The following is a 245350-nucleotide window of genomic DNA, read 5'->3' as shown; positions in this document are numbered from 1 at the left end:
TAACAATACTGGCTATGTTTATGCAACTGGCCCCAGCATGTACTGGTTAAAACAAGTCCTCGGTGAAAATGCCACCTACTAGTTGTTGCCTGTAGTTCTGTCATCGGCCAAAAGATGTCAGCACAAGACTTGAGGAAAGGTAACAAGCACAAAATTGAACACTTAAGCAAATATTGTATGACAGTGTGTTTCTACAAGACAACATAAAACCACACAGATACAAAACGAATTTTAATGACTAAACCTATATATTTTTTTTAATGTTGACAGATACATCAATGTTATGACCCATTTCAGGGCTGGTCAAAATGTCATTTTAAAATCAGTGTGATAGCTATAGAAGTGGGTTACACTTCATTTCAATGATCCACTTTAGTAACTTTGCAATTTCATGTCAACTCTCATTAGAGCAGGGGTGTCAAATCCTGCTCCTTGGAGGGCAACTGTCCTGCAGAGTTGAGCTCCAACCCTAATTAAACACACCTGAACCAGCTAATCAAGGTCTTACTATAGGCTAGAAACATACAAGCAGGTGTGTTGAGGCAAGCTGGAGCTAAACTCTGCAGGACAGTGGCTCTCCAGGCCCAAGTTTGGACACCCCTGCATTAGAGTATTAGTAGACTGTTAGGGTTAGTAATAGTAGAATATACCGATCAGGCATAACATTATAACCATCTTCCTAATATTGTGTTGGTCAACCCTTTTGCTGCCAAAACAGCCCTGACCCATCGAGGCATGGACTCCACTAGACCCCTGAAGGTGTGCTGTGGTATCTGACACCAAGATGTTAGCAGCAGATCCTTTAAGTCCTGTAAGTTGTGAGGTGGAGCCTCCATGGATCGGACTTATTTGTTCAGCACATCCCACAGATGCTCGATTGGATTGAGATCTTGGGATTTGGAGGCCAAGTCAACACCTCAAACTCGTTGTTGTGCTCCTCAAACCATTCCTGAACCATTTTTGTTTTGTGGCAGGGCAAATTATCCTGCTGAAAGAGGCCACAGCCTCCAGGGAATACCGTTTCCATGAAAGGGTGTACATGGTCTGCAACAATGCTTAGGTAGGTGGTACGTGTCAAAGTAACATCCACATGGATGGCAGGACCCAAGGTTTCCCAGCAGAACATTGCCCAAAGCATCACACTGCCTTCGCCGGCTTGCCTTCTTCACATAGTGCATCCTGGTGCCGTGTGTTCCTCAGGTAAGCGACGCACACGCACCCGACCATCCACGTGATGTAAAAGAAAACGTGATTCATCAGACCAGACCACCTTCCTCCATTGCTCCGTGGTCCAGTTCTGATGATCACGTTCCCACTGTTGGCGCTTTCGGCGGTGGACAGGGGTCAGCATGGGCACCCTGACTGGTCTGTGTCTATGCAGCCCCATACGCAACAAACTGCGATGCACTGTGTATTCTGACACCTTTCTATCAGAACCAGCATTAACTTCTTGAGCAATTTGAGCTACAGTAGCTCATCTGTTGGATCGGACCACACGGGCCAGCCTTCGCTCCCCACGTGCATCAGTGAGCCTTGGCCTTCCATGACCCTGTCTCCGGTTCACCACTGTTCCTTCCTTGGACCACTTTTGATAGATACTGACCACTGCAGACCGGGAACACCCCACAAGAGCTGCAGTTTTGGAGATGCTCTGACCCAGTCGTCTAGCCATCACAATTTGGCCCTTGTCAAACTCGCTCAAATCCTTACGCTTGCCCATTTTTCCTGCTTCTAACACATCAACTTTGAGGACAAAATGTTCACTTGCTGCCTAATATATCCCACCCACTAACAGGTGCCGTGATGAAGAGAGAATCAGTGTTATTCACCTGTCAGTGCTCATAATGTTATACCTGATCGGTGTAAGTTGACATGTACTTGCAAAGTTACTTATAGTTGAATGTCTAAATGTGTAACTAAATGACCATTTACCAATGAATTAATATCTGACAGCGATGCCTAATGTGTGTCTGTCTCTCTTCATACAGTCATAAACTGCTAATTCGGCAATACTGATATGTCTTTATTCATTATAAATGTTGAAATTTTATAATTGTCTTTAATTAATGTAAAATACATTGTTTACATGACGAAGTAGAAGTTTAATATCATTAAAAACTGGTAGTAATAGGATCAGGATCATAAACTGAAAAAAAAAAAAAAAAAAAGATTATGACCACATTAATGATCATTTCTTTATGGTAAAGAAACTCTGATTTCACACAAATGCACAAAAACAAAGAAATATATAGCGTTTTAATATAGATATAATCAGTGTTGTGTAGTGTAATGATTTACTAATTAATTTCTGTAATTTAATTACTTTTCACTTGAAAAAGTAAGGGATTAAAAAAGTAATTACAGTTACTTCTGATGTAATTGCATTAAATACTGTATAGAACAATTCTATAAACAATACTGGATTTAACATCAATACATCATGTTTTTAATGTAACCTTTCTCCCTTTAAATACTTTGGTCAGTTCATGCAATTTTATAATATTTATTTGAAAGAATTAAAAGAGCAGTTTCATGTCTCCTTGTATTGTTCAACTGGTTGAAGTTTATATGAGATTTAGAAAATAGTAATGCAGATATAGTAATTAATACAGAAAGTAGCTAGTCATTAATTACTTTTGAGTAACTTACCCAACACTGAATATAAGTTTCAACTATATAGCCTAATGAAGGGAGATTTTGTTCAACACCCCTAGAAATAATATGTTTAATAAATGAACATTTATTAATAAGTTGAATAAATAATAATTAAATAAACATTTATTAAATTGCTTATTAATAAATGTTCACCTTTTGTTTATTATTGTTTCCTCTAGTAATCGTGTCTGATTTTTAATTTCCAGCCTATTTTGGGTTCATTTTAATTTCCAATATATTTTGGGTTCATTTAACCCAACTGCTAGGTTAAAACAACCCAATTGCTGGGTTTGTCCATTTTCAATCCCACTTGGGTTGTTTTTAACCCAGCATTTTTTAGTGTATGATGGTATCAGATGGTAATATAGTACATATAGCTTGATACTGCAATTCATGTACTTCCTTGATATTTACATGGTACTCTGGTTCATGTCCAAAACACCATGGTAATATTATGGTACTTTTTTGGTACTTTGTTGTATGTAACATGTATAATGTGAAGTCTATTTTTGGGAATAGAGTAATAAAAAATGTTGGTTACGATCTAGGGTGCCATCTGCTGTCCACCTTCACAGGGTCCTCTGGGGGGTCCCCAACGCTAAACCACGCAGTACTAATCTAAACTAAATATATGGCCCCTAAAACCAGAGGGTGTGCACATGAAACCACCAGCACTCATGAACAGACGCTGTGTATTTATAACCAATTCCAGTTATGCCACATTGACAAGTGTTCTGAATACTCATGACATCAGGAGCTCTAAGACCCGAGTGATCTGTGATTCACTAAATGAATCATTTAGGTTTGACAGATTCATTCAAAAGATTCATCAAAAGATTCATTCACAAACTTTATATCGCTATGACAGATTTTTTTGTATCTGAGTAAAAATAAATTTGAAAATGTAGAAGTAAAAAGTAAAAGTCATCAAAAATATTTATGCTCAATAAGTAGAAATTTCCCAAAACAAGAATTTGTAAATGTTTCATTGCAAACATTTGGAAAAATCCTATATATTTCAGTCTTATAATCTCAGTTTCTTATAAACTAATGTTTTATGCTTCTTTGATCGGATGTTTCTTTACTTTGAAAGAAGTTAATATTAAAGTCGGCATGAAATGTAGGGCGGGACTTGATTTTGTCCATCAGGAATTGATTGGATGGTTGTGGTTTGCTATTGGTGGATCTCATGTGAGTGACAGGTTGCCCCGCCCTCACACCAGTAAACACATCATGAGGGAGGGGAAGTTATTTTGATTAAAGATCATGAGGGCACACGAATGGGAAAAAAAAAAAAAAAAATCAAAAATCATTTATAGTAAGTAATGCAGTATTCCATAAAAAGACAAAAATTGTCCAGGACAATATTTGAAAGCCCTCTTATCTAAGCTGATATTTAGCTCTGATACTTTTGTTGTAATAAAAATAAATACAAAAAATGTTGTCAGTTTAATGTTGTACATCTCTATTTTTAGTTTTTTTTTAGCATTTTAATTAATATTATGTTAATATAGCCTAAATTGTAAGACATCTTTTTTATACATATGATGATTTATGCTTCTTTGATCGGATGAATTTTGTCTAATATAATTTTGCCATAAATTGAGAAAATGTGAATGTTGCCATATGGCAACCCTGTACGGCAGTAACACATTATTTTTAAGCACACTCCACACAGAAAGGCCTCCAGGCTCAGCAGGGACTCAAACCAAAGTCCTTCTTGCTGTGAGGCGACAGCGCTACCCACTGAGCTACCGTACCTCGCTAATTATTTTTAATGAACATTAAATAACTTCATTTTAAAAATGTGACTGATTTCCCATTCATTCAGGTGTAAAAATGACTTCTTCTCTGACCTTGCACTCCAACACCTACTGGGGGCGCTCTAACATCAGGCACAGATCTGCTGTGCACAATGAAAAAGACTCTTACTGTCCCTCCCTGAAATATGTCAGGGTCGGTCAGGCGGCCATGGGATCCCGTCAGATGAAGAGATGAAGGAATAAATGTGTGTGGACACAGAGGCGGGGCTGCGAGAGAAAGAAACATACAGAACAGAGACAACAAGTTCCCATTTGAATTCTGGTGCTCCAGCTGGGAGTTCTTGGGCCGTCGAAGTGAGGCAATCAAGTTTGCCATTGTTGCCAACCTTGCGGGCTCAGGCTTCCTGGTAACCCTAAAGTGAATTAGCTGAGCTTTTCTACAAGCCTAGAACAGCTCCTCTGTTCCTCAACAAAAAGCCCATTGAGATGAAGGGAGCGCTGGCCTCCCCAGGCTCTTGGAAAGCCAACCCCGGGCCGATGAATGGAAGCTCCAGCTCCCATTAAGACACTGGCCACTGTGGGAAATGCTGGTGATGTCATTATCAATGCATTTCTTACTGTTTTTGTTGCTTTTTCACAGCTTCGGCCCGCAGTCCCCCCCTTCTCCGCTAGTGTTCCCTTCCTGTTCCCTTTAGACCCCTATTATGAGATGCCTCCCTGTGCAAAACAAAAAAGGGGCCGAAAACAGAGCGAAGCTCGGTTGCTGTGGAAACGTGGAAACAGAACAGCGAATGGGAGGGGAGGGGGTGTTCCTCTTTGAAATCGGTCAGTATGAGAGGGAGTGACAGCACAGAGAGAGAGAGAGAGAGAGAGAGACGCAAGAATTACAACACCTCAGAAACAAGTCTGCAATTCTTCATGGTCCAGCCGCTCACCCAGACAAAGAGTCTAAACGTTCAATTGAGTTTTGTGATCTCAGTGTCCTGAATCCAGAATCCCAAGACTGCATTGACTGAACTTTATAATCCATGTGCTGAATGAAGTCAAAATGATAAAGAGTAGAGAAGAAGCCATTCATGAGTAATTTCTTTATTTATTTCAGTATGGGTCCTAGTGAAATCTGTAGGGTATTTCGATTCAAAATCAAAAGAAAAGAAAATAACATTAAATGAAACAAAACTAAAATAATTTGGAAATCCCTGCCTTAAAAAGTGACCGACCAATCATACATTAGCAACTGTGGCTTTGTGACAGACAAGGGCTGCGTCCGAAATCACATACTCTCTTGAGTATGTACTTATTTCGAATAAGTAATTCATGGCCACTAAAAAGTACATAAAAAAGTTTATATAGTATGAATGTAATCTGGATATTCGCCGTGTTGTCATTATCATGTGACCTACCAACATCAGTTGTGTCGCTTCACTGCCATTCACAAATCCTCTCCCGTGGCCTCATGGGATAGTAAAGTGTTCATCATATGCACACTTCAGAATCTCGCCGGAAGTAGTTGGTCATCCGGATACTTTTTGCCGACTCTTTTATGAGTACTCTGAATTCAGAAATACTCACATACTGTTTTTCGCCTACTATATAGTAGGGAATATGCGATATCGGAATCGCAACCTTGTACAATTGTTATTTTGCTGCATTATGGGATTGAATGAGTGCACTCGATAGCGTCCACTATGGTTTCGGACACCACTACAAATGGCTGTCCCCTCAAAGAGTGCCCTATTTAAGGGCATAGGGGGTGATTTCGGACACAGCCCAGGAAAACAAAAGGTGTGTTAGTGTATGACATCAAAGTATCGCAAGAGTCGAACACACCTAAAAACTTAAACTAGACTGATCGTTTCATTATCAAGAAGGATTTTGTGAGCATATTACGTGTTTGTGCTTGGAGTCAGTTGTTTTCTTTGTCATAACGCAATGAAACATGGCAAATTGTGAGGACATAATTTTTGGCCGGGCTGTCATACAAAGAAATTATGAACACTAGAGAGAAACAACAAATGTTAATAACTGATTGTTATATTCAATGCATGTTTTTTTTTTTTTTTTTTGTGAGCTTTTTGTTGTTCTATTCATCTTTTTTTTTTTTTTTTGTATAGTAAAAGAATATTTGTAGCTGCAGTTTGCTTTTTTTGCCAAATAATTTTGTCAGATAAATATCTTAATTTAGTTTTTCCCCCTCATACATTATATTTGTTGTTAAAATGAATCTTCAGAAGCGCATATACTGGTGACATGATTCTTCTTCACCCCTGAAGCGTCAAGGAATAACAGAAAACATGAAAAACAACCCCAAATGCTCAGAGGAGAAGGAGATTACATCTTTTAAATATCAGATTTAGTTTTCACCATCACTCTGCAATGTGAAAAATGACAAGAAAGCTGCATTTGACAAGCAGTAGAAGTACAGAATGTTTTTAATACATTTAGATTCATTTATTTAGCACACGCCTTTCAAGGTGACTTAGAAATGAGGAAAAATTCAAACACAAGTGATAAATCATATGGAGTCAGCAGCAGCAGCAGTCCTTGTGGTAAGTCTTTAAAATGCCAGACATTTGGAATGACAAAAAGAAAGAAAGTAGTTTTCAAATGCATGTAAATATTGATTAGTATAAACAGATATGCCTTTTGAAAAAGTCAAACTAAACACTTTTGGAAGAAAAGTATTAGTTTACTTAGGCCCCCTGATTGGTGCAGAAGATCTGGTGTGTGCTAACACAAGTCAATACACTCTCAAAAATGCTGGGTTAAAAACAACTCAAGTTGGGTTGAAAATGGACAAACCCAGCGATTGTGTTGTTTTAACCCCGCAGTTGGGTTAAATGTTTGACCAGCCTGCTGGGTAGTTTTATTTAACCCAACTATTGTTTAAAAATTACTATATGGCTGGATTAAAATGAACCCGAAATAGGTTGGAAATTAAAAATCAGACACATAATTACTAGAGGCAACAATCATAATCAAAAGGTGAACATTTATTAATAAGCAATTTAATAAATGTTTATTGTTTAATTATTATTGATTAAACTAATTAATAAATGTTGATATATTAAACATATTAATACATCTTTATTTTCAACACACTTTGGGTTCATTTTAAACGAGCAATATAGTAATTTTTAAACAATAGTTGGGTTAAATAAAACTACCCAGCAGGTTTGGCAAACATTTAATCCAACCGCTGGGTTAAAACAACCCAATCACTGGGTTAAAACAACCCAATCACTGGGTTAAAACAACCAATAGCTGGGTTAAAACAACCCATTCTCTGGGTTAAAACAACTCAATTACTGGGTTAAAACAACCCATTCGCTGGGTTAAAACAACTCAATTGCTGGGTTAAAACAACCAATTTGCTGGGTTAAAACAACTCAGTTGCTGGGTTAAAACAACCCATTCGCTGGGTTAAAACAACTCAATTGCTGGGTTAAAACAACCCATTCGCTGGGTTAAAACAACCCAATTGCTGGGTTAAAACAACCCATTCGCTGGGTTAAAACAACTCAAATGTTGGGTTAAAACAACCCAATTGCTGGGTTAAAACAACCTATTCACTGGGTTAAAACAACCCAAGCGCTGGGTTAAACAACCCATTTGCTGGGTCAAAACAACTCAATCGCTGGGTTAAAATAATCCAATTGCTAGGTTAAAACAACCCAATTGCTGGGTTTGTCCATTTTCAACCCAACTTGGGTTGTTTTTAACCCAGCATTTTTTAGAATATAAGTTTAGTCAAATAAGCAAATTATGAAAATAATTTTTGTGACAAACTTATGTTCTTTTGCTTCGAAATGTGAAATCTCAGTAGATATTTTTGAAGATAACATCAAGAAAAATCTACATTTGCTCCAAGCAAATGTAAATGAATATAAATGAATATTGATAATGTTAAATCATTTTCATATTGATTCATGTAAAGCCGTTAGTAACAGTAACAGCAGCACAGTTCAAGTACTGTTGAGTTTTTAATCATGCAACTGCATAATTTAACAATTTCGGTAACACTTTATTTTAGGGTCTTTTAACTAGTTGCTTATTAGCATGCATATTGCTAGAATATTGGCTGTTTATTAGTACTTATTAAGCACATATTAATGCCTTATTCTGCATGACCATATTCTACATTCTTAATCCTACCCAATACCTAAACTTAACAACTACCTTACTAACTATTAATACGCTGTAAATTAGGAGTTTATTGAGGGACAAGTTGAAGTTAATAGTTTATGTGTTCCCTATACTAAAGTGTTACCACAATTTCTTTTTTTTATTAGGCTACTAATGTTATAGGTAGTGCTCAGAGTATAAATGTATTGACATTAAATAAAAAGAAAGAAAATCTGAAGCTAAAAGGAATGTATAGGCCTACAAAGGGGCGGAGCTTGGCGAAGGGTCAGCTGGGGGCGGTGCTTTATTGTCATGTAAGTAATGTCATAATGCAAAAAAAATTTTTTTTTTTTTGCAAAATACATTGTTGTTTCTTTCTTTTGGAATTGTGACCCTGCCATGTTTTCGTGAGATTCACTCATTAGCAGAGTAAATCAGTTTCACAAAAAAATCTCTTTCTTTGGAACAAACTCATCTCCAATGAGCGGAAACATGCTTAAGTCTTTGAGGGGGTAAAAACTATTGTGAGCTCGGAGAAGTTCTCACGATGCTTTGTAAAGACTCTTCTCCGGCTTGTTTGGCTACCTGCCTGGGTCACTTCAGGCTAACTTTCCGTGTCACCATGGGGCTTTTTTGTTGGATGCTAAATGGTGAAAATAAGCATTTAGGACCCAACTCATTCACTGTGTTCTCACAGGGAGAATTAGCATATGAAATAAACACAGACTCGGAAACATTCTTTCCCGGGAAAAGAGCGAGGGAATAAATGTCTTCATTTTCAGGTCCCTGCTGCAGTACACCCACTGAGTGATTTAGCGGTGAAGTGTTTGAGCGGTGTCTCTGCAGCATACAGTGGAAGTGATTTGTAGTGGGAGCCATTTGCATAAATCGGAACTGAATGAGGACGCATTCCGACTCGAAATTCCTTTCACACGATCCCTGATTTCATCGCAATTACTTGCGAATCAGAAAACCTCTATGTTATCTCCTGAGAACCAAAAGCGAGTGTGACATCCACTTAAACGTCTCTCATTATTGTTTGACATTGACTTCGGGCAAATGGAGAATTATTATCACATCTAGAATGAAATCTACGGCGTGCTATTCAACACCGGTCGTGTATGGATTCGTCTTCCCGAGGCTTTACAGAAAGCAAAAGCTCCTTTTCAGCAGCCTTTGATTTCAAAAAGCAAAAAAGAAGCTTCTTTTATTTGTTGTGGTTGATTTTAATGTATTTATTTATTTGATTTTTCTTCTCTAATCCGTCCCTCTGGCCTCTCTGCATCATGAGGTCTTGTCGATTGGGGAGAGTGCAGAAACATTACACCGATGTGTGTTTCAAAACTCGTCAGAAATGGGCATTACACTATGTCAGCTGCTGATAAGGCTGCGGTTTAATGGGGGTGAAATTCAACTAGTGCCAAAGGGCAGAATAAGCAGATAAGCAGAAGCTAATTACTCCACTCTTACAATAGAGCGGAGCTGCTGTTCATTTGGTGATGTTTATAATGCACAAACCTCGCCTCGGGCCGACTAACTGAAACGAGAAGTGCCAACAAATACTGCGGCGGAACGTGCGAAACTTTGCAGTACCACCACCACGCTGTTTCATGATAACACTGCTCATTATAGTGTTGACTATTTACAAAATACTCATTATAGAAACATCAGGTGAAAACAATGTGAGGCGCCTGTGAGGTCAGAGGAAAAACACTGCTGATACTTTTTTTTCTTGTAAAATATAACCAAAAGCTGATGGCATATACTGGCCTTAACAGTTTGCAAAACATTTTGTTTCTGTAATTGGACATTTTTACAAGTGAAGGTTATTAAATAAGAGAAAAATGTAGGATGGGACTTGATTTTATCTACTGGGAATTGATTTGATTGTAAAATGTGGTTGTTACAATTCCAGAATAGTATAAAATTATAAGCTTCACATTTCTGCTTTTAAATACTCCAAAAATTGGCCCCATTCACTTCCATTGTGAGTGCTTCACCGTACACACTAAAAAATGCTGGGTTAAAAACAACCAAGTTGGGTTGAAAATGGAAAACCCAGCGATTGGGTTGTTTTAGCCCAGTGGTTGGGTTAAATGTTTGCCAAACCTGCTGGGTAGTTTTATTTAACCCAACTATCGTTTAAAAATTATTATACAGTATGTCTGTCTTAAAATGAACCCAAAATAGGTTGGAAATTAAAAATCAGACACATAATTACTAGAGGCAACAATAATAATCAAAAGGTGAACATTTATTAATAATATTAATATTCATTAAACTTATTAATAAATGTTCATTTATTAAACATATTAATAAATGTTAATTTTCAACATACTTTGGGTTCATTTTAAGTAAGCAATGCAGTAATTTTTAAACAATAGTTGAGTTAAAACTGCCCAGCACATTGGGCAAACATTTAACCCAACCACTGGGTTAAAACAACCCAACTTGGGTTGTTTTTAACCCAACATTTTTTAGAGTGTAACCTTGATTTTTATATTTAATAAAAAAAGTGAGAGACATTATGTCACAAATGATGTCAATGCAGTTTGAACTCATATTGAACCCAGAATTTAATAAATACAACTGTATGTACAGTAGTTTGTGTTGTGTTGTCTTCTTGTATCATATGCATAAATATGCATGTGTGTTACTGTTACATGTATGTTGCATATAATAAAATTGATGTGTTTTAAAATCAATAAAAAGTTAATCAGAAAAAGCACTTGATAAAGCACATGAATTATATTCTGTTAAAACGTGTGCATTATTTTATTTTAACTGCAGTATTCTGGTCATTTTCACAGTCTTAGGCATTGCATTGTCAAGTCGGGTCAAGTCAAAATTAACTAGATTAATCACGTTTTTCTGTGATTAATCATGATTAAAAACACTTAATATGTTTTTAATATATTTTATAATGTAGGCTAATCATTTCACAGTTAATCTCCAAATTAATGTAGAAACATAAAGAGAGTATATTTTAAATACTTTAACGGCATCTTTTTATGAATGAAGGCCAGTATCACTGATACTAATTCAGTTGTTAAGTCTGACGTCACGCGGCAGCGCTTCCGGGTCCAAACGCTTTGTCTCATACCACAAGAAAACAACAAATGGTGCTAATATACACACACGATGTGGTGTAATACTTCCAAAAAATTATAATCATAACCTTTATCTCCATACCAAAATCCCAGATGGCCAGACAGTGATTCATCTTTTATAAATCATTAAAATATTAATGTCTGTGACGCTGTGAGCACGGAGACTGTTGTGAAGACTGTAAGTATTTTAAATGTTTAACTTTAAAATGTTAAATGTTTAATATGAATAAATAGCGCTCATAAACGGCCGTGGAGATGCCATTCTCAAGTGAAACGAGTCGAGGCTTGGACCCAGAAACGGCGTTCCTTACGTCACGACTTAACAAGCGGATACAGCTACTGATGTCTCTATGATTTCCCTAATTTTAAACATGAATTATAGCCATTCAGCATTACAGTCTAATTGAAAGCTATCATTTTTTTTTTTTTTTAAACTTTTTTAGGCTTCAAAAAATATACAACTTTTAATTTAAGAGAACTTAAAACAATCCTCACATAAACCCATAATAAATGTCATATTTACCTGTGGCCTTCCTACCTGTCTAATAGATAGGGAATATACAGAAATTGAATAAAGTTATCAAACAGTCCGCACTGCATCACCCAATAGTAATTAGGCTGCTGTCACTTTAAGAGCTGCCGCTGCCAAACATGATGTGGATTTCACTAGCGTCTCATTTTCTCACAACTCTTTACGGTCAGTTAAGACTTTATTTAACTCATTTAAGACTGCTCTTATGAGGATGCTCGATAAAACGGGCATTTTTGGCATTATTTTGAGTGTTTATTGTTCGTTGAAGCTTGAAAGAGAACTCAATACTGGCGCGCGTCTTTCTGTGCGTCGTGTGTGTGACAGGACCATAGACTGTAACAAAAGACAGGACATTTACAGACAGGCTTTCTCTTTTTCTCTTTTGGCGTGCTTGAATGGTTTAAAAGCATTTTCACGAATAAGAGCATGGTCATATATTGTAAAGCTAACCAAAGGATAACAGAAAAAAACGGATGCTAAGTTTATTGCTTTATTTAAAATTATTCGCATGCGTTAACAGCACTAATTTATTTATGTTGTGCTTTATACAATACAGATTGTTTCAAATCAGATTTACAGTAATAAACAGGGAATAAGTGTTAATGTCGTTTAATTTATCAATTATGAAACTAATTCAATTTCAGCTCCACTGCCATTATTCAGCAAAATTTAGTTCAGTGTTGTTTTAATTCAGTTCAATAATTGTGTAAAGTTAATCAGTTTTGAATTAAGTTCAATTCAGCTGTAAAGCAGCTCTACAGGAATAGTGTTATCATTCAGCTCAAGTTTCAAAAAGTTCACTCATTGTCACCCATCATTTTTAAAATCAGACATAGTCTAACTTTAAAAGGTTAGTATTTTTCAATAACTTTTATAGTGCCCCTATTGCTTTTTCAGATATTATCTTTAATGTAATGCATATATAATAGCTGTTTGTGAATGTAAAAGGTCTGCAAAGTTTCAAAGATCAAAATGCAGGATAATGTTATTATTGTTGTTATATTTAGTTATTGTCTCCCAAAAGAAAGAAGCGATTCTGAATTGCTTGAAATGAGTCGTCTGTAATTTTAATCTTACTTCCTGCATGAACCCACGTAGGTCTGTAACAAATTTGCATAATGCCAGCCTATGGTCTTCATTTGCTGCCCGCAAACAACGTCTACTTTGAACCTCAAACACTGTAGTTGTAACTGAGGCCTTTGGTTCGTGATGTCATGTTGAGAAGATGCTGTTTTCTGCGCTGTGAAAGCAATCCACTTTGCTGCAGAAACAAACTAAAATAGACCATGTTGCCTGGAGGCAACACCGTACTATAGAGGATTAAAAGGATGAGGATTCGCGCTGGAATTGATACGGTAAAACCAACGCCATCATTGGCATCACTGTGTATCAATTGCTGAGGAAGCTTCTGGCACTGAAATTCAGATATGGTAATAGGCATTTGGTTACTGACAAGTGCTGAAAGCAGTAGACCAATCACAACAGACTGGGCCATCTGACCAATCAGAGCAGAGGAGGCTAGTGGAAAGGAGGGGTTTAGAGAGATTGAATCCTTGACTGAACCATTTCAGACATTGTGAGAGAAGAGGTAATGCTGTATATTATGAAAAAATTAAAGTGTTTTTGACCTTGGATGCATGTAAACCTATTGTAGGAGACCTCCAAAAGAAAATTAGGAACCTTTAAAGCATAATAGCGGCAGCTGGTGTTTTGGTGATTTTTAGTGGATTCACACAGGTGTCCTAGCAGAGGTGTAGAGAATCACATTAACTATATGAACATAATTCAGTAACGTTTGACATCTGTTATCATTAAGATCTTTTCTGCTTGTAAAGTGTGCTTGTCTTTCTTTAATATGAATGCCATAGTGTTGATAATTTGTTATATAATGCAATGGCATTAACACATACTTTTCATGGCTGCTGTACCTCTGCATCCCAACTGTAGTGCACATTCGCTACCCTTCTTGTGAGCAACCATTTGGAGCGACTGGATTCAGCGCGGCCTGACCGCATGTCCTGTTCTGCAGTGAAGCACGCCTCCCTGTCACCAGAAAGCTGAGCCGGAGCGCCCTGCTTGGACATGAAGGTCAGCGGTGCTCTGCTCAGCTAAGACGATCCTTCCTGCTCCTGTTAAACACCCCCTCAGGGCTCTTTCTCTCACCCAGGACGGCTCGGCTTTCCCTCCTCTGGCCTATCCCAACGCTCTTTCAGCTCTCACTAGCACAATTACCCTCTCATTAGCCTCCACCTTCTCCCAGGCTCATTGCGTTGTGTTACACTCCACATTAGGGAGGCGTCCTGGCTCCTAAGTGTAGGGAATGAGTTTGCCGATTCAGTAGGAATGTGATACCACCCTCACATGCTAATGCAGTCAGCAAAGGGACCTTCTCTTTCTTCCTCTCTCTCTCACTCCAATTCAAATTAAGTTTCTAATTTCAGTATTTTGTGGAGTTGACTTTTAAGCATTGGTTATGAGAGTAGACTTGTGCCCTTATGCACCCTGTGTAATATTTTAAGTAACCTTTGGTTAATATCTATGGAGCTAGAAATATGACAATATGATTTGAATTTGAATAGTGTACATTTGAATTATAGACAAGTATCATTTAACAGAATTTAATATTAAGTGCCATTTTATATAGTTTTGAATTTGAATTTTTTAAACTTGAATCCTGGACATTTGATATTTAACAAAATAGATTTTTTCATGGCATAATTTTCTACATATGTATTTTCAAACAACGCACTTTTGTTCTGAATTCTTAAGGCCCGTTCACACCAAGAACGATAACTATAAAGATAACTATATTTGCGTCCACACCAATGAACGATAACGGTGTGTTTATTCTAAGCTCATGCGCTTGGTGTTTACAACATGTTTTTGCTGTTCTTGTTGCATTTACACAGCTTTAACCAGCAGATGTCCTTGAATGCTATGTTTCGAGTGAATAGCTAGTGTAATCGATTTAATCTAATGGTGATGATACACGGGGCAACTTTTTCAGCAAAGTTGCTCGGCAATGTTGCCGAGCAATGTTGCTTGGGCACTTTCCCACTGAGAATGAGCAACAAATTTATATCTGGATACGTTAGATCGGTCGTGGGCAATTTTTTGAGATCCTCCAATCAGAATGTTAGCAGCTGATCACGTGAACGGTTCGGAGATTTCAGAAAAAATTCAAACAAGATGGCGGCCTCTCAGTGGCAGTGGAGCGGAGAAAAGGAGTGTGAACTTATATCTTTTTACGCTAGTAAGTTGTCATGCGTCAAGGAATAATGCTTAAAATACCAACAACTGTCCAATGTAATGCGTGTAAGCTGTAATTAAGCCATTGAATGTTTTCAGTTAAATACTAAACAGACGGGGTCTGTTTATCGTCTGTAGTGGTGTAGGCTGTAGGGCGTATGGCACATGAATGTATCTTTTGATGCGAACAACGCGGGTTCAAATCCGCCTTTTGCTGAACTCGCTCTTCTCCCTTTTCCTATCACAAATCAGATCGGAAAAGCATTTATTTTTAATTAAAATGAAGAAAATATTTGAAAAGTTGAAATAAAGTGCCCAACAAGTGTTTATAATAAAGTATTTATTGGGTTGGCAATAGATTTGCTCCTCTCTGATTGGTTGCTGCCAACTGTCGTTGCCCTAATTAGTTGCCCTGTGTCTCATCAGGTTGCCCGTTGACGGCAACATTGCCCAGCAACATTGCTCAAAAGGTTGCCACATGTATCATCACCTTAACAGTGAATTTAGCTGACGAAGTCAATATAGTGGAATAAAAACAACGCCTATTCTTTTTCACTGCAGCTTCAAAGGAAGCAAGACAATGTTGTCGAAATTAGCGCTGGATACCTGAGGTAATTTTATTTTACACTGTTTGCTAACCTGACATATATCGTTAATACTTCTCACCATTTATTCTGAGAATATGACTGATTGTTTTCCATATATCCATTTTCTTTAAAGTATCCTTGAAAAGGGAGTTTGACTTGTCAAACAGTGGCGGCTTTTTCTGGATCTCTGCGATTACTTCTCATGTGTCACTTATCTTCTGTCCTGTGTCATTCCACTACATTGTTTACTTCCAGCGCTTCCAGGTTCTACGTCTGAACGCTGGCTCAGTATTGGCCAACACTGTTCATGTGAGCAGTACGACGCATGCGTGTGATACTGACGCAGGAGCCGGCCAATAACGAGTCGGCATTCTGACGTAGAACCTGTGAGGGTTGGAAGTAAACAACGTAGCGGAATGACACAGGACAGAAGATATTGTTGAATAAATTTGTTATTTAAGTTTTGTTTTTGCGCACAAAAAAGTATTCTTGTCGCTTCATAAAATTAAGGTTGAACCACTGTAGTCACGTCGACTGTTTTAATGATGTCTTTAGCACCTTTCTGGACCTTGAAAGTGGTTGTTAAATTGCTGTCTATTGTGGAGTCATACAGCTATCGGATTTAATCAAAAATATCCTAATTTGTGTTCCGAAGATGAACGAAAGACTTTGGAACGACATGAGGGTGAGTAATTAATGACAGAATTTTCATATTTGGGTGAACTAACCCTTTAGTCATTGTCATATTTCTAACTCCATAAATAGAGTAGAAATGCTGTTATTTAAAGGTGCAATGTGTAAATTTTAGGAGGATCTATTAACAGAAATGTAATATAATACACATAACAGGGCTCTACACTGCGACCATTTCAGTTGCATTTGCGACTAAAAATAACTGCGTGCGACTGAAAAAATATTTAGGTGCACTGGTGCGCAGACCATCTCATGCTAGAAATACTAGAATTCTAGTTTTTTTTTAACTAGAAATACTACATTTGGATTATCATAAGCAAGGTTGGAAATTAACGGGGGCTTGGGGCAAAACACCCCGTTATGAATGCCCGTGTGTATACTTTCACTTTTGAAGTAGCGGCATTTCGGAGGCGGCAATTGCTTGAATGGTGGGTGGGTTCATTATTATTCTAAATGAAAAACACAACAACAAAACAGTACAATGACAAACTCGCTTAAATATTTGCTTTTACATTTCGCTTTGCAACCAAATCTTCATCCATCGTCTTTCGTCATTCAGAAAAGTGAGGCGAAATGGGCGAAGTGAGGTGAAATCTGACTCTTGCTGATCTGTGCTGTGACACTCGTTGGGCTCGCTGAATTGAGCGTACGCGTTCCGTTTTTAACTGTATCTGTTCTCTAACTGAACTAAATGATTATTATTACTATAAAAAAATCTAAACGACATTGGGGTGGTGACCGTGGCACGGTGGGCAACTGATAAAACCAGTGTTGCGGCTGAACACCGGTAACACCGTAGGCCTATATCGCAGCAAGCCTAATATGTAAGTTAAGTAATATCACACGACTAGACTCCTGTTTTTCTGAGTATTGGCATGATTGCAAATGTGGTACTTACTTATCTGTTTGAAGTCCAATAAACAAGTTGATATTAAGTGACTTAACATTTTAACCTCAATACTGTCTGTTTTTGCTCTATTTTGTGAAAATAGTTTCAAACAAGGCCACACCAGAGCTGTTGCGCATCTCCAAGCAACGGTGATTCCTGAATGAATCTGCGTTTTGAATGACTGAATGAATGACTCGCACATTAAGATTTACCGCCACCTACTGGCGGCTTTATTTTCATATTTACATTTATTTTCATATTTACACTTTACATACTGACTGTTTTTACTTAAATATCCAGCTTTTAAAGGTTAATTTTTTACATATTTCTAAATTAAAAAAATTTACCAATGAGCTGCATGAAGCAGTTTATGTAAATGTGTCTAAATAATACCACTTCAGATGGAGCTTCTGTGCCACTTCTGCAGTGCAAAGATGGATTTTTTGATGATTTGTTTTGATTGGTAACAGTCAGATTGGGTCTTATTGTTCTAACTGAATTTATTGTTTAACATTTAAAAACAAATATCTCATACACCACGGGTCCCTACTCTATGTCAAGTCGTCATTTTGTGCCGGCATGTTTCTACAGCAGCCCTAAACGGACAAACACTCTACAGAGTGCGTTTCATCACTATGTTGTTGTTCTAAATCATCCATGTTTTTAGATGCAGCTTGCATCGTCACTATGTTGAATATGCACAAAGTAGTAGTAGTAGTAGTAGTAGTCGTCTGGTTTATTAGAAGCAGAGACCGTTCTTTGTTTAAGAAGGGACCTCATTGCTTGACTGGCTGACGTACTCTCTGCTGTCTCAGACGATGACATCTTTGACTTGTGTCGGCCAGACGGCCACCGTAGCTTCTCTATTTTGTTTTAAAAGGGAGGGGTGAGCTGCCGTTGGTTGCAGTTTGCAACCTCACTGCTAGATGCCGCTAAAATGTACACACTGCATCTTTAAAAAGAATAATTGCTAGTAAAGTCTGAGGGAAGTTTGATTCATGTCTCATGAATCAACTTTTTTTATGGTCTAAACTTTGAAACAGCTTGTTTTGTAAACTAATAATGAGAGCAAACAGTGCTTTAATTATCAGTCTGTGGGTTTATGTTGAACGCCGCGGTGTGGCAATGAAAAGTCGCCCCCTCCATCGGCTTCCTTCAATGCACCATCACTGTTTTAATTACCAGAGGAAGCAGCTCGTTTTACCCCTCATCCTCCCATCCCAGCACTGTGGGATGCAGAGCCGTCTACGCTGAACATCCTCTCCTCCAACCACGGGATAATTGACACCCCCTCTGCCTTCAAGCTGAGAGAGAAACCAGAGTGGGGGAATGAGAGCGAAGAAAAGAGTGGGAAAAGCTGGAGTCAGGGAGAGAGCGGGTGCCCCGCGGCCCAATCGTGAGATCCGGGAGCAGAGTCTCTTTCTCTCCTTGCACAAACAAACACTTTCATGCCTCAAAACCCGACGGCGACTCAAGATGCGATTTCTATGACCAAACAGCCGGCGGGGCCCCTGGCATGTCTTATCAGCTCAGAGCAGAGGGCCGCAGAAGCCCAGGCAATTTGAGCCCTGTGATAGAGATGGCAATACCACTGAACGGCCCTGGACTGGTCCGAGAAGATGGAGAAGAAGAGAATGTAGGGAAAAGACAAGGGTGAATGAGAAGAATGAAAGAGGACTGAGAGTGGGGGTGTTTATGAACTTGCTTGTTTTGAGCAATGAGAGAAATTTATGATCAAACGGAAACCCTGCGTGTTGTTGCCTGACGGGAGTGTTTTTGTTGAAGTTTTTGTTGTTCTGCTTTAAAAGTTGTTAAAGAGAGATTCAAATAAAGACATTACAAGCTGTTTATTACTAGGCTGTGAACTTATCATGGTAAATAGAAATTGTTAGGAAGCGAAGTGCTTTAACCCTCTGGCCCTTTTCGTTTAGGGGTCACACGTGGCTTCTTCACGGTCAAAAATGACCGAAGCCTTAAAATGTAATGAGACAAGGCATTTAAAATCCAATTTTTTAAAGGTAGATTAGTGACCTGGTGGGAGTAAAAAAGAAAAACTTTTGTAAGGTCATGTTGTAACCACTGAATTTCTATATAGTTCTATATAAAGTGGCTTATAAATTCTCTAGTGGTTTTTAGACATAAATACTTATTTTTATTGAGTTGTGGATTTGGATTTACTTAGACATTCTCAAAGACTACTTTTTGTCAAGGTTTAGATTTATTTTTTGTTCGAAAAGTTGATTTGAAGTGTCAGTTTTTGCATTAATTTTACTACAGTCAAACCTAAACACAGAGGACATTTTGTTACACAAAACAGCAAAATTCAATAAAAATTTGACAAAAATGAACAGGTATGTTTTTATCACAGCTTAATAAATCTGGGTCTGATCTGATTTCAACCTCTTATTTGAGTTTTGGCTCAATTTTACCATATTGTTACAGCCACACCAGTTCATTTGTGTGTATAATATTGTGTTGTGTGTGTGTGTGTGTGTGTGTGTGTGTGTGTGTGTGTATGTGTGTTTGAGTGGGTGTGTCTGTTTTGTACTCTTGATGTTTTAGAGTGTAATCTCTTCCTTGCTGTTCATTTTTTTTTAGTGCTTTGTGGCTGAGTTATTGATTTTATTTCACACTTTTGCAAAAACTTGCTCTGTCTTATAGTCGTGCTAGTTCATATATATATATATATATATATATATATATATATATAATGTGTGTGTGTTGACATTGTAGAGTGTGTCCCCTTCATTGCTGTACACTATTTTTTTCCTTTGCACATTGGCTGATTCGTATGGCGTCCATTTTTAACCACGAAGGAGCCAAGTGTGACTTTTTTTTTTTACGCCCCTTTAACATATCCGAAACATGTCCATGTGTGTTCACATAGCTAATGTGACAAAAGTCACCAAGTTTCACCCCATTCCGATGAAGCAAAAAAATAATTAAAATTTCAAAATGTAAAAGTTTTTGGTCATTTTTGACCAAAGAGGACCAGAGGGATAAGTAAGGAATAATTGACGACGGGCCGTTGAATTATTAGATAATTGACCGGAGTCAATTATTACTACACCTCAAGACACTGTTCAGATGTTGTATTTCAAGGTTTGTCAGTAAGACAAATATCTATTTGTGTGTAGGACTAATATCTTACGCATCTCATCCCAATCCTCTGTCGCTAATCTCAAAATGTCATTTTAGAGCTAACGGAGGCTTGAGCTTGATAGGAGACTAATGCAGTTATTAGAGAGAGAGATTAAGCGTGTGTGAATTACCTGAGTCTGTGCGTCTCTCAACAGAGTTCGACAGCTGCGTCTCTAATAACAAAAACGTAAGTTTATCTGCTTCAAGAACCCCACAGTTATTACCTCGCTGGTGAGAAATGTCATGCAGCTTTTAAGTTGTTAAACTATTTTACTGATAAAATCATCAGAGCAGCGGTGACAAAACGTTTCTGTGCGAGTGTGTGTCCGTACTATATGTGTGTGCGTTTGAGTGAGAGAGAGCTGGAGAGAGAATGTGCTTTCCGTACATAATAAAATGTAATTTTGTGGCAAAAACCATGACAATAATTTGTTGTTTTCATCCTATTGTTTTATTTGCTTGTTCAGTGTCATTGAGGGTTTTGGTTCTTTTGCTGTTGTAGGACCTTTGAAATAACCAAAATCATTTGGCGAAGTGATATGGAAGAGTAAAGCGGTCAAGACCTGCCTGGAACTACTTTAGCCGTGCGTTTCCCTGAAAATAATTGCACACCTTAGATGTAAGTACACAGCTACATGACATATATCACACTGTGCAAATGGTTTTTGGATATTTTATTACAAAAATCTTACAGATTGTGCCTTTAACACTTGTTATGTCACATTTTGCAATATTTGCGTTGTTATATTTTAGTAATATCGATTATTAGTTTTTTGAGGAGGCACTGCCTCCCTTGCCTCCTCAGAGGAAACGCCCCTGACAAGGGGTACTAAAATCTTACAAAATGTATTCTTAGGCATGTCAAAGTTAACTCAAACTCAATATATTCATAAAATATGTTTAAAGCAATGAGTTTTTTTTTTTTTTTTTTTTTTTTTTACATTAACCAAATTTGATCATATTACTATTTCATTCTGCTTTCTAAAGACTCATTTTAGAACTCATTATATTAATTTTATGCCTTAGTACAATGGAAACATAACAATTATTTCATTTTAGAAACTATTTAATTTTTAGCAATTATTTAATTTTAGAAACAATCATTTAATTTAATTGTCACACAGTTAAATGTGTTTTATACAACAACAATAATGATGATAATAATAAAATAAATAAATAGTGGCCTTTAGAAAGTTTAGGAAGGAGGTCGTTCACAAAGGGATCATCACATTTGGAGGGGTTTCATTTGAAAAGCCCTGCTCTGAACATGGTAACGTCACAGACACTGCAGCCTTTTAGAAAATATGATAAAACACACCAATAATCCTTGAATAATTATATTTATTTTCAGCAATAATCACAATAAACAATTCTTCCACTATCGTTCATAATTACGCGACTCTCTGAAACACTTGATTCTGATCGGACAATCGCATCAATCGAATATTTTGCTATAATGAGTGCTATTTTATGATGACTTTGAATGCAGTTAATCCATTTACAAATTAGAGGTGGGTCTAAATGTACTAAAAAGTATTACCATAATGCAATTTCTCATAGCTAAATGTTGCAGTTTCAGCATGTTTAATCAGTAAAAGTGCTCATCTGGCAATACCAAAACCAATAATGTGGTAGTGTATTGTGTTGAGGTGCTATTGATGCTGTATTGATTTCCCTGGTCAAGGTCATGAGCAAAGAGAAGCATCTCTTCTGAGTACACTTCACTGATTGATTGTCTATTAGGGAAGAGCGTTAAATAGCCCCTGCATTATGTAGCTTTGAAGCTAATGACAAAGGCAGCTTGCGCATGACTTATTAAGGCCAGGATGAAATAGAGCTCCACCAATTGTGAAAGTGCTTTCTTGGCACAGATCATAGCAGCCGAGTCTCCAGCCACAGAAACTCCACCAAGGACCTTGTTTAGTCACATCAGCAAATAACTACTGTGATAAATCGCTGCTGGCTAATGGTATGCGATATTACTTTCTTATGATAAAACACCCTGATGTGCGATTGGCTTTTAATGAGCGAAAAGCACAATTATTCAAACTGTCAGAAACAACATGAAGACCTCTTTTCATCTACTCAGGATACAGAGACAAGGCATTTAATGTTGTTTATTACATACATATAAAATAAGATAGAAAAATACATTATAAACCTGTAACAATGGCTGTTAAAACAGACATGTCTTCTCATAGGCAATACTTGGGCAGGGAACACGCACGTCTGGGACTGAAAGACCGCATGTCGTACACACAAATCCACATGTATGATAAAAGACATTCACATGATCAAACTTGATTCTTAAAGCCGAACTGTGTACTTTTGTTGATGTTAAAATACTTTTTTTTTTTTTAATCCCAGTTTCACGTGCAGAAACAAGACCTCTGAAAACATGAGTCGATATGTCGTCATTTGGCTTAACCAATGGTGAGAGTCAGGGGGCGGGGCTACCTGTTGGACTGACCAATGGCAGGTGGGGAGGGGGTTTAGGAATCATGCTTGGAAAAAAATCTTTATTTTTTGTCAGTCCTTTTGGTGTCAGAAATTACACACTTCACTGTTTAACTTAAAAACCAGGACAAATCCGAATAATATACTTTTAATTGCTATTGAGTGTGAGACATCATGCTTTATCAATTACTATATAACTCACCTCTCATCTTTCTTCATTAAGTATTTTATTATTTTTTTAAGTAATCAAATTTCTGTATTCTCCCTAACCAAAACCCCCCCCCTGCTTTTAATATAGATCATTCGCATTTCATCCTCAAACACATCAGACCTTGATATTAGTACCTGCGTTGATATAATGTTGTTATGGCACAGCAGAATCATAAGTGAAAAAGAAGGAAATGCACACACAACAGGAAGACATGTTTGATGTCACAGAGACTCCCCTCAAGACGTCACAGGCCATTGTGTTGCATAGTAAAGAAAGAGTTTCGAGGGGGACGATGACAATGACACGGTGCAGTACACACAGCTCACCCTCCGCTTTCATCCCATCACCACCTACATGCTGTTTCAAATCCACAAAATATCATTCTTTAATCAGCATTTGGGTTGTTTCCAAAAAAATATTTAAGCATATTTACTTGAGAAGCAAAAATATATAAGATTTTAAAAGCTGCTGGCAAAAAATATCTCTTGATTTAAAGTGTATTTTAAACTATTATTTATTTATTTGGTGAGATTTATGCTTAAAACAAGGAAAATAAACTATATAAATTATATATTTTCTCAAAACTCTTAATTTTACTTCTTACTAGCAGGGTTTTTATAGTTAAAAAATGATATAAAATATATATAAATAATTATATAATATTATATTATTTAATTTCAGCAAGTTGCCAAGTCAACATTTATAATTTTTATAGACATAATTGTAAAAAAAAAAAAGACAAAACACAAAAAAATGACAAAAACTTTACCTAAAATTAATTACAAATATTAATAAAAAACTATAATAGTATCTAAATGATACTATAATAATACTGCTTATTTGTTATTAGGGATATTTAGATATTTTTTACTGTAAAACAAGACTAAAATACTGATTAAAACAAAGCTTTGGGTTACACTTTATTTTAAGGTGACGTAGTTACATTGTACATACTCAAATAAGTACTGAGTAATATTAATTAACTACATACTATAGAGTTATGGGTAGGGTTTGGGGTTACACTTTATTTTACAGTACGTGTACTTACAGTGTAATTACACAAGAAAATACTGGTAATATAATATAACTACAAGGGTGAAAGGATTAGTTCACTTCAAAATTCAAATTTCCTGATAATTTACTCACTCCCATGTCATCCAAGATTTTTATGTCTTTCTTTCTTCATTCAAAAAGAAATTAAGGTTTTTGAGGAAAACATTCCAGGATTTTTCTCCATATAGTGGACTTCACTGGGGTTCAACGGGTTGAAGGTCCAAATTGCAGTTTCAGTGCAGCTTCAAAGAGCTCTACGTGATCCCAGACGAGGTTATAAGGGTCTTATCTAGTGAAAAGATCCTTCATTTTCTTAAAAAAAAAAAAAAAAAAAAAAAAAAAAAAATTATTTACTTTTTAACCACAAATGTTCATCTTGCACTGCTCTGCGATACGCCACGCATTACATAATCACGTTGGAAAGGTCACGTCACGTAGGTGGAAGTACCGCGGTAGGCCGAAAAACTCCATCTCATTTTCTCCTCCAACTTCAAAATCGTCCGACATCGTTGTTTTACCTTTTTTTTTTTAAAAGGCCGTTTGACTTAGTCTTTACACATTCGCTTTGTAAACACTTGCTCGGTACTTCCACCTACATACCGCCTGACCTTTCCAACGTGATTACGTAATGTGTGGCACATCACAGAGCAGTGCAAGATGAGCATTTGTGGTTAAAAAGTATATAAATGTTTATTTTTTTCAGAAAATTACCAATTGTTTCACTAGATAAGACCCTTATTACTCATCTGGGATTGTGTAGAGCTTTTTGAAGCTGCACTGAAACTGCAATTTGGACCTTCAACCTGTTGGTCCCTGTTGACCTCCACTATATGGAGAAAAATCATGGAACGTTTTCCTCAAAAACCTTAATTTCTTTTCCACTGAAGAAAGAAAGACATGAACATCTTGGATGACATGGGGGTGAGGAAATTATCAGGAAATTTTAATTCTTAAGTGAACTAATCCTTTAAAGCTAGGTTTAGAGATAGGTTTAGGGTTAGTACTTGGTGATTACCCAGTTATTGTAATTGCTATAATAAATACATAGTATGTCCATGCGCAACAGGACTTTAAAATAAAGTGCTACCAGGTTTGGTTTAGTGTTAGTTACTTGTAACTATGCATAATTTACTGTTATTACTATACTAAGTACATGTAGTTATGTGTAAACTATGTCACCTTAAAATAAAGTTTTTTTGCAGTGAATATAATTGTACCATACTGACATTACAATGCACTAAACTTCAACATAAAGTGCAACTTAATTCATTCAAGTACTGCGAGCAAAATACCCACAATTCTGAAGGATGTGTCAAGACTGAAGGCAACAAATACACTTCAACTCCCGAGTCTGTTTGACAGTATCGTGTAATACTGGGTTGGAGCGTTGAGCGGCCGAAACAGGAAGGCAGGTGTAGGCTGGTGATACGTCAGTTATGTGGTTCTGGAAGGGACAGCTGTGCGTACTGACCTGGGCTGTGTTTCCCAAAAGCATCGTAAGTAGATCATAGAGACCATTATGGGTCTGCAACAGTTTGAGGCTCTTACAAATCCATTTGTCCTTTGTGTCAAAGTCAGAAATAGAAGGGGGAATCAGTTTACTTTCAGGGATTTGATGTGTCGTGCCACATCCAGTGTAGACAGCATCACTGTTTATAATGGGTTCTACTGGCTTTTATCACATCGCTTCTCGCCGCTCAAGTCCGGTGTACACAATGCTGTTTGGGAAATGCAGCCCTGGTCTGATCATTCGCCACTGATGATGACATTCATATTGAACATGAACCATGAGAACTATGATAAGGCACTTGAATGATATTTCCCTATCAGCCCCATCGGTACAACGAGAGGGTTGTTTTGGTCATCCATGTCTACATCCAATTAACGAAAACTGGATTGTTTTCACTTCATAAAGGGTTCAGTATCGTTTTTTTTGTTTTGTTTTTTTTCTCTTCACAATATTCGACAGTATAAAACATTGAGTTGTAAAAATATACGTTCTCTGGAGGATAATAAAAGTGTCGTTTCTGTACATGTTTTCTTTTGTCACTCTTTGAACATTTATCTACAAATTTCATACATTTGTACAGCAGATAGGCAAGCATGGCTTATACATCCTCAGAGAGGCTTGTTCACTGAAAGTGTCGGATTGTTCCGGAAAGGAAATGGTCTTCTTCTTCCATGATTTCAGCTGTCTCACTGAAATCGCTCCTCAGACGTGGTTCACCGGGTTGTGGTGATGCGATACAGAGGTGCACGCATCATCCACACCGTCATGCGTTACATTCAGACTCATTACTGTAACTGCAGGATCACTTGAGCGACGGGGTTGGGGTGTCGGTGGAGGGCAGTCCGTTTCCTCCCCAGTGCGAACTGGGAGTCGCTGAAGGTCTGGCTTTGATTTAGAGGGTGCGGGGCAAATCATTATTGCTTATTGCTTACAAAGAGTGCAGATCTACTGCGGCAGGAGCGTCCGCCCGCATCCGTGTCCAACGAGTGGAAGCTGTACATCCACTGCCTGTGACAGCTCTTACATACATTTTTTTTTTTTTTTTTTTTTTTTTTTTTTAGTCTTTCATTCATTCAATTTAGGGCAGAGATGTGATCTGCAGGCAGGTAATGGGCAGGTCATCATTGGGTGAAGAGGTCAGAAGGTCAGGGGTTAGTTGCCAGTGGTGGCTGAGTGGGTTAGAGAGACAAACAAACAGAAAAGGGGGAGGGAAACAAGGAAAGGAGGAAGGAAACAAAAGATAGAGGAGATTAGTTTCAGCTAGTGAAAGCAGGATGACAATATGAAAAGCATTTATAAACCAATCACACGTAGGCTCTTGATTCAGTCGCCCCACAGCACAGCTTTTATATCTCGGTGCTAGACATGAAACGGTTAAATGTGTGTGGAAGCTTGTTTCCACCATGAAATAAAAAATAAAATAAAGGTAATTGTGACTTTTTATCTCACAATTGTGTGATATAAAGTCAGAATTGCGAGTTATAAGGTCAGAATTGTGAGATATAAACTTGCAATTGCATGTTATAAAGTCAAACTTGCAAGATATAAACTTGCAATTCTGAGAAAAAAAATTACTTTATAACTCGCAATTTGGACTTTATATCTCGCAATTCTGACTTTATATCTCGCAATTCTGACTTTTTATCTTGCAATTCTGACTTTATAACTCGCAATTCGGACTTTACATAATGCAATTCGGACTTTATATCCCGCAATTTGGACTTTATATCACCCAATTCTGACTTTATAACTTGCTATTCTGACTTTATATCTCGCAATTCGGACTTTATAACTCGCAATTCGGACTTTGTATCTCACAATTCGGACTTTATAACGCGATTCGGACTTTATAACTCGCAATTCGGACTTTACATAATTCAATTCGGACTTTATATCACGCAATTCTGACTTTATATCCCGCAATATGGACTTTATATCACCCAATTCTGACTTTATAACTTACTATTCTGACTTTATATCTCGCAATTCGGACTTTGTATCTCACAATTCGGACTTCATAACGCGATTCGGACTTTATAACTCGCAATTCGGACTTTGTATCTCACAATTCGGACTTTATATCTCGCAATTCGGACTTTATATCATGCAATTCGGCCTATATCATGCAATTTGGACTTCATATCACCCAATTCTGACTTTATAACTTGCAATTCTGACTTTATATCTCGCAATTTGGACTTTATAACTAACAATTCTGACTTTATATCTCGCAATTCGGACTTTATAACTCGCAATTCAGACTTTATATCTTGAGATTCTGACTTTATAACTCGTAACTGTGAGTTTAAATCTCGTAATTCTGAGAAAAAAAGTAAGAATTGTAAAATGTAAACTCATAACTGTAAGAAAAAAGTCAGAATTGTGAGATAAAAAGTCGCAATTACCTTTTTTTTTTTTTTTTATTTAGTGGTGGAAACAAGCTTCCATAAATTATTATTCAGATAGTTATGCTGAATTTAAGTGTTTTAAGTATAGTTTTATATGAAAATATTTAAATGTAATTCTATATTAAAATACTTTTTTTTTATCCCATATTAAATTTGTTAATTTATAAGTACACTAATTATAGGTTTGCACAGCTCTATATGTAGTTGAATATATATTACATCCAACTTTATCTGCATACATACAGTACACTCACGTAAAGCAATCTATACTATATAGCAAATCTCAACTGCTCGATTGCTTGTATGAAGTATATTATCGCACAGCTCTAATCTGCTAAATGCAACTATAACGCATGAAGATACTAAGATGTTATAGACATTAACATCAGGATTTTCTGTAAAGCTGCTTTGAAACAATGTGAAAAGCACTTCACAAATAAATTTGACTTGACTTTTGACTGTTTGAAGGCGGGTCCAATTGAAGATAGTGGGAGTATTCAGGAAACCTGTTTGAAAACAAACAGTTTGTGGTGCTAGTTACGAAGAAATTACTTTAATTTGCTCTGTAAGATTGTCTTCAAACTTTGTTTTGTCGTAACAGTAGTAGACTTGAAAGGGAAAGTAGCCATAGAGGAAGAGTTCGCAGCTTGTGTATTTGGAAGCTTTTAGTTCAAGTAAGTTTTGAGCCTAAATATGAACTCTCGCTGTGGGTTGACTGAATGTGAGAGCCGTGGAAGAACTGTTGGTCTTCATCTTTGTATTATAGTAAAATCATGAGTTAAAAGCATGATTTTACACACAGCATGAGGAACAGCCTATCCTGACAGGTCACATGTTAAGAAGGAAGAAATCAAGAGAGAAAACACTCGGAAAATACAAAGGAATTCAACTGTGACAAATGTGCCTAATGGTTAGTAGCAGTCAAGTGAATGAAGAGACTGAAGCGGTCACACTAGGCTTTATGCATGACAGGATATGATGTCATGCTCTTCAACTGAAGCCTTGAAATTTCATTTTTGATTTGTCCAAGAGAGATTCAATTCAGTTCAGTTCAAATGTTGCCTTTGGATCTGGAGTGCATAATCTCTGCTCTGGGGTTTTAAAAAATATTAACAAATAATAATACATTGAAAATGTTAAAATATATTACGTACTCAACTTTCACACAAATCATGGAGCTGTAAAGTTTGAAAATGCTCAAAGTTCAAATGATTTGTATTGAGCCAAGAGATCAATTCAGTGTTAGGTCCTCTTGTGCAGAAATCTTTTCGCTGTATGACTTCAAACCTGAACTTCAGTACACAGTGAAAAACAGATCTTTCGAGCATAAGCTCACGGCTGCACTCGTATGAATGGAGCGCTGTCTAGTGTGACCGCTCATGAGAGAGGAAGCTGCTAATGAAATGAGAGGAGAGATTTGAGGACAGTCAGTGAAGGTCACAGCGTCACCTGACTGCTATTAAACACTAGAGCTCTTAAGAGGTTTGAGCATTAAGACGCCGGTTATGATGAAGATGGAAGATTAATGATTTCTTGTTAAGAATTGAGGCATTGAGAAATTTAGTCAGAAATAATTTAGGGCCAAAACAACCGCAGGTGCCGTTTTTTATTCAATAAAAATTTTTATTGCCTTTTTTGTTCTATTTACAACAACATAAAAATCTTGGCCTTAATGGTACAAAGCAACACTACAAGGTATTTTCTAGCATAATAGCCATGGAAATTCAAGCTGTGGGACTTTTAGCCTTTACCCCTCAGACTATCACAGGACACATAATATAAAATGCTTTTGCATATAAACATTGAAAAAGTCCTGTCATTCATATATAAAGCCCTAACATATATCCAAAAATATAGGAAATTTTCTAACATGGTGCTATAAAGCTGCTATGATGCATATTTTTCTTTCCTACAAATAGCCCTCTATAATACCATTACTATCTCTTCCAAAATACAAGTAAAATTTGACAATTCATATACATTCCTGCTTTATATATTTTTTTTTAGATATATATTTTTTATATATATTTTAAAAGCCACAAGTAAATACTATTTTCTTTTCAACAACAAAAAATAAAAAGAAGCTTACAGTAAAACATAAAAAATGAATCAAGTGGAGTTTTTTTTTTTTTCTTAAATGCATTTCTACTCGATCACATCCGCAGAGTGGCGCTGACATTACCGTCCACTCGGCAGTGCTCAACCGTAAGACTCACTTCAGTTTCATGGTCTGAGGTGTGATGTAGCTTTCACTTTTTCAACATGTCTGCTCTCAAAGAGCAGAGGAGATGAATGTTTCTGATGTATTCAGTGCAAAATAAAAGGCTTGTGCCACATAGAAACACTTTATCAAATGAGGCAAAAATCGACAGATGGAAATAATAATAACAATAAAATAAGTAAACAGCTGAAATAAAACAAAAAGTGATTCGTGTGGTCCAGTACAAATGCACAGATTGGAAATCTGGAAGTTCTGTGCAAATGGGTTCTCAAAAGTAGATTTTCTTCAAAGCAGTAGTTCCATTATATAAAAACACGTAGAGCACAAAAAGGATATGAAAAACAAAACATTAAAAGAGAGGAAGCAATCTCAGTCTCTGATCTGCTGGATAACTGTGATCATTTTGCCAGCTTAAGCAAACAAAACTTCTGTATTGGTAACCATGTATGTACACCCACACACACTCACTCACACACACACACACACACACACACACACACACACACACACACACACAGTCTAACCTGCGCCTACTGAATTTATACAAAATTAGATGCATGTGAACAGGGAAATATCAGAGTTTACAGTTTGTGGAAATACATGATTTTGTAATTGTTTCATAGCACTTAGATGATTATTGCATCATGGAAGCTTTGTCAAATCATTATCCATCTTAATGTATGGACTAATGTAATCTTTTATGATTAATGTAATCATTTTAAACATGTGGTGGGGTCCAAATCAAAACCAAAACTATTTTATAAACAAAGATTTAGGATTTTGAGAATTTAAAATGAAAAAACATTATGAAGCACCGAAGCTTGAGATGTTCTTCTCTTCTTTCTCACTTCTCACAAACCAAATATTATGACAGTATTAAAGAATTAGTTCACTTCAGCATTATAATTTCCTGATAATTTACTCACCCCCATGTCATCCAAGATGTTCATGTCTTTCTTTCTTCAGTCGAAAAGAAATGAAGGTTTTTGAGGAAAACATTCCAGGATTTTTCTCCATATAGTGGACTTCACTGGGGTTCAACGGGTTGAAGGTCCAAATGTCAGTTTCAGTGCAGCTTCAAAGGACTCTACATGATCCCAGACAAGGAATAAGAGTCTTATCTAGCGAAACATTTGTGGTTAAAAAGTATATAAATTTTAATTTTTTTAAAAGAAAATGGCCGATCGTTTCGCTAGATAAGATCCTTATTCCTCGTCTGGGATCGTGTAGAGCCCTTTGAAGCTGCACTAAAACTGCAATTTGTACCTTCAACCCGTTGAACCCCAGTGAAGTCCACTATATGGAGAAAAATCCTGGAATGTTTTCCTCAAAAACCTTCATTTCTTTTCGACTGAAGAAAGACATAAATGTCTTGGATGACATGGGGGTGAGTAAATTATCAGGAAATTTGAATTCTGAAGTGAACTAATCCTTTAAATTAATGTTAAATTGTCAACATTAAACTCAAAATGTTACTCTGAATACATAAATTGTGTATTTTATTGGGGGTCTCAGACTTTTGGAGCTATACAGTACAAGTTTAATAATTAATAATTTAATAATTAAAAGTTTAATGATTCAAAAAAGCAACTAGCGACAAATCTTGCGACTTTTTGGAGCTGGTTTTCAGCTGGTTAACACTATATCATACTCTTTCCATTGTCTGACAGAAAATTTGTCAATGATAAGAGCTTTATTGGACATTCGGCTATATTTTGTATTAAAATCCAGTCTGTGAGCATGGATTAGAAGAGAAAAGAGACGTAAAGTGCTGACAATTGGCACACTACATCATCTAGCGACATTTTGAGCAAGCTTTAGCTACTTTGCATTGAAAATAGTTGGCAACACTGGATCAAATTTTTGATAACCGTCAATCAAATCTCACTATCAGCAGAGATTTGATTATTACATTAGTACTTAAATAGATCTTAACCAATTAACTGATAGATAATAAAAGGTCAAATTAAACAGGTTGTGCCCATATCATATATATATATATATATATATAAAAATTATTTATTACACTTGTTGATTCAGACATAGTGAAACAGATAAAGGCCATCTTTTCCTTTCTTTAAAGCGGAAGTGTGTAATTTTTGCACTGCTAACATCAGAATTACATAAAATAATGTCTGTTTTCAAACAGGTTTCTCCTCCTCCTTAAGACTATGTCATCGGTAAAGTCAATGTTGCTGCGTTGGGCTAGTCGGGACGTTCAAAGAAAAGATCAATGTTTTGAAGGAGTTGAAGGAGTCTTTGGCTCTGTCACAGTCTTTACACTTCTCAGGGGATTTAATCTATGAATGGCTTACTAATAATTGTGACCGCATATATTTTAACATCAACAAAATGACACACTTCAGCTTTAAGGTTTTCATAATGGCATTTTTCTGTTTGTTTTGAAAAGCCTATAACCTATTGATAGTGAACACGGATTTTAACACGCATTATTGCTATCGCTGCAATTTCTGTTTGTACAGCCGCATTACATGTAATTATAAACAATCGCTTTAGCTCATTTGGAAAGGACAAATTCATGATGAGATCTCCATCTATTCAAATGGCTTCCAAATGTTTCAAAAGTCGAGCCGATTTACTGTTTGCATAACTAGAGAGAACTAGAGTGTAATGGGGTGAATAAAGCCCATGTTCACATGAAAAGATCCATTATTTGTCATCAACATCATGCTGAAATCATAAGGTCATCAAAATAATGGAATGAAGTCAACCACTCCACCTGCGCAGGAAAGACCACGTATATATGTGTGTGTGTGTGTGTGGGTTCAGAACAAACACACCTTATTAAAAACACACATAATGTGCTGAATTCAAGCTGTGGATGGCATGTCTTTTAACATGCTCAAACTGCACATGTTTCACAACAGATCAGGACCAACAGTGAATTGCTACTGGTAATGAATGGAAGCACATGAACTAAACTAACCTCTGTCTGCGGTCACTACCCTTTGGTAAGGATGGACGCGCATTTCGTGCCTTCGAACTTTAGTTGTCACCGCACCTGCTTGGATTGCAATAACATCACCAGAAAACACATCAACATCAGATCAGTCAAACCTCACAGTCTCCATCAGGTTTCGTAAAATGTGTGTTGACAAAAGCAAATCATTTAAATTATACAAGTTAAGGCACAAATAATACTTTTTTCCCCATATGTAAATCTCTCAACATGTGTTTGTACAAAATTCAAACATGGTTTCATTTATCATCAGTTTGGACACAGTATGATGGACATTACTCTCGACGGGGAGCTTTACTAGTCACGTAATCTTGCGCTGGAGCGACAGTGTTTTTAAATATAATACTGATAAAGTCACTCTCTGAGATAAGGCACAGAGAGAACAACATTTAGGCACATCTGCTGGAGTATAAAAGAAATAGGAGAATAGAAATGTACGGCAATGAATTAAGTGATTAGTAAAGCAGAACAATCGATTTTTTTCTTTTTTTTTTTCTTTCCATTCCACACCAAAGCATAGCAGTCAGCGGCACAGTCCAGGGGAGACGTGTGTGAGTATGGAGGCATATGTATGGCATCACAAGTACAGTCTCTGAGGGCTCTGCGAATCGCCAGTGTAAACGAACAGGAATGTGTCTGACTGACTGCTAGGCCAGATTCATGCTTGAGAACAAACATCACTCAAAACCAACAAGGCAGCTGTGAAACGAAAGCGTGTGAATGTTAACACTCAGATGGGATGAGGGGCTCAGTGAGGATCCTGGGACATAAATGTCTTGGATGACATGGGGGTGAGTAAATTATCAGGAAATTTGAATTCTGAAGTGAACTAATCCTTTAAATTAATGTTAAATTGTCAACATTAAACTCAAAATGTTACTCTGAATACATAAATTGTGTATTTTATTGGGGGTCTCAGACTTTTGGAGCTATACAGTACAAGTTTAATAATTAATAATTTAATAATTAAAAGTTTAATGATTCAAAAAAGCAACTAGCGACAAATCTTGCGACTTTTTGGAGCTGGTTTTCAGCTGGTTAACACTATATCATACTCTTTCCATTGTCTGACAGAAAATTTGTCAATGATAAGAGCTTTATTGGACATTCGGCTATATTTTGTATTAAAATCCAGTCTGTGAGCATGGATTAGAAGAGAAAAGAGACGTAAAGTGCTGACAATTGGCACACTACATCATCTAGCGACATTTTGAGCAAGCTTTAGCTACTTTGCATTGAAAATAGTTGGCAACACTGGATCAAATTTTTGATAACCGTCAATCAAATCTCACTATCAGCAGAGATTTGATTATTACATTAGTACTTAAATAGATCTTAACCAATTAACTGATAGATAATAAAAGGTCAAATTAAACAGGTTGTGCCCATATCATATATATATATATATATATATAAAAATTATTTATTACACTTGTTGATTCAGACATAGTGAAACAGATAAAGGCCATCTTTTCCTTTCTTTAAAGCGGAAGTGTGTAATTTTTGCACTGCTAACATCAGAATTACATAAAATAATGTCTGTTTTCAAACAGGTTTCTCCTCCTCCTTAAGACTATGTCATCGGTAAAGTCAATGTTGCTGCGTTGGGCTAGTCGGGACGTTCAAAGAAAAGATCAATGTTTTGAAGGAGTTGAAGGAGTCTTTGGCTCTGTCACAGTCTTTACACTTCTCAGGGGATTTAATCTATGAATGGCTTACTAATAATTGTGACCGCATATATTTTAACATCAACAAAATGACACACTTCAGCTTTAAGGTTTTCATAATGGCATTTTTCTGTCACTACCCTTTGGTAAGGATGGACGCGCATTTCGTGCCTTCGAACTTTAGTTGTCACCGCACCTGCTTGGATTGCAATAACATCACCAGAAAACACATCAACATCAGATCAGTCAAACCTCACAGTCTCCATCAGGTTTCGTAAAATGTGTGTTGACAAAAGCAAATCATTTAAATTATACAAGTTAAGGCACAAATAATACTTTTTTCCCCATATGTAAATCTCTCAACATGTGTTTGTACAAAATTCAAACATGGTTTCATTTATCATCAGTTTGGACACAGTATGATGGACATTACTCTCGACGGGGAGCTTTACTAGTCACGTAATCTTGCGCTGGAGCGACAGTGTTTTTAAATATAATACTGATAAAGTCACTCTCTGAGATAAGGCACAGAGAGAACAACATTTAGGCACATCTGCTGGAGTATAAAAGAAATAGGAGAATAGAAATGTACGGCAATGAATTAAGTGATTAGTAAAGCAGAACAATCGATTTTTTTCTTTTTTTTTTTCTTTCCATTCCACACCAAAGCATAGCAGTCAGCGGCACAGTCCAGGGGAGACGTGTGTGAGTATGGAGGCATATGTATGGCATCACAAGTACAGTCTCTGAGGGCTCTGCGAATCGCCAGTGTAAACGAACAGGAATGTGTCTGACTGACTGCTAGGCCAGATTCATGCTTGAGAACAAACATCACTCAAAACCAACAAGGCAGCTGTGAAACGAAAGCGTGTGAATGTTAACACTCAGATGGGATGAGGGGCTCAGTGAGGATCCTGGGAAACGCATTTAGCCTTTCGTGGGGAAAGCCACACCTAAAGAATAAAGGAAGGGAACGGGAAATTAGTGGCGGGACCGACGGTCCTCGGGGAAGCAACACACAGCGCAGTCAGACGGAGCACGTTCTAGGACAGTTCATGAGACGATGGCGCTGTGAGGGTCAATCTCAGTAAAACGAAGTCATACACTACTGTTCAAAAGTTTGGGGTCAGTAAGATTTTTTTTAATGTTTTGAAAAAAGACTCTTACGGTCACCAAGGCTGCATTTATTTGATCAAATATGCCATAAAAACAGCAATATTGCGAAATATTATTGCAACTTAAATCAACTGTTTTCGATTTGAATGTATTTTAAAATGTAATTTATTCCTGTGATCAAAGCTGAATTTTCAGCATCATTACTGCAGTCTTCAGTGTCACATGATCCTTCAGAAATCATTCTAATATGATGATTTGCTGCTCAAGAAACATTTCTGATTATTATCAATGTTGAAAACATTTTTTTTTTGTATGTGTGTGGAAACTGCGATACATATTTTTTTCCACAGGATTCTTTGATGAATACAGCATTTATTTGAAAAATAAATCTTATGTTACAAATTATTTACTGTCACTTTTGATCCAATTTAATGCATTCTTGCAGCATAAAAGTATTCAATTATTTAATAATATTATTATATTATTTAGTTACTATTATTAATATTTTACAATAGTAATTTCTTTTTAAAACCAGTTTGAACAGTAGTGTATGTCTGCATCGTATTTCAACCAAAAATCAAAAGAAAAATCTGACATTATATTTTGCATAAAAGTTAAGATATTTTGCATTGTGACAAAAGACAAATAAGCACATTTCCCCATACTGTCATTACATGCTTTAGATTTTTTTTTTTATAATCCTCATAATTTTGATTCTCAAAAGACAAAAGTTATTGTAATACTGCAGTGCAACAAATTCTACAATGACATATAAATACTTTATAAATACAGCTGAAATGGTGTATTACGCTTGTGGTTTGAAACAGGCCTCACAGTGATGAGGAAACATTAGGAAAATGTGCTTGGTTGTCACAAAAATAATGTTATAATGCAAAAAAAAAATCTCAATTTCCCTTGACGCCAAACATATTTCTTATATTTTCTTTCAATTTTGTGGTTATTAACAGACTTAACAGAGTAGAAAGGTTTATAAGCTGAACATGTCCTTGATGTGTGATTTATATTGTGAATGTCACTTTATATTTTAAGCCAAAATGCTCCACCATAGTGAATTAAACTGTCTTAAAACTGCCCAGTAAACAGCCTGGCTTCCAACAGATGCCCCTTTTCCCCTCACAATTTAAGCAGCCCTCATCTGACCCCCACTGACCCCTCACCATCCTCATGTTGCCCCTCCTGATGCCCCTCACCCTGATGTGGCCCGCTCAGACTGAGGGATGGGGGTCATCCAGAAAGGCTTGTGCAGCAGTTTGGGGCTCAGTGCTTTGTCTCCCTCATCATTGTACACACAAAAAACTAAAACATCACATTACACATAAAAAACAAAAGTACAAAACCCAAAAAAAAAAAACAAAAAAACATGACAGACAGACAGAATGAAAGAGGCCGGGGAGTCCAGCCAGTCCGATAAGAGGGAGGTGGGGCAGGGTGTGTGTCTGCGGTGTGAGGGAGGGGCTTGTCAGAGGGGGCGGGGGAAAGAGGGGGCACTTTAAAAGGGAGGCCGACCGGTTGGCTCTCCGCGCTGGACTGTGATGGGAATGTGACAGGTCTGAAAGCCCAGGTAGAGGGGCAGCTCTTCGGCCTTTGAGGACGCTGTATAGGTCACACAAGAAAGAAAACAGGGTGAAAACCTTCCCTCAAAACATCCTTCCATCTATTATGGGGCGTTCACACATACAGCCATTATATCACCAGAGCTCAGCAGTACCGCCTTAATGCTTCTGGTGGGCTGTTTTTTTTTTTTTTTTTTAAAGTTGGCTTTATAATCTGACAAGGAATCAGTTTACTTGTACACTAATAATATTCTGGAGGGGAAAGTTTTTAAATATGAATTTCAGCAGTGCATGATAAAAGATGAACGATTATCAATGACTGAATCAAACACAGAACGCCAATAATTTCTGAGATGGTTTTTATAAAATAAAATATAAAATATAAAATGTTTAACAAAAAATATTTTTAAACACATTTTTTTTATGTATTTATCTAAAACTAAAATCAAAGCATAAACATTTTCATTACTTGAAACGAAATAAACATTAACTGAAAAAAAATATCAAATTTAGTATTTTTTAGTTTAAATTGAACAACTAAAATAACTAAAACTAAACGTTAATAAAACTATACAGACATATTTACTAATAAAAAAATGACAAAACAACTAAATTACTAAAACTTTAACTTTTTAAAATGAATCAATTAATTAACAATTACCGTCGCACACCTGTAGGTGCGCTGGAGAGAACACCAAAAAAGTCAAAAATCTCCTTTTTTTTTTTTTTTAATTAATCAATTAAAATTAAATCAAATAAAACAAAATTCTAATACTAACCAAAAACTTAGTTCACACTTTAGTTTAGGGTCCAATTCTCACTATTAACTAACTATAAACTACAACTTTTGCCTCAATAAACTAATTACTACTTATTAAAGGGTTAGTTCACCCTCAAGCCACCCTAGGTATATATGACCTTCTTCTTACAGTCAAACACAATCGGAGTTATATTAAAAAATAATCTGTCTCTTCCAAGCTTTATAATGGTAGTGAATGGTACCTTAGATTTTGAACCCCAAAAGAGCGCATCCATCCATCATAAACGTACTCCAAACAGCTCCAGTGGGTTGATAAAGGCCTTCTGAAGCGAAGCGATGGGTTTTTGTAAGAAAAATATCTATATTTATAACTTTATAGTCTATAATCACTAGCTTCCGGTAACATCCGTCCGCGAGTTCACGAGAGTCGAGTTCCAGCGCATGACGTAGGATGTAGGCGTAGTGTAAGTTTAGGTGAGAGTAGACGCCTCTCGCGGTTCAAACAAATAGAGCTGGAAAACAAACTCAAGCTCCTCCAACATTTCTCTTTAAAAATTTGCATTTTAGACTTCTAATTCATGACTGGTGTTTTGTTTTGCTCTATCCTCTGCACTCATCAATACGTCATGCCTCGGGTCAAAGTTCACTCTTCCGCCAGAACTAGACTTGCATACGGAAGCCAGTGATTATAGTCTATAAAAGTATATAAATATGGATATTTTTCTTACAAAAACTCATTGCCTCGCTTCAGAAGGCCTTTATTAATAGTTAGTAAGGTTGTTGTTAAGTTTAGTATACAGGATTATGGGATGTAGAATATGGTCACACAGAATAAGACATTATTATGTGCTTTAAAAGTACTAATAAACAACAGTAATGTACATGCTAATAAGAAAATACTCAATAGTGAGAATTGGACCCTAAACTAAAGTGTTTTTAAAACTCTAATAGTATATCAATGCTACATAATTCCCAAACCTCCACTTGTGTTATTTCATAGTTTTGATGACTTACTATTTTAAAATGTGAAAAAAATAATAGAAATAATAAAGTTGTAAATAGGTAACGTTTATGTCTCTCTCTTGTCGCACTGCATCACTGCTCATTTGCACTGCCACATCACTGGACACGCCCACACTGGTTACTAGAAATCACCAAATTCTCATTAAAATGACTGACTTTTGGCCGACTAGTTCCTGGAAAATCACTGTATATGTGAACGCCCGTCCTTCCCTCCACCCTAGAAACATCCACCCACAGACAGTGCAACGCTCTTACTGTCCTATAAGGACCGTGCTCTGAACCGTCCTGCATGAGACATGAAACTTGCTTATTGGACAGTAGCTAAACCCTACTTCATCTGCTCTAATTGGACACGCTGCTCTTGGCATTGGGATGGGCTATTTGTCGCTGCTCAACTTAACACCGTGCCTTTGGGAGAAGCCAGTGTTAAACTGGCAGAATGCTGTTGGTAACATGATATTCATAATCGGCTTTTCTCAAGTGCTTTAATGAAGCCATACAGCTTGTGTGGAGTGGAGAGGACAGGGCTTTTCAGAGAGAGCGCTCTCATTATTCATATAAAGCCCGTAGAGCACTTAAAAGCCAAATCATTTATGCAAACATTTCTTAAAAGGATTTCTTTCTCTTTTTTTGTGATGAGGGAGGACTTTTTATGACGCTAAATGGATTAAGTGGAAAAGACTTGATGTATTGTTGTTTTTATATGATTGCCTATTACTTCCTTCTGTGACAGCAGAGGCTGCTGGTGCTGGTGGCCTTCATGGAGGAAACCAGAGGCTTTCGCTGGTGTAGGAGGGCAGGTTTGGGTGAGTTTGTGTTGGGGCTATTTAAGAGGAAGTCATAGGGTAGGGTTGGGCGGTATGACCAAATCTTACATCACAGTACGAGACATGGTATATCATGATAATGCAATATATAATATAATATACATCCTCATGTTGATATTTTCTTTTTTGTATGGAACTTCATGAACAGATCAGGGGCCGAATTCACGAAACATTATTAAGAATAAAATTCTTTTTAACTGCTACTTTCTTCTTACACTGTAAAAAATGATTTCATTACTGGAGTATGTTTTACAAGAAATTACTATTTCAGTCTTTCTACTTCAAAATGTCATGTTTACCTCAATGTGCTACTTGCCAAATCTTTGTATTTAATTGTGAAACTTACTAGCAATTTCTGAGTGAAAAAGGGAATAGAAAATTTAACACCACATTTTTAGTGTATTTTCTAACTTAAGAATAAAAGTTATGAATAGTTTGAATCCCCCCCCAAAAAAACTCTTTAGAATGTTCTCTTTTTTTCTTAAGATTGTTCTTTGTTCTAAAGACAAAAAAAAAAAAAAATAGAAAGAATTAGAATTCCTGAAAAGAATGTTTTTAAAAATTACTGTAAAAATTATTCTAAATCTATGAAAAAATGTAGGAACAACTGAAACCACACGTACGCAAATAGCACTTTCCCTGTGCGGCCTTATAATTGTGTTAAGTAGTTATATTTCATTGTAATGATTATATTATATTATAATTATTTTTTATACAAACTTACATAATGAAATTGATAAATAATACAATTTAATTTCATCTTAAATATATTTAACCATAATAGAGTGAAAGAGTAAGAAAAGCTTGCCTTATAGCTTCAGCTGCGAGGTTTCTCTGAATAATGCAGATTTACGCATATATACAGGTCTATAATCTGGGTCTGTATAAAAGGTGTTTATTGGTTTTGAGAATGACACTTGGCATCGCTCTAAAGCCCAAAGTATACTTCACTTTTTACGCGTACGTGAGGGTCAGCGTACAGTGCCCGTGACGCAAATTTCGTTATCAGAAGAGTATGTGCATACTGTATGCACACTGCCGGTTAAATTTTTTTTTTGCAGTAATTAGTTTATCCAGAAGGTGGAAATCGTGCCCTGGAGGCATCGATTCACAAGGTAGTCTAAGAAAACCTGCATAAACAGAACAGACCAGAACACATGCAAGCTACAGCGACAATGGAGGCCTCCATACAGTAGACGAGAGATTGTGTGAAGAGGTTAGAAAGTACCTTCATTTGTACAACTCTAGCATGAAAGAATACAAATATATTTACATGGGTTGTAACTCGTGGCGAGAGACTGCTCAAAACTCAAAACACCTGTGTATGCGTACGATTCAAATGAAGTATACTTTGCAAGGCTGTGCATTCGACTGGTCGCGTACGCTTGCATACACGTAAAAAACGAAGTATACTTGGGCTTAAGGATCTGGCAAGAGCGGCATATGTTTGACGGGAGTGACCTCGTGCACATGGCCGCTCATTTAAAATACTCAAAATTCTCTTACATTAGAACAAGATTAAGAACAAATGAATGTGTGTACGGAGGCAGACATTTTTCGTGATAAGTTCTCCTGTGAATGAAACCCATTATTATAAAATGGATAGTTCAGACCCAAGAAGTCAAAGAAGTTTTTTCCTAAGTTGAGATGTTGCTTGCCAACTGTAAGCAACCAAACTTGCCTCAAATTGTGCAACTTAAGTTTTAAGTTTGGTATTTTCACATGTTTACCCCATTTTTCTCTATGGTACATGAAAATAAGGTAAAGCAAATATATTTACTGTGGAATATATCGTCATACCGCCCATCCCTAGCATACGGCCATAGTAAGCATGGGAGTCCACGGTCCATGCTGAAGGAGTCTGGTTGTGGTCAGACATTGGCAAGTGTAGCTATGCTTACCTAACACGCCGCTGGAGTCGATGGGATACTCCAGAATGGAGGTGGCGGGTGCCAGCGTGTAGGGGTACTCGTAGGGCGTCGCGTAAATCAGGCCTGATTCCGGACCGGGCTGCACTAGGGTGGCGGCTGCCGGGTGGGTCGAGCCGTTGGGCATGACGGTCTGGATCTGGCGGATGAGGGGCATGATGGTGGGCCCGGCGGGCGTGGGCGTGCGCAAGGCTGTGGGCGGCAGGACAGGTGCTGGGCCGGTGATGATCCGTGGTGCCTGGGCGCTCGCTGCAAGAGAGAATGCAAGGGCAGCTGCGGTGAGCAGAAAAATGCGAGGGCGGGGGTGGATGAAGGCGGGTGGGGTCGGGACAAAAAAGACAAAAACAGTTAGTACCATGCACAGGCAAACACTGGACACAGAGCATGACAGCGATGCTATAGCCGTTTAGCTATTCATTAGTAAACAAGGCAGAGCATTCGAACATACGCCTTAGTAACAATATCGCACTCCTGCAGTTCTACAGCGCTTCAGTACTATTTACCGAAGCAGCAAAGCGAGGAGGAGGATGTCACAACATCCAGTAAATTAAGGAAACATTGTTTTCACAGATAGCAGTGCGTGTTCTCTATTCTTTCAGTTCATTAGCTGCTATTTGGATGTATGCGCTAATTCTGGATCACAATACTGAGACATTTGTCAGAGCATTTATCAGGGAATCAGGGTTACTTGGATTATTGAGAGCTGCGCTTGCAAAGGCCTCAAACAATACTGCTTCTGTTTGCTTGCAGAGGAAGTGACGGCTTACGTGATTTGATATTGGCATCTCTGTAGGTGCCGTTAAGAATGGCCAGTTCCATCAGTTGCATCTTCTTCAGACTGTCCTCCCCTTCAGCCTGTCGGTATAAAGAAACGCAGAGAGGTCAAAACATATGCATACTGTTTGTTACTGCTACTGTTCACACTGCAGCTGGAAATCTAACAAAATCTGTGGTACAAAGTCTCACACATAAGTTTATCTCATGCTTGGCCAGCGCATTTCAAGCACGGGTTCCTGTTGTACATATTTAATATGTGTTCTTCCTCTGCTGCGGTGGTAATAAACCTCAATACTCCAGGGGGTGATAGAGTTTCCTTCAAAAGTATGTGCCGTTAAAACAGATGTGTTCAGGTAGCTAGCTATAAACGAAGTTTAAACTAATCTGCTTTGCCATGACAATAGACAACTGAAAGAGAAAACTAATCATAGAGGACAATGACCTCCATTATTTCCTGATATAAGCACTAAGAGTGCTTACTTGTTGTTACATTATGAAATGCATTCAGACATATTTTTGGAATGTAAATGTGAAATCAAGCTTGCATAGATAGAAGCGTTAGCATTTACAAACAATGCATAGCTTATGTTTCAGGCCGAACTAATTACAAATAGTGAAGATTAACTACATTGTTCACAAGTGTGAACTTGACTAAAATTGACCAACTTTAACTCTTTCCCCGCCACTGATGGAATTTTCCAGCAATCCATGTTTTCACTGTTGTACGGTAGGGGGTGCTGTTACGCATCTTCTTAAATAGTACAGAATCTTTGGATCAAAACACAAGCGAAGAAGCAGAAACAAGCAATAAAAGATTGCTTATGCACATGTAAAATAATGCAATAATCAAACATTCAACAGCATATAAATCAAAACTGCCTAACGTTACTGAATGAAATGTCAAACTCACAAAGAGGTAACGACTGTGAAGCTTTGGGGATGTTGATGGACGCGATCTACTCAGATCTATGGTTTGTTTAATCATTGTTCTGAATCTGATCTGGCCACCTTTTTTTTTTTTTTTTTTTTTTTAAATGCTGACATGAAAAAATTTGAGATTGTCTTTTTTTCCCTATATATATATATATATATATATAAGTGAAACGGCTTCTTAAACAAGAAGGGTGGGACTTGATTTTGTCCATCAAGAATTAATTGGATTGTTGTTGCTTGATACAACATTGTTTCATTGTCTCGCCCTCACACCGTTGAACACGTCAGCACGTTACATTAACTACATTAGTTAACACAAATAAAAGAAGAATTTGTTAATTTCATTATTAAAGGGGACCTATAATGCCCCTTTTCACAAGATGTAATATAAGTCTCTGGTGTATCCAGAATGTGTCTGTGAAGTTTCAGCTCAAAATACCCCACAGATCATTTATTACAGCTTGTCAAATTTGCCCCTATTTGATTGTGGGCAAAAACACACCGTTTTTGTGTGTGTCCCTTTAAATGCAAATGAGCTGCTGCTCCCGGCCCCCTTTCCAGAAGAGGGCGGAGCTTTAACAGCTCACGCTTCGGTTGCTCAACAACAACAAAGCTGAGGATAAAGCTCTCCAAAATGAGGATTGTCAGTAACGGTGTTCAGCCTTACATTGTTCAAACCGGAGTCAACACTGATGGAGAGACTCAGGAAGAAGTTACAACTTTTAGAATGAAACTGGACGTTTCTGAACTCATCGACTAGCATGTGCCGTCATGTTAATCTTTTGTGCAAATCCAGCGTTGAATTGACCCTCGTTTGTGAAGCAGTCCAACGTAAAATGACAGCATGGTAAAAACACTCTACTACAGGGATGGGCAACTGGCGGCCCGCCATGTCTTTAAATGCGGCCCGCTGGACCACTCGGATGATCAATTTTAAAACATTTGAAAAGCAAGTTATGCGTTCAGATTATGATGATACTAAATCAAACCAGGAGAGGTCGCTATTTCCAGCCTATCCCCGTATTAATTACAGCGTAGGATGTGCACGCTAATGTGAAAGTTTACTTAAAAGTAGCAAAAATAAATGAAAAATCGTGTTTTCAGTCAGGATGGTTAACGGATTATCTTTTTACCAAGTTCAAGGGGTCACCCATATGTTTGGGGTTTTTTTTGGAAACAAAATCTGTAATTAAAGGGAAAGCAAAGATAACGGTTTGACCCGATGGTGGAAAAGTGGCTAACGAGAAGTATAAAAAAGATACACGACGCCAGAGTTGCACTTGTCTTAGATTTCACAAGTAAAATGCATAGTCAACAAAACCTTTTTGCCAAATGAATCACAGAAACGTATGCATTTAATTATTTTTAAAATAATTTAAAAAAAAAATTTTTTTTTAAAAAATATTCTTGGTAATATGTGAATGTGGATTATGGTAATTTTTGATTTTTTTTTTTTTTTTTTTGAATAAGCTCGTTTTAACTGCTCTCTGAGGTTGAGTTGAAAATGTTCTGTAGGCTTGTAATCAAAAATAGGAGAACTACATTGGTTTGTTGCAATTTTACAGATACTGCAAGTGAGATGTTTACATTTGCTTGTTGGGGTAATATTGCTTGTCAACTGACAACAAAGTTTCCCATTTGTATCAGCATAACTGCACATGTTTTATAGTTAATAAAATCTTTAAAAACAAGATGCATTAATTATACACTGATTCCCTTGATAAAAAGTAAATTGAATAAGACGGTGTTAAAGGTGCGAGTGTGGATTAGTAATCTGGCCCTTGGTATGAAGGAGAAAAAATGTTGGCCCTCGTCACTATCGTCACTGTCGGTGTCACTAACCCGGGAAGAAGCTCATTGTAGTCCCTACCAGCAGTTTGTTGTAGTCCTTAAACAGTGATTTCTGTAAAAGAAAATATCTCTCTTTGCATTGAACTTTGAGCGTCGTAACTTTGCAGATGTTGTTTATGCTCGAACAGCAACATTACACACTAACTAAAGTTAAAAAAGTGAAATCATAATCAACCACCCCTTTAAAATCAAAAGTTGTATCTGCTCATACCATTTAATGGACCTACGCTAACATGAACAGATGTATTTTTCATTAACTAACATTTACAAAGATTAATTAATACTGTAACAAATGTATTGCTTATTTTAGTTAATGGGACCTTATTGTAAAGTGTTACCAAAATAAGAAGTTAGATTTTTGGAAATGACTAAAAATGTTATAGACTTAAAAATAGACTTAAAATGTTTTATGTCTCATTGATTACTCTGATTATAGCAATAAAACTCCTTAGTGAATATGTGTATCCCAATCTAAAGTGTGACCAAATTTAGCCAAAACATCTCTCCACTTAATTTATTAATTTAAATATGACAGCCAGGGCTTGACATTAACACCCGCCAACCCGCCAAATGTGGGTAGATTTCAGCTGTGGCGGGTAAGACATCCACTCCCACTAGCCACTTTGGTGGGTTGAATATAATTTCAGCCTACAGTCAAATGAAAGGTAGCCAAGCTCATCATAGCACAAAATTCATTCACAATTCTTTATCAATTAACTTGCAGTTACTGAGGCGGGATCGGCGGAATCGTGCTGAATGACACACAACAGAAGCGCTCTCTCTCTCTCTCTCTCGATCGCGCGCGATCAGTTCTCTTTGCGCCTGAATAGTCAAATACACGCACACACAGATGTCAAAATGCCTATCGTGTGGAGTGTCTCACGTCGGTTATACAGTCGGTTATGGCTTAAGTGGACGTAAACAGGTGGGTAAAAAACTGAATATGTGTCAGTATATTATGTCCATGCATTCAGCAGCCCAATTAAATATCTGTCTGTCATTAATGTTAATCAAACAACAAAAGATGTTAAATAAATGTATTCATGTTAAATAAACCTATGTATCTGAAAAAAGATTTTTAAAAATGTTACTATTTGTAATTTGCGTCTTTGTTCTTTTTATATAGCCTAACAAAAATAACTGTACATACCAGCTGATATACAATGTAGTCTTGATTTGGGTGGTCAATCTGCATTTGTAAGTTTGAAAGGATTTTAAATCTTGTAAATCAAGTAAAATGACTCAAAATCAAGTAATTTAAGCATGCCAAAGTCAACTTTAATCATATAAAATGTAATTTCCCAACAGCAAAATTGTGGCCAGTGAAACTGCTGAGTGGCTAGTAACTTCGGAAAAGCACTAGCCACAGTGGCTGGTGAGCAAAAAAGTTAGTCAAGCCCTGATGACAGCAGTAAATTCATAAATGAAACTAATTTACGAAATTTTGCTTAAGAAAAACAGTATTAGTTGTATTCTACTGTACATATCTCCTCCAAATGTAATATGTTTTTTTGTACAGTCTATTTAAAAAAACTTTTAGCTTGCTCATTTGTACTATGAAACAACACCAGAAGAAAATGGCACTGCTTTCTTGGACAGCCACGTCCCTCACATCAGTGCTGCCCAGCATTCACTCCCTCAGTCTGTGTTTGTGCCGTGTGGAGATGAGCTACGGTAAGAGAGATGTATTTACTGCCCTGCAGCGCTGCTCCTCTCAGGGCCCGGTCCCCTGCGCCCTCCCGTCACCACTGAAACACTGCCCGCTCCCTGTATATCTAAATATCAATACTTTATTAAGTCAAGAGCCCGCTGATGAATAGAGCGGGACAGAGCCGTTATAAATCACTCTCTGTCTTTATTTAATCAGCCTAATGTGCTCTGTCCTTGAGAGGCAGGCCTCTGAGAGCACATTCACTTACGAGAGCCTGAGAACGAGGTGAGAAAGTTGGGGGGGAAACTCTTTTCAGAGATGGCCTACATAGCAGAACTTATGAAAGTTATGTTATGAAGTTATGAAATATATATGTTATTTCATACTGTGTTGTTGTTTTGATCTACACTACATCGTCCTGGTGAGTAGACATGCTTTATTAGCGATGACAGATGATGGGACCGCAGGAGGCTCTTGTTTGAAAGCTTCAGGAGGGTGAAGTGAGCTTGGTCTTATGGATAAAAGAGAGTATTCAATGGCTACGTATGGAGTGGAATATTAGCACACTGCTTACTGCATACTGCATGACAGCTGAATAATTTAGAAAGGTTTTAGTCAGTTTTGTTTTAAAACGATTAGTCCAAACTATCGAGTCAAATGAATTTTTTACTGGCAAATGCAGTATTGCAGTAGGCCATGCATACTGAACATCTGTGTTCTGCACACAGTATACATACTGCATACCGCAGAAATATTCAGAATAGTATGGCTGAATCCCAAATGGCATCCTAAACCCTCACGGTCTTCCTCTGAGTCCACACTTTCATGACGTAATGCCGCTTTGACTGCCGGGTAAAGTCCTCCGCGTAGCTCGCAAACTTACGGGCTCAGCTGAAGTGCACATTGAGGGCCCATAGCGGCCGCAAAGGGGGCACTCGCAAGCACCCTTCTGAAACCTAAAATAATGAATGGGACACCCTACGGTCTCGTGGACTTAACGGACACATGCACGCGGCAGCCAAGTCCACAAGACCGAAAGTGCATAGAAATGTGCTATTTGGGATTCAGCCTATGATAGCCTGCTTTTCTGAACATAGTGTAAATTCGGAATAGCATACTACCATACTGCTCATACTACTTTATTGTATACTGTGCAAAGTAACTAACGATCAAAAGTTTGGGGTCGGTAAGATTTAAAAAAAAATCTCTTCTGCTCATCAAGGGTGCATTTATTTGATCAAAAATACAAACTGTAATATCATGAAATATTGCAATTTAAAATAACCATTTCCTATTTTAATATATAAATTTTTTTATTTCATTTTAATTTTTGGTGCTCAAGAAACATTTCTTATTATTACTGTTAAAAAGCAGTATTGAGTAAGTTACTCTAAAAAAGTAGCTACTAATTACATCTTCAACAGTGTAATTCATTTATTGTACTAATTACTCTCTAAAAAGTATTGCATTATTATTATTATTATACGTATTGCATTGTAAGTTATAATTATTAGTTATAGTTATAATCATTATAAGTATTGCATTGTTATTATTACTAATTACTTTCTAAATCCCATATCAACCTCGAGCAGTTGAACAATACAAGGATAGACATGAAACTGCTCTTTTCAAATAAATAATATAAAATTGCATAAACTATTCTTGAACTGATCAAAGTATTTAAATGGAGAAGGTTACAATAAAAACAGACATTTACATACATTAGATGTCAAATTTCATTTTATATAGAATTGTTCTATACAGTTTTAATGCAAATACATCATAAGTAACTGTAGTTAAATTACTGCAAAAATTAAGAGTAATCCCTTTATTTTTTCAAGGGAAAATTACAGTAATTACAGTAATTAATTACTTAGCAATGAGTTACACCCAACACTGTTAAAAACTGTTGTGCTGCTTAATATTTTTGTGGAAACAAAAATGATAAAAAAAATATTTTCATGATTTGTCATCATAACATTTTTTCTTTTGTAAAATCAACTTAGATAATTTATGTGGTTTAGATAACAGTTTCTGTTGATTAAACCAATCACCTTCATTGTATTAACTCACATTTTTAATTTCAATGAACTCAAAACTTCCTTTTTTAAGTTAAACCGACTTTTCTTTTGTACAGTGGATGATAATTTTTTTTTTTTTTAAGGCTTCTTTGAATGTTCAAAAGAATATTTATTTGTAACATTAATGTCTTTACTGTCAATTTTGATCTATTTAATGTGTCCTTGCCAAAAGACAAGGAGACATTAAATGCAAAAAAAACAAAAACAAACAACAAAAAAACCCCCAAACATTTGAATGATAGTAACTGTTCAGTATAAAACCTGAAGACATTTCAAGGAGTACTGAATCCCACAACGCAATGCATTCGAATTCCTGACCTTCTGTTTCTAATGTGATGAATGAACCACACAATATAACTGCGATTTTTAACATCTTTTTGTTAACTCATCTGATTGGAATGACAAAATTTAAGACATTAAACACAGTGTAGCATAATTAGCATAATTAGCATAAATGTAGCATAATTACATTTTAAAACATTTTTATTATTATTATTATTTAACAGGGACAATGCAGAATAACACTGCTACAATTTCAAGCAGCCGATGCTCTAGATCATTTGCAGCCCCAGTCCCTGGTTATATATTTTATTTTGCATCAAATCATATTTGTAGAAAACAGTATGCAGTACGCAGTGTATACTGTACAGTGTGCAGTAGGGCTACACATTCTGAACACAAGCGGTGTTCCAGGCCTGCAGTATCAGGTGTGTGCCAGTGAGAGGTGCTGTGAAGTCATCAAAGCATTCTGTGAAGGTTGAGGTTGGGATCCGTAGGGATGCTAACTTTCCCAGACAGTCATTTAAAAACCAGTTTGTATCATTACCCACACAACCTAGTCCTGTTCAGCACCACATATACAACGAGCACCATTTATTGTGAATTTTTCAGTCTGACATGCTTTGGCTGGCCTACAAATCAAAAACAGTTTTACGTCTTTGCAGGATTCAATATTGATGACATCACTCGGTTTTTCACACTTGCCGGTAATGTATTACAGCACATCTGACAATCTCTCCGTTTCTGCTCTAAGCCACAATCTTTTCCGTGACACTCCGCATTTTTCCAGGCCTCTTCTTCTCCACTGTCCTTCTTTCATCCACACGTCTCTGCCGTCATCTCTCGCTCTCCTTCTGTGACAGTGTTGCCGTGGGCCTTTCCTGCTCCCGTCGTGCACCGAGCTGCTCACTGACAGAACAAAGGGCCTCTCTCTGCACCAGAGCTGCCGTGTTAATGCGCGAGTATCTGCGTGCGAGCGCTCGAAGCCAGCGCCAGTGGTCTTGATTTCAGTTTAATATATAGAGCACTCTGGGGTGGTTAAATCAGATTCTCACCATTTGGCCATCGGGTTCTGACTAATTTCGCTTTGTTTTTTCAGTCTGATGCCTATTGTGCGTTTCGATTTCTCCTATTCACTTCTTCTTATACAGTCTCTGTTGCCTAAAACTGTTATTTTAGTCGGGCATCTGAATGACCTGATCTTCAGCGTGTGTCATGATCTGTGACTGCATGTTCATGTAAGATATTCTGTGAAGTCTTGCTGCTATTCCACATTTTTCAATTGCTGTCTTCTGAAGCCTTATGTAGCTGGTAAAACTTAAAACCTTTGTTTTGGAACAGTGATTGTATGCTGAGGTACTTGTTATCAAATCTTGTCATATGCGTTTGACTACTTCCAAACGTGGTTTGAGTTCAAAAGTTTGGGGTTGGTAAGATTTTAAAATGTTTTTAAAAGAAGTCTTTTCTGCTTGCCATAATTTATTTGACCAAATATACAGTAAAACAGTAATATTGTGAAATATTATTACTATTTAAAATAATTTGAATATATTTTAAAATAATTTATTATTTTTTAAAGCAATTAAAGTATTTTTAATTACTTTATAAGTATTTTACTAAAGTAATTTATTCCTGCAATGGCAAAGTTGAATTTTCAGCAGCCAGTCACATGATCCTTCAGAAATCATTATAAATATTTCTTATTATCATCAATGTTAGAAACAGTGTGCTGCTTCAAATTTTGGTGTAAACCCATTCTTTAATGAGAAGAAAGACCAAAAGAACAGCATTTAATATAATATTTAAACTTTATAAATGTTTTTACTGTCACTTTTGATCAATTTAGAGTACGTTTACATGACAATGATGTACTAAAAATTATGATGTACTTTTTTTACAAAAATTATGTACTTTCCTTTGTGTTTTTTGTGTACAGATGACAACGTTGTCAAAAACGATCCCCGTTCACATATGGATTAGCGAAAATGACTAAAAACGCTGTATTATTCATGCCAGGCCAGTAGATGGCGATGTCACTTTGTAAAGAAACACTATGCGCCTATAGACTGAACACATAATACGCATGTTCATAATACGTCACCATTCTCACAAACTCGTGTTTTTGTAGTTTACACAGAGACGATAACAGTATCGTTTTCAAAACTTGCACTTTGCAACCTATTTTCAAAAGCTTGCATTTTCAGGCCCCCAAACGCCATTGTCGTGTAAACGAACAACTAATATACATAACATTTTTTCCATTTTTAGTTAAAAACGGTATTGTTAATGCATCCTTGCAGAATAAGTGTATTAATAACATACTGACCCCAAACTTTTGAACGGTACTGTATATTTAGCGCTGACCATTGTGATCGGATGACCCAAGATATTAATACCATTGGTAAATAGTGCCTAAAAGTGGAGATTTTACAGAGAAGTGCTATGATACAGGCTCCAGGATCCAGGCAGAGAGACAGGTCAGGCAATGTAAAATGCTTTTAAAGTCCGCTTGCATAAAGAGGAATCACTTTGGAGCTATTCAGACTGGGATCACGATGACCTTTACAACACAATGCCTGCCAGCCTACAACTTTCCATCACGGCCTGTCAGGTCTGCACCTTCATCGCTCTCTCTCTCAAGCTCTGTTCCAAACCTGCCCTGCTTTCTACAGTCTCCATAGGCAGTTGCCTTCTGAAGGGGCGGTCACATTGACAGTGATTAAACCGCTGGAGGTCATTGCGTGTCTGCGCTCTTGGTTGCTACTCAACTGTATCAGTGTATTAACAGTATCGCAGTTCACTTGCATCAAGTTGAACACAACTTTGTTTAACTTTGTCGCATCGCCAACGGTCGTTGTCGCTCATCTCGCTGGAAATCCTGAACTCTCATTAAAAATGAATGACTGCAGGTTGCTCTGTCACCGCAAATCACTGGCAGTGTGAACGCCCCTTTAGGTGGCATCCTAACTGAAATGGATCCTCGTAAGTGACGGATTCGGAGCGTTCTACATAGGCAGCAACTCAACACAACACACAAACAGTGAAGCACACTGGAGACTCAACCTACAACTGATTAAATTATTACTCTAAAAGGCATACTAATAAATAGTACTCACAAATATTGAATAAAATAGTAAAAAAAAAATTTAAATAAACTTTGCTGCTCAAACATTTGGATTGGACTTTATGTACTTATGTGTACTTACAGTGTACTTACCTAAGAAAGTATTGGGTAATATAAGGAAACTGCATGGGTTAAGGTTAGGGGTTAGTACATAGTACGTACATGGGGAACAAGACTGTAAAATAAAGTGCTACCAACATTTCTTATTATCAGTGTTGAAAATGTTGATTACACTTTATTTTAAGATGTCCATGTTAAAGTGTAATTATACACTTAAGTACTGAGTAATAATAATTAACTACATGTACTTACTTTAGTGTTAGGGTTAGGAATAAGGGTTGGTTTAGGGTTAGTTGTCTGTAATTATGCTTAATTTATAGTTATTACTACAGTAACTACATGTAACGTGTAACAAGGACACTGTAATATAAAGTGTTACCAAAAAGTTTTATGTTCAGCTTAATGTTTCTGTGGAAATCATAATACATTTGGTAGGGTCATTGACAAATAAGGTTTTTAAAAGTGTAAAAAAAACATAATGGAGATATAATTAATTTTGAAGTTAACAATGTGTTAACAATGAGATTATGTGGTTTTTATAATCAATTAATACTGGTTTTGTCATTTTTTTACAATATGGACAAAATGTGTCACCAAAAAAGTCATTCACTTTAACCAACATTCGGTTTTACCAAATGACACTTTTGGTTAAACCGAATGACGATATTTTCAAACAATGCTAACAGGCTGATATCAAAAGGACAACCTAACATTTTATATGTACTACAAGCAGGTGTCTGAATGATGTCACATCCTGTCACATGATACTGACCACATGACTTGATCCAAAATGGTCCCTTTATATTGGTTACTCCAAATGACATCAATGAAATTAATTTTCCGGACATTTTTTTTCATAACAAAGCAACGACTTTGATGTTATGATGTTATAAAATCATGCCAGAATAAAAAATATATACATTTATTACATATTTAGATATTTTAATCACAAATGAATTTACTGTATTGGCCTTTGGACGGTTAAACCGAATGACCTTTTGACACTTCAAAATCTTTAAAATACTTTTATACAAAATATAAAATATTTTGTTACTTTTATAACAAAATATAATTAAAACCTTTTGTATTTAATAAAACAGATCTAGTTGTACTACCTTACATACTTTGGATGTCATATCTTTTTTTTTATAATTATTAAGGTCTTTGGACAAAAAAAATGACCCGTCACGTCATTGACCCGGTTACACTTTATTTTAAGGTGTTTTTGTTACACTGTAATTATACATTTAAGTACTGAGTAATATTAAGTAACTACATGTACTTACTATAGGGTTAGGGTTAGGTTTAGTTTATGGGTAGTTGCATGTAATTATGCATAATTTATAGTTATTATAGTAACTACATGTAACGTGTGTAACAATGACACTAAAATAAAGTGTTGCCCATTTTTTTCAGGATTTTTTTGATGAATAGAAACTTCAAAAGATCAGCATTTATTTGAAATATGATATTTTTTTTTTGTAACAATGTACTATAAAAGTCTTTACTGTCACTTCTGTTCAATTTAACGCATTCATGTTGAATAAAAGTATGAATTAAAAAAAACCTTACTGACCCTAAACTTTTGAATGGCAGTGTGCGTATATGTTATAAACAATTATTACACGGCTCTGTGTAATACTTGATTCTGATCTGTCAATCGCTCCATGTTATTCCCCGATAACAACCGCTGAAAACAGATAACACCGGCCCATCCGGGTTACTGAAGTCAGCAGCGCTATAGACTTGCTAGGAACGTTTTTTCTTCATCGAAGTTTTGCGTTTGGTGAGCTAATAAAATATTAAAACGTAGTCAAATCAATATTTTGTGTACAGTTATTTAATTAAGTCATCCCTTATCATGGACTCCCTCTCTCTTGTTTCATACAAACGCACCTACTGCCATTTTGCGACTGTTGTTTTGTACACTGTTGGATTATAAGATAGCAAACAGGTACGATTTTAAAACAGTTCTATCTCAGATCAATATCTCTTATCCCCATAATTATTTATGTGGCAAAATGCTGTTTAATAAGTGGTGTGACTGTACCGTATCTCTTAAATGTCCATCTAGTTTGAACTTGCCGCGCTAGCAACTGCTCTCTCCACGGAAGCTTTATGTTTAAAGAGCTAATAAAATAATTTGTGTCTAATTATTTACTTGTGTGGCATGTAGCCATGTAATAAGCGAGATAATGTACATCCAACCGGTTGTTATCTCAGAATAAACCCCTGCAGGCTGATTCAAGACCTGATCCTGATCACTCTGTCGGGGTTTGTTCTGAGATAACAACTGGCTGGATTTACATTATCCCTTACATAATATCTTTTACGTATAATCGACATTCCTCCCAACTGGTCTGCCATGCATTCTGGGATTGCATGCAATACTAAGTCAAGGCCTGACTTAAATGCTCAAGTTCTTAAAAGTGTGGTGGATTCTGATTGGCTGTCATTGTTTTTATCGTTCAACTGGGGCGAAAAGGTTTAAAAGTGATTCCAGCGATATTGTTTCTCTGTGCTGTTATCGATATAGTAGTGGTGTATCTTTATCATTATAGCTATCGTCCTTTGTGTGAATGGGGCTTTAGGATTATATTGCTTCCTACTCTTCTAAAAGAGTCTTTGTGTCAGGAAAACACATGACACCTTGAAATTTTGTCTCGTTATAACTTTTCTTACTGTGTCTCTCTCTTCCTCTACATGCGTGTTTCTCTCTGCAGCTGTTTTTCTATCTGAACTTAGATTGATGGAATTGTTATGTGTGTGTTGGATTGAGAGTAGCTCGTCTGAAGGTCATTGGGCATTTTACTTTATTTTCTTTTAGATGTTGTTCTCTCTTTTCTCATCTTTGTTGCTACTGTCATCTGCAAGGTGGACACACATCCAACTTCCCGCTCTTGTAAACCACTCAAGTGATTGCTTTCTCTCTAACAACACAAAATATGATCCAATTTTATACTTTCCAGCGCTTTATTCTATTACAAGCTTTATCTTATTAGTAGCAATTTCTCAAGGCCAAGGACAAAAACCAAACCTGTCAAATGTGATTCAGACGGTCATTGGTCGAACGGGAAGACTGAAGGACAGAGGGGTACAATAACTGGCCGAACGAGGATGGGAGGACCTGACGAGTGGAAACCGGATGCTAGTAAGAACACATCCCACTCGCGGCGCGCACAGCTGCTCTCTTACAACACACAAACACGGACGCTTGGCTTCTAGCCACACCTCATCCTCTCCACGGCCCGTCCTGTCCCTCTACGCCGCACCGGAACCCGCTGATTTATCTCACCCCCATCCCTCAGCACTACGACTCTCTTCCTAAGAGACTCTTTCCAGAGATAAACTTCACAAAAATGTGATGTCACTGAATGTACAACAAATCTGAAAACTATCAAAAGTCAGCCCTTTTAAGCATTTACATGCAAATTAATTAACCATCTACAAAACAAAATTATGAAATTCTGAAATAATCATGATCTTTGTTAAAACCTACATCAACATGTAGGTGACAGATTTCCCAAACACTCCCCCTGCCTTCCATTGGTCGGTCAAACAGATAGCCCCGCCCCAATCTCATGGCATGAGCTGCGAGTTTGAGTGTTTCGCAGCTGCACACTTGATGGACTCAGGACAACCAGAGCTGCATTTATTGAGAAATAACACATTTCCTGTTTGCTTTCACACCCTTACACACACACACTCACAGATATACACTACTTACAGTCATTGTGAAGATTAAAACTGCTTTATGAGAATAATTGCAGCTTAATCCAATATTTATGTTGAGCCTATTGCCGTACCTCTTGTAATTGGCTTGTCGAATATGAGCAGCACTTGTTAATTGAGAAGAAAATTAATTGAGAACATCATATACTGACACAAACAGATGGAAGAACATGAGACTGTCCATTCCTTTACTGTGGAGGTACTATGGTACCGAATGGTTACCATATTTATATACCATGGTATTTATATTGTTCTCCAAGGAACCCCCAGAATATCCATAGCACATATCTAAAAAATCTTTGGTACTTCCCACTTACAAAAAAGTACCAAAAAGTACCAAGTTTTTTTGGACATGGTACTATAATTGTACCACATTATTTTGAACATGTACCATATTAATTTCACGGTATATTTCAAAGTACCACCAGTACCACCAATCACTGTACTACAGTACTGCCACATTATTATTATTTTTTAAAACAAAACAATACATTATCATGGTAATACATCCAAAATTATTTTAAGTTGTAATAATATTTCACAATATTACAGTTTGACTATTTTTTGTATCAAATTAATGCGGCCTTGGTGAGCATAAAAAAAAAAAAAAAAACTTGGTAGCACTTTATTTTACAGTCCTGTTCCCTATGTACTTACTATGTTCTTATGATAGTAATTGTAATAACTGGGTAATAACTAGGTACTAACCCTGAACCTACCCTTAACCCATGTACTTACCTTATATTACCCAGTACTTTCTTGGGTAAGTATACTGTAAGTACATGTAAGTGCACGTACTGTAAAATAAAGTGCAACCAAAAACTTTTTTCAAAACCATTGTAAAAAATCTTACTGACCCAAAACTTTTGAAGTGTACACTGCTACTGAATGTACTTCCAAGAATGTCATGGTACATTTCTAGACTTTCAAAAAACTACAAAAAAGAACCATGAATACTACTGTTTTTTTTTTCAATGTACCATAGTATTATCATTTGATTGTATGGGTATTTCCACAGTTCCTTTTCATCAGAAGAAAAATATAAATAAATAATAATAAGAAAAAAAAAAAACTACAGTACTATCATGGTAAAAACACTCCAGTACTACCATGGTACATGGTCCAAAAAACAAAAACAAACACATGGTAATACTATGGTAGTTTTTTTAGTGCCTAAATCACACTGTGAATAGATCAGTTATGCTTAATTTGCATTTGCAACCTCCACTAAAACTGCAGGGTAAATTTAGCCACGTAAATGAGTGCTAAGATCACGAGCTCTATTCTTTGTCTGAAAACCTGCAGGTTAAAATTAGACTACAGGTTATTTTGGTAAGAGGCAGGGAAGTAGCCTTTCCTGGATGTGAGGGAAAGTACTCAGGGTCACAATAGCCTGAGAGAGAGAGAGAGAGAGAGGAAGAGAGACAGTCCTGTGCGTTTAGACACTTGTGCGTTTAGAGAGGCAGTATGTGAACATGCATCAATTCAGCTGCAAACCTGTGGGAGAGCGCAAAGCTTATAGTCTTAGTTTCCTGCACATGAGGTTTTATGTTAATTGGCTTTGAGAGAGGGAAGTAGTGCAAGTGTCCCTGGTGCCAAAACTCTGCTTATGTACGCATACAAATGCAGGCTCTGCCGAATAAAATCCTCATCTGTTCTGTGCCCATAAACAACAGTAACACACTAAGCAGACATGATGTATAAGGTGTATTAGAAGACAGTGTTCACACACATTCGTGCAGTCTGCTTCGATAGACTCAATTCGATAGATAAATGAAGACAAATCAGAATGTTAATTCACTTCAATCCTGTTCGCATGATTTGAAAGTGTAATAAAGGTACAAGATGACAGGTAATGTAATGCGCTCCTCAATCAAATGTAATAATAGCTCTAATATTTAAAACTCTTATTTATAATTTGTCATTTTAATCAACCAGTCTTGCCTGGAAAAACAAACATGAAAACATTTAGTCAAGCTAAACATTTCTGTCATTTACTGGACTGTGAAGGACAGCTAAAGGGCAAATTACACTTACGAGAGAACACTTGGAGAACATGATTTTCATTTTAAACAAAATGAAATAAAAGAGTTTAAAGTACTATGCAAGGATACTGTAATGTTGATAATGCAAAACTCCCGCCTAATTCCATTATAACCTCTACTGAAGCTGTAAAAATCAGATAAAAAACCATCACAGTATTGATGTCACAACCATAAGCACATTAATGCTTGTGTAATTCCCCTTTACAGTAGCAAAAACGATCGGTTTAATTCTAGAGGGTAGAACATGTCATGTAAAACTAAATTAAGAAACCTAATTAAGACTAACATATAGTAAGTAGACTTCAGGAAAAACAAAAACAAAATAACAGCCCTTTGTGAAATGCTGCTTCTTACTCATTTTAATTAATATTTCTGGGTAAAACAGGACATTCAATGCAAAAATTTATAGGGTGGGACCAGGGATGGGTATTGAGAACCGGTTCCATTTTAGAACCGGTTCCAAATTTCCAAGAACTGGTTATTCGATAAGAAACGTGCATTTTAATTCTGCTTATTAGTTCCTGTGTGTGCATTTTAATGTGATTTTAAACCAGTGTTGCTTCATTGCGTGGCTCATGAGCCTCCTGCGGCTCGCCAAGCTTTAATTTGTGGCTTGCATGGCAGTAAATAATACGATCATGCATGATCATGCAGTCAATACAGATATTTCATAAAAACATTAAAAACAAGCAAGTTCCATACTGAGATAAGAGATCCTCTGCCCAGGGGCGAGTTTGCTCTTGTCCCAGTTGACCCGAAGACCCAACCGGCTGAGGTGAGCTAACACCATGTCCCTGTATTCGCACAACTGCTCTTGTGAGCTGGCCAGAATGAGCCAGTCGTCGAGGTAGTTGAGAATGCGAACGCCCTGTTCCTTGAGCAGAAGAATGGTCGCCTCCACAACCTTCGTGAAGACGCGGGGCGACAGGGCCAGCCCGAAGGGTAGGACTTTGTACTGATATGCCCGACCGTCGAACGCAAACCGTAGGAAGGGTCTGTGTCGAGGCAGAATCGAGACATGAAAGTACGGGTCCTTCAGGTCGATCGCTGCAAACCAATCCTGGGGACGGATGCATTCGAAAATGCGCTTCTGCATAAGCATCTTGAATGGCAGCCTGTGAAGGGACCGACTCAGGACACGCAGATCCAGGATTGGCCGTAACCCACCGCCTTTCTTGGGTACAATGAAGTAGGGGCTGTAAAACCCTGACTTCATATCGGCTGGAGGGACCAGCTCGATTGCATCCTTCACCAGGAGGACAGCAATCTCCGTGCGGAGAACAGGTGCATTGTCCAGGGACACGCGAGTGTAATGGACACCCCTGAACACTGGGGGACGCCGGGCGAACTGAATCGCATAGCCTGATGGTACGAATGAGCCAGCGGGACGGGCTGGGAAGTGCTAGCCACACTCCCAGACTCCGAGCCAGTGGGACCAAAGGCACCACAGACGTACCCAATGTGGGGCAGCGAAGCAGAGTGCTGGGACCCGACTCGGACGGCATAGCGGCCCGAAGTGGGGTCGGACTCTGCGAGTGTGTATGGGAGACGGCACATGGGAGGCGGCCTCGACCAACACACTGGGACCTGCTGGCGAAGTGAGAGGGGGCTGAGAGTGGCGAGGCAGGGCCTCGCACACTGCCAACCGCGCCCTCTTGGGACCTGGAGGTTTGGGAAAAAGGGGGAGGGAGAGACGCTGGCATCCTTTCCCGAAGAGCTGAATTCCTCCCCTCCAGGTTGCCTGTCTCAGGACTGCTTCCTTGTACGCTTGCCACCTGGCTTGGCTGGGTTCTGAGCGGGCTGGGCGCCTCGTCCGCACCTGCGACTGGCTCCCTACTGTCTGGTGGGTGGAGGCTGCCGGGGCAGCACATGCTTGATTGCCTCAGCCTGCTTCTGTGCGGCCGAGAACTGCTGGCCAAAGCTCTCGACTGCGTCGCCAAATAGGCCGACCTGAGATATGGGGGAGTCCAGGAACCAATATTTATCGGTCTCCCGCATATCCACCAAGGTTAGCCACAGGTGGCGTTGCTGGACCATGAATGTGGCCATCGCCTGACCAACAGAACGCGGCGTCACCTTAGTCGCCCGAAGGGAGAGGTCAGTGGCAGCGCGCAGCTTCCCCAGAAGCTGTTGGTCAAGACCTCCCTGGGGCATGTCCATAAGCGCTTTTGCCTGATAAACCTGCAAAAGGGCCATGGCATGCAGGGCAGAGGCGGCCTGTCCACAGGCTCTGTAAGCTTTCTCATTCAAGTTGGACGAGAATTTACAGGCCCGGGATGGGAGACGTGGTTCACCACGCCAGCCAGCGGCCGTCGGACAAAACTGCATCGCAACGGACCGCTCGACAGCGTACCCCTTGGCCTCCCCGCCATCCAGGGTGGTGAGGGCGGAGGAGGGACCAGGCCTGGCACAAACGCTATAGGGCGTCCTCCAAGACTTGGTCACCTCCTCATGCACCTCCGGGAAGAAAGGTACCGGGCGGGGCACTGAGCAAGCATAGCTGTCAGCTCAGGATCAGGCTCAGGCAACGCTACGGTCCCGGAGGGAGGCAGCGCAGCCGAGTCTTCATCTCCCGAGGACTCAAGCTCACCTTCCGATGCCGCGGGGAGGGGACCCCCACCCCCTGAGAACCAAGGAACGAGAGTCTAGACCTCAACACTGAGATAGTCATGTTCCCACAACGAGAACATGCTGAATGCCCAGGCATGTGACACAGCGATTGTGACCATCAGCGGGGACCAGGGAACGACCGCATCCAGTAACGCACAGATGAAATGACATCTTGAAAAAGACACAGGGTTCGTCTGTGTAGCTCTTTTAGAAAGGGGGAATTCAGCTCTGTTCTGTGTGCTGAGGCACGCAAGGAACAGCCGTGATGTGACTGTAGGTTCACACTGGTCGCCTAACAGTATACACGCAAGGAACCAGCCCAAATCGCAAACCAGCAGGGCAACAGTGCTGTGATAACAGCAATTGAGAGCAACAGCTCAGGCTCCTCAGGAAGTCGCGGCCTCGCTGTAGTGTGCCGTAACACCAACACTCTTGACAGAAGCTCTTCTTCTTTCTCACAAAGGCTTGAGAAACACTCTCAGTCTCGACAGGAACACAAGGATGACTCCGAAGCGAAAGACAGAGTGCGTTTGCATCCGCTTCTGTATTTATACCCTCCTCACGGGGGCCGTGCGCATTATGCAAATATCACACGCCAATTCCATTGGCTTGTTTTATACACTCGAAGCTGATAGGGCTCTCTAGAGATATCCCAATTCGCCGGTCACTACTGATGTACGTCGAACGTGACCGACTGAAAGGGAACTCAAAGTGTCTGCTCTATTACAAATAATTTATATTTAAAAAATACCCAAAACAGCGGCATTACAAGATGGAATATAAACTAGAAAAGATATTTAAACTTGCTCTGCCCTTACTGTACGTCCATGACACGGATTCACTGCAGAGTTGCCAGTTTTGGCGGTCTTTCCAGCTCTTAGAATGCGAGCCTGATGTCATGAAAGTGTGTATCAATAGCACAAATTTCTGTTTATATTTGGTGTGCTATTTATACGCAGAAATAAACTTTGGTTTGCATGAGATACGTATGTGTTTGACGTGCATATTACTTTTCGCATGCATATGATATACAATTTTTAGCGTGCATATAATACACAGTTTTGGTGTGCATATGACACGCAATTTGTTGGCATACATATGATACACACTTTTGCCGTACGTATAATACGCCCCTACCCCACACCACTAATCCTACCCATTCCGTATCAAATGCATGCAAAAAGTCATTTCAGCGTATAAATAGCACACCATATACAAACATAAACTCTCAACCATGACCACTATAAAGAGGAAACAGAGAAACAGCCTCATCAATGAACATCTTGCATGCCTCACAAAGATTGCAAAAACAAGCTACAAATATACCATGAAGAAAGTCAAGGAAATGCATGCTTCCACTCATTCCACTCAATTTTATAAACATTTATATTAGTAAGGCTATTGTTTTTGCTATAGTATTTTTTAACCATAGGCAAAAGTCCCTTGTGTAAGTTTGCTCTTTAGCCTGTTGATTTTTGTTCATGGTATTCAGCTACAATGAATGTTTTGCAATAAGACTTAGAATAGATTTGAATGATATCTAAGTTTTTGTTTCACCTTATAGAGGGTATGCATTGATGTCACTTTCCCACTGGAACACACCCTGTCAGCTGGATTGAGTGGCAAAAGAGCTGCTGCATGACTGGATTTAACTGCAAAAACGCGAGTAAAACAAATGATTCCGCTAAAGTTTGGACTCGATAGTGTCCCTTACAACTTGTCAAAGAAACCTAATCCATGGATATTGGCATGCAGCCAGGAATCGTGTTTCCTGATATTTAGGTGTGCCTGATTTCGACGCCAGGGAAATGCATAAAGCAAATCTGCCTGTGAACTATTTATATAAATACAATATAGGTAGGTATAAATCCGGTGATCACTTTTATCTATGTTATATATAATCACCATTTCATCCAGCCCTAAAACTTGTATAGTTTTTGTCAGGGTTTATTTAAAATCACCCATTTATGCAGAATATAAGATGGTAAATATTTAATTGATGAGTTGTCAGTACAATATATAACAAAACAATATGTAGGGTATGATTTTACCCCCAAATCCAGCGTTTTGACACAAAATGATAACAGCAAATCCATGTTTCTCTGCCTGGAGTCCAGTTTTTTTTCTGTCAATTGCATCGATCCATTTGCTTCTTTTTTTCTGTAGCTTTCGGCTGTCTGTAAAAATATACCTCGGATTTTGTGTCAAATCTATTTGTACAGTAAATCGCAAAGCTCTTTCCCGTTTTGGATGTATTTTTTGCGGCATTCACACTGAAAACTAGAAATTAGGAATCGATAAGAATCGGAATCAATAAGCAGAATCGGAATCGTCAAAATTCAATACCCAACCCTATGTGGGACCCATCAGAAATTAATTGGATTGTGAAAAGTGGTGACTTTAGAGACGGATGGTTAGAGGGGAGGGGTTGAAAAGTAAAAGGGATTTGTCACATGAGCCGAAAATAACTTTTGATAAAAGATTCCAAAGACAAATGTTTAAATTAGAAATTATGTGTACCAATGAGTTGCACACAATAAGAACAGGAATTTGCCTAAAGGAAATAAATAGGATCAATTTAGATTTCATATTACATTAACGTCGTGGCATAGCTCAGATAATTTGGTCTTATAAGAATATGATGAGAAATATTTCAGATCATATTGAAATCGTTTTATTGCACACTTATCGGAGAAAACAAACCACTTAAGTCGCCTTAATGGCAAGCCAGATATTACCTGAGTACATTAGAGCAGATGCCTGAAACGTTATGCTGTCCTGCCAGCTGTTGTGCCTGCCAGTTTAGCACAGCAAGAGACTCTGAGATTCTAGCGCAAACAATGCAAGGCAGTGCACATGTATGCACACGTGTCTAAACACACACACGCAGTTGAAACAGACATGAAGTTTCCAGACAAGTACACCCAACTGCCGAGTAAAGCGGGCCGTGTCAGTGATTAGCTGTCAGAGCGTAGGCATCCTCCTCATTGGAATTAAAGAGGTGCAATTAGGAGGAGGAGGAAGTCTCATACATCAAACTGGCTTTGAACTGAGGAGACGGCACACAGAGACTGAGAAAGAGAGAGAGAGCTCACCAAGACTCACTTTATCGTTGTGAAACTTTGATTGTTTAGCGCACACACACACACACACACACACACACTTTCTTTCCTTCTCCAAAACACACATTCTTACCCGGTAACCCTGCAACTAGCCATCTCTCCATAACAATACAGCCCTCTTATCTCTATTCATATAAAAGGCAGCTTTGATCTCTCACAACATGCGAAAAAATGAGGACTGCAACAAAAAGGCTGGTCACAAAGTCAAAAACATGACGGGGGGAATTAAAAAAAAAGCATCAGAAAGAGAGAGCGAGTGAAAGTGCTCCTCAACATCACACAGAATTTTCTCATCCCACAGCAGAGCAGCTCCCACAGAGCATCTGCCTCTGTCCCAGACTGTCTGAAAAACAGATTTGAGTAATTTTGGCCTTTAAAAATGCATGTGTTCTTGTATTATTCATCTTCAGGCTGCATGCAAATTCTAAACATCGGCATGAGAAGGAGGATCTTCTCGTCTGAATGAAGAGCATTGTTAAGCATTAGTCAGAACTACCGACTAATGATCTGGTATTCTTCAGGAGTAATAAACCACTTGAACCACTTGATAATGCCGGGTTCTGTTACGATAGTCACTGTGTCAGATTATATGATTTTGACTCCTAAAATCTTGTGTCGTGGACAAGAAACATGTCAGACTACACGTTGCTACCCGACCATTCATCGCTTGCCGTCTTTAATGACATACGTGCTGTCATCGAGGAGGCGGGACTATCGACTGACAGGAGGAGCCGTAGCGTAAACAAACAATGGCTAGCAGCGTGTTTTGCTCTGTCTTGTCATCAGAAAATCCCAAAAGTGGACACATATCTGGATTGCATGGATATTTGGATTTCCTCCAAAGAGAACTAAGGTAACATATGTTTTATTTACCTTTTTTTTTTAAACTTTTTTTTTTTTTTTTTAACCTTTTTCACAGTAGTCCCTCGAGGAAACATCATAAACGCAGGAGTATTGTTGCCTTAGCTCCACAAACATTTCCTCCATTTTAAAATTCCTCCTAGCAGGAATGATATCACTGTCTCTCTTTCGTTTCGGCATGTTTGAAAGCATGTAGGAAGGCACTTCTGTGCTCCTATTGGCCAGTGTCACACATGTGACAGAACTCGTTGTGGATGAACAAAAAAATAAATAAATAAACATGCAAGTTTTTCTGTCGTGACGTTGTGAAGCATCGGTTGTCGTCCACTATGACACACTACACGAGCTGAAACGATCAAATCTTGCGTCCCGACGCCCACTGTCGTTTACAAATACCCACAACACCCTACGTCAATCAGATCATGGCAAAATCGGGCTAAAATCATGTAGTCTGAACCGGCATAAGAGACATGTTGAAAAAAATCACAAATGAGTTCCCTTTAACTTTTTCCCTGCCATTAATTTTCCAACTTTACGTGTTTTCACTATTACACAGTAGGGGGCACTATTATGCATCTTCTGAAAGAGGACTGAATCTCAGGATAAAAACAGAAGCAGAAACAAGCAATAGCTTATGTAAGCAGATGCATATGTAAAATAACGCGATCATCAACATTTAACAGCAAATAAATGAAATGTTGACTCAAGAAGAGGAATAGGGCTGTGAAGCTTTGGGGGTGTCATCTATGTTTTGATCATCGTTTTGAATCCAATCCAGACACAGTCTTTGACAAAAACGTGATTTTCTCAAAATGTTTTTTTAATGAAACTTACCCACAAATTATGTGTTGATAAAAAAAAGAATGCATGAAGCTAGAATAAAACATGTTTTTTTTTATTTAAAAGCACAAGCTCCGTCCTTTTTTTGATATATTGCATGTTCAGATATTCATACAACAAAATATTCTGGGGGCCATGAAACTTAAAATGTTAAAATGACCAAAAAACGCTGTTAATGTCGTATTTGGTTCTCATAGAAAGCAATAAGATTGAAAGCAATGGTTAAAAGTCTCCAGATTAGAATAGATATGACAGAAGCATTTGTTGACACAGTATAGAGCTGTAAAATAAATGTTTCACTAGGCTTAATATTTCCAAATGCTCCAAATCATATTCAAAATCTTCAACATGTCTTCATATGAATCATTTTTTTTCTTTGGTCTCTGTTGGCATTGGCCTCAAGGCATTCTTAAGAATCAAACCAGAGAATTATAAAGGCCAATCTTTCACATACCCTTTCACGATCAACAATCATATTGTATCATATTCATTCTTTTCCCTTGTAGCAGTGAAGGGAAGCCAGAGATTGAAAGGAAAAGGCTCCGGAGATGACAACACGCAAATGATTTCAGCATTTTCTCAGAAGAAAAGGCCAACCAGCGTTGGCAAAGTCAAGGAGTGCATTAAAGACTAAGTGCAGTGTTGGGGAAAGTGGCGTTTGCTGACAGAAGGTACACGTTCAGAACAGGAGCCTTTATTTCGCTCGTGACATTTCGTTTCCGTGGTGCCCGAGGGAGGCAGCTGTTCTATTGAAGCTCGGCGGAGCAGAGAAGCTGGATAGATTTCTGAACGGCCATGGAGTCTGCATCTTTACTCTATCCCTCTATTTACTCAGGGATTACTCTCTCATTCCTGGGAAGGGAGAGAGAGAGGTAGCAGAGAGAGGGACAAGGTGATTTGAGTATAAATAAGTGGGACCACACATACCCCTTTTCCACCAGAATGATTGGTGTTCTGGAGCGAGAGCCTGTTCTCGGCCAGACTTGAGGAATGAACGATGATGTAACCCTACTATGTGTCGTTCACCTGCCTATAACCAGTCTAAAAAAACATTGCGTATCCCGGTGTTTGTGCAGGCAGTGCGGCACTTCTGTTTTGCTGTTCACAGTACTGGGAGTGATTCTAGCGAACCGGCAGCTTGCATAAACAGCCGGTACTCTCATCTGTCCTTTTCAGAGATAAACTGAAACTGAAACCGTTGATTCACTCGCTCTCTTGCACAGTTTTATATATTTAGATGTAAAGGGCAATGTAGTGCAACATTATTATATTGCTCAACGAGACAGCACCAGTATTTCTCTGTCCCCCACTCCCCGGCTCCGTTCGAGATCAGCAAGTTTTTAGTGCCGGAGTTGAACTGATCTTTCCAGCCCGGAACCCCCTTTTCTGCAGCGGGAATGTATGGTTCAAGAATGGACAAAGGCCGGGAACCCGCACAGGAACCATGATGGTGGAAAAGGGGTTACAGAATCTGGGCCACAAGAACTCTGCTGCAGAATTCACAGGAACATCTGTCATTCATAAAAGAGAATGGTAATACTTTAGTATGAAGTATTAATACTTTAGTATTAAACTCCTAATTTACTGCTTATTAAAGGATTGGTACACTTCAGAATTAAAATTTCCAGGTGATTTACTCACCCCAATGTCATCCAAGATGTTCATGTCTTTCTTTCTTCAGTCGAAAAGAAATTAAGGTTTTTGAGGCAAACATACCAGGATTTTTCTCCATTTAGTGGACTTTAACGGTTACCAACGGGTTGAAGGTCCAAATGTCAGTTTCAGTGCAGCTTCAAAGGGCTCTACACGATCCCAGATGAGGAATAAGGGTCTTATCTAGCGAAACAATACTTTTTAACCATTTATGTTCATCTTGCACTGCTCTGCGATGCGCCACACATTACGTAATCACGTTGGAAAGGTCACGCGCGACGTAGGCAGAAGTACCGACCCAGTGGCAGGGTAGGACGAAAAACTCCATCTCATTTTCTCCCCCAACTTCAGAATTGTCTGATGTTTTAACTTTTTTTTGTAAAGGCCATTTGACTTAGTCTTTGCACGTTCGTTTTGTAGACACTGGATCGGTACTTCCCCTACGTCACATGTGACCTTTCCAACGTGATTATGTAATGCGTGGCGCATCACAGAGCAGTGCAAGACGAGCATTTGTGGTTAAAAAGTATATAGATTTTTATTTATTTTTTTAGAAAATGACAGATCGTTTCGCTAGATAAGACTCTTATTCCTCGTCTGGGATCATGTAGAGCCCTTTGAAGCTGCAGTGAAACTGACATTTGAAAGTGAAATCCACTATATGGAGAAAAAACCTGGAATGTTTTCCTCAAAAACCTTAATTTCTTTTTGAATGAAGAAAAAAAAAAAAAAATAATATCTTGGATGACATGGGATGAGTAAATTATCAGGAAATTTTAATTCTGAAGTGAACTAATCCTTTAATAGTTAGTAAGGTAGTTAAGTTTAGGTATTGAGAATGTAGAATATGGTCATGCAGAATAAGGCATTAATATGTGCTTAATGAGTACTAATAAACAGCCAATATTCTAGTAATATGCATGCTAATAAGCAACTAGTTAAAAGACCCAGAAATAAAGTGTTACCAATAGAACAAATATGTCTCTTGCATGTAAAGGTGAAGTGTGTAATTTCAGGGCCACTAGTGTCATCAAACAGGTTAGTACACTCCTCCCATCTGCAAATAACTGGACAAAGAGTCCCATTTAAAACTTCCACATATTTCCTCTCCAAATTTTTGCAGAAGATGTGAAAAAGTCTGCAGATTCCATCTGGTCTCATGTATGAGTGAGTTTGTTATTTAAAGTAGCTAAAAATCTGAAAGCAGGGGAGGTGGGTGGATGATTTAAGCCCCTCTGTAGTACAGTCACATGACCCGGTGCTCTCCTTTGAGGATGGGGCCTCTCAAACAGTTGCCACAGCAATGCACTCTCTGCCCCGTGAACCCCAACTAGCCTTTATTCCCTGTGCAACCGAACTGTACCAACACTAGCTCCAAAACAAAGTGTTACTCAATAACATCATGAGAGACAGAGGGAGGGACACACAGAGAGATAACAGACCAGAATGAGAGGGAGAGAAAAGATGCTGGACTGGAGGGGAAGGGGAGAGAGCCCCACTGGGAGCATTATCCAACCCTGTAGGGCCAAAGAGCTCGCTCAGGATTTCCACACTCCAATTGTAAACAAAGAGCCTTTTGATGCTCTCTCAGCCTCAAAGACATGGATGACTACTCAATCATGTGACCACAGAGCAGTCCCTGCCGTTCACACGTACACCGTAGCCACACACAGAGTTACACCCGTCGACATATACAAAGTCGCATTACTGATGGAAAGGAGACCTTTGGACAAAAGGAAGCAGTATGTGCACCTGCAGGGACAAAGATATGGAAAAATGTGCAGTCATTTCTCGAGATCCGAATGCGCATGCACACAAATGAAGAGATTTGCTGGCAATACGCACTCATTTCTGCAAAGAGAGACATGGGCTCTATTCAACCTCTCTCTCTCTTTCACCAGTGCTGAGCACTCAGAGAAACAGCGAGAGGCAGAAAAACATGTCATGCAAGAGGGAGCCTATTGTGCCATGAAGGGAACAGATGGAACCTCCCACAAACCACTGGGCCCTTCATTCTCCTGCCTTCCTAAAAAAACACCGCCACAAACAGCAACATTGGCTCTGCTCACCCATAAAGCGCCTTTGCTTCTACATCCACTCAGGAATTCTTACAAAGATGTGAAGGTGTCCATGTGCAATCTTGCAGGCAGAGATTCGTTTATGTGTGACTAACGCTCGCTGAGCACATCACGGGAATCCCCAAACAGAACTTGTGCATACCCCGCCTAGATATCGGCTCTTAAACGCTTCTCCCAGCAGTCGCTCGCAATCTATGGGGCTCACAATCCCATCGTGAGCATGTGTGCCAGCGGGTGAATTAGGCGAGAAGAGTTTGAGAATCTCAAAGCATTGGCATGTGAATATGTACGAAGGAGAAAGAACAGGCAAGGAACGAGATCCAAAAAATCTGGTGTTTGCTTGTTAAAAAAAGTTGCTGGCATGATGCAAGGATGTTGAGGGCAGTTTCTAAGGGTTAGTATCTGGTTAATTTCTAGGTTGCTTACAGGCCTTGTCAGTAGAGGAGTCCACCCTGATGTCTCTATGATATTCTGGGTTTTTTTTGTTTTTTTTAGATCAAGCGTAGCGTTAGTTCTGGCAGGTCACGTTAGTCAAGCTTGGATCAGCGACTCTCAGCTTATCCACGTCTACCTATAGGAATACGACGCCAATCACAGCATCCATATATGTAAGGTCTATTCCAAGCATGCTGCATGAGTCCTGAAAAGTGAAGCCAAAGTGTCTTGATCAGGTGGTTGGTCCCAGTATAGGTCATAAACCCCGCCCTCTCCATGTAATATAATGGGACGTGAGACACTAAACAATTAAATTACACTTCAAATATTTTTTTTCCAAAGATGGTTTCTGTCATTTTATGTAGTTTATCATCACGCTGATGTAAGTTCAAGTGTTTCTTTTTTAAAATAAGTTTGGTTTTAGTTAGTTATCTAATGCTATAAAAATGGATTTTCGTGAGGAAATTGGAGCTTTAACTTTAATTTCTATAATAGTTTCCATAACTGTTTATTTCACACAGACATAATGAGTTGTTCTACAGTAAACTGTACTAAACAATTCTGCAGGAGTGTGGGCGGGGCTTTAATAGCATGTGACTCTACTTCATGCTCACGAATCGGGTCCCGAGTTCACTACTGCGCAGACTCCGGTCCCAAATCAGCACAACATGTCAGTGCCATATTGGGACATTGGCGGCTTCACTTTTCTACAATGGAAGAAAGTGCATCATCCATATTTTTCTACAGTCTATGGTCCATTCAGTATTATCAGCAGCTTTATCGAATTACTCAGGAGCTATTTACCCTCCTCCATCCCTAGCTTCTCCTCTAGTCCAGTTAAGATTTGGCCTCTGATATACCTCTTCGAATCAGACTCATTTTCTAGAATTATGTTGTTACATTAAATTATTGTCATTAAGAACATTAATGATATTGCAATACCTTTATGTTGGTTCTGTTCTGTTTACCCTAAGGGGTTATCGTTATTCTCCCTGCTCTTATCCAAGCTAGGTTGCATGGATGGGTAGGGAGTTCTTACCCAGAACAGAACCATACTGCCAATCCAAACTGTATGCTAATTGTCAATCATCTTAGATGATAACGTTTTCTGACAGAAATATAGTTGGGAGTCCTTCCTTCAAATATAAGTCTACATGATTCTTTCACCCACTGTATCTAAGAAAAGTAATAGCACACCTCTCTTCAACAAGTCACACGACTTGAGGTATTTTTCATGGAATGGATTACAAACCAAAGTTTAATATTTAGGGATAGGGGTTTATTTAAATCTGCGACTCTTAACTAGGGGTGTCCAGTCCTGCTCCTGGACAGCCACATTCCTGTAGAGTTTAACTCTAATCAAACACAACTGAACCAGCTAATCAAAGTCTCCAGGATTACTGGAAGCTTCCAGGTTGGAGCTAAACTCTGTGGGATGGTGGCTGTCCACAAGCAGGATTGGACACCCCTAAAGCAACCACCACAAAACATACAAAAATCATACTCCCATAAAAGCTCAAAGACCAAAAACATTGGGATTCAGGTACAAGCTGGAACTACAGTATCTCAGCCCAGGAAGGAAGTCTTGATTGACAGGGTAAGCTGTGATGGGTAGAGCGGGATTGGGGTACTTCGGTCCCTGCTGGCCCTCACTGTTTACTTAACTTCCCCCACCTCTCCAACACCACAGCTGGCACAGCTGGACAACCACATGGGCTAAAAAGGGGAGGTGTATGTGTGTGTGCATTGTGTGGTAGTAGTCCTTCCACACCCAATTTCAAATTTCACTTTATCTCCAGCCCTGACAATTAGAGCTGCCTCTATCTGTCATGGCTTCAGGCTGGGAGCCACGGAGGGGCGGCTGACAGACAGGACTTTAATTAAAGTAGTCCCTTCAGCAATGACCATTTAGGCCTAGCTACCACTAACACAGGGTGGGGAAACAGAGTGAGAACGTTAAGAGCTATAACAGATAGCAGTAAGCGCTTCACCTCACCACAGGTTTAGATGCTGCCTACCGGCTTATGTTCTAAATAAAGGCCCTAAAATGCTTTCTGAAATTAGCTTTCTCCAGGGTGTGCATGTAATTTGGCGTTGAAAGTTGTGTGTCATAGTTCAGATTAGCATAGCTGAAAATACTCACAGTGAAGTGACACGAGACGTCTGCTTTTCCAGGAATATGAATTATCTGTGACATGTAGGAGGTTAAGAGCTTCAGTTTGAGTAGAATATATTTTAGGAACATGCAATTTGTACATGTTTACCTTAAAGATCACCCCCCTCTAATGCAGATTCACAGGACTTCCTTCCTGGATATAGAAGTAACAATAACCTGGCCATTTACAGCTGACCAAACAGACAGAGAGGTCTATCTCAAGAAATGTAATGTAAAATTCTCTGCTCAAGGGCACAGTGGTGACCAGTGACTGCCCCAGTGTCACTGCTCAGGACCTTGGGAACAAGTAGTGTTTTGACTATGAGCTCATATATTATTCTCCTTTCCATCTCATAGCATTAGGATAGGACAAAATTTCTGTAATTTCTGTAATTCTGTAATTTTCTCACTCTTATGTAGTTCCATGCATTTTATACTTTTTTTTTTTTGTAGGATAGGGGAGTGGAGACAGGAAAATAGATACAAGATTACTACCATTACTAAACCATTACTTTCTAGGAGAGGGTCTTGACCCAAGTCAGACTCAAACCAGGATCCCCATTAGCCAACAGCTCTGATGCGTCATTCTGCAAAAAGCACACAACACTGGAAGTTCAGCAGGATGTTGACACTGACCTTTTCAATGCAATGAAAGTGAATGGTGACCAAGGCGGTCAAGCTCCAAAAATGACAAAAAGCAGTATTAGTAATCCATACAACTTCTTGCTATGTTCCAAATCCTCTGAAGTCATACAATAGTTTCATATGGAGAAAATTTTTTTTTACTGATAATCTTCTCCTCCACAGTATCTGAGGCCCTGTTTACACCTGGTATTAAGATACATTTTGGTCGATCGGATCGGAAGTGGGCGACGCTAAATACAGGTGTAAACGGGGTGTAAAATGTTTTGAGTTTGTCCACTTTTGACCACTTCCAGAGGTAGTCGAAAACGCATTTGAATGGATTGCTTTCGTAGTGTAAACGCTCATGTGATCGAATGTGTTCGTACAGCCACAAAAGACCACCTACTCTCCACCTACTGACCTAATGTGTAAACATTATGGGAAGCGCGCTAGCCAGACGGGATTTAAACTTTGTCGGCTGAAGATCCAAGTTTGGTTTGAAGACAAAAAAATGTACCAAGTACAATGTTCTCTCACCATTCCTGATTTCTAACACAGACTCACAGCATTTGGCCTTGCAGCTATCAGAACAGAAACAAAAGCTGCTGCTCTGTGTATTTTTCCGTCATCTCCAGTCGCGTTCATATGTAAATTTTGTGAGCCCATTTCATCTATTAAGATAGAAAGATCTGAAAAAGCCCATAGATTTACCCAGCCATAGACCCTCCCCTTGAAGAAATCAGGACAGAAGTGGTTGAAAGTGGACAAAAGAGAGATTAAAACACCAGGTGTAAACAAGAATGTGTCTCCCTTGTCTACTTGTGATCCGATCGACCAAAATGCATCTTAATATCAGGAATAAACAGGGCCTCATTCACATTCACATTTAGGATATTTAAATGTGGTGTATCAAGATGTATTATGACAAGACAAGATTTTCCTCAGATAAAGCTATTGTACAGTTATGGTACTTTTTTTCCCCTTCATTTTTTCAGCTTGACAGCCCTTAGTCACCATTCACTTTCATTGTATGAAAAAGAGCCACATGTTTCCACTGGTAATATGTAAATGAGCTTTCCTTCCTGCATATGAGAGACAGAGGAGCTCAGGGGAGTCTGGTGAGACCTTGCCTCAGTCAGCACAATCAGATGCAATTGTGAAGCGAAGGCTTTTATATATTTGTCACAAAGCCATTGATGATAATTGCTTTTGACTGTGTTAGCAGTATCCTGCTGGTCATTGGCTTCCTACGTGCACCACACCAACTGCTGCCACTACTGCCAGTGCTGCTGATTATGATGATGAGAGCAATGGTGGTGATGTAGATAATGATGATGATTTAAAATAGATGACTCTGAGAAACCAAGCTGACGACTCCTGGTGTGCTGCTATAATGTGCCTCGGTTGCTTGCTTTCTCTGGAAGGTAGACCGCGAAGTCCAGAAAGTGACCCCCTGACATGCATTATAATGTGACTGCATTCACTGTGGGAATGGCCTGATATATATATATATATATATCCTGTTGAAAAAGGACGCTTCCAACAAACACCAATGTGGAGAACAGAGCGTACAGCTCAAATGCCACAAGATGCGATCAATCAGTATGCAAATTTCAGCAGGGATTATAAAGATCTTTACAGAAGTTGGAGCAGAACACTAGTGGCTGTTATCTTAGCGCAAACAGAAAGGAAAAAATCCCTCCCTCCATCTATTTGACTGAGAAGAGTCCTTGTAGGCAAACACAGAGGTGTTAATGGATTTTACCTTGGGATGTGGGAGGGTACTGTCGGACATCATACACAGGGATTGATAAGGAAGGGCGGCCTCTCTGCGGGCCGTCTGAGGGTTAGCTGCCACACAAGGGAATTACTCTTAGATGGACGATCAGGTTAAATGTTATGCCGATGTCGCAGTAGTAGCTGTATTCTGTGTCCACTCTGAGACCCAAAGAGTAGGTCCACTGATTGGGGAGGTGTGACTGTTCTCACTGAGCTTATTGAAGGTGTTGGCAGTTGCCATGACAGCCAACTGAAGCAATAACATATAATCTTTCCTCTGGTGGCCACATAATATACTCTTCTTTCTGTAAACTGACATGAAAGTCTTCAGCTAGCACTGTCAGTCGTCACATTTTAAGAACACTGTGATTGACAATATATCTGAAAACAAAAATGGCATAAAATAAAAACTCCAATCCAGTAAACCACTTTGGTGATAACTAAAGTTTTTATGAGCTTGGAATTAACAGTTGATGGAGCAAGAAGGGGAATGGGATCAGGACGTGAACCAGGGTGTAAGCCAGTAGCTTTTGTATGTCACAAGCACAAATACTAACCACTTTACCACAGCTCAGATCAAAAATACCATAATTGGTGCAGTTATAGGCCTCACAGTCTTAATACTGCAAAGGAAGCCACATCATAAGCAAAATTTATGACAAAAAAATTGTAATGTGGCATACACAGATACACACATGTACACAGGAAGCACAAGAGCAAGAAACAATCATACACCAGATGCTGGGTTAAAAACAACCCAAGTTGGGTTGAAAATGAACAAACCCAGCAGTTTTAACGAAGGGGTTGGGTTAAATGTTTGCCCAACCTGCTGGGCAGTTTCATTTAACTCAACTATTGTTTAAAAATAACTGTATTGCTTGCTTAAAATGAGCCCAAAGTATGTTGGAAAATAGCATTTACTAATATGTTTAATAAATTAATAATAATTAAAAAATAAACATTAAATTGCTTATTAATTAATGGTCACCTTTTGATTATTATTGCACCCTCTAGTAATTATGTGTGGATGATTTTAATTTCCAACCTATTTTGGGTTCATTTTAAGCCAGACATATAGTAATTTTTAAACAATAGTTGAGTTAGAACTGCCCAGCACGATGGGCAAACATTTAACCCAACCACTGGGTTAAAACAACCCAATCGCTGGGTTTGTCCATTTTCAGCGCAGTTTGGGTTGTTTTTAACCCAGCATTTTTTAAAGTGTACGCTTAAATTCATACCAGTACAACATTTGTAGACTTCCAGATTTAAATCACAGGCAAAATAAAAGAAAACCTTAGGTTAGATTATGCTAGACTGGCCATAATAACACAAGCACTAATTTTTACAAACTTTCATGCATGACATCACTTGTGAGCAAGGCCCAGTCTCATGGTTTGCGGTGAAGTCCTCCACTGATAACTATTTAATGAGGAACTATGGCTACTATGATTTTGTAACAATGCAACATGAACAGAGAAAGCAGTGAGCATCTGAATCCTGAGCAGTTGTGTTCTTCATTAAAGGCCCGTGGCTAATGAAATCACTGAGGTAGGACTCACTGGTCATGCAGTAGTTGTTAGCAGACTCGCAGAGACTTGGAATGTGTCTACAAGAGTTCATAATGTATTAACTAATGACTGTGGCTTCAATGCACTTCCTTCCTTCCTTCCTTTATCACATGACTTGACTTTTAAGGTCATGTGACATCCTAAAACACTAGTGTTAGAGAACAATACAATGAAAGTTTCTGGAATCTATACGCTCAATATTTGCTGTGTATCATCAGGTACATTAGGGCTTATATGCCATCACAGTATGCCAACTATATATGCAGATACCTAATGCAGCATCCTAAACACCAAGTGATTGACATGCAATGCTCTACATAGGCAGCATCTTTCTTTATGGTCATTCATACACATCACACAAATACTAAAGTAACACGCAAGAAAAATGGATTACATTAAAGGCACAATTTGTAGTTTTTCACCGCTAGAGGTCGCTTATTCAAAACAAAGGCGTAGCTTGATGACGCCAAGTTTGAGCGAGGAATCTTGGGACATGTGATCTTCACCTCACAGCCGGTGGAAAAGAATTGGGATGGGACTCGGGCAGAAATCATATTAATGGAAGAGATTATTAACATTACTGTTGTATGAAGCAGAGCTGGGCGAGTGTTGTGCGAGCAGAAACGAGGCCGCTGGAGCGATTGCTAATGAGAGACAAGCGCAACACACGGCTCGACAGCAGAGGAACTTTTATTATGCCGCAGACGACCGCTTCCACTTCTTCCAGTCAAGCGTATGAGGGGTAAAGCAGCGCTGTTTATCATATTAGATACATTTGACTGTGTTGAAAATGATGTTATAACGTTACTCTGTGCGTTTGCTCAGCGGCTGCTGTGAGGCACACTGCAGTAAACTAGACCAATATTAGAATATCATATTAATAAATGCTGGATGGCATGCAATTATTGTTCAAACATATTGTATGACGGATAAAATGCTGTATTACTGTTAGAAAAAATAATGCTGCATCTGATTATGCTGTTAGCCACTTGACAAAATAGTGTTGTTCTCTGAGGTATGGTAAAAACATGGTACTCTCTGAAAATCAACAAAATGAGATACAAACACTAAGACTAACAGTGTTGAGCTATATAACAATAATTAATTTACTGACTATAAATGTATCCAAACAGTTGTTCCCTTGTCTAATAAAACATATAATTTCTCTGGATTTAAACATTCTTGGAAACATCTGGGATAATGTAAGTACACAAGTCAACAAAACATATAACACTGTTCTAGTGGTTTTTGGATATTTTAATCTTACATATTGTGCCTTTAAACTTTCCATTAGCATATTGCTAAGCTAACAATTCAATACAATAATAAGTACAAAACAATAGATAACACACATAAATTGTGGGTGAAGCAGTCCAGTTGAATTAGACCAAACTCTATTTTAAGAGCTGAATTAAATACAAGTATATTTGTCATTCAAAATTTCTCTTGACTGTCATACTTCAGCTGTTTGGAACAGTTTTTGGTTGGGTGTTTGTCTATGATGCCTTAAAATGCTGCTTAGCTAGGTGGGTTAAAAACAGAGCTACAGTAGTGTGTATTCTTGGGTATTCCAGTTGCCTCACTGACATTTTCTACAATGTTGTTCTACCTTAAAATACTTTAATTTACTATGCCCATACAGGCTGACTTGACCCAGTTCTTCCAACCCTTTCATATGGAGTTAAATGACAATGATGCAACGGCTAGCTCTTAGAGAATGTTCCAAGTGACTGACTACTCAAACACACTGGCACTTCCCGTTTTTCAGGAGAGCTTTGGAAAATGTTTCACTTCCCACTCATCAAGTGACACCAAAAAGAAAGGAAACGAAAGAGGAAAATGTTTAAAGGGCTGTGTACACTCAAAGATTCACACATTCTCAATAGATGGCATTAATGTTGCTAATATAAGAACATTACTAATACACAAATGCTACTAATACAAGAACACAGATTATCTCAGATACAAGATGCAGTATCTTCATCATGGCGCACACTGCATCTTTGTGAAGCAAATGCAATGAGTAATTTGTACAATCAAAACCAGCAGACTGAAAGCAAGTCAAAGATCAATGTCAAATATTATTACTTATGCGGAGAAATGTGTATTCAAGCAGTTTGAGAGTGTATTACCTGTTACATGCCCAACCAATACAAATACTGAATGAAGTTCAAGCATATTTTCCTTTTTTTTTTCTTCACTATAAATTATAGGCATCACAAATATTAAAACAGCTTGTCTGATGGAGCGGGAAAGTGTGGATGCTTGTTGCATGATGTCACAATAATGACAATTATTATTAATTTCAAACATGAATTATGTGAATTGAAACAGCATTATCTGCTGAGTGAAGCTGCTTGGAACGTTTCTGTTTTGGTGTCCAGTAAATTGCCGCAAAGCAATCAGTGATAATTGGTTTTAAAGGGCAAGTGCTGGTGATTATATGATATTTGCACTTAGAGAGTTGAATATGATATAGTGCATGAAAAACGGCAAATTATATGAGTATTTAAACAGTGCAGTGAGACACACCATAAAGTCTCTCACGCACACACAGGTTGTAAACAGAACCTGCTGATGTTTGGAGGGGCCAAATTATTGTGTGAATATGGTTTGAAAACCTAGCATGTAACTTTAAAAGCCTACTTCCTGTCATTTTGACACATATGACATCAGAGAGCCTAAATAAGCATTATGAGTGATAGTCAAAAGAGTTTTGCAACAGGAATGAAGTGAAAGGAAGTATGTAAGCAGGAGAGCAGTGGCACTCACCGCAGGCACGAGTAGCTTGTTAACCTCCTCCACTGCACGCTTGAGCTTGATCTCAGCCCGGTTCTGGGCGTCCTCCACCGTGATGAGCACATGGAGGTCCTCATTCAGATGCTCCCAGTTGGGTTTGCCTCGGTTTTGTTCCTCCTGGACAGAGAGAGGGAAAAATTTTAAATGCATTGATACTGCATTCACAATGTTGACTGCTACAATCAAGCAGGCCTATAAGAAAGTGCAGAAAGGGTTCAAATAATTTTTTTACATAATACATTTTTGCAATATTTGCTTGTTGCTTCTGCAAAAATTTGTTTTTTTTTGCTACCTTTGAGTGGCTATTATTGGAGAAAGATGCTTTTTGCTCTTTCCCTGGTAGTGTAGTTATGGCATCTACCAGCATTGGCTAACAGGACCATGCTAACTAGACAAACCTTAGGTGTGTACCAGTTCATGAACTTACGCACTATGACATTTGTAGTATGAGTAGTGTGTTCACAATGAGAATTCCAAAATACTCGTGGGCAGCTCGCCAACATCCCGTCCCCCCGTCTCACTCACTTCGCTTCCCATCTACATACTGTCCTATCATAATAAATCACCAAAAATAAATCTTAAAAAAAAAAAAATTCAGATGATGCACTTAATTAACCGAAAAAAGGAAGTGTGGAACGATGGACACTTCGTGCACTCAACTGTTGCACATTTAATTATATAGTGGAAGGGGAGGGGCTATCAGACTCCAATGTTGGATGACAAAATTTATAAAGTTGACGGTAGAGTACATAGAGTGCACTTATACGATACGATATATGTGTGTTTGGATATGATGAAGTTCAAAGAAGGAAGCTGGGGCTTGTCTCACCTCCCACTCTTGCTGTGGGGTTTGTTACCTTAATAACACTACCGTGCAACTGCAAATCTAATAAAAACACAGTCTACAACAGAGAGGATGTGAAAGTAAAAATAAAACGGAGAAGCTGCTTCTTTGATCTACTGTGTTCTACCAAAGCAGAAGTTAGGATGCCATGTATATGTCATCCTGTGAGATGAGGGTGTATAAAAGAGACCTCGTAAAATTCATACAGTCTCAAGACAGGCAGTGACAAAAGCTTCGCAGCTGGCAGAGAGAGGCAACAATAGCATGAGCAACAAATCAAAACTAGATCACTGCTGAAGCGTCTGACTGTGAGTCAGAGCTCAAAGCTTTTTTTTTTTTTTTTTATAAATATGCTTTTAACTTAGTTTAATTTACAGAGACAACTATAAGTAAGCCATTTGTAGGTTGATTTCACTGAAAAACATAAACATTGTGGCTCTGAGGCGCTTTCAAAACATTGCTGTTTGTTTGAGAATCTAGACCAGCACACAGCAACAGCAGCTTAACCAATGGAGTGAGTTTGGGGCGTGGCTATCTGTTTTGTAAGACCAATGGCATATGAGAAGCAGTAGAAGTGTTCTGGACACCTGTTTGGAAACATTAGTGAGGGCCAGTATGGGATCACCTAGAAAGCATGTAGCAACAGCATAGCAACACCTCAGAACACCTTAGGCCTTGTCCACACTAATAAGTTTTCATTTGAAAACGCATCTTTTTCTCTCAGTTTTGGCCTTCCGTCCACACTGAGGCCCCGTTTACACTAGTGTGTTTTCATTTTAAAATGCGTAAGTTTTGCTATGGTCACGCCTGTTGTTTTCACTACTCTGGCATTTTTGAGTCTCAAAAACTGAGACTTTCGGAAACGATAGTGTGGCTGCCCACGTTCGCTCTGCATATCCTTGACAACCGTGTAAACAATAACATGGAGACTGAACTGCAATTTTTGCTGGCTTTGTTGTCATTTTTAGCAGCCGTTGTGCAGTTAAACTCTGCATTTTATAATACTGCAGCTGCCTACATGCGCAAGAGGCAACTATTTACACTTCTACTCGCATGCCCAGTGTGCATGAACGGTCACGTGACATGCGTTTTCATTCGTGTAGTGTAGATGCAGATTGTTTCTGAAATGCTGTGGAAATGCCAGTGTAGACGAAGATCGTTTTCATTTTAAAACGCTGTTTTAAAATAAAAATGCACTAGTGTAAACAGGGCCTGAGACAATGTTTTTGTCAACAAAGATTGAGCTTTTTGCTAACGCACTCCCAAGTGGATAAATTTGAAAACGGTGTTTTCAATTTGTAGTGTGGACTGTGAAAACCGAGGTATTCTAAAATGATGATGCATTTTTAGTCATGTGACGCATATTGAACCAATAGATTCTGTTTATACCGGTATTGTGCCTGTGCTATTCACTTTCACACTGACTATGTTTACATGGACAGCAGTAATCTAATTATTGACCTTATTCTGAATAAGACAATATTCTGATGTTTACATGAGTAGCTTTTAGAATATTTCTTTCATGTTCCGTTTTTACATGTTATAGAACATAGATCGATTGATGGCACGTCATTATGTCCCCATGCCACGCTGTCCGCCGTTCCCTCCAGAGTTTCACGTACCAACATAGGTTTGGGTGTTTCAATATTTAATTTTGTGCAGTTAATTATTTGTCATGCTATACATGCAAATAGACATTACGTTAATAGTGTGATTAAGGTACACACATGTCTATAATGCACTTTGATAATGAGACTAAAATAGGAATACTCCACATGTCTTAATTCAATTTGTGTTTACTTCGAGTATGACTTTAGCCGGATTAAGGTAATCAGAAATCGCTGTCTGCATGGTAGTTTCTTAATCAGAGTATTGTCTTAATTGGGTTAATATCGGAATATTGTTGTCCATGTAAACATACTGACTGTGGCTAAAGATATGTTTCTTTGTACACTCTTGAATTTGGTGCTTTCCAACGTTTTAGTGTGGATGTGAAACTTTTGGAAAACGCTAGTGTGGACGGAGAGCATTTTGAAATGAAAACGGCAATGAAATGTATCCGGATTAATGTAGACTTAGCAATAATAATACCCTGGAACCCACCCACAACACCCTAGCATTGTGGTGGCAAATTTAGACAGGCAAGTATCACTCACATTTTCTTCAGAAAATAATATGCAGTTTTGTTTGGTGCAGCTAGTGGAGCAGAAATATAGGGGCTTTAAAAACTAAATTGTATGACAAGAAACCATAAAAACTTTCGATTAAAAGGCGTGAAGATTGCTGAGGGCAAACTGCTTAATTGATAGAAACCCAGCAGACATTAAGTTGAAGGGGCTCGTTACACTTTGCCTACACCACCGCTTTTGTTTGTCTGCATTTGGCTTGTTTTGCCATTTTGCTCATTTTCCTGTAGGATTTCAGAAGGAAAAAAATCAAGATCTGATTTATGCAATAATCAGATATGCAAACAGTGCTCGTTTTTTCTCTTCATGACTGCAAATGGGAAATTGATGGCAATCAGCATCGGCGTCTGTGTTCCCGCGTTCTGCCTGCTGATTTTCATTAAGGATCCATTGTCGCCCCTTTCGGTGTGAAGTGAGGAATGGGAGAAACAGGGTTGCGTATCGCCCAACACACTCAATATGATTTATCATTCAGGACGTTGGTGCTCGGGTCTTATGAGGTCACTTCCTTTTTTTCTTATTGTTCGGCCTCTTGGTTTCACTTGGCTGATTTACTTGGCTTTCCTTAGTTGTGACAAGTGCTAAAAATTGATCTTCTGAGGCTGATTGTCACAGCGCAGCAACCCACCCACAGCCACGCTGTCAATAACACTGGGCAGAGACAGCCAGAAGGGACTGGAGCAGAAGTGGTGTGTATATGCATGTATGTGTCAGTCTATCTGAGGGTAAGATACAGCTGAGACACTTGTTTTTCCCGCGGTCCAGGCAGGTTGTCTCACATCAGGCTGTTCCTTCTGCAGCCCTGCAGGGTGGCCGGTGACAGGCTGGTAGTCAAGGTGACGCTCCTTCAACGTCCGACGCAGGAAATATGTCCAACTGCGGGGCCCTCGACTAGGCCTTTGTTTACACCTCTCTCCCCTCGTGCGCTGTCTCTGAGCTGCCCGTGCGGTAGCCGAGCAGTAGCGTAATCAATGTCCATAAATCCATTGTCCTGCTCTTTTGTAATCCTTACCGAGGCAATAATGCCGCTCTGAAGGGCCGCCGACCCCTCGGTGGAAGGCTCTGGGAACTAATATCACGACTCGGGTGGGAGAGGAACGATGGCACATACAGAGATGAGTAAAGGGGGAGTGTAATGCGATATATTTCACCACAGCGACCAATGTTACATACGAATCATCTTCCAATTAAGCTCTGTATTCTGGTTCATCCTTTAATGGGACAGTTCACCTGAAAATGTAATTTCTGTCATCATTTACTCACCCTCATGTTGTTCCAAACCTGTATGAATTTCTTTCTTCTGCTGAACACAAAAGAAGTTATTTTGAAGAATGCCAGTAACCAAACAGCTAATGGGTCCCCTTGACTTTCACTGAATTTTTTTTTTTTAACTATGGAAGTCAATGGGATCCATCAACTGTTTGGTTACCCATATTCCTCATTCATGTTTGGAACAACTTTAGGGTGAGTAAATGATGACATTTTCATTTTTGGGTGAACTATCCCTTTAAGGTTGCTCTTGCGATTTCAATTCAGTGTTAGTAGTACAATAATTTACATCACAGTAGTTCACAGTAATTTAATCAACTCATTAATTCTCATTCATGTCCTTGACAACAGCACAGAAAAATACAATGAATTGTAAAATGTAGGTCATGAGATTCTTGCAGTGCTTTCAGCCATCTGTATACTGATTTATGTTCATTTCTTTGAAGGCTGAAATGTGTAATTTAGCTGATGTTTAAATATTCTCATATTACAGATTAATGTGTAGTGACAGCTATAAGTAAACCATTTGTAAGTTGATTTCCATGAAAATTGTAACACTGTGACTCATCAAAACATTGCTTTGTCTAACATGACAATGTTTGCTCAACCAATAGCGTGAGTTCGGGGTGGGGCTATCTGTTTGTCTAACCAATTGCAGATGGGGCAGGGAAATCTGTTTGAAAAACAAACAAAGAAACAATACAAACCAAAAAGTATTTTTTCTTCTCTTTCTGTTTGGTGATGCATAACACAGTTTATCTTTATTGTTTGTAAACAGTTCCAAATATATGTTCTATAACTTTCACAAACATCTCTATCTCGTAGCATTCAGCATTACATTCGTGTTTTGAATTCAGAGTAATAGTATGACAGCTGTCATATTGGATTAATTGGATTATGGAAATCAAGTTACTGCTTACGTAACCACAATCTGAACTAATTATTTTTAAAGTTATATTTTTGGGCATTTATGCCTTTATTTAGATAAGACAGCAGGAGGACAGATAGGAAGTTACGGGGGAGGAGAGAGGGGAATTGGAGCCGAGACTCGAACTTGTTTCACCAGAAGTGCAACTGGACCATATGTTGGAGCACTTGCCCAAATGGCTATGTCTCTGACAATATGAACAAATTGTGATATTAAGCAAACATTTTATGTGCATGTAAACATGGTCAGAGAGGAGTAACACTGCATGGCTCAGAGCAGGTTCATGTTTTGATAATACAATGATTCGGGTCAACCATGTTGATGACTAAAACACTGAAAAAAGGACAGGCAGACTTAAGAAGACCTCAGATGACCAACACCTTTGAAGAGACGGCGCCAACTCCTGTGAGGACTTCAGATGACGCAATATCTGGATCAACATGAACATTCCCAAATTTTTATATATCCTAATTATTGTTAATATGTAATACGTTATTTCCAGGAGCTCATTGCTTCTACCTTCAATTAAACTGCGAACAGAGATTGTAAATTAAATTACCTAAATTATTACATTATTAGCTAACTGCATTCTCTAAATTGTAACGTTGACATGCATTCTCTGTAAAGCTGCTTTGAAACGATATGTATCGCGAAAAGTGCTATACAAATAAATGTGAATTGAATTGAATTGAACTTGGTTGTGCAGTGTCTAAATTTCAAAGCTTATGAAAAACTCCACCAAGCAGCACACAGCACAGAATACCAAACACCAGTCTCTCTCAGGACAGATTTAGGAGAACGACAGAGGGCTTTGCCCTCAAATCCAGACGATTTGGTGGTGGTGTAAAAGCATAGTTACATCAAAGCGTCTTGTTAGAGGATTTAAAGAACAAAAGAAAAAAGGTTCACAACGTGTGTCAGAGATATTTCATCGGATTTTCTGCCAGACAAACACATAGACCAACATTTCAGTTCACAGTTGTACTCTCACACTTGAGTTTCTCTTCATTTGTGCATCCTCATTTCTGAGGATTGCATAAAGCCTTGTTTATCTTTGTGTATTATCACATGTCAGAATGACGTTATCACATGCATGACCGATGTTGGATAAGGAAGTAGGGACAAAAGCAATTTGTCATTTTATGTATGAATTACATTAGTATGTGTTATTGATCAGTATACTGTATGGTAACTTGCAGACGTAATGCAACACGAAAGAAAGCTAGTTTATGTGATACCATGTGGTGAATGTGATATTTGAATGTAACTGAACAATAATTTACAATAACTTTAATAATGTATCATTACAAATACGATGAAATCTTGTGAAATTCCATCTAAAGATAATCAAGGCCTTATAGTATTCTCCTAAATGAGGTTCAAGAAACACAGAATTCTCAGGAACATGGTAAAAACATTACCAGAGTGATATTTCAGTGATGTGTGGATAAATGTCATTAGTGATATTTCCTCGAGAGTGTGTAATATAAATGAATATAGTTGAACCATGTAAACTAGCAGTTTGTCGTCTCTAGTGTCCTCATTAGTCATTTCTGTACTTCCTGCCATCTGTGTAGAGATATTAACTGAACTGAGCTTAGTGAGGTCATATTATAGTTCCCGAGGTCCACTTATAATGTTAGTAAAATGTCATCATTTATTTTTTCATGCACATTTTCCACCCTCTTTGTGACCCTTACAATTAAACAGGCTGTTTCATACTGGCTGAGCTTTAAGACTTCTACGTAAATATCCTCTTCACATATGAAATGAGAAACAGTGCTTTGCTGCTAGTTTGCTGTCAGGTCTCACAAAGTTCCGTTATAATCAATGAAGCTGCCAACAATGCACAATAAATCATCATGTCTACACATTGTTTGTTAATGAGAGTTTCGCAAGCCTGCATAACTCAGCACTGAATAAAAACTCTGACGTTTTCAGTGGTGAGTGGATTCTGACTAACTTAAACACCTCTGATTGGCCATTGCATTCAAAAGATCAACAGCTATGTCTGTGATTGGCTACATTGCTCACCACTGCAAAAAACATGTTGTAAATAGAAACTTTTGCCGTTTTCAAGAGCGATTGCCAATTCTGTTTCACCACTATATCAACTGAGGGTGCTCTTGCTTGCATTTGAGCCTTGCTATTTGAACCGGGCCTGGGTCCAATGAAGTTTCTTTTTTTAAATAGCCTTTCTGTAAATCCTGCATATTTGGAAATATGTTCAAACTGCAATGACCTGGGCTGCGTTTCCCAAACTTAAAAAAATAAACCTTTTGGACTGGGGGGGAAAGTTTTGAGTTCTAAAAGTTGTTTTCATAATGTGATAATCTTTCATCACAACAGATCAAAAGAATAAATAAATAAATTGTGATTGCTTACAATATGACCCATTTAAATTAGACATAAATCCACTGGTAACTCAAAGCACTGAACATAACAGTGATATTTCCGTAGTGACAATAGCTATGTTTCCATCCACCTATTTTTATGCAAATTTTGCGATATCGCATAAAAAAATAAATAAAAAAATAAATAAATAAAAAAGCTGGATGGAAACGGCAAGATGCGCATAAATTCTAAAAATGCACAAAAAAAAAAACTGAGTTGGATAAATTTTTTATGTGATACGAAAACATGAGCATAAACTACGATGGAAACACTTTTACTGAATAAATTTCTTGATGCGCATCAAAAAAAAGACATGTGACTTTGCGATGGGACGGCATAACTGGACCAACCAGCAAACCGTTCTTGTTGCCTAATTAACTCCCAGAAGCTCCTCACACCAGGCATCTGAATGCAAGAAAACATGACCACGTTTACTGCGTTTCACTCTGAGGCGCAAGTAATATATTATATATGAAAATTATTATATACTGTGGCTTCAGTGGATATTTAGCGCCAGTTTATCAGGAAGTGACGATTTTGTTCTCTTCGACTCACTGGATGTAAAGCAGTGCTTTATTCACAAGCGTTTTATATGACATTCCAAATTTGTGCACAAGTTAAATTCGCAACTTTGAATGGAAACATAGCTAATGTGTTTAAACTAGCCTACTACCATGGCTATGCATGAACAATCACTTTAATATGTATGCAAAATGCGAGAAGGAGACGCAGAAATAAAGTACTGTCACACACACACGCAGGTCTGTTTAGTGACGCTGTGAGAGGATGAAGCTGAAGTGATTGTGACAGCTCTAATAACAGTAATTGCCAGCGGGCCCAACACTGCAGCTGAGTCTCTCTGACAGGCCCAGTCAGAACAGAGATGACGGCAACTACATCAGCAAGACAACACGCTTCATATTAACTTTGTAGATGAGTCCAGGGTAGGAGGGGACTCTGACGCTGAAACACAGTTTATTTAGTGTACACGACTTTTACATTAAAAATTGCCATAATTTAGAAATAAAAGGCATTTTTTTACCCTAATTTTAGCGCTCTGTTTTAAGGGGCGTGTCTGCTGTGAGACTTCAGTGTAAATGCCCACTGCTGTGATTGGCTATTACTCTCAATGTGGAACTCTCTTAAAAACTTGTAGCACGTTTTTACCATTACAGTTCTCAAGGTTTACTAATCATGAAAAGTGTTGATTAGAGCATTACACTTAAATCTATGGCATTATATTTAGGCTGCATTTACACTGCAAGTCTTAATGCACTGATCCAATCTTTTGGCCATATCCATTTTTTTGGCCAGTGTGTTTACATTCACTTTAGACGTGACTGGTATCCGATATCTGTGTTTACATTAATTCCCGCCCAAAATGATTGTCATTGATAGCTTTGCATGCACATGGTAGACTCTCGGGTTTTGAATGGCTGTGCTATTAAAATTATTTATATATTTCATGTCGGGTGGTCACGATTACCTGCCAGAATGGTTAAGTTAACAGTGTGTCATGGATGTTTTGCAGTGCGAATTCTGACTGAACGAATATATAGACTGGAAAATAAAGGTAATTTGCGTTTGTTATTTTATCTACAGTCGTTAAATCTAGAATTCTGAAGGGAAATAAAGTAGCAGGTAAGATTACATTTATTTGAATGAATGATAAAGAGAGAGCGAGCGAAGGAGAAAGTGCACACGAGAGAGTAGCCTACCCAGTGAAGCTTTTGATTTATTAAAAAAAACAACAACAACAACAAAAAAAAAAACGGCGGTCTCTTTTAAATTAACCGGGCAGAGGTTGAAATTCAGCTGCTGAATGTGTGTGTGTGTGTGTGTGTGTGCGCGTGCGTGCAATTTCAAGGAAAAAATAGACATATAAAGTTTCTACCTCGATATTAAAGTGAATTTTTAGTGCGAGTGCATACAGACACGTCCGTTTCATAATACAACATTAAAGCTACATTTTAGTAAGCAAACGTGTCGCCCTCGCCTTGTGGCGGCTTGGAATTCCAATGGGAATCGGATATGCGTGTTTAGACGTAGGTCGCATGTCCAGATATCGGATATGTATCTGATTTAAAACCACATTTGGAAGTGGCTCAGATCGGATGCAAAAAATCTGATTTTTGTGATTACACGTGTGCAACTAATTCCGATCTGTGGAATCTGATTTTTTCACAGACATGTTGTTGAGCGCATGAAAGCAGTGATCTCGTCATTGCAACTCAATTTCTGCACAATAATGAATGCATCGTAACTAACAGTGCAAACGTGATGTAAATAAAAGATTCGTTGAATTAAAACAGGGGTTTTGGCGAGAGTCCAGAACTAAGTTACTGATAAACTCGTGCTGTTTGATTGACAGCTCCAGCAATTGTAAAGGGAGCGTTCTTTGATCGCTTTCTATACATAATTTAATTTGATCACCATTTAAATAACAGATTATTTTTATCCTACTAAGAGAAACAACGTGAAGTTGACCGTTTAGTCACTGGTTTGATTTACTGACACAAAGAACATCTGCCATTAGAATTAACACAGTCACTTACATGTTGCATTACTGTCAAGTCCATATTGCATAAGTCTGTTTGCAAAGCCTGCGCCGAACTGCGATTGATTTACCAAAGAATTCACAGTGAAATGTAATAAATACAAATAAATAAAGCTTAACTGAGACATTCACATTGTTGAAAATGAATAACCATATTCCTAGCATTAGGATCCTTTGAAAGGTAATGTTATTTTTAGTCCTGTATCGCTCTCTTCTCCTCCTCATCTAACTAACACAATTTTTTTTTTATATTTTATTTATATATATATTTTTATTTTGCACATTAAAATGTTGTGATGCCTGACAAGTCTATCAATTTGGGGCTTTTTAAATGGTGAATGCGTGTGTGTGTGTGTGCGCGCATGTGTGCATGTGGCTGTCAATGACTTGTTTAGTCGTCTCTGCTTTACAGTGGGAGCGTTAGTTGAAGGCGAGAGCTGAATGTTGGATGTGGATACAGTACGTCAGTATATGAGTGCTGTTTTGCCACTTGTCTCTTTCCTTTACATCAAAGTTGTGCTTTAGGAGAAGGTTAGACAGAAAAAGACTAACTAAATTATATTTAAAGGCCATCCACAATCTGACATTGTGTTTTAACAGTGGAAAATGCTCAAGGTATCTCATGAGATTAAGCTGTTGAAAGCTGCTGTTGAAACAAATGTGAGTCCATGAGCTACAGGAGCAGTTAGAGAGAAAATCTCCTCCTCACCAATAATAATGATGCTAATAGACATTAACTGCCTGTGAAATTACTGTTCAAATATATCTGTGGAATTACTGTACATATACACAGTATCTCTGCCATACCTGGAGAAAGCTATTCAATGACAAAAATGTCACAAGAATGCAGTAGCAAACCTTTCACTAGTGACTTTCCTTTTGATGTGTTCTGACGTGAAGCATGCTTTTAAGAGCTCTCTAAAAGGAATTGGGCACTGGTAAAACATGAACTATAATTTAATTAAATACTTGCAATTAATATGTTACTCAGAACAAAATTGTTTAAACAGAATTCATGGCTATATTGAATCTCAAAAGAGATGTTTGCCTTCAGAAAGGTGTAGTAACACCTCTCCTTAACCAGTTGCATTATTTGAGGTATCATATCAGAAGCGCAAACTAGTAAGACGCATTACAGGCTGAAGTTTAACACTCAGCGGATGTGTAGATGAATGACACGCGCTCTGTTTCTGGAGAAATCTGCAGCGCTCTGTGGAGGATGCAGATTCACATGGATTATTGGCTTATACATGCAATTGATTAGATTATTCCTGTCTCAGGCAAACATCCTTGTCCTTTGTGTCATGTTTCATACACACACACACACACACACACACACACACACACACACACACACACACACACAGCTTAAGTGAAGCTAACAGCAGATTCAGAGGTTTGGTCACTTTGAGATCAGTTCAGATCAGTATCAGACAAGTAGGGTCAGTCTGTAGACATTATAATTATTCTGCTAACACTTTACAATAAGGATGAATGTGTTGACATGCATTCGTTTTTGCATTAGGTATATTTTACAACAACAATTTAGCCAAGCAAGATTTTTTTTTATATTTTTGAAATATTTATGCTTACCAAGGCTGAATTTATTTGATAAAAAATAAAGTAAAAACTGTATCATTACTTCAGTCTTCAGTGTCCCATGATCTTTCAGAAATCATTCTAATATGCTGATTTGCTACTCAACAAACATTTCTAATAATTATCAATGTTGAAAGAATATTTTTGTAGAAACCGTGAAACTTTTGTGTTTCATTGATGAATAGAAAGTTCAAAAGAACAGCATTTACTTGAAATAGAAATCTTTTGTAACATTATAAATGTCTTTAATGTCACTTTTGTCTATTTAATGCATCCTTGCTAAATAAAAGTATTAGTTTCGTACTGATGAGAAAACATACTGACTACCATCATTTAAATGGTAATGTGTGTAGAAACCAACATTAACCAAAATTAATTCATGCCTTAAAGGATTAGTTAACTTCAGAATTATAATTTCCTGATAATTTACTTACCACCATGTCATCCAAGATGTTCACATCTTTCTTTCTTTCTTCAGCTGAAAAGTTGAAGTTACCAACAGGTTGAAGGTCCAAATGTCAGTTTCAGTGCAGCTTCAAAGAGCTCTACATGATACCAGAGGAGGAATAAGGGTCTTATCTAGAGAAACGATTGGTAATTTTCTTAAAAAAAACAAACAAACAAAAAAACAATTATCGGTAGATAAGACCCTTATTCCTCGTCTGGGATCGTGTAGAGCTCTTTGAAGCTGCACTGAAACTGACATTTGAACCTTCAACCCATTGGTCCCTGTTGAAGTCCACTATATGGAGAAAAATCCTGGAATGTTTTCCTCAAAAACCTTCATTTCTTTTCAACCGAAGAAAGAAAGACATGAACATCTTGGATGACATGGGGGTGAGTAAATTATCAGGAAATTTTCATTCTGAAGCGAACTAATCATTTAAAAGTACCATTTATTGTTATTTCCTTTTAGTTACTGCATTAAACAATGTTACCATACAGGATATTGATGTGAAGTGTTATATTAGACGTTCCCATTTACTTGTGATGTGTGTGAGTGACAGATGCGAGGTAGGAGGTAAAGAGATCATGAGAAACAAAGGACACAGGCACGAGATTTTCCGCTGTCTACCAAAGCAGCTTGAGACTGGAAGAGCAAAGACTGCAGAACCTTTAAACACACATGTGAATGTTTGCACAAGAGCTTCAGCTGACCCCGTCGACGTCGAGCGGGTCGTACTATCAGAAAGGGGCCATCAGCGGTCCGCGCACACACGCACACGCACACAGCTGAGATCCGATACGCGGACGACCAGCTGCGCTCTGACAGGATGCAGAGCCGATCCAGATGTGCATGAAGTGATCGAGATGACAACAGTGCTTTCACTTGTTTTATTTTCCTCTGGATCCTCCTCGCGGTCACACGGGATGTGCTCGGATAACTATCCGCTTCCAGCACTTGTCCAAATATGGGTCCTGCCCAACTAATGGAAACACAAATGTGCCTCCAGATCAGATACATATGTGAGACGGACAAGCGTGTGATCGCGCACATCTGCAGGCGTACTGTGCTTTGCTCCCAAAAATGCCAATAATCCCAATGATAATAAACTGCGTGTTTGTGTTCGAATGAACATGTGTGTTTGCTCAAGTGTTAATGATGGACAGTGAATGTGACCCCGTGCTTCCAGACCGTCCCGTGACCCCCTCCGCCCCGGCGTCGTTGGCCCAGCGTGTCGTACATTGACTGGGGTTTGACTGGGAGAGGAGCCCTGGCAGGGCCACAGGATCCAGCCCCCACTCATCTGAGGCCAAGGACAATGTTTGAACACCTGCCCAGGGCTCTCAGGAGCGAGGGGAGGGCTTGTTATTCCCTGCAAAGTATCTCAGTTGGGCAGTGCAGACTGGACCGGGCTAGTTTACTCTCGAACAAACCATGCGTATGTACGTACAACTCGTCCGATCACACGTTGTATCTGTCATCTGGACAGACGTCGAGCCACAGTTGCTGACTGAGTGAATTTTGAGTGCATGTTAAAAATGAACAATATGCTTAAGCATATGGATGTGTGAAGATTGTGCGCAAAATCAGCCAATCAGATTCCTCCATCTGGTGTGATTGCGAGTCTGTCGTGATTGTTCATGCATGCTTTATGTCTGTCTCCAGGGTCCAAAATGAACACACGCCAATTGGCAGTGTAATATTATATGGTTAAAAACATAACAATTGTAATAAGGATATAATATAATATAATATATTTTTAAAAAGTTACATTTTAATGATAAAAACTCCATGACCATTAGGAAATATTTACTGCCAGTAACAAGTTATGGAAAAAGGGTAACACTTTATAATAAGGGTACAGTAATAAAGTTCTTATAAATAATTTGCAATCTATTCGTTTATAGTTAATTTATAGTTCATAAATTGTAGTCGCTATATTAATAGGCTACGTACAAATAGTGAGTTTGTCTTTCACTGTCACTTTAACAAATTATTATTATTTAATAACATCTTCTCAGATGTCCAAATGTTTAATAAATGCTTATTTAATCTATGAATATTGATTTAATGGAATTAATCATATGATTTTATTGAATTTGTGATCAGTGAGATTAAATTTTTATATACACACATACATGGTTCATGAAAACATTTAAAAGTTATTAATTAATTAACAGTAAAGAAATGTTTATGTATAAACCAAATTGATACACATTTATGCTTAATATATTTGTAAACACTTTAGGAACACCTACACTCTAAAAATGCTGGGTTAAAAACAACCCAAGTTGGGTTGAAAATAGACAAACCCAGCGGTTGGGTTAAATGTTTGCTCAACGTGCTGGGTAATTTTATTTAACTCAATTATTGTTTAAAAATTACTGTATTGCTTACTTAAAATGAACCCAAAATACGATGGAAATTAACATTTATTAATAAGTTTAATAAATTAAATAATAAACATTTTTTAACATTTCTTATTAATAAATGTTCGACTTCTAATTATTATTGTTGCCTCTAGTAATTATGTGTCTGATTTTAATTTCCAACCTATTTTGGGTTCATTTTAAGCCAGCCATATAGTACATATAACATCTTGGGTTGTTTTTAACCCAGAATTTTTTTAGAGTGCACTATTAATGTCTAATAAAGGTAGGATTAACCATTAACAACTACTTTACTACTGGTTTAAAATACTGTAAATAAGTTAGCTATGGTTAACAAGTTGTTCTCAAAGGATAAAAATAAAACAGTTTGTAAATAATGAATGAAGAACTCACTATATGTATATAGCATATTAATGCATTAATAATGTAGAGTTTATGAATTATAAATTAACTATAAACTAATATACTGCAAATTATTAAAGTGTTTTGTTACTCTATACTTATTATTAAGTGAAAAAATGACAGTCCCTGTCTTTATGAATATGTGTGTTAGTGAATGTTTGTATATGTATATGTGCGTGTTTGTAGATCTTACCTTCTTCTTGTCCCTCATGGAGCCTTTCCCTCTCACCATGATCTTACATCCTGTCTCTGCCTCCAGCTGCTTGGCTGTGAGCCCCCGCGGGCCCAAGATCCGGCCCACAAAATTAAACTGCAACACACAAACACACACAGACCTCACTCACTGCATCTGTGTCCGGATGGAGCCATATAACATATATACTTCGGCATTTGACAAGTCACTGTTTGCATCAACAACACTACAGCGTAAAATAACAGATTATTTTGAAGCATTATGATGCGGGGAGCATGACTCATCATATTCTTCAGTTAGTAAATTGTTAATAATGTAATTCCTAACAAAGACACAAAAGAGGCAGCACATATCACTCCGGCACTGGCTCCTGGTTGCTTATCACACACAGAACAAAAATTCTAATTACCATTTTTTAATGCTTTTAATGGTCTCGCACCACAATATTTAGTTGCCCTCCAGAGACAGTTTATTAATGGTTGTTAACAGTTCTTCATTGGGTGTTCAGTCTTTTAGTGTCTCGGCCCCTAGATACTGGAAATCCCTCTCCCAGCATCTCAGTGAAATTTTAGCTCATCCACCTTTAAAATGCAATTGAAACGCATCTGTTTACTCAGGGTTATTGTGTATATTATGTATGTATACATGTTTATGCATTGTACTCGGTGTTGAGTCCATCCACACGGAGACGCGTTTAGCTGTATACGCAAAAATTTTGTATTGTATCGGCGTTTCGTCCAGACGAATCTGGCATTTTGGGAGCCTGAAACTGCTATTTTTTGAAACTGGGTCCCAGAGTGTATAAATCTGAAAACGACACCCTTACGTTTTTGTGTGTACAGCCAATCCGTATATTTTGTGAAACGATGATGTCATCACCCCACGTCTCGACCCTAGTCAGACACCGCTATGTCACGTCACATAACAGCAACAACAACAACAATTGCGGACTACATGCTTGTGTTCATGCCGCAGAAGCTTGATAATATAATGTATTGTTTATAATATAATCTTTAAGATAAGACAATAAGATAATCTTTATTTCTAAGCTTTACTGAAGTTTGTATACAGCGTGCAAGGTTTATGCACATGCTCCCAGTCATATTGTCCGTTTTTAGTGTATCTCTGTGGCAGAATTACAGCGCCACATACTGATCTGGCATGTATACTACATTGTTTTGAGTCGGTTTCAGTAGTTTCGTGTGTACGCAGATATTTCTTGAGACGAGGAAAAAAAAAAAAAGATCGGATAGGGAAAGCTCTGGCTTCATGTGGATGTGGCCTAAGTTACTCTAAAAAAGTAATTACCTACTAACTACTAATTACTTCTTCAACAGTGTAATTAGATTACTGTATTAATTACTCTATAATTATTGCATTACTTATTACTAATTACTTTTCAAATCCAATAATCAACCTTGACCAGATGAACAATACAAGTATAGACATGAAACTGCTCTTTTAATTCTTTCAAATAAATAATATATTTATTATTTATAAAAAAAAATTCTCTTTACATTGAGTGTTTTTCAAGCTGATTTTAGTGTTTTTCATCAAAAACCACTTCATTATTACTTCATTAACTCTTTCCCCACCATTGATGAGTTATCATGTCTTTTATGAGTAAGCGCTTTCCTCTCAATGACGAGATTTTACAGCTTTCCGTGTTTTCACTGTTATACACTGTTATGCGTAATAGTGTCCCCTACACTATTACGCATCTTCTGAAAGAGTAGAGAATCTCCTGATCAAAACACAGGGGAAGAAGAAGCAGAAACAAGCGATAGCATATATAAGCAGATGCATATATAAAACAGCACGATCATCAACATTAAACAGCATATAAATAAAAACTGCCTAATGTTATTGAACGAAATATCAACCCAGGACGAGCTATAGGACTGTAAAGCTTTGGGGCTGTTGATGGACTCAATCAACTCCATTTGTGTTTTGATCATCATTCTGAATCTGATCCAGGTGTATTCTTTGACAAAAACGTGATTTTCTCAGCTCAAAATGCTTTTTTGTTTGTTTGTTTAAAAGCAGAGGGTCTGTTCAACAAAACAAAAAAATATTCTGGGGGCCATGACATTTTTGTAAAAATGATCAAAAATGCTGGCGGGGAACAGCCAACTTTTTAAAAAAAAAAATGCTGGATGGGAAAGAGTTAAACATCAATCGCCTCTAAGAATTCAGATGCCTCTGTGTCTGCAGGCAGAGGCAGTAAACCCATAACCAAATATGCCTAGACTAAAATTAAATGAAATAAATATATATATATATATTTTTTTTTTTTTGCATTTTTCCCCTAAGCCCTGGTTAATTTTTGACCCTGGTTAGTCCCAAAAGTGTTCACGTACATGCGAGATGGTTTAAACACAGTTAGAAGATGGAATTCAGCAGAACTGTGTGAATGAAATTCCCTGGGAGGTACTTTATTCGAGACGGCCGCCTAAGTGTTACTTATCACAGAGCTCATCAGCCGGGACTGCAACAATGTGCAGAGAGCAGCAGCCGATAGTCTCCCATACGGCAGCGCCTCCTCTGGGCTTCACTGACAAGATAAGAGCCGTCAATTGTTCACCTAATCGATCAGGTATCAGCGCGGACCTGAAGGCTGTCGGTCAAAGGCTCTGGCCCGGTCTGTACCAAGTCATTCAAGAGAACTGGCAGGCAAATGTGGATTTTTTTTGTGCGCTACAAACAATATTAGACCTACTCCGAACACACTACCATGTGATTTTTCGGGGTAGGTTACCAGGTCTTTCCTCAACCCTCCCCATTACATTGCTTGGGACTCACACACACACATTCACACCTATGGACAATTTAGCGTCTCCAATTCATCTATACCGGAAGTGGGGGAAACCGGAAGAAACCCATGCCGGAGACCTTCTTGTGGGGAGGCGACAGTGCTACCCACTGAGCTTCAGATTATGCAACACATTACATGTAACTCATCAAAACAACACCCAATTATTTCTTCATACTTCAAATACTGTGCATGTATGAAACTGTACAGTCATATGATCACTATTTTTATCTTTATTTTTTTAGGAAGTTGCATGTTCCCATCTCTTTCTCTTCCTTAAGGGAACTCCATTCTAGTACAGTCAGTGTGACGTGCAGCAGTGGTTTGTTTTGGAGCTGAAACTCAATGCATGCAGACTTGCGTTCTGTAAAATCCCATTTTACACTACAGGCCTCCTGCTCTAATCAATAAGCCCTCGGGGTCTGCTTTATCAATGTGTTTGGTATTCCGACGCTACGCTCTTTTCACATGACTGACTCCATGCATAATCGACTACTGGTAAAACACACTCACTGAGTATGTGTTTGTGCTTTTTTTTTTGGCACCCTTCATCCCTGTCCAAGAGCCTTGCGGATATGAATGAAAAGAAGCAATTAAATTTTACTTGGAGGCACAAAGCACCAGGGCGTGCATTACATTTGTATGCGTGTGTGCTCACCCTTCGAATAAAAGTTGTGTGTGTGTGTGTGTGTGTGTGTGTGTGTTTATTTCTCCATGTACATAAAAAAAAAATCACCATCAAGCAAGATCTAATATAAGATTGCTATAAAATCCATCTTTTGCTATTAATAAACCTGTTAAAATATACATGTGGCACCTTTTACGTGTCAATAAATGTATAAATAAAATTAAAGTGTGTTTAATGTCTAGGACTTTTTTCTTTTTTTTCCACAGTAACCAAGATTTTACTCACTGCACAAATGGCAGATGAGACTGACAGGCTCCTACAATTAGAAATGGTATTCAAATGACGCAATATAATTTGTCCATCCAAAATGTGGACACAACTGGGAGAATAAATGAAATTCACCTCCATCTGCAAAATTAACCAATCATTATCAAAGGTGAACCAATCAGTATCAACAGGTGCAACAGGTGAAGAGATACTTTAGCATAAATATCAATAAAAAAATAAATAAAAAAAACTGATAAAGAGGGCCATATATAAATATGTCACAAAGGAGGATGATATTCCACTGCAAATTGTAAACTAGAAGTTAAATTGTGGGGAAAAAATAAAATAAAAAGATAAGATAAAAAGTTACACTTTTCAGACATTCTACTAACTATAAGTAACTTTGCAAATACGTGTCAAATAACTCTCATTAGAGTATTACACCGTGTCCTAACCAGAATTATGAATTACTGAATTACTGAAACAATCTTTGTCATAGAATACACTTGTCTGTTCACAGTGAGTTCACAGTTTGAACGTTCTTGTTTCCTTTCATTTATTTTTAAGAGCTGAGGTGAATTGTCCATTGTTGCTTTCAGTACGGCAATAAAAGACACACAAAATGAGATTCAAACTCACATTAGACGCTTTTACCATTAAATAAAGCACATAAACAGTTCCTGAGATCATCATTGCCATACTTTGTGTTGTTGTTCCAGCTGCGATGTCGCAGAAAAATAGAAACCATTTATAAAATAGAATAGTTGTGTGTCACCGTCGTGGCTGGTTAGGACAAAAACTCTGTTTAACATGTCGAGGTGTTGCATGTAGTTAGGACACGTGTTAGTAGACTGTTAGGGTTTGGGTTAATAGAATAAGTTGCAGTTGCAAAGTTACTTATAGTCAGTAGAATGTCTATTAGGAGCATCAAAATAAAATGTAACAGATATTAAGCAGACAGTCTACTAATACTCTAATGACTGCTAGTTGACATGTAGATTTAGTTACTTATAGTTAGTAGAATGTCTAAAGTGGACCATCGAAATAAAGTGTTACCAAAGATAAAAAATAAAAGATAATACACTCCTTATTGGTTACTCAATTTTTATATTCATATTAGCCTGCCCAGAAAACGCCCTCATGGACCGCCACAGGAAACAACAAGCCCTTTCAGAAGCCAAGCCACCGCAAAGGTCATGTGTGTTCAGAGCTGCTGTCACTGATGGAAAACTGCTCGGTATATCAAATCAAAGTCTTTTCTTCAGGCCTGCACAGGCGAATATCCAAGGTGCCCTTGGAGATTGAGTAATCAGTGCGAGAGACTCCATAAGGAACGGCTTCACTCCGAAAGCAGCAGGCGCAAATTATACATCCGCGGTCTCCCTGCTGTATTCACACATCTGCCGGGATTACACACACAGCTCTCTGTAGCGTATCACAGACGGTCGGATGACCTCCACTCTCTCCGTCTGGATTATGTGACGCTCGGGCCTGGTGAGAGCACTTGAACACAGACGCATACGGACGGACCTGAAAAAACTCGCCTTTATTCAGCTGTTGGGTTTCAGAGATGTTCCCCTGATGGGAAAAATCTGTTGCAGTGTCCTTCACATATAGTGATTTGAGCTCAGGCTAAATATTAAACTATAAAATCTATTTTAAACATTTAATAATGAATTCAATGGATTCAGTGGATAACCAGTCAATATATGATGTAAAGCTGAAGCTAATCATAAAGACGTTAAACAGTATTCGCAACATTTAATTGATGTACTGTATATTGAAAAGCAATAGTACTTGTAATTAACAACAGAAAATAAACTATTCATCACATGAAGCATTGCAAACAATGTAACTGAATAAAAAAATGAGTACTTTTATTCAACAAGGATGCTTTAAATTAATCAAAAGTTCAGTAAAGTCTATTACATTCAAACAAAGACTGTTGTTTGAAACTTTCTATTCATTATAGAATACTGAAAACTGCATCACAGTTTTCCCCATAATATGAAGCAGCCCAACTGTTTTCAGCATTGATAATAATCAGAATTTTTTCTTGAGCAGCAAATTATCATGTTAGAATGATTTCTGAAGGATCATGTGACACTGAAGACTAGAGTAATTAAAACAATAATTACAAACATCCCAGCTCATGGTAGGTATGTCAGGAAAGGTTTTTATGTTACTGGTAAAATTAATGGGTCATCCTTTCTTTTTTATTAACACTTGAATGTGGGCAAGTTTCATTTAAAAAAGCAACATTTTGAACAAAAAGCTGAGAAAAATCACGTTTTTGTCAAAGACTACATCTGGATCAGATTCAGAACGTTGTTTGAAACAGATGGAGTAAATCGAGTCCATCAACACCCCTAAAGCTTCATAGTCCTGTACTTCATCCTAGGTCGATATTTCATTTGATAATGTTGGACAGTTTTGATTTATATACTGTTTAATGTTTGATTATCGCATTATTTTACATGTGCGTAAGCAATGCTTCTATCACTTGTTTCTACTTCTTTTTGGCCTGTTCTGATCCAGAGATTCTGCACTCTTTCAGAAGATGTGTAACAGCGCCCCCTACCATATAACCTGTGTTGGGGTAACACATTACAAGTAATGTGATTGCTTTTTTCAAGTAACACATTACTTTTAAATTTACAACAAAATATTCTAGTTCTAGACTAAATGTGAGCTTACATTTACTCATTCACTTCTCCTGCGTCCTATTCTTTTTGTATTCCAGAATGGCAGCACAGCTGAAAGATTTGTTTGAGCTGCGCCCTCAACTGTACAGATCTGAATTTGCATTTCCTTCAGCCTGAGACTAATTCATTTCACTTTTGGTGTGAAAGGGCCTTTACATTTTTTTGTTATTAAAAAAAAACAATCAAGCAAGCCCAGCCCAGGTGAGAAAAAGTAACGCAAATGTAATGTAATGCATTACTTTCCATAAAAAGTAACTAAGTACTGCAATTAGTTACTTTTTTTTTTTTTTAGGGAGAAACGCAATATTGTAATGCATTACTTCTAAAAGTAACTTTCTAAAAGTAAGAGAAACTACATTTCATTATTACATCCACTGATGAATCATACTGAATAAGTTCAGGGACAGTAAGAAAGTAAATGGGGTCAATTTGGATTTCATGTCGACTGTAGGACAAAGTTTGATTCTGAAAGCCATTTGACAAACATTGCTGGTGAACAGCCAAAAAAAAGCCAAAAGTAAAAAAAAAAAAAAAAAAAAAAAAAAAAAAAAAAAAAGAAGTAGAAAGCAGCCACACACAGACTCCATGTTCTCACGCACACCGCACACCAAAAGCGTAAGTGACAGCAGCGTCTCGCCTACCTGAATGGATGCAACACTTCCCCACCTCTCAACCCACCGGCTGTCACCCCAAGCTCTCCTATCAAACGCACACAATCTCGCTCTCTTGTACCTGCGCCTTTTGTGTGGGCCTACTCCTGCTGCGCGTCACACAAAGTTCCTTTGATGCTTTGATGAATGTCTGCACGCAAGTGTGTGAAGAGGGCTGTATGCGAGTGTCTTGGTGTGTTCTTGCAGAGAGTGACGAGAAGAAAAGATGAATTAAATTTTCATCTTCCTCGCTGTCAGGTGATGTCAGGGCAATGGATGGAGGCTGATGTGCGTAACATATTAGCTTGCGTGAATAGGTTAGCGTTAGATGTGTCTGTTTGTGTGGGAAATGGGTTCCGTGAAGTACCTTTAACATCCAGGGAAACTTTCCATTGCACAAAAGGTTCTTTACAGTGGAAAAAGGTTCTGTAGATAATTAAAATGTTCTTCACGCTAAGAAAAAAAAAATGGCTATTTTAAGAACTGTTCACAGAAAGGTTCTTTGTGGAACACAAAATGGTTCTTCTATGGCATCGATGCGTACACTGTTTTTTTTTTAGATTATTAAAAATACCTAGTCCAGGCATGAAACTCTAGATGGCGCAGGCTGATAGGTCTTAACTCATTTGGTAGTGATCACATCATTATCTACATAGTGCAGCTGATTGGTTGCTGTTGCATCAGTGGCCAATGAGCTGCAGCTCAACATTCAAATACTGGTAGTGTTGCTGTTAGCAGTCTGCAGTGCGCTTTCAGAATCCCTCCACCTTCCCCAGCTTCACCTGTATAAATCTGCTACGGGGTTAATTCATGTATGTTACATGTGCAGCAGCAGCATGTCTTACATGCTCACAGCAATGTCTGTGAATGTATTGGCAGTGCAAGTCTCTGTACTTGCTCTGCAGCAGCGAAGCAGATCTATTCCACCAAGACCAAATACATTAACATTGCCATATCCATTACCATGCCAATCTCTCAGAGTTGTCATGACAGAAAGTTCTTTACGCTAAGACAAAAATGGTTCTTTTAAGAACTGTTCACCGAAAGGTTCTTTGGAAACCCAAAATGATGTTTCTATGGTAATGCTGCGAAAACCCTTTTTTGGAACCTTCAATGGCCTCCATCCATTGCCCTGACATCACCTGACAGCGAGGAAGATAAACATTTAATTCATCTTTTATTCTCATCACTCTCAAGAACACACTAAGACACTCACACAGCCCTCTTCACACACTTGCATGCAGACATTCATGTGTGTGTGTGTGTGTTTAGGGAGCATTTAACCTTTTCTGTGTGTCTGTTTAGTGATCAGATTGGCAGCTGCGTCCTCCTTTGGGTTCTCAACATTCTCTTTCTTTTTAAATCCCACGCAACCCTTCTAAGCACATGCAGGAGCACGGGACCAAAGACAGTTTGTTTGGTGACCATCTTGGCAAAACGATGATAGGGACAGTCTCTCTAGAGCAGCCTTGAATTAAAGGGATAAGTCTACCCAACTGACATTCATACTTGTATGTCTTGTGACCAATCACAATGGTTTTTACTGAATAACGGCTTAAATTTTGGCGTGTACCTCACACAAATCTATCATAGGTCTTTAGAAGACTTGGGATATGGCATATGAGTCACAGGAACTATTTTTACGATACTTTCATGCTGCTGCTTTTCTCTTTCTGGAGCATCAGACACCCTGGTCACTTGAGGCTTTCATTGTATGGAAAAAAGCAGCTTGAACTTTCTTCAAAACATTTTCATTTGTGTTTTATTGAAGAAAAAAGTCAGGTTTGGAATGATTTTAGGATAAATAAGTAATGACTTAAAGGGAGAGTTCACGCAAAAATTAACATTATGTCATCATTTACAAACCCAAAGTCTTTTATTAATGTTCAAAACACAACTGAAGATATTTTTAATGAAATCTCCAGTCCAACAAAGTCTATTCTACCAAAACGATACTGCTTCAAAAAGTTCATAAAGTATGAAATATGAATCGAGCCGTTTAATCCAAGTCTTGGTTTATTTGATGAACAGATTTATTTTAGGCTTTTATTTGCATATAAACTTTGAACAATGCACATACATAGAGCACATCAAATATGGTAAACTGAAGCTTAAAGGTGCTTGCTTCATGAGCAAGAACAAATGAGGTTTCTTCTCAGGTGTCAAGCTGAAATTGGATTACATTTACCACATCTTTTTGGCTGCGTGGACTTTTAATGGAGGGACAGAAATCTCTCATATTTCATTCAAAAGACTTCATTTGTGTTTCATTTGTGTTCAAAGACTTAATTTGTGTTTTGTGTTTCTTATGGGTTTGGAACGACATGAGGGTGAGTAAATTATGACAGATTTTTACAACTTTGGATGAACGAACCCTTTAAGAGCACAACAGTGATATTTCATGGATTTTCTCATATGGAATTTGAACAAACATCATATCCATTAGGTAAATATCTTGTAAGAGGCTTGGTAATATCTCAATTCTTTCTCCTAGAATTCAATGAGATGAACCTAGAAGAGTCTTCTGATTCTAAGATTTCTCATCGAGAAAATCTTATAGGTGTAGAGTTTCTGAGGAGATCTCAACAATGTCTTAAACCAGGGGTGTCCAATCTTGCTCCTGGAGGGCCACTGTCCTGAAGAGTTTAGCTCCAACCCTAATTATAAACACCTAAACAAGCTAATCATACTATACCATACTAGTCTTACTATAGGCTAGAAACTTCTAGGCAGGTGTGTTGAGGCAAGTTGGAGCTAAACTCTGCAGGATAGTGGCCCTGAGTTTGGACACCCCGTCTTAAACTGTGCTCAGATTTGATGAAAGAAAGTGTGCGATCAAAAGTCAAAGATCACATCCAAATCTGAGCCACGTGATCTACATTCATTTGATGGCTCTGTATTCTGTCAACAGTTTCATTCATTTTTATTTCTACATCCTTGACTAAGTTGACACTTGAAACTGAGAACTCCATGAAGTCTCATGAGAAAGAGCAACTTCAGAGCAATAAAAAGTCCTCTAGGTTCAGTTAGCAGCCCAAACCACTACAGCACACCACTTTTAAACTTAAAACATTGACTGACTGATTGTTTCAAACCATTCATAAATGTAACACGAATGGTAGCCATAATCACTGGGCCTTTGCCAATGCAAAGTTCCCTCTATCTGGAAGTGTGTGAAAAGGCAACGGATAAAGACAGCTTGACTTATCTGCTTCATCGGTGTACACCTTACCTCAGCTCTTTAACGCTCCGGCACCCGAAACAAAAGCCACATAAAAAAGCACCGGGCTTTAATGGAATCTCTAATATCTGCTGTTCAAGGCTGGGGCCTATTTACTCATTCTGCACAGTGGAGATTAAGTGTGTTTTCCATCAACTACAATAAAATAGGCAGCGGGGACGTAATTAGGGCCGTTTAAGACAGAGCGCATGCGGGTCTGCCAGAGACTGGGAGTGATGGCATTATCTTATGAAGATAAACGAGTCGGCTCTGGTAATAGGCAAATTAATTATTGCATGGCTTCTAATAGCACTGCGCTCTGATTCCCTGCTGCAGGATGTCTTTTGTTTTCATTATTGTGCAGGACAAGGGGAGGGAAAGGAGGGCATCTCTTCTCGGAGAGGTGGGGGACGTCTAACCGCGTGTATGCCTCCATATCTACAACACTTGATCTCAAATGTTTTATCACGGCTTCCTGTGCTGATGATCCCTGAGTGGTATTGATTGGTCGATTCCCTTGTGGTTGTCTAATTTCACTCTGCGTGTGTGTGTTGGGTTTGTGCTCACTTGGGGAAAGTCCAAATTACTTAGATGTTGCATTATATGTAAGACACATCCTACCAGCATTAAAGGAATTTTGAGTGGATATGAAAATTCTGCCATCGTTTACTCACCCTCATGTCGTTACAAGCCCGTATGACTTTCTTTCTTCTGCGGAGCATAAAAGCTAGAAGCTCTTTTCTATGCAATTACAATGAATGAAACTGCACCATAACGGTATCATAACAGCAGTTCATTTGACTAGTGGGCTATTTGCAAAGTCTCCTGAAGCCAAACAATTGTGTTGTGTGAGAAAGATTGAAATTTATGCAACTACTCACTTTAGCTAGACGAAAGAGACTTCTTAGACATCTAAGAAGGAGATTTAAAGGATTAGTTCACTTTAAAATGAAAATTACCCCAAGATTTACTCACCCTCAAGCCATCCTAGGTGTATATGACTTTCTTCTTTCAGACGAATACAATCAGAGTTATATTAATAAATACCCTGATGCGTCCAAGCTTTTATAATGACAGTGAACGGGTACAACGAGTTTGAAGCTCAAGAAAGTCCATCCATCCATCATAAACATACTCCACACGGCTCCAGGGTTTTTTTGGTAAGTTGAATAGGGAAGCTGTAGGACGTAGTGTAAGCGTTTTGAACTGCAGGAGGCATTACATTTTCTTCGTAACTTGAATATTGATGGTGGATGGCAGAAGCTAGATTTTTCATTTTATATCTTGTTAAATATGGATATTTTTCTTACACAAATGCATCGATTTGCTTCAGACGGCCTTTATTAACCCCTCGGAGCCATGTGGAGTATGTTTATGATGGATGGATGCACTTTCTTGAACTTTATACTCATTGCTCCCGTTCACTGCCATTATAAAGCTTGGATGTGTCAGGATATTTATTAATATAACTCAGATTGCATTCATGAGAAAGAAAAAAAAGTAATATACACCTAGGATGGCTTGAGGGTGAGTAAATCTTGGGGTAATTTTCATTTTAAAGTGAACTATTCCTTTAAGTTTACATCTGCTCTCCATTTAACCTTTTCACTGTCTAGATCTGAGAGAAACTTGCTGATTATGCAACATTACAAAATTTATGATAATATATCAGTGATTCCTAACTAGGGGTAAGTGTACCTCAGGGGTACTTAGAAAGATAAGTGCTATTTTAACACACAAAATAAAATAAAACAAAACATATTTTTCAAAGAAAAGTAAATTATTATTGTATTAAGTGGATCAATTTTAATAAACACGTGCCATATTTGTACTCGTTGTATGTTGTTCATGTTGATACAATTTTCAACAAAACATTTAATGGCAAAAATATAATGTGTTGTAACCATCAAGTAAAGTTTAAAAAAAAAAAAATTGATAAGTTATTTATATTAACAAAAGCAAAAGTTTAACTGCTTTTTTTTCTAAAACAAACTACTAATTTTCATTTCAGTAATTAATGAGTCTTTTTTCATTACAATATCAGGGCATTTGTAACACCCTCAATTTTAATAATATTTGTTAATAATTGTATTAATATTTCTGGAAGCTTCCGACCAGGAGTGACAGTTGAAATAAAACAGCAGATTCATTGAATTGCATAAATAAGTTCAGGTTTTACCTGACAAACATGCTTTATGGACTAATAATTTTACATACTGCATGAAAGTTGTTTTTGCTGAAGCAGTCCTCAGAGGGTTGTTTCTGTAAATTACTGTACGTTTATTAAACGGTCCACCTGGGTTTTATTTATAATAAATTTGCTGTTAGTTCTATCTCTGAGAAAAATTATATCTGATATTTTCAGCCCAGAACTGTCAAAATTTGTGATAGACAAACAAGCTCAGGTGTCTAATTAAAACAAGTTTATGAGATGGATTTTCACCCACAGTATTAACCCTGCAAAGCCTGCATATGTTTTTTGTTCAGTATCATATTTAATACATCAGATTTTTATGGCTCATATCGTATGATAGAGTGAGAATATGGAGCTCAAAGAACTTTATTTCAAAAATATGCAATTTGGTGCAGATGCTGATATTTCTATGACCAAAAAGTAAGATAAAATGCTGATAGCTTTTAATTTTAAGTCCAGCACATAAAATGCATATAGATATCAGTTGTCACTCTACATCCCCCAATAATGTCTTAGTAAGACATAAGAGTAATGTCTTAGTATTTAAATGTTTTGATTTATGATCAAAGCTGACAGATGTCTTCAGCAAAGTTTTGATCATTTATGGGCTGTGGGAAACACTGATACAGCATATCATATTGTATCTTAATATACTGATGACACATTATAAATGCATTGGTGTATATCTGGACTCTCATTGAAATGGACTGATGTTCAGGTGTCATGGCGGCCCTACGGCCATCAGGAGTGACAGCCGGAGAGGGAGGAACCGAGGTGCCCGGCTGGCGTAAAGCAGAGGGCTGTGGTGGTGTTGCGAGCGCTCATCATGTCCTAATGAACCCTAATTAACCTTCATTAGCCGCGAGGTGATCCGGAACGCCGCTGCACGTCTCCCCTGTGTGCGTGTTATTGTTTATTATCACCAGAGTAATGAGAAGACTCACACAACCACCGCTGCACCTCAGCTCACCGTGGGCAGAGCCGGAGCGTGTACGTAAGTGATTTTACGTAGTGGACCGCAGAAAAGGTTTTAAGGGTAGGTGCTGGAATCTATAACCTTATTCCATGAAACGCTCGGCCTCTTATTCAATCCATCTGTTCATATCAGAACCTCACCACGCACTTTCATCAGGAACCAGGAATCAGAACAAACACACACTAATGGGTTTAAATATTAACTCTGATCTGATATTTGCTAAAATTTGGTTTGATTATCTTTGTATGATTAATAATTATTTTCAAAGATATGCTGACAACTGAACTGAATGTAATTTGCGGTAGAAATTCATAATGCATTTGGGTATTATGATAATGCCATTATAACAATAAAAAAGTAAATTAAGTAATTCCAATTAATTATTAATAGGATTCACACATTTTGAAAATTTGTATTCACTCTATTAAAAAAAAAAAAAAAAAAAAAAAAAATCAATGTGGTGTTTACCTTCATGTATCTACTCTTCAGCACAATGATAACCACAAAAAAATTCAATAACAGAAACTCTAGTGAATGTCAAACATAGCAGCGTTAAACACTAAAGAGGTCTTTCCCTTCACTAAAAACAAATAAATGAACACTTAATTTCAACATTAATTCTCCTTAACTAGTCCTGTGTAAAGCATGCTGGGAACTAGAAATCCACTGCCTAATTTCCAAAGTTATCAAGACAATTTCATTAAGTTACTACAACCTAATTTTGTAAAAAAGCTAATTAACAGAAATTTGAGTAAATTAGAATTTTGTGGTAACAGGGTAACAAATGTGGTAATTTTTTTCAAAGAAATTTATATTTCTTCAACAATGATGCAAAAATTAAAGGTAACAGTACAGACATGTATAATGTTACAAAAGATTCCATTTGCAAATAAATGCTGTTCATTGAGCTTTCTATTTATCAAAGAATCCTGAAAAAAAACGCACAATTATTTCAACACTGATAATAATAAATGTTTCTTGAGCATCAAATCAGCATATTAGAATGATTTCTGAAGGATCATGTGACTCTGAAGACTGGAGTAATGATGCTGAAAATTCAGCGTTGCATCAAGTAAATTACTTAAAATTGTCAAGTAAATTACAAAGTAAATTACATTTTAAAATTATTAAAATAAAAAAATAATAATAATATTTCACTGTCACAGCTTGGCTGAGGATGAAGACGAGGTGAGGCGAATTGAATCGGATCTAAAATGTAGCGTGAACTTGAAGAAAGGTAACACAAAGGTAAAGAAAGGTAATGCAAAAGTGTGCACTATACTCAAACAACACCAGACCGTGAACTAACTGAACAGAGGGCAAAATATACTGGGAGAACTAATGAGAAAATGAGGAACAGGTGAGAACAATCAATAAACAATGAATAACCATGGTGACGAGTGTAAACAGAAAGGAAACACAGGAAATGACCATAAACAAACTAAAAGTCCTTGGAAAAAAACAGAAAAGCAGAAAAATGTATATTTACAATACACTATATAGGAATATGTTTTGTCAGGAAGACTAAAAATATACCTAATGTGGTAACATCTAAATTAACTGGCTTTAATAAAATCAAAAATATTGTTTTAAATGATTGAATCAATCCGACAACATTAGCTTAAATCAATAAAAGTGAATTTTACGAGTCAGATCTGGCAGAAAAAGAAACAATGAACAGAAATTTCCAAGGCTCTTCTAAATTGTTCATTTCACAATACTACAGAATACAACCTTAAAATGCCATGACCATGGAAAATGTGTATTAAAACCCCATAATCGGAAGACTGCACTTTCATTCATGCATTTTTACTTCTGTAATTCACAATGCTACAAAACTGCATAGCGAGGTCAGACAGTTGCACACACACACACAGATATGCACGTTGCGATGAAGTGCTACAGTATTAATCAACACCAGCTGCTGCAGGTACGGCTGCCAATACCCCAGTTAACGTCCAGTAGTTTAACTTTCATTAGGCCCTCATTCAGTTCTGAGTTATGGGTCCATCCCATCAGACCCATTTAATTAAAACAATGACACCTGGAGAGAGGAAGGGTGGGCAGCCAGATCTTCTGGATGACGGGACAAATCACAAACGCACGCGTGCTCAACACGTTGCCCTTTATTTATACTGTACATGCAGCCACAAGGACACACACTCTCACTGTCTGAACGCAACAGTCTTCCCGACACAACGGCGTCTCACAGTCGTGTGGTGCTGGACGAGTAAAGTGAAACTATAATGTACACCCAGAGGACATTTAGAAGCAGACAGACTTCAAAATATGAGGGGAAAAACAGCAAAAACTGCCATGAAAGTAAATTCATAGATACTGTCTTGGGATTTTAGTCGCAATCGCAAATGAAACTCTTGAATATCTCAGTTGTTTCTCCTCAACTGTGATGAGATTAATGAACAGCAAAGGAAGAAAAGTTTCTCAAATTAACAAAACAACCCCAGTAATCTCACACATGTTCTCTAGAGCTTCAGACGAGATCATAATGTCTAAATTAGATTTCAAAATGAGATTTCAAAATGAACACAATATTTCTCATTTGATTACTCTTTTTTATTTTATTTTATCTGAGCTAAGAAGATCATCCCCTTGGAATTATAAGGTTCTATCTGCATTCTGAGCATTTCTGAGATATTGAGTTTTTGCATTCCATTCGACTTTGTAGACAGAACCTTTTTTGTTTTCTAAATAAAAAGTCCCAAAATGTACACACCATAAAAACATCGCATAATGTAAATAATTTGTCACAGAATAAGAATATGTGAAAAAAATCAATTTTGACAAAAAATGTCAGATAGAACCTTATAATTCCAAGGGGACAACATGTTAATTTTATAGCAGTGTTTTTATAACCGTGGGTCACATTTTTCTGATGAGAGACTTTTATTTTAAAAGCTGTTGACTCAGCTTTCAAATCAAAATTACCCCAAGCTTTACTCACCCTCAAGCCATCCTAGGTGTATATGACTTTCTTCTTTCTGATGAACACAATCAGAGTTATATTAATAAATATCCTGACGTATCCAAGCTTTATAATGACAGTGAACGGGACCAATGAGTATGAGCTGAAGAAAGTGCATCCATCCATCATAAATGTATTCCACATGGCCCCGGGGGGTTAATAAAGTCCTTCTGAAGCGAAGCGATGCATTTGTGTAAAAAAATATATCCATATTTAACAAGTTTTTAAGTAAAGTATCTAGCTTCCGTCAGACCGCCTTCCTTATTCAACTTAGGAAGAAAGTCTAATGCCTCTTGCAGTTCAAAAAGCTCACGCTACGTCCTACACCTTCCCTATTCAACTTACGGAAAAAGCTTAACTGACGCGACGCCAGTTCCGTCAGGTTTCTATTTCAAACTTTCTATTCATCAAAGAATCTTGAAGAAAAAAAAAGTGTCAGTTTCCCCCAAATAATGAAGCAGCACAACTGTTTTCAACATTGATAATAATCAGAAATATTTCTTGAGCAGCAAATCAGCATATTAGAGTGATTTCTGAAGGATCATGTGACACTGAAGACTGGAGTAATGATGCTGGAAATTCAGCTTTGCATCACAGGAATAAATTACATTTTAACATGTACTCAATTAGAAAACAGTATATTTCACAATATTACTAATATAACTGATCAAATAAATGCAGCCTTGGCAAGCAGAAGAGACTTCTTTCACAAACATAAAAAAATCATACTCCAAACTTTTAAATGGGAGTATATATATATATATATACACACATATTGACTATAATATTTATCAATATATATCCTGTTCAAAATTAATATAAAAGTACTGTGAACCCTTGTGGTTGCCAAACTTTAGTGGATCCTGATAGTTAATGTGATTCTGCACACCTGTGTAATCTTGAGGAGAACTGACTTCATACATCCATTAAAAATCACCAGCTGATTAAAAGTAAAAGTTCTGAGATTTGTTTACATATTGCACATGGTTTGCTATTAGTATCTAATGCAGCAAAATTCATTTTTTGTCTACAGTGTCCAAATATGTTCTGGGTCCACTGTACGCACAAAGGATGCATGCTAGGAGGAAGGGGAATCAATCTTGCAGTTTATGTTGATAATGATTAATAATCTTCTCATCCTGACTGTGGACGAGTTTGACCCAGAAAAGGACACACAGGGAGAAATGATAGATGACAGCAGCGGTTCACTCACTCGCTCTACGCTCAACAATTAAAAGCTTTGTCCCTACCAAGACCCTGAGCAGAGTATTTATAGTGCTCTTCCTCCACGGCCCGGTGTCTTCTCCCTAACATTATCTCCCTCACACACACACACACACACACACACACACACAATAACTGTAGATTTGTACTTTGGAATGAAAGGCAACAATCATCTCAAGCAGCAGCGCTCTTCTAGGACGGCTGTCTTTCCCAGCCTAATAACATTGTTCAGCAAATCGGAACGGGTGCGTGCTGCCAGGAGAGGGGCGACACAGCACGAGTTTGAAGGAGCAAATTAATTTCTGTGCCGCTGCGTGCCTGTCTGGGAGACGAGTGTGTGTGGGGCGCTCGGGGTGCGTGTGGGGCCGTTCCCTCTCTTTTATCAGGCGGGGCAGGCCGCTGTTCCTCTGCCCCGATTCCCCGACCTCATCATACCCTCACATTCATCACCGCCGCACGTCCCAGGCTGCTTATCTTCCTCACTCTTTCTTTCATGCTCTTCCCTTCATACTATACCTCATCTATAAATCTATCATGTCATCCTGCCCCTGACCTGGAAATATCAACGACCGCCTGCCATGAGATAATTAGAGATTCTTAAGCCTGCCTGGTGGATGGTGTGGATGCTCACACTGAGCCTCATTCACGACATGGGAGCACAACGAATTTCTGTGTAAATCATTCTGTACGATGCATTCTCAGTAATAAGCTAAGAAAAATTCTATTTTTCAGATATGTGATGATCCTCAATATATATTCAAGCGTTTGGGATCTGTGAGATTTTTATTGCTTTTGAAAGAAGTCTCTTATGCTCCTCAACGCTGCATTTATTTGATCAGTAAAAACAGCAACATTGTGAAATATTGTTACAATTTAAAATAACTGATTTCTATTTGAATATACAGTTTAAAATGTAATTTATTCCTATCATGGCAAAGCTGAATTTTTAGCATCATTACTCCAGTCTTCAGTATTACATGATCCTTCAGAAATCATTCTAATATGCTGATTTGCTGCTCAAGAAACATTTCTGATTATTATCAATGTTGAAAACAGTTGTGCTGCTTCATATTTTAGTTTTTCAGGTTTCTTTAATGAATAGAAAGTTCAAATGAACAGCATTTATTTAAAATAGAAATATTTGCATGTATTTTGGATGCAATTGAATGCATTTGCTGAATAAAAGTATTAATTTCTTTAAAAAAAAAAATCAATTTGAACTGTTGTATATATGTATTTGCTCTAAAGATTTATTTTATTTTTTTTTTTTTTCTTCAGAGCAACCATCACTGGAGATAAGATTGCTAAGCAGATTTAAAACTTAGTTTAAAATTTAGTTAAAAATAACCGTGGCATGTTTTCCACTACTGCCAGACAGAGGCTTGTTGAGATGATCACATCACTTTTTATGACATAAATTCATCAGAATTTGAAATCATTCACTGATAAGGACAGTTTGAAATGAATCATGTAAATGAATCGAACTTAGTCTAATGTCATTTTTGCCACTGAAAAACACCTGAACAGCCTCTTATGTGAGAAAAGAGAGCAATCTAAAGACACATGCTGCATTCCAATTCACACACTATCTGTCCTAAATAGTATTTGAAATCAGAATTAGTGTGTCCTAAATTGCAGTATGTTGAAATGAGTATTCCAGTATTCCAGAGATCTACAATTTCTGGTTAGAATTCGAAGCGCAGATCTGTGCACACTCTAACAGCAAATATTACCCACAACACACTGCGCTTTGGATGAGGATTCGATTAGAACTACAAACAAATAAAAGAGTGTTAAAAAAACTACAAACATGGAGGATGTGTGAGACAAAGGATAAGGGGCTTAAGTGATTAAAGGCACAATATGTAAATTTTTGGATTAAAATATCCAAAAACCACTAGAATATATATGTAATATTTTGTTGACTTGTGTACTTACATTATCACAAATGTTGTTTAAATCCAGAGAAATAAGCTACTTTAACCAGGACACGGACCATGTCCATGCGTCGCCTATCAATGACGACATACCTGCGTTACCCTCGATTTCCGGTTTTATTTTGTAGAAACCATGGAAACAACAAAGACGCTTTAATATATTAGGTGTTTTATTAGACAGGTGAGCAACTGTTTGGATACATTCATTGAAAGAAAACTAATTGTTATATAGCTCAACACAGTAAGTCTTTTTGTTTAAATCTCATTTTCTTGATTTACCACGAGTACTATGTTTTACCATCACTTATATTGATCTAGCTTACTGGGGTGTGCAACACGTGCCTCATAGTAGCCACCGAGCGAATGCACAGAGTAGCATTTTAACTACTTTCAACACAGAAATATATCTAATATGATAAAACAGCGCTGTGTTACCCCACATACGCTTGACCGGAGGAAGCGGAAGCAGCGCCTGCAGCATAATAAAAGCTCTGCTGCTCTGGAGCCGTGTATCGTGCTCATCTCTCATTAGCAATCGCTCCAGCGGCCTCGTTCTGCTCCAACAGCTTTCAGCCACACCCTTTTTCTTACTACAGTAATGTTAATAAATCTTTAATACATTAGCTCATCCATTAATATGATTTCTGCCTGAGTCCCGTCTGATTCTTTTCCAACGGCTATAGATGTGAAGTCAACACCTCCCATGATTCTACAAAATCAAGGCGTCATCAAGCTATGCCTTTGTTTTGAATAAGCGACCTCTAGTGGAAAAGAATTACATATTACATATACTGAACAAGTTTATTCATCAGGCCGGGGAGGCGATATTGATGTGAATCCAGGAAAACTTTTTGGAATTTTACTGTAGGTAAATTGTTTCCCAAAGGGCTTAATCAGGAAATAGACTATTGATGTTTCTCTTTTCCCTTCTTAATCTTGTTATAAAGCCACTCCACTATAAAGTTACCCGTTGCTGATTGTAAGAGTGTATGAAACAGTGTGTGATACAGTTGTTCTTTATGTCTGAAGAAGGCCTTGATAATGGCTGAAACTTGTTTTAAACTAATAAAAAAAAATTCAAACTTTTTTTTCTAGAGTGAGTGTTGCACCTTTTCTTCATTTGGGATAAACATACGTTTGGTCATTAACTTTTAAATGAATCAGTACACAAACACATGAGAGGAAAGTCTCCGTATGAAAGACCCACGACTGGCAGATCAACGAGCAACTACATTTCTCTCTGATACGGTAGAAAATAAAATAAAATTGTCACAATCAACTGTGACAAGATAATTGACAGGGCAGTTTAAACGGTGACAGGATGCACGTAATTAAGCGTCATAACGGTCTGTTAAAGACGCAATTATGACAAAGTAGTGTATGTCCCAAAGCTTGCCTACTCTTCTGCTAAACACTCAAAAGTATGTACATTTTCTTAACAAAAACAGTACATACTTTTAGGGCTAATTTCATCAAACTGAAAACAATATTCACAATGTTGCTTAACTTTAAATTGCCAGCAAAATCATTGTAGATATATTGTGAATTTAATGCAAAAATGTAAGGAAGAAGTGATTTACGAACAGTTAACACAGACATTTGAGGCCCATGTAAACATCAAAACATACATACCTACAGTACATGTACATATAGGTATACACACACACACACACACACACACACACACACACACACACACACTGGTTTCCATGTTTTATGGGGATTTTCCATAGACATAATGATTTTTATACTGTATAAACTGTATATTCTACACTAAAACCTACCTATCACAGAAACTTTTTTATATTTTTTTATATTTTTATTTTTTTATATTTTATAAGCATTTTTATATTTTTAAAAAAACATTTCTTATGATGTGTAAGCTGAGAAAAAAAAAAAAAAAAAAAAAAACTCCAAAAAGGTAAAAAAAAATACTGGTATTACTATCCTTGTGGGGATAGTAACATAGGGAATACTAGGTACCCCCCCACCCACACACACACACCGCAACCTTTTGAGGGTGATAATTGGCGTCTTTTGAAGAGAAGCTGTGATATTTAATGACTAATAGCTTAAAGTTAATGATTGTCCAAAGGGGGTCTCTAGCACTAAACATGACTCCACCTCTCCATCAGATGTCTGCTGGGAGAGATCAGGCTGTTCTGACCTCAGCAGAGGAAATGCAGAGATTACAGGCTCCCCAGAGATGCTCTACAACAAGTATAAAGGTGAAGTCAATTTTCCAATATTAAAATACTTCATATGCACAGACAACTACAAGTAAGTCTTTCATATGGTAGACATCAAGTGTGTTAAAGGGGTCCTTGATTATGATTTCACTTAGTGTGTAATGTTGCTGTTTAAGCATAAACAACATCTGCGTTACGATGCTAAAAATTTACATAACCCCCGTCCCCGAGACCATGCAACAAAGGGGGCGAGGCCATGTTGGGCTGCTTTAGAGAAGAGGAAGGGTTGTTGTAGCAGAGTGTTGTTACCATGCCGTCATTTTACGCCGGACTGCTTCACAAACGAGGGTCAATTCAACACTGGATTTGCACAAAAGATTAACATGACGGCACATGCTAGTCGATGAGTTGAATCAACTCCACAGCAACTACATTAATTTATCCACTAACCATTCAGAAACATCCAGTTTCATTCTAAAAGTTGTAACTTCTTCCTGAGTCTCTCCATCAGTGTCGACTCTGGTTTGAACAATGTAAGGCTGAACACCGTTACTGACAATCCTCATTTTGGCTGCGTGAGATTCTCCAGCTTTGTTGTTGTTGAGCAACTGAAGCATGAGCTGTTAAAGCTCTGTCCTCTTTTCTGGAAAGCGGGCCGGGAGCAGCAGCTCATTTGCATTTAAAGGGACACACACCCAAATAGGGGCAAATTTGACAAGCTATAATAAATGATCTGTGGGGTATTTTGAGCTGAAACTTCAAAGACACATTCTGGAGACACCAGAGACTTATATTACATCTTGTAAAAGGGGCATAATTTTTTCTTCTTTTTTTTTTTTTCCCTGTTTGGTGACACTATCAGTGCAGGACTTACACACTTTACATAAACGAAAATGTTTAGATTATTTAAAATAGGTCATTTTCTCATTTTTACAATATAAATTCTATTCTCTCTGGATATGGATAACTCCATTGACACTGAAGGCTATTTGAGGACGTCTCATTTTATTGCTCATCCTCCACCTCCTAATGATCCCAAACTCACTAATAATGATCCTGGGTGTCCTTCAGACTAGCAAGGGCGGCCAGAACCTTTTACATACACACACACACACATACACACACACACACACGACGGCCTTTACTGCAGTGTTGGCCAGCTCTCAGACTTTTAAGAGCAAGAGCTAAATTACCCACAATGCATTAAAAACTGCAGACAGAAAGCATCATACCCTTGCAAACTGGAGTTGAAATTGAATAGTAAATGAAATTAGCTTTTTATAAAGTTCCAGTATTATGCACAGGAAACAATAAAATATTAATATTATTATTGCCAGCAAGAAGGATACAAATATTCTAGAGGAACAACCTCATTGACTTTCAAATATCATCTTATCCACTCTCATGGTTTGCATTTTATGGATTAAGCAAGCATGTCTGGCCACGTTATAAACGCTATAGGTTGAGGCATGAATTAGTCAAAAACATTCAAGCAGCACTGCATCAGCGGCGTTAAACAGCGCGGCCCTCTCCCGCGGGACATACAGGCGCATAAACAGCCCCTCAAACCAGAAAACTTCAGCAAAATGGAGGGCTCTAATTCCAAACAGTGTTTACGCCCCTGCTGGAGAGACTCAATTAGTGCTGCCCATGCAGGAATCAAGCTGGGACGGAATAAGTTAATTGGGATCAATCAGCTCGGAACTCGACCGGTTCCCCAGGGCCGGGCGCTTTAGTCAAGCAGGACCTGACAGCGATTGCTTGAAAGATTTGTTAACCACCGACCGGGTTGTTGGTGATGCGGTTGAGCGGGTCTGACTCAACACAAACTGGAAAGGCAAGGGAGAATTCAATGTCACCCCTGTTACTAGAGATGTGCAAAGACTCAAAGAGAGCGACAGGGGGTAGGATACCGCTTTCAGAAAAATCTATGCAGGGGAACTGCTAAATTTAAAGGAACAATTCACTTTAAAAGGTGCATTTCTGAAGAATATACTGGTTACTGAATTGAAAAAGAAGAACACTTAAGCATACTTTTATAAAGAGTACATATTATGGAAAATTAATATACTGGAATTAATTAAAAGTTATTTTCTTTTAAAGAATTCACTGTTTAAGGACTACAACAAACGGCTGGTAGGGACTACAACGAGCTTCTTCCTGGGTTAGTGACATCACTAACCCTAAAATTTACATAAACCCCGCCCCCGAGAACACACAACAAAGGGGGTGAGGCCATGTTGGGCTGCTTTAGAGAAGAGGAAGAGTTGTGTAGTAGAGTGTTGTTAACATGCCGTCATTTTACGCCGGACTGCTTCACAAACGAGGGTCAATTCAACGCTGGATTTGCACAAAAGATTAAAATTACCACTTAGCACATGCTAGTCGATGAGTTGAATCAACTCCACAGCAACTACATAAATTTATCCACTAACCATTCAGAAACGTCCAGTTTCATTTTAAAAGTTGTAACTTCTTCCTGAGTCTCTCCATCAGTGTCCGACTCCGGTTTGAACAATGTAAGGCTGAACACTGTTACTGACAATCCTCATTTTGGCTGCGTGAGATTCTCCAGCTTTGTTGTTGTTGAGCAACCGAAGCGTGAGCTGTTAAAGCTCCGCCCTTTTCTGGAAAGCGGGCCGGGAGCAGCAGCTCATTTGCATTTAAAGGGACACACACAACCAAATAGGGGCAAATTTGACAAGCTGTAATAAATGATCTGTGGGGTATTTTGAGCTGAAACTTCACAGACACATTCTGGAAACACCAGAGACTTACATTACATCTTGTGAAAAGGGGCATTATAGGTCCCCTTTAAATGGAAAATGGTTTAGATCTTGATGGTGACACTTGAAGAACTCTTGAAACAAAAAACCTCTTGGATTTATACTGCTTAGACACACAGCGACAGTCGACCACAAACCATCAGCTTAATAACACAATAAATTAAATGGACTCATAAAATGGACTCAAACACTTTTTGCAACCTCACTTCTTTAGTACGTCTTAATGAAATCAATATATTGGACGTGGGCCCATGTCCTAATGCAAGGAAAACTAGATTACATTGACTTGTATGTCTTTGTAATTAAATAAGAGCCATACTGAGGAGCTGCACATGGTTATTTACTATTCCATTTACTCATTGAGCTTCAGTAAAGAGCTTGTGTGTGTATGCAGAGATTGACTTCAAATCATTTTTAACTGACCTTCAAGTACTGCCCGAGACTAGTTCATGTGACTGAAAGGTTCTCAGGATGCATTTTTAATCACTTCTCATTGAATTTTTAATTTAATGAAACAAACAAACCGATGTGCTCTTGCAATAATGGCATTAATTATTTAAAACATTGTGATGGAAATATTTGCAGTGAACTGTGTGAATGGGCTGTAGGTTTGAGACTCACGTCAGGATATTCTTTGACAGGCACATAGAGTTTCTCTTGGAGCTGAACGATGGGGCCGACGGCGTCCGGGAGCTCTGAGCTTCTCTTCTCCGTGCTGCCGTTTAATGTGTCATTGTACATGTCCTTTCGTACCCTGCTGATCTCTGAAATAAAGAGAAAGCACATGCACTATGAGTTAACTACATCAATCAGGGTGGGCAAGAACAGGATTAGAGATATAGTGACAGCCTACATGCTACATTTCCTTTACCCATGGATTATATGCGCTTTAATATGGCAGTAGAAGAGTGCAAATGCTTCTTAAACACTGCACTTAAACCTAATGAACCAATGAGTATGTTAGATCGTCTAACGTGATATAACTGCGTAGAGCATGTACCTATATTAACATCTTTATTGGTCTGACAACATGGTTATAGAACAATTTAGGATTGCACAGTTACGTAATTGAAAAAAAGTGTAATTATTCATCTGCAAAGGGCTTCATTAAATATACTCAATGTGTGCCTTGTGATTTTTTAGCAGTCTCAGAGCCGTTTGTTTATGAAGTGCATTGTGAATGCAAATCACTCCAGGTTCACATTAATTTTTTCTCCATATAGTGGACTTCAACAGGGACCAATGGGTTGAAGTGCCAAATGTCAGTTTCAGTGCAGCTTCAAAGGGCTCTACAAGATCCCAGACGAGGAACAAGAAAATTATATACTTTTTAACCACAAATGCTCATCTTGCACTGTTCTGCGATGCGCCACGCATGACGTAATCACTTTGTAAAGGTCACACGTGGCGTAGGAGGAAGTACCGCGGTAGGGCGAAAAACTCTATCTCACTTTTCTCCTCCAATTTCAAAATCATCCAACAACGTTGTTTTAGCTTTTTTTTTTTCTTTTCTGTAAAGGCCATTTGATTTAGTCTTTGCACATTCACTCTGTAAACACTTGCTCGGTACTTCCGCCTACGTCACACGTGACCTTTCCAACGTAATTTTGTAATGCATGGCACAGTGCAAGACGAGCATTCGTGGTTAAAAAGTATATACGTTTTTTTTTTTTTTTTTGGACATTTGGACCTTCAACCCGTTGAACCCCAGTGAAGTCCACTATATGGAGAAAAATCCTGGAATGTTTTCCTCAAAAACCATAATTTCTTTTCAACTAAAGAAAGAAAGTCCTGAACATCTTGGATGACATGGGGTTGAGTAAATTATCAGGAAATTTTAATTCTGAAGTGAACTAATCCTTTAACCAGAACATTTAGGAAAACATAACACTGTTATGACAGAGACATATTACTATTGTATATTGAAATATAATTTTAATTTACACTACCATTCAAAAGTTTAAGGTTGGTAAGTTCCCTTAATGTTTCTGAAAGAAGTCTCTTCTTCTCATCAAGACTGCATTTATTTGATCAATAATACAATAAAACAGTAATATTGTGAAATTATTACAATTTAAAATTCCTATTTTAATATGTAACATTATTTAAAATGTAATTTATTCCTGTGATGGCAAAGTTATTTATTCAATTTATCAAAGTTATTTATTTATTTTATTATTTGATTGTAATATTACAGTAATTCTATTACAATAATACAACATCTAACTTGACAGGATTGTGAGTGAAATGTGTTGGTTTGTTGGTCCTTTTAAAGAAGACTCAAGTGTTTCTACGAGCAGCAGCACATGAGCAAAACATGACTTAATGTACATACAAGTGACATGCTAGTTTGCAGTTTTCACACAGTATGCTGAACATGAGAGCTGCTGTTTCACTGTGATTTTATGCCTCTTTGTTCTTTTAACCTTAATATTTAAGCCACAACAATATAAAAGATTAAACCTTTATCATATTACAATTCAAATCCCAATAGTTGTCAAAAATAATCCCAATATTTGACTAAATAGTGCAGATTTTAGGGTAACACCACCAATATGAGCACCACAGTATAAAGTTCAGAGGCTCCAGACTACAGCCTGACATCAGTTTGGCCAATAGTCTCGGCTCAGGATCGACAGTTAGTACAACTGAACAAGACAAGCGAAGACCACCTCAGCAAGAACAGAGAAAAAGAAAATGACAAGACGTGGGCTAAGAGAGCTTCTCTGTCTTTGAACAGCTGTAGAACCACAAAAGATCTTTCTAAGAGGATATGACTACCTTCCGAATTTCCTCGGGAGACACGTGTAACCATTTTGCCTGGAGGCCCTGGTGAGATCTTTCTCACTACAGCAACCAGCTTCGCTCCTGACTTTTTCCCAATGTACCATTGAGTGTTTTCAAAGTTCAATCGTTTAAAACAAAAGTAAATGGCTCTTTCTACTATTGTTGATTAATCACAAAGCAAGTTCTGGTGACAGGTTGGACCACATACGTCAACCTGCTGTATGAATGGTTTACATACAGCTGTCTCTTCACATTAAACTGCAATAAAAGAAACCATTTTAACAGCAAAAATACACATTGCACTCCTGCCTGAGGTTTACTGCAGGAGAACAAGGGAAGATGGAGAACGGGTAATCACTGTTATTACATGTGATCCTTCCGTCACTTAATAAAGTGAGTAATAACTGTCCTTTTCTGAAACCAGTCTCTATTAGGAAAAAAACAGGAGAGAGAGGTAGCGAGACAGATAGGAAGTGATGGCTCTAATATGGTGGGAAAGACAATTAAAAACACCAAGTCAGTTAATATTTCATATAAGACATTAAATATCCCAGTCTCAAGCTGCTGCCACTGTTGTGTAATTCTATTACTGGATGAAGAATTCCCTGGTGCAATTCTCAAAGGCAAATTGAAGAGGTCGGTTTGAGGGAGAGATGTAATTACAATGGAGATCGCACACTCCCATAGACTCACACACTCATGACAAGAAGGACACACAGAACACACACTATTGTGTCCTTTCTCCAATGCATATGTTGTGAATTTGATTCCTCTTGTGAGGTCATGGGGATTTTGTCTTGAAATTGTAATTACATCTAATTTCAGCAATTAGAAAAACACTCACGTGACACGGCAGATGTGCTTTTGGGTCCTCATTAAGAAAACATGCAGTTTAAAGACCCCACAATGTTTTCTGTCATTTGTTGAGATATTTTTTATACCACAATCTTAAAGTTTCTTTGCTGGTGGGCAACATTAGTCATGAATATTTGTCGTGTGTTTTCTTTAAGTAGAAAGACTTTTGCATGCATATGTACCTGCTAAAACATTCATTTTGTCAACATTTAACCCTGCAAAGCTTGACACCTTTAGGCAATATATAAAAGAAAATCTTAAAAATTCAATATGTGTTTTTGTTTAACATCATATAGCATGATACAGTGAGAATATGGAGCTCACACTCGAGAAAGATAAAACACCTCGGTTTTATTCAGAGGCCCAAACTGAGCAAAAATATGCAATTTGGTGCAGATGCTGATATTTATATGGCCAAAAAGTAAGATGAAATTCTGAAAGCTTGTAATGTAAATCAATGAGATCTTTATAACAGTATATCAGACTACTTACACACTAAAAAAAAAAAATGGTTGTAAAACCTATTTTCCCTCCAAAATTGCTAATGAATTTCACAAATAATTACAAAGAAATGCCAAGTAACACATTGAATTAAACATTAAATTTTGAAGTAGAAAGACTGAAATTGTAATTTCTTGTAAAACTAACTCCAATGATCTGTTTCATTTACAACTTCGGGGAAAAGACAACATTTTTTACAGTGCATAAAATGCATATAAATATCATTTGTCACTCTGCATCTCCCAATAAAATGTCTTAGTAAGATGATATTTAAATGCTTAGTTTATGATCAAAACTCTGTAGTTTTTATTGTAGGGTGCAAAACATATAATGCAATGCAATACAATGATGATTGAGAGATGAACAAATAAACGTTCCTCAAAAGCCTGATGATCATATTTGATACTCACATTTTAACAAAACGATGTAGATAATCAAGAAAACCTAAGTTGCTTCATTCCAGTAAGTGTTTATCTTGAAATATTGCTAACAATATAAAAATTATCTTACGTTAACTTTATAAAAATAAAGATTTCACATTAAAAGATACATGTATTCAGACCTGAAAGGGGACGTTTTTACAATTATACTAAAAAAAGGCCTAAGGGTTTAGCCACGTAGTAAATTGTGTGCAACAGGTTTTTCAGCAAAGTTTTAATCATAATGATAATTTATAGGCCTTTTGCGATAGGCTTTATAAGATTAAGAGTTATTACAGGACCTCAAAGCTAATATACGTGGACTGAAAGCCACAAACTCTGATTTTGATTTAATAGGGTATAAGCAATCTACAAAATATTCAGGCAGCTTCCCATAATAATAGCCTGTGGACCGAGGTTGCCTTGAACAGACACTTCAGCTAAACGTCTGTTTAATGGTGGTCTGCGCTCATCTCAATAAATCGCAGCTAAAAGAGCTCTGTTGATGGCCATAAGCGTGATACAGGCTCCGGGCTTTATAGCAATGTTGTTATCAAAAGTGATTTAAGCTTTTCACATTGACATCGAAGGCCACCGCCAAGAAAGACAGTGGCATTGAGAGAGCTTCCTCTGAGGATGAGTGCATAAGAATGATGGCATGTGTTTTCAACTCAGCTGTGCAGCGATGGCCCATGGATCCGTGAAAAGGGATGAAATGAGTGGAGAATAAGCGCTGCATCTAGACTGGTTACTTTCCTTTAACTTAAGAGAGAAGGTAATTACTGTGAATGAAAACTTGTGCCCATAAAAAAGTAAAAAAAAAAAATGTTTGCTGACATATTCTGTTGTAGGTGATGATGATCATAAGTATCTTTAGAAAAAGACAAAGGAGAATAATGTTAGCAGAATAGATTAATCCGCAAAAGAAATATGGTAACACTTTAGAATACTGTTCCGTTATTAATGAATAACCACAAAGGAAGAAATTATTAACACAATATTAACACGCGGGGCGTGTGCGGGGGGCGGGGCATGGCCGTCATGGAGATAATGAAAATATCTGAAGACCGTTAGGAAAATGAATGTTAAAAATAAAAGTATGAGATGAAAACATGAAAAAAAGAAACATCTAAAAGCAATATGACCGTCTCAAATAACTCAGTCAATATCGGGCATTGCATTTGAGCATGAAACTAAACACTGATATGCAGCGCATTCAGCATCTTAATAAATATTGATATCCCGACCCAACGCATCCTATAGTAGATTAATCAGATGTAGCTATTACAACTTTCATCTGCAAAAGGTTTGCGAATGCAAATGTGAGCTTGACCGAAAGTGTAACTCCGATTGTGCTTTAAAAAGTGTCACTAATATTTCAGCAATATTTTGGATTCAATTTGCAATTTCTGATCAAAAAAAAATTTTACAGTATGAAAATCACTGATGATTATTGCTAAATTAATTATGAATAGAATTGAAAGGATATTTTCAGCACAAGATAAAAGCGCTGCACAGCTTGCATTGAACTGTATTTTCATCTATCTTGTCAAAGTGAAACTAGACATCACTGCGTGACTTTGAGGCCATTCTGTCTCTTCTCACGTCTTTTGATGCATGCTGTGGAAAGCTAAACAATCGGAGCTCAGGGTGCCGCCCAAAGTGCTACTATAACCAATCAGGAGAAAAAAGAAAAAATACATTTCGATCATCGTTTACATGATTGATTGTCGCTGTCACTGTCGAGTACTCGGTCGCTGTTGCACATCCCTATTACTAGTGGGTTACCATGATCTAAAACTTTAGAATTAATCATGCATTATTTGCATTGATTTTGAAAATGTATATAGTTTCTTTGTAGTTCTCTGTGAGGTGTGAAAAAATGTGTAGTGATTAGCTTGTCATGAACTATAGCATTCAAGCAAGTGTTCTTCCTTACTAATTCGTTGATCAGAGTTTTTTGTTAGTTAATATTAGTTATTAATATTTTGTTACTCTTGCTTCTGTGTAGTTTTTTATTAATGATGGAACGATATTCTAAAGTGTTACAAGACAAAATAGTAATAGTCCTGCCAAACCAAATTTCAAGTGCAATCAGACTAGTTAATTGAGTATAATTCATCAGTGAATAAATTAATAAACAGAGAAGTAATGCACATTACAAGTATGTCAGGTGTTATGGTGTTAAATTCAAAAAGAATTTACACTCAAAACACATCAAAAATCAAAAACACAAAACACACTCACACAAAAAAGTACTTCTTTTCATTTGAAGATTTCCTTTTTGTAATTTGGAAACGGACTGATGCAAATCAAAAGACAGGGTTATTCCAAACAAATTAATAAATAAATCTGGCTCAGTGTACAAGCATCTGCTTCACATTATTTAACACTTAAAAACAAGCTTTAAAGTAATAATACATTATAAGTTTGACTGGATGAGCATTTGAAGGTTTTGTACAGTATATAAATCACTGATACACACACACACCTGTGACCGTGAATCATTTAAATTCTATATTAATGCACTAGGCTCTGGACTCAAATGAACACATCTACTAATTAATAATAGTGTTATTTTGTCAGCTATTTTTAATCTAGTCTTAGTCCTGTGTGAAAAGTACTTTTTAGCTTTTATCTTATTTAGTCCACCTTGCCCTGTCTTTGTTTAGTCATGTTTTAATCGACTAAATCGCTGGGAATTTTAGTCTAGTTATAGTCAATGAAAGCTTAAATTTATAATCCTTTTTTTTTTTTTGCTCAAAATTAAGTCACAACAAGGAATTTTCATTTGATGAGTTTATTTTTTCATTTCATGAGAATTATTGCACTTTCACCTATAAGCACAAATCAAGAGAATGTCAACTCATACACATGGTTTATTTATTTATTTATTTGTACCTCATCTAGCTTCCTGATTTATTATATAGGCCTAGTCGAGATCTATGTTTGGATTTATTACAGTTCATCACTAAGAAGGTTTGATGACAGATTTAGTCGCAGCAAACAGCGCAAGCTGACTGAATGACATTTTCATTTAAGCAGAATATCTCAAATGGTGGTCGCTAAACTCTAGCTTACTTGTTTTTTTGGTGTTTTCAGATCATCAGCGGCGCTTCCACAGTGTAAAGAGAGCGCTTGTGCATGGTTGCCAGATTGAAAATATAAGTAAAACACAGGGCAGAACATGTATCCTTATAGCTCTGATTGGGGGAATATCGCTCTTGACATTTGGCAACTGTAAACATGAAAGCTCATTAAAAACAGTCTGTAATATTTTGTCTGCTCTTTTTATTCGACAAAAGCAAGTAGAGATTTTGGTAAAGTTTTTATTTTTTAACTAGGTTTTAGTCTTGTTTTTTTCCCGTCAACGATATTCCATGTTGATATATTCACAGTAATCGTTTAATGTTGTTGGTGATGTCTCGTCATCGTCTTGTCTTAAGGCCTGTTCACACCAAGGACAATAACTATAAAGATAACGATAAAGATATAGTTCTATAAATAGTTCTCAATATTAAAGAATAGCAGAATCCACACCACCGGTATAACGATAACGATACAGAGGAACAACATCGTTGGAATCACTCTCAGAACGATTTTATCCAGCTGATGAACCATAAAAAACATTGACAGCCAATCAGAAACCATCCTGCTGTAACGAGCTTGAGCATTTAAAGTGACAGACAAGCACGCGCTTAGAATAAACAGAACAATATCGTCCGCTGGTGTGGACGCTAGTTATCTTTATAGTTATCGTTCTTGGTGTGAACAGGCCTTTAGCCAAGGTCGTCGACGAATATTTTTTGTCTTTCATTAACAAAATTAACACTAATTAATAAATAAATGGCTCCCATCATAATCAACATTCTGGAAATGAGAAGACTATAGTCTTCTGCTTGCTGTCAGACTTTTTGCAGAATTAAAGCAGAATACTCTACCCGATGACTCATTTCTATCATTGCAAAGTATGTACTTTCATCCCACCCAGCCCTATTGTAACACTGGAGAGTGTCATGAATCAAATAAAACACACACACACACACACACACACACACTATACTGTATGTGGAGGCAAGGCTCTGATTGTGATTTCAATGACAAATTGGCCTTGGCATCAAGTATCCTGTAATGATAATGATAAACACCAGCCAGCCCATAGAGATACCCACATTAGCATCGCAAATACACCCGAGGCTGTAAAGTCCCTGCCACTCAGTCTGTATATCACAGCTGAGATGCGGAGGATTAGCCTCTTCCACTCTAGAGCAGAAAACGCACATCCTCCACTGGCTCTAACAACTGCGAATTAAGCTCCATTCTCCTCCAGCTTTTAAACGCTGAGTTACTCTGAGCCGTCAGTTGTCATACTGCTAACAGCTGTAAAAACCCTGGAAATACACATAGGAAAAATATTTTGCTACAGACCAGTCAAACTCATTTACCAAACAAGCTCAAAGCCCAGGCGATGCCCGCAAGAGCACACTGAGTGATTTAATTATCCCGTCTGATCATGTTGGACCATGAGGAGACGTTTATGGATGCTCCCGTCCAAATTCCGAGCGTTTGAAGGCATAAGCAGAGGAGAATGCATGATGTGCTCAGGGTTGTTTTCTTCGTTGGCTGATTAGGGAGGGCTGTCCAGTGGTCAGATCAGGCCCCAGACCTGAGGATGATTAAACTGTCAGTGGTGATTTATGGACAGCGTTATTACAGCATTTTTAAAGCATTTTTTAGTGATTTGTCAGCTTTCTTGCCCTCAGAATTCAATCATTTTCCTGCGCCGGCCTCCAGGGCTGGACTTAACGCACTACTGAACACGCAACAGCCACCTGCGCACATACTGATACACATTCTGGCACACATTACGCGCACAGACCTACACAAACGTGGTGGCCCATGGTGTGATAGATCCCCTCATGCCTCCAACACAGATGTGGAAGTACGCACATGACTTAATTACAGAAAATAGCTGAAAAGACCAGCTCAAACCAGCATAGATTTGCAAGCTGCTTTAGACTAATTTATGCCAGTTAGTGGCGATTCTGGTCTATGTTGTTCACCTGCAAAATTAGCTGGTGTAGATCGCTTTTCAGCAATCTACACTGCCATGACTGAATACAGTCCGATGGCAAAATGTCATATTTTACCTGAGTTTGCAGTCTGAATTAAATAATGATGAAATAATGCAAAAAAATTAAATACATGTCTTCCTAATTAACCTTGTGGGCTGCATGCAATAACAATACAGTCTGATTCACGAACAAATGACTCTTATGAACTGATTCTTTTCAGTTAAAAGAAACCAGTGTAGTCTGATTCACAAACAATTAAATGATTCTTTTCAATCAAATTCCTTCACTGATTAAACTTAATGACACCATCAAATTTTACTATATTGCAGGATGAATAGAATATTTAAGAAATTAATACTTATATTCACCAAGGAGGGATTAAAATGATTAAAAGTGCACAGCAAAGACATTTATAATGTTACAAAAGATTTGTTTCAAATAAATTGTGTTCTTTTGAACTTTCTATTCATCCTGAATTAATCCTGAAAAATATGCATCACAGTTTCACAAAAACACCAAGCATCACAACTGTTTTCAACATTGATAATAATCAGAAATGTTTCTTGAGTAGCAAATCAGCATATTAGAGTGATTTCTGAAGGATCATGTGACACTGAAGACTGGAGTAATGATGCTGAAAATTCAGCTTTGCATCACAGAAATAAATTACATGTTAAAATATAATAAAATAGTAAATTGTAATTATATTTAACAATATTTCTGTTTTAACTATTTTTTGATCAAATAAATGCAGCTTTTGTGAGCACGAGAGACTTCTTTCAATGACAATCTTGCTGACCCCAAACTTTTGCACAGTAGTGATATATTTCAAGGAATAATGTTTAAAATGTTGCATTCAAAACAAATCCAAAACATATGTTGGTGACAAACCATGTGAGTGTTTTCAGCAGGCCTGCAAAACTGTTCTTGCTTTTCTATAGAAAAGCAAGGAAGGAAACGACATTCATATGCATCCCAGTCAATACACACGATCCATCCTCTCTGTCAGAACAACACAATCTGCCTTCCAGATCTCCCACAATCACATTCGTCTTTCAGCGGCATTGCCAACTATTAGCCCAGCCCGAGAGCGAATGACCCTCAACAACCGCTCAAGTCTATCTCGGCAGCCATCTCCAATCGTAATCACAGCTCTGCTCAATCAGAGGATTTCACACCGCAAGCACCGGCAGCTGCAGCCGCGTGCCTCTGCTGGCCTCGTCAATATCACTGGTGACAGATCGCCGACACCCGGGCTTTCTTAATATTAATCAAACAGCTGGTAAATTACAAGGTCTGACCATATGACAGTTTGAGCTCAAATGATAGCCGCGTGGTGACATCACAAAGCGCTATAGGTGGCAGTGCCTGTGGCAAGGCCTTCATCTGAACAGACGGATACGGTACGACATCACAGACTCTCGCTGCATGGAGAGATGCATGTGGTGAATGGAAAGAGAGAAACATAAGAGATTTTAGAAGAGGGACACATCCATACAAACATGCGCTAAAATGCAATGTAGTGTTGTCAAAAGTACCGACTTCGATACCAAGTTGGTACTAAAAATGTGACGATACCAGCATTTCCCCCTAGTGCTGTTGAACGGATTCTTAAACACCTCTGATTGGCCATTGTGTACATGTGCTCAACAGATATGTCTGTGATTGGCTACAATGACTTCAAAAACATGTTGTAAACAGACATCTTTGACACTCTTTACCGAGCGCTTACACAGATACACACGGGAGCATTTGAAAGCAGGCATCTATCAGCGGATCTTTAATATCTGCTGATAGATGCCTGCTTTTGAGCACTCGATGAAGAGCGTCAAAGATGTCTATTTACAACAAGTTTTTGAAACCTTGATCATTGTAGCCAATCAAAGACATATCTGTTGAGTGCGTGAACACACTGGCCAATCTGAGTTGTTTAAGAATCCATTCAACAGTGCTCAAAATGCCAGGGGGAAATGTTGGTATCGTCACATTTTTAGTACCAAGTTGGTACCGAAGTCGGTACTTTTGACAACACTAATGCAAAGAAAAAATATTTCTTATAGACAGTAATGAGATTGAATTGAGATAAAAAAAAGTGAATAAAAGTGGAAGGGTAGGGTAATTTATGCACAATTAATGTCATTTTCATCCAAATTCAAGGCAATAACCATGGGGGGGGGGGGCTGTTATTGGTCTTTTTCTTTAAAGGAATTTACTAATTAAAGGATTAAAAGGGATTTAAGGGACAGGTCTTTAACAGGTCTATTGTGGTTATGAAGTCATCAATTTAAACTATTTGCAAATAAAATAACATTAATTATCTTATTCGTATGTCTAATATGTACAAAAACAACGCAAAACCGACACATTCAGTTACATGAATAATGTAGGCCTAAATAATAGCATTTTCAATTCAAAACACTGAACTTTCATAAAAAAAGTCACTGGATATTACTGTCGGTTGCTGAACATTTCTGTCATAAAACAGTTGTTAAATATTAAATAATTAGCTACTTGCATCTCACCACATACTCTTTCACTACTAAAACTAAAGCAGTGCGTAATTCGCAGTGAACATCTGTGAACAGTAAGCCCTGCCTTCTTTGATTTGATTGGCTATCTCAGTCATTCTGGCATTAATTTTTTGTCATCCTAACAACAAATGGAGTGGTGTGTAATAGAGTGCAGCAGAGCAGCATCAAGAATATCAAATATTTGGCCATTTCTAATCATTTAGAAATGCCTATGGTGGTTACGGCCCTGTCCAAATCACACACATCACCTTTAAATGAATATTAAATGAGAACTCCATTAAATCTCCTGAGCAACGAGTGACACAAATACAAAAGGAAATGAGTGATACTTCATTGTAGCAAAGACGCTCACTCAGCATTAAGAGTAATTGGCTATTCCTGAAGGTGGGCTTAGAGGTGGCTTTAGGTATCATGTAACAACAAAGAAAAAAGTGAGCAGTGTGACAGCACAGAGAGATAGTTATATTACAGAAAGGACACTGAGAATAAAAACTACACCTGACCCAGCCACAGACATAAGCAAAGCAGGCTTTTACTGACACACTTTCCAGAGCATAAAGAAAGGAGAGAACGAAAAGACAGAACGATGAGAACATCCTGAAAGACAGAGAGAGACGGGGTAGATGACATCCTTCTGTGTTTGTAATTACGCGGCTCTGTCAGAGGCGACTGCATTGCGAGCGAAGGTGGCAGCGAAGAGGGAGAAAGAGGGCGCGCTCTCAAACTGAGATGCCATCTGGGCCTGCGCTCTCCTCGGAATGATAATACTGCCCGGCCCTCCAAAAAAACCCTGCTGCTTCCGCACTCACGCACACACACATATACACACCAGTGCTCGGATGAAATGAGAACACATGCCCGCTGGTGTGGATGAGACGCAAACAGCAAGACAAGTTGAACAGAATCTTCCGGATTCCTCCAGAGAATGAGACAGCTGAGCTGGATGGCTGAGATAAGACATGAGGGACATGCTAGCAATTGAAAGAGGATGAATGCAACCAACTTGGAGGCTGGTTTCTTTAGTTCCTGCGACTACGGTCAATCAAAAGAGGCCTGAGTGAAGGGAGGAGGGAGTATGACATCACATAAACAGAGAAAATTGTTACTATTTATAGTTCTTCTAAGCACTGTTGGGAGAAACATCTAATACAAAGTGATACATGATTTTAACTTTTGAACAATAAAGAAATACTAAATTCCTTAATCATAGCGTATTGAGGGTATGCATTGATGTCAGTGATGTCACACATCAGCAGGACTGAGTGGCAAAAGAGCCTGCTGCATGACTGGATTTAATATGGGAAACTGCGAAAACATGAGTAAAACAAACGATTATCAGTTTAAACTAAAGGTTGGACTCGATATAGTGTTCCTTACAACTTACCAAAGATCCAGTAATCCATGGATATTGACATGCAGCCAGGAATCGTGTTTCTAGACATTTATATGTGCCTGATTTCAATGCCGGGCAAATTTGCCTGTGAACGTTTTACATAACTATAATATAGGTAGGTCTAAATCCGGGGGATAACTTATATCAATGTTATATATATATATCGTCATATTGTCCAGCGCTAAAGTTTTTGTCAGTGTTTATTTAAAAACACCCAATTATGCAGAATATAAGAAGAGTTGTCAATACAATATATAACAAAACAATATATAGGGTATGATTTTATCCCAAAATTCAACATATTGTTGAATTGCATTCATGCTAAAAATCAATGCTGCCACTCAATCTTGTTGCCACTCAGTGACTTGACGTGCATACTCTCTATACATTACCATTTGCAACCCAGGTTCATTGTAAATACTGTATGGGACTCTGGCTACATTTCACCAAAAACATACCTATATATATATATATATATATATACATACACTAGTGGCAGTAAAACATCAACAACTTTTGTTCCTTTTTTGGTTATATAAAATATGTTTTACAGGGCAGATTATCCATTACTAAGACTTTTTTTTTTTTTTTACACGGTTCATTGCACAACAGTACAAAACTGTTTACCATAGTGCATGATTTGTAAACTAATACATTTTAACATTGTTATCACATAGTCAGTTTCATACAGCTTTTCTGACATAGTAAATTTGCTCTGTAGCTCACCTGGAACAGCACTGCACTTGTGATGTGGAACGAACGTGTAAATACACAAACCACAATAAAAGAGCTCAAAGACTTGCAGAAGCAAGCTAAAATGTCACGAATGATTCAGCATTTGCATTTTAAATCTCATGTTTGCTTTTGTTAACGCTATCGGTTAGGTTTATGGTAGGGTTTAGTGTAGGTGGTATGTACCGAAGCAACGTATTTCAGGTTTTGCAGAAACGTAGCAAGAGTCATGTATGAGCCTGGGACGACCACTGACGTCTGAATGCGCAATCTAAAAGAACCTCCAAGTACTCTTCCAAGAATCTTTTCATGATGCCGTAAATAAACAGTGAGTCAGCAAGTTAGCAGTTGGAGAACTGCTAACTCAGTCCCACGCAACAGCACATTCTAGCTAATACAGATTGTTGCCAATCAAGGTTAACCAGCATGGATGTTAGAAGGAAGGTTGTGGGCTTCCTCTCTACCCCAACACTCACACATTTGTGGTTAAGTGTGGGTAAGACTGGAAATGCACCGAATGCACTGATGCAACAGTGGCCACCTGTGCCTAGAGAGAAAAAAAATCCCCCAGAATGCAATGGTAGAAGCAGGGGATGCTTCAGTGGCGCAAAGTCCTGCCATGAAAAGGAAGGAGGGGGGATACGCTCTGCGCATCACTGGCTCTGGCACAGACCCGCTTCAATTAGCTCAGTGTGCTGTGGAAGGAGCAGACACCAGTGCATCAGAGCGTCTGAACACACACCGTCTCTCCTGTGCAGAGAACACACTCACACTACTTCACATGCAAAGGCAAACAGGTCATTTCTGTTATTCAGTTCTGAGCTCTGTAACATTTAATGAAAATGTAGTTTAAGGAACCATTACTATAAAAACATTCAGAAATATGCCCTGGACAAGCTCAGACAATAAAGTTTTGTTTTAGGCCTATTAATTATAATGAATTATTTACAAAATGATTAAAAAAATAATAATAATAAAAAAAATAAAATAAAAAGTTGAAAGCTAACTGTTAGCGTATAACTTGAAATTAAGGATAATCAAATCCTATGCTAATACTTGCTTACATTTGTGCTGTTGTTTTTAATACTAAAAATTGTCACTTCTTGGATGATGACATTAAGCCGACCTGGGGTGTGTTTCCCAGAAGCATCGTTAGCCAACCATGGTCACAATTTTCTGATGAACTCTGTTGGTAATGACGGAACTTTTGATGGCTTTGGGAAACGCACCCCTGGATGAGAGACAAAAGTATATTTTACTAATTTAATGTTAAACTATTAGTTAAAAATGGCTTGTTTTATAAATAAAACAATATTCACACACACACACACACACACACACACACAAAAAAACATTTCAAAGAGAGAAATATCCAAAACAAGCAAAAAATAAATAAATAAATAAATAAATAAATAAATACCTGGTATATTAGAAGCACCCAGACAAATATGGCAACATCTGCTCAAACCAAAACCAAAATTATTTAAAATGAATCCCATTTTCACTTAATTTTGATATTGTAAATTAATAAACGCTAAGATGATTTACATTTTTAAGTACCGAGTTTAAAGGATTAGTTCACTTCAGAATTAAAATCTCCTGATAATTTACTCACCCCCATGTCATCCAAGATGTTTATGTCTTTCTTTCTTCAGTCAAAAAGAAATGAAGGTTTTTGAGGAAAACATTCCAGGATTTTTCTCCACATAGTGGAGTTCAGTGGTTACCAATGGGTTGAAGGTCCAAATTGCAGTTTCAGTGCAGCTTCAAAGGGCTCTACATGATCCCTTCTACAAGAGGAATAAGGCTCTTATGTAGCGAAACAATCGGTCAATTTCTAATGAAAAAATATATATATATACTATTTAACCACAAATGCTCATCTTGCACTGCTCTGCGATGCACCATGCATGACATAATCACATTGAAAACTACTGCGGTAGGGCAAAAAACTCCATCTCATTTTCTCCTTCAAAATCATCCAACATCATTGTTTTACCTTTTTTGTCAAGGCCGTTATGGCTTAGTCTTTCCACATTACATAATGCGTGGCGCATCGCAGAGCTAGTACAAGATGAGCATTTGTGGTTTAAATGTATATAAATTTTAGTTTTTTTAGAAAATAAGACCCTTATTCCTCGTCTGGGATCATGTAGAGCCCTTTGAAGCTGCACTGAAACTGCAATTTGGACCTTCAACCCGTTGGTAGCCATTGAAATCCACTATATGGAGAAAAATCCTGGAATGTTTTCCTCAAAAACCATTATTTTATTTTTTCAAATGAAAAAAGAAAGACATGAATATCTTGAATGACATGGGGGTGAGTAAATTATTAGGAAATTTTAATTCTGAAGTGAACTAATCCTTTAACTTGTTATCCAATATAGTGAGATAAAAATACCAGGAAACATTCAAACCTACTAAAATCCACACTGTAGCAGCATCTCGTTCCAGGACTTTGCACTGAGTGGATACTTTATAATGAATTTGCATGTTCATATATTTCTGTGGTCTTGTCCCTTGTGTAAATGCCCTCGTGTGTTAAAAAACCTAGATCTGTCTACTTGCTCTGTTGTATGTAATGATTTCTGCCCTATTTAAAAGTGCAAGGCAGCACCTTCCTTTTCAGAATGCTACTGGTGCCATTTAAATAAACGTAGGGGGGAAGGGGTTTATCCCATCAGCCAGAAAAGGCAGCCCAAGGCCTCGGGGCAACTCCGGTGTGTGTGTGTGTGTGTGTGTGCGCGTGTGCTGTTTAGGCACATTTATAAAAGAGAGAGTATTTGTGTGTATGTGTGTGCTGCCTCAGGAGGTGCTGACACAGAGGAAATGATGGTTCTTAGTGGTGAGTGCTACTAAGCTAATATGCAGCAGGAGCGAGATTCAGCCAGGCTCCATACTGAGACCAGCATATGGGCTACTCTGTCACACAAACATACGCCACATGCCTCCAGGCTCTTTCTCAGAACTACCAAATCCTAATAACTCGCAGCAAAATCATGCTGTACAACTAACCAAGCCCTTAAATGATCCCTCAAAATCCCACTGCACAACTAACTCAGCTCTTCAACAACAGCTCAAAACTTTTGTATATAACTAACTCTGCCCTTCAACAACACCTCAAGACTCACAACATAAACTGGGTCCTTCAACAGTTTCTCAAGAACTAACTCATCCCTTCAAAAAAATCTCTCAAATTCTACTATACATCTAACTCAAAACTTCAATGACACCTCAAACCTCTGTAACAGTACGGCACGGTGCTAGCAATGTCAATTCCAGGGAATGCATGATAAAATCAGTTTTAATGCAATGTGACTACTTTGGATAAAAGCATCTGCCAAATGCATAAATGGAAACGTTCTACACAACTATCTCAACCCTTCGAGAATGCTTCAAAATTCCTACTAGACAACAAACAACCCTTCAATAATGACTCATAGCATTACTACATAACTAACTCAGCCTGAAAACAACTGAAAACTCCACTGAACAACTAACTCCTCAACCCTTTGATAATGCCTCAAAACTCTACTACACAACTAACTCAACCTCCAACAACAAATCAAAGCTCTACTACACAACTAACTCAACCTCCAACAACAAATCAAAGCTCTACCACACAACTAACTCAACCTCCAACACCCCTAAGCTCTACTACACAACTAACTCAACCTCTATCAACACCCCTAAGCTCTACTACACATCTAACTCAACCTCCAACAACAAATCAAAGCTCTACCACACAACTAACACAACCTCCAACACCCCTAAGCTCTACTACACAACTAACTCAACCTCCATCAACAAATCAAAGCTCTAACACACAACTAACTCAACCTCTATCAACACCCCTAAGCTCTACTACACAACTAACTCAACCTCCAACAACAAATCAAAGCTCTACTACACAACTAACTCAACCTCCAACAATGCCTCAAAGCTCTACTACACAAAGAACTTAACCTATAAATAATAACTTAAACTCCACTGCACAACTCTCAACCCTTTGATAACTAAGTTCTATTACACAAAATCAACCCTTCGACGATGCCTCAAAACTCCACTACACAACAAACTCAATCAAATCTCTATTAGACAACTGTAACCGAATGCATATCTACAGTAACAACTGAAAACTCCACTACACAACTAACTCAGCCCTTCAATAATGCCTCACAAATCCACTACACAACTAACTCAGCTTGTCAACAACACATCAAAACTCCACTACACAACCAACTAACCTTCTATAATGCTTCAAAACTCCATTTCTCAATCTTTGATAATGTCTATAATGCCTCAATACTCAATAATATTAGTAACTTAATCCTTCAATAACATCTCAAAGCTCTACCACACAACTTACTTAGGCCTGACTCTTTGATTGGATTAATGTAAATTTGTCCGTTAAAACCAAAAAAAAAAATCAAGACATTACTGAATTAAAATAATTACTTAAAGACTGAAAAACTGAGAAAGCATGAGACAGTTTTTAAGGGAGTTATTAAACACTCTCAGAAAAAAAGGGTACAAAAGCTGTCACTGGCGCAGTACCCTTTAAAAAGGTACACCTTTGTACCTAAAGAGTGCATATTAGTACTTCAAAGGTACATATTGGTACCAAAACTGTACATTTAAGTGCCTAAATGGTACATATTAGAACCTTTTAAAGGGTACCATCCCAGTGACAGCTTTTGTTCCATTTTTTTCTTAGATTGAAGGGTTGAGTCTAGTTGTCAAAATACACAATCATTTTGTGCAACTGAGACATTCAATTTGTATGAAGAGCTCAAAACACCTAGGCACTGAGATGAGGACAAGGCTGGTGACTGCGGCTTGTCTTTTCAGAGATGGACAGGGTACTCCATACAGCACTGGAACATCAGATGACAGGTACACACAGTCTCAGCGTTGTTCATATATCAATTCGAAAATGAAGTGAAGCACAGAACCAAGCGAATCCCCTCTCCACTCTGGCCTCTCTGATTGGGTGTCACCTAATTGTGTTGCGCTGTCACGGGACGAGACGGTAAGGAGTTAATAGGTTAATTTAAGAGAATGAACAGCCACATACATCACATGCTCTTGGAACGGAAGGTCACATTTATGCTGAAAACATGACTTTTTAGCTTCAACATTTTACCATTTACAAAAAGTCACATCCATACTGAGTTTTCAGTGTGAAACATGATTACAGTCCTAGAGAGGTATGACAAATGCATTACTTTGAAATTGTAAATCTACAGTATACAAGAGCAAGCCCATATCTAACAAATCAAGGGCAGTTATGGCTTTAGTGTGACGATGCTATTAACAGGGAAATTTTTGGCTGCGTACTGACATTATATAAAAACCTGCGAGAGCCATTAGCCTTTAACAAAGAATTAAAATGCACATTTGGTGTGCAAAGGGTATGAGATAAATCACGCTAAGTAGGTAAGGGAATCGATCATTCCTCAGATGGCCTGAATTGCTCTTTATCTATATTAAACAGAATAGTCTAATGGATGGCACTTTAGATGGTCCCTCCATGTCCTTTAAAAGGCATCTGCTTGGTCCCTAGCCCAGAACATTTGAAAATTATTCAGAAGAGGCTAGATTCAATTAAATGTCTCTCCCGTACCTTGAACTTTGTGCTGCTGACGAAAGGTAAACACATCAATCTCCTTTTGCTACCCGAGCAGCAACAATCCTCAAATCTGACCAAGCGTTACCTTCGAATCTGGAGCACACTGAAAAAAATAGCCCAACAACAGCAGAGGCCTGAGCAAGACCAACATGCTGACATGGTGCTACGGTGAAAAAAGAGATAACTGGATTCTTCTGCTCAAGACATCAGGTATTTAGGACAATATCAACTGCTGATGGACCAGTATGGGTTTTTAGTAACCAATAATAATGGCTACATCGAGAGAGCAGGCTGGCAGGATGCCCCAGGAAGTACTTGGATACTGTACTTCAGCCACACATAAAAATGTACAAATGTTACTACATTAGATAAACCATAAAACCAAGTGATATTTCATTTAAAGCTAGACAGCATACTGCATGCACAATTTTTAAACAAAATATTTCACAAAAAGAAGTTTGCTTGCATGGTTTTAAATTATAAAACAATCAATATCCTGTACAAAATGAAGACAAAAAAAAAAAATACTAATTTGATGAATTATATTTGTAGTTACTCTGATAGGATGTGTGGACTTGAAGAGAACAGACTTCACACATCCATTAAATAATCACCAGCTGATTAAAAGCAAATGCAAAAAAGGCTCAGAAAAATTAAAGTTGATTCTAAGAAAAGGTTTGTTAGAATTTGTATGCAGCAGGGATATTATAGTTAATTACAACTAAAACCATAAAAAATGTGTACCTTGAAATAAAATAAATTTTAACTGAAATTAGTTAACCAAAACTTATTTTATTTCAGCTATAGCTGCCAAGGCAAACATTTGTCATTTTCATTTAGTTTAACTTGATAAACTAAAATAACTAAAACTGAAATAAAAATCAATAACTATATAGACATGACTAATAAAAATGGCATTAACTAAAATATAAAAATAACACCTAATTCAAAATATTAATAAAAACTACTTGGTTTATAATTTTTTTGAAGCAGATAATATCAAAATTAATCAACTAACTGGTCTGGCACATCAGCAGCCATCTATATGACAACAATGTGAACACAGCAAACACCCCTATAGCGACAAACACTGCATTTAAATGCAGGTAAAGTTAAATAACCTGAAAAAATACTTTTTGATTAACACATTAGATGTCACGCACCATCTCACTGGAATATGAATTATTTCAGGTTATAGGATTTCGCTTTCTGAGGCAGCGGCCAAGGATAAGGAACGACAGGAGACCAAAATCTATTGACATAAACGAGCTCAGATGTTGCCTTTTCATTCACCCTCTTACTTTGAAATCAATACGACTCTGTCCATGTAGGTAGATTCTATTCACATTCTCCTCTCACCCAGTCTCCCGGCGAGCCCGTGCGGGCTGGAGACTTAGTCAGCAGTCTGTGAGAAACAGTTTCAATTACACAGAGTGCTTTTAAAATGAGGGATGTGAATGCATTATAAAGCTCAACGCTGATGTATTCACTAATAATGACGGCATCACAGGAAGCTGGCCATAATAATCCTCAATGATATATAGAGTAACTGATGGAAGCAGAAATGGAAGGGGGGTTGTCATGTGATTGATTTCTCCTTCAAATGAACTGGCGCTGCTCTTGAGTGAGGAGAACTGGGGCACATGACTTTGACACGATGACCCCGTGACCTCTGGTACATCAAGTACTGTCAGATGACAGTCTCTCTCAGTGTGTGTTGTTCAATTCTGCTCTAATGACCCTTCAAAGTTATCTTGTGACAGGAAATGATGATGTTTAGAAGGAAAGCATGACTACCTGAAACAGCATGACCTTATGCTCTGATGCCAGCCTTATAAATCTTAGTTACTTCTGCAAAATGCAAAATCACCTCTTACTTTCAGAGCACCTCAAAATATCACTGCGTATGCAATGCAAAACGCTACAACTGGACTAAACTGAGTGTCGCTGGCACACAGCGGGTCTCAGAATGTAAGATGAAGTGAAACTCACGTCAGGAATACCTTCCTGCAACTGTCTGCAAACTCACAATCTAGCAATCAAATAGTAAAGTGGACCATCAGAGGCCATCAAAGTGACATTAAAAGGATCAAAATAACAACTGAATTTGCAGAAACCAAACTAAGATGGAAGGTCATAAGTGACTGGATTGGAGCGCTCAACATGTCGCATGCTGCGTGTACAAATAGTAAACCGCACAGGATACTCAATGTATTGCATACTGAAGTACATGAGACATCATTTGACATATAAGAGGTCTTTGACCATCAGAGGCCATCACTATATAAGTCGTTATTTTTTTTTTTTTTTTTTTTGGCACACCAAACATATTCTCGTCGCTTTATAATATTAGTATTGAACCACTGTACTTACATGAACTGATTTAAATATGTTTTTAGTACCTTTATGGATCTTGAGAGAGGAAATGTCATTGCTCCCTATGTAGGCCTCATGGAGCCATCGGATTTCAACAAAAATATCTCAATTTGTGTTCCGAAGATTAACGAAGGTCTTACGGGTGTGGAATGGCATGAGGGTGAGTAATAAATGACATTATTTTCATTTTTGGGTGAACTAACTCTTTAACAGTTTGCTGGAGGAGAGGAGATTTTCAGTGAACAATAGCAGTCACTATGAACTGTCACTGCATGGAAAAGAGCTTCATGAAGATTTTTCAAAATGTCTCTTTTTTGTGTTCCTTACAAAAATACATACATTTTTAGAAGAGTAAATATAGGCAGAATTTAAAATAATGCTTTAAAATAACAATAAAATATAATATACTTCGATATTTTCACTAAATAGGGTGAATTCAGGTTGATTTGGAAAAAGTGTCCCAGTCATCTCAAAAAGTGTCCCAATCACCCTGAATTCACCCTATATTATATTTAAGCAATAAGCATACAGTATGAAATACATTGAATTGAATTTAGTAATCCAGTGTCCCTCTAGTGTCTCTCTCCGTCTCTAGTGTCTAATGAGTACACAGCTCATTTCCTCTTCCTCTAATGCCACAAAGTGAGAGGAATTGTAAAGTATCCCAGAAAGGACAGCTACTTTACAAATAAAGACAGAGTCCTAAAGAAGTTAATTCTGGATAAATTGACTTTGACCCCAGTAAAACTCCTCAGGATTAATTAATTGCTCCAATTAGGTGATGAATGTGGCCACTTAGACTAATTGTCAGTGGAGCATGGGCTTCTCCAGTCCTCATGGGAACTTTAAGGAGCTTTCAAGAAAGAGCTGTTTCTGAAAGTAAACCGCCTTGTATTGAAGTTTTAGAAGGCAAAGTCATTAAAATCGGTCCTCCGAGTGTGATTAGCAGCACATGTCAAATTTTGTTTTTAGATGCGAATATGTGTGAGAGACCACTGTTCTCTAATGACCACTGTTAGTGTGCTTGCCCTGTCTGGCTAGTGATAAACCAGCTGTTATGTTTATGTGGTTAACCATAAGTGTGATAGGATTGTTGCATGTGTCGATGAGGCTTCTGAGATTTCTCAGATGAGACAAGCTCTTTATGAGTGGGAGGATTAGATCCACCATGTTAACTTACCGGCAACTAATTATTTTTTTCTATTAACCAAAGCTTGTCCAATAGTTAGACATCATATCGTCTTTTGACTACCTGTACAAAGTCAGTTTGCAGCCATTTATGTAGTAAAGATTGGTATAACTGACATGAAAAGCAACCAATCACAGTCATTTTGTGTTTACAAGACATTTAGAGGCAGATTTAAAAACAAAACAAAAAAATTTGTCCAATACTGCTATCATCCCAGACATATACTAACATTCAAGAGTTTGGGGTTTTGGGGTAAGATTTTTAAATGTTTTGAAAGAAGTCACCAAGGCTGCAATTATTTGATCAAAAATACAGTAAAAACACTAATATGTGAAATATTATTACAAGTTAAAATAATTTAGTTAATTTAAATTAAAACTCTATATATATTCTATTTGAATATATTTTAAAATTTATTCCTAAGATGTCACATTTGAATTTTCAGCATCATTACTCCAGTCTTCAGAGTTACATGATCATGTTTACCATGAGTGCTTTTGAGGAATAACTAATTACTTGATTGGATAATAAAAAACTTGTTTAGTGGCATCAAATCTTTGAAAGATATACAAGACATAGGTGCCGATCCCGTGGGTGCTCGAAAAATACAAGATATTCTACTATAACCAATCAAAAAAATCAATTGAGATTCGGGAACCTCTCTGATTGGTGGATCTCACATCGTGTCCCTGTAGGTCATAATACCTTCATCTTTAGAGTGGCTAATGGAGTTTTGTTCATTCCGTTCCCAAAATCAGCCAGTAATCTCAAAAAATGCAAGCGTCGAATCAGACTTCTTGTTATTTATGATACTGACCTTCTTTCATTTTATACTTCTGTGATGTTTTTTTTAAACATGAAATAAAAAGACTGTACGGATGTTTGGGCAGTTTTCATTATCAGCAGCTCATATTGTGATCACAATCTAGTGTTATATGGCAGTATGCTTCAAAGTCGGGAAAAAAATGAGCATGATATTTGTTAATTTCCCTGTGAAAATCTCTATGTACAGTTAGAATAAACATCTACAGCATAGTTAATGCACAAGGGCTTCATCCAATATACATCTGTTGATTTCATCTTATGTGTGGATTATTTGGTTTTATTTGAAAAAAAAACAGACACGTACGCTAAATGGACTCTGTGAATCTCTGGTTTCAAAGGCTCTGATAAGTAATAAATAAACAACATGATATGTGGCCGGCCAATGTTAACTCTATTATAAGAAAAAAAAAACACACATGATTTGGTGCTCCAGAAACATTTCTTACTATTATCAATGTTGAAAACAGTTGTGCTGCTACATATTTTTGTGGAAACTTTAATACATTACTTTCCCAGCATTTATTTGAAAATAATAATAATAATAATAATAATAAATACTTTTTTTTCCTTTCTTGCTGAATAAAAGTACTGTTTGTGGACATTTTGTATCTTTTTGAAAGATTTGATGCCACTAAACTGGAAATTTTTGGCCAATCAAGTAATTAGTTCTTCCTCAAAAGCACAGGCTGGTAAACATGACTTCGTTTCCAGGCAGACTGGTGCACCCAGACTCCCGGAAGTTGCACCGCACTATAGCCAATCAGATTTCAGCCAGCTCTTGCCATTTCTGTGTGCAATATGCATCAGACTGTCAGTGTCTGTGGGTGGTCCATTGCCATGCCATCTGAGGTTCGACATCCTATAGAATATCTTAAATTATTTCAGAATGTTTGAACATCAAATTTGATTGCATTGAATACTAAATATTATGGACTTCTAGTTACTACATCGCAGCAGTCAGTTATTTAGAAACCTTTTATGACACCATAAAAGAACAATTTGGTGTACAAACCATGAATGACCACTGAGCATTACAGTGCCTTACAGGCTCACATACATCTCTGTTTCTATTACCGTCTCTATTCAAACAGTAACTAACTCCATTCTCTATGGATGTCAGCTGTACAACTTTGCCTTATGGGCCTTGTACTGATGGCAGCGGCTGCTCCCCTGATTAAATTCATCACCTTTATTACAGCGTGGAGTGCAGGGCCTAGCATGGCTGACTGCTCCTGTTGCCCATCGAGAGCATTCATCTGCACTAACGGGGGCAGGGGTTTACGCTTGGTCTGTGCATTAGACTGTGAGCATCACGTCTGCTTCACGCAAATGCATCGCTCACAGGTGACATGCCAGGGCCGGTCGCACGTCTCATATCTAAAGGCCACACTACCCTTCAGAGCGGGGAGAAACGTCTCTCTACAACACTGACTATGGCAAGAGGCTTCAAATAATGTGTATCAAATACACTTGTGCTCACTTGCGCTTGTTAAAGAGGAACTGTGGTTTTAGACTGTGGTTTTGGCCAGTGGAACCTTTTCACATACTGTGCATTTCCAGTTATTAACATTGTAAATTTAGTAATGTTAGAGAATATTTTGGGTTATAATACCTTGGCATTAAATTTCAGAAAGCTAGTTTCTGTGTGTTTGTAATACAGCGGGTAAAAGGACTGATGGCAAATTTGACATCTTTCTCTCTTCTGACCACCTTAATCAATCTCTCAATATTGTTTTTTCTCCTTTTGGAAAAGTCATAAATGGTAATTAATTACTAATTATATTTTTTTCTTTCGCTTTTGGAGCAAATGGGAATGCAAAAAAACAATATACAGTGCTCAGCGTAAATGAGTACACCCCCTTTGAAAAGTAACATTTTAAACAACATCTCAGTGAACACAAAAACAATTTCCAAAATGTTGACAAGACTAAGTTTTATATACTTAGTTTTATAATCTTTCCGTGGTTGAAACACTGCTCAAAAGATTACACGTAAACATATCTATGCATAGATCTTTTTCCTGTTGTGATGATTAGCATTTCCATATAACTCTATGGAAATTTACCCAACCTCCAGCTTCCTACTTCACTTTCTGAGAACCCTGGAAATGTGAAAAGGGTCCCATTGTAAATGTCATATAACTTTAGGTTTTAACAAGAAAGAAAAATGGTTTTTTCTATAATTTTCACAGAAAAACCTGGGGAGTTCAAATCATGGTAAAATCATTGGAGCTATTATTTTGAACTAGGATTAAATAATGCACCCAATCACTAAACTATTATTGCTCAAAATGTATAGTTCACAAGTTCACGTTTTAATTTAAAATACATATTTGGCTTCACAAATTCCCCTTGGATTACTAAATTAATAAATATTTTAATATTTAATACAAAACAGTCAGTAGAAATAGAGGTGAAATTGGGGTGGTGGATGGCTGAATTTCTTTAATGTGATTAAAAAACACAATAAATCCTGCCTTCTGACCTGCATCCAATTCCATGTTTTAAGGGATTTTCCTATCACTGATGCAATTCAAGCTTGAAGTTCAATTGGGGGATTTTCTAAGCAAATACTGATATATGTAATTCACTGCACTTAATTTGATTAATTAACATAATGTAATAATATTGTTAATAGATTAACAGTAACATGTTTTCTGTCATTCCAACAGCTCTCTCATCTAAAGTGTCTAACATTACCAGCTACAAGGACAATCTCCCCAAAGCAACCCAGGGTTGAGTGAAGTGCTCTAGGGCACAATAATGATAGAGGATCCCAGACAGTCTTCAGTATATGGTGCCTTCTGATTAAATGTGAACTTATGACCTTTGGAAACTGATCATTTCTCTGGCCTGGATCTATAACTACTAAACTAGCACCAAATGTTCAAGAAAAAAAAAGAAAAGAAAATGATAATGATATTATAGTAATTTATGAGAGGATATAACAGTTTGTCTAGATTTCTAGTTGCAGTAGATTACAGTAATCTAGAGTAATTTACAAAAATTAACAGTGCTCTCAAAGTAATAATGACAGCAATTGCCTAAATCTAAAGTGCTCCCAAGCTACCGCTTGCATCCGATTATGTGATATTGCAAACCAAAGTGTAAAACGAATGCACATTATGAGATGGATGCAAGCCGACACAAACACACACATTCACACACTCTCATGCAAACAGAGCCAGATTTGTTGCATATTACAACACCCCATGGGGAATATCACACATGCGATCTCACACAGCTACCGAGCGCTTCTGAGCTATCGCTTGCCTTGATTATCGATGATGCCACAGATTTCCAACACTTTCAATTCATTTCTCCATTTTTATTCTCCAAGAGCTGTGCAGAAAAGAGTTTCATGTATGATCAATGCAGTGGTCCAGCATGAGCAGTAGAGCGTAATTTACGTTCTCCTCATCGTTCTAGGACAGGGTAGAGCTGAGCTCAGCAAAAGCCCGTGATTTAGGGTTGCTTTGGTGATGGTTCCACTATAGCGACAAAGCTTCTGAGATTAAGAATGTTGAAGCCCATATGTTGCAGCGCTGTAGCGCTCATTCATTTCTCAGTGGATCCAGAAACACATTTTCTGTTCTGATAATCACAAAAGACCATGACCATTTGCAATTCGTTTTCTAAGAGGCAACTGATCAGAGGCATGCGTGCATTTGCACACCCTCTTAACATGCAGATCTGAGCAGTGTGTCCTGTTTATCTGAGGTCAGGGATCAGTTCTGCAATGGTTCAATAGTGGAAGTGAAACCGGCGGCTTAGTTCACTCTCATGAGCACAAGACTAACTCGCTGTCTCAGTCTGACAGAATGTGTGCTCCCTTGACAGCGTTATTAATTCAGATTTGCACAACCTAGACTGTGACAAACCCATAATACGTGGTGGAGGAAACTCCTCTAACTGGCATATTACTCAAAAAGATCGCATTAAACAGCATGACACGTCTCTACGCCAGATTCTCACCAACTCTCGGTATAAAAAGCTGTGAAAACTCATGACATGAGTCATGCTTTCGTAAGTGAAACGCAGAAAATATTCATGTTGGCAGGTAAGACCAGCCACACAGTTTTACATGGCTAGTGTTACAGGCGAACATCACTGATTTTGTCCATAGAGGGAAGCTAGTTTCAACCAGAGGGAGAGGCTGTAAATGTGAGTGGCAAGAAATAAACAACAAAGCGACTGTGAAATTGCTGCAATTCACAAAGCACAGAGTGTAAAGCCAGGCCGCAGGCCCACCCGAGGGGTATATGATGATGTCCGAAAAGCAAGTTTAACAGGATAGTGTATAAAAGTGTATATTTACGATAAAATATATTCTCATTTGTCAATATAGACTAACAGAAGTTGAAAAAATTAAACTAACATTTTGCAATAACGTCACAGAGGAGTCATTAGGCTTACGTCATTCCACTGCGATGCGCAGATGAATAGGATCCTCGGGTATTTAACTGCGGATGCCAATACATCCGCACCGAAATGCCATGTTGGGCGCAGATGATTCACTGGCGAAAAACAGTTATTTGGAACGGTGTGTGTCAGCAATTATAAACCTTCCAACCTACCTAACTTGTGCAAGGGAGGGTGGCGGTGCTCAAGGATGTCAAAAATATAACGACTCCCTCTCCCTCACACTGTAATAAGTGAGTAATGATGAGTAATGAGTGTAATGTAGAGTAATGTGTGTAATGATGGAGTTTTATAAATGTAATTTAAACCTTAGGTTTGCTCAAGAGGTTCTAAATTATTACAGGCACATCATGATCTGAAATTACATTTGCTTTGTTTGACAACATTTTTTTTTCTCAGTAATTTTCAATTGGCAGTAAAATTCCATAAAGCAAAATGTTATTTACACTACAAATGAACAACGGAAATCAGTCTATACTGACAGAACTGCCTCTGCATTGAGGAATAAAACAGGGGCCCACTCTATAAACATGGGTGGGTAGATAGATAGATAGATTTTGTTTTTTATTAACCTTTAAACACTTTAAATGTGTTTAAAGGTTAATAAAATAAATGTGCATAATAAATGTGCATAGTTTTGGCCTAGGGATCTCTATAAAACATTTATAAAACAGTCTAAACGAGAAAAAATATATAAACCTCATTAACAACTTTATAAAGTTGACAGCAGGAGACGGGTACAAGAGGTTTCTATAAAGAATTAGTCAAGAGCCCCCTGGTGCCACAGTACACGAAATTCCCTCTCTTAACCACAAAGTACAGAGAGGTCGACTCCTCTAGGACCACAATTAAACCATGTCATGGTGAACATAATAATTAAAAGACTAATTTGACAAACTAAGCTACTTGAATAGCCTACTGACTTATGCTTAGGTACAGCGGGGGGAAACGGTAGCCTATCCTTCGCTGTTTATGCCGTTTTACAGGTCATATACATTATGAAGGAAACCGTTTTTCTACCCATTACTCTCTTACACATAGTGGGGTTTACACATCTTACACATTTTGTTGGGTTATTTTAGTAAACAACAAGTATAGCGACGACTATTTAAATTGCAACGGTCCAGAAAAGGATCTGAAGGTGACAGTAAGTTTCTCTTACTCGTGAACTCAGTCACTAATGATCTGTTTATTATCATTAGCAGTCCAAATACAATTTATACGACTATTCACTCGTAAGTTCTCTTTTAGGCCAGCCGTTGGAATAAAATCTGTAAATTTGTTTTACCAGAGTTTAAATAAGAAAAAAATGTTACCTCATAGAAAGTCTCCTAAACAACGGTCTATCAAATCATATTGCTAAGGTGAAATTTAACATTTTGCATTACGGTTTTATTCACATATGAAACAAATAGGTATGTTTCTAACAAGATATACAATAACATCAAACAGAATCACTGAAAATCATTTCGCAAGCCACAGGTACCCCCTTGCAACGGAGAAGTAGCGACTACCGAATCCGAGCGCAAACTTGAGCAGCTATTAAAGCTGAACTAAAAGACTGTCGTTTGACTGGCAAAATAAGGGTGAAGGTCTGACACCAAAAAACAACTGACGCCATAAATTGTTGCTATTAACCGTTTTGCCTCATGCGCGGCCAACCCGCGCGCCGTTCCCAGTAATGTCATGCCGTGGGATTTAACGGACACATGTCACTTCATCAACATTACCTTCGTCGAGAAGCCGTTCGAGGTGGTTGAAGATCCCGCAGAAGTTGGGCAGACTGCTCATCAGTTTCTTATCGTTCATAAGCTGCATCAGATAATCAGGGGTCGGCTTCGGCTTCTCTTTCGTTTCCATTTCCCCCACCATATTCCACAGAAATCACCACCGACGCCCCAAAAAAGACAGAAAAAATCCCCAAATAAATAAAGGCTGGAATATAAATAATAAATAGAGTACAAAAACGCAAGTGAAGGAGGCAAGTGCCTGAGTCGTCCGCGGAAAAGGCTGCTGTCTCTGTCTTTACGCACAATCCGCTGCTGCAAGGCTACTGCAATTCTGGGGATGACAGTTGTTTTAGGGCAGCTGATGAAATGAAATTAAATGAAATATAAACGGGTGGAGAGGGAAGCCAGGTCTCCTTTCAAAAACAATTCCCAATAAATCCCACAAGTTACTCGCAAAGGCGACTCCCGCGTGCCCAGTGTCCCTCTTTAAGATTAAATTTAGCGAGAGATTTGTCCTTAACTTCCTCTTGAGGCGGTGAAAATGCACCCTTTCCCCGAGTTCCCCAAAGCTTCCTGTGTCTTGTCTGTCTGTGTATGTGTGCAGCACTAGAAACGTCTGTTCCTCCCGTCTCTCACTCGCAATAAAGGCGCTTTCTCAATGAGATTGGCATTCGGTCCTCCGTTACCGACCAGCTCTTCTTGCGCTCGCGAGCCCGTCACATGATCACACTGAGTCCCAGTAGCAGAAATCAGACTGTGGGAGGAGAGAAAGAGAGAGAGAGAGTAAACGAAAGAGAGAGAGAGAGAGAGAAAGAGACTGTACATTTGAAAAAACAATTAGCCCATTTTAAATGCGGACTCGATTCTGAAGCATGTTTTGTGATGCGTGTCTTCAAATGAACTAGTATTTTTTCCAATGCGTGCAAATTGCACGTGAACATGAATATCCCCCATCCATTCTCCAAAACGCTTGTTCTGCACCAATAACCAGCACTATTTCTGATGTTTAAACACAATCATGAAGAATTACAATTTTTTTTAACACTTTAGTTTAGAGTCTAGTTCTCACCATTAACTAGTTGCTTATTAGCATGGATATTACTAGGATATTGGCTGTTTATTAGTACTTATAAAACACATATTAATGCCTTATTCTGCATGATCATATTCTATATCCCTTAATCCTACCCAATACCTAAACTTAACAACTACCTTACTAACTATTAACAGGGTTGGGGAGTAACTGTTAACGAAATAGGCCATGTAACTTAGTTACTTACGTAAAATACACAATTTGAGTAACTATTTCATTACAGTTACATTTGAAATGGATGGTAATCAAATTACAGTTACATCCAAAAATATTTTAGATTACCAAAGTGATTACTTTGAATTTCAATGTCATTTATTTCATTTAAACAATTTAAACTGTGATGGGAAATTAATGTAAACAGCAATTGGTGATTCTCTGACTCTGACAGTCTGCAAAAGCATCCTAAGCTACAGTTCTGCTCATATTCATACCCCTTGCAGAATATGCAACATTTTAATAACTTTAACAAAATAAGAGGGATCATAAAAATGGCATATTATTTTTATTTAGTACTGTCCTGAACAAGCTATTTCACATAACAGATATACTCCACAAGACAAAATGACTGGATTTATAAAAATTGTCCCATTCAAAAATTTACATAGCCTTGAATCTTAACTGTCCTGTCATTACCTGGATGATTGTTTGTGAGTTTTTATCTCACAATTCTAACTTTTTTTCTCAGAATTGCAAGATTTAAACTCACAATTACAAGTTATAAAGTCAGGATTGTGTGATAACTTGCAATTCTGACTTCTTTTCTGGAAAATTCCGAGTTTATATCTCACAATTCTGACTTTATAACTTGGAATTGCAACTTTTTATCACGACATTCTGAGAAAAAAGTCAGAATTGTGAGATAAAAACTCGCAATTACCTTTTTTTGTGTGTTACATACTTATTACTACTCCAAAGTATTCTAAAGTGTTTAGATTAAGTTACAAAACTTGGGTAATCTAACAAAATACGTTACAAATTACTTTTTAAAGCATGTATTTTGTAAAGAAATACATGTTAAAAGTAACCGACTCAGCCCTGACTATTAATAAGCAGTAATTAGGAGTTTATTGAGGCAAAAGTTGTAGTTAATAGTGAGAATTGGACCCTAATAGCCAATAGCATTTTGTTTATATCACAGCTCAGTCAGAGCTGTTGAGCTTGGTAAAGCCTCATTTTCCTTCTAATCTCTTTCGTTTCTCCTCTTAATCTCCTCCATATCGCTTTAAAATATAGCATTCTGTGCAGAATTCAAATGAGTCCGATATGTTTTGTGGTCTGCACCAACTGAAAAATGAAAAAAAAAAAAAAAAGACATTTTACTCCCCGTCATGTCATTACTAGAACATATTTTCTTTCTTCATTGAAACACAAAATGAGATGTTGGACACATTTTATGAGCTGCTCTTTAAATTAAATTAAATTAAATTAGCTATATTCAAAATCCACTAAAGCCACACAATAGGTTTGTTTGTAAAACAGACTAAAAGTCTAATTTTATCATACTTTAATTGTACTTTTTGTCGTATAGAAAAAAAGCAGCTCGGACAGCTTACATAAGAAATAAAATTGTGCTAAATCAGAACGACGTGAAGGTGAGTAAACAAAAAAAAGGTTACATTTATTCACCAACACAACATTTCTTTTCAGCTATATCTTTAAATTCTACCTCTTAACATTTAAATTACATTAGTATACTGCATGTTCATTGAGAACGAAGGTTCCATCCTCACTGTCTTCAGGTGTTTGTGAGCCTCACATCGGTCAAATATTAAAAGACTCATTTGTCCTCTTTTGGCAGGCTAGATGGGAATAGTAAAGGAGATTGACTAAACGCCAGTGCGCATCAGAACATACCACAATGGTAAAGAAGAAAACAAGGCATTTATCTCAATAGGACTTCCTCTGCAGAAAAAAAAAAAAATCATTACACAATGCGGATGGAGGCTAATGCTTTGTCAATATATGCCAATACTCAGCTAAAGCTAACGTTATGGGAACAGCTCCTCCCTCTGGATTAGACTGCTTTTTAATTTACATAATTAACATTCTTTTTGTCCTTATTGGAGCAGCAAAAAAAAAGCACAAGCAGAACGCTTACAGAGATTTATAAGTTTGATGTGCCACATTTACATTCCCTGCATTCATTCTTTGCTTTAATGCAACTTGAAAAATAAAGGCAATTCCCTAGTATAGCACAGAAACAGCAAAGCTATCAAACATTTGCACTAAAATGGAAATTTCAGAGAGAATTGAAGTTATTTTCCCACACAGCAAGCATAATTTATGACCGCTTAAATCCCTTCATTACTATGTTTATATAAATACTCTAATTGGCCTAATGGTTTTGTCACTTCTTTTGTTATGCAAAGCAGTTCTCATGCATGATGCTGTTTGGCTTTTAGACGCAGCCATGAAAGCAATTGTTCCAGTCACTGTTTGACGTTACATTGGTCCATCACTCCTATTCACGTGAAGGGAAAAAAAACAAGAAGCACGTATAAGGAATAGCCGGAAAGCAAAACGAGGGACAGAGCACCAGAGGGCTGAAGAGATGAGGGTAGAGAAGGCTGGCGGCCCAGTATCTGACAGCATGGAAACAAACGACCCACCAGAACAGGAAGGGATTGTCCAGGTCCTGCCCAGCACCTTTTCATCCTTTTGTGATGCCCGGGGCTTTCACATGCAGATCGCCTTGGACGCTGAGGCCTGTGTTAGGGCGCCTTGCCCTCCTGACTACAGAGAAGGGGGTGTATTTACCCCTCACCCCTTCTTCAGTGAGAACTGCCCCTCCACCCCGCAGCTCTCCACTCACTCGCTCTCCAAATGACGGAAGCCTTGTTTGAGAGCAGAGGAATTACGTTAATGAATGCATTCCTTCACACATGCACCCTGAAACCGGGCAAGGAGAGCAGGCTTGTCTCTGTTTGGTTGAAGCAGGGAACAAGTGCACTGTCGCTCTCAAACTCTCGCCTTTCATCTCGCTCCGGCTCCCTCTTTCGAGCTCTATCATTTTTTTACTGGTTCTCCTTCAGATCCCCTCATAAAGCCCCTTCCCTGCAAGTGCATGTGACCAGTATGTGGGTTTGAGTCGAATATAAAAACAGCCTATAAACTGATGAAACCTGACGCAGTCAAATAAAACATGAGCCACAATGGTTACACTACTTCAATAATCCATTTGCATGCTTTTGTAAAAAAATAAAAAAAATAAAATATATATATATATATATATATATATAAAGAGTAGCCTAAATGATCTTATTAGTATTTCCAAGTAAAGTTTGGTTGTACTTTTTTTCTTTTTCTTTTTTTTTTTTTCAATATGATTCAATATCTGTAACGCGTAGAGTAGACTAACACACACAATCCAAGTTCAATAAAGAGTCATCCTCTTCATTTAGTGGTCACACTAGGCTCCTTCACGGTCAAAAATGACCAAAGCCTTGAAATGTAACTTCTTGTATGTAATGTAATGTTTGTTTTGAAATGTAATACACACACACAAGTAACTGTATGTTTGACTTATTCTGTATATCATACTTCTTAAAGTCCCCCTGAAATCAAAACTGAAGTTGTTTAGCTTTCAGTATGAATATGTTAGTCTTAAGGTTATGAATAAGCTGGTGTGTTCCAAAACAATGACAAAATTCGCATTTAGGAGATATAAGCATTGAAAACTTACCGTCTCTCACTTCCGCTAAAATGGATCATGGATTTTCATGACATCACCGCGGACTTCAGCTTCTCATCAGATCTTCTGTCCAATCAAATGCTGTCTAGAATCTGAAGTGTCCTGCCCCCTACATTATAAATAGACACTGAAGCTGCAGCTGAAATCGGTGACTTGTTCACACATTTACACATTGTTACAGTAATAGTAGTAGTAGCAACAGAAGCAGCTTATTTAAATATAATATTTCTTGGCTTAACTTACTGATTAACATTTTATAGAAAATATTTAGGAAAATCAATGAGCTGATGTGTCCTCTATAAATGTGAAGAATCTGTGCAATTATAGTTTTGTGAGTCCATTCAATTTAATCCATTCATGAATGACAGAATGCAATCAAATGGAGTGAAAATGGAATTATAACAGAACATAACACAGATTTTCATGACATCACGGCAGACTTCAGCTTCTCATCAGATCTTCTGTCCAATCAAATGCTTTCTAGAATCTAAAGCATCCCGCTCCCTACGTTATAAATAGACGCTGAAGCTGTGGCTGTAATCGGTCACTTGTTCACACATTTACTATTTTCTACATGGTGAATGGCACCTAGTGCACTATATAGGGGATAGGGAATGATTAAGACAGTGTAAATATGCTTTCCATTAAGGCGAATGAAGTCTGGTTTCATGTTAGTGTCACGCGAACCGCAGTGCACACAGTCTGCTCCGATCAAGAGACACGATAGCACAGAGCGGATCTTATCCGCAAGTTAGTGCAGACCACAAAACATATCGGACTCATTTGAATTCTGCACAGAATGCTATATTTTAAAGTGATATGGAGGAGATTAAGAGGAGAAACGAAAGAGATTAGAAGGAAAATGAGGCTTTACCAAGCTCAACAGCTCTGGCTGAGCTGTGATATAAACAAAATGCTATTGGCTATTTTAAAAAAGGGGGAGGGGCTGTTCGATATTTCCCGCCCCATCTTCCTGTTTCAGTTAAAATTACGTCAACACATTGAAGAATGCTGTGCGTTCCAAGTCACTTCAGTGGGCCTTTAATCATTATCCTCAAATGACTTATGAAATCTTTACCCATGACACCCTCTGCTATGGAATTGTGTTAGAGTGCTGAATCCAGTCCAGTTGTCAATATGTTGATATTGTACGCTACAGTGTCTATAAAAATGTACATACACATTTTGCATATGAATACATATGCATACAAATGAGATCTCTCAGAATAAGCATAACAACTCTCAAGAGAGCTGAACATTGTTACAGTAATAGTAGTAGTAGCAACAGCAGCAGCTTATTTAAATATAATATTGCTTGGTTTAACTTAATGATTAACATTTTATAGAAAATATTTAGGAAATCAATGCGCTGATGTGTCCTCTATAAATGTGAAGAATCTGTGCAATTATAGTTTTGCGAAGGCAGAGTCCATTAAATTTAATCCAGTCATGAATGATAGAATGCATTACTGAAACAACCATGAAACATCAATAATAATTTCCATAACTGAGCTCCAAGGCTCATTTCCAGTGCAAAATGTCTTATCGAACACATTACTAAATTTGATCATGTTCCACAAAATAAATCGGTCATTAGTTCCCATGGCAGCCCTGTGGCTCTGTGTTCACTGAACATCCATGAGAACAGCCCTAGCAGTGAGAGCCACCTACCACAGCCACAAAAAGCCCCATCAGGTTGTCTCCAAGTTTTTTTGCTGGCCGAGTCTTTTGTAACACGAATCCACTGTGTGCTAATTTGACGCGCTGCAGAGATAAAGAGGGGAACTCATGTTAGTTTCAGCATCAGAGGATCGGAATGTGGGCCATTTAATGCAGGAGTCAAACAATTCCTCTCCCAGACCCACATGGTTAAATGAATAGAGAAGTAATTAACAGAAAGCCTTGACTCACTGGATAAAACAATATTCAAATCAGAGAGAGAGACAGAATGATAAAAGAGCCAGGATGGTGAAAGAATTTTAGGAGGAGAGGATAAACCAATAAACAACTAAAATAATGCTTTTTATATTTAGCTTTCGTAACTTAAATCATGTTAATGGAAATTACCAGAAATCTGAGAATAGTCACTTGTCTGTCACTGTCTAAGAAACCCAGTTTCATTCATACTGTATACCCAAATTTTGACTAAATGTGTAGTTATTGTCTTTTGTCTTGAAATTGTACAAGTACATGTTTATTTTGCTACGGATAATCCATTATTACAAACGTACTGTATGTAAGTGCTTATCTTTTGATAAATTCATATGAGATCAGTGTGATATAAGTGAATCTTTATGACATTAGAATTCGGCCGAAGAAGTATGAGAGTTAATTAGAGTTAAGGTGCGGTCACATTAGTGAAATTTCAGCACAATTTTGCAGGCAAAAACAACAGTTCTCACGCAGTGAAAAATACATCGCGGAGCAAAGAGGACACTGACAATGCGCCGACAGAGCAAGTTACTCTTATTATGAAACAAAGTCTCAGCTTTCAAATGTTGTCATTTTGCAATAAATTCAAACAATAAATAGCGTTACCGTTTTGTGGCTCTTTAATGTGTCGAGACAGATCGCTGTAGCGCCTCAGTTCAAGCGGCACGTGAACCGATAATCTCTTCCTACTAGTTACAACACTAAATAAACATAAATAAACATTAGAAGGCATGTTGTTTCAATCGTGGAAAGACGTAAGTACACCATTTTTCCAAGTTCAAATCCACCGTTAATCTCCTGTCGTGTTTGTTTGTCGGACAAAATGGCGGATTCTGCATTATGATTGGTCAGATAGCCTGTCAATCAAACACCCAAAATGAAAGGGTTAGTTCACTCAAAAATAAAAATTCTGTCATTAATTACTCACCCTCGTGCCGTTTTACACCCGTAAGACCTTTGTTGATCTCGTTGATCTTCGGAACACAAAAAGAATATTTTTGGTGCGCCAAAAAAAATAAAAAAATAACGACTTATTTAGTGATGGCCGATTTCACTGCTTCAGGAAGATTCGGAGCGTAATGAATCAGCGTGTCGAATCATGATTCGGATCGCGTGTCAAACCGCCAAACTGCTGAAATCACGTGACTTTGGTGCTCCGAACTGCGGATTCGACACGCTGATTCATTACGCTCCGAAGCTTCCTGAAGCAGTGTTTTGAAATCGGCCATCACTAAATAATTCATTATTTTGTTTTTTTTGGTGCACCAAAAATATTGTCGTCGCTTTATAATATTAATATTGAACTACTGTACTCACATGAACTGATTTAAATATGTTTTTAGTACCTTTATGGATCTTGAGAGAGGAAATGTCATTGCTCCCTATGTAGGCCTCACGGAGCCATCGGATTTAAACAAAAATATCTCAATTTGCGTTCCGAAGATTAACGAAAGTCTTACAGGTCTGGAACGCCATGAGCGTGAGTAATAAATGACAGAATTTTCATTTTTGGGTGAACTAACCCTTTAAAATTCTGTCATTATTTACTTATTCATGTAATTTAAGTCTTCCTTTATTTTCTCTCTTGCGTAGAACACAAAAAGAGATTTTCTAAATGTGTACTCATTGCTATTTTCCATGCAATTACAAAAAAAAAAAAAAAAAAATTAAAAAAATAAAATCGTGACCAGACCCAAGTTTAAAAAAATAAATAAAAAAAAACTCAAATACATCATAAAGGTGTGTGGCTGATAAGACTTGTGGATTATATTCTTTTAAAGTCATATGAAAGTTTTGGTGATGAACACAGAGACATGTAGGCCTATTTGCTGCATGCAGCAAATGTCCAAATTGTAAATTTAACATTTTTTTTTTTCTTTTTGAGTCTGATCTTTTCAATGAATCTGTTAATCCAGTTCATGAAAAGGTCTGAATTATCATGCAGGTTCTATTGGTCAAACCAGAGCTGCCAAGTGCACTTTTTCTCCTTCACTAAACATTAGGCCTATTTTTTGTAGCATGCCTCTCATCCAATAATTGCAGAGCTTTGTGCTTTGTTACTTCTTCAAATTGTCAGTTTTTTTCCACGAAATTCAAACAATAAATGCCATTATGACACTCTTAACAGATTGCTTCAGCTGACTCAGTTCAAGTGGCAGTGCGGAGCTCGAGTCATCTTTTCCAATTTACTACACTGTAAACCTGAACAGTACTAATAACTTATAAAGATTGAGTATGCTGCAATTAAAGTCTGTTAAATCATTGATGCAACTTAAAAAAATTACATTTTCTGAACGAGGAGTTTAGTTTTATTTTTGTGTAGCTCAACATTTTTGAGTAAACCCTTATACTTAAATTATTATTTTTAAGTTTACTGAGCGAAACAAAGTGACGTCATCCATGTCACGTCGTTGCCGACATTACCAACGTAACCGACGTTATCAGAAGAATCCATTCAACATTAAACTGAGTTGAAGCAGATTTCAAGTTCCCAGCATGCTTTGCGTCACACTCTGTAAGGGAGAATCAATGTTGAAATTGAGTGTTATTTTGTGTGTTTTTGCACAAGATTAATACAGGGGAAGATGTGTTATTGTTTAATGTTCTGTTATTTTGGTATTTAAATGAATTTCTGTGATGATGAAGTTTTTTGTAAGGTTACCATCGTGGTGAAGAGTAGTGTCTGTGGTTAGGTTGAGAATGGGCTGTGAAACTTCAAAGCTATATAAACTGCATGTTGATTAGTAGTTCATGTGAGTAAATAGTGATAGTCTCTTTAATGGTTAACGTATAGTGTGCTGTTGCTAACTAACACTTAACCATAAAGATTAGGTGTTAGTTTATTCTATATTTCAATTAAATTGTAATTCCTGAATTTGTGTAGTATAAAATAATATTTTTTAGGTTCTACTAAAATAATCTTCGAGTTGTTTACTTAAATGTTTTGAGTATTCTGAACTTATCAGGTTTTACAGTGTACAAGTTATAGCACGAAATACCCAAAAATGAACATCAGAAGGTATGTTGAAAGCAGGGGCGTTTCCTCCGAGGAGGCAAGGGAGGCAATGCCTCCTCAAAAAAAACTTAATGAGAAAATCGATATTACAAAAATAAAACAACACAAATGTTACAAAATTTGGCATTAAAAAGTGTAAAAGTCACTCGTTTTTCTAAAGAAACACTGTCAAACAGCGACACCCGCTGGTGAAGTTACAGTGGGGAATCCGCGTCTCTGTGCCTCCCTTCAGCTCATAGAAATAAAGCAGAGCCTCTAAAGCGTGTGGTGGGTTTAGTGGGGGGTAATTGAGAATGAATGGGGGAAAGTCACGTGAGAGGAGGCAATGCCTCAGTTGCGCTATGATTGGATATAATCGGTTATGATTGGACATGATTGGTTTGTGCGATAAATCTCGCCTTTTGTTTTAGTGCGCGTTCTCGTCGAATCGGCCTGAATGAAGACAGTGATGGCGGTAATGGGAAGACTAATTAAAAAGTAAGTAAACAACTGTGACTTAGATATCACCGCTTTATTTCATGTCAAAATCAAACTCGAAATGGCCTTAAAAAACATAATGACTGTGGGGTTTTTTTTTTTTTTTAGTGAGCAATCAGCGTGGTTAAATTAAAGGTACATCTTTGTGTCTGTGACCACTGACCAGTGTGTTCAAGCTTGATGACTGCTGAAAATAAATTGACTATTAAAAAGAAAAGCTGAATATTAATAATAATAATATATAAATAATATAAATATAAAATATAAATAATACATATAATAATATAAATAATTTATATTGTTTAAATTGTTACTGCTTTTAATTATTATTTTGGAATAAATGTAAAAATGAGTAAAAACACTAACTTGATGAAATTTATACTTGGCCTTAATAAATAGAACATTACATAGTGTAAAAATACAAAATAGAATTGTATTTGGTCTCTCTTTTTATGTAATGTTATCTTAAAATTGTGTAACAGGGACATAAATGAGGACTTTGCCTCCTCAATTTAAAACACCACCGCACACTCTGGTTGAAAGATACTGTACAACTTAATAAAATGTATCATCTCTCATGTAATCACTCAGTCAGTGTTTCAGTCATGAAAAGACGTCGATAAAACGGCTTGTGAACATGTCATTTAACATTATTTACCTTATCCAATGTTCACATTTTGTTATTTAGCTATTAAAAACACCACAGACGAGCTTATTTACTGTTAATTATTCACACGTTATGAAAACTACCTTGTGTGCAAATGTTGTGTACAAATCAGTTTTTATTTGAGTGTGGTTATTCTTTCTGAATATAAATAGCAGTTGAATATAATAATTTGGGTGTGTTGTTAATTTTATCCTCTAATATTATAGTAATGAATGAAATGAAGGGGTTCCCTGTATAGTTTACAGCATTAGATGGGAGAATTGTTTTTCCTTAAGAAATACTGACATGTAGGCCTACCTGAAATGTTTAGAAATGAATCAGTATTGAATCAACTGTGTATTACCGTCAATCGTGATATTTTCTGAGATGGCTATCTTACTGTCTATACTGTATTGCTTAATTTGACAGCATAAGAAAATTCAAACTGTGCAGCACAAAAGCTAGAGACATTACCACCAAACTATCAGTACTGGCATCGGCAGATGTCACTCTGAATAATCAGATATCTGTATCGGTGGAGAAATGTAGTATCATGCATCCCTACTCTGAACAATTCATTCACAAATCTGCTGTTTTGATCTGTTTTTCTCCCATAGCTATCATGTGACCTGGAATATAGTGCACAAATCATATGGACCACTGTTGTGATACATTTATGGTGTCATTACAATTGTATGTAAAAGAGCGACTAGGACAATCTTCAAATTTTCGGCTTTTATGTTCCACAGAATAAAGTAAGTCATACAGGTTTGAAACTACATGAGGATAAGAAAATATATTATCAAATATTTTCATTTGAATAATAGATGAACTATTCCTTTAAATCAGTGCTAGGTATCCAAAAGTACATTTTAGCACTCCTATGTGTCAGAAAAGATCAAAAGATCACAACACAATCATTCCACCTCAGCTCTTTCGCTATTGTCTACAATACTGACAATTTATTGTGTCAACAGGGGATCTCTGGGAGATAGTACCTTTATGTAAAATGAGTTGTCGGGCATATCTCTTTCTCCTCATGAGCTTATTCTCACCTGATTTGATTCCTTTGAGGCTTTATGCCATGTTGTGTTTGTTTGATTTAAACCCTGTTCTAGAATGAATCCAGTTGTGTTGACAAAAATATTCATATTTATTAAAATTCAGTAACAATCAAGTCCTATGTGGCATCTTTAGTTGTCTCCATTACAAATATGCCTACATATTCTGCTGTAAGAGTAAATACAAAGCTGATTGAATTCCTGATATAAATAGATCTAAGGAGTGAACAAAAATGACTCTGTATACTTGAGTGTATCAGTGACATCAGATTTGATTTGCCATGTTTATGAGTAATGTTTCCCACATGCAAAAGCTCAGTCTTTAAACACAAAGAGCTAAACTGTTTTCCCCCCACTAAGAGAGGACTTGCCCAGGCTCTTCCCATGACAGAATATGAATGATGAGATAATCTAATGGCGTCGATATGATGCTATTATAGGCTGCCAGTAACCCAGTCTGAATGTGATTTACATTACAATAACACTTTCTTTTTCCTAGGCCTTATCACATACAAACCAATTTCTCCTGCTCTAATGTATTCATGATTATTGATGTCTATAGTTATTGGTTTATTTATCACCATTTATAATCAAAGACACTCTAATATATGCTGTGGGCTTCAGTAGCTCTTGTAAATGTGCCATGTTTGTGTTCCTTTTATACATTATGCCGTATACAATTAGACGCGTGCTTTTAGTCTGGCAGGCGATAAAACGGATGAATAAAAAAAATCACATATCTGAAGACCAGAATGGGATGGGCTCTTTTAAATTGTGCCAGTAAAAAAGCAAACCCCAAGGGCCTGGATTCATGAAATATTCTTAAGAATAAAATTGCTATTTTCTTCTTAAGAACAAAGTTAAGAATATTTTGTATTCTCAAACAACATTTCTTAAGACAGTTCTTATCTCTTTTCTTAAGATTGTTCTAAAGACAAAACTTAAAGGGACAGTTCACCAAAAATGAAAATTATCCCAAGATTTACTCACCCTCTAGTCATCCTAGGTGTGTATGACTATCTTCTTTCAGACGAACACAATCAGAGTTATATTAAATAATATCCTGCCTCTCCTAAGCATTATAATGGTAGTGACCCGGGGGCGTGTTTTGAAACCCAAAAAATGCATTCACCCATCATAAAAAATAATCCATACGGCTCCAGGGGGTTAATAAAGCCCTTCAGAGGTGAAGCGATGGGTTTTTGTAGGAAAAATATCTATATTTAAAACTACACATCGATTTGCGGCGGAAGAGTAACCCTAACCCCTGCCCGATCATGAATTAGAAGTCTAAAATGAGACATTTTAAAGAGAAATGTCCGAGGATTTCGATATAAGAGAAGAAGAGCTTGAGTTTGTTGCCCAGTCATATTTGTTTGAACTGCGAGAGGCGTCTAAGGTTACGCTACTCCTACATCCTGTGTCATAATCGCGTCAGTGGGTTACTCTTGTGGCGCAAGGCGCAAACTAGTTATTTTGCTTCATGAAGCTTTAAATATGGATATTTTTCACACAAAAACCCATCGCTTCACTTCAGAAGGCCTTTATTAACCCCCTGGAGCCGTATGGATTATATTTATGATGGATGGATGCATTTATTTTGGACTTCAAACCCCCCCCCCCCCATTCACTACCATTATAATGCTTAGGAGAGACAGAATATTTTTAAATATATCTCTGATTGTGTTCATCTGAAAGAAGATAGTCATATACACCTAGGCTCGAGGGTGAGTAAATCATGGGATAATTTTCATTTTTCGGTGAACTATCCCTTTAAGAAGAATCTTAAAAATCATAGTAAATAACCTCTTAAAGTTAGGTTCCAACTCCCTGAAGCTAAGATATTGGGTTGTTTCAAGTTTCAAGCATACAACATAACACTAGCTACATATAATACATATTACTGTGTTACAAGGGATGTGCACAAGGATTCTGAAGACACACCAATGATCTATTATAAACAAAGATTAGTCATGATTTTGTGTGATGTGACTTTTTGCTACATTCCAAATTCAGTAACAACTCTTAAAAAAAAAAAAAAAAAAAAAGTCAAACTTTAGCATTCACTCTAGAGAGAGTGTAAGAAAGATGGAGCACACATGAAAGCAACAGACGCAAAAAACAACAAAAAATAGTGCATGCTCGTTATGATTATTATAGTAATCTGCAGGCAGCGCAAAAAGACTGTATTTGAGGTGTTTTTCATCGAGTTGATCAGTAAGTCTTTGGCAAGAACTACCAAACAATCGCCATACAAACACAAAAGTCTGTCATTTTCTTCTTAAAGTCGGCATGTGTCAGAAGTTGCGATAGTCTTTTTTTCCCAATTGCCAATTCCCAATATCTGAATGAAATGGCTTCTGCAACAAGAAAAAAAATGTAGGGTGGGACTTGATTTTGTCCATGGGGAATTGTTTGGATGGTTGTGGTTTGCTATTGGTGGATCTCATGTGAGCGCCAGTAAACACATCATCAGAGAAGAGATGACGCTGCAAGACGAAGTTATTCTGATTAAAGATTACGAGGGCACATAAATTTAATAACAAAGTGCACAGATAAATCTTTATAATAAATTCTTTATGATAAATACTGCGATATTTAAAGTCACCCTGTGATTTTATCCCTTAAAACTCATCTTTGATCACCAAAATGACATATTTAAATGTTTTTTCAGGTGAAGAAAAAAATTCTTCATGCCTTAAAATAGCTTGTATGTAACTCTGCACCCTTGCTTCATTAAGTATATGCGGATCTATGAATATGCTAATTAGCCCCGCTTCCACTCACTCACACCAGCTCACAGATCCACTCGGTCAACTTACTGAGGTAAATGCTGCATAATGGTATTGCTTTTTACAACGTCGGACACATAACGGTAATTAATATGATTAGCCTTTTGCTTGACTACATTATCAAACAGCTAATAATGTGTTGCTACTGTTACACGATTCCCTTGCTTCAGAATGGTCACAGTTAATGATATGCTAAAGCCCGCTCACATGTTGAAGTGACTGGTTATAAGTTAGTTTGTGACGTCACAAACACCAGTGATTTCGACTGTGTGTTTGAAACTGTCTTTAGATCACTGCAGTTTTAAAGACAAAATACTCAGCAATGGTGTTGTTGACTTATGAATTTGCACATGGTTCGTCTTAAAGGATATTAAAAACACCACATAGACATATAAACAACAATAAAATTTGATTTTCACCACAGGGGGACTTTAATAAAAAACAAGAATTGTTCATTTTGACTTCATGGTGACTTAAGAATTTTTAGGAACATTCTTATGAACTGTGAATCCAGTCCCAGAACATCCTGGCAACCACCTAGTAGCAGCCTAGCAGCATATAGAATGCATAAACATATATAAAATGTAAAAAATATTCTTTGACTTTTTGTTTCTATTGGCTCAGTGTTGGACAAAATGTGACACACCTGTGCTGAGGGTTGTTCTTATTTTTGTGTTGTGACAGTCTTACCAATATCACATATTAAAGTATGATTTCTCACAGTGTGTGTTCTTGTCTGGGTAAATCGGTATGTGTTTGAGTAGCGGTGTGCATATGCACAGTCAGAGTGGACAGTGACTCTGCGAGTCCAGTGCAGACAGACAGCGATTGTCTTCCGCTGGGAACACTGTGCACTATTGTAACCTGCCGGGACCAGGGAGCAGAGAACCAGGACACAAAGAAAATTAGTGTACTTCCAGCTCGGAGATATCACCACACTGGCCTCTCTCAAACAGCCATACATGGATAATAAGGGCTCCTCCCATGTACCACAACAGAGAGAAATCTGCCACACCACTGATGACCTCAAAGTCACCCAACCACAGGCATAGTGCCAGTGTACTGCTGCTCAGTGCTGGATGGGGTGAGAGGTCCTATTATGCTCATTTATAGGTTCATATATTTTTGTTCATGTGGTCTACTAAAATACGTTTACATCATTTAATGTTCAAAAAAAACATTTAAAAAAATATGTATAATTTACATTGTTGCAGCACCTCTTTTCATCCTCTGCCTGAACGCTCTGTTTAAGTTTCAGTTCTTTAAAACCTGCCTTACAAAAAGCACAGTCTGCTCTCATTGGTCAGTCGTCCCCAGTCTGTTGTGATTGGTCTACCACTTAGAGGACAAGACATGGCGACAACACATGACAACTAGGCCTCCTTGCATGAGCAGGAATTATTTAAATGAGGAATATCGTGACGTGTACGTTCCTGAAAGACTACAATAGATGCGTTTCATGGAGTTCAGAAACAATGCTTACAGATATAGAGAATAAGTCCATTTTAAGTGGTATTGGAACTTTGCAGACCTTTTTCATGCCCAAACACCAACATTACAATCTAAAGTAAGATAGAAATGTTAAATACTATAACAGGACCCCTAGCTCCAATCTCATTAATAATTGTAGGTATTTGCATGTATAAAGTGTGGTTCTTGTACTTTTACATAAACGAACATACTGACAGCATCCAAAACTTAAGCACTATAGCCTAAATAATTTTAGAGAATGTATACAAATGTTTACAAATCCTTTAACTTTATCACATTTCATCAATGAGAAAAATTAAATTTTTTTGCCTAATATGACATAAAATAAAATTATGATGTCAAAATATGATAAAATAAGACTATAAAATACTCATCACAAAAGCAATATTTTCTATTTTAGCATTGATTTCCAAGTTTTCCGAAGCCATATGATGGCTCTGTGTGGGGAAAAGACTGTAATTTAACTCTTTATGCACAGATAATCAGCCATCTGCCATCATACTCAAAAAAGTTTTCATTAAACATTCATAAATTGCTGCCTCAAGCATTATGACACAGGTTTGATGTCAATGTTTCTTGTGTCCTGTGACATGGTAAACTTTGTATTTATCTTTTTGAATGAGAGGTGACTACATACTTATACATTTTAGGTGCTGTCAATACATCCAGTTTCAGTGTATATCCAACAATGTATGTTTAAACATTACTTACAAATACCAAATACTGATGAGATCGTCTCAGGTTACGTATGTAACCATAGTTCCCTGAGAAAGGGAACGAGAGGCTGCGTCCGATAGGGATGCTGAGGGCGTTCCCAAAGGGATGCTGAGGGCGAGTTCCCTTGAAAGGGAACGTCTCAGGTTATGTATGTAACCATAGTTCCCTCAGAAAGGGAACGAGACGCTGCTTTGGGAGCACCCTCAACGTCCCTATCGGACGCAGCTCGAGTTCCCTCAAAAGGGAACAAGCTGAGCTGTAAAAGTACTATCACTAATAGTTTTCTTAAACTAAATGGCTTCTTGCAACTGGCTGCAGGTTTTATAGCAAAAATTAAACAACATTAAAAAGTGCTTAAAGTGCATTTAACTTTCATTAAGCTTTGACAGAATATTCAGTGCAAAACAATGTAGGGCAGAACTTGTTTTATCTAGTAGGTTTCAAATTTCCAAGTTGCCTGGGTGTTGCTAGGTGGTTGCCATTGTGTTTCCTGGTAGCTGCCTACTAGTCCAAGTAAAAGAACGCACCCTTTATTATATGTTGGTCTCTAAATAGGTCTCAGGTCTCACTGATAGCATCTGAAACGTAAGCATAATATGTATTATTAATTTTAGAGATGTACAAATGTTTACGAACCAGCGACTGGGCACTGTGCATGTGCTGAAGTTTTGTTTGGAACACAAGTAATGCATATGCAAATGAATCAGACTACAAATAGAACTTTCAGAATCTAAAATCAGATTGGATTTACTCAGCCTAATGGAAATTCATGTCCCTTGCACAAGCAATGCTGGACGATTTACATGCCATAGTTACCTTTTTTTTTTTTTTAGGGGTTTATTGAAATCTCCAGGCCTAACTATGCGTAATAGTAATGATTATGCTTGTCTATATGCTTTGCTCATCCTTAAAGCTGCCACACTGATCCCTGACCTGCTCCACAGTATTGGGTCAGATTTGAGAGCAGAGGGATGAAGCAGCCCTCTTTTGTTTACACTGCAGCAGACTCTCTATTCATGTCTTTCAGAGCGAACGTCCGCTGTTAGTAAAGCAGACAATACTGTATGTCTGCAGAATGCCCTGACTGCCTAAAAGAGGAGCTACTGCTGGACTAACCCAAAGCATTTATGAACTAGTGTGCAAAAACTGCCTCAGGTTTTTATACTGTATGTGGAACCAAGTAAACAGCCATATTTCTTCTTGATGCCTTAAATGCACAATACATCATGTGCTGTAGGCCATATTAGGACAGGTTACACTTTATTTTGATGGTCCACTTTAGACATTCTACTAACTATAAGTAACTTTGCAACTACAAGTCAACTAACTCCCATTAGAGTGTTAGTATTAATTGCACTGTTAGGTTAGGGTTAGGATCAGTAGAATAAATTAACATGCATTTGCAAAGTTATAGTCAGTATAGAATGTCTTTTGGGGAGCATCAAAATAAAGATATTAAGCAGACAGTCTACTAATACTCTAATGAGAGTTAGTTGACAGTTGCAAAGTAACATAGTATCGGACTATCAAAATAAAGTGTTACCTAAGAACACACAGGGTGTGGCTTCATAATGAAATTACCTTCAAGAAAACTCAATACTAATTGTACTTGTTATAGTAATAATTAAACGCACATGTCCCATCATTTTCATTGTGTGCTTTGCATTGGAAATAAGGTGCGATACTTACAGAGAGAATTTTTTTTCTATTGCTCAGACATTGCTCATTAATAGCTCAGGAGATATTGCACTTTAAGTATCAAGTCCTAACATTTCTAAAAACAAATAAAAACATAAAAATGAGATTTAAGAATACAGAGATTAAAAAAAAAGTATATATAGCTCACACACTGGAAAAAATGGTGTAGGATTTACTTTGAAACAATTTTCACTCTTAAATTGCTGGTAAATTTTACAATTGTGGCAAGAGTCGCAATGAGCAAATTTTCACAATCTCTATTAAAAAACCTTCAAAATGATGTATGATTTGTTGGAATCCGACAAAAAAATTACTGAGCTACAGTTTGACTGTTTGAAGTCCATAGAGTCAGCAAAGTCAATTTTGAGGAAAATCAAGTTAAAGTTTTCTGAAGGCTCCAAAACAAAATCAACTTGTCAAAACCAAATATCTACAGGAAAATATATATAAAACTTTTTTCCCCAATATTTTACGAGATCGCGCGCTGTCCGAGGCGTCTTTGTGTGCGCGCTTCGGATCTGTCAGTCAGCGCGGGTAAGATCGATTTGTTTACATCAGCATGAGTTTGAATTTCATTGGCTTAGACGGACGGCATAAAAAATTCGCTATAAATATTCATAAAGTTGGAATGCTGCGCTTTAAAACGACACCAAACTTGGACAAATGAGGAAGTAGCTGAGGGGAAGCGCGAGCGGTGAAGCGAGGAGAGAAAAACGACATTTTTCATGGACAAAAGAAAGGTAGCCTACTCCTCCCAGAAAACATACAAATAAGGATACTTTTAGATGTTTAATAGCTATTTGAACCATTTGGATCGCTAGATGGTAGTTCACCCATAAATGTTAATGTTAGTTCATTTATTACTCACCCTCATGCCGTTCCACACCCAGACCTTCGTTAAACTTCGGAACGCAAATTAAGATATTTTTGTTGAAATCCGATAGCTCAGTGAGGCCTGCATAGCCAGCAATGACATTTGCCTCTCTCAAGATGCATAAATGTACTAAAAACATATTTAAATCAGTTCATGTGAGTACAGTGGTTCAATATTAATATTATAAAGCGACGAGAATATTTTTGGTGCGCCAAAATAACGACTTATATAATGATGGTCGATTTCAAAACACTGCTTCATGAAGCTTCGGAGCGCCAAAGTCACGTGATTTCAGCAGTTTGGCGATTCGACACGCTGATTCGACATTTTTGACTTGCTTTGCCTGTAGCTCGTAAGCTCGTACGCATTCCGACTCATTTTGCCAGCACAGGTCACAAATAAGTACAAACGGCAAGTAACACATTAAATTACACTTAAAACGTTTCTTGTAAAACGTACTCCAATAATCTTTACTATATGAACAAATGAGAAAACCTTTTTTTACAGTGTAATTCTGCGAGTGTTTCATAAGAATTCAAATTGAAATCTGGCTTTTTGAAAGCAGTTTGGCAAATTGAAACCAGGAGGCTCCATTTGCTCACCATTTTATCTCAATGTTGTCTTTCAATATGACAGAGGTCTCATTTGTGATGTCTCTGTTTTATTGTTTTAGGTAACTGTCTTCTAAAGTGTGATATTGTCACGTGCCTAAGTTAATTTACCTCATTCTCCTCCTGTCCTATTACTGTACTTCCAGACTCAGTGTTGGAGCGACTGCACAGGTGCAGCGGAGCAGAGAGAATGGGCTTTTTTCCGCTTTCCTCGCATTCCCGGCCTAATCCCAGTAATGTGGTATTCCCACTACCACACTCTCTTCCCATCTCATCCCATCCTGCAAGATGGAAGTTAGTCAGGACCACGAGGAACAGAAAACATTATGTCTCTCCAGTGATAGGACAGGATGACTCAAAGAAGACTTAATTCTTTTTAAGTGGACAACGGTCATCCATCTAAATCATGCTTGTAAGTTTTTCCAAACACAAACAGTGCAAGAAATGTAGGCTGCTGGGTGTGTATAATAAGAGTTTTCATGCAGCTGTGTCTAATCAAGCATAATCTTATAGGTCTTGGGTCATGTGGATCATTAGCCGAGCCGTAAATAGCCACATTTGTTTCAATTGTCAATGATTTAATCTGTATTCTGATATACAGGGTCACTAGGCAGTGTTCACAGCTCCCTACACACTGAGGGGTATCTGTGTAGAAATTCATCTCACCCTGAAAATATGTGGACATCTGGAATGTCATGCAACATCATTAAACAAACATTAGGGGCTTCCAATACTATTACATCACATACGCCTACTTCTGGAAATAAATATATTTAATAGTTTCATATGTATACAATACATCCATGTTTTTATATAAAACATGTTAACGCTAGTAAGGTTCAATTCATTAACATCAAAGTTTGCAGTATGTAACTTTTTTGGTAAAAAAAAATTCAGTTATTGAGAAAGTACACAAGACATCAGTGTTCAAAACCATCTCCATACCTTACCACACTTCACAACAGTAAGCTTATAAAAAGTTTGAGATCATTCATCTTTGCGTGGTTACATAACGTCCGTGAACAGAAAGGCCCGCTACTACAGGTGCTGGTCATATAATTAGAATATCATCAAAAAGTTAATTTATTTCACTAATTCCATTCAAAAAGTGAAACTTGTATATTATATTCATTCATTACACACAGACTGATATATTTCAAATGTTTATTTCTTTTAATTTTGATGATTATAACTGACAACTAAGGAAAATCCCAAATTCAGTATCTCATAAATTAGAATATTACTTAAGACCAATACAAAGAAAGGATTTTTAGAAATCTTGGCCAACTGAAAAGTATGAACATGAAAAGTATGAGCATGTACAGCACTCAATACTTAGTTGGGGCTCCTTTTGCCTGAATTACTGCAGCAATGCGGCGTGGCATGGAGTCGATCAGTCTGTGGCACTGCTCAGGTGTTATAAGAGCCCAGGTTGCTCTGATAGTGGCCTTCAGCTCTTCTGCATTGTTGGGTCTGGCATATCGCATCTTCCTCTTCACAATACCCCATAGATTTTCTATGGGGTTAAGGTCAGGCGAGTTTGCTGGCCAATTAAGAACAGGGATACCATGGTCCTTAAACCAGGTACTGGTAGCTTTGGCACTGTGTGTAGGTGCCAAGTCCTGTTGGAAAATGAAATCTGCATCTCCATAAAGTTGGTGAGCAGCAGGAAGCACGAAGTGCTCTAAAACTTCCTGGTATACGGCTGCATTGACCTTGGACCTCAGAAAACACAGTGGACCAACACCAGCAGATGACATGGCACCCCAAACCATCGCTGACTGTGGAAACTTTACACTGGACCTCAAGCAATGTGGATTGTGTGCCTCTCCTCTCTTCCTCCAGACTCTGGGACCCTGATTTCCAAAGGAAATGCAAAATTTACTTTCATCAGAGAACATAACTTTGGACCACTCAGCAGCAGTCCAGTCCTTTTTGTCTTTAGCCCAGGCGAGACGCTTCTGACGCTGTCTGTTGTTCAAGAGTGGCTTGACACAAGGAATGCGACAGCTGAAACCATGTCTTGCATACGTCTGTGCGTAGTGGTTCTTGAAACACTGACTCCAGCTGCAGTCCACTCTTTGTGAATCTCCCCCACATTTTTGAATGGGTTTTGTTTCACAATCCTCTCCAGGGTGCGGTTATCCCTATTGCTTGTACACTTTTTTCTACCACATCTTTTCCTTCCCTTCGCCTCTCTATTAATGTGCTTGGACACAGAGCTCTGTGAACAGTCAGGCTGGCTTTTGCAATGATCTTTTGTGTCTTGCCCTCCTTGTGCAAGGTGTCAATGGTCGTCTTTTGGACAACTGTCAAGTCAGCAGTCTTCCCCATGATTGTGTAGCCTACAGAACTAGACTGAGAGACCATTTAAAGGCCTTTGCAGGTGTTTTGAGTTAATTAGCTGATTAGAGTGTGGCACCAGGTGTCTTCAATATTGAACCTTGTCACAATATTCTAATTTTCTGAGATACTGAATTTGGGATTTTCCTTAGTTGTCAGTTATAATCATCAAAATGAAAAGAAATAAACATTTGAAATATATCAGTCTGTGTGTAATGAATGAATATAATATACAAGTTTCACACTTTTTGAATGGAATTAGTGAAATAAATCAACTTTTTGATGATATTCTAATTATATGACCAGCACCTGTATATGGCGTGTGCTGAGGATGCAGTTGCTTGGAAAGACGGTACCTCTCGTTGTCTTTATATGGATTACACAATCAGAGAAAATGTGTTTTTGATTTGAATTGTTTCATTTAATAGTAGACATTTTAAGCTTTCTATCGACATACGTAGTTCTCATGTCTGTGTGGCAAGTATACACTGGGTTTTGGTTCATTTTTGTGACGCATTCCAGAAAGAAGTTGAGGGAGACCAAGACGGTAGTAAGCACATCGTGTTTGTTTTCTTTATTTTACAGAAGTACAATGTTTTGTTGTTATTGTGAGTGTACACAAATACAAATAAAAGTAGACCCTTTTACAGTTTCAAATGATGTCTTAAGGTCTTTGCACACTGAGTCCATCATAAAAAAAAATTGGATCGGGTTCAGTTTGTTCAATCTGCGTTTTTCGCATTCGTAGCAAGCATTTTGAGAGGTATTTTGGCAATTCAGAGCCACCGTACAAGCAAATACCAAAATTCAGAATAGCATCTAACAAGTTGATCCACTTCTTCTCGCAGCACAAACCACTGTATGACAAAGAGCAGAATACATACAGTATATATTGGTGGTTTTCTTTTTAATATGAGGCTCCAGTATCACTAGGAAAGCTGAGCCACTGACATCCTGAAGTAAACTTTGAATCGCTTTGGATAATCCCACAGCTCCTTGATAAGGAGGTGGGACTCTCCTTCCTATCTATGCAATCTCAGGATATGATGGACCCAATATTTCCTCTTTCTTTTTCTCTTTTTAAGAAGAGAGGACAACAAAATTATCCTCACTGCTTGAAGACTCCATTTTGTATTGTTCTGTGAATTTTTTTGCAACGAATTAATTAATATGCATCAGACTCAGTGTGCAAGGTTTCTGTGTGTGACAAATTTTTAGGATGACGAATACGAAAAAACGCATACGAACTATTATTATTTACTATTATCTGTATGACCAAAACCAACAGAGTATTTAAGTTCTTTCCACTGTTATCAGGGGGAAAAAATCAAGTGAACACAGCGGCGTGTTCGTCGTCCAGAGTTAAAACTTGTCATCTAGATGGCTGCTTTTAATTTAGAAAGATCTATACGTCAATCATTATTGACATCTGGGGACACATCTATTGTCAAAACCAAGAAACCTCAAACTGTGGAGAGCCTGCAGTCAAAAAGGGAAAGTGACAGAGCCTGTGCGAAAATGGGAGTAAATAAATTCATTGCTTTTTGAGAGGTGGCGACAACTCTGAGAATGAGCCAAGCGTCAAGTGAGCACGATTATTTACTAATTAGATAATCAGAGTTTCTTGTTTGATAATCGCAGTTACTAGAATGTTAAAGGGGTCATGAACTGCATTATTTTATTGTTTTATAATGTTTCCTGGGGTGCACTTATAATGTTAGTATGATTTTTACATCAAAAAATGTCATAATTTAGAAATAAAAGGCATTATTTTTAACCTGATTTTAGCCCTCTGATTTAAACGCTCTGTTTTAAGGGGCGTGTCTGCTGTGAGACTTCAGTGTAAACGCCCACTGCTGTGATTGGCTAACATCTATGCCTATGAAATAGCATAACGTGGAACTCTCGAAAACTTTTAGCACGTATTTAATATTACAGTTCTCAATGAAAAATGTCGATTATAGCATTATATTTAGATCGTGGCATGAAAGGTTGCAGTGATGAACATTGTAGCCGGTCACAGACATGTTGTTGAGCGCATGAAAGCAGTGATCTCGTCATTGTAACTCAATTTATACAAACTAACGAATGCTTTCATCATAACTAACAGTGCAAACACAATAATATAAATAAGAGATTCATCGATTCTAATGGGAGTTTTGGCGTCTGTCCAGAACTCAGTTACTGGTAACCTCGCGCTGTTTGATTGACAGTTCCAGCAATTGTAAAGGGAGCGTTCTTTGACGCTTTCTATATATAATTTAAAATAAAAAGTTTAAATGACAAATTATTTTCATCCTACCAAGAGAAACAATGTGAAGTTAACTGTTTAGTCACTGGTTTGATTTACTGACAATAAACGATTTTGAGACAAAGAACATCTGACTGTACATTAATCATTACATATCAGAAATTACTGGTCACTGGTGATTTTGGTTAGACGTACACATAATATAACGTAATAAATAGGCACATTCCACAACCAGTCGTAATCTGGGTTTGGTTTAAATAAAAGCTGTTTTTGGACTAATAAGGAAGCTTTCAGTTCTGAAACTTACAGTATATTCTTGTAGTATGAATACCTGTTATATGTGAAATTCATGACCCCTTTAATATTGCATTACTTATTAGCTCCTGTGTAGTTATTCATTAATGACGGAATAGTATTCTAATGTGTTAGAGTTTTCTTCTGGCTTTTGGATTATGGTGTGAAAAGCGTCAAAGAGCAATACACTTAACGCACACTAAATCCACACTATCTGTCATACCATTTCAGACACTTGGAGGCTAACCGTATCCCGTCATTCATCACGTTCAGGAACTTGCACTGATTTCACGTCATGTCTAGAAAAACTAAAATAAATTAATTAGATGTTACGTATAATTTGGTTGTAAAACATTAAAGAGACTGCAGAGATTGTTTTTTTTTTTTTTTTTCCCCCGAAAATGAAGCACCACTATCACGCGGTGATTTAGCGTGTCCCATTGAGTAAACAAGAATCTTAAAACACTTGAGATCTTCATGCCCACTTGAACACACTATTTGGACAGGCCCTGTGTTTACTAAACAATCTTTGTGTAGTATTTCCAGTTAACCTGCATAGCAAGCGTTAAATTTTTAAGACGTGTAAAAGTTTAGTAAAATCATGAGTGGTGGTGTATTTTATGTTGAAGGGGAAAAAAAATAAAATAATTGAACTTATTTCAGGCTTTTTACTAAAAACTGATAGATTTCAGGATGATGGAACAGAAGTGCGCATCCCTGCAGCACTCTACTCCTGTTTGTAATGCATAGACTAATTTTACTGACAAATTAATATGTCCGAAAAGCTTTGCAGGGCACTATTGGACAGTACCAGACTATTTTGTGAGGTCTGGCTGGCTGCATTTTGGACAGATACCATTTTCTTCCCCCTAACAAGGAGCATGTCCTCCCATCATTAGGTTGTGTAGCCGTGCAGAACCTAAAGCAAAGAGTTGCTTTGTAGAGCTTATGTGTTGTGTCTTTATCCCACACCAACATCTGCACAGAATGTTCTGGCTGAAGGAGGAGGAAGACACAGGCTGGGTGGGACAGTGCAGCTGCTCAAAGGCTCTGGCAGGGTCTGATACTGCCTATAGAGCCCAAAGGATTGAGCAGAATGCTGGGGCGTGGGCTTGAGCAAAAGCTCTGTTCGGTCTAATTGGTCTGGGTGTGATTACGTAGCTGTCATGCTGCCGAGAGGGCTGTGGTCTGGGCCTGGATGTCAAAGGGAGAACGGGTCAGCTCTGCAGCTATGCAGCATTGGGAGCTTGAGACTGACTGGAATGCACATCTTGAGTCAGTGTTGGAAATCTGGACTATGCAGTGCTAAACCTAAAATCCCACTCAGGGTTTCACTGAATATCAAATAGTGTTAGGTTATTAGTAAATATTCAGCTCTTCAGTTCATTTTCTGTTTGAAAACAAGTTTATTTCCCGTTGTTCTTTTGTGTACATTTATAGGCTAGATTTTACTGCAAATGGATGATTCATCTAAGATGAATATGAATATTGTTTATTAAAAAATGTCATTACTCACCTTTAAAAAAATCACTGTATGATGTTTTTCCTGTGGAATACAAAAAGAAGTCTGTTAACACTGTTCTTTTCAATACGTAATACAATACAGTGAACGAAAAAAGCACCTTAAAAGTAGTTCACAAGACCCATGCAACATGATAGTTTACGTTAGGAACAGATCAAAACCATAGTTCAATGTTAATCTGGTTTATTAAATGGGTACTTTTCTCCTATAATTTTTCAATATGATATATGTGGACATACTACTTATTTGGTGTACCTATATAGTAGGGAAGTAGGAATATTTGAACATAGCACAGGGGTTTTCAAAGGATTCCTGGGGCTTCCTCTTTACTGCACATTTTGGATGTCTCCCTTATTTAACCCAGCTGAATTAACTCATCAAGTCATTAGTAGAGAACTGCATGACCTGAGATGGGTTTGTCCCATAAGGGAGTCATCCAAAATGTGCAGTACTTGGGAGGCTCCAGGAAAGGTTTGAACATTTTCAGATTGTTTCCAAAAAGTTTCCAATCACTACTACTTGAAATACACCACTGCCTGCAACATTATCACACACAGACTCTAGTTGCACTTATTCACGAGTTCACTCTTAAAATTAATCAGATAGAGTAAATAGTATGCGTATTTGGTGTGCTGTCCAAGGAGAGGGCTCCGAGCTTGGTATTTGGCCCCAACCCAGAGTATTAAGTAGATATTTTTAATTTAATGTAAATTGTCATATATAAAAGTGCTAAACAGGTGTGTTTCCCAAAAGCGTCGTTAGCCAACTGACATCGCAAGTTCCGTTGTTACTAACATAGTTCAGCGATTTGGTGTTTCCAGAAACCATAGTTCAAACGAACATTCGCAAACTGCATCGCAGTTAGAAGCATAGTTTCTTTTTTATGACATGTGGACCTAATAAATCATTATCTTGAGCAAAATAAGCAAGCTGACATTAAGTACAATGTATATCTTTTATTTCGAATATATACAAATGTCATTTGTATTGACAAGAGATTTTAAGCACTGTTTTTGAAGAGTGCGCATGTGCGTACGTGCTCTAGTATGTAAGAACGAGCCTATGATTGAATCTGGAAATAAAGCAAAATAACTGAGAAAAATGAGAATTAGTCCTCAGATGCCATGTCCATAATTTATACACTCAAGTTGGGTTAAATATGGACAAACTCAGCGATTGGGTTGTTTTGACCCAGTATTTGGGTTATATGTTTGACCCAACCTGCTGGGTAGTTTTCTTTAACTAAACTATTTTTTAAAAATTACTATATTGCTCACTTAAAATGAACTCCAAACAGGTTGTAAATTAATAATGTTCAATAAATGGTCACCTTTTGATTATTACTGTTGCCTTTAGTAATTATATGTCTGATTTTTAATTTCCAACCTATTTTGGGTTCATTTTAAGACAGACATATAGTATTTTTTTTTAATCAGTAGTTTAGTTAAATAACACTACCCAGCAGGTTGGGCAAATATTTGTCCATATTTAACCCAACTTGGGTTGTTTTTAACCCAGCATTTTTTAGAGTGTAGCAACAAATCTAACATTAATTCAATCTCAAACGGATTCATTAAAAGAAGTTATTACTCCACCACCTGTGTGACATCATTCACCAACGTGGCAGAACGACAGGTTTGTGACAGTACGGTTTTGGGAAACAGTCTTGACTAGCTAGCAGTGTTGCCAAGTCCACGGTTTTCCAGAGGAATTGGGCTACTTTAACACTGTTGCCGCGGGTTGTTTTTCATGTCCGTGGGTTGAAACGACCCCAAATAACGTGATATTTAGCCCCTGGAATGCAAATTTTACCAGAGGAACCCCGACAAAAACGCGGATTTTACCCACGGAACTTGATTTTTACCGGGGGGCTCCCCCGAAATGTGATTGGGCTAGTTTTGAGTAGCAATTGGGTGAGTTTTGTTGTGAAAACCTGGCAACCCTGCTAGCTAGTTTATTTGTTCAACAATGCATCGTACTATGGTAGAGAAGCAGCCAGTTAGGCTACGTCGTTGTATGGGAAACGCACCCCAGTGAGATGAAGGTCTGTTGTGATGTTTGATGTGAAAATAAATGTAATTTAGATGTTCTTATTTAACTGTAATCATGAGATTTGCACTAGTAGGCCTAACTGTCACGTCTCACTTTATATCCGCGAACAGCCACACACAAACCACACATGGGGCTAATTAAACTCAATAAAAATCCTGAAGCCTCAACTTCTTTTTTTTTTTTTTTTTACGCCTTTATTTTATTCTAACTTCTTCAAGTGCTGGAGTGATGCGTGTAACGTGCCTGAGACTGAGTATAAATGACCTCCACACAAGACAGTAAATGTATTATGTTACTTACATGGCAATCGCATGATCGGTGTACCATGAGTGAGTAAATAATGAATTCAAGGTGAATTACTCTGATGAACGGTGGTGCTAGAAATATATATATATATATATATATTTTTTTTTTTTTTTTTTTTTTTTTATGTTGACCCACTCTGACACTGCTGTCTCTGCTGATTTACACAAGGCTTTATATGTTAGCAAGGCATGTGATAAAAAGTCTCCAGACTAAAACAAAATTAAAAGATTTTTCACTTTCAAGGACAAAACATTCTTGCTTTTTACACATTGTTCTAATCCTCAAGTCCTTTTTAAAAAGATGTTTTATTGTTACACAATTCACAACATTTTTAAAGGCTGTTCATGCCTTTGAAAACTACAGGCCTGAGACTGAGAATAAATGACCTCCACATAGTAAATGTATAATGTCACTTACTTGACGAGCCATTGTTCCCCAAGGTTGAGACATAGTTGGGCTGATACGGAGGATGACCTTACTTGGTTCATGAATCCATAGGTGAGTGAAATACTGAGAGTGAAGTGGCTATTTGTGGACTGATGTCCATGGACGCATGCTGCCAATGCAGAGCTAGAGCAGGTGCGTCCTTGCCAGGGCGAGCCAGGTGTGAAAGCCCAAGCAAACTGATGGCCCTGTTGGGGACTTATTGAAAAGACCAGTTTAGGCTAGCATGAGTTCCCATTCGAGTTCAGAATGGTTAGTGCTTGTTTGGTGACGCTCTGTCTTTCTGGTGAAGCATGTTGACCAAGGTAGTCTTGGTCCCATTACCTAGCATATCCAAAACTATGTGATCCTCAATAGTGCTGTTCTTGAGACATTTTGTAGGCTGCTGTCGACTGGCGAAGATGATCTGACGCTGTCTGTAGACCTGAAAGTGAATGACATATAGCATTCGAGTTATTACAAAACATGTCATAATTACTTCTTCTTATGAATGATGCTGAGTTCTAGCTTAGTCATTTCAAGCAGAAATGATAACACAGTCAGAATGAGAATGATTCATTAAGACTTAGACGTTGTTGCTCTTTTAGAAGTACAAAACACACAAAAACCATTTCAAATAACCGTTGCTATGAGTCAAATCAGCTTTATTCATGTGCTCTGAATCACTGTAGGAATTATACTGTCATAAACCTGCAAGCTATTATGATGCAGATATACACAGACTCCGAGGGATGGCTTCCAATAACAGAGCATTGTTTGGCTTTGAACAGACTACCGGCTCTGCCCGTCGAAGCTAATTAGCACAGCAATTCCACATGCTAGCCCACCGACAAGCTATGGAGATGATATTTAAATACCTTGAGGTGAGTGTATAGATGTTCATTTACAGAGGGGTGATAAAATCATGACCCGTGGATGAATCAGAACCAGTTCTGATGTTTTCCCCTCGTTGTGGGAGTGGAGCATGCCAATTTGCAGTGTTGACGGCAGTCAGGCTCCTCTTAATGGCTAATGGAGGTGCCTGACAACCATTTACCGAACAACAGCTTTGCGTGCTGATTAAAACTCGGTTTGGAGACATGTTTCGCAGTAGCCCGAAATTATAGAGGGAACATGTTTGGAATGCTCATTTCAGACAAAAGAACAATACGAGCAGGTGTCAGTGGATCATATATTATAGCCTAAGACGAGAAACATAGATAATAGAAGCACCTAAACACACAGAGCTTATATAAGTCTTGGCTTATAAGATAAAAAAATCATTAAAAAAAATCCAGTTAAAAACACAATGTGGCAAAACATGTTGGTTTCGGAAAACTTTTATACCATTTTCAAGAGAAGTTTCGATTTAATGTCATGTGATGTAACCAAATAACTTATTTTCCTCACACCTTAGAGTACAAACCTTTATTATTAAAAAAAAAAGAATAATAATAATAATAATAAAAAAATACATTTTTACATAATAAATGTTGTGGTGCAACTACTTTTTGTAATATATTTATAAATTAAAAATTAATGATATTTGTAAAAAACAACAACAAAAAAACTTTTCATCGTTGGGACCGCATGACTTTTTTGCTAAATACACTGTATAATTAAAAAATTAAACATAACATTGCTTCTTTTTTCTTCTTTTTTTATTAAACAGGGGTTTATTGAACAAATTGTGTCTGTCTTTAAATAAATTCAATTATAATTAACATTTTCTTAAGAAAAAAAAAATCTCTGCTAATGCTGTAAACTGCAGGAAGTCCTTCTTGCACATTACTATAATATTAAAGGTTTCAAATAACAACAGAGCCCAAACTATTAAATTCAGTTGCTATTTATTTTTAGATATAATAACACTCAAATAAAAAAAAAAACATGTAAATTGCACATAAAGTTTTACATTAACTTCTAATTAATCTAATTATAAAATTATTTTTCAATTATCTTTCTACTCCAATTCATTTTTGAAATATAATCATTTACACAGTTACTGCCATAACTTGTTTTCATGACAAATTTATTTAAACATATATCAAATAATTAAGACATTACTAACAGATAAAGTAAATATAATGAATATATAAGCTAATATAGTGCATATATTTAATGAAATGGCTTTTTAAAAATGGCTGATTGCATTCGTTTTATGTGTTATTTATTATTATCATGCTGATTTTCTGTGTTCACCTTGTAAAGCACTTTGGGCAACTTAGTTGTATTTATATAGTGCTATATAATAAATGAAGAAGAAGAAGAAGAAATGTTCATTTCATTAGTGAACTAACATGCTGTGGACACTAAATGACTTGCCTGAGGTAAATGTAATGCTACATGAGATATTATTCTCAAGCTTTTCATTGATGTCTTTCTGCAGTTGAAACACTGCTTGAGAGATTACACGTAAACATATCTATGCATAGATCGTCTATTCTTCTTCTTCTGTGCTGTTTCCTGTTGTGGCAGTTAGCAAAAGTTGCATTGCCACATGCGCCCTCTTCTGGATTGGAGTGTTGATCGCTTGTGAACTCATATACTGTATAGTATGTTTTAGGGATCGCACCGACTAGTCGACTTTAATACTCTGCCATGATGCTTTAAGCTTGACGTCATCTAGTCGCTGGTCCTATAGAGGGTGCAACAGCATAAGAAATCTTTAAAGTCCACATTTACGCATCATTTCCAAAATGACAAAATAAATGCATACTCCGAGAGCGCACAAGATGTGTGATTATACTATCTGGAAGCTCGAAATTGAATGGGAGAATGCACGTTTTAAACAGATTGTTGTACAGGTAAGTTAATCGTCATTCTAAACTAATGTGTACTGTATTGTAATGCAGAACAAGCAGAAATCTGTGAGAAATATAATGACCCAAAGACAAAAGAAATGATAAAAAATTAGCTGTTATGTAGGAGCAATAGTCATATGCCATAGCTGTGCACAAGGCAACACGTTCGAGTCTCAGCTGTCAGTGTCAGCTCAAGGTTCAGGCTTATTTTTTCATTACTGACGTCATCAGCGACTAGTCGACTCAGCTTTCATCACATAAATGTCGACTCAAAACATCGAAAAGTCGTTCAAACCCTAGTAGGTACTACATTTGGTTTAAAACTTACTTCCATTAAAAAATATGTTCAATATAGTATAAATATGGGTAGTTTGAATGAAATTTGGACTTAAAAATCTGCCATGTTGTTACTGTCACGTGACCTACGGTGTCATTTTTGTCACTTCACCACCATTCACAAATCCTCTGCCATGGCCTCATGGGATAGTATTGTGTCCATTGAATGCTCACTTCAGAATCTCGGCAGTAGTAGTAGGTCATCCAGGTACTTTTCATCTACTGTTTTTCAAATACTATATAGTAGGCAAGTATTCGATTTTGAACACACCCCAAGATTCTCCTCAAACTGTTTCTTCACCTGTAATTGGTAGAAAGGAGAAACCTAGCGACAGAAGTAACACATATTATGAAGTCCTGTTATATTTGAGATTTGACTCTTTGCGGAACACAGCAATGCATAAAATCGAGGTTGTGTAGCTGGTAACATTAGCGATAATGTACTTGTGTAGAGCATGTTTTGGGCCAGAATGATTTTTTTTTAAACCTTCTCATGAAAAGCCCTTAAGATATAGTGTAAATCATGTCTCTTCTCCTCCTAGACTAGTAGACCTCAGAGATTTGCAAAACGAGAAGAAATGTGCAGATGAAAACCACCCACAGTATCAAACCCCTGGGAAAGCCCTGACTGTGCTAGACAATACTGATCATGGAGTTCAAGGCAGCTTTTCTTTCAAATTTTACTTCAAACAGGTGGCTTTTCCCAAAAGACCATCTATTTATGAAAACTCATTATCCACACATGCACCTAAGCGTATGCACACACACACACACACACACACACACATAAACAAACATGCACGATTATGTGTGCAGACACACACACACAGTTACTAAACAACAGGTAACAAATCAAACATCAATCTCTGCACGAAGTGACAGAATAATGTAGTCAATAACACTTGTGTGCAGTCAGAGACTGCCTGCTAAGAATAGGAGCTGTCATCCACTGTCACCCCAGTGTAGCGTGCTGTGTCACCTGTCATCATCACCCTCCAGTGCCGTCCCCCAGGACCGGGACAATGTCGGATCTCAATGAGATCATATTTCCCCGTTAACTGTCCTCAAGCAAACAACTACAAAGGGCTTGTGCAATCTCCCAGTGCTGTGTTCCACATATGAAGAATCTTTTTCTGTTTAGTCAAGGTCCCGCTCTGTTGATTGAACATCAGTCCTACAGACTTTACAGAAAAGCAGGTTGACACCTCTGAAACACTTAGCAGGAAAAGAGGTAGACAATTCCTAACAGTAAAGCAAATGTAGTTTTTGTCTCAAGTCATACTTCGCTTTAAAGTTCCCATGAAGGGGTTTGACAAACACATTTTCTGTTCAGTTTTGACATTTCCTGTTGAAACAGGAAGTTGGGGTGGGACATATCAAAGGGTGTATCCTTGTTTTTGTTTTATTTTTTGTTTGTTTTTTGGTAACACTTTACAATAAGGTTCATTAATTAACATTAGTTAACTACATTAGTTAACATGAAGTAATAATGAACTGCACTTATACAGCATTTATTAATCTTTGTTAATGTTAATTTCAACATTTACTAATACATTATTAAAATCTTGTTAACATTAGTTAATGCACTGTGAACTAATATGAACAAACAATGAACAACCGTATTTTCATTAACTAACGTTAACAAAGATTAGTAAATAGAGTAACAAATCTATTGCTCATGGTTAGTTCATGTTAGTTAATACATGAACTAATGTTTAACTAATGAACCTTATTGTAAAGTGTTAGCATTTCTTTAAATAGCCAATAGCCTTTGGGTTACATCCAGGGCCTAAAATTAACGCTCTGCAAGCGCCGAGATGCAAGTAAAAATCAGCACTGGCGAGTATATGAAGTGGTGTCAATCACATGTTGGCCGGTAACATTTTTAATGAATCCTAACAATGCAATGTTGAGAGAACATGAACGTGAACGATGCTCGGGACAGTTGATGGGCCAGTGCTGTGCATCGTCACTTAAGTTTGAGCCTTGCCAATTTAAATATTCATGTGCAAGAAGACGCAAAAGGGAACTCAATGTGTTACTCGCGTGAGGTGTGGGAAGTAGACAAACATCCGAAGCATGCACCTAGAAAGCAGTGTCTCAGACAGCATGCGAATACTTCATATATGCTCTCTTTCTTACACTTGAATGGACAAAATCACACAAAATTATGTAAAAAAAAAAAAAAAAATTAAAAAAAAAAAGCCCATCTCAATGAGTACCCTAATAAGCATAGTAGGTTGTCTTGAGTGAACGTAAACAGTCGAGAAAGACAACGCATGTGTAACAGTATCTCTGCATTGTGTCTTAAAGTGACAGCAGTCTAATATTCCTGCTGATATCTGTGTTTTTAATGTTAATCAAACAACAAAAGACAGACAAAAAAATCAACTCACTGTTCTTGACTGAATAACTTTTGTAAATTTATTAAAGATTAATCGACACCGATCAGGCATAACATTATGACCACCTTCTTAATATTGTGTTGGTCCAACTTTTGCTGCCAAAACAGCCCTGACCCGTCGAGGCATGGACTCCACTAGACCCCTGAAGGAGTGCTGTGGTATCTGGACCAAGATGTTAGCAGCAGATCCTTTAAGTCCTGAAAGCTGCGAGGTGGAGCCTCCATGGATCGGACTTGTTTGTTCAGCACATCCCACAGATGCTCGATTGGATTGAGATCTGGGAAATTTGGAGGCCAAGACAACACCTCAAACTCGTTGTTGTGCTCCTCAAACCATTCCTGAACCATTTTTGCTTTGTGGCAGGGCGCATTATCCTGCTGAAAGAGGCCACAGCCACCAGGGAATACCGTTTCCATGAAAGGGTATACATGGTCTGCAGCAATGCTTAGGTAGGTGGTACGTGTCAAAGTAACATCCACATGGATGGCAGGACCCAAGGTTTCCCAGCAGAACATTGCCCAAAGCATCACACTGCCTCCGCAGGCTTGCCTTCTTCCCATAGTGCATCCTGGTGCCATGTGTTCCCCAGGTAAGTGACGCACACGCACCCGGCCATCCACGTGGTGTAAAAGATGGTGTCTGATGAATCACACGTGGTGTGATTCATCAGACCAGGCCACCTTCTTGCATTGCTCCGTGGTCCAGTTCTGATGATCACGTGTCCACTGTTGCCACTTTCGGCGGTGAACAGGGGTCAGCATGGGCACCCTGACTGGTCTGCAGCTATGCAGCCCCATACGCAACAAACTGCGATGCACTGTGTATTCTGACACCTTTCTATCAGAACCAGCATTAACTTCTTGAGCAATTTGAGCTACAGTAGCTCGTCTGTTGGATCGGACCACACGGGCCAGCCTTCGCTCCCCACGTGCATCAATGAGATACTGACCACTGCAGACCGGGAACTGCAGAGCCATCACAATTTGGCCCTTGTCAAACTCGCTCAAATCCTTGCGCTTGCCCATTTTTCCTTCTTCTAACACATCAACTTTGAGGACAAAATGTTCACTTGCTGCCTAATATATCCCATCCACTAACAGGTGCCGTGATGAAGAGAGAATCAGTATTAATCACTTCACCTGTCAGTGGTCATAATGTTATGCCTGATCGGTGTATATTTAATTTACACAGTAAAGACTATGCAGTGTTATTTTACATCTGATTACTTTATTCAATTTCTATACCTGAAAACCCATGGTTTGTTGCTTGCTATTGTTAGCTGGTTGTAGGTGGCATTAGGGTGAAGAGGCATTTTCATCCCAGACAGCATTTTATTAGACAAATTTGTATATACCCCTGCAAGCAAGATGAGTCATCAATATTTTTGGTCCATTTTCCCAGAGGAGAAACACTATAAATTTTAAATGTGTATATCTGCTAAAGGTTACTTATGTAAACTCACTATGAAGCACACTAGCATGTATAGTACAGATGACCTTACTGTTGTCAGACATGGACTAAAAGCAAAAAAAAAAAAAAAAAAAAGATGAAAACACATCATGTGTCCTTTAAAACAAAATCATGATAAATAGTAAAATTGGTACCTTCATAATTTTGGTAAAAGATCAATGTAAGTAATTAGCATTTTGAGTAATTTGGCATTATTATTGTAATTGTAAAAACAAAACATGTATTCCATTTTACAGGATGTAAGTTAATCTGGAATATTAACCCATGTATGAGGTTAAAATAAGCTTGTATTCCTAAAAAAAGAACCAAATCAACCCATTATGCTGAGTTAAGCAAAAAACAACCCAACATGCTAGGTCAAAACCCAAATTGGGTTACTTTCAGCCCAATGTTTTTAGAGTGTATGATTGCTTAGAATAGAACAAAGATTTAATATTCCCCTTCTACATCTCCATTTTTCTTTTGTTTTGTCTTATTCAATGTTTTGCTGTTTGGTTTTTACTAATGAGGAGCGGACAGACTCTGGGGAAACAAACATGCAAAGCTAAATATATACTGTAACAGTCTCTGAGACATCATAGAGTCATTTGGTCCTGTGAATATTGAATATCATTTACTTTACAGTGCATCACTTACTCAAAGCAGAACTTGAATTTGCAGGGGAGATGAAAAGAAATGTCAGATTGTGTTGTACAGAAACAAAAGGAATGACAATAATTGCAACAAGTGAGGATTACAGAAGAATAATGATGTTTTTATCCACAAAATAAGAATGTTAAGAAGAAAGAAGAACATATAAAGTCACCACACACATTATCATTAGCACGTCTTATTTATAACACAATCTGCCTTTTTCCCACACATTTGGCACCTGGAGAATTCTAGGTATTCAGCTGTGGATCAAAGTAATTATAGAACCTGGTGGAATCTTATTTAATTGATCCACATATATGTATAGGTGTGGTGATGGGGGTAGATGAGAGGAAAGTTTATGAACATGCTAAAAATATGTTCACATGTATGTGACCGCTTTTATAATTACAGGTGTTTGGTCGTATGTTTGCGTGCGGTCTATATTTATTATCTGTGAATATCGCACCTCATCTTTCAACGTGGGATTTACACGTGAATTTCAGTTGTGACTCCCACAAGGTCCCAGTGCCCTTGTCACAAATGGTAATGGGAAACAGATGGCTGTTAATCTAAAGGGGTGAAGGCACAAGAGGGCAGAACGCCACCAGGCTATGATCTATGAAATGCTGAAAAACAAGAAATTTACTTATTGATTACACTGGCAAAAGTCACATTTTTTGTACCAGAGACCTGATTGATTAAAACTTACAAAGGGCTTTTCTTTAACATTTGTCTATATGACATTGCCACACAAGACGCAACAACCTTGACAGTTCTCAAACGTTCCTGCGATTTCTTATCCATATGCTCCACCATCCTTACTGTAGCTGTGACCCCAGAATAGACTCTTAGAAACCAGCTCATTAAAATGTATCATCAATATTTTGATGTTCTCCTCAAATGAGCAGTTTGGCTCTAAATTAACCAAACTAACTCATCAGATTTTTATTACTGAGATGATTAAAGTTCCGCATCTAATGTCGTTAATATTTAGTGATGCATGGAAATTAAGCAGGATTATACTCGTTTTCACAGCTCAGAAATACTCTATTTGAGGATTAAAAACAGACAGAGAGGAGTGTTAAAGGCTTTATCGACAGTATCTGTGGCATGCTGTTGATTACCACAGAAAATAATTTTGATTCGCCCTTGGTTTGTAAAACATAAAACTATATCTACAGTAATGGAGGTCTATGGGGCAAGGACTTAAAAACAGAAATACGCAGCATGGATTTTGTTAAACTGCTTTCTTACAACATCTACAGTGCATCCGGAAAGTATTCACAGCGCTTCACTTTTTCCACATTTTGTTATGTTACAGCCTTATTCCAAAAGGGATTAAATTCATTCTTTTCTTTAAAATTCTACAAACAATACTGCATAATGACAACGTGAAAGAAGTTTGTTTGAAATCTTTGCAAATTTATTAAAAATAAAAAACGAAAAAATCATATGTACATAAGTATTCACAGCCTTTGCAATGACACTCAAAATTGTTTCCACTGATCATCCTTGAGATGTTTCTACAACTTGATTGGAGTCCGCCTGTGGTAAATTCAGTTGATTGGACATGATTTGGAAAGGCACACACCTGTCTATATAAGGTCCCGCAGTTAACAGAGCGTGTCAGAGCACATGGAAAGCCGTAAAGTCCAAGGAATTGTCTGTAGACCTCCGAGACAGGATTGTATTGAGGCACAGATCTGGGGATGGAAAATTTTCAGAAAAATTTCTGCAGCATTGAAGGTCCCAATGAGCACAGTGGCCTCCATCATCCGTAAATGCAAGAAGTTTGGAACCACCAGGACTCTTTGGCCGCCTGGCCGAACTGAGCGATTGGGGGAGAAGGGCCTTAGTCAGGGAGGTGACCAAGAACCCGATGGTCACTCTAACAGAGCTCCAGCATTTCTCTGTGGAGAGAGGGGAACCTTCCAGAGGAACAACCACCTCTGCAGCTGTAAGATTGAAAATATCCAAAGATATTTTAAAATGAACAAAGACATTTGCTTTACTGTTTCAACCCCCTCTCTTTTGCTACGAGGGCCATTTGGAAGGCACAAAGGTGCTGATAGTGATCAAGCCCTATAGGCCAAAATGCATGTACATCGGGGGCCTACAAATTGTCACACCTTTAGTACAGTGGGGGAAGTTTTAATCTTCTGATTGGTCAGTTTGAATGTCTCACATTTGGGTTTCAGTCACATGGTCAAGGAAGGGATAAAAGAAGATTGTAACTGTTGCTCTGGCTCTTTGATTCTTGGCATTTCTTGGGCATTCTCTGGCTCTCTCTCTCTCTCTCTCTCTGTCTCTCAGGTAACTTTTGACATACATGCTGGGTACGATTAATGGTATATGATTTTATCATCTCATACATCTATTTTGTAATTATTTTAAGTGTAACCATAATCAGATATTGTCATTAAACCCTTTCTATTACAAATGATGTGCTAACTAGTTTTGATTTAGTATTAACATTAATGTGCTCCATATTGCAATACAATATTGTCACACTGTAGCAACACTCTCCCACATATTTTGCTATTATAACTGCGCTTATTTCCGTCGTTGGTATAAGTTGCAGTGGGTGGTTATAGACAAGAAATGTACAGTTTTCTGCCATCTTGCTGATAACGTTTCTTTAGTCGCTCGGCAACCCTACAGCCTGAACCCCTGTAGGAGGTCCACCCTTACACAGCACTCCACCAATCAGGCCTGTATGATAGAGTGGCCAGACGGAAGCCACTCCTCAGTAAAAGGCACATGACAGCCCACCTGGAGTTTGCCAAAAGGCACCTGAAGGACTCTCAGACCATGAGATCAACAAAGATTGAACACTTTGGCCTGAATAGCAAGCGTCATGTCTGGAGGAAACCAGGCACTACTCATCACCTGGCCAGTACCATCCCTACAGTGAAGCATGGTGGTGTCAGCATCATGCTGTGGGGATGTTTTTCAGCGGCAGGAACTAGGAGATTAGTCTGGATTGAGGGAAAGATGAATGCAGCAATGTACAGAGACATCCTTGATGAAAACCTGCTCCAGAGAGCTCTGGACCTCAGACTGGGGCGAAGGTTCATCCTCCAACAGGACAATGACCCTAAGCACACAGCCAAGATAAGAAAGGAGTGGCTATGGGACAACTCTGTGAATGTCCTTGAGTGGCCCAGCCAGAGCCCAGACTTGAACCCGATTGAACATCTCTGGAGAGATCTGAAAATGGCTGTGCACCGACGCTCCCCATCCAACCTGATGGAGCTTGAGAGGTCCTGCAAAGAAGAATGGGAGAAACTGCCCAAAAATAGGTGTGCCAAGCTTGTAGCATCATACTCAAAAAGACTTGAGGCTGTAATTGGTTGTCATTATGGGGTATTGTTTGTAGAATTTTAAAGAAAATAATGAATTTAATCCCTTTTGGAATAAGCCTGTAACATAACAAAATGTGGAAAAAGTGAAGCGCTGTGAATACTTTCCGGATGCACTGTATGTTATTTGAGCTTTAAAAATTAAGTGATCTTTTCCACGGTGGGACTACTTTTCTAGGATGAATATGCATTACAGAACTAATTATTGTTGGAGTTTGCTCTTTGTAAAGTATTTTATGGATAGTGTGAATGTTACCTGCTTAACATGGTCATGACAGGACCGTTATACAGGATGTTTTCCCATAGATTTCCTAATTGCATGTATATTAAGCATGCTTTTTTGTTGCTAATTGAGGGGTTGAGACAAAATTATTTTAATAAAACTGGTCTTCACAGTTCATATCTTATTCACAGCTAAACACTATCAACTACCTATTATTTTTAAACCATATTGCCTGTTCCCATATCTGCACCAGAGAACACTGGAGATTCATGTTATGTGGCCAGGTCATTTTGTTGTGATTCCAGGCACTGCCAGATCTATATTAGAATTAAGTATTACAATATAATACAGTATTATATTATTTACGTATATTAGTATACTCTACATAAGTATACTTAACAAGTATAGCTTCTTAAGTTGCTTCATTCTTCAGAAATGTTTCAGGTTTAATACAAAGTAGCTCTCGTCTGTATCTGTAGTGTTGATAACCACAGAAAATAATTTCAATTTAATTAACTTAATTATTGAACTAGGAACAAGGGTTAGTTCACCCAAAAATGAAAATTCTGTCATTAATTACTCACCCTCATGTTGTTACACACCTGTAAGACCTTCGTTCATCTTCAGAACACAAATTAAGATATTTTTGATGAAATCTGATGGCTCAGTGAGGCCTGCATTGCCAGCAAGATAATTAACACTTTCAGATGGCCAGAAAAGCTAATAAAGACATATTTAAAACAGTTCATGTGACTACAGTGGTTCAACCTTAATGTTATGAAGCGATGAGAATACTTTTTGTGCACCAAAAAAACAAAATAATGACTTTATTCAACAATATCTAGTGATGGGCGATTTCCAAACACTGTTTCATGAAGCTTCGAAGCTTTACAAATCTTTTGTTTTGAATCAGTGGTTCGGAGTGTGAATCAAACTGCCAAACTCACGTGATTTCAGTAAACAAGGCTTTGTTACGTCATAAGTGTTTCGAAATTTCAGTGATTCACCACTGGGGGGCGTGACTTTGGCAGTTTTATTAAATATGTTTTTAGTAGCTTTCTTGGCATCTGAAAGTGTTAATTATCTTGCTGTCAATGGACACTGAGCCATCGGATTTTATCAAAAATATCTTAATTTGTGTTCCGAAGATGAACAAAGGTCTTACGGGTGTGTAACGACATGAGGGTGAGTAATAAATGACAGAATTTTCATTTTTGGGTGAACTAACCCTTTAATTAAACAGATTTGTTGGTTAGCATTTTCTGTATTGAAGTGACAATTCTTCAGAATTTTCATCAGCAAATATTCTTTTTAGCAAATAGTGAAACTATTCAGTGAACAGAGTATAGTTAACTCATCCAAGTATGGGACAGGCCAGCAGCTGCCTCAACGGAGCGATCACACTTGTCAAACAAACCGGGCTTTGGGGGTCAAACGCGCTCGGGCACGGTTCAGAGTGCCTAGTGTGAGTACACCCTTACTTTCCCAGTTATCTAAGACAGCTCGAGAGGTCTCTCAAGTGGTTAGGAGTTTCCAGTAGGGGCTTGTGAGGGCACTGAGGAGAGGGAGCAAGAATGTTTTTGAAATGTTTGACGACGAGCAGTTAATCAAACGGTATCGTTTGGACAGAGCAGGCATCATCTTTGTCAGCGCTGATTAATGTTGGGCTGAACTTGTTCAATTAATTCAGCAAGAAGTAGCGCTTCTTCATCCCGCCAGTTCGGTTTTCTTTTGGAATCCATGGTGGCTGATTATATAATAAAATCTAGGCTATATATAGGTAGGTCAGTTAACAGCACACCGGTTTAAAATGTGCAATTAAGACATGGTGGAAACGTGTTTATCTTTTATTTCCAATGTGTATATCATAATGTATTTTCTTGAAAATTCTTTATTGTCAAATGTGTGTTGAATGTAAATGCCTCTTAGGATTTTCACCACTCAATGTGAATTTATCTGAGAATATTCTTAAATAAGGAAATCTATTCAGTGATTGGTCCATGCCAATGTCATCACCCAAAATCCTGTTTGTGGCACAGCAAAGTGTAATGAATCATCTCTAAGACTGACACTTAAAGGGTTAGTTCACCCAAAAATGAAAATTCTGTCATTATTTACTCACCCTCGTGCCGTTTTACACCCGTAAGACCTTCATTAATCTTCGGAACACAAATTAAGATATTTTTGTTTAAATCCGATGGCTCCATGAGGCCTCCATAGCCAGCAATGACATTTCCTCTTTCAAGATCCATAAAGGTACTAAAAACATATTTAAATCAGTTCATGTGAGTACAGTGGTTCAATATTAATATTATAAAGCGACGAGAATATTTTTGGTGCGCCAAAAAAACAAAATAACGACTTACTTAGTGATGGCCGATTTCAAAACACTGCTTCAGGAAGACTCGGAGCGTAATGAATCAGCGTGTCGAATCATGATTCGGATCGCGTGTCAAACCGCCAAACTGCTGAAATCACGTGACTTTGGCGCGCCGAACTGCGGATTCGACACGCTGATTCATTATGCTCTGAAGCTTCCTGAAGCAGTGTTTTGAAATTGGCCATCACTATAGAAGTCATTATTTTGTTTTTTTTTGGCGCACCAAAATATTCTCGTCACTTTATAATATTAAGGTTGAACCACTGTACTCACATGAACTGATTTAAATATGTTTTTAGTACATTAATGGATCTTGAGAGAGGAAATGTCATTGCTGGCTATGCAGGCCTCACGGAGCCATCGGATTTAAACAAAAATATCTTAATTTGTGTTCTGAAGATTAATGAAGGTCTTAAAGGTGTGGAACAGCATGAGGGTGAGTAATAAATGACATTATTTTCATTTTTGGGTGAACTAACCCTTTAAGATTTAGTCCTACACTTCATTTAAATTACCGAGATGCTTGATAACTAACTTTTAAGCGCAGCTTTGAGCCAAGAATTTGGCTCTTAAGTCAATTCTTAGCACTGTTCTTGTGAGTAATTCTCAGAGGCTTGATAAATACGGGCCCTGATCTGCAACTATGTCTAGGTAGGTGGCACAAATGTATGTCCACATGAATGGCCAGACCCAGGGTTTCCCAGCAGAACATTGCCCAGAGCATCACACCCCCTTCACCTGCTTGTCGTCGTCCTGCAGTGATCCTGGTGCCGTCACTTCCCCAAGAAAATGGTGCAGATGTACACGGCAGTCCACGCAATGTAAAAGAAAATGGGACTCATCGGACCAGGCAACCTTCTTCCACTGCTCCAAGGTCCAGCAGTCCCGCCGCTCGTGTGCCCATTGTAGGCGCTTTCGGTGGTGTACAGGGGTCATCATAGGCACTCTGATTGGTCTGTGGCTATGCAGCCCCATACGCAGCAGAGTGTGATACACTGTGTGTTGTTACACATTCCTCCCATAACCTTTATTTAAATTTTATGACTTGTGCCACAATAGACCTTTTTTTGCCCCTTGTGCATCGATGAGCCTTGGGCGCCCAGGACCCTGTTGCTGGTTTGTGGTCTCTGTTTCAGAGATACTCTGACCCAGTTGCCTTGCCATAAAAAATTGGCCCTTGTCAAAGTCCCTTAGATCTTTAATCCTGCCCATTTCTCCTGCATCCAATGTGCTAGTTACGAGAACTGAATGTTTGCATACCATCTAATCGACCCAGAATATGTGGCTTTGATACTAGATGATCAACGATATTCGCTTCGACTGTGACTGGTCATAATATTTTGGCTCATCAGTGTACATAGGAATCATAATCAAAGAATAACATTTTACTCTTATGTATATTATTGGTTTGGGCAGACACACTCTGATAGACATGATGGAGCTGCAAGAGCAACCACTGCAAATCTAATTGCTTTAATGTGATACGAAGGAAAGTTTTTATTATGGAATCACTTCTCTCTCATTTATATTAAATGTTTATTGGGTGCTTTACATTTTTAATCTCCTGAGTCCACCAGAGATAGTTTGTAAATGGCAGATACTTTATCTAGACAGATAAACAGCAATTGATAAACAGATTTGTGGTACGTCACTGAGCATGTTTATGTTTTTAACGTTCACTGTGACCTTTGTGATAGTTCCATCATTACACGACACAGGTTTATTGAATGTTAGGCTAGATTTTGAAAGGGATTAGTATCGCTAACTGAAAAAAAATTCCTCTGACATACGAGAACAGCAGAGCTTTTCTGTAGTTTGAGTTCAGGGTTCAAGGGCAGATCAGGGCCGCATCTTTTAACCAAGGGTCACTCACAGCTCTCTCATTTAGTTGATGAGCCCTGCCCCCTCCTCTCTGATCGTTAGCTGCTAGCTCTGTTAATGAAGGGCCTCTTTAGCGCTGCGCCGCCTAATGAAGGGCCTTCCTGTCGTTGCCTCTCCTTCAGAGAATAACTGTATCATGATGGCCACTTTCCAAGCAGTGGCTTACCGGAGCTAAAGTTTAAGCACTCAAGTAGAATTAGCTCAGTCTCAAAAGAGTGACTTTCCCTCTTTTCTCTGTTAATTGGAAAGGGTAGAGCCGTACTTTTGAATGGTTTTAATTAGCACTAATGGCTTTGTTTTGTTGAATCACTTTGGAGATTGGTTTGAATAAGTGTCTCAGAAGACCTGCCTGCATTATTCTGAACTCGTGGAACTGGTGGGTGTTTTGATTAGAGCTCTCGGTAACATTACTTTATTGAGACGGCATAAACAGCTATAGTGGTTTTTAAAATAAACCACCATCTATTGACCTGTTTTAAAGTATTTTGCATCCGTGTTCTTCTTTTTCATTTTGCTGCCGATGCAAAATGTTGTTTTTAGATGTGCATATTGTATATATGTGTGTGCCTTTTGACTTTGCTTACTCAGAAGAGTGCAGATATGTAATTAGCCCCCTACAGGGCAGATAAATGACAGGTCTACGGTGCCGCTTACGTAATGATGATACTCTATTCTAGGTTTCAAAGGACGAGGGGTCAGCCGCTAGGCAGTATCCACCAACACAACAAAAGTACACAGAAGAACACAAGAACAAAACTAGGTATTGCCAGGCCCAGACAGACTCAGTGGCTGTTTTTTTTTATATGTTCTCTGCTGATTTTCAGGGAAATTCTGTGGAATGGATTTATCCATGGTGAAATATACTAAGCAGAGCTCTTCCTGGTAACTGAAACTATAATCGAATTAGCCCAAATATTTAATAAACGAACATGCAAGGGTCGAAAAATATGTAGAGCGTCTGAGTAAATCTCCAGAGGTTCCAGAGTTCTGTGTGCCCAGATTCCCTGTGGGTCTGAGCATTAGATATTACTCACTCGTGCAAATATGTAATACTAATACATTTTGCAAATAAATGTTTGTATGAGTCAGGCTAAATTTCTAAATTTTCACATTGGATTGTGTGGGGGCCGAAGACAGTAAAACACCCTGGACTGATGTCCAGTAACCCTACAGCACCTGGTATTTCCCTGGCAATCTCCTATCCAAGTACCAACCAAGCCAAACCTTGCTTAGCTTCCGAGATCAGACGAGTTCAGGCTTGCTTATGGTTGTATATGCTAATTTCTCTGTATCAGTACTGAATTACTAATGTCCAAATCATAGATTAAAAACATTATCAATGATGTTCTCAAATTCTTGGATTTTGAAGTAAACAACAAGTTTAACAATGTATCGAGACTATTGACAGATCCTTTCTTCTGTATTGTGCATCCGTATATCCAAATGAAACAGAATATTGAATCGAAAAAAAAAAAAATGTAAAAATGGCTGAGAACTTGGTTCATTTCATTGATTGCTGATTGGATGGAGGCAGATCTGAATGCAAGCATGAAGAAAAGGGCGGAGTTTAGGCAGACGAAATGATTGGATAAGTCCAGCATACATCACCAGAGAAACTGACATGTCATCAGAAGATTGAGTTATGACATTTATTATAAATAAATAGATTAAAAAAAACATGCATGGATGAAACATTCACATTAATGTATTTAGAAAATAGTGTGAATTTCCATTTCATGCCAACTTTTAAGTGATTCCTATGATTTATGGTATGTTTTTAAAGAGCAGGAACTAGTTTGAACCATGATGATTTACAGTGGTGAAATTGACATTGATTTAAGTAGTTCAGACAAAAGAAAACATTTTATATTGATTTATTTTTGTCAAATGCAAAATTAGATGTTAGGCAGAGTGTAACTGCTCTTTTATATACAACAAAAGTGAATGGTGATTTCTGCTACAAAAACAAACCACAAAAGTGTCATAAAAGTAGACCAAACAACTCATACACTATATTCCAAGTCTTTTGAAGTCATACGTAAGACGCTTACTGAAATCAGATATTCTGCCTAACATCTTTTAGGATTCACAGAAGAAAGAAAAAAATTGACAGGGTCAGAAAGACATGAACTATTCTTTTAAGTGAAAATGTATTGCCTCGCTTGACCCTGACATGGTTACCCATGGTTATCAGGTCAACTCTTTGGTTTATTAATGAAAATATTCCTCCTCTGAGTCATGATTTCCAGCAGCATTCCTACTAGTACATTCCTTAAAGGGAATTCCTTTCAGAAGGCAGACAGCTGTCACAAGAGACCCTGTCAGAAACAGGAGAACATGTTACTGACCAGCAAATACAGTGATTCCTCATCATAAATGAAGTCTGGAGAGAGTGAGAGTGACCTCTGACCTTTTAACTGGCTCTTCAGTCATTCTGCTTGACTCATTTCTTGCTGGACATGAAAGTCAGGACCCACTAGGATCAATGAGCGGACATTGTCATGCAAAAGTACGAGTACAGCACAATCTCACTCCAGCGACCTCCCTCTCAGATTCTTTCACAAGATAAAGAAATTCAGTGGAACATAAAGGAGGCTTTATCATTTCAGCCTGGGCGGCTATTAAGCTGTATTTCTCTCTCTCTTTCTGACAGGGATGTCAGGGGTGATTAGAGGTTTTGGACACAGTTGATATCCTATATGGAGGTCAGTGAAAAGTCAGGATCCCTTCTCAAGGAGCCTCATTTCAACAGGTTATCGAGTTATCGAGTAAAGAAGCCAGAAATAGTTTAAAATGTTTCCTTTAATTGCCCAACAAAGAAATACATCAACATACACAGTTATATTTATATCCTAAAATAATTTCACTAGTCTGATTAAATACTGTAGCCATGTTAAGTCCTTTTAAAGAACAGACAACCTTGAAATGAACATGAAATAAAAACAAAGCCTATTTACATTCTTAATACAAACATTACTAGTCTTATTGTGCACAATTTATGCACATTTTTAATTTAGTTTTAAAATTGAGAATCTGAGAAACAGAATCTGAACAGTGTTTCATGTTGACTTTAAGTGGTCATTAATTGCACATTAACACTTCTCTTTGTATCCACACTGTCCCTGCTCTTAAATACAGACTCAGATGTCATTTGCTCTTTTTGTATATTTTGGTCCATTTGTTTTTATCTGACCACTGCAATAATATATTTTTAATATGAATCATTTATTACTAATTATTATTACATAACACTTTATTTCGATAATCCACTTTAGACATTCTACTAACTATAAGTAACTTTGTAACTACAGTGCTCAGCGTAAATGAGTACACCCCCTTTGAAAAGTAACATTTTAAACAACATCTCAGTGAACACAAAAACAATTTCCAAAATGTTGACAAGACTAAGTTTAATATAACATTGTTTAACTTATAACACGAAAGTAAGGTTAATAATATAACTTAGATTACACATTTTTCAGTTTTACTCAAATTAGGGTGATGCAAAAATGAGTACACCCCACAACAGAAACTACTACATCTAGTACTTTGTATGGCCTCCATGATTTTTAATGACAGCACCAAGTCTTCTAGGCATGAAATGAACAAGTTGGCGACATTTTGCAACATCTATCTTTTTCCATTCTTCAAGAATGACCTCTTTTAGAGACTGGATGCTGGATGGAGAGTGATGCTCAACTTGTCTCTTCAGAATTCCCCATAGGTGTTCGATTGGGTTCAGATCAGGAGCCACCTGAATCACTTTCACCCTGTTCTTCTTCAGAAATGTGTTTAGGATCATTGTCATGTTGTAAAAGTGCACGACGACCAAGGGCACAGAGTGATGGTAGCAACTTCTCTTTCAGTATAGAGCAGTACATCTGTGAATTCATGATGCCATCAATGAAATGCAGCTCCCTGACACCAGCAGCACTCATGCAGCCCCACATAAGGACACTGCCACCACCATGTTTCACTGTTGGCACCATGCATTTTTCTTTGTATTCCTCACCATACAGTTTTGAAGCCATCAGTTCCAAAAACATTTATCTTGGTCTCCACACTCCAGAGTATAGAGTCCCAGTAGTCTTCATCTTTGTCAGCACGGGCCCTGGCAAACTCTAGGCGGGCTTTTTTGTGCCTGGGCTTTAGGAGAGGCTTCTTTCGTGGACAGCACCCATGCATGCCATTCCTTCTGCAGTGTACGCCGTATTGTGTCACAGGAAATAGTCACCCCAGTTTGGCTTTCTACTTCTTCAGATACCTGCAGTGAACTTGCATGCCGATTTTCTTCAACCCTTCTCATCAGAAGACGCTCCTGTCGAGGTGTTAACTTCTGTGGACGACCTGGACGTCTCTGTGAGATGTTTGCAGTTTCTTTTTAAAAATTTTTGTACCACTTTTGCTACAGTATTCTGACTGATAAGTAAAGCTTTGCTGATCTTCTTGTAGCCGTCACCTTTCTGGTGTAAAGAAATTATTTTCTTTCTAAGGGTCTTGTGACATTTCTCTTCCATGTGGTGCCATTGCTCACAGCATGAAATGGGAAAGGGTTTTAACACCCTTTTATAGTCAACTGTCTGCTGGACACCTGTGTAATGAATAATTAGACTCAACTGTGGTTGAATTCTTGTTAAATTAGACATTTGTAGTCTAAAATTTAGCTTTGCTCCAGAGACTTTCAGTGGGGTGTACTCATTTTTGCATCACCCTAATTTGAGTAAAACTGAAAATTTTGTTCTCTAAGTTATGTTATTAACCTTACTTTCATGTTATATGTTAAACAGATCCTATATAAAACTTAGTCCTAAAACATCGTATCAAGATGTTCACAAGAAAACTGTGAAAACTGAGACAACTGCCAGTCAAAAATCAATGCTGAAAAGATTGAAATAGCAGGACAATCCAAAATGTTAGTCACACTCTTTAAGGTCACAAAACTAGTTGTACCTAGGATATCTAAGTCCATTAAAAGAGGGAGAGATTTTCACATTTGGCTCCTAAACTCTGGAATAGCCTTCCTGATAATGTTCGGGGCTCAGGCTCAATCTCCTAGTATAAATCCAGATTAAAGACACATCTCTTCAGTCAAGCATTCACATAATGCATCTGATAACCTTGCACTCCAATTATATCTGATCAAAATCACATGACTATCTGTTGCTTGAAATGTTATGAACAGCAGCTACGCTGATTATCTTAATCAACATGCAGCACTGCCATATTTCTATAAATTGTAATCATTATAATCACAACTTGTAATAATTGCTTTAATGAGCTCATTGTTTCTGCCTAAATGAATACATGACGTTAGCTAACTACTCGATTTGTATTATCTTCAAACTGTATTTCTGACATATGGACATTACTTTGACACAGTCACCTCTGAAAACAGATCACTCTTAATTGTTATGTAGAAACATGCACAAAGCTACTTTGAAATTATATGTATTGTGAAAAGCATTATACAAATAATTGTGAACTGAAATTGATTTGAATTCACAATCCAGGGTTTAGGCCTACTATTTATTCTTGCTCTGCCACAGAAGCAGTGCACGGCTCAAATCAGATTATTAACCATGTTACAGTTGTATTACTTTGCTCATATGGTCACATTTCTGAAATCACTTTGCAGGGTCTATTCAATCCCATTTGCACCAATACCAGCCTTTATTTATGAGCTAATAAATAAATAAAATAAAAATACTGACAAGACATATTTTTACACTTCTGAAAGATATTGTTAATTGTTTGGTGATGTTAGTAGATCAGATCAGCTTTGATTGTGCTGTCAAGTATGCACAAGTTTATTTACAGGCTAATGTTAAGTAAATCAGAACCAAAGCATGTTACAAGCAAACCATACCATGGGCCAAAACCTCTTGAATAGGTGAGTTAGTAGAGCATTAACATTTTAAATCAAAACTCTTTGCTATTCTTTTTCCCTGAAAACACCATAAGCCTGATGTAAATGATGAATAAAGCCTGCTTTTTTAGCAATCTGGGTTTGAGATGTAGAGATCATATTACTGATGAGACCCCATTAACCTCCTCACCCTCTTCATTTGACTCAGCTGAAGTGTTGGGTAATTATAATCTGAACAGCCCTTACAATTCCAGACACTGAAAGGCTTTCAGTCAAGAACACAAGGCCAGGATATGACAAACTAATCAAACCAGGAAAAGAGAGGGAAATTCTTATGGCTGGTTTGGTGAAGGGTTCTATAAGATGTACATCAATGGCTTTATAATTTGAGAGGAGGTCAGCAGACATTTAAACAGGGGTGAGAGAAGCTTTCGCATCTCGTCATGAGCGCCTGAATACCTCAGGTGTGACATTCATCCGTGTGCTGAGACTATTCCATTGAGACGGGCTGTTGTTGTTCCTTGTTGCGTAGCAGATCTTCTTAGTCTGACATCATTTATATTAATCAAGGGCACACATTTACAATAATGACATGCTTGATTTAGTCATGACACTTTAATCACTTCATATAGTGGGGAATCATTCATACTTTATATTTAAACCAACTTTGCCCCCTGTATGACATTTTGATGTCGCAAACTTCTACCATCTGTAACTTCTCCTGCAGCAATCCAGTAAATATAAAGATGGCCAATGTGTACAGGCCAAGGTACACTTATAAAAAGTATGAAAAAGTACAATGATATTAATGTAATAAGACAGTAGTAGCCTATGAGGTCAATTTATAAGCCAATGTAGAACGATAATTTGGGTTCCCTATATATTTTGAACTTCATACAAGTTGAACTTCGTGTATCTTTGATGGAATCACGTCCTCATGTTCTGATATCAGAGATCTCTACAACCTGTCAAGTCAAAACTGTGGAAACCCAATTCAGATGCTCCCTCCAGTGTACCACAGTATGACGATTTACCCTTATTAGCTGATAATTCTGATTATGTTTAAGATGGACACATTTCTAACATAGCTCTCCTTTGAGAAAACCTAGCGATCAGGTGTACAGTTGCATGAAAAAGTTTGTGAACCACTTGCAGAATCTGTGAAAACGTGAATAATTTTAACAAAATAAGAGAGATCATACAAAATGCATGTTGTTTTTTGTTTAATACTGTCCTGAGTAAGATATTTTACATAAAAGATATAGTCCACAAGACAAAAAATAGCTGAATTTATTAAAATAACCCCTTTGAAAAGTTTGTGAACCATTGGTGCTTAATACTGTGTCGTTATCTGGATGATCTACGACTTTTTTTTTTCTCGTCAGTTTTCAAGGATTTTTTGCATATTTGAACCCTTTCCAGCAGTGACTATATGATTTTGAGATCCATCTTTTCACACTGAGGACAACTGAGGGACTCAAACACAACTATTAAAAAAGGTTCAAACATTCACTGATGCTTCAGAAGGAAACACAATGCATTAAGAGCCGGGGGGTGAAAACATTTTGAATCCAAATTTTTCTTATTTTGTTTAAATATCAATTTTTTCATTTAGTACTGCCCTTCGGAAGCAACAGAAGATACTTACATTTTTCCCGGAAGACAATTTAAGTACGATTTACCTTGATCTTCAAATTCAAAAAGTTTTCACCCCCTGGGTCTTAATACATCGTGTTTCCTTCTGAGCATCAGTGATTGTTGCATACATAATGCATTACAAGCAACATGCATTACGTAATTACATTACTTTTTTGATGTTAATGCAAATTAATGCATTCTAATTTCACAAATACATTTATTTACAGTCAAAAAAGTTACTGCAGATGAAGTATTTTCAAAAACAACAGTCACAGTAATAGTATGAATTGTAGCTGAAGTATAGCTATTGATGTTATAGTGGACAGATGATTATTCAGAATTTTCTCCCAATCTAAAATCAATACTTGGAAAATTTGATATGATTCATTAGATATTGCTTGATGCTAAAACTTTTTTTTTTTTTTTTTTTACTGCAAGAGTCTCCTAGGATAGAAGGAATGGATGGATATTCCGGAGCAACTTGGCATTTCTGACTGGCCATCGGCCATCTTGGTTTGTAGGGAAAGAAATCGACATACAACAGTGTGCCACTTGGTGGCAATGTATAGGATGATGCACTAGGGTCCACTGTAGAGGTTGATGTGCAACTATGCATTAAAACCAATGCATATGCATGAAAATGCTTTTTTAATTGCTGTCCACTGTAGTAACCTCTATGCATGAAAGGGTTAAGGTGATTGGTAAATATTACTTGAAGAGACTTTCACATTTTGTATAAAACATAGGCTACATTACACACATTTATACCTCAAATGTGAATTTTGAAGCCAGTGAGTTTAAACCAAACAAAAATAAGCTTATTGTATATAAGTGTTGAAAAAAATAAAATATGATAACGTATATTATAATAAAATTAAACATATCATTCTATAAATTATCATCATGTACTCCACTGTGGCTGAATAAAAGTACATTGCAATTATGAAATATGCACGTTTCCTGAATTACTTTAGCAACTTAGCCATTAAACAGATATAAATGCACACAATATTAGTACATCAGTACAAAACATACATCATTTTAATTCCGTTTAATTTGTACCGATGTAAAAAATAAAAGGGGGTGTTAATAATCTTCTTACAACTCTAATTCCTCTGTAATACTTAAGAGTTTGCAGATTTGTTTCCCTTTCATGCACATTAGGGATGAAAGACAATTACAAACAAAATCTCTTTTAAAGACAGAAAATAAGCTTAAGAGGACATGACAACATTTCTGGTAAGTGAATATAGTGACTATTTCGAGCAAGCAAAAAAGTCAGAACAGATTTTTACAAAGGGACAGCACTAGAAATAGCCTACTTTGTGCCCAGTGCACTTAATACAGAGCTAAGAGTGGACAGAGACCTAAAAAAACAAACCTCTGGGAGTCACCTGACCAGATTTGTCATGTTTGTCACTTCTCACAACACTCTTTCAAAAAGAACATATATGGATCTATCTATAACTACTAGATGTCACACTACAGATTGACACAGCCACGACTGCCAGAGTTCTTTAGAGATTGCTTGTTATACACGTTCATGTTTTAGGATTACAACCTAAACAGTTCTATACCATAGAGCACCATGTAAATATTTGATAATCATTCAGTACCAACACAGTGTTTTTGTAACCTAGTAAAGCAAATACAAAGGGTATATTTAGGTGCTGGTCTCTGTGAATATAACAGTCAGTGACCCAGAAAAATAACCATGTATGTGTGATTCCTTTGTGGATCTTTCAACAATTTTGTAACTTTCTCAGAACCTCTTGCAGTTCCAAAGTGACCACAGCGCTTGTTATCTTGCCAGAGCACAGTGTGAGCAGCACATCACAAATATCACAGTTCAGCTCAACTCAATTAAACGAAGGCCATAGAATGTCACACAATGCTTTCCCACTGTACTAAACACACAGATGTGAGGGGTCACGAAAGCATGCCACCAGTGGGCTTGGCCTTCATAGGGGTCGTATCTGGCCTTCAAACGGCACTTGAAAACAAACTGAACTGCGGTTGGTCACTTTTTGTGTTGATCTTCTTGATTTTTGGCTAGAAAAAGCTGCAGGGAGGACCAGACTTCATATCGTAAAGTCAAAACTCTGGCTACACAAGACCAGGAGGCATCATTAAAAGAGTGTTGTAATACAAAAGATAACTCAATGCTCAAACCAACAACTTATAAGACAAATCAAATGCAAATGACATGCTACTTGAGGTGTGTCAATCAAGACCTATGGGCAGAGCTTTAAAAAGGAAGAAGGGCATGACTGCAGCGCTTTAATATTTTTGTAATATCTTTTTGTGTATAAAAATCTGTTCCATGGCACAAGCACAATATCCAAGCTTTTAAGAGATGCTGGAGCAGAGTTCCACATCATTACCAACCGTCCCTTGGCATCAAAACATCATCTCTGATACACCAAACAATCTAGCAATTTCTACAGCCTTGACACCATTCAGAAAGCATGCCTCAATGGCATGGGTGTTTTGTTCGAGGTGACTTGGGATGCAATGTCTCCGCCAAAAAAAAATGGATGATAAAATAATTGAGAGTACAAAAATAAAATGGGAAAAACAATAAAAAATGTTACACCAAATGCTGTGTAAATCACTCCATTTTGTGAAGACTGTCCAACAGTGACACCAGCAGATATAAAGTGAGCTCATGAGTATTCGTATGTAGTTTAATGTTTTACATGTTCATAGACAATAAAATGTACAATACTGACCTATTGACAGTATCTAAAAGAAATTATTTACACATTAAACACATTTTTAGATGTTTACACGTTTATGAAAGCTTATTTATGAATATTGAAAACATGGAATTAATTCGGTGGATATGTTTTTAATCATTATATATTGGTTATATATTGGTTAACACATTTGACTTTACTTAAAGTGATGGCATTTGATTATGTTCTGTTGGTGCAAATTTGTTTAAAAAAAAAATCACATTATATTAACACAAGACAACTAAAAGCTTAAAATGAATAACATTTCTGTGATTGTTTAACCCTTACTTGTCATGTTATATTTATTTTGTTTGCTGTGGGGCAGAAGTTCTCAATATGCTGTGACCACATGAACAAAAATGTGACAAAAAATGATCATAAAAGTAATCAATTTTATTAATGTGCTGTAATTCCAAATCTTCAAAACCCGTATGATGGCTTTTTTGTGAGGAACAGACTCAAATTCAAGCCATTATTCATAAATCTTTGTCTCCATCCTCAGGAGCCCCGCATCCTGAAATCCTGATTTGTAAATATTTTTACATTTATAGCCTATAGCTGTAAATATGTAATTATGTTTGTTTTAAATATCAATAAGTCCACATTGTACAACCCGAATTCTGGAATTTTTTTTTTAAATTTGAATAAAATGAAAACTAAAAGACTTTCAAATCACATGAGCCAATATTTTATTCACAATAGAACATAGATATTTATAGAAATTATTTATATTTATAAAATGTATAAAATATTTATAGATATACATAGAAATTTTACACTTTTATCCACTAAATGAGCTCATTTCAAATTTGATGCCTGCTACAGGTCTCAAAAAAGTTGGCACGGGGGCAACAAATGGCGGAAAAAGCAAGAAATTTTTAAAAAGATTCAGCTGGGAGAACATCTAGCAACTAATTAAGTTAATTGATATCAGGTCTGTAACATGATTAGCTATAAAAGGGATGTCTTAGAGAGGCAGAGTCTCTCAGAAGTAAAGATGGGCATAGGCTCTCCAATCTGTGAAAGAGTGCTTAAAAAGATTGTGGAAAACAATGTTCCTCATCAAATTGCAGAGGCTTTGCAAATGTCATCATCTACAGTGCATAACATCATCAAAAGATTCAGAGAAACTGGAGAAATCTCTGTGCGTAAGTGACAAGGCCGAAGACCTTTATTGGATGCCTGTGGTCTTCGGGCCCTCAGACGACACTGCATCACTCATCAGCATGATTGTGTCAATGACATTACTAAATGGGCCCAGGAATACTTCCAGAAACCACTGTTGGTAAACACAATCCGCCGTGCCATCTGCAGATGCCAACTAAAGCTCTATCATGCAAATAGGAAGCCATATGTGAACATGGTCCAGAAGTGCCGTTGTGTCCTGTGGGCCAAGGCTCATTTAAAATGGACTGTTTCAAAGTGGACAAGTGTTCAATGGTCAGACGAGTCCAAATTTGACATTCTTGTTGGAAGTCATGGACGCCGTGTCCTCCGGGCTAAAGAGGAGACAGACCTTCCAGCGTGTTATCAGTGTTCAGTTCAAAAGCCAGCATCTCTGATGGTATGGGGGTGCATAAGTGCGGTATACGGTATGAGCAGCTTGCATGTTTTGGAAGGCACTATGAATGCTGAAAGGTATATAAAGGTTTTAGAGCAACATATGCTCCCCTCCAGACAACGTCTATTTCAGGGAAGGCCTTGTGTATTTCAGCAGGACAATGCAAAACCACATACTGCAGCTATTACAACAGCATGGCTTCGTCGTAGAAGAGTCCGGGTGCTGAATTGGCCTGCCTGCAGTCCATATCTTTCACCTATAGAGGACATTTAGCGCATCATTAAATGAAAGATGACCACAAACTCTTCAGCAGCTGGAAACCTATATCAGGCAAGAATGGGACCAAATTCCAACACCAAAACTCCAGAAACTCATAACCTTGATGCCCAGACATCTTCAAACTGTTCTGAAAAGAAGAGGAGATGCCACACCATGGTAAACATGCCCCTGTCCCAACTATTTTGAGACCTGTAGCAGGCATCAAATTTGAAATGAGCTCATTTTATGCATAAAATTGTAAAATTTCTCAGTGTAAACATTTGTTGTGTTATCTATCTTCTATTGTGAATCAAATATTGGCTCATGTGATTTGTAAGTCTTTTAGTTTTCATTTTATTCAAATTTAAAAAAACGTCCCAACATTTCCAGAATTCGGGTTGTATGTTTCAGTATCTATCTAAACGTACAAAAAGTTTATACCTGTAAATGTTACACGAGACCAGGCAAATGAAGTGTAGAAAGGGATTCAAACAGCAATTATTTTTGCCTGCATTGAGCGCAACTACCTACCAAAAAGCAGTTTCAAAATTTGATTGATCAAATAATGTCGGTTTGCCTTTTTGAAAAAAACAGCATATGCTGGTTAGGTATGTTTTGAAGCATAACAGCTGGTTTGTGCTGGTTTAAGCTGGTCAAGTGCTGGTCCTAAGCAACTTGCTCCAGCTCAGGACCAGCTCATGACCATTAAGGACCAGCATAAACCAGCTCAAACCAGCTGCCATGCTTCAAAACATACCTAATCAGCATATGCTGTTTTTTTCAACAGGGTGAGCTTCAACTCAGCACTAGAGTTGTACGGTTTGAGCATTTGATTTAACTTTCAAATCATCGGTTTTGAGCATTTGATTCATCATTTGAGTCATCGGCATCAGGCTTCTGTCTACAATACCTATTTTTTGTGCATTAACAAAATATATTTGTATGTATGTTTCTACACTGAAACCGTCAATACTGAGATCTGAAGCTTCTCACACACACATTCAAAAGGAAAGAATTGCATAAAAACACAAAGATGACTACTCAAATAGCAGCATCTCTGTCCTGCTTCTGTCAGTGGCTATTAATAGGGCTGGAATTCTGATCTCGGCGCAAGTGGCTGTCAGAGTGAGTTGGTCGTGCCAGTTTGAGGGCTCAGCGATCGATCAACACCAATCTGTGAGGAATTTGAGCACGGGGAAACATGCATAAACTCTTCCTCTCGGGCTGCCATGCAGACATGAATGAGAAAGCGAGAAGACGCGGACAGACAGGGTAAATGGGGATGAATGGATGGTGTGTGGCTGCTGTGGGCCTCCGCGGACATTACAGTTAAAGCGTGTCACCGCTGACAGCGTCTCTGAGATAGAATGAGCTCAGGAAAAAAGTTACCTCATTCAGGACAGTCATTAAGCGCTGTCATAGAGATATACGAGGTAGGTGGAGAAAGGGAATGAAGAAGGGAATAGATGAAGGGGAGGGGGAGGTTTGGAGGATATTGACTGGGATACTAACAGGACTTTGAGAAGCATTCAGTCAAACTATCTGCAAAATAAAGCGATAAGATTTCTTTATTACAGCACTCTCTGGATTTGGATCGGTTCTCTAGTGTTCGTATAATCACGCTAATTGGCCCTTGTTCCAAGCTAACGTTTTTTTCTAAGGATAGTGTGCTATTTTCATGTCTCTCATATCACTTTGTGCTCTTTTTATTCTCAGTGACATACACACAATCATTCTGTTGGTCCAAAATAATAAATATTTTCAAATACACAGTATTTTGCAATCGATACCGATATCGTCTCCATGTAAACTACAAAAAAATTCTTTACCACGTGACATCGCCAACTACTGACCTGGCATGTATAAAACAGCGTTTTAGTCATTTTCGCGGATCTGTGTTAACGGGATCATTTTGATAACATTGTCATCTGTACAAAGAAAGAAACCTTTCTGTTCAATTTAGTTAGCTCAACTTTTTATTTTTACAGTGTATCCATGATAAAATCACAGTAATGCATGACCTTTTATTAATGAACAATTATTAATAATAAACTTTGCACTGTGCCTAAGAACACGCTTTACCCAAGGTAAATCCTCTGCGTCTAATCATGTTTTAGAGGCAAAACTATCTGTTAAATAACAATACAGTATATGCAAATGTCAAAAAAAAATGCTTTGATACTTTGCAGGTCTGAGCTTTCAAATCATTCAAAGACTCACACAAGAACAGTCGATGCAAATGAGACTGTGCTTGGAATGGCATTTTCAGGATTAATCATAATACTCATTTATTAAGCTTATGCCTAAATACCTGCAACAATGTCTAGACAATAACAGTCGAGTCGAACATTAGAAAAGTTACAGGTCATTAGTGAGGCTCTAAATTAATGAGGGGAAATCTCATTTTACTCTCATCCTAATCAGAGAGCCTGCCATGGGAACATACTAACCACACGCTCCATGTCTGCCTCTGAGGGCATTAGCATTACCCTCCACTGCTGCTTCTCTCTCTTTATATGTGCACTCATCTCTTTCCCCTTGCTTTCCATCTCCCTTTTTCCACCACAGCTCCCCAGTTCTAATTGAAGTAGTTAATTAACTGAAAAAACACATTAACACCTTTCCAGGCCATTAGGAGATGTGAAAGAGGGTGTGTGAGGGAGCGTGCCGAAACATTCGCCCGAAGAGCATCATTTTCCGCTCGCTCTCCCTCTCTCTCCCGCTCTCTCTGTCACCGTGGAGACCGTTGAAGGGATGGGGGGCGGCCACAGGTGTTCAGGTGAGAAACTGAACTCAGCCACTCAGACGCTGTTAATTTGTTTTTGTCTCATCAAAGCGGCTCAGAGTCTAGGGAGGACAGAAAAATACTTATTGTCCAAAATAAAAAGAAGCATAATTGGAAATGCATTTTATGTGCCATTTAATGGGAGCCATTTTGCAAAAATGCAGATGTATAAAATGTATCTCAGGGAATTTAGTACCAGGGAATGGTACTAAAACATCTCTGAGAGAATGAACATGTAGATTAAGACATGCAGCAACTGACTGAAAAAAAACTGATTATGAATTAATTTATTAATTCATAGTGCTGCTGACCTCAAAAGCTTCCACATACATCCCCTAAAACTACCACAACTGTAGTAAAGAAAAATCATAAATCATATCTCTTTTTATTTATATACACTCCCAACATAGGCTCATTGAAAAAACGTACCTTTACATTTTTGCAAAACTCCAGACGTACTTATACATACAATTCACTGCAGTTTCCAGCTGAAATGAACACTAGTGGCAGTAAAACACCAACTACTTTTTTCTTTTTCACACAAATTATGATGATAGGGAAAGGTTATTGTAACGGTTATGTTCTGTTATGTCCTGTTATAGTTCCATTTTCACTGTGTTTGATCTGTTCCTGTTTGCCTGATTTCCTAGTTAGTTTCCTTGTTTGTTAATTAGTCCCATACACCTGTTTGTCTAAGTCTCCTGTTCCCCTCTAATTTCACCCAGCCGCGTTTCCACCAAAATTACCCGAAACAATTTGTCCCAGGAACCCCCCCCCCCCAGACCTATTGCTAGCTGCGTTTCCATAGCGGTCTAAAGTACCGTGAAGATAGTCCGGTGGCATAGGACGGCACACGACTTTCCAGTTCCCGTTGGATTCCGTCCTCCGCATATAAGCTTGATAACGCCTGAACCTCATCATCAGTCTATCGGTCATATTTTTTAAACTCCATTGTTGATTCGAATAGCAAACAAATCTTACTGCACGCACCGCAACAGACTTTAAAAAAACAATGGTTGAAATAAAATGCTGCATGTAGTCAACCAATCAAAATGCTGCATGAACTCAACCAATCAGCATGTTCAGCACCCAAGTCCCACCCCCAAAAGTTCCGGAAGTACTACCTAACAAACAGGTCCTCTGTCCCACCGGCTCTGCCTCAATCCTCAGGCACCCTGGCTCAACCTCAGACACTCATCGCTGTGTCTCCCTCCTGCTCCACCTCGGTCCTCTGTCCCACCATCTCTGCCTCAATCCTCAGGCACCCTGACTCAACCTCGGACGCTTGTCGCTTAACTGTAACACTTATGTTCTGTTCTGTCCTGTTATAATTATTTTCACACAGTTCCTTGCAAAATACTATTTTATGACCTCAGAACACTTTTACTAATGAACATGATTTGTAAACTAATACATTTTGAAAATTTGCATCACCTAATTAGCTCCATACAGTATGTGTGGCTTTTCTAAAGTAGCCTATTTAACTTGCTCAGTAGCTCACCTGGTACAGCATTGCATTTGCGATGCAGAGCGCTTGGCTATGAAACACCAGTCACAACACTAAATAAAATAACCCTAATTTAGAAATTAAACTCTACATTTAATTTCTGACCTGCCGCAATACAACAACCAGCCTAATAAATCTTTACCACATTCTCGTTCATCTGTTTCTGGGTAACTGGACACGCTTTTTGTGCCACTCACCAATGTTATTTTAGTTTAACTGAAATACTAATAAAGTTTTTAGTCACTTTTCCCCCACAAATTGATGAAGTTTTCCGTCATTTATACTAAAATAAAGAAACTGAGAAAAAAGTCATTTTTCCCAAAAAATATTACCCAACATAAATATTACCCCAAAATAAAAAAATGTATTCGCCATGTGGTCGTTCTTCCATGGAATACAAAAGAAGATGTTTAGCAGAACACTGATGCTGCTCTTTTCTAGAAAAAGTGAATGGTGACCAGAGTCTGTCATCATCAGAAAAAACAAACAACACCATAAAATTATCATAAAAAATAGTCTGTATTACATATACACCACATTCTTCACAAGTCTGAATTTCTTCTGAATTGTGATGTACATCTGAATGAAACGGACAAACGAAAAAAGAACAAAATGGAGGGCGGGGATCGGTTCTATTGGTGGTGATTGGATGGAGGCAGATCTGAATGTGAGCTTGCAGTTGATTGTAAGAAAGAGGTGGGGTTTAAGTGGACCAAATGATTGAAGAAATCTGACATCTGTCACCAGAGAATCTGTCGTTTGAAAGTTGAGTTATGGCATTTTAATAAAAAAAAAAAAAAAAATATATATATATATATATATATATATATATAAACATGCATGGATCATTCATAATAATACATTTAGAAAATAGATATAAGGTGAAATTCCATTTGATGACAACTATAAGCCATTATTTACATCTTCCCGTTCAATTCAAACATGCCGGTTTAATTTCACTGGTGCAAAAGTCATTGATTTTCAAGTGTCTCATATTTCTCCAAACCCAAATATGCACATTTTCAAATCAAACTGTGTTAATGATTACTTAAATTTCACTGTTTTTGTGACTTCGGAAGACTTGCAATATAGTGCGTGAGTCATATAGACTACTAATATGATTCTTTTATGGTGCTTTTTTGTTATTTTTAGAGCTTGACAGCTTCTGGTCACCATCCACCTTCATTGTATGTAAAAGAGCTGTTTGAACATCCTGCTTGTGTTTTTGTCTAACGAAATAAAATCACACAGCTTTGTAAGGACATAAAGGTACATAAATGACAACAGTAATTTTCATTTTTGGGTCAGCTAATGCTTTACATTTTCCCAAGTATGAAATTGCAATAAAATGTTCTTCTGGGAAGACCAGTGAGCTCCGCAGCTCATGAAAGGAGGAAGGATCTTGACAGAGTTAGAGAGACAGTTGCTGGATGTCAGAAAAGATAGAGGAAGCACATCCACACACATTCAGACCGAGAACTGTCGGCTACTGTTAATGGGCGAGATAAAGAAACAGATTCTCATCAGCCCGGCATCCATAAACGGCCCTGTCGGACCGGGGCAGAGAGCACGGTAGCATTAGAATGCACTGCTTGTTTGGTGCGCAGCCCAGTACCAGCTCACCAGTGGAACCGATGGGCAGTGACATCCATCCTCACATCCACACACAGTCATTCACTTATCAACCCCCTCCTCTTCCTCCCCTCGGCCTCAGCTTAAACAGACCAGCCTTTCTCACAACCTTCACACAATGGTCTGAGTGTACCAAACCCAGTGGCGAGATTCAGAGCGTGTGTGAAACAGAAAGACATAAATGCAGATTTGGGTGTGCGTCTTGCAAACAAAACAAAGAAAGGTCTTTCACTTTTTCTGGCCTCTTTGAAATGCCTGGCGTGATTTGGATGAGTCTTTTTCCCATTTTACATGGCCAACCTCACATTATGAACCTTTGCTCCTCTTTGTTGTGGGGGTATTCCCAAAAGAATAATCACAATATTTCTCCTACACAGCAATGAGATTATATTGAGAGCAACTGGAGACTTTCTCTTGAGAAAAAGAGGCCAGTAATCTCATGTCTCTTCTACAATAGACCTTGTCAATGTCTCAAACTTATACCAAAGTTTTAACTATTATACTTCTCATCAGATTTTCACAAGACCAAATTATCTGAACCTTATGCCTCATACTTCTCAGATATTTCTCCTGAGGAAAAAAACAACCCCCCCCCAGCAATCTTGTGTTTCACAACATCAAAAGATCTGCTTAGATTTGTCAAAATATCTTTTTGATCAAATTCTTCCATGACTAAATTACCTGAACAGATATCTACATTCATTTTATAGCAATATGCTGGTACTTTATATCAACAAGTCTCGTTTGTTTCTGTTTTTGTTTCTTCTAAGGAATGTTAGAAGAAACATCTGAGACAAAGTAATTTACATTAAAGGGGACCTATAATGCCCCTTTTACAAGATGTAATATAAGTCTCTGGTGTCCCCAGAATGTGTCTGTGAAGTTTCAGCTCAAAATACCCTACAGATCATTTATTATAGCTTGTCAAATTTGCCCCTATTTGGGTGTGAGCAAAAACATGCCGTTTTTGTGTGTGTCCCTTTAAATGCAAATGAGCTGCTGCTCCCGGCCCCCTTTCCAGAAGAGGGCGGAGCTTTAACAGCTCGCGCTTCGGTTGCTCAACAACAACAAAGCTGGAGAATCTCACGCAGCCAAAATGAGGATTGTCAGTAACGGTGTTCAGCCTTACATTGTTCAAACCGGAGTCGACACTGATGGAGAGACTCAGGAAGAAGTTACAACTTTTAGAATGAAACTGGACGTTTCTGAATGGTTAGTGGATAAATTTATGTAGTTGCTGTGGAGTTGATTCAACTCATCGACTAGCATGTGCTGTCATGTTAATCTTTTGTGTAAATCCAGTGTTGAATTGACCCTCATTTGTGAAGCAGTCCGGCGTAAAATGACGGCATGATAACAACACTCTACTACAACAACTCTTCCTCTTCTCTAAAGCAGCCCAACATGGCCTCACCCCCTTTGTTGCGTGTTCTCGGGGGCGGGGTTTATGTAGATTTTAGGGTTAGTGATGTCACCAACCCGGGAAGAAACTCATTGTAGTCCCTACCAGCTATTTGTTGTAGTCCTTAAACAGAGAATTCTGTAAAAGAAAATATCTCCCTTTGCATTGAACTTTGAGCGTCGTAACTTTGCAGATGTTGTTTATGCTCAAACAGCAACATTACACACTAAAAGTTAAACAAGTGAAATCATAATCAACCACCCCTTTAAACACAACTGAGAACTCTAAGAGTTATGAAATAGCAACCTCTGAAAAATAAAGTGATTTTTTTTGTCTAAAGATCTCATTTGTTTCCCTTAGACAGCTACAGTATGAGACTGAAAGGAAAGCATATGGAAATGTCTCCTGCTTCCCAGACTTTTCTTCTCAGATAAAACAAACAAACAAACAAACAAAACAGTAATCTCACATAAATATCTTATGGAGCTTTAGTAGAGATCTCTTCAAACTGTGCTCAGATTTGCCTTGATGTCTTCAAATTAAAAGTCAGATTTCCAACTGAAATATCATCAATTACCTGAGCTATATGCTATTCACATAAACATTATTGTCAATATCTCAGATTAAACTGATACTTCTACTAATGGATTACTTTTGAATGGACAAAAACAGCTGCTGGACTGACACTGAAATTATTTAAATTAATTTCACTCCAGTCTATTAATGTGGTATCAAATATTTCAAGAAAACCCAGTCTCTAAAACCTGCTGTGTTTGTTTACTTTATATGTTAGTCAGTCAGTCAGACCTTTGCTGTCTAGTAGGCGTTTTCTGGCCACAGTAAGCAGCAAAGTGAATCAGACTACATGCCGACAGTCAAAAGTCGCCTACCACATTCTTTGGTACAATTTGAGCAAGTGTCCTCTCAGCAGGCACTTTCAGGGGTCAACATAGTCTTATCTATGTGAGGGGGGACGGGGCACTAATGCAATGGCATCACCCACTGCAGCGAGCGCATGACTTTCATGCCGTGGTTATCAGTGGGAGGGGCGGGCATTGTTCTCTCATTCATCGAACAATAGTGAATTTTCAGATGCCCATATGATCCCAAAGGAAGAGATCAGAACAGAGCTCGGACTGTGCTGCTGAATAGCTGAGCAAGCTCATGAGACTGAACAGTGTTGTAACAAAGAGCAGGGTGCTTCCTACCTCTTTTCCCCTTTTGTCTCCTGCTTTGTATTCCTCCCTTCCACTTCGGCATTCCGTAATCCGGCTCAAAATGCAGCTTTCCAGGAGACAGTTTTGCACTGGCGTTCCATTATGAGAATGTTCTGTTTAATTTGGAGTCATCCTATTGCATCTCCAGCCTTTCTCTGTTTCTCTCTCTCTCTGTCTGACATGATAGAAATCCCTCTCCTCAATTTCCCACTTTTAGGAGTCTAATCCCTCAGACACACAGCATGTGTAGCATCCCGATCGTTACACAAACCTTTAAAATGGTTACTCTGTGTTTTGCACAGCCGGAGCTTCGGGCCCATTTAAAGAAAACAGGGAAATCAATATTTCTTATTAGGATTCCCTGCTGATGTGCCTGAGGCACTCTGTTCTTTCTACTTTTTCTATCTGTTTTCCATTCTCCTTCTCACTCATTTTTTTCAAAGCTTTTCTCTTGTGCCAGTGAAGGAAATATTTATGTATTTTTGCATGATTTCAATCTGAAAGCTTCCCAAATATTGACATGAAACTGGTTGTTCATGGACTCCAGTGTTATACTTGTGTGTGCCAATGCTATAAACTGACTATGGATATATTGCCGTCGGTCTGTACTTGTGATGTCGTGCGGTTGAATACAAATCTTCCATTTAAATACAAATCTGACTTGCTTCAGGTCTTTCCTCATTTTGATTCCTGTCATGTTAAGTGTGCATAATTAAGTCCTGAAAGCCATAAGTAGGCCTAGACAGAATCTACAGTCTACTCTTCCTGGATGAAATGAAATGAAACGAAAAAAATAATAAAATAATAAATTAAAATATAAATAATAAAACAAAATAAAACAAAATAATAAATAAAATAAAACAAACAAAAAACAAAACAAAACAAAACAACAATGAACTGAACTGAACTAAACTAAATAATAAAATAAAAAATAAAATGATAGAAAATATAAAACAAAATAATAATAAAAAACAAAATAATAAAAATACATAATAAATATAAATAAATAAAATAAAAAATAAAATAATACAAATATAAAGTAAAAAAAAAAAAAAAAAAAAAAATTTTTTCAAGCCAATTAAATATTTTAGAGCTGAGCAAAGCCAGACTTATAGACATTTTCATGACTTTCTAGGCATGAAAATAACAGTTAAAAAAAATCCTGATGTTTTCTGCTTTTCCTTGAACTTGGGAACACTGATAACTATATAGTTTTATTAATCGTTCTAATTCTATGAGTATGGAATCGCTTTCAGAATGATTTTTTTTTTTCCCAGCTGATGAATGATAAAAACAAAAGCCAATCAGAATAAGGAACTCGAGCATTTAAAGGGTTAGTTCACCCAAAAATGAAAATTATGTCATTAATTACTCACCCTCATGTCATTCCACATCCGTAAGACCTTCGTTCAAAACACTGCTTTGAATCTTTTGTTCAAAAGTCACCAAAGTCACGTAACTTCAGCAGTTTCCGTGATCCAAACCACTATTCGAAACAAAAGATTCAAAGCAGTGTTTTGAAATCGCCCATCACTAGATATGGTTGAATAAAGTTGTTATTTTGTTTTTTTGCCGCACAAAAAGTATTCTCGTCGCTTCATAACATTAAGGTTGAACCAATGTAATCACATGATTTGTTTTAAATATGTTTTTAGTATCTTTCTGGGCATCTGAAAGTGTTATCTTGATGACAATGCAGGCCTCACTGAGCCATCAGATTTCATCAAAAATATCTTAATTTGTGTTTAGAAGATGAACGAAGGTCTTACGGGTTTGAAGCAACATGAGGGTGAGTAATTAATGACAGAATTTTTTATTTTTGGGTGAACTAACCCTTTAAAGTGGCAGACGGCATAACTGCAGTCTAATCCATTGGTGTGGATGCTAATATAGTTATCAGTATAGTTATCTTTATATGTATCGCTCTTGGTGTGGACGGGACATAACAGGTGTTCTTATCATTCTTTCATCATTGTAGCATAGATTCCATGATGGCCTGCATAAGCCTTGACTTGTTAAAATGCGAGTTCAGGATGTTCCCAATAGTCTGGCAATGTTTGTCCTTGTTTTTCCATATTTCATTGGATCTGTCAATTGGAACTGTCACATTTGACCTCAGAGAAAAGCAAAGATGACAATTCCTCAAGGTGTTCAGTGAGAGGCAGTGGGAAATCAAAGGCACAGCCACTCCAGGAGGAAGAACGGCTGTATTCACACTAAGTACCTTTAAAGGGGAAGCAGTGATGACAGAGCCAGTGTTCATGCCAGGGATAATTGGCCTGTTTCTTTTGTTTCCCCACAGGTCTCTCTCCATTCCTCCCTCTCTCTCTATTTACTTAGTAAAAGAAAACTGTTTACTGGCGACAGTGGAGGGGGCCAGTGGAAGACGATTGGGGGGCTTTTTATTGTGATTGATTGAGAGGGCCATGGGAAAGGGCCGTTGGGATAATACGCAAGTTTCACGGCCGTCCATTTCAGTGCCTGTTTTTAAGGCCAAACTGATATAAAGGCCAGCTACGAGTGGCCAGGCAAAGGCACTCATCTTCTTTGACAGAAGATGGAGCGATCACGCATGATGACAAAACCTCCATTGATTCAATAAAACGAATCACTGTTAATGTATTACTCTACTGTATATTATGCTAAGGATGTAATTGAAACATCTGAAGGCTACAGGTATAGACCTTATGAAGCCCACAAATTTACAGTGCTGCACTCGTTGTGTTCTGTCTAAGTCAAGATCTTATGGATTTATGAATGAACCGCTCGTTTTGACATCTTTCCGATCTACTGATATTTGTTATTACATCCGCTTGAAACATAACAATGCTCACAATAACTTTCGTTAACTCTACAATAAGTAAATCCACTTCACCAGCTAATTACACTTTGACAGAAATGCCATAGTTTAAAGACAAAATTCTAAAGATGGCTGCATGCTTGTTAATCTGGTGCATAAGGTCTATACTTTTAGTCTTTTTCAATGTTCAATGTTCAATTAAAAGAATAAAAATTTATGAAAATTATTTACTCAACCCACTCCATATTATTTCCATGGAACACAAAAGGAGATCTTAGCATGTCCATGCAACTGTTTACCATATAATGAGACCTACAGCAAAAGGGGAAGATTTCAGTGAATAATGCATTAAATTTCAGTCTGTTCTTCACTGAAAAGCTTCCGTATCACTTCAGAAGTCTTAGAATATTGAGCATGTGTCGTATGGACAAAATTTGTTGCCATTTATGGAGGTTTGCTGTATAAAAATCCACCCACTTTCAGTGTATAGAAAAAGAGCAGTGTGGACATTCTGCCTAATATCTCCTTTTGTGCTTCACAGAAAAAAGAAAATAATGCAAGAGTCAGTAGAAAATAAGAGTTAGCAAATGATGTACAAATTGTAATTTTTGAGTGATTTTCTTGAATCGGTTATATTACCATTTAAAAGTCTCTTATGCTCATCAAGACTGCATTCATTTGATCAAAAATACAGTAAAAACAATAGCGTAGTGAACTATTATTACTGTTTTCTATTTTAATATATATTTTAGTGTATTTTATTCCTGTAATGGCAAAGCTGAATTTTCAACATCATCACTCCAGTCTTAAATGTCACATGATCCTTCAGAAATCATTATGCTGATTTGCTGCTTAAGAAATATTTCTAATAATTATCAATGTTGAAAAAGTTCTTTTTTAAAGTCCCCATGAAATCAAAATTGAAGTTTTTTGGCTTTTAGTATGAATATGTTAGCCTACTGTTATCTATAAGCTAGTGTGCTCCAAAACAATGACAAAATTTGCATACAGAAGATATAAGCATTCAAAAATTACAGTCGCTCGCTTCCGACAATATGGATCAATGATTTTGATGACATCACGCTGCACTTTAGCTTCTCATCAGATTTTCTGTCTAGTCAAATGCTCTCTAGAATCTAAAGTGTCCCGCCCCCTACATTATAGATAGAATCTGAATCTATGGCTGAAATCGGTCACTTGTTCACACATTTACTATTTTCTACATGGTGAATGGCGCATAGTGCACTATATAGGGGATAGGGAATGATTAAGACAGGTGTAAATATTATTTCCATTGAGAAGAATGAAGTCTGGTTTCACGTTAGTGTCACGTGACCGCTGCAGCGCGAGCACAGTCTGCTCCGGTCCAGAGACACGAGAGCACAGAGCGGATCATATGCGTGAGTCGGTGCAGACCACAAAACGTACAGAATGCTGCGATATGGAGGAGATTAGGTGGAGAAATGGTTAGGTATTAGAAGGAAAATGAGTCTTTACCAAGCTCAATGGCTCTGGCCGAACTGTGATATAAACAAAACGCTATTGGCTATTTCTAAAAGGGGAGGAGCTGTATGTCCTGCCCTGTCTTCCTGTCTTCAGTGGAAATTACGTCAACACATTGAAAAATGCTGTGCGTTTCAACGAACAGCATTTATTTGAAATAGAAATCATTTGTAACATTATAAATGTTTTATTGTCACTTTTGATCAATTTTATGTGTCCTTGCTTAATAAAAGTATTAATGTTAAAATATTACTGACCCTGAACTTTTAAACGGCACTGTAAACACATCAAATATAGATATAATATTTACCAAATCAAACATTAAAGAGCTGTCTATAGTTTTTCAATGTAAAAATAAAATTTTATATGGTCTAGTGTTAAACTATTGAAAAAAAAAAACATGCCGCCCCTCTGTCTGTAGTTCTACACTGAGTTCAATACAAGATGGTAATTACTGATAGGCTCCCAGACCCCTGGGACAGAAGACACCTCGAGTCTCATTAGATCCCTCTTATCCTTCAGTTTCACTTCTCTACCTAATCCTTTCTTTCCTATCTTTACTCACCTGTGCTAAAGCGATTCTTTTCAGTCCCCTCTTCATCTTTTAATCAATACACTCATTCACAGTTTCTTATTTAACATGTTCAGAAGACTGAACTATAACGCATATGGATAGTTTGTCTTTGTTTGAGCATCGGAATTTCTTCTATTTTATTCCACGGACGAAAGAAAGTCTGTTTTTATTTTTGAACATATTCCCATAGACCTTTTAATCACAGATTAATGTCTTTGAGATGCTGTTTCTTTAGAATCAACAATCTAGTCCTTCACTTTATTGATGGTACAACTATAAGAGACTGACAGGGCAAGGCTGATTGATTATTGATCAGCGGTCAGGCTGATAGGCAGATCAATGAACCTATTGCTCTGAAGACAAGGTCATCAGGGATAAACAGAAGAGGGGCTTACGTTTGAATCAGAAGAAACTGATCTCTGTTATCATTCCCGCTGCTTGCACCTCGAGAGTGGCGTCTGATTGTTGTGAATCCCCTGGATTTGAGAGGCTTTGAATGAGCTTCACCCACATCAAGCTGTACCTGATGCAGGAAAAGACCTGGACCTTCCACTGAATTCACAGCTGTGCCACTCAAGCTGAGAGGAAAGCTTGGCATTATGGGTTTGGTTTAAAGGTCAGTCATTGTTTTCCTCATTAAAAAGTATTCCACATAAAGAAATGAAGAGAACTTTTGAAAGACTCCAATCATTCAGAGGCTTAGAAAACACTGTTTCATTCTGCACAGATTGGGTCACCATGTTGTCACATGACCAGCCTTGTCTAGAAATTCAACTTATGCATAAAGTCAGAATTTCAAATTTACTACATGGAAAAGTGCAACTGAACACAACTTGAAGGCTTACGATTTGGAAATCAGTGGGGAAATCAGAACTTATGATTATGTTGCAATGATAGCATTGCATATAATCATTTGTCCTCTGCAATTTCTTTATTTGTTGACAACTGAATACTAGCTACAGTAACAGTAGCATTGCTGTTTTGTTTCCTTTTACATCTAGATCCAAATGTTGACCACTGAAACGCCTTAAAGTCGGTATGAAACGGAAGTTGCGATAGTCTTTTCTTCCCTTTTGTGACATATATCTGAATGAAACGGTTTCTCGAACAAGAAAAAATGTAGGGCGGAACTTGATTTTGTCCATGGTGAATTGGTTGAATGGTTGTGGTTTGCTATTGGTGGATCTCATGTGAGTGACAGGTTGCCCCGCCCTCACGCCAGTAAACACATCATCAGAGAAGAGAAGCTATGTCATTGCAAGAGGTTATTTTTATTAAAGATTACGAGGGAACATGACTTTAAAAAATGATGTAAACATAAATAATTTATAATAAATACTGCAATACTCCATAAAAACAAGAATTGTCCATTTTAATTTCATGGTGATGTTAATGGCTAAAAAAAAGCCCACAGTTCTTCTTTTATGAAGTAAAGCAATGGTGGAGTGCAAACACATGACAACCACGTGGAAATATACTGGAATTATTTTATTATTGTATGTAATATGAGACATAGAAAAAGGAACAGAGCCGAAAATGAAAAAAGTGAAGCTTTTTCTTTTTTTTTGTTAGTAAAGGTTAATAAACATGTATCCATGCCGATAAGTGTCAGAATAATGTTCAAGTGCATTTGGACATATAAGAATCAGTGAAACACAACCAAAATTGTACTGTTCACTATTATTCAGAATATAGTAATAAGCAAGTTATCTAAGCGTCTTAAGAATGCATTAACCTGATTGCAACAACTTGTGTTTAACAGCAGTTTAACATTCCTGGTGAAAAACTACATGTCCCATGATCCTGCAAAGAAATTGCACCAATAAAATCATGCTTATTACTTATATATTAAGATTATTACAACAATATTCAATTAGCACGTGTAATGCTAGCTAGCAGGTAATGGAGCAGATGAAGACGATGGTGTAAAGAGCCTAAGTGCAATTTTACTGACAATAGTGATATAACATAAAATTAATTTAAATCCTGACATGACATAAAACATAAGCCTGACTTGAAACAAATAAATAATAACATGGAACAGCATACTCAATACATCTTGATGCAGCGCTTCGCAGACCAATATCAGTATTGGACTTGAAGAAGTGCGTGCCAGTTAGAAATTTTGTCTGACTTTAGACGTGCTGACGCCACGTGACTGTGACGTATGCCATCAAAGTACCGCAGGACTAATTCGAATGATTTATTCTGTTGAGCTCTGGTGACGACACAGCTGCTGTTTCAAGATTAGCCGGATTCACAGATGACCACGATCACGTGTGTTTCATGTTTATTCTGATACATTCAGTTCTACTAATGCTCACAAATCTTTTCATGTAATTGTAATGTTATATTGGGTCATGTTTATCAAAATAAAACTGATAAAAAAAATTAGAAAGCCCACTTTATTTGTATGTAAATAGTATAGGATTATGTTGAATTTTATTTTTGTACATACAGGCTCTGTATTAAGCAGTACATAAAGTACTGAATGAAAAGTGTTTCTGCTGCTACTTGAAAACATCTGAAACATCTGTGTATTTGACAAATATTGCATCTATTCCGTTTCATCTGTGATAAAGTATGCTAACATTGCACGAGAGTCACTACGGAAAAGCAGATGTGTCCCACATCTCCGTTTTCAACTCCTCTCCGACTGTAAGCAACAAATCTTGCCGACTGGTAAAATCCAGCCGAAGCCGAAAACACCTCAAGACTACTGCGGAACACATGACAACAATAACCAATGACAAAACAGAACTACTTTAACAAGGCAATGAACATGAACCAATGAGGAGACAGAACTGATAACAAGATAATGAACCACTGAAAACAAGACACATGAACAAGTGGGAAAGTGAGATTACATGACTATGGCTGTGTCTGAAATACCTCTCTTGAAGTAGGTACTTATTTTGAATAAGTAATTACTTTGGGACCACTAAAAAAATTATGTTCTATATAGTATGAATGTAATCTGGATGTACTACAGTTACCATGTTGTCATTATCATTTGGCCTACCAGAGTAAGTTGCATCTCTTCACAGCCATTCACAAATCCTCTCCCGTGGCCTCATGGGATAGTAAAGTGTCCATCATATGCACACTTCAGAATCTCACAGGAAGTAGTAGGTCATCCAGGTACATTTTACATACTCTTTTGTGAGTTCTGTGAATTCAGAAATACTTCTTTTGTCACATACTGTTTTTCACATATAGTAGGGAAGTATGCGATTTCGGATGCAGCCAATGACAAAATAAAAAGACATGACAAGAAAGACTTGAAACCTGAACAAGTCTAGACAGACGTAACAATATGTCTGTATAAATCAGAATTTGTGTCTAACTTCTCTGAGAGCCGTCCATACAGAACATTAATTTAGTATATCTTCATATATTTTTGCTGTTTCATGAATCAGACACAATTAAGGCAGCTTGGGAAATGTTTAGAGAACATTTTGTTTAAAAGTACAAACTGACCTTCATATAATAAATACATACTGCACTAAAAGCTTCAAAAACTCAACCCATCAGCTAAGGAAGAATTTTTTTTTTCTTGTCTGTAGTCTTTAATGTAGTCAAATGCGCCGTGATTGAATTGTTGGGGCATTCTGCAGCATAAATAACAAGAATGAAATATTACTGTCAGAACATTTTTTTCTGCTCTCGATAAGCCACTCTGGTGCAGGCAGCCAGAGGCAATGTGATTGTTCAAAGGCAGAAGAGACGACTCGGAGGCCTCTGCCTGTCTCTAGAGAAAAGCATGACATAGTCTGTTTGAAAACCAGACGAGGTTTAACAGATAGATAGACAAATCATAATGCGAATCCATTTCAATTGCAGGTCACACAAGATCAAAGTCAGCCCTGCTTCATTCAATGTCTCTTTGAAAAATACAACAACACATACACATAGGGGTCGCCGAGTTTTGGCCCAATCAAAAAGATGCTGGCATGTGTGTGTGTGTGTGTGTGTGCATGCCTATGTTTCAGAAAGCACTACGCTACTGATGGAAAGGGCTATTAACTAGCCCTGGGGAAACATGTTTACCTGCTGTCAGTGCTGCGGTATACATAGATCATTGTCATTTAAATGAGAAGCAACAACAATCAAACAGAAAAGGTAATTACATTTTACCTTTCCGAGAGATAGAATTGATTCGGTTAGCCAGGGAACATCAGACGGAATCAGAGCGCCTGTTCAAGATTTGATGATGAAGATCGCTTTTAATGCGCTCTGACAGCCGAATGAATTGGGAGCGGTGCAATATGGCTGCTGCCTAAACGAAGACGGAAACACAAAAATAAAAAGCCAAACTCTCTTTAATCACACTAGAGCTAGTGACCTATACGCAATGACAAAAATGGCCCTTCACGCTGACAACAGCACTAGGGAAGAATACCCAATATGGGCACAGGAGACAGCATATACCGCGACAAATAGAGCAGTGTGGACCGCTAGCATGATGCCAGATTTACTGTATGATGCAGTTCTGCTCAGAGCAGGTGTGTATAAAAATGTAATCAAAGCTCTGTGTTTAATAATTGTTGTCTAGTAGATCAGTGGCTCCCATCTGGTTTTGAATCAGGACCCTGATATTACGTTGAACATGAAGTGGTGACTCATCGCAGTACCAAAATTGTTTATCGTACAAAAGCATAACACAAACTGCTCTTATTTAAATGACATAAATTGAAGAGGAAAATTGACAATTTTGGGTGAATTGCAACTGAAAGTGAGCATCACTATGCCCTACTCACTGCAAAGTGCACTTGAAGTGAGTGTTCTGAAGGGTGCAGGACATTACTGTCTACAACCCCAAATCAGAAGAAGTTGGGACAGTATGGAAAACACAAATAAAAAAAGAAAGTAGTGATTTCTAAATTTACTTTGACTTGTATTTCATTGCAGACAATACAACAGCACATTATTTAATGTGTTCCTCATGATTTTTATTGGTAATTCCTATTTTGGTTCTTGCAACACATTTCAAAAAAAGTTGGAACAGTAAAGCATTTACCACTTTGTAATGTTGCCATTCCTTTTCACAACACTTAAAAGACGTTTAGGGACTGAAGACACCAAGTGATGAAGTGTTTCAGGTGTAATTTTGTCCCGTTCTTGCTGCAAACAAGTCTTAAGGTGGGCAACAGTACGGGGTCTTCGTTGTCGCATTTTGCGCTTCAAAATGCGCCACACATTCTCTATTGGAGACAGGTCGGGACTGCAGGCAGGCCAGTCAAGTACCTGTATCCTCTTCCTCCGCAGCCACGATTTTGTATGTGTGCAGAATGTGGTTTTGCATTATCTTGTTGAAATATGCATGGACGTCCCTGGAAAAGATGTCTTCTTGAAGGCAGCATATTGTGCTCAAATCTCTATGTACTTTTCAGCATTAATGGTGCCATCACAGAAGTGCAAGTTACCTTTGCCAAGGGCACTGACACAACCCCATACCATGACAGAGCCTGGCTTTTCGACTTGTTGCTGGTAACAGTCTGGATGATCATTTTCTTCTTTGGTCCGGAGCACACGACGTCCATTTCTCCCCCAAAATACCTGAAATACTGATTCATCTGACCACAGTACACGTTTCCACTGTGTGATGGTCCATTCCAGAGGCCTCCGAGCTCAGAGAAGTCGACGCCGCTTCTGGACACTGTTAACATAGGGCTTCCTTTTGGCACAGTACAGTTTTAACTGGCATTTGTGGATGTAACTACGTATTGTGGTACTTGACAAAGGTTTGCCAAAGTAGTCCTGAGCCCATGTGGTGATATCGCTTATAGATGAATGACGATTCTTGATGCAGTGCCGCCTGAGGGATCGGAGATCACGGTTGTTCAGCTTGCGCCCTTGTCCTTTACGCACTGAAATTCCTGCACATTCCTTGAATCTTTTAATTATGTTATGCACTGTTGTAGGTGAAATAAGCAAATGTCTTCCTATCTTTCTTTGAGGAACATTGTTTTTAAACATTTCAATAATTTTCTCACATATTTGTTGGCAAACTGGCGATCCTTGGCCCATCTTTGCTCCTAAAGGACTAGACCTTTCTTGGATGCTGCTTTTGTACCAAATCATAATTACAATCACCTGTTGACATCACCTGTTTCAAATCACATCATTATTTAACCAATTTACCTGATTACTAGCCCTAAATTGCTCCTGTCCCAACCTTTTTTGGAATGTGTTGCAGGCCTGAATGACAGGAAAGGATGTATATTTACAAATGAAATTAAGCTGACCAGACAAAACATGAAATATTTTGTGTTCACATTGTCTGCAATGAAATACAAGTCAAAGTAAATTTAGAAATCACTATTTTCTTTTTTATTTGTGTTTTCCATACTGTCCCAACTTTTTCTGATTTGGGGTTGTATATGTGCACATTTGGTACATAATAAACAAAGACATACAGTATGTTACTACCGCTTGTTTCAATTGGAATTTTACCTACACTACCATTTAAAAGTTTGGGGTTGGTAAAATGTCTAAATTTTTTTGTAAAATTCTCTTATGCACACCAAGGCTATGTAATTTATTCCTGTGATCAAAGCTGAATTTTCAGCATCATTACTCCAGTCTTCAGTGTCACATGATCCTTCAGAAATCATTCTAATATGCTGATTTGCTGCTCAAGAAACATTTATAATCATCTTATTATTATTAGAAATATTTTGACAATGTAAACATCTTTACTGTGACTTTTGGTCAATTGAATGCATCCTTGCTGAAAAAAAAAAAAAAGTTAATTTATTTTAAAAAAATCAGTAACACTTTACAATAAGCAGGAGCGATTCTAGGATTTCAATATTAGGGGGCTCAGCCCCCAATGATGGTATGATTTTAAAAAATAATGTAATATATTGTTTGTATACTAGGGTAGGCATGAACAATACAGTATGTTCTCTACAGTACCTATCAAGTCAATCCCATATTGATTTAATTTGTATTTTAAATATATTTTTTAAATAACCAGCTAATACTCATTATTATTCATTAAGAATATAGACAAACCTTATATTACTGTAATTGCCTAAATTGGCAATATGTAGGTAAAACATTTTTTCCAACAGATTTGTGCAGTAAATGAATTTTAAAGAAGTTTTTTTACCTTTATCATTTTCAATCATGGAGATAACATGGAAAATGTGCCTGGTGGAAAACAAACACTTTTAACATGGAAATGACATGAAATTACCAATATAACCAGTAGATTCATTTAATTCTAAAGTGAAGGTCATGGTCACACACTAGTAATGACTGAAGTATTACCAAATCTTTTAGAAGGAATTACGAATAATTTGGATCAGTATTCTAAAGTGAGAAACATGATAACACTCTAGTAACTACTGGAGTCATTGTAAACCTTTGAGTTTTTGTACAGTTTGGTATAGTAATTCCTTCTGATGGATTTGGTAATACTTGCATTATTCATGTTAATTATGAACCTGTATATAGTAGTTCTTAGTAGTTCTCTGGGAGGTATAAAAAACAGTAGTTACTGATTAGCTAATAGTGACCTACCTCATTTAACTGAGCACAATTACATACTAATTCGTTAATCAGAGTTTTCTATTGTTTTTTTTTGTTTTTTTAGTTAATAGTAGTTACTAGAGTGTTAATAATACGTTACTCATTTGTTCCTGTGTAGTTATTCATTAATGACAGAACAGTATTCTAAAGTGTTACCATTTTTGTTACACAACCTGTCCATGTTAGAATCTGTTTGTGTCAAACAGTTTGATTGGATGTATGACTTTTGACAGCAACAACAAAACACATGGAAAGCAATTTCCTCTTTCCTTATAAATGTCGATAAGACTTTATTTACTTTTGCTGTGTAAAATTGTTTGTTGCATTTTATTATGGTTACACTTTATTTCAATAGTCCACTTTAGATATTCTACTAGCTATCAGTAACTTTGCAAGTGCATGTCAACTAACTCTCATTAATTTTAAACTATGTCATCTAACTCTCATTAGTGTATTAGGAGACTGTTAGGTTATGGATATGGTTAGTATAATAAGTTGACATGTAGTTGCAAAGTTACTTATAGTTAGTCTAATGTCTGTTGGGGAGCATCAAAATAAAGTGTAGCAGATATTAAGCAGATAGACTACTAATACTCTAATGATGGCTAGTTGACATGTGGTTGCAAAGAAACGTATAGGTAGTACATTGTATAAAGTGGACCATTAAAATAAAATGTTACCTATATAATTTGTATTTAGTATTGTTTCTCCCTGCGACTCTCTCAAAACAATATGCAACCCATTCCCCCCCCTAATTGGGAACCACTTATTTAGAATTGTGATTAACAATAGAAGACAATAGAATCCATTATAATCAGTGATGTCTACACTGGAGGCGGCACAAAGCGACACGACAAATCCCAGACAGTAAACTGATGCCTCTTTCTATTTATGACGTACTCCAAGCACTTGTGATACTTCTTAAAGAAAGGACAAGTGGATTTGCAATGGTCGCATCCGGCGTACACACGATGCTACAGTTCTGACCATTCATATTTGCAGGGTTCTTATGAGCAGCCAATTGTGCAGAGGTCTTCTAAATGAGGCCAGTACTAAACTCAGCAAGCTAACCATACATTGGCATCCACCTCACGTAGAATGAAGGAACATTCAGTCTGGGCCAAACAGCAGCGGCTCTGAGTTTGGATGTTGGCCTTTCTTTCTTTGGTCTTTCTTTTCATGCATCCATCCATCCATCCATCCGTCCCTTTTTTCAAAGTGCCTCAAACCCAGATGTGCTTTACGTTCAGGCCAAAGTCTTTGGGTTCATTCAGCCTGGGATAAACACACAGAGAGAGCACTAGGGTGTGATGGGTCCTTTACAAGGGCTTAGTTCTTTATAATGAAATCACAGAAAATAACAGGGGCGTAAGAGAAGCTTCCAATGATTACAAGTTAAGCCCTGTTTAACGTAATCTTCTGCAGTGGTAATGTGTTAAGAAGAAAAATATTGTCAACAGAGAATACTTGGATTTCACCATGCAGAGATATGTGAAGCAGTGCTGATATTTTTTTGTCTGGCTAAAACCAGAGAAGTATTACTCAGCAAAGTCACTTACTCGGCAATTTTTCTCTCATTAAAAAGTTTTACTCTTAAAGGGGTCATGAATTGAGAAATCAACTTTTCCTTGAGCTTTAGATATATAAGAGGTCAACGTACTATAAGAATATCCTGTAAGTTTCAGAACTGAAAACTTCCTTGTTAGTCCAATAAAAGCTTTTATTGATACCAGGCCCAGCGAAAGACTCGTTCCAGAATGTGCCTATGACGATAAAACGCCGCCTCCACAGAAGAAATCAACGCTTACTTCATCATTGCAACGTTAGCCCCGCCCACTGGTGTGTTAGTGAGATGCGGAGAAGAGTTTGGTTTTCAGAGTTTTCATCAGTAACTAAAATTTGCTGCTGCATTCATGTCATGACAATACCAATATGGTGTCATTGACACGAAAACAGGGTCCAAGGTTAATATTTGCTCACTAAGGCTAAATTTATTAGTTATTATTAACAATTAAGTTATTAAAAATTATTAAGTTTTTAAGTTTAAGTTATTAACAATTATTAACAATTAAGTATTATTAAAATAAGTGTTTTCTATGTTAATATATTTTAAAAAGTAATTTATTCCTGTGATCAAAGATGAATTTTCAGCATCATTATTCCAGTCTTCAGTGTCACGTGATCCTTCAGAAATCATTCTAATATGATGATTTGCTGCTCAAGAAACATTTATTATTATTATCAATGTTGAAAACAGTTGAGCTGCTTAATATTAATACTTTTTTAGGATTCTGTAAGAAGTTCAAAAGAATAGCATAATAGAAATCTTTTGTAATGTAACAATGTAAAAAGTAAATTTGCTGTCACTTTTTTATCAATTTAATGTGTATTACACGGACACACAGAGAGAGAGAGAGAGAGAGAGAGAGAAACTAGTTAAAATTTCTGCTGAGGTAAAAGATGTGATGTGATTGTTTGTATGGCCTTAATTTGATGAACTTGTGTCAGATACATCAGTTAGGGTCAGACTTTCATTCTTTCTGTTTGAATAATTAACCAACTAGTGAATAACTCTCTAGCATGCTTCATTTACTCACAAAAGCCATTTTTACTAGAATTTGGTACTTGGCAAGTGTTAATTACTTTGTGTGTAAATGTAGATGGTCATTTTGTAGTCGTTTGTCTGACATTAGAAGGCCGCAGATTTCAGAACAGGCTGTTTGTGCAACTTAGTTTCAATTTTGGTCCAGGGAGGAAGTTTTGGGTTCTGAAAATAACAGTATGTTTTCATAATACAATGGACTGTTTTATCTCAAAAGATCAAGGAAAATTAGGTTTTTTTATAATATGGCCTTCATAAATATCATTCTGTCCTCTCAGGCCAACACTGGGAAGCCACAAGCCCACACAAATATGAATTCATAGAAATCCCACACAAGCTGCCGCCTCTCGTAGGGCGGTCACATCACTCAATATTTCACTCTCTCTCCACTTTTTCCTTCCGCCTTCCCCCAACACCATCTCACTATCTCTCCCTCTAGCCTCTGGTCTCAGCTGATTCCATACAGTCTGCGCCGATAGCATCTCCTGTGCGTGTTTTGACTGGCTGCGTGTGTTGTCTCTGTCTATTCTCTCCTTATCTCTGATGGCTTTCCGTGTAGGGTGGCGAAGCCTGCGGAGAGACAGAGAGCTGTCGCAGTGCTGTCATTTACAGATGCAGTGCCCACATCTCAGACCTATTGCAATTTCCCAACGTGCTGACGGCATGCCATCAGCAAAATCTACATTAGCTGATGGAAAAAGAGAAAAATGAATGAGGGAGAGGTGGAATAAAAGAAGACAAAGATTAGTAGGATTTTAGAAAGAAAACCAGTTTTGCTGTTTTGCTAAAGGAATGGCAATGTATTTTGGACACAGATGGAAAGATTTTTAAGGCACGTCAGGCTTTCTCTTTCTGAGTTTATCAACTCATTGAAGCCTTGGATGAAAAGGCTTTAATCCGCTCAGTATCTTATGTGAATTTTCAAAGATTCGCTTCAGTGATGCTTTTTCTGTGGTCAACTACTAACTTTCCTCATTTCTAAAACCAGACATGAGCCCACTGAGCCCTCTGGACCTCCATTTCTAGTTTTTGACATTTCTTCAGCAGAAACTGCTATTTGGATGATACTTGCTGTAAAAAAAGATTTTTTGGAAGTTGTAAGTAAAACAAATACTATTGGTGTATGTTGAAATAAAAAGTAAGAAAAATCATTAAATAAATAATTCACAAAAAATAAAACATTTTAATTATACATTTTGTCATCATTTTCTCAACCTCATTTTGCAAATGGAAATTTTTCACTGATAATTTTCCCCTCTGTTTGAGCTCACAAATCTCATTCACACTTGTGTTCAGGTATGGCACCTTTGCACCAGACTTTTTTTTCTACTGATATCAAGCACCATTGGTTCTCAATGTGTCATGAATTGTTTAAAAAAACATTACTGCAAATGAGGTATATGAGATCTGGAGTTAATATTGACTGATAATTTGATCCAATTGTTTCAGAAGTCTTTTGCTTAAAAGGACTAGGTGATACAATCCCTAATGATTCAGCACGGCACTGGCCTTGAATGCTTTGATGAAGGTAGGTTGACTTCTAGCTACATTCCTGGAAAAACACAACAACATTCCATCTCTACAATAATTTGCACCCCAGCCACCACAGAACAAGAGGAAACACCGAAACCGGATCTTCACACCAGTACGACACATCATCAGTTGTGTCCCTCCGCCTCATTGGGTGTTTTGGCCTTTTATTATAAGACACCCTCAGACGAGGCAGGCCAACAACAGGCTCATCAAACCTGGGTGTGTGTTGCATGGTGACTAATTGGTCATTTGGCTGCCCACACTGTCTCCTTTCATTTCAGCCTCATCCAGTGACTGCTTCTTCCTTAATTGCTTTCCACTGGGCCTGGCCTCTGATGCCCACTTCCTTCAGCAGGCTTTTGGTGGAACTTGCTACAAAGCCCCTGCAGCTCACCTCCACTGGACGCACCATCACCTTCCACCTTCTCTGCTTCATCTGCCAATGTGGCATACCCAAGCTTCTTCCTTTCATAAGCCTCCTCGATACTCTCCTCCCAAGAGACTGTCAGTTCCACAATAAAGACACAACGGCAGGAGTTTGACCAAAGGACCAGGCCTGGGCTTGGTCACAGCGATTTCGGGTAGAAAGGTTAGTCTCTAGTTTAGGTCAACAAGCATTTGCCAGTTCCTAGCTGTATAAAGCAGTCAAGAGTCAGGAGATGAAGGCTTGGTCCACTTTTTCTAGCCTTCCTGGATAAAAGCTGTTAATTGTGGAAAGGCAGTCTGAGCATCTAGGGAAATGGCGTTGATTGATATTCTCTTGTCCTCTAGTGCTGATGCCAAACACCTCAATACTTGGTAATGACTAGGGTTGGGAACAGAGTACAAGTTCTTATCCAGAACCAGTAGTGTTTTTTGAAAAGTACCGGAACCATGCAAAATTTCTAAGTTTCGGTTCCGAAAATGGTTCTGGTGTGATGGGTGGGCGAAGTGCGCCCTCACTTGTGGGTTCTGTTAGTTTTATAGGATCACCATTGTGGTGAAGAGTAGAGCCTGTTGTTAGGCTGAGGATGGGCTGCAAAACTTTTAAGACCACATATACTGTATGTTGTTTGATTATATATTATATATATTTGATTATATATTATATTGTTAAGGAGAGACACCTGTGCACCACACTAGCTGTTCTGCTTCCACGGCTCTCGGCCCCACCCCACTTAAAAAAATGAGTTAATTTACTTAAATGTTTGAGGTAATGAGTTTCCTCAAATGTTTTGAGTATTCTGAACTTATTGAGTTTTACAATGTAATAACTGTCCAAATGAGACAGGGCAGCAACCCAAATTGGAAGCACCACAGCTTCAAATTATACTAAGGGTGTACTCACACTAGGCACGGTTGCCTTGAACCGAGCCTAAGCACGATTGTCCCCCCTCCCCACTCCCCCCTGTCCCGCACTCACACTGCACTTAACGTTCCAGGCCGGAGCACGCTTACGCAATATATACGATGCAACTATTTAAATGGAAGAAGACAGGAAGAAATGCACTTTCGCTAAGATACTGCCTAATATATATTATCATTTATGCCGCGCATCGAGTTTCGCTTGCACGTATCAGAGGATTACAAAGGCAGCTGACGTTAATGGAGGAATTTGCAGCTTTACTCGCAAACTACAATTCCTGTTCATCAAAGGTGAGAACCAGACTCGTTATAAACTCAAATACACTCAAATTAATTACATGAATTGATAAGTGTACTATCAAAGCAGCAATAAAGATGTTTGCTGTCGTAATGATGACAGTAGTACACACAAAAGTAGTAGCTGCTCCGTGCTCTGACACGGTTAGCGCTCACACTGCATGCGAACTGCGCTCAAGCCCAACTGAACCGCGTTCTGGCCCACCTCTTCCAAGCGGGCCAGGGATGGCTAAACGAACCGCGCCCGGGCATGGTAGGGAGCGATCACACTAGTCAAACGAACCGGCTTTGGGGGTCAAACGCGCTCAGGCACGGTTCAGAGCGCCTAGTCTTGAGTGCACCCAAAGAAGGCTTGATGCTTTTTTGTTCTTTTTTGAGTTTGGCAGAATATTCATCCACTTTTGTTGCATAAAAAAACTCAGATATCTTCTCAAGTTTCTCACAAAAGAAAGAGTAAATGATGACAAAAATGATAATTTTTAAGTAAACTATTCCTTTAAGGTTTGCACACATCACCATCTTTCTTCTTCCCTTCAAAGCAGAGAGCACGCAACATACCTCATCATCTGTACGCATCACCATCGCTGCTGAAATACGTCATCCGTCTGCAAAATTGTGATCCCATCGCCACCATCTCTCATGTTGAGACAGCCGGGCCTGGGCTGAGAGGTTTTGTGTGGAGAGGAATGCAGAATGGCACGGTTCACAGGATGTGATAACGTAAAAAGGCACAGGATGGAGAATGCAAACACTGATTCCTGGGGAGACTTTGAATGTGTCTCTGCCTTCCTGACAACAGCACTGCTAGCATTAGGAGAGCAACCCATTTTTATTTAAGGTGTTTAGAATTTAATGGAATATGACCTTATTTTGAATGGTTTGCACTTTGCAGTCAAGAACTGATCCATTTCTGGCATAAACATTAGCCAATTGTTGGATAAAAAAGAGCTGTTTCTTTATTCACATTTCTTGTCTCATTGTGAAAAGTTCATTGGTACACGTTGCTCCAAAGAAAACAAAAAAAAAAACAGCTCATCTTCATAATCTTAAATCAAAATAACTGAGTCACTCGTTACCGTGTGGGCGGGGTCAATAGCCCTCATGCTGTACATAGCTTGATTCTGGTATGTAAAGTTACAGTCACAATAGAGCAAATTCAGCAAAAATTTTGTTGGCAAAAAAATATCCATTGTCAATAGTGTAAGGATGTATGGAGGACAGCTCACACAGAAGTCTATCTGTTGGCCAACACGGCATATTCGTGTGACCAGCTTGAACAAAATCTGAATCTGCATGGAGAACTTTGTCATCCTCACGCAAAACTCCCAATTGCACAGATTACTACAGGAATGATTGGATTTTCGTCCACAAAATTTTGATGAGCAACAGTAAATGTGGCCACACCTTAACAACCTACCAATTAATAGATAAATTCAATCCTATCCTACATTTTTCCAGTCAAATAGCCTGTTTCACATGAAAATACACCAATTACAAAGTAAAATAACCTGTTTATCTATTAAAGAGAGAACTTGTTTGTAGTGATTAGCAAGCCTGTAGATTGAAAAAGTGACCAGTCAGGTCCCAAAGGCAGCCGTCAATCCATAAAATGTCTTCATATAAGAGAGACACATTTGTATCATCGCTATGTTCCACTTCAGAGAATAGACAGAAAAGGAAGGGAAAAAAATAAATTGCCAGATTTTCACTCAGGGCCAGAATGACTGCCAGAGGAGGGACCTACTGTCTCCATTCTTGACCTTCTAGTTGGCACATTTACCATCTACCCTCATGTGCCCTTTCATAGAAATTTCATGGACATTAGAGTAGAGAAGCGTAACCGGAGGGATTATTTTTCAGTGGCTGGTAGCCACCGACGCAGCACTGCCTATTATAGCTTCACTCCTCTATTTTTAATGTAACACAACAAATGATGTCTGCCGAACTACTGCTGCTCCAGCCACATAATGTTCTTACATTATAACACTCATTTCCAACGTGTGATGGCTGAAAAACTATAATGCAGGACCCTCAATACCTCAGAGGATAGAGGAATAATTCAGACGTGACGGGGCTAAATATTTCCCCTGTGCTTTGTTCTACCCTCTAAAGGGTTTTTTGGTCTTTTTTGAGTGAGTTTTTTCACATATTTGACAAGGCCCGACTCTACAGGGGGCCTGGGGTGAGTCTGGCCCACCCAATCATAAGCTCAGCTACCCTGGGCCCACCTAGAAGATGAGGAAATGCTAAGCAATTTCAGTTTCCCCAAATTTATGTTTTTTTTTTTTTAAAGAATATACTTAACCCTATAAAGCCTACTGCATCATATTTGATGCATGAATTTCTAAAGCCTCTAAATGATCAACATGATCAAAACTTTGCTGAAAATCCTGTTATACACAATCTACATGCCTTCTATCATATGACTGATAGTCAAGTAAAAGGCCTTTTAGTATAATTGTAAACATCCCCCTTCAGGTCATGGTTCACGTGTCTTTTTGCTGTGAAATCTTTACTTAATTGAGTAAACATAAGAACAACTTATTTCAAACCAATCACTTACTGGACTGAAGCAACATAGGTTTACTTGATTATCCATTCATAAGTTTTTAGAAAAATCATGTTAAAATATGTAATATTTATATCATCCCCTACCTTTCACACAGCTACATACTCAAATTGTTATGCTGATAATATAATTTGTAAGCAAAATTTTGTATTTAATGTGGACGTATTTCTGTGGAAACTTTTTCAAAAGAAAAAAAAAACATGAATGCACGTCTCTTTACAGGGCTGCGGCGGTCTTGGTGAATAAGCTGCACTATCGGCAGTGTCCACAACTGGAACAAAAAAAAATAAAAAATGTGCAGGTGCACATGTTAAATGAAGGAAGATTGTATGAAATGGATCAAACAAAAAATGTTGCTTATTAACGAGCTGTACTTTTTTTTTTTTTATCACATCTAGCGCTGACATGCAGTATAAAACCATGGGTCATCAATAAGGTGCATATTGAATTTGGACTTCCAATTTCAGTACATTGGCTGTTTTTCCACATTAAGCATTTTAGAATATCCCCAACACACTTTTTCACAGTTCACATCGCGCCCTCATACTAATCTCATCAAAGATCATTGAGCTGCCAACTGCTGCACGATTCGAGTGGGAGAGAAGGCAGTGCAGATCCCGCATCTCTCTATGTGCTGAAGTAAATTAATGGAAATGGGAATTCCCCGCATTTTGAACATGACACTTGCGGCAACCTCACACCAAATTCCAGGCCCTGTACATAGGCTAGCCTCAGGGTCGGCGCGTGCCTATAGGCGAACTAGGCAGCCGCCTAGGGCTGCAGCACAGCAGGGCAGCAAGAAAGAAATGTTTTTTTTGTTTGTTTTTTGGACATTTGTTTGGAATTATTGCACTTACACTACCGGTCAAAAGTTTGGAAACATTACTATTTTTAATGTTTTTGAACAAAGTCTCTTATGCTCATTAAGGCTGCATTTATTTCATAATAAATACAGAAAAAACAATAATATTGTGAAATATTATTACAATTTAAAATTATGGTTTTCTATTTTAATATACTTTAAAATATGATTTATTTCTGTGATGCAAAACTGAATTTTCAGCATCATTACTCCAGTCTTCAGTGTCACATGATCCTTCAGAAATCATTCTAATATGCTGATTTATTATCAATGTTGGAAACAGTTGCTTAATGCTGCTTAATATTATTTTATAACCTGTGATACTTTTTCAGGATTCTTTGATGAATAAAAAGTTAAAAAATATCAGCATTTATTTAAAATAGAAATCTTTTATAACAATATACACTACCGTTCAAAAGTTTGGGGTCAGTAATTTTTTTTCTTTCTTTTTTTTGAAAGAAATCAATACTTTTATTCAGCACGGATGTGTTAAATTGATAAAGTGATAGTAAAGATTTATATTGTAAGAAAAGATTTATATTTTGAATAAATGCTGTTCTTTTTAACCTTTTATTCATCAATGAATCCTGAAAAAAGTATCGCAGGTTCCAAAAAAATATTAAGCAACACAACTGTTTCAAACATTGATAATAACTGAGTATCAAATCAGCATATTACAATGATTTCTGAAGGATCATGTGACACTGAAGACTGGAGTAATGATGCTGAAAATTCAGCTTTGCCATCACGGGAATAAATTATATTTTAAAGTATATTAAAATAGAAAACCATAATTTTAAATTGTAATAATATTTCACAATATTACTGTTTTTTCTGTATTTATTATGAAATAAATGCAGCCTTAATGAGCATAAGAGAATTTGTTCAAAAGCATAAAAAATAGTAATGTTTCCAAACTTTTGACTGGTAGTGTATATCAACAAGTTATCACCCCATTAGTTATTCTAAATCTAAATGAACTTTACTTCATTCTACCTAGTGCAACTCCCACCCCCGCCCCACCATTAGGGCAGCAGTATGATTAGTCTACATGCAACACCCTGATGCACATCCAAAAATGTCATCAGAACGAATAAAACTGGACATGAATACAAAAGATAACGACTTTTACTGCTGGTGATGACTATGAGTTTTAAAGCCCAACACGCTTCTGAAAGATAGGCTTATGTTGTGTAGCTATGTGTGAGAGAAAGCGGGGGAGAAGTCATGTGGCTCACCTTATTGCGTGAGTAATATCAAAGATATACATAAAGACGGTGGCACGGTGAACTCGGCCCTGTCCCAAATGGCACCCTAAACACTCACGGCCTTCCTACGAGTCCGCACTTTCGTGACGCAACGTCGCTTTGACTGTCGGGAAGAAGTCTGCCGCGGAGCTCGCACCAGTGCGGGCTCAGCAAAAGTGTGCATCGATGGCGCATATCGGCCGCTCGCGAGCACCCTTCTGAAGCCTAAAATTGACAAATGGGACGCCCTACGGTCTCGTGAACTTAACGGACACGCGCACGCGGCAGCCATTGTAAGTCCACAAGACCGAAGGTGCATAGAAGTGTGCCATTTGGGACAGGGCTCTCGTATTATTATGAATGGGAGAAAGTGCAACAGGCAATATGGCGGAATAAGTCCCGCCTTCTAAATAAGAGCCAATCACCAATTGGTAGTCATCTCGTCACTGCAGCTGCCGTTAGAAACTCAGACATGCGCTTCTTAAGACACTCGTGCTTAGGACTGCGCATGTGCTTTAGCTTGATCCAGCCTGAAAAATAACATGTTTTTTTTGTCATGATTTGATTGTTTAGAAACAAAATTGGTGATTTGGTGATTTCAAATATGAAATTTAATTGAAAGCTTGGTGAACAGCTTTGGAGAATTTGATGTTTCCCCTTTCAAGGAGATAGGAGCTGCACTTGCATGTCCGAGAGGTGTTTCAAAGATGGCCGCCGAGTGAAATTACTTATCTTAAAGGGACTTTGGTAATATTTATATACGCTATATATTAATATTTATAATCAGCCGCGGCTCGTCTGTAAGGGCAGGTGAGACAGAGCCCCACCAAAATATTCATCTAAAACATAGATCTCTATATAAGCTGAATCAATAATAAATTGTAAATGTGTGCAGCATTCTGCAACAAATATTTTTTGAATTTTCTAGACTATTTTAAGGGATAAAGTGAGCAGGATATCTTAAAATTTAACGTATGGCTTCAGCAGGCATGTATATAGGCTACTAAGCGGGGCAACGGGTACCTGAGCCCTCCCCAGCTCTACAGCGCCCCACAGTTTTCCAATGTAAATCTGTGGTGAAAAATGGAACTGCAGCACTTTCTAATTGGGAGCCACTGGGGCAGATTTCAGACTGCCCCGCTTATTTTCATAATAGCTTGTGTAAACCTTGTTCCAGACCAAAATGATATCAGTTCGCTTCAGCTGTGTGTGTATTAGTCTGCATCAGGTCAGTAACTAGTTGGTATGTCTGTTCATATGTAGACTAGCGTATCAAATTAATGAAAGTATAAATAATTTAGTTTAAACATGCTCACGTGAATAGCCTGTATATAGTACTGTTGTGTTTGTTTTATGTTTGTTCTGAGAATAGACATGACTTTCTTTTCCTCACTGGAATTCCTCCACAACTTGTAATATTTTAAAACAACATTCGGAGGCAATAAGTGCTACATTAAATTAATTCTATGCATGTGTCATGTGTACTTAAAGCCTGCCAATAAACATTAGAGCGCCACCCTCAGGCTGAATAACGCAACCTCTGCCAAAAGAGTTCTGCAATTGGCAATTAGAATATAAAGCTTACAAAAAATGTTTATCATAAACTAGAGCTAAGACCCAGAATCTGCCCTACCTAAATTTACAGTCAGGAGCCACTACTGTTTGTAATATTTATAAACGCTATGAAGAGCTGTGCACGCGCAAGCAATGAGATTTTGGGTATGGCACACCGTCACTTCACCGCTACTAGAATAGTGTCGTTTTCTGTGTGTGTCTCATTGAAAATGAACTAGTGAAACTGCCTTTATGTTGAAGTGGTACTTCTGGGAATTCTCACGAATCTTCCGAAGGCCACTCCAGGCCTGTACATAGAATACACTTATTATATGATATAATACAGAATTTGCATTTGTAGCTGTTTTTTTTGTTTGATTGTTTTTGTTTTTTTACAAGCTGTTTGCTTTTATTTTAGTGCAAGTTTACCAATAAACAAAATTTCCAGTCTTTCACATGCATCTTAAAGATCGTGTGAAGCGGCCGGGACACGACAGTGTTTTGCCTACCCTAGAGCGACGTTTGAGCTTACAGATATAGCCTATATACAGATCATTTTGTAAGCAGAAATCCGAAATTGACCTTATGTTTCTTCAAATTAGATGAAGATGCTGATATCTTGATTGTGTTGATGCTCGAAGGATGTTGTGCTTCCACAGCAGCGATTAACAGCAGTTGGCGCCATCTACAGCTGTGGTTAAAGTTTTCTATGCACAATTTGATTTGACCGGAGTCACGAGACCGAATACTCTCTCCCTAGCCAATCACTTTGATGGATAAAAATAATATTAAAACAAGCGTAACGACCACAAACTGAGGGAAAACAGCGGAGTAAAAGTACAGATACATCACTTAAAATGTACTCAAGTAAAAGTACATAATTTTTAAGCTACTTTAAAAAAGTAAAATTTTCTAATAAAAGGCACAATATGTAATTTTTCACCACTAGAGGTTGCATATTCAAAACAAAGATGTAGCTTGATGACGCCTTGATTTGACTTCACGTCTACAGCCGGTGGAAAGTATCCGACGGGACTCGGGCAGAAATCATATTCATGGATGAGCTAATGTATTAAAGATTTATTAACATTACTGTAGTACGAAGCAGGGTGTTGGAGCAGAACGAGGCTGCTGGAGCGATTGTTAATGAGAAACGAGCGCGACACATGGCTCGAGAGCAGCAGAGCTTTTATTATGCCACAGTTGCCGCTTCCGCTTTTTTCTGTCATTCGTATGTGGGGTAACACAGCGCTGTTTTATCATATTAGATACATTTGTGTGTTAAAAGTTGTTATAATGCTACTCTGTGCGTTCGCTCGGCAGCTTCTATGAGACACATTAGTTGCACACTGCAGTAAGCTAGATCAATATAAGTGATGGTAAAACATGGTACTCACGGTAAATCAAGAAAACAAGATTTAAACAATAAGACTTACTGTGTTGAGCCATATAACATGATTAGTTTTCTATCAATGAATGTATCCAAACAGTAGTTCCCTTGTCTAATGAAATATGTATATAATATATTAAAGTGTCTTTGGTGTTCCCATGGTTTCTACAAAATAAATCGAGGGTAACTCGGGTATGATGCCATTGATATGTGACGCACGGACACGTCCATATCCCGGTTAAAACTGCTTATTTCTCTGAATTTAAACATTCTTGGAAACATTTGGGATAATGTAGTACACAATGTAGTACATGTAGTACAAAGTACACAAGTGAACAAAATATATAACACTGTTCTAGTGGTTTTTGGATATTTTAATCTATTTTAATCTGTTAGCACTAGAATTTCAGTTGTTAGGCATGAACTAATGTCCACTGTAAAATAAATAAAATAAAATAAAATAAGAGTTTATTTTATTATTTTATTTTACAGATCAGAGGTGAAATATTTTGTAGGAACACAAAAGGAAACAGGAAACATGATTGGGGACATGAGGATTTGCTTGTCAAGTGCTTTTTTTCCCCCAGTTATTCTTAGGTACTAATCACTATGAATTTGTGTTAATTGGAATGTCATCTATGCATGGAGAACCATGTGACACTGATGAAAGTTGAAAGGGAAACTGTTAGTAACTGTGTTAGTAATAACTGTGAAAAACACCATTCTTTATCTTTAGAAATTAGCTTACAGTAAACAGAAAATACAGTCCCACTTTATTTTAAAGGGGTCCTATTATGGTTTTTTCCATGTTCATCTTTCTTTAGTGTGTAATGTTGCTGTTTGTGCATGAAAAAGTTCTGCAAAGTTATAAAGCACAAAGTCCCTCCAGTGGGAGTTCATTTCTATATCAGTGTCACTGTTTCTGAACTCCCTGAAACGCTTTCATTGTAGTCTTGAGTTTTCTTCCATGAATGAACATGTCACAATATTCCTCATTTAAATAATTCCCACCCAAGGCATACACACACACACACACACACACACACACACAAAGCAAGGCCTGATTGAGTTGCGTTAGTAGTGAAAAAAAAGTGGGGTTTAGATTCAGGGCATGCTGTTTTTTCCACCGCGAATCGACCCCCCCCACCCCCTTTGTCTTTTTTTAAACACTGTTCCTCAGCAGTACAAACAAAACCTTTTGTTGTGTTCTCACCATTTTTCTATCGACTGCTTTCCATCTCGATGCAAGTCTAATGTTATAAATGACACAGTTACAACATCACATCTAAATGTAGTAAAGCATTACAGCACCATTAAGTTATTTGAACTTATTTCTTCTCCAATTGTCATGACAAGTTTTGGGTTTTGAACTCAAGTTTATAAGTTTTTAAAAATTAAACTTAAAGTAATCCATTGTCTTGACTATTTGTGAGTTGAAACAAAGGTTATCTTCAAGTTGAGCTGATTAAGTTTAGTTGAGTTCACTCACATTTTTAGGAGAACTTTAATTTCTAAGTTTAACCAGCTGGAAATGTTTTACAGTGAAAAAAGAATTACCACTGTGAAATGTCTAATATCAAGTGTGACCATCATGCTTGCGAAGGTAGTCCAGGTTGATCAGCTTGTTCTTCTTGACTGTCGGACTCAGGCTCGAGCTGACACAGCAAATCTGACGCCATAATTAGTGTATTACAGTAGTGTTTACAAAATCATAAGCCTCCAAAGCTGATACTGGCTGGTTATGGTAAGGGCCAATACATCGCCGACACACTCTCAAAATGGTAGACCAATCACAACAGACTAGGACTGACTGACCAATCAGAGCAGACTGTGCTTTTCGGAAGGCAGGTTTTAAAGAAACCCAAAGTAAAACAAAGCTTTCAAACAGAGGGTGAAAACAGGTGCTGCAACAATGCAAATTACAAGAATGTATTTTTAACATTAAATGATGTAAACATATCTGTAGACACCATAAACAAAATTAAAGACCTGTAAATGAGAATAATAGGAGCTTTTTAAGTGTCTTTACTAACATTTAAATTAATTATTTTACAATGCACTTACTGTGTACATGCATGATTTTATGTTGTATTTACATATAAAATTACCTGAATGTAATTACATCTTTAATTAATCTCTGTAATTACACTGTTGACCCTACAACTACCCCTTAACCCACCCTTAAACCTACCCATACCACCAATTCTTGCCCTAACCTTACCCGTATCCACCTCTATAGCAGCACAAGAGTTTTGCAATACAACGTCAACACAATAAGTACATTGTACATAAATTTTTTTTTGTAAGTGTAAAGACACCTAATATAAAATATAAAGTACTGTGGAGTTTGCAGTCAGCAGTACACCAGTATTTCATTCTAAGCACACTTTTAGCTTGATCAGAACACATTTTCTATGTTATTTGAGTTTGTGTCTCTTCCTGTCTGTCACTCGTCTCACAAAGCCGAACACAGCATTTTCTAACTCTATTCAGAGGGATCTCCTATTGTACAAAAGTCGCACGCTCCTGAAAACATGAAATTGGACAAGATCTTGTTTGATGTCCTCTCTGTTATGGAATCGCTGATCCTGAGGAAGTGAAGGTGCCAACTTCCAAGGAACGTAGCAGGCTGCCGTGTTTATTCAGATGAGCAGGCAGCTGTAATGAAAACTCTCCGCCGAGGATTGAAATAATTTGCGAGTGCTGAAAAGGTTTGACCTTCAAGCTTTCCCCTCCCGCAGAAGACGTGATTTACGAAGGGGGCGTCTGCCCACCGCACCATGTTAACGTGTTTTCTGCCAGGGATTCCCCGGTGTATCAGCAGGGAAGCTTGGCTCGGAGGAGACTTCTGAAGGATTCCAGGTAATCTGATCTCCGTCAGTGGAGACGTGACCCTGGGGAAGGTTGGGTCACTAGGACAGGAGGAATCGTTCAGGTTCGATGCGGGTAGAGACCCCCCTACACATGTGCACATTTGTACACGCATGCTGACTACTGAGAGACACTGCATGAAACAGAGAAAATACACACATTCACATGCCTTTGATCACACACACACACACACACACACACACACACACACGAGTGTCATCACCTAAAACAAGATATATTAAAAAATCTTCAGCATCAGACCCCTGACCTGCAATCATAGTTGCTCTTGCATCTATGCGCTTGACATGTTATTTTTTCCTCGCCTGTCCTTGAAGCATCTTTATATTGTATCTCGGCAGCAACATCAGGTGCCCTGAAGACAACAAAATGCATACCTGTACATTCCTGCATTTGACATTGTACATGAAAGGTTTGCTATGTGGTGTTGACATAAGCTTGAGTCCCATTCCATGGAGAAGGCCTGTCTCACCTGCAGAAGGATTGCATGGTGTGGAAAGTTGCTCTTTTGTAGCTCAGGAGACTCGGCTGAGTTCTTAGATTGAGTATCAACTACTCAGATCTTCCTCGTAGAAACGTGGAAAAGAAAAACAGACATACTGAAAGTGTAGAGCTATAAAATGAATGTGTACAGCATAGCATAGATGAGACATTTTTGATGAGATGTTTTGTATTTATATCTTTTGATTGCAGACTTTAGGAAAAATAAATAATTATTGATAGTGATAATTTATAGGGTACAGTGTGGCTAAAGGTGCCGCGGGGCAAAAGGCGCCTTTGATTTTATTTTCCTCTAAACCACTAGATGGCACAATAACATGCCGCAGCACTTTCCTAAACATCCGCTTTTCAAGGTGCATGTGGAAATTTGTCTGAACATTGACGTGATTGCGGGCAGCAGTGTAAAGTTGATTCTGAGGTAGTTTAATCTAATATTTGATGATTTAAGTAGCAAATGAGAATCGATTAAATTAATGTTTGTATTTTCAGACAAATGTTTTCTTAATGATTTTCATAAATGTTTTGTTCAAGGTAATTCAAGCAACAGCTTTTCAATAACAGAAGAATATGTAAAAGTATGGTATTTAGGGTAAAAGGTGCACCTGCTGTTGGGACGAAAGGCATAGTAATTAACATGATAATAAAGAGTTGGCTGACTTTTCCATTTGTTGACATGACATGGTTAGATTCAGATGGTAAATATCATATATCAAATTGGGTATCCACCTTAGATATAATATCCGTATTTATAATGAAACAATCATATTTAAAAATATGATATTAATCATATCATATAATAAAATATCATTTATTGTTACTTCAGTAAATCTCTATTAAATATTATGGGATCTCCTTCAATGCTTTTAGAATCTTTTCTTTTTAAAATAATTTTATTTCTGTATTTTTAAAATATATTTTTATATTAACATTTTAATGAAAGTATATTTACTGAACAAAAATCCTTTTATCAAAATA

At 37.7% G+C, this 245350-nt stretch overlaps 1 protein-coding gene and 1 long non-coding RNA gene across 7 annotated transcripts; both read right to left on the bottom strand.

The window, feature by feature from the left end:
* Positions 1–22843: 22843 nt before the first annotated feature.
* LOC127524941 (protein quaking-like) lies at positions 22844–150514 on the bottom strand. Of its 6 annotated transcripts, none has more exons than XR_007933206.1 (8): positions 149784–150514; positions 119939–120081; positions 94747–94863; positions 79513–79656; positions 43247–43334; positions 42453–42752; positions 33552–35450; positions 22844–27144 (listed from the first exon to the last, which is right to left on the bottom strand). XR_007933206.1 is itself a non-coding variant. In XM_051917028.1 (8 exons), the coding sequence occupies exons 1-7, from the start codon at positions 149923–149925 to the stop codon at positions 38945–38947; spliced, it is 1014 nt and encodes a 337-aa protein (XP_051772988.1). In that variant the 5' UTR covers positions 149926–150514; the 3' UTR covers positions 29981–37981; position 38944. The 6 variants fall into 6 exon arrangements, 5 of the variants coding, with proteins under 5 accessions (XP_051772988.1, XP_051772985.1, XP_051772986.1 ...); XM_051917028.1 differs by lacking the exon at positions 22844–27144 and adding an exon at positions 38944–39024 and having other exon boundaries at positions 29981–37981; XM_051917025.1 differs by lacking the exon at positions 22844–27144 and having other exon boundaries at positions 29981–35450.
* A 3667-nt stretch (positions 150515–154181) lies between these two features.
* Positions 154182–157274, bottom strand: LOC127524400 (uncharacterized). The gene is made up of 3 exons (XR_007933044.1): positions 157106–157274; positions 156239–156331; positions 154182–154676 (listed from the first exon to the last, which is right to left on the bottom strand). It is a non-coding gene; the product is annotated as an uncharacterized LOC127524400 (long non-coding RNA).
* Positions 157275–245350: the final 88076 nt, after the last annotated feature.

Source organism: Ctenopharyngodon idella, chromosome 13 (genome assembly GCF_019924925.1).
Source record: "Ctenopharyngodon idella isolate HZGC_01 chromosome 13, HZGC01, whole genome shotgun sequence".
NCBI classification, from domain to species: domain Eukaryota; kingdom Metazoa; phylum Chordata; class Actinopteri; order Cypriniformes; family Xenocyprididae; genus Ctenopharyngodon; species Ctenopharyngodon idella.
This window is presented reverse-complemented; position numbering and strand designations above follow the sequence as displayed.

Bases quoted from the DNA above. Each gene is read 5' to 3' on its own strand.
- LOC127524941 (XM_051917025.1), bottom strand. From the start codon at position 149,925: ATGGTGGGGGAAATGGAAACGAAAGAGAAGCCGAAGCCGACCCCTGAT. The intron at 120,082-149,783 runs GTAATGTTGATG...TCTTTATTTCAG, and splicing joins CGAACGGCTTCTCGACGAAG to AGATCAGCAGGGTACGAAAG. The intron at 94,864-119,938 runs GTGAGTCTCAAA...TGTGTGTTGCAG, and splicing joins CTGTCAAAGAATATCCTGAC to TTTAATTTTGTGGGCCGGAT.